General features: G+C 42.2%; 7 protein-coding genes and 2 long non-coding RNA genes across 18 annotated transcripts in view; 5 read left to right on the top strand and 4 right to left on the bottom strand.

Annotated features, from left to right (window-relative positions):
- The window catches only part of kiaa1143 (KIAA1143 ortholog), a 2,619-nt gene extending 385 nt beyond the window's left edge, over positions 1-2,234 (top strand). The window contains exons 2-3 of the mRNA XM_064343857.1: positions 239-383; positions 781-2,234. Of these exons, the coding sequence (XP_064199927.1) occupies positions 239-383; positions 781-1,010 (375 nt within the window). The 3' untranslated portion in view covers positions 1,011-2,234. The remainder of the gene's footprint in view (positions 1-238; positions 384-780) is intronic.
- Positions 2,235-2,751: 517 nt separating this feature from the next.
- On the bottom strand, positions 2,752-15,106 carry gpd1l (glycerol-3-phosphate dehydrogenase 1 like). The gene is made up of 8 exons (XM_064343844.1): positions 14,869-15,106; positions 13,426-13,603; positions 12,693-12,833; positions 10,344-10,482; positions 9,054-9,166; positions 6,849-7,085; positions 5,779-5,885; positions 2,752-5,676 (listed from the first exon to the last, which is right to left on the bottom strand). The coding sequence occupies exons 1-8, from the start codon at positions 14,910-14,912 to the stop codon at positions 5,580-5,582; spliced, it is 1,056 nt and encodes a 351-aa protein (XP_064199914.1). The 5' UTR covers positions 14,913-15,106; the 3' UTR covers positions 2,752-5,579.
- Positions 6,990-11,593, top strand: LOC135259449 (uncharacterized). Its single transcript, XR_010331279.1, has 2 exons — positions 6,990-7,127; positions 10,374-11,593. It is a non-coding gene; the product is annotated as an uncharacterized LOC135259449 (long non-coding RNA).
- A 923-nt stretch (positions 15,107-16,029) lies between the features above and the next one.
- On the top strand, positions 16,030-80,901 carry osbpl10b (oxysterol binding protein-like 10b). The gene is made up of 12 exons (XM_064343834.1): positions 16,030-16,768; positions 25,365-25,540; positions 29,046-29,125; positions 34,444-34,653; positions 42,732-42,951; positions 45,255-45,412; positions 59,289-59,435; positions 66,166-66,652; positions 72,780-72,966; positions 73,703-73,885; positions 75,048-75,201; positions 76,041-80,901. Exons 1-12 carry the CDS (start codon positions 16,500-16,502, stop codon positions 76,083-76,085), a joined length of 2,316 nt encoding a protein of 771 aa, XP_064199904.1. The 5' UTR covers positions 16,030-16,499; the 3' UTR covers positions 76,086-80,901.
- Positions 80,902-90,234: 9,333 nt separating this feature from the next.
- LOC135259394 (dolichyl-diphosphooligosaccharide--protein glycosyltransferase subunit STT3B-like) lies at positions 90,235-196,516 on the bottom strand. Of its 2 annotated transcripts, none has more exons than XM_064343780.1 (16): positions 196,377-196,516; positions 112,988-113,096; positions 110,719-111,006; positions 106,245-106,310; positions 104,471-104,570; positions 99,899-99,997; positions 99,537-99,683; positions 98,522-98,570; positions 98,142-98,296; positions 96,205-96,416; positions 94,955-95,142; positions 94,665-94,836; positions 93,473-93,646; positions 93,227-93,340; positions 91,521-91,733; positions 90,235-91,118 (listed from the first exon to the last, which is right to left on the bottom strand). In XM_064343780.1, the coding sequence occupies exons 1-16, from the start codon at positions 196,514-196,516 to the stop codon at positions 91,038-91,040; spliced, it is 2,307 nt and encodes a 768-aa protein (XP_064199850.1). In that variant the 3' UTR covers positions 90,235-91,037. The 2 variants fall into 2 exon arrangements, with proteins under 2 accessions (XP_064199850.1, XP_064199844.1); XM_064343774.1 differs by lacking the exon at positions 196,377-196,516 and adding an exon at positions 151,397-151,894.
- On the top strand, positions 169,712-190,099 carry LOC135259412 (acidic amino acid decarboxylase GADL1-like). Its single transcript, XM_064343814.1, has 14 exons — positions 169,712-170,006; positions 175,416-175,582; positions 176,821-176,947; positions 177,474-177,564; positions 178,956-179,065; positions 179,268-179,383; positions 181,631-181,710; positions 182,076-182,130; positions 185,168-185,284; positions 185,681-185,745; positions 185,926-186,007; positions 186,462-186,661; positions 188,334-188,385; positions 189,956-190,099. Exons 1-14 carry the CDS (start codon positions 169,988-169,990, stop codon positions 190,055-190,057), a joined length of 1,383 nt encoding a protein of 460 aa, XP_064199884.1. The 5' UTR covers positions 169,712-169,987; the 3' UTR covers positions 190,058-190,099.
- Positions 196,517-196,991: 475 nt separating the features above from the next.
- Positions 196,992-199,441, top strand: LOC135259420 (uncharacterized). The gene is made up of 3 exons (XR_010331273.1): positions 196,992-197,108; positions 198,398-198,543; positions 198,626-199,441. It is a non-coding gene; the product is annotated as an uncharacterized LOC135259420 (long non-coding RNA).
- A 53-nt stretch (positions 199,442-199,494) lies between these two features.
- On the bottom strand, positions 199,495-224,806 carry tgfbr2b (transforming growth factor beta receptor 2b). 2 transcript variants are annotated; one of them, XM_064343795.1, is made up of 7 exons: positions 224,472-224,806; positions 216,631-216,778; positions 215,178-215,368; positions 208,383-209,173; positions 206,501-206,642; positions 201,148-201,275; positions 199,495-200,877 (listed from the first exon to the last, which is right to left on the bottom strand). In XM_064343795.1, the coding sequence occupies exons 1-7, from the start codon at positions 224,545-224,547 to the stop codon at positions 200,698-200,700; spliced, it is 1,656 nt and encodes a 551-aa protein (XP_064199865.1). In that variant the 5' UTR covers positions 224,548-224,806; the 3' UTR covers positions 199,495-200,697. The 2 variants fall into 2 exon arrangements, with proteins under 2 accessions (XP_064199865.1, XP_064199871.1); XM_064343801.1 differs by lacking the exon at positions 224,472-224,806 and adding an exon at positions 224,364-224,443.
- Positions 224,807-271,925: 47,119 nt separating this feature from the next.
- Positions 271,926-288,358, bottom strand: part of rbms3 (RNA binding motif, single stranded interacting protein) — a 296,845-nt gene continuing 280,412 nt past the window's right edge. For 7 of the 8 annotated variants that reach the window (XM_064343645.1, XM_064343656.1, XM_064343667.1 and 4 more), the window contains 4 exons: positions 284,237-284,347; positions 282,678-282,767; positions 281,958-282,085; positions 271,926-280,032 (listed from right to left, as the gene is read on the bottom strand). In XM_064343645.1, the coding sequence (XP_064199715.1) occupies positions 280,029-280,032; positions 281,958-282,085; positions 282,678-282,767; positions 284,237-284,347 (333 nt within the window). In that variant the 3' untranslated portion in view covers positions 271,926-280,028. Of the gene's footprint in view, positions 280,033-281,953; positions 282,086-282,677; positions 282,768-284,236; positions 284,348-288,358 lie in introns of those variants that run through there. The other variant, XM_064343709.1, reaches the window with a different exon arrangement.

Genomic DNA, 288,358 nt, shown 5'->3' with positions numbered 1-288,358 from the left:
ATTACTGCTATCTACTTGGCAATTTATTGGGTTAAAATGAAATCTCACCTAAGATAGCTACCGCTCCTGTAGCTACAAAGCTCTATCGATAGCTATGAAGTAGGCTATAACTATCTAGCGTACGTTAAGTCCATTGCTGTTCTTTTAAGTTACCTGGAATTTTTCTCGTGTCATATTGACAATTTCGAGGCATTAACTAGTGAAATAGTTTTTACATTCATGTATGTTTACATCCTAGAGAGAAGAATTGCCCAAGTTCGACGGCGATAGCGACGACAGTGACCGTGAGGATGAGAAGCCGCAAGTGGTGGTTCTGAAGAAGGGCCACCTATCTGCAGACGAGGTCCAGAAGATAAAAGATGAAATTAAAGATTCGAAATCAGGCAAGTCTTCTTTTCCCGTCCAATGCTAAAATTACATAAAGTTACCGCCACTGTGTTTTCTTTGTACAAAAGCATTTGTCCCTAACATTTGCCTGAAAATCTTGAGAATAACGAAGTCGTAGCCACATTGCTGCTCTTGGCTGGATTTGTCTAAACCAGTGGTTCCCAAACTCGGTCCGAGGGCCCCCCTGTGTGTGCTAGTTTTCGTTCCAGCCACAGTTGCTTAAGAACGTAAATAATACCTCCAAACATGAAAAGCACCTAATTAAGAAAAATTAACAGCCTATTAAAATTATTGGATTGAAATTATAGTTGGAACGAAAACTAGTGTACACTGGTGGGCCCCAGGACCGAGTTTGGGAACAAGTAGTCTAAACTTACCGATCATTTCCTATAGATGCAGAAGGGAAACCACCAGCAGATGGCAAAATAGTTTTCAAGAAGCCTGAAAAGCGCTCTTCAGAGAAGTTCCAGGGCATCACAGCCAGTTCCAGCAAAAAGAGGAAGCAGCAGGAAGAAAAGGAGAGTCACAAGGGGAAAGAGGAGAATGAAGGGAAGAAGGTGAAAAACAGCAGTCTTCTGTCCTTTGGTGATGATGATGATGATGATGAGGAAGACGAGGACTAACCTCAGAGGGGTACCAGGAAAGGGAGGTATTTGTGACGGATCACTGCAGTGATGCTGTTGAGAATTTCACTGGGAAGGGATGCTGGGGTATTAGGAGTAGGGGTGCACATTATTGAAGGGGAAGAATAATCAGCTCAGTGTTGAAAGTGATGTGGAAGGTTTCCACATCTGATTCGTAATGTGAATGAATTGTGTGTTTTCTACCTAACCTAAGAGTTAGAAAGAAAAAAAAAAAAGACTTTTAACAACTGTGACGTGAGAAATCCAAGAGTCCCCCTGAGTGAAGTTTTTAAATCCGCACACCTCTCTGCCCTTTGCTGGCAGCTTTGGCCTGCTTCTTTGCATGTTGATGAGCCAGGCCATAGAGGGTCACCACGGTAAATTCAATAGCACAAAAACTTAAACTTAAATTAATTGGCATTAGACCAGGAAGACCAATGGCTTTGGATATAATGACAAGTGCACAAAAGAACCTGAAAGGGAAAAACTGTTCTTATGGGGGACAGTTTCCTACTTCTTTTTCATTTTGTTTCCCATGATAATGTGCTTAGACATTTAAAATCATGCATCAGGATTATACAAGGAATACAGAATCATTTAGACTTTGTGCAACACATTTCATGTGTTTCCAGATGTTATTAGATTAGGAACGAACATTTTTTAAGTGTATATGAAACTACCTGGTGTGATGCTGCCACTGTACATTATTTAAAAGAATAATTCAAGTGATCAAATGTGAATGTTTCACTTTCCAAACAACTTTTTGCAGGAAGAAGTAGGTTGGGACTTGAATAAAGGCAGTAACCCAAGCATAAATTTAGTTTGTCATTTTCAACCGTTACATAAGGTGCTCTTTAAGACACGAGACCTAAATTAATGGAATGTTAATAAAGTGATTAAAACTACATAAACGAACAGTGCTCATGCTGTAGGACGATCAGTCATTTTGCATTCACAACATGAGGCATGCGATTACATTTTACCAAGCCAGACCTTTCTATGCCCTGCTCATTGTATGTACATACATGATAGAGCTTCTACAAAGGAGCCAGTTCTGAAATGTTTAAGTGTTTTAAACAATGCTGTCCAACTTAGCATTATAGTTTTTAACCCAAAGGGTGTGGGCTGTATTGTGAGTGTACTAGCTTGTTTGACTATACTGTGGTGTGACTCTAGTGTGTCGTTGTCATGAATAAACAGTGATTTTATTAATATTGCAAAAAACATGTATTCTGTTTGAGATCAATTTTAATGGCTGATTGATAAAGGTTCTGGTATTAAGAGAGTGGGCAGGCTTTCAGACATGAATTCAGGTGATATGCATGCTCCAATTAATCTTTTCACTAGTATTATGGATGTACTTCAATCACATAATCTTGGTGACTTGTCTTTCCGGAGGCACAGCTGTATAACTAACAGCCACAGTAACCATACCTGTATTTCAATTAGACTACAGTTACATAATTTCTTAAGTTTTCTAATCACAACAGAATTTCTGGAGCAGAAGAGCATTAGCTGCATAACTTTGTCACTGCTGTCCGCAGTGCCATCCAAGTAACTATCTGAAATATTTTTTATTTTCTTTTACCTTATTTTCATTTAAAAATCATAAGTTTACAACATTTAGTTAATTTTGTGCACTTTAACATTCTTAACACTTCAAAGGAGTCAACTTTGTAGACAACTTTACAGATGTCCACTTCGCAGCAGCTCTGCTGTGAAAAAAGCATTGACCACCAGCTGAAATGTGAGATTTTATTATATATTTCACTGGTTAACCTACAGGTTCAATCCGCTCCCCCTGATATGCTGAAAGCAATACACAGGTCCCACACCCTGAACATAGGACACAGGGAACTTTAAAGATACATTTTTTAAAAAGGTAGCACGAAGTGACAATACACATGATGTACTTCTCACTGACTGACATGCAGTATGATGGTACTGATAGACTGTAGTGTGTGAAGGTCTTTGCCATTCTGAATGCAGCAGACTTCTGCTTCCAGATTGCACAGTGGTTATTATAATGTCTGTGGGAAGTTTAAACGGATGCAACTGAAAATGAGGAATTATTCCAATTACTGTTTTAACCCAAGTACAAAAGAAAAATAAAATCTGACAAATAAAATAAGCATGAGAGAAATATAACAATACATTATCTGTTTTTAATTTTAAAAATGAATATGCTGTTCTGAGATTGGAGAAAGCAGTCACACAGGTTCTTCAATACAAATTCTCAGATCTCCCCAAAATACACAGGCCTACTGTAACTAACTTGATAAGTTTCACTTTCTGTCAGGCACTGCCAAGTTAAAAACTCACTTGCATATAATGTAAAACAAGCCCTGATAAACAGTTTTTTTGGGTTAAGAGGCAGCTGAAGATTCAACCTTTTCAGCATACTGCCTTCCTTAGTGGTGTTGTGTGCCGATATGCATACACAATTTCAATGGCAAAGGCAGCATACTGGAATTCATTTTAAGTCTCATCTTAACAGAAAAAGTGCAGATGTTTTACAGATGTAGATATTGAATCATTTTTCATTTATACGACTTAAGTTTTTAATCCCACGGACTGAAGTAAGAGCACAATCAATGTCTTTAAAATAGGAATGTTCACACATCACCCAGAACTACTGCTATGGCTTCTGTTTCAAACATATTCATAATTTGCCAATAAAAGACATACATGTACTCAACAGTGACTAGTCTATATTAAAAGCGATAAAAACAAAACAACAAAAAAAAAGTAGTGTACTGTTTTCATGGCTTGGCTGGTACTTGGAGGTACTACCCAGTTCCCGCCTTTGTTACTTAAAACCAAATGCGTAATCAAGTAGGCTATTTAGACAAGGTAAGGTTATTTATACTATGTACTATGAAAAAAGCATCTATGACAAAGAAGCTTTGCCTAAATTGTAGAACTAATATAAACACTTTGATATTGACCGAATTAATGCCATAGTTTTTCAATAATTAAATTGTGACAATGGACACATTGATAATGCTGGTAAATAAGTATATGTATGTCAACCAGGACAATGCCAATAATTGGAAAGTATGAGCACTGCATTTTCTAATAAATTCTGTGTTCCCATAGTGCATAAAATTTTATAATACTGTTCCCTTTATTATTCCCGTTATTAATGCTGAAATCGCAAGTATTGTACAATTTACATTTCAATTACAGTACTTGGCAGTGCTTATAGAAAAATAAAATATTTTAAATGTAGCGGGGATAACAGGCTTTTCAACTTAAAAATGTAAAAAATGTACATTTGTTTCAAATTGAATTCGTGTTACTGCTACTGCGATATAAAAAAAGTAAAAGAGGTAACACAGTAGTTTTGTTTATGATGTAAATCTGGTCAAATATTTAGTAAAGTAAAAATTCATGTATTCATACTGGAATGTTAGAGACTGAAACATATGGGTAGCACTCACAGAATGCATCCGTCCTTTATAAAGATTACAGTAACGCCTGAATTCCTCTGAAGGGTCAGACACAACTACATACATGCAGGGAAGTTATGAGACAGGGATTTTAAAATCTGGTTCTAGAGGGCCTCCGTGACTGTAGGTTCTTGTGCTTTTCTTCCAAATAGGAGCCAATTTATGCCTTGGAAACAACATTTTTGGCCAATAAATGACTTCACTTAAGTTCTTAAGTGCAACAGCACACAAAAAACAGTAGATATTGCAGCTATTCAAGACATGAGTTTGAGATGCCTTTTGTGTGGTCAAAACAAAAAGAAAATCGTTTTATGGTCATAAAAAAGATGTGCTTTGTGTATTAAAGAACTTCAGTATACACAAAATATTAAAATAGTTTTAGAAACACAAACTATAACTTTCAGATTCAATTTTATAAAAGTTAGAAAGGGAAACAACTGCACCCAAATTACTGCTCACACCATAGCCCAAATATAGCTGTACCATACATTTACCTGGACTGCATTTTAAGAAAACAAAAGAACTGTCAAACTTTGCACTTAGTCAGACAATTTAGTTATTTGTAGCATGTCAAAATAAGGGTTTATATTATAGCTGAAATGTGCATGTTTGCATTGTAGCTAAACTCTTGTCAAATAATGACGAGGTGAAAAAAACCTCAAAGGTGACCTAATTCCATGGTGTCCATGGCGACTGTCCTGTCAGCTGGAGGAATGGCACAGAATCATGATGTATAACCAGAGAGAGAAAACAGGCCACACCCCCTATGCAGTGCCTGGTAACGTGTACTAAGGTTATGGCAGTTGTTGACTGTATGCCTTACACAGGCCACAAAAAAGGTCATATTTGTGCAAACATATCAAATTTAGCCTTAGAAACCCATGTTCTAAGTGCATGCGGCCAGTCTGATGCCACATATGTGAGTTAGATATTGAATGTGCTGTGATTGGAAATTATCAATTTTATTTCTTTCTTTATATTTAACCAGGCAGGTCACTTAAGAAAAAATGCTTATTTACGGTGATGGCCTGGCAAAGTGCAGTGTGAAATATGCATCGTAGCCAGTCGAGGTATGGGGAAAAGGGATGAGGATGTGGGCCTTAGAGGAAGAGCATGTTCACATGTGCTCTGGGTGGCTCTGTAGGCAGGAGATCATCTGCTGGACTGGCTTCCCCTCAAAACAGATCTGGTACACCGCAGTGAACAGTGGGAACCTGACATGACATGAGCACAGGTTGAATGAGAATGGAATAGAAAAGCACACGGAGTGTCACAGCACTGCATGGTACACATGCACTCACTGACTCACTACTTACTTCTCCACTAGGTTCTTCTGTTTTAGAATGCGATAAACTTCAGCTGATGTGGCTGGACCCTGAAGCTTTTGCCCATTCAGCATTTCCTTTTCCAGCTCCTCGATGCTCTGAAGCAGAGAATGAATTCCATTATATTGAACATAAACTGGTTTTATTGTGGGGACTTTTATTTTGAAATTTTCAGTCCCTCGTGGAAGTCCGTACTACTGTTAGCTTCACAATAGTAAACTCAAAAATTGGATTTGTGAAACAAGATGGCAAGTTACATTTTGGGCAAGAGCATTTCTGGCTAATTTTTATTGGCTGGGTGTTTGGCTGTAATGCTGCAACTAAAAAAAAACGAGCAAGAGGACATTGTTTTGAGTGTGAGCAGAAAAAAAAATCAATGAGGAATCAGGGCAAATGTAAGTGCGCAGACCAAGTTTTGAGTGTGAAAATATCAAATCTGTACACAAGCAAGGGGAATTCTGCTCTCAAATTCATTTCTGACTCACTCTGACTCACTTTTGCCATTAAAGTTACACCATAGTGCACACACACTCCAAATCTACCCACATTTCTTATAACCCCTGACGAACTTCGCATCATCTTTTATAAGCCTTTCCAAGTTTTCAGTAGAATAATTCATTTGTAGGTAAAATAATGCAACATGATGGTGGAACTGTACTATTTGACAAGGAAAAAACCTCACTCCGACCAGAAGAGGGCACTTTTAAACTTCTCATTCAGGCTAGACCTGAAAGAATACCTGTGGACTCATGACTGTACCTCACCACCGTTTTGGATGTTACTAAGCTCTGCAGTGTGGCCGTTTGTCCTGCAGAGATGGAGAGAGCCTGAGAGGTGTAATGCAGGGCTTTTCCATTAGCACACATTAAATTAATCACCTAACAGAAGTAAAATCCAGGACATGTCATTTCCCATACAGTGCTTAATAGTGGGTAGTAGTCCTTAAGTTGGTGCTGCCTGCAGGTAAAAAAGCATCAAAGAGTTATGACCCATTGAAAGTTTAATTCATGCCAACTTCATCTCTACTGGCAGAGTTCCTGGTGCAGATGTGGCAGACCCACCTTGCCGGTCCTAGCGAAGGCCTCTGCAACGCGGCGGTTGCGGCCGCCGTAGCAGGTGGTGATGAGGTCGGCGACGCCGCAGCTCTCCAGGAAGGTGGCGGATGAGACCGCGCCGTCTTTACTGAACAGCCTGGCGAAAGTGATCATCTCCATCAGGCCCAGCCGGATCACTGCCGCCTTGGTGTTGTCCCCGCAACGCAGACCATCACAGAACCCTGCCCCCACCGCCACAATGTTCTGCCCAGTGACAGAGGGGAGAGCAAACATAATGTTTATCAGGTATGCCCCTCACCCAAGACTACAGCTGTCCTGACGGGCTAATTGGCCACAAACAACTGAGCCATTAAGTGCACTAATTAACCAGGCATACTTTCTCTTTGGAGAGGACAAGGAGAGCTAATTCACTGGGAGACCAAGTGCCATGGGCCACATTCATGTTGGGGATTTAAGTAGCACTGGACTGCTTAGAGGGGAGAGGAGAGCTGGCAGAAGATAGAGAAATATGTGCTCCAAAATTCAGCTTTGGGGAATTTCTAATAAGGGGATAGGACCTTAGAGTGGGAAAGGACCATACTGGTAATCTGCTTTGAAGAACCATAAACACTCTCCAATCAGAACATATCAACATCCTTTATTTAGAACATCTGTATACACAGTTCTTCGGTGTACTTTTTTGTAACTCTTGGTGTTTTTAACTAAGTGTTTTAGTTTAAGCTCCAGGCTTTTCGATGTCCGTACTAACACAACAAGGAGTAAGTCCTTCACGCCTGAGGGAGGAAACACTCCTCTGTAGTCTATTCAAAGCCAGTCAGACTGAATGAATTACATTCTGTCACAAAACCAGTATTTCCAGTGTGGAAATGCAAAGTCCCCACAGGTGAAAAGGTGAGAAAGATCTCAGAAACACTACACCACCGAGGTTTGACGGAACGGTTTGCGAGTCAGGATGATAATGTAAATATCCACTGGATCCGTTTAGTTTTATGTACAAGATGGCTTTAAGCATATTATAATAAGGCCAGGTATAGCTCCTCAAATGGTGGTGTCTTTGGCATTTGCAACACAATTTAATTCACCCAGCAGAAAGTTTCTGCTATTGCCCTGCGTATTTATCTCAATTCTGCTGGTGTGAACATCTAATGAAGTCGTTTCATTCAAATGATGGTGGGGGGACTGCCACTTCAGTCTCATTTGCTGGTTATTTTATGCAAAAGTCACCATGATTTTCCACTGCTTTCATCAGTGAAAGTTATTAGATCATATACTGTAAAAAGTACACATTAGTACAAACTATTTATACTACTTTAAAATGACGTGAAGTGGTGAACTTTGTACTAATGTGCATTAAAATAGCAAAATTATAGAAAAAAGCAAAAGCTGACCTGTTTCCATTATAATCCCATGTCTAATAGCTCACTTTAGCAATACCAAAGGCTCCCAGTTTTATTCCACTGTAACAGAAAACAATTTCAGGCTTTCTGTCTTGGTAAGACTTGAGTGACTTGTGATAACTCAGTGAGCAGGAGACAGCAGCAGTGCTGACTGCACTCAAAGTTCATCATCAGTGGACAGACTTTACTTCAGTTTGCCATCCTGCCCTTATCCTGTCTTATACAACAATATTAAGAAAGTTGCCAAAGCAGGTGTGCCTACAAATACATTACAAATAACATTACTGTTTCATTTCTGAAGGGGGAGACTGGGGGCAGAGAGAGAGAGAGAGGGAGAGGGAGCAAGCATCAACTAATGAAAAGAAGTGAAACATGACACTCGCTATATTGGTCTGCTTTCACATATTAATCAATTTCATATCCACTCCAAGTATAAGATGGATGGGCTTGTTTTATGTGGCCTGTAAGAGCTGAACATAAGTGACATCCTCATTTTTCTCCTATGAGGAGTGATACTTGTTGACAGTTGCTATCATTGAACTAGGAAGCTTTCCTGGGATCTATTCAATCCAAACACAAAAACCTGTCCTCTTGCACAACAATGGCTCATTAGAACTATGGATGCGGCCACCTCTTTTCACCCCTAAGATCACTCAAGCACATTTTCACAACATTTTCATCCCACTGTGATACAGTAGGGAATATGTAAATGCTGATACATATAACAGGGTTAGTCTTTCCCTGTTTTCCACACTTCTGCATGCACTGTAGAACAGACACTATTCTGGGTGTGGGATTTAAGGATGGAGGTTACCTTGAGGGCCCCACAGAGCTCCACAGTGTCAGCGTCGTCTACCACTGTGATGCGGAAGTTGGGTGTCTGCAGGAGCTCCTTGAAGAGGAGGCCATTTTCCATTATTTTACTTCCTGTGAAGCAGATGCACATTTATCAGCATTTTACACTATATGGCCATAAATATGTGGACACCTGACATCCAACATCTCATCTAAAATTATGGGCAATATGGAGGAGTTGGTCCACCCTTTACTGATATAACAAACCTCCACTCTTCTGGAAGGGCTTTATACGAATTGTTGAAGCACTGCTGCAGGGATTTCCTTCCATTCAGCCAGAAGAACATTAGTGATTGGGCGATTAGGCCTGGCTTGCAGTTGGCTTTCCAGTTGATCTCAAAGGTGTTGGATGGAGATGAGGCTTGGCATGTTCTTCCACACCATTCTCAACAAAACCATTGTGTTGGGGTACCATAGAATCGTCTAGTATGTGATTGTATGCTGTAGCACTAAAATTTTCCTACACTGTAACAAAGGGGCCCAAAACAGCCCCAGACCAAGGGGTGTCCATATACTTTTGGTCATATAGTGTATGTTCTCATATTTATCCCATACCCAACATAGTGCATGCAATAGTGTGAGCAGTATGGGTACTTGTGTTCACACTGCAAGTTGCTCTGGGGAAGACCATCTCCTAAATGCCAGTGAAACAAAGTAAGGACACTGGAACTGACTATACACTATCATTGTAAAAACCATTGTTTGCATGTCATAGCCCAGCAGAAAACACCTGTTGATCTCAGGCACTTGTAGCACACTGGAGTGACTTGGGTTATTCTGGTTCTTAAAGGAAAACTGTCCCCTTATACCTCCCAGAGTGCCCCTGGGGTAAGATGGACTGAAAGGGTAACCACTAATAAACAACATTTAAGAAGTGCCTTTGGATATGGTATCAGGAAGCACAGTATTGTTTACTTGAAAAATGGTTGGTTAAGTACTTGAAGGAGACACTCTAAAGCTGCTGTTTACTACTAAATACTTGATGGCTACATGCCAATGTTCTAATTGTTTTTGTTTTTTTGTTATTGTTCCTACATAACTTTTTAATAAAGGAGTGCATGGGATTAAATTTTTTATTTTTTAAAACATGGCATCGAATTAGGTATCGAGAATTGTGGAATTTCACTGGTATTGGTATCAACGACCAAAATTCTGGTGTTGTGACAGGAAGCATGCTTAAATCTCCCGTCAACCAGCAATTCTTCCTCTGTACTGACTGCTGGTTGTCACAGGCTCCCAGCAAACTTACCAATTGTGGTTTCGCAAAACTTTTCCGCAGCTACCTCATTGGCGATGTTGGCGCCCATTAAAACGCTGACGTCGATCCCCATCTTCTCCCGGATGATGTCAGAGATCAGTCGGATTCCTTCGGGACCCTCATCTATGCCCTGCCAAGAGGGGGGAATGAGAGGGAGTCACTGATCAGAGACAGCAGTGCCTGTCCCAAATGTCATACAGCATCTGTGCCATCACCAAAATGAAGGTCTGTCTTTGGGTGTTTCAATTGCACATGCTAAATCCTGCCATACTGGTACATCAAATTGAAATTTCCACTTTCTGACGAAGTCTATAGGGCAATGCTCAGAGTCAGACACTGCTTTGCACTGACTGAGGAATGTATCACCAAATTAATCAACTAATCAAAATGGAGACTAGGTCCTTTACTGGGATTGTTGTAATTAAGTAGTTTAAAAATGAATTAACAAATACCCAGTCCATATTTTATGTACATAGCAACTTGCCAATCAGCCCAGTCCCTGGACCTCCAGAGACCAATTTACCATGAAAAGCCTGATAGATTGCAGGTCTTCATATGTACTGATTCCACAGAAATTCCTTCCCCCTGATTTCTTGAATTTCATTTAAATCACATTCTTAACAAAAATATATTTTTCACCAAAATGTAATGAACATGCAATTAATTCTACATTTCGAACTGAAATGGTTGTAGAACATCTGTTGCCTCATTCTTTTATGCAATTAAGCAGATTCTACTGTAGTTACTTTACTGTGTCTAACATTGCACATAAACTTGAAAGTAGCCAAAACTTGGTGTCATTCAGGGCCAAATTGTACCAGTAAATGCACAGACCATTTCTATTTGTTTTACAGGTGTTTTTTGTTGCGCAAGTTCTCCTATAGGCAGCTCAAAAGACCACTTAGGTGGCCCTTCTAAGACATTTCAATGCAGGAAAAACCCTGGTAGTTTATGTCATTAAAGGGAGCTAACCAAACTCAAATCTCGTTTAATGATTGGCCTTAAATTAGATTTCTTTACACTCTCAGAAGTGAGAAGTCTTACCGTTGTGTCATCCTATGAACCAGCAATATCTGAAACGTGTGGTGCATTAAAAACTGGACAATATATACAGTATCTGCATACTTTGTAAACATTATAAGAAACTTGACTTGTTCAGTGCATTTATATTTGTTGCCTACAAAAAAACCAAGACATCCTCAGAAACACACCTGCAATTCAATAAAATTCAAGTGACACATTCTGTCATTTCCAATCTGTAAATTATAGACTGTTATACCATTGGAGAGAAAAAGAGGGAAGGACAGAAAAGGGGAAGGAGAGTAAGAGAGAGAAGGAAGGACACACTCCTTTTGGGGTAGAGAGAGAAAGACAGGTAGAGACCAGAAGGCCTCCCCTGTTAGCAGAGTAACCACATGTTGCTCACTGTCTCAATGCGGAATAGTTGCACTGTGTACATCCACCCCACCCCCTCACAGAACCTCCATCTCAAACCACAGTAAATATAGCCTCAATCATGCAAGCGGGAACATTGTACAGGCCTGTCTGATCCCTGACCCTGCCATACCTCGAGTCACCCACACACATACAAACACACTGTACTGTCACAAATCAGGGCTTGTATAAATAAAAAAGTCTCTGGAGCACTGGAGACCAGATTTAGGAGAGAGGTCGTCTAACACCTCTCATGTCTTATAAAAGCCCTCTATGCAGGCAGAGTTGTCAAAGTGTGGAATAGTCTGCCAGGCCATGTGTTAGCGGCAGAGACGCTTAGAGTGTTCAAGTTCAGACCTGCCACATACTGGACACTCAGGACTGTAGACAAATTATGAGTCTAGAAAGGATGAATGGCTTGTTTTTTGTCATCAAATATTCTTACGTAGTATGCAGAGTTGAGATGGAGAGGGATGGTAAGCAGATGTTGTGGTTATTACTCAAGAGAGCCTGGTTTCTTGATAATCTTCAGAGGCCACAAGTAGCTATGGTTTCTTAATTAAAAATGCAGCCGATGTAAATTTCAGATAAGGTTTTTACTGAACCCCTTCTTCTCTGGGACATCAGAGATCAAACTGTCCACAGTGACTACATCACATTTGCTTGTGATTGCACAATGGTTTTTCAGGGTTCAGCAATAAGAGCAATCTTACCCAATCCCCAGTGCACATACCATCTAGTAGCCTTACTTTTTACTCATACATCCAGGTAATTCTTCAGTGCTGAAGTTGTCAATGTAACTAAATAAATTCTGCACTGAGTCATTACATCAAAGAATGGGTTAGGCAAGTAGTTATATGTAACCAGCAGACACTGAATGAATGAATGACTCTGTAGTGAGCGTACCTTGATGAGGGTAATGCCACGGGCCTTCTCTGATACACACCCCACCATCTCATCGCACAGTTTCCTGATGAACTGGTGTGGCACTACAAAAACCAGCAGGTCTGCGCCCTCAGCAGCATCCTGGAGTTTGGGCACTGCAACCTGGGCAGGGAGAACAAACAGGGTGGATAAGAGGCCTCCTCCAATAGGAACACCCCAGTGGGTATGTTACTGTGGGTATGCAGTGCACCAAAGTCAGTGTGTTAACTTTCCTGAACAGCTGTTTAACCTGTACAGTGCAGGCCACCTGTAGTTTTTTCAGAAATTTTTTTTCAATTTACCTACAATAACACAAAAGGTTTTACACAAAAGTATAGCCACGAGTTTCCTCAAAATAGCTTCCTTTGGCTTTAATAACAGTTCAATGAATTATTGGAAATCTATCCAATCATCTTGTAAAGTGAGAAGTAGACGGGTGGGAGGGACGTGGAGGGGTAATTACATTGAGTGAGATTTTATTTAAAAGGAAACATCCTTGGGGCAATTCAAATTCATGCTAATACCCTAATCTAGGCAGGTAGTCTATGGGTCCCAAAAAAAGCTTCTTAAGCTTCTTTTCAACTTCTTGTGAGGAATAACCTTGCCACAATATGTTTACTTGGCCCCCCAAATCTATGCCTAACACCTTCTTCTTTGCATATGGAGACAATTAAGTGTTTTTAATTCTTCTGAATTAGACCCGACATTCTCCTACCACATTGTCTGGCAGTTTGTATCCAGGCAAATACTTGATATTCTCATGGTCTGTGTTGATAATGTCTGTCAGTTTTCTGCCATTGACAGTCTCCTCAAAGACCCACATCTTGACAGTGGTGGCAAAACGCTGCATGGTCTGGGCGTTCCTGCCGATGATCCGGGCAATTGCTGAACCCCTGGGGAAAAGGCCAAAACCTCTCTACTGTTAAAACATTCCAGTAACACCTTGGAAAGTCAGTGGCCAAAATTGTTCTCATACTTGATAATGGTGAGCAAAGAAGGTTAAAATTAACAAAATGTAATGAACTGTTTTGTACTCTCAAATAAAAAAAAAATATTACATTTAAATACAGTAGCTCAGGGTAAAACATTTTGTTTAACAAGTACTGTTTTTCAATTAGACGTCATTATAATTCACACCCATAATAAATATTTTCAATAAAATTCAACAAAAAGAATCCACATCCCATTTCAAACTCCATCATGCGCACAGGTTGTGATGTGAATAGCAAGCTAAACCTAAAATAAAAAAAAAGCTGTGACAAATTATAGGCTAATGAAGAAAGATAATTATCAGCAAGGGCTTTTTAACAGAAAGTATTTTTTTGTATACTTGTATGGTACTTATATGGTTCGTTTACAAACCTGACATTTAAATAATATGTTCACCAATCTCATTAAACGCTATAAAAAACAGCAGTATAGTGTTACACACATCTTAATGTGTAATATTATTAATAATATTTAATTGTGTAGTTTTTGTGGTTAACCTGAAAACAGTACAAAACAAATGACATCAACAGAGTAGCATACGAAAAGACGGGGACATAGCCAGTATCATTACTTGAAACGCCTATAATGATATGGGGAAAATTAATAAGACTAACACTGATTAATGCTGTAAAAATTACCTACAATACCAGATACTAAAACATTATGATAAATACACGTTCGCCAATAGTGAATTGTAAAAAGCTTCAACTTCACTGTGTACAGGATTAACTTAAAACTAATTTACACATGACGTGGCTTTCCAAAGAGTAAGTACAGTGCAGTACGTACAAAAGTGTACCATTCCTGTACCATCCCCATTGCCTTAGATACCGAATGAAACTATTTCTGCGCTGTATATTAACTTAGTTTAATTTACAGTACAGATAAATTGTTAGCAGGCTAGATAGCCAGAATATTGAGGTCATTAGATAGGTAGAGAATGTGTAACAGCAACCTGTACAGTTAGTGAACTAGTTAAAGCATTCACTGTGTCATTAAAAGAGAATATCACCACAAAGAGAAACCAGATGAACAGACCTATGTGACATTGCCATGCTTGGCTAATATTCTGTAGATAGATCAATGCATCTTTCTTGCTAACGAAACTAGCAATAGCTAGAACTAGCCGACTGGTTACCAGTAGGCAGCACAGAATGCGCTCACTCACCAATTTCCTGAGCCAACAATACACACTTTTAGAGGTGCAGCCATAGTAGATATCGCTACTTTCCCTGATACGACTAACTGGAATTCCCAATTGAATTATGTAAAATTAAAAGATGTCGGAGCACGCTCCGTTTCCAGGTGCATCTACTGAGACTTGTAGAATTCGAAGCGGGTGCTCACAAGACCGCTACAAATGGCATCATCACGAAGTTGTCGCGCTAAAGGATTTTGGGAGCTGTAGTTATTAGCTATCTACACGGTCTATGCACGGGAACAACGCAGGTCAAATGGCAGGATTTTAATCAAAAGGCTTATTGAAGAAGACTTTGTCAACTTCCTTGGTATTTTCAGTTCAGTGGTTTTCAGGGGAAAAAAATGTATTTATTAATTGCAGTTGATTAGATTCCATGCAGTTAATTATTTGATCATGCCATTACAAATAATTTTCTTTCTCTGTCTGTCTGTCTGTCTGTCTGTCTGTCTGTCTGTCTGTCTGTCTGTCTGTCTGTCTCTCTCTCTCTCTCTCTCTCTCTCTCTCTCTCTCTCAAACATATAAACAAATGCACGTAGTCTATAATCTTATGTGTAAGCTACCTTTAGCCATGCTCCATGCTCATGACCCCTGGAGACTTTGAATGTTCATGTAGGCAAAACTGCACTGATGGGACTCTGCTCTTCTGGGATAGCAATGTTGTATGGGAAAACATGACACATAACCATGGGGATTGAAGCAAAGTATCCTTCCACACTGCAGCCTATGCTACCACTGTGTCCTTCTGTCTAAATAGACATTTGTACTTCAATCTACTTTCCTACTCAGCAAACATGCAGTGCCCAGCTGTCCACTAGTGGCCCAGCACAGCTGTCGGTCCGCCAGTGTTTTGTAAATTGCTGCTATAGCAGTTCAAAAGCAGCTGAGATGAAAATCAGCTGTCAAACTGTATCCTCCAATAATACACCTATACTTCTTCTGTGCCCTCCTATAAAGCAGCCTTGTCCTTCAACAGAACACCTACGCTACTACTGTGGGTATCCTACAAGAACCACAGCTCAGGCATTTACATGACCAATAAGATACGCATAAATGGTTTTTCTTTTCATGTAACCAACCTGTTAGAATGATTTCTCTCCTGTTTTCAAAATAATATTTTTTTATATAATATAAAAAAAGACCAGGATCCTTGGCATAATATTGCATGAAAAGTGTTAATATCTGATACGTCTAAATAAAAGCTGAATCGGCATTTTCAATATAACGGGTTACTTGTTAGCTTTCCGTGGAACTTCGAACCGGTTTCCCAGGACTAGGCTGCTGTAAAGATACAGTTTCTAGCTGCCAGATTGGACTATAATACAGTATCCGGGTTGGCATAGGGGTGGTGGGAGTGACTCTTCTGTGATTTCCAATAGAAAAACGTTGAAACGGACCACAGTGCCACCACTGCAGCGAGCGTGGAAAATAGTCCTCTTTGTAGGCAGGGAATATGGTCTGCCACGGTGTCAGAGTGAGAAAAGCATCTAGTCAGAAAAATATGACTACTGAATTTGTTAAGTTATTGGTTTAACGTGTGACACTGCGCTCTTTTCACGTATGATCTGACGAAATACGAATCGGTTATCTCCTTCAGAAACATGGAGAAAGCGCTCGGCGGTTCCCATCCAGGGAATTCGAAAAGCAACTCTGGGTCCGCCTGTTCTTCGGATCCGGGGAATTCAACACAGAGGCTCGGGAGAAGTGGCTCGCACAGTCCGGGTTCTGGATCATCTGGAAGCCCGGCTGGAGGGGGAGGGAGCTGTGGAGGAGTATCGAGAAACAACGGCTGTATGCAGCAATCCCGCAAGCGGTATCTCGAAGGAGTGTTGAGTAAATACACAAATCTCCTCCAAGGTTGGCAGAACAGGTACGGTGCTGTTAATTTAACAACACTATCAAAAGCACCCTTCGTGATGCATCTGCTACTGCATCGACAAAGTTGCGTGGTTAGTGTAGTAGTTTGGGTGTAGTTTGTCACCGGTCAATAACCGTAATAAGTCTGAATTCCCTTATTTTTCTGTATTTTACGCTTAAATATTAAATAGCTAAAATTAGTTGATTAACTGTAAAAACGAAAAGCAGCAAAGTATCAATTGGTACTATGAGCATTATTTCCAGCTACAATCGCATATCATGCCAGTGTTTGTCCATACGCACAGGCGCACTATTGTCTTGAGTAAAATGTTCTTTGCCACGTTTACCGAAATTGAAATGCCCCCCTTTGCCTTTCCATAATTACATGAAATACAGGGGAAATACAGTGTTGCATAATAATGAATTTACTCACACTGGCACATTCTTTATTGGGTGCGCTAACCAATATTACGCTTATGCCATTAGACCAGTCATTACTTTGTGAAGGCTCAGCGACTGAACGCCTTTGAATGGAACAATGCACCCTGTTGCTACACTTCATTTTGTTTCTCTTTTGCTTTTCACATTGCACAACGTGGACTTTCCAGATGGATGTGGCTCATGGCATGGATTAGAATTGCAATGTTGCAATGGGTCTTCAGTATCAGAGCCACACCACAGCTGGTTTTGTGAAAAGATAGCCCACCCTACCTGAAAGTGAGAAATCGCACATATTTGTAATTACATTGCTTGTTTTGTGTTTTGTGCAGGATCTCTGTTTTTAATATATTCTTCTCAGCTTGGTATATATGTTTACCAGGCAGGTAATGGCCCTGCAAAACTGGTGCACGGTTCAATGGCTAAGGAAACTGTAAGATATATATTCTACTCAAGCTGCGACAAGGACTTTGAGTCCAGGTCACAACTAGCCTGTTAGAAACTGCATGCCATTTGACCTCTTCTGCAAATCATACATGCTGCAGCTTGAAGAGCATGCAGAGTGCCCGAAACAGTTAGCAATAATTCCATCTGAACAATCACAAAACCATCTGCAGGTCAGTCCGGCTCAGGCTTTGGATCAGAGTCTGCAATGTATTATGGTTTACAGTGAAATAAACAAAAAACAACCATTATTGGACCGGTGACATGGTTAATACATGCTGGTTGACAGTGCATCAGAGAGAGGCACAATCTTAATTAACTTTGATTGACAGTAATGTGTGAATGGTTATTTCAAATTATTTGATGTTTGGGCTATTGGGATGTGTGTGTGTGTGTGTGTGTGTAAAGTTGTGGAGTACACAGCCAAATCAAGAAAAAAAGAGTCCCAAACATATGCATACTGTGTATGTGTATATATATGCAGCTGATTTGGGAGAGGGTTGACATCCATGGTTCTACAAAACACACGGTGTTCCCAGCCTGCAGCCCCAGCCTGAGCTGGAGGAAGACACACCATATGCAGCTTTGACAGGCAGACCCTAATGGATCAGGGTGGGTCCCCTAACTGACTGAACCCTATCCTTGTGCAATGCAACCGGTAACTGCACGTCACCCTGCAGGGCTACTGGCCAGTTGGCACTGGCATGGTCCGGATTCGGTGTGTGTCCACGGGCTCACCAATGTACTAGAACAGTAGCAGGGTGGACTCGGTGTTGTGAAATTAGTACATCATGATCTGTGCACCCTGATTAACTGGCACAGTGTGGCGTATGTTGATGTTACAGCATTGGGGTTTGGTGTAATTGGCACAGTGTGGTGTGTGGACTTGTCTGGTGAAACCCAAGTTTAATTCCTGGTCATTCCTGGCCATGTATGCTGGGGGCTAGTGGGTGCTTGCCATTGAACACATGCTGTGATCAGGGTTTTTGAGCACTCCCCCACCCCATCCTTTTTTGCAGATTGTGTGTCTTCTATGACTAAATGGGGAGTTGATTGACATAACTGTAATTCCCTTACCGACATGGTGGTTAGAATAAGGTTGGGATGGTAATGCTAATCAGCCCTGCTGCTCCAGGATACCTGGCTGCTTTGATTTTATTACTTGCATGGGCTCCTGGCTGCTCTGTGGATCATCTCTAATGTTAGTGCTTTGGGGATAATCGCAAGCTATGGTTCAGTTGCACTTCACACATTACAAGTTATGCTGTAGGTTTGGTTTGAGTTGCTGTTGTTTGGTGCAGTACCTCAAATACTGTTAGAATACTGTTAGCTAATCAATTATAGCAGTTGATTACACAGTTATCAGACTTCACCTGGCTAGATTAGTCTGATATGGGTCCTGATTTTAAAGTGAAAACAAAAATTGGCAGAGCTTGTGACTCTCCAGGACCAGGGTTGCAAACCCCTGCTTTAAGACATACATTATTTGGCTTGGTGCTCCTGGGCTCTTGAGTTTAGTGAGAGCTGTCACAGTCCAGGTTGGCTCGGTAGTGTGATAGTGGGGTTTTGGCCTGAGCTAAATTGAAGTTGTACTGCTTGTTGGCCACGCAAGATGAGAACAGTGGTGCTATTTCTTGGGAGACTACATGCTCCCAGAAAGTTGTCAGATATCTAGTGTTTAGATTATGGCCTTTGAGAGAGAAACAGTGAATTGGATACAATCTAATATTTGCCTACCCTCCTCTCATGCCGATACCCTAATCTAGGCAGGCGACCTATGGGTCCCACCTCCTGAACAGCTTGCCTCAGAAGAGACGAACCAGAAGACAAAGCTATTTACGGGGAGAGAGGCATGGCTACAGAATTCACAAAGATTTTAAGTTTGAATGCAATCTGTGACATTTAATTGAAACCATTGTTTGAAAGTTTTCTATATTGAAAATGTCTAATTTGATAATGGTCGTTGAGACCTGGCATTTTTAGAAGCCGTTCCAGTTTCAAGTGGAAACCAACATGGTGCAATTTGGTTTTGTTATATGGAACATATTTGTCCAGAAAGTGGAGATTACAACTGGCTGCATTTAAGAATTATTTGTCTACATACAGTACAAGCCAAAAGTATTAGACCACCTGTAATCATTTTTTTAAAAACTTTAGGGATAGAAGAATTCAGTTAATATATGCTCATTTGTCAAAAAACAAACCAAAGTACAAACTTTTTTTTTCCATTTTTACCTACAATAACACTTTTACTTTAAAATAATCTCAGACACAACTCTCCTCAAAAAAGCCTCCTTTGGCTTTAATTACAATTGAATTAATTATTGCAAGTCTATCAAATCATTTTGCAATGTGTGGGGGGGTGGAGAGGTAATTTTATTTTTTAAACCCCGGGTAACCTAATACTTTTTGCCTGTTGTGCAAGTAAAATAGGCCCTACATTGCAAGAAATATGGCTAAGAAGAAGGTGTTAGGCATAGATGTGTGGGGGCTAGTAAACATATTGTGGCAAGATTATTCCCAGTGAGAAATTGCAAAGAAGCTTAAGATTTCCAGGTTCAGTGTTCAGTACACACTCAGAAGGTTCCAGCTGATGGGTAGTAATGTTAACAGGAGAAGTCCAGGAAGATCAAGAGGCAGAAAAAATATATATTGTGTTGTCTAGCAAGAGAAATCGTAGTAAAACTGCAACGCAACTACAGGAAGAACTCGATGCAACTAGAGAGAATCCAGTTCCCCTGTCTACTGTCAAACGGCAACTATGATCTGCTCGTCTAAAAAAGGGATGTGTGTCAGCGAAAAGCCCTTGCTTTGTGCTGTTAACAAGAAGAAAAAAATCCAGCCAAGCATCATCAACACTGGACCGGAAAGTGGGTTTACTAGCTTTGTCTAGCACCCCCTCTTTGAGCGAATCTCAACTTCATAAATATGAAAATAAAGCCTATAAAAGCCATTTTCAAACTTCAATTACTTCTGTCACAGTGTAAAACTGTTTTCTCCGATCCACCATGATTATAAATACATTTTATAGCACAATGCTTAGTTGTTTCGAGAACTAGCTCGCTACCATGCATAATTTCTGCTTGTCAGCAAAATCATGCACGCCCCCCCAGCAGATATGCAGTCAGATTACTTGTGAATGGCTGGACCCATTGACACCAATGAGGGCTCATTTCAAAGGTTAAAGTGTTGTCTAATCGGTTCTGTAACTTGAATGACTTAAAAGTAAACCTGTAGCTGTTTAGATAACCAAGCGACTGCTAAACAAAATACTACTGTAATAAAGAGAGCATTAGGTGGTCAGAAATAGCAGCCGTTTTCTAAGTGGATGCTTGTTGGACTGAGTTGAAAATAGCACCTGACCTAGCTAACATCTTTAGCTTGAATATGAGTAGATGCATTATGAATTACAGAAACATTTGCATTGATAAAAGAGCCATAAAGACACAAGTATTGGATATACCGAAAGTAAATGCAATGCAAATACAGTACATATGGACATTTAAAACTTTTTTCTGAACGATTTGTTCCATGATCTGAGGTACTGTTCTGAAAACTGGAAGGGTATACGATTTTTTAATGCAAAAATAAATTAAACCAAGTAACTGTAGAAAGTACAAAAAATATTAAGAAGTTTTATGATATGAGTTTGTGTGTAATAAATAGTGGGATGGGGAGGCTCTTTTCATTTTACTGCCATTGCCCTGAGTGCTGATAAGTTGCATTGTTGGCTAGAAAGGAGTCTACTTTAGGTGCTGCGCTCAAATTTGCGCTGTTTGTTGCCCAATTTTTTAATAAATTGTGGATCTTTGCTTCAACCCCATTCTGTGAGTGCTAGCGCCAATGCCACTAGGGGGCAGAGGGGAAAGTACGCTGTCAGCTTTTGGATAGATTGGCCAGTCCTTGTCATAAATGAGCCTGACACCTTGCTGCTCCCCTCCCCCCCCCCCTTCCACGCCTTAACTCAGCATCACCCTATCAGGGCAAACGAGCTGAAGCCATGCTGAGTAAGGTGTTTAAGATGATATCACCCCTGGTTAATGGTGTTATGTTAAAAAAAATAACAGAACAGCCTTACATCAACCAACCTGTCTGTTATTTGTTGTTATTGCCTTGATAACCTTAAGAGCTGCCGCTGATGAAGATTGTTTCACAGATGATTAAATTGATTTTTACTTGGTCATGTAATCGTAAGAAAGTACATATTTAGGTGCTTATTTTCTCTAGAAATGGGCTCGGCTTTGCTTGAAAGGCTATTCTTTTACGGATTAACCCTGACCCTAATATGTCCTATGACCACTGTCAAGCATAGCATGACCACAGTTATCCAAGATGTGAGCTTAATTTTTGGAAATTTGTTACACTTAAGTGTTGGGTCATAAATGAAAAGACAACATAACCTTTTCTCTTATCAGCCGTTTCATATCTTGTGCTTCAAGACTTCATAACTCGAATGCTCAGTGTGTCCAAGGGGAAACTGTTCCTGTGTTTTTTTGGAATGGCTTTCGTTTGAACTTTTTGCGAAAGACAACTTATTGTATAAATGGGCCAGGAGTGAAACACTTGTTGCATAATTCATTGTTCTACTGGGTAAGTCAGTCAGCATATTAGGAGGGAACGGTCATCAAACTGCTGTTAAACGCTTCCTGAGCAGTAGCTTGGAGGTTCTAAGGGCTTCAGCACAGAGTATTTCAACCTTTAATAGAGTTTCTAAGGATTCAGCACAGAACAGTTCTAAACGTAACCATAGTATGGCTAGAACTATAGTACACCCTCCCACAGTAGACCTTCGGTTCATGTTGATTTTGCCCATCACTTATTATGAAGAGAATCAGATCATTTACATAGAAAGGACCTCAACAGAGGTAATCAGGAGGATCCCAACAGATGCTGCAAGTTCTTGGAGATTAGTTTGGTTTTGTCTTAGCTTTTAGGCCTAGTGAGCTTCTGGTAATGTGGCGTTTGGGGTTTCATTCTGTTGCAAGGGAAGCAGGCAGGTATGTTATCAGAGCTCTATAGGCAGGGCTGGATGTGCCTGATTGGCGGAAGTGATGAAAGTCTAAAACATTTTTGTGCTTGGGGAAAATAGGGAATAGGCTGCGTGTCGACCACTTTCATGTTAATTGTACTGGCCCTGGCAGCTTCAGAGTCAGGGTCAGCTCATTTGTTTCATGTATTTTGTAAATGGATGTCGGAGTGTATTTTTAAGGGGGCAGTACGTAATTTCTGATTTGTGGCATACACTCATGACATGCTGTTTGGCATACAGCTGAAAGGTTTTGAAAAAGTCCTGGGAATGAGGATTAGGCCTACAGCTTGGCTGCCTGTCCAGGCTGGGGCGACCCTGCCAGCTTCCCCTGGTGTCTGCTGCACTCTAAATGGAATTAATGCACAGAACATGCTACACATCCACATTAATAACAAAGTGACATAGACCAGGGTTTTGTTCACTTTTCACACTCATGCCTTGTGTGGACTTTGCCTCTTGCTTCTTATGTGTGTCAACAGAGACAGGTGTAAGATCACCTTATGAAATGCTTGCCTTAGCTCCTCCTCTGTCTTTCTCACCCTCTCTCCCTGTTCCTCTCTCCTGTATTCTTACTTCTCTTTTCTCTTTCAGTCTTACTCTCCTATCTTTCAGTCTCACTCTCAACTCTCTTTCTATTTTACTCTCTCCTCCTATCTCTTTTCCTGAGTACAGTATGGTCATCCTTGCCAGCTCTCTGCATGTGACAGAGAATGTGCTGATGCATGTTTCCTCCAATAGAGAGGCCCTTAATGTCATTAGGAAGTGTCTCAGTGCTTTTTCTGTGTATTCAGGCAAATAGATGGTTTTTTAATAGGTCTCTTTCTTTTTGAAAACAGTGTCACCTTCAAAATAGCTTGTTGTTATGCTCCTAGCTTAAATTTGCAGATATACTGTCATTGATACGGATAGATATGAGCTTCCAGCAAAATAAATATGACAAGAAATGCAAACAGTAAATTTGAATTATCTCAAGGGCACTTCTCTTTCTGGGATTAGTGTTACCTTGATACGTTTTCAAAACCCTTTCCTCACATCTCTCCACAAATGCATTAGCAGGAAGGTTATAGGCCTAATAGATGCAAATGTTACTTTTTTTTTCTTTAAGAGCTCCATAAGGGTGTGTGTATGTGCATATGTATTGATACAGTGTGTTTGCACTCCTGTGTGTTTTGGCTGTTTTGCTATTCTGATCTGTGTGTGTGTCCTGTCGCCATGCAGACCTGACATCTTGTGGTTGTATGGACACCTGGGCTGTTCAGGATACAAGTGCGTGGGCACAGCAATAGGCCAGGGCAGACCTGCCACTTCTGCGAAAGAGATGCCAACTTGGCCTGGGAGTGGGTGGGATTCCTGTACACCACTTTATATACAGCTCATTCTGTGAACTGTAATTCAACAGGTATCATTGTGAAGAGATTAGTCAAAATGGGTTTCTGTGAATGCATTGCAGTGTTTTCAGTGGGTTGGTTCTATCCATATATTTTAGAGCTTGCAATGCTTGCAATTCTATTGACTGTAGGCATGTTTAAGCCATTAGAATATGTAGCCGATAGTGAAGGGGGGGGGGTGTTGGGGGTGATGGCAGATAGTGAGAGTAGAGAAGGCGGGACATGAGGTGAGAGTCTGAAACAAGGAGAGAGAGAAGGTGCAAGTTGGAAGAGATGGACTTTCTTCTACATTCTGAGCAATACCTGAAACAGAGATGAACTATTTTACAAACAGAGGTATTCTATAAAAATTCTAAATTGTTGTGATAGGCCGTCACAAGAATATCATAGGTGTGTCACAGAATTGTTCTGTATTCACAAACCAGCACACACACACACATATACACACATGCACACACATGCCCACACTCGTACACACACACACACACACACACACATATATAAGCACAAGCACACTGTAAGGGGTGGCAGCTTGCTGTCTGTCCGTGAGGGAGCATTGACCTGCTTTGACTGCTCTGTTCAGGGGAAACTCCATCCTTAAACAGCACAGACTAATTCTGTTTAACACAGAAACACTGCTCTATCCCACCCCCCTGATTTCCTGCTAAGCAGTAGCTATTAGGGTCTTAGCCATGTAACCAGAGGGGTTTGGGTTTAATTCACAGCTGTAGTGTTGTTAAATAAGGCTCTTAACGTGTGCAGCTGCGGTAAGGAATATCCATGTAAAATGGCGTGACTTAAATACAAGCCAGTTGGTTGCCCTAGAGAGTGGTAATAATGCAGTAGACAGGTCTATGCTCCATTGATGCAGAAAATCACTCAATTCAGCCTGTGTAAAATCGCCCTGGGCTTGTGGGCTGCTCGGGGTCTTCCTCAGACCAGGCTCTTGTCCGTTCAAGCCCGACTTGCAAACTGCTGTGTGATAAGAAGTGATGACTCACATCACAAACTTTGGACAAAAGCACACGCTTGTCTGCGATCTCCCAAATCGATAGTTGAGGTTTGTGGCAAGGAATGCTGATAAATACAAAGTGGGGAAAAAAGCATTAAAAAATGAAAAAATACCCTGGGCTCTGAATGTGTGACAGTGACTGACATTGAACTCCCAGTTAATAATTGCACTCTTCACTGCAGCCTGGTGCCACGGCTAGATGAGCTTTTACTGCGTCCTCATAGACTGAAGAACTGACTTCTCTCTCCATCTCTTCTTCTCTCTCCCTCTCTTCTTCTCCCTCTCTTCCTCACTGCAGGTATTTTGTTCTGGACCCAGAGGTGGGGCAGCTGCAGTACTTCGTCAGTGAGCCCTGTAGGGGTCAGAAGCCCCGGGGGTCTCTGCCCCTGATTGGAGCGTCGGTTGCCCAGTGCGATGAGGCACCCCATATGTTCACTGTGTACTCAGCCAATGGAGATCTCTACAAGCTGCGGGGTAGGAGATGTTCTGTTCTTCCCACACAGAACACAGCACTGCTGTGTCCCTGCCTTCCCTTCATCTCCCTGCCCCAGACTGCCCCCCTGTGCCACAGAGCTGCCCACGCCTCCCCTCAATCTTCTTTTCATGCCTTCTACCTCTCGTACTCCTCGTTTCTGCAGTTTGCTCTTGCTGAAATTCAGTTTTCTTTTCCTCTGCTGGTATCTAGCTCTGTCTCTCGTCTGCCCCACTGTGATGGTGGTGGGGACGGTCAGGTCGCTGTGGTAAGGGCATTTTATGGCTGTGGTGTCACAGTTCAGATGTTGCTGGCAGCGTGTAAAGGGCATGAAAGCAGTTGAGAACTGACAGGTCAGTCCCTGAGGAGGATACACAAATAATCCCTCTAAAACTTGGGAGGATGCTGCAAGTCATGTGTTAAGCTGGTAACAGATTCTCAAATCTTAACTCACTAGCCTTACCCTGCTAATAATTTTGGTCATTCCCAGAGAATTGTGAACATTTGGGTAAATGTTCCCACAACATACATTTGACCAGTTCTCTGGATGTCCCATGAACTTTAACTTTAAGCCTCAAGGAAAAATGCAGGAATGGCCTTAGAATGCTATTCAGTTTGTTATTCAGGATAAAAATGAACTTGAATTGTGGGTAGTCATTTGTGTTCATTTTATCAGTATGATTAGAAATGTTTTTAGAATCTGTCATGTAAAAACTTGGAACATTCCTAAAATGTATTTGACATGTATCCACTTTGATATTTATCAGGGTGTGTTGCCAATATGTTTGCACACAACGTACCCTAGAATGTTTAAGTGTGACTTTGACGGGCCTTGTTTACGGTGTTCTGGGAATGTTTTGTGTTAACCGGTGAGCCAGTGGTTATGGCAAGTTCCAGTCACTGTGCACTCCTCTAAGAGGCTCTTTGGAATCAGCCTCTGTCACTTCTCTACAATTCAGAGAGGTAATCACATGTGAAACAATAGTAAGAAGTTGCTGTCCTCATTTTAAGTTCTCGCCTGGTGGGGTTGTCATGGAAACAGCTCTCCATCCCTTTTTTTTGAAAAGTTCAAGGTTTAGCAATAAATGCTTCCCAGTACAGCAGCTCTGATGAAAAAGGAGAAAATGAACAGCCTTAATATCTAGCTAGGTTATAAGAGAAGACAGTTATAAAGCATTTCAAACTTTTATCAGTTTTAAATACAAACTGAGAAAAGGAAATTATTTGAAATGCATTATAATTCTGCCTTCTCTTACATCTATGAATTTAAAAATCGTTTTCATGCTTATTGTTAAATTCTGCGCTGCATTTTATGACATGTCTCCATTGACATATCTATTACAAGTCCAAACCTTCAAACTCAGATTTCTCTGAAGTCTTATCTGCAAATAAAATAGTTTAAGAATAAACCAATCTCAGAATGTAGGAAAAAAGGGAAAAAATCTGACAGAAGGCTTGCTTTCTCCACGTGCTCTTGTCATCAGGGGTCACCTGTTGCTCTTGTCTGATTGGCTGTCTCAAGCACTTTGATTCTTCTCAATTCCTGTCTCCAGGGTCAGATCTGGTAGGTGAGGTGGATGTGCCTCATATTGGAGGGGGTTTATTTTTGCAGTCATTTTCTTTGATAGCCATTTTCTGAACCCTCACTGCTTCTCCCCCCCGCTGCCACCTCATGCTAATGGAAGCTTTTTCATTTTCTCTTTTCCTGTTTTTCCATATGGGTGGATTCTGAGGGGCCCAGTGCAAATGTGTAGAAACAGCCAGTTAGTATTCAAAACACCAGGATATATGTATATATATATATATATATATATATATATATATATATACACATACACTCACCGGACACTTTATTAGGTACACCTTGCTAGTACCGTGATGGTCTTCTGCTGCTGTAGCCCATCTGCTTCAAGGTTCAACATGTAGTGGGTTCAGAGATGCTCTTCTGCATACCTCGGTTATACGAGTGGTTATTTGAGTTACTGTTGCCTTTCTATCAGCTCGAACCAGTCTGGCCATTCACCTCTGACCTCTGCCATCAACAAGGCATTTTCACCCAGAGAACTGCAGCTCGCTGGATATTTTCTCTTTTTCTGACCATTCTCTGTAAACCCTAGAGATGGTTCTGCGTAAAAATCCCAGTAGATCAGCAGTTTCTGAAATACTCAAACCAGCCCGTCTGGCACCAACAACCATGCCACGTTCAAACTCACTTAAATCACCTTTCTTCCCCATTCTAATGCTTGGTTTGAACTTCAGCAGACCGACTTGACCATGTCTACATGCCTAAATGCATTGAGTTGCTGCCACGTGATTGGCTGATTAGATATTTGCGTTAACGAGCAGTTGAACAGGTGTACCTAATAAAGTGAGTATATACACTACACATGCATATATTTACTATTCTATACTAAATATAAGTACATGATGTATACAGTACTTGTATGCAGTACTTATATCATGAATGACTAATCTCCAGTCTACTTGTCTCTGCCAGAAACTAGTAAGCGGTCCACACTAATAAAATGCAGATAAAGTGAGTCACACTATCCAGTGTTTGTTTGCCGATAACAGTGGGTTCAGTCTGGCTCTGTAATCTTATTAGCCACTCTCACACATAGAACACTGACCATTGCCATGTTAACTTCCTGCAATTTGGCGGCTTATTTTCATCTCACACCTCGGGATTAACTTCCATTTTACCAGGTTGGCAGTATGCACACATGACAGTGCCTGTAGGATAATTGTTGTCTGAACAAGCGCGGAGAGGTGCAATTTTGTTCACTCTGGTTTACATGGTGATGTTTGCTAAATACCTGCTAATGAAGACAAAAGATTCATAACAGCTAGCATCCTGCTACATTGTAATGTGCAAGCACACTTGCAGACCTTTAGAGACTTTTTATAACATTGTGACATGGATGTGTGACAGTGATAGTGTGTACTTTGCTAGTTAGTAAGGTAGGCTATAATTTATTTGTCGTTGACCTAAATGTGCCTTTTATTATTTTTTGCAGCAGCTAGTTAGAAACAACAGCTTGCTAGATGTTTTAGTGAAAAAATATGAATTTTTCATGCTTGATGTGGTAATGTTATGACTTTGTTCAAACAAATTTTTAAACTGAACATTTCCAGAAATGTCCCTTGGTCTTGAGTTGGCAAATTGCCAGGGCAACTTTTCCCGGAATACTAACTCTCATTCACACATGACCCCTAAAGGTTAAAGTTCTGAAACATTGCCAGGTAAGACTGTTTGTGTGAAAAGGGCCATTGACTCTGAAAGGTCATATGGTCCCATAAACCCTATAGGGTCATAGTGGCGGGTTTATATTCCAACATGGTCACCTCAGAAATACCAAGCAGATCTAGGGGTGGGCTTAGGGAAATGCATGTATTAAGACTCCGTCAGTTACCATAATATTTCTGTTTGATTTCCTGTTTATGGGATTATGGTGACTTCCTGCTGACAGTGTCATGACATTCTGCTGTGTGTTGGTTTCTTTGCAGCAGCGGATGCCAGGGAGCAGCAGTACTGGATGAGCCAACTCCAGGCCTGTGTCCGGCGCCACTCAGACAGCAGTGCGAAGGTATACTGTTGCCGTGACGACTGATATTTTCTGTTACCTACAATAACACTGTGCCTCTCTCTCATATCTCACCCAATACGTATACCTGGGGATAGGGGTGCGGTTCTTAGCTCTTCTTTACTGATGTGAGAGGGAGGATGAAAGACCAAATCTTTCAGTCTTTTCAGTTGTGATCTGGAAATCCCAGAATTAGTTGAAGAAGTCAAAGCTGATATCAAAATCAACCAGTAAGACATCAGTGTCTCTTTGTCTGCTTTTGGAAATCTGGAACTATCTGAAATTTTGCATGTGTTTCGGTTCTGAACTTTCATCAGATACCGTGTGCTTTACAGCTTAAAGATTCAAAATAAATTGGTTGGGTTAGCTTTATCAAACATATGTGAGGCCAAAACCAAGGACACAATTTACTCACTTGCCCCTTCCAATATTTTTATTGAGTGGATCACCAGTGCTGCTTTGGAGGATGGTCTTCAGTGATATGACTGTTGAGTGAGCTGAGAGAGAGAAACCCAAACAAAAAAATTTATGGTAACCAAAATCGATTGAATATGTGCACCTGGGTGACCAGGTTCTGGCAGAAACCTAGGAGGAGGGTTGGTTACAGAAGTCTTTCTGAGCATACCTGGTCTGACACATCACAGTGCAAAACCACTCTCTGCTTTGGTGCTTGCATTGTGCTGATTCAGCTGTAGTTTATTTTAGAGCATCAAGCAGAGAGGCGGGAAAGGGGAGTGTTTGTGACACACAAGTCTCATGACATGCTGCATTCATAATGTCATTCATTAATGAAGTATAACCATGCCTAACCATTGTGAGATGAGGGAATGTGTCTGACAGGCTTGTAGCTAATATAGGTGTAATCCCCTATTTCTAGCCTCTTCTTTGATCCCAGGAGGTTCTAATAGGATATTGCACTCCAGCAGAAAAGTGCCATTCAATTCCTCCTGATGACGGCTCATGAGATCCACCCTGAGTTTCTGCTCAGTTCTCTGTTGTTTCCATTCCTCTGTCTTCTGTCAGTGCCTCTCTCTCTCTTTGCGTTTCTCTCTCATCTCCTGCTATGACTCTAGTGATCGTGGTTGCATGTCCTTTGTGCCAATGGTCACCATACAGGAATACTGTTTTAAATAAACACTATGTGCTAGTGGTATGAAACAACTTTATCTGGCCTCCATGGTCTCTGACATCTGGTAGACCATCTGACCCCAGGAAACTGACTGTGCATTCAGGCCTACAGGGGGCCCTACTGTCTGATGTGGATTGTTTGTGCCCTCCTGTAGATAGTTCAGCTCTTACTGGAAAGTGTTTACACTATATTGGGGGTTTCTGGTGTCCTTTTTTTGGTTTGACAGGATCTTTTTGTTGTTGTCAATTTCCCTGTAGAAATATTTCCCAGGGGGCTTTGTTGTTCTGTGTTGGCTTCACCATTGCTTCATGTTCAGGTGCCCTGGTGTCTTATTTGCATTTTCACTCATTGGCTTTGCTCACATCTCAGACAGGCACTTGTCCTTGGATGGCCTCTCTCCTCTGACAGGCTTTTGAAGATGAACGCAGATCATATCACTCTACTCCACTTAACGGTGAATGTCAATCATGCAGTGAGCCTGCTATTTAAGTGGTTTTTTTTCTAACACACACAGACAGCAAATAAAATCAAGTACAGTTCGCCCTTCGGTGCTGTTGTACTGAAACTTTGCCCTGGATTCTCACTGCAGTCATGTGCTAACCTAGCTATGGTGTTACTTTGATGTGTATGTGGAGTGTTGTGTTTTTAGAAAGCAGAGGGGTCTGACGTGTACCTGTACATACTTCAGAATCCTTACAGTTGATGTGTGCCAGTGTCTGAGTGAGTGAGTGAATCAGTGAGCATGTGTGAATGTGTATTTCCTAAGGGCTCAGCCATCTGGGAGGTTACAGTTCATTGGCTAGTGTCTTAAGGGTGTGTGGGAATCTGAATGACAGCTATCTATCGCATGCCAATATTTCTTAAAAACCAGTTTCTGTTGTAGTGGCCATACCATGAGCTGCTGGAACAAAGGCTGTCAGAGAAAACAGCACATCAAAGTTGGCCTTGCACCTTGCTCAGCTTTGTGAATGCTTTGAATTATTTGGGTATTGAACATGACTAATATGCTTTTGTTTGATAGGGTAGTGATATGTTGGCTTTTATCATATTAATAATCCAGTTTCAAATGTAGTTTTTCTTGACTATGGAAACATACATACAGGCAATTTCAATGCCGGTAATTTTATAATGAGGTGCAGCCTACCCACTTTGGTGAGAAACACCAGTAGATGCCGGTCTCCTTCAAATAATGTGGCTTCCTTGCATTTTAAGCCCAAGTTTTACAGTATCCTACTTAAATAACAAAGTGGAGCATATGACTCTAGGGAGCTACTGAGATTATGTAGGGCAAAGGCATAAATACAGTCCTGTGATGTCCAGTTGCCTCTCCTGAACTCATACTGCTGGCGTGTGAACTTGGGGTAGGTGGAGGAGCAAATGCTGTCACTTACGGAGATCACCATCTGGAGGCATATTCCCAAAAAACCACATGTACTGTATCTCACTCAAATCTGCACCCTCTTCCTACTCCAGGTGGCCCAAATGTGAACTCGCCTGCTACATGATGCAAGAGCAGAGACTTATGGGATCAGCTTTGTGATGCCTCATTTCGAGTAAGCCCGTGAGGCAGGGAGTGAATGGAGCTTGTGGTCCCAACAGATTTGGCGGGATTTAAAGGCACAAGCAGAAGCTGTTTCCACACAGGACAGATATGGCCCTTCTCATGAAGAAGAAAGGAATTTGCACAGGACCAGAAATTCTCTGATGCGGGCACAGCTTGGCACATGTTGGGTATCATTGCTGTTGCCTTGGAAACAAACAGTGTCCTCACAGAGATGTCATTTGATTATCTGTGTGTGTGTGTGTGTGTGTGTGTATGTGCATGTGTGTGTGTGTGTGTGTGTGTGTGTGAGCTTTCACACGGAGTGGAGGGTGGAAACGCTGAGGATATTCACTGTACACTCTGGCAGGTTTAGGCCTTCTATCTGCCTGGTTAATCATTGGCTGGACTGCTGCAGCTCACCCTTGACCTCTATGTTGTACTTCCTTTCCTCTTATCCATCTGACAGTTTGTTTTTGTGAACAGTAGTGGACTTATAACCAAGAGGCTCCAGATTCCATTCCCAGCAGGGAGGCTTTTCTGTTGTGCTCTTGCACAGCTTCATGACCTGTCTGTATAAATGCTGGATAATTTGTGTTGATTTTCAAAGTGGGTAATATATATTGATAAAGTACATGAACAGGACACATTAATAATGTTGGAGACAGCCGCTAACTCCCCCTGCATAATAGTCTCTACAGCTCAAATGAATGATGTAATATATTACATTTTGGTGCAGTCGTTTTCTCACTCAGACTCTCCCACTCACTCGCCCCAACCCACCCCCCTCTAAGGCTCCCCTTCACCGATAGAACCATGAATTTGCCCCAAAGAGTGGTCACCCTGGTTTCATTTAAGTACCATGCTAATTTGCTGTGGGAAATTGGATTTCATACCTTCCTCCCTAGTGTGTGGGTGGCAGATTGAATACAGACTGTTAATCTCATTGTTTATTGGCAGTCCTAATCCTCTGGCTCTTTGCCTGTATTCAGCCCCTTTAATCTGTTGCCTGTCTGTAAAGGCTGGAGTGTGTTCATATGTTCGATGCTCTATCAGCATAACTGAATGCTGTAATCGTGAGCCAGGGCTTCTACAGTGTTCTCTCCTTAAAATTCACTGCCGCTGTCTCCTTTGGATTTAATGTGAAGGCTCTTTCTCTCGTGTGTATGTCTTAGATTTTAGACAAAAGCTATATAGGCTCTGCTCTATTCAACGAGGTATTAGGTGTGCAAGGTGTGCCCTTATTTCTTCTGGATCCTAATACATTTTCAGTGGCATATCATGTTTTATGTGTCCGGGTCACAGGAAAATTTAATATGAAAAAAGAGGGTTCTGTGAAGCGTTATCTACAGCATCAGCGCATCAGACTGCAGCAGTGAGCAGTCACCCCCTCTCCTCCCCTCCTCCCAGTGTTTATTTATGATCAGCTGATACGGGATCTGAGGGAGAAGGAAGGCTGCTATTATGGACAGCATGTCACAGTGATGAAACTGCCCAGTGGTCAGATTAGCCTCAGCTAATCACCCTGGGGAGAGTGATAGAGGGATACGGCTTTCCTCTTATCTAAAATCAGCCAGCTCCTGCTTTCCCCTTATCACCGAGTCTGCTTCCTGCCTATCGCAGCTCTATCTGAATTCACCTGGCGATGTTGCTTATGCTGTCCCACAACTATTTAACATTCTGCTTGTGCTATTTTGGCTCTGTGAGCCATTGTTGATTTAGTAAAAAATTGGGTGCTCACTAGGCAACGAGTCAGCCTTATAAAGCCGATTGGTGCTTTTTAGTGAGAGAGAACAGTGGATGAAATTGCGTTGCTTCAGAAGGCAGAACTGACCGGCATCACCTTGAGCCACAGTTCTGGATGTTATGCTGCAGCTCTCATGTTTCAGTCTGAGGCCTGTTAGATGGGCTGTTATCTAAGCACTTTTTGTTTCTCTTATACTTTTCCTCGACTTTTCTCTGGTGTATTAAGCATGTTTTGGGTTTGAAATGAGCTCACTGCATGACTGAGAGCCTTTGAAGGTGAAGGAAGTTCAGCTGTGAGGCAGTAAGAAAACTTTAAAACACCTGTGTAAAATTCGGGATACAATGGAAAAATATCACCTTGATTAAAATATACAGTACATTTATATTCAGACTGGCTGAACAAGTCGCAAACTCTAGAACAGGAAATTAATTGAGACTATTGTAGATGGAGATTTGAAAGGAATTTTAGAAGAATTGAATCGCTACAGTAAAGTCTGAGGCTTTGAATCTCACTGAAGTCTCGGAAGTTTTGGTGGTCCACGTTAGGTCTCTCAGGGACTTCTGCTTTAGTTATTTTCAGGCACTGCTGCAGAATATTGGAGATGGTATTTTTAATGGGCAAGGCTTATAGTGTAAAGTTCATTGCGTCTATGAACAAAAATGTGAGAGGCATACTTTATAGCCTAGTGCAGCAGCTCTGGCACACTGCCCCTCCCCCTTATCCCTCCCCCTCCCTCCCTGGGTCGATCAGTTCCTGTGAGGCAGAAGATGCCCTTGTGCATGACAGCGGAACGCAGTAGAGGGGTGGCGGAACATTCCGGTTCTGCTCCGGGCGGGGAAAGAGAACAGGTCGACCGCTCCCCCTCCTCCTCTCCTCACTCCTGCTGCTGCTGCCATCTCTTCCAGGGCTCCTCCTGCGCCTCCTCCAGTCGGACCCGCAGCTTCTCCCTGCTCCCACACCCCCTGCCCACCTCCTCCTCCTCCCCCGGCTCCCAGAGACACCCGTCCCATACCGGCGCACCCAGCGCTATTGTCACCATCACTCATCACAAGTCCCCTGCCGCCGCCCGCCGTGCCAAGAACCAGTACTCCGGGAGGCTGCTGGAAGTCAAAGAGGTAGGGTGCGCCTCCCAAATGTACTGCTGTTCACCCTGCTGTCCACATCTGGCTTTTCATTGTGGCTTGCACTGTCTGAATTGTGTTTTATGACTGTAGCTCACTGTAACTTGTAGCTGTGTGCTTCAGTGTGCTTGTTCAGTAAAGACTGGTAATACCTTTTAGCTACTGTATACGCTACATTGTATTTGTTTTATAGACCGATTTTAGCTTTTAGCTATTCCGCACATTGCGTTTGTTCATTAGAAACTAAGGAAAGCTTTTAGCTGTGTTCTACATTGTGGTTTTTCTGTAAAGACCTGACTACAATGTTGGAGCACTTAATGCAACATTCCAGCCCACAGCAAATGTTTTCATGAAGTTAGAATGATTTTACATTAATATTGCGGTGATATGATGAGGTCAGTTTGTTGCCTGGAAACTGTTGTGAGGATATTATTGTGGCAGTACTTATCACAATGGGGTTACATTTTCTGGATCTTGATTTTAGCTTAAAGCATAAGGACATACTGAATTCACTTTGCATGACTCAGACTAACATGAAATTATAGGCAACATTCAATTGTACATTTTAGTATTTATGCATAGTATTTTTGCATCACTTGAATACTCATCAAGCCATTCATCCAAGGTTTTGATATTTGCGAGTATACTGTGGCTTTTCATTGATTTCATTCATTTGACTGCTTTGAAGTTTCTTAAAATTTGCCATTCTGAATGCTTTTAGCTCTGGACATACTGGTTTTTTGTGAAACTGTGGAAATGTAAAATTTGTTTGAGGTGTGAACGTGGAGAGAGAAGAGGCAGTTAAATATGTAACTAGCCAAACTGTTAAAATTGAGTGCTACAGCATGTCAAAATGCTGATGCATAAATTTTTTTTTGCAGCGTTTCTAAATATCTTGTGTGTGTGTGTTTGATTGAATAATTTATCAGAATGGATTATGCCAGAGCACAGTCCAGGCACAGGGAAAATAAGACAGTAGTTTCATGTTCTTTAAGGCTTCTGGGAAGAGATGCCCTTGACTTCATAACTGAGTCTTTCATCCGCAGTCATACACTATGTTTTTTTTTCAGTTGACCATGTGTTCACCTGTGGCATTATTTGTATAAAATGATGTGGAATGTATGCTTTTTCATATGTTGTATATACCTGAGGAATGTACCTGAATGATGATCCAGCTTGTTTTCAGGACACTTGACTTTCTATACCCCATATACTTATTGTTCTATCGGTCAATATTTAAAATAATTGATGAGGATTTGCTTGTTTTTCAGTATTTAATGGTTATTTGGGAAAGAAGAATGCTTTTTTCTAAAGGTTCAAGCTGAGAAAACTATGCCAAAATTACCGTGCAATTGTTAACTAAATTAAGTCAAATACTTTTTCTTGTTTCTCTTCAATCACAGAAAAATGCCTAAAATATGCATTTCTTTAAATTCTGGAAGTGGTTTGTTATTGTTATTGGGTTGTGGTGTGGGTGGCTAGAGTGGGCCTCCTCTGCTGGGTTTATTACTCTCACTCTGTGTGTTTGTAACTCAGTGGAGTAGAACAGTGGTTCTCAAACTCGGTCCTGGGGGACCCCTGTGTATGCTGGTTTTCATTCCAACCTCAACAGCAATCCCAGAATTTTAACAAGTCTAGTCATGTTTTAGAGCTGGGGTTCCAGAAAGGGCCAGTGTGGGTGCACACACCTGATACTACTAATCAATCACTAGAGTCATTGCTAAGCACCTTGATTAGTAGAATCAGTAGTACCCTTTCTGGATAAGACTGGTGACCCCAGCTCTAAAACATGAAAAGCACCTAATTAAGAAAAGTTAACAGCTTGTTAAAATTCTGGGATTGCTGTTGAAGTTGGAATGAAAACCAGCATACACAGGGGTCCCCCAGGACCGAGTTTGAGAACCACTGGAAGAAGGAATCAGGACTTGAGCAGGAGGGAGGTTGAGAAGTGGTGGGGGTGAAGGCACAATGGAGTTGGTCCACCTGGGGGCTGGCCATGGACCAGTCTTCACATTCTGTCCTGTCAGTGCAGTGAAATGGGTGGGAGTACTGGCTTTGATCCATCAGTGCCTGTATAAATGGAGCCAACACAGGTAACCAGAGATGATGTCACAGAACGGAAGATCAAAGTGGGACAGCATTGAAGATGAAATGGGACAGCAGGTCATGTGAGGTGGAGGCAGTGCAGAGTTGTTCTCTACAGAGCCAGCATAGGTTACCCCTCACAGCACAGAGCATGGAAAGCCAAAATCCTGTTAAATGATCTTTATAAGTGAAACCCAGGGATCCGAGGTGAGATTCCAGGATTTTCAGTGGATTACACACCTTACATGTGTAAAGATCTCCTTCTCACAGTACCATACAAAGACTTTAACTTCATCTGTGAAATAAGAAGTAATTTATGTTCATAAAATATAATTTCTGGATGCATCATCATTTGGGCCACCAGTTTGTGTCCCCTTTTTTCTTGCATGCCACTTCAGTCCTCCATCAGCTAGAGGTCGCAATAGCCTCTTTGTCAAGCCGCTTCTCAAACAGTCATCCCATTTGCGTCACCTCAGTAATCTAAGTTTATGAAGCAGTTGCCACTAATTAAGCGCAGCCAATGATTTATATGTGTCACTTGCGTGTTAAATATCGTTTGATTACTTACTATCATGGACATGCTACAGTATTTTTAATTGTTGTACAGGGGCATGTTAGGTATTGTTAGAAGTTATGGGAAATTACCAAAATAAAAATGAGAGCAGTTATACAACATTCAACTTGTGCAGGAAGGTTAAGTAAAAAAATACATTAATGATTCAACTAATTAACTATTCATGGTCAATCAAGACCTTACATAGGATCAGGGGTCTTAGTGCTGGGCTTAGTGCTGGGCCTGCTTTATGTGATGCCTTTTTTCTTTTTACTGCAGTGATACTAAATCCTGGTCCTGTAGAGCTACAGAGCCTGTTAGTTTTTTTCCCTGTAAGATCAGTGACTGATTCAGACCTAAAAAACCAGGTGACCTGAATTAACTGTAATCAGCTGCTTTAACTGATCATTTGCTGCGCTACTCAAGTGCTGAGTAACAATGAAAGACAACGGACCATGTAGCTCTCCAGGACCAGGAGTGAGGAACACTGGCTCAAAGACATGCTTCTCACAGCATTTAAACTTCCATCCATGTTCACTTTTCTTCCTGACTCTCCCCATATTAGATCAACTAATTGTTTATTTATTTATTTATAAATGTCTTAATTAGAAACTCGGTCATATGATTAGTTACTTGACTATGTTGTTGAAGTGCCTATCAGAAGCCCCTTGAGGATAACCATAGAAATACAAGTTTAGATCCCTGCAGGTCACATGGTGGAGACAAACTGGTGATGTTAATCATCATTCAGTATGTTCAGAGAAGATGAAACACCATGGCTCTATCATATATATGCAGCCCAAGCAGTGGGCTACCTTTGTAACCGCTGCCATTTCGGTTAGGGCAAAGGGGTTAAAGCTGCTTTGCCAGTGCCTCTTTGAATACCCTTTCTTTCCACAAATCCTGGAAACTGACACTTTCCCTTTCTGGCTGGCAGAGATAAGTGTTGGTATTTTAAATGAGCAAAAATGATGCACACACACACTCAAACACATCTTTCACATCTTTCATGGGTATCTTTCGCAGTTCAGCGATATTTGGCAGTCCTCTTGAAAGTGAGATCCAACTGTATTTTTTAAACATGGAAATGGCTCTATGACATTTTCTTGGCAGCTTTTTCGAAAGATCATACTGAGCTATACTTTTAAATGACTCGTACTATTTCATGTGTGAATATATGCAGTTCTCTTTGTGTCCACCATATTTTTCAGAACCTAAGGGCAATCAGTCTACTGATTTGTATCGCACTGTAGTTTCAGTCGGCTTATTAAACCTCTCTTATTTCTGTACTGTGGAAACTAACTTTGGGGCAGTGACTCATCTAATAAATTATGTTTCTTCATTTGAAGAAATCAGGGCTGTCAAAATATGTAATTTCAGAAAATCAAGATTGTGATGCATATTTGATCTTCCGACAGCCAGAGAAGAAACCCTTCCTCTAGTGCAGAAAGTTCTTTTTTTAACATGCCAATATCTATTTCTTCAGTGCAGGGTACAGCTGCACTAAAGAGCAAAGTCAGTTTCCGAAAGACAGGCTTACATCCTACTCTAACGGAGAATGGAGTGTTGGAGCACGAGCGGGAGAGGGAGGGACAGGGAGAGAGGGACAGAGCAATAATGAGTGAAAATGAAAGAAAAAGCAAGACCACAGGGAATTGGAGTGAGAGTTTAAGGAGAGAATACGTTTTTGCTATGAGCACTCTTTCCTGTGTTACCTTAGCTGAGTCCTCAGCAGCATAAAATGGAAGAGGTGTCATTCTGTGCCAACAGGGTCATACACCAGTGAAGCATCTTACACCTTCATTACCTCTCCAGCCTAACACTGGGAATCGCCTTCAATTACCACCCACTAGGGGTTACATCTGGAACGGTTCTGCTATATGGATGCGAGCCTGTGAATGAAAGCTAATATGTTATCTCTTCATTTATATATCAATTATATATTCTTTTCATTAAATTTGGAATAGTTGGTCATATCGGAAGGCCTTTCCAATGGTGTCTTGTGCCCTCTTAATTGTGAAATTGTGACTTCATTTCACCCTTTCACTACTCATCTCTCTCTCTCCTCTCAGTGAGCCAGTGCTTTGAATGTTTACCTCTAATGTCACTTTCATTACAGAAATCCCCAGACAGCTCTGACCAGGCAAACCAAATCAATGAATCAGGCAGATAGATTTTGGTGGTCAGCGTGGTTTAACCATAGAGAATCAGAAAACTTCAACTTTAGAAATAATGAAAATGAATAATGCATCGGATGCTGTAGCCTCTTGAAAGTCAGCCGCAACAATGACGGGCACACGTACTGCAGGAAGGGGGAGCATTTCTAATGAGAGAGTTCCAATGTCTGGCTGGCAGGGGCCTGTGTGTAAAGTGTATGTAAATTAGACAGCCTGTGTGTCACTCATGGGTATCCTAGCATCCCTGTGAGACTGATTGGCATAAAGACAAAGGGCAGTGGTCATACACGGCCACAGAGGGAGGAGTAGGGAAGAAGGAAAAGTAAGAGACCGAAGAGGGGGAGAGAGGGACAGAAATATATGTTTGAGACACTAGTCTGTCTGGTTGATTGGGGTCCCACTAATGTAGCTTCACCAAATCTGATCAGTGATGACTGTTTTTAAGCAAGCTCCTTATGATGTCTGAACCAATGATGATGAATGTGTCAATTTTGTCATTTTGAAAGGTGGAAATGTGTCTTCCCTATCCCATAATGATCTAGTCCCTGGAATCCTGGGCTGTCACAGGTGTGTACATTACTGGTGTTCACCCTGAGCACAGGTGTGTACATTACTGGTAATCACCTTGAGCACAGGTGTGTATATTACTGATATTGACCATGAGCACAGGTGTGTACATTACTGATATTCACCCCGAGCACAGGTGTGTACTGTACATTAAATGAGTTTCAGCTCTAGCCATTTCGGTTACTTATATTAATTAGCAATATTCAAGGCTGGTAATATTCATCATGTGGTTTCTTCCTAAAAGTGTTGATGCAGTGCTGTGCCCAACGCACAGAAATTGAATCCATAGCCCAGTTCAGATTGCTGGCCTGTCTGTGTTAGGAAGTAATCTCCTGTGAACAGTGTCATTTCACAGTTGCCTGTAGCCGGTGAAACTGGATACATTTACTGTGTGGCGTGTAATATGTAGCACACACGGGAGAAAGGGCAGACTGATACGGTTTCCCAACAGCTTCCTCTCTCCCGTCTGTTATTCTAATGCTTCACGATTACCTTCATTTGAGATTTTTATTTAGCCTGGATGAGTAAGTATGACGTGGGAGATGTAACATTTCAAACAGAAGTGTTACATTACAGCAGGTGGAGGTGGTGCTAGGGGAAAATGTGGTTATCAGGGAGCTTTATCAGTCCCTTTAAGCAGAAGTGATTTGTCTTCTCAAAGCCCTCAGACGCTCTCCTTGTGGTGGCTTATGAGACCTGCTTTGCTTCTCTGAGTCTGCATCACTGGCTGAGTCACAAAGCAGAGCCACAGAGTTTCAGCACTGTGAAAGAGTCTTCTCTTTCCAAACTTTCTTTTATCATAGTTATATATGGGAACTTATTTTGACAATTACCATGGTAGGAAGTGCCCCCCCAAAGAATAAAAAAATGAAAGAAAAATAAATAGACAAGCACTTTTCTGTGTGTTTCTTATGGGTATGTTTAAATATATACAGGGCTCTGTTTGTGTTTGGGATATATCTGTCGCAGAAGGAGTGATGTCAGAGTCGGGCCCACAGATGCTGAAATATCGCTCTGTACAGTCTGTGTCAGTCCGCTGGTTTATTATTGTTCTGTATAGTCTGAGTTGGTGCTCTGATTCATTGTCCTGACCTACGGAGCCTGAAATTTTACTCATTATCAGCACTTAGCTGGATGTTTTTGCCATGCAATTTATATTAGGTGCCTTTCTTAACCATATAAAGACACTGTCATGTCTGGGAATAAAATCTGCAACTCTCACAAAGGAAGATCTTTACACTACTTTGCCACAGCCTCGCATTAAATCAAATTAAGAAAAGTTCATAATTATTTATATTCCTGACATTAAACACTTCAAGAACTGAGTGTGAGTCTTTTGGCCGTTTTTCAAGTGGCCATTATGGCTCTGTGTGTATGCGTGTGTGCATGCGCGCATTACACGTGTGTGTCATGATGGTTAACCTCCCCTCCTTGAGAGAGTGGATATGTCATGCAGTGCTGAACCTGTGCATCACAGCTGTAGACCTATCTAGATGCTGGAAATGTAAGGAGATCATGCAAGGAGTCTTTCTTTTTGCCTTGAAGTAAAATAGCGTGTATAAAAGGTGTGAATTGAAATTGATTTCCTCCTGGACAGCCAAGAAAGCTCTGGGGTCATAGAAATCTCAGCCTCTTGATGGTGCCAGAATTTCACTGACATTCTGAAGATGAGACTATTTAATTCCGCTTCATTTCGTGGCAGTTCAGACTTGAGGGTGCTGCTTGTGGACAGGTGTGAAAAGGCTGTGCTGAAAGGATGCTGCCTTCGCTGGCCATGTGCTGATTCTCAGGAGGGCCTGCTGGTAGTGCTTCTTTAGCAGAATTTAGCCGTATTGGTTTTATTACTCTTCCTCAGGGGAGGCACGTCGGCGCTTCAGTACAATATGGAGGTGTCCGGCTATTCATTACATCCTAATCCTTAATGGCCTGATTTAGTGGATGTGTCTTTTCCTCAGCTCCTGAGCAGCTGGAGTTTTCTACAGGGACCCATAAAAGCAGATTTGATCGCAGTCCTTCAGTCCTTAAGCTTGTGCACCACTTTGACCCTTGATTGATCCAAAGCTAAACTACATTAAGCTAAATTAGCACCAATGATTCTACTTTGGTCGAGCAGCCGATTCTTTGGCTTTTCCTGCTCTTAATGGAGTTTGAGTTATAATCCTCACCAGCATTAGCCCTGTAGTGTTATTATAAATATGATTACTAAGATTTTCTCATAGAGAATGAGGTCGTTACACCCACAATGCCACGAGGGTGTGGGTGAGACAAGGCAGGAACTCACTGGTCCTTTCTGTGATCACTAGATGTGTCTGTGAGTGAGTGATTTTTGTGTCAATGTAATGTTAAGGCGTGTTTGTATGTCTGAGTATTTATGGGTGTAATACACTATTTGGTTCTGTAAGTGGTTAGTTAGATATCTGTTTGTTGGGGGAGTAGATATTTATTTGTTGGGGGAGTGATTATTTGAATGAATGTTTTGATTGCATAATGTTTGATAGAGCATTATGGGTAATTATGTAGGTTAATGGCTGGGTGCAAGATAATGTATATGATGTTGTGTATACAGTATGTTTTGTGATTGAGTGATTACGTGTGAGTGTAGTTTGTCTGGTGTTAGCGTGTGTGATGATGTGTGTGTGTAAATAGCCCAGTGTGAATGACCCAGGCCCAACCCTGTTGTGTTCGCGCAGGTCATATCACAGGCTGAGGGTCAGCAGAAGACGCTGGTCCACTCCATAGAGTCTCTGCCCACCCGCGGGCCGCTGTCCTCTCTGGACCAGGACCTGCTGCTGCTCAAAGCCACCTCCGCCGCCACCCTCAGCTGCTTGGGAGAATGTCTCAACATCCTACAGCAGAATGTGGGGCAGGTTACGCAGCACAGCCACGCCCATGGGCGCAGCCTGGTCTCTGGTGAGTCCTGCAACATATTTATTATTACACTAAATAGAGGGGAAGGTGCCGCATTCGGTTAAATAACCACTGGCTGGTGGCACCAGAGGGTGTCACACAATTACCGAATGAATTGGCCAAGGTATTGGAGGGTTCAGTTTGTTAGGGGTCCGTGTTTCATTGCACTGTGAGCCCCCCACTGGTAGATTGGCCACCTGTGGACTGTATGCTTCTTCCACCTTCAAACTATGCAAGCTTGGCTCTTGTCTGCAGTAGCAGGATGGTAATAACACACGTCTTTACTCTCGATTATTCTCTCTTATTCCTGGTATGTACCATTCTTTTCAAAGGCAAGTGAAAACGAAATAAATTGAATTGTTGAAATGAAGGCTTGTATTACACTGTCCACCAGCAGCATCCTCTGTCACATATGAATTAATGGCATGTTGTGCAGGTTTACAGCCCACTGTATCAAAAAGCCCTCCACAATGTTTGATGTGTGTGTGATATCAGACAACAGGAACACCTATTTATCATACATATATATTGTTAATTTAGAGAGCTGCAAACTTTACTGAGGAAAGGCAAGTTTGCCATAAATGATGTCTCTCTGTGATTCGAACCTGTATAATTCTGGTTGTACTTCCTGAGTTTATGAAAAGGGTGTTGTTAGGCATTGGGTGGGGAAGGAGGACATTGGACAGTGGGAGTGATGTGAGCCAGAGCTGTGTTATTAAAGCATTCTGTCAAAGTAAGATGCATTGTGGGCTCTGTTCTTGCCTATTGGAGAGAGACATGCTGTGTGAATTAACTTTAACAAGATTCAGGTCACCTTCATTCACATAGATTCACACACACGCATGTACACACACCCACACTGACACACTGATTCACAGTGTGGATTTTTCTGAAACTTCACCAAAAACATCATATACAGGGAGAAGGTGTAGTGTATCTTGAATTGGTATAATTGGATTCAAGTTTAGAGTCTAACGTGAAGAATATTGCATTTCTGTTCCCAAGAAAATTTCCCAAATGGGTAAGACTTAGTTTCATTTTATACACTTACTAGCAGGACATTTTTCATACTTTAATTTTCCCTTGTTTTCATGGGATATATTTATAGTGTGTGAGTGCATCTCTTTTGGGTTAAAGTCAGGACTAGGCCACTCCAAAACTTTTGTTTAGTTTCTTCTCAGTCATTGAGATTCTTCCTTTTGTGTTTGGATCATTCCTTTTGTGTTTTGGATCATAAACCACACTACCACCACCATGTTTGACTATTGATATCATGTTCTTACTATGAAATGCTGTATTAGCTTTAAGCCATACATAATGGGGACTGTGTCATCAAAATGTTCCACTTTTGACTCATCTGTCCACAGAACTGTATCCCAAAAGGCCAGGGGATTATCCAGATGTTTCTTGCAAATGTGACACGAGCATTGATGCTTCTCTTGGTTAGCGGTGGTTTTTGCCTTGCTATTCTCCCACTGACCTGAGCTGAGGTTAGAGAGGCCTGCAGTTATTTGAATGTTCTTTTAGGATATTTTGTGACTTCCTGGATGAGTTGTCACTGTGCCCTTGGAGTCATTTTGGCAGGCCGGCCAATCTTGGGAAGATGCACCTCTGTTCAAAGTGCTCTCCATTCGGAGATAATGGCTCTCACTGTGGTTTCAGTGGAGTCCCAGAGCCTTAGAAATGGCTTTGTAACCCTTTTCAGACTTATATATTTCAGCAACCTGTTTCTTGTCTGTTCTGGGATCCTTTGATTGTGGCATAGTGTGCTTGTAGAAACTTTGTAGTGACTACTTCACTCTGATGGTAAGGTTCAATGTGAGTGAGATTTATATTCAATAAGGTTGGCTGCCTGGCTGTGTTCAATCAGCTCAATCTAATTATCAGTTAAATGGTTAATTGGTTAATTAATTAATTGATTGATTAACTAAGGGGGCAATTACTTTTTCACATGGGTGATGTGGGTTTTTGATACCCTTTTCCATTAAATAAATTAAATAAAACATTTATCATCTGTTTTATGTTTACTCAGTTTCCCTTTGTCTGATATTACATGTTGTCTAAAGATCTGAAACCACAAATATGCAATAATAGAGGAAATCTGGAATGGGGCAAATACTTTTTCACAGCACTGTATGTAACTTGCTTAAACATACAGTGCCAGTGACCAGCTTTCTATTCAAACCTGTAACCTGCATTCAGGATGTTAAACAGGCGTTTGGTTAGATAGCTGTTTGTTCACTGGACCTGTGGGGCCCTGCAGGTGACTGTCGGTGTTGAATCTGACCCTGCGTTGTATGTTTCAGATGCTGTCCCTGGCTGGCCTGTGCCCACGTCTCCCTCCGCAGAGCAGCTGAAGAACGGAGGGCCGAGCCCCTCCATGCCCCAGGCTGGCACCAGCGTGTCCCTCTCATCTGAGCCCTCCCCGGCCCTGAGAGACAAGGACCTGACCCCCAGCACTGATGTAAGCTTATTTCCTGTTATTCGGTCTGGAGAGTGACAACAGCTCTGCTCTGGTGAACTTATCCACCCAGAGTCTTCTTGCAGTTAAATCAGTGCAATCTTGAATATGCCTTTCATTTTCTGTATCTATGAGACTTATCACTTCCTGTTTCAACAGCGGAGGATTATGGGGAGGATAATTCTTATATAATGTAATAATGATAACATTATATATGCTGTTTGTTTGTCTTCAGTAGGGCTTTCAGGGACCCGAGCTCAGCATGAACTGCGATGGCTCATTATAGGCATTAGTACAAATGGCTTATGGCTCCTTATTGTTACGTGCTGGGGGTGTGCTGTAATGCAGCGCACACAGCCCAGGCACTAAACTGCCTGCTTAGGAGGAGCATCTTTTTAAACATCCCTGAAGGCTCATACCAGCTTCCCATCAGTATCAAGATTAACTGTAACCCCTAAAACATGCACGATATTTTAATTGCGAGTAGAAATTGTTTATGCAATACTTGTTTTTAATCTGTTTCTAATCAGGATATTATGGTTGGACTTTTAAAGGCCTGATTAAGAAATGTGCCTGTGAATTAATTCATTTGCTCAAATTCATTTGCTCTTCTATTTGTGCACCTGTTTGAGGAGTGCCTTGAATTTGAATGTGATTCACACCAGGGAGGTTTTATTTATGGAAATGGAATGATTGTCCTTGACAGATCAGATGACTGTATGTTATTTATCTTGTGATCATTTTATGCATGTGTACTGTGTAATGCTTTTTAATGTTTAATAGCATTGCGTAAAGAGCCGGTATGCTTTGACTTGGTAATGTCCCCTGGCAGCCCCAAGAACTCCTGTTATTGTACCTGGTATCCAGCAATTGTGATGGTACCATGTGGTACCTAAAAAATAAATAGTAAATGACCACTTACTCCAGTGAAGTGGTTCTCAAACACTTTATGTTTGTGTTTCCCTTGTCTTGCCCAGAGGACATTGTGATTAGGAGGGTGTTTTGGGATGTGAAACAGAGGGGTTTACACTGTTACTAGGCTCCATATTTCACTCTCAGTACTCTCACTGTATTGTCTGTGCCAGGCAGCCTGGCCACCATCTCTGTTGGTTGGAAAATACTATTTAAGGTCACTCCAGCCGGTGGAGATTGTGTTAGATTTAAACTGAGTGAGGGTTCATTTATTGATTGATTAAGACTTGATTTTATTGATTGATTACATTGATTGATGCAGCCATGCAGCAGTGCTTTAAAAGACGAGTGTTTCAGGACAGACTTGTCTACAGACAGGAAATGGTCTCTCAGTTCAGGGGTTTTAGACTTGAGGATGTGCACTCTGTGTGCCACACGGCTTAGTAAATATGCTGTTTATAGACATGAGGAGATATACCTCATTACATTTACATTACATTTATTTGGCAGATGCTTTTATCCAAAGCGATGTACAAAAGTGCATTTCATGGTCATAGACAACTGCTAAACACAGGTTCAGTAAGGTACAATACTTATTTTGTACAGCTATTTCTAGCCAAGAACACAGTTTAGTTCACACAGTGAACACTATTCAGACCTAACCTCTGCAAAGCCGACTAGGCAGAAGAATAAGTTACAGTATTAGGACAAATACAAATTACCAAAAAGTGCTAGGATGGGGCAACATGTAACAAGTGTCATGAAAAAAGGGGGGGGGGGGGAGATTTAGAGTGAAATATACAGCGTGGTGGTGGTTAGTCTAGGTTAGTCTGGTTAGTCTCCAGATCATTCTATTCTTTGACAAACCTGAAACTATTACTTATTGTGAACACGAAAGCAACTGGACGTCTTAGCACACATTTGTGCATCCTGTCCATTCAGGTCATGTATATATTTCACATTTCACTCATCTTTGCCTGTCATCTCTCTCTGCTCTGTAGCATGTTGTCTGTGCTGCTGTGTCACACTCAAGCCCTGTAGCATGTTAAACCTGTTTCCATGACACATATATTTACACACCCAATTATTCTCACATTTACACACATACTAGTGTTGTTTTCACACGTACTTACACACGCGAGTAAAAAAGTTGCAAGGTTATGCACTGTAATAACAAGCTAGTGTGTTTTCACGCATTGAACATGTAATGCCAGCACTAGTATCATTTCACATTTACACATAATCAAGCAGCAGTATTTCTGACAAAAGAGTTTCCTGCAGCTCTATGATTTACCAGCAGGGAATCGAACCTGGGACCAAATGCAGGTATGTGCCAAGTCTTTCTATGGAGCACATTTCCCTGTTCCCTGCTGTGGCATTGAGGAGGAATGAATAGAGCGATGAGGACAAATACGATCGGGAGGCTGAGTCATCGACTGACGACGTCTCACACAGATTTAGCACTGCTGTGAATGCAGTCTGTATGTACTAACACCGCCTATACAGTATGTGCAGTCACTAGAGATGCCTGGCTTGTCACCAGACAGGCTGTGGGGATGTGATTTTTCTGTCACAGTCTTTTTTTTCATTTCTCTCCTTTTTTTGAATTTTCTTTTTCTCAGAGTAGAAACCAAAAATAAATAGTCTAATTGGATGGGTTTTTGTTGAGCTCTCTGGCTCTGTAGTAGCCGTGCAACGCAGCATAGGATTGAGAGTGAGTCATGGTTGCATTTCGGAAACCTCAGGAATGAAAACTTTCTATAGTATGTGTTCTCCTTCCTCCACTCCAGTTTGATTTTCGGAGTGTGGCCCAAATCGGAACCCCGCGGTGTCTGTGTGGTGCGACGCTGTGGGGGCTCATTCAAGTTTTGGTCGAAGACTACTTATTAAAGTCCTGCCTGTGCCCAAGCTGGGAGAGCCAGAGGGTTTTAACCTCAGTAGAACACAGCAACAGAATTAGGAGATGATTAAAGTTATTGTTCACGGCTACCAATATAGATTTAGGTTCTTAATTGACCAATATAGGTCAATTAAGGTTCTATGGTAGTAAAAGGTTAGAGAGACTCATCAGATCTCAGTGTTCCTGCTGCAATCTCAGTACTCCTGGTTCCAGAGGAAAAAGTAATGTTGTGCTGTCACTCTTTGGTACTATAGGAAAAAATTGAATTGTTCGCGAATTTCACCGAAGAGGTGAATCTCATGGTATATGGAAGCTGACTGAATGCTTAGAGGACATGTCCTTGGGATTTGCTGTGGGCTTAGTAAAAAAAGTAAAAACATGTTCATAATCTGGAAGACAGTGGCTTCCTCATAGTCAAAGTGAAGTTTGCATTCTGTGTAGCTAATGAAGCAGACAAGATTTATGAATGAAGCCAAGAAATGTGTGTGGTACATCAGTTTTATGGACAAACTCAGACTGCGCCTTCTCCAGCAAGGCCCATGAACTTACTCTCACTGAGCACAGCCTGATGTTTGCAGACAGAGAAATTACAATATTGAATTATTGATTATTTCCTCAATATGAATATGCAGGAGTATTTTTTTTTTCTTAAAAAAAAGCCCCTACCCAAAGGCTTTAGTGAGCATAAACTGTACAAAATGTTTTTTTTAATCTCAAGAAGGTATCACCGTGTGGCACAATGTAGCTGACTTCAGGTTAGTGTTTGGGGGGCATTGTATATGGTTTTCAGTGTAGCTATGATCTACATTTACACTATCAAAACATGCCCAAATCACAGGGTTACTGGGCAAGGGCTGTTTATTTACTTGGTTTTCAATAGATTTTCTTTACTACTAGTGTTTCAGTTTTATGAAGTACTGTATAAGCATTCTTTGTTTATGGTTTCATTTTTAGTCTGTCTGAATAAAAAATGCATTAACTGGGATAGAAGTATGACAAAATGATGTTACTACGTACTGTATATTTAAAATTTCTGTTGTGAAATGACATGGCCAGTAACATTTGATTTGTTATTGGAGTGCAGTCTAGATGTATTTTAAATCCTTCAAGATGGAGGTATGTTTTGTTGATATACTTAGAGAATAAATTCTCTTGGCTTCTTTTTTTGAAATTATATTTAATTTAAGGAAAATATTGTTTTTATACAGCAACTCTGTCCCTGTCCCCTACTGAGTATAAAAAGCTTTTTACTTGCCAAGGCACATGCACAAAATTTGCCTGTTATGAGAGTCTGACTAGAAGACTGTTATTTTTCCCTGCTGTGCTATTGTCTGCAGTGAGAGATTATAAATTACATAATATTGTAATTGGGAATGGACTAATTACATCGAATCAGTCTACTCTTATAATTACCTCTACACTGCCCATTTAATGTCTCTATTTTTGTAAAGAAGATGTTTTTTGCCAGTATCCCTGATTGCTTCTCTTCAGCCAATTTTGTGACTTGGATTTTAGGAATGGCACAGTGGTTCACATTCATTCACTTTTTTTGGCTGCTTTTATTGAACCTGATTTGTGTAGCGTTATTAGCATTTGAATTGTTCTGGCAATGTGGGGATGTTTCCTTAATGATGGCAGTGATTCAGTTAAATTCCACCGGAGGACCTATTTTCTGAAGCTTAAGGCAGTATTGTGTTTGTTCTATATTGCCGGTTCAGCTCTCTTCTATTTTGCAGTGGGAGAAACTGCTGTGGGGATTTCTTTTGTCTTTTTCTGCAACACATGTTCAAATTTGATTGAATTAAGTTAAGACCATGACCTAACTGTAATTGAATTTTCACATTTACCATATTGAGAAACAAACTAAAATAAACAATTGCATTAATTCAGTATAATGCTTGCTATGGTGTGTGCTGTTTTGAGTTCTGGTACCAGTTCTTCAGCACCCATGAACACTGCAGAACTGCAGCTTTAGGAATATTTATTATAATCAAATATAGCTCATATATTCAGTGCTGACAGTGCATGTATGTATTGACCTGACGGCTGTACTGTTAAAAAATAAAATCACACACCCTCTTGTAGATCTAAACAGTGCTATAGCTATCGCTGCATAATTATGTACACTGGACACAAGGACTCACAGTTTCTAGTGATAACTCCAGGTAGTCTGCAGGGGCTGTTCAATGCTGATCTTGGATAGCTGCAATGCCAGTTAGGATATTAAATTCTGGTCCTAGAGGGCCGTAGTATCTTCTGGTATACACAGCACATTTTATAGTGCTGAGGTGCCTTTTGGGATTCTCAATCCATCCTGTAGGGCTTCACTGCCTGCTGGGATAGTCAGTCCTGCTTCTAGAGGGCTGCACTGTCTACAGTTTTATTGGAGATTTGACTCAAGGCAACATCACCCTATCTTGAACCAATTTTTGAAAAATTCTTCACATTTTTCAATGAGAGTTGGGAAGGCTCTGTAAACATAACATTGATGGTACAAGCTGTTCTGTAGCTACCTGAAGTGTATTTCATTTATACCCAAAAACCACCGAATGTCATTGAAAAGCTGGCACATTGTCAGAAATTACAATATCCTTCAGCACATACAAAGCCTTCGATCATAAGCATGCATTAAAACTCAAAATATATGTAACTAACTAAATTATGTGTAACTCTGTGAACTGTCCCTTAAATAGGCAGTGTGTGTCAATTGGTATAAATCAGGTACAGCATGTACTATGCCTATATCTTTCTCCAAAGGATAATGCTATTGTGGTTTGTGTAGCCTTTTTTCTGTCATGCCTTTTTATTTTATTTATTTTGTAACAATACCCAGTAGTAGATTTGTCTGAATAAGAGGATCCTTCAGTTAAGTAGTGCATTAGGGTGGTAATGACTTTATTGTTACCATGGATACTTCTTCCTACTGGCTGACCTACACTACTTCCAGAAGAATCCTGGTTTTAGGAGGAGACCTCAGCATGCCAGAGTCGTGTGGTCATGGATGCAGTGGTTTCTGTATTTGTGGTTTGTGCAATGTGCCTGTAAACCATGAGAGGGCACCATAAATCAGATAAACTAGGACTGGTGACGCACGGTACAAAGAACGTTGCCTGCAAGTTTGAGAGTGAGACTGTGTCTCATGGGTCAAGTTCTTTATTAAATCAGGAATTTCATGACTAGACACCCTTTTCTCCGGTGCTGAAGGAATCATAGATTAAACACTCGCCTGAATACAATGGCACCTGGTTGTTAGCATATTGAATGTATAATTGGACATAATTGGCATTGCGTAATTGGACATAATTGTGTGAAAATATCCTAAGTATGTGATATTTGTTTATGCTAATATGTCATCTCTTTACAATGGAATTAATGGCAAAAGGTTTGGGATTTGACAATTCTATGCAAATACCCAAATTATGCAATAATTAATTTTGCTTATCTGTGCAGATTTAATTAAGAAATGAAATTCTGTTTACACCAGTGACAAAAAGGATGGTGCAAGGATTCTTTGAGTGAATGTATGAAAAATCTTTTAAATACAGTAAGCTGGCATTGTATGGAAACGTTAAGTTAAACACGTAATTCATATTGTACATAAGTTTTGTAAGTTTTCAGCGACAAATGTGAAATGCATTTCAAGGCATACTGCAATTCAAAATTTTGTTGCATATATTTTCTTGTCCAGTCACTCAACCCATTCACAGAAGGTCATGTTCAGAAGTTGAGGAAGGGGCTAAATAATTGGTTTTGTTCCTTCTGTGTGTGAATACTTTGATGGGCCACAGTACATCACCATCAGATCAAGAGAAATACAGCTGTAGGAACGGTTGCCTTTGTAAGCTTGACTGAAAAAAGAATAACTAATTAAAGTAAAAGGCTTATATAATGCAGCCCTGTCTGAGCCGTACTCTCCAGATGTTTGCTGTGGGATCATTCATGTGGAACTCGATTTAGGACAAGGAGTTAGCTCCTCCCTCTGGATTTTTATGAGGTGCATAAACACAGAGCTGCGATTCTCCTGCCTGTTGGGAAAATCAGATAAAGCCTTCAGGCTGTGCTTGACTTATTTTTATTTTTCCTCTGTGTGGATACCTTCAGTTCAGTCTACAGTTGATTCATGAATGAAGCTTTTGTATCCACAGCAGATTTACAGATGCTAACCCTGCTGAAACTTCCGGCTAAAGCCAGCTGGGATTCTAAGATGGTTTAAGATCTTTTAAGCTGCATTTTCGACACTTCTAGCTGGTCATAGGTTTTCTGTGGCTGGTCAACGCTGGAAAAGGATGGTTAAAGCTGGTTAAGCTGGTGAAGTAAGCTGGTGGTCCATTGTTTCACTAGCTAGTTATATAGACGGATCAGCTGGTGAATAGCTGGTCGGCCAGATAAAAATGTTGAAAACACAGTTTAAACCAGCATGACCACTCTAGGCTAGGTTTCAGCAGAGAAGGGCTCAGATACTACATGATTCTCCTCAGATACTTCATATGTCCTTAGTTACAGTTGGTTTTGGTCAGATTCAAGCAAGGAGTGTGAGTGAAGGATGTGGGTTTGTAACAGTAGTGTTAGGGATTCGTACAAGTGAGAGAAAGCACCAACAATGTCTGGGGAGTGGGGTTGCAGTGTGCCAGTTTCTGACATTAGTGTGGGCCACACTAATGAATGACGTTTAGTGTTACCTGTCTATGACTGATGATAAATGAAAAGGCCTTGAGGCTTGTCATGGTCCCACATCTCTGGAGCTGACTGCTGAACTCATTGTGGAACTGTATCTTAGGATGGGGAACATTTCATGCACCTTGCTCATTCCATGCACCTTCTTGTGACATCATTGGTGCGGGTGGGTGGGTCCTCAGCCAGTGACTCATTGGTGTGGGCCGGCCTGTAGGTTTGGTGACTGGGGCTTCTGACATTATGCTGAACCTAATCCGCATGGTTTGTCAGCCCAAAAAAGACTAGTGTGTCAGCTGTGTAGCAACTCTCTTATCACCAGCTCTGTACCTCCACCCTCACCCACCCCCAAGTCTACCAGCTTCTACATTTCTATTTTGTATTTAATAGTTCCACTGTTAATATGGGCTTTGTGTTTTTTAAAGCAATCTTAATTTTCTAGCTAATATGCATTTATCATTCTGAATATAATATATCATAATTATATTTTTTAATATAACATACCATTAGATTACAGATTATTTTTATCAGGCTGACTGCTTGGCTCATTAATAATATTTGTGATTATCATCTTCTTTGTTGTGATCATCAGCTGTGATGTTTTAATCAGCAGTCTTGGGAATTCTGCGTGATCAGAATCTACATCCTCTTGAAACTACAAGTAGTCATTGAGTGTACTTGATCCTTTGTTCCCCTCCTCTCTACTCAGCTGTAATATTTCAGGAGAGAGATGACAGATGAAGAGATGAAGATGAGAGAAATTTGATAAGCTCTTCCAGTAGTTTCAGACGTTATTTTCACGTGACCACTCCAGAGGGGTATTTGGTGTTTTTCCCTGTATTTTTCTTGCACATTAGCTCATCTCAGTGTGTCATTCTGCACTCTTTTAAATTAGCTTTAAGTGCCCTTTTTCCCCCTCATCTTCTTTTTCTTCTCATTGGCCTGATAACCTGTGTTAGCTTATCTTCAGGTGAACATCAGAGAGGTTGGTTTGGAAGGGGCAGAGCTGTGAATGGTGGCACAGAGCTGAAACTGGTCGGCGTGGAGCTAGGATGAGCAGAGCTGGGTGGGGCAGGGGTGGAGCTAGAATGAGCGGGGGTGTAGCTAGGATGGGCAGGGTGGAGATAGGATTGGCAGGGGTGGAGCTAGGATGGGTGGGGTGGAGATAGGATTGGCAGGGGTGGAGCTAGGATGGGTGGGGTGCAGCTGGGATTGGCAGAGGTGGACCTAGGATGAGTACAGGTGGAGCTAGGATAGGCAGGGGTAGAGCTAGGTTGGGCAAGGTGGAGCTAGGATGGGCAGGGGTGGAGCTGGGATTGGCAGGGTAGAATTAGGATGAATAGGGGCGGAGCTAGGATAGGCAGGAGTAGAGCTGGGATTGGCAGGGTAGAATTAGGATGAATAGGGGTGGAGCTAGGAGAAGTTATGCATTAGAGCTGAGTGGGATATGAGGCTCTCCTCGCCTCAGGTACACCTATGGTCAGTGTTACAGTTACCAGTATAAAGGAGAAGCTCTAAGCTCTAGCAGTATTGTGGAGCAGGGGTTAGAGTGTGGGACTGAGCCTAAAGGATGGCTGTTTGTGACACCTTATTTTAATCCCCTGCTCTGTCCAGCTGTACAGAATGTTCTGGATTCTTAGCGCTGTGCGTCATTTTGGTTGGCATTTTATAAGCTGATAAAAAGGGGATGAATATAGAATCTAAACACCACCCTTAATCCTGCAGCATCTGAGCCAGAGCCATGCGTGCACACACACACACACACACACACACACACGCAGATATATGCATGCATTGCATACACAAGTGCTCACATGCATTGCCCTTCAGTTGGCGAGTAGATAGACTACTGTCTCCAGTTGGTTTTTTTAAGTTAGAGAGAATAGAACCATGAAGAGCAGAACTGAACTATGAAATTACTTCATAGTTGGCCTGATTAATTCAAAGTTAAAGTAAGTAAGTAATATAATTAAAAAAAAACTACCTTATTATTAAATGTATACAAAACCGATCAAGAAGGATCCAGCCCTGGGGAAATGCTGTGCTGTTGCATCTCTGATACAGACGTGTGTCGCGCCACTCACGCAGGAGTTGCTCTAAGTAGGTCACTCATAAACACAGGTATACAGGACTCAGGTGGTGCCCTGGGGGGGCTCTCCAGCACAAACCAATGGCATCGCAGTTCATTGTGACGCACCCTCATAAACCAACAGCATCAGTATTCATCGTGACAAAGAGCTTGGATAAATTGCTGTGTAAAGATGGCAAACAGAAAAGGGCTTTTACAGTTTCATGAGGCCTACTGGATAGAACCTCACCAGAGCATGCCAGCATTCATTCCTGTTGGCACCAGGCATGTGGACTGTCTATATTTAGAAGAGGAGCATTGCCAACTCCCACAATCATAATTAGCCTGTAGACCTGCTCCTAAGTGCCTTGTATTAAATAGCATTGTAGCTATGTCCCAGCAATCCTGTACTACAGCACATCTCTACTATAGTGCATTAACACACCAAAGGCCCTATAAACACACACTTTTCACTGTGCAGCAGCTGGCAGCCATCACATCTTGTGCAGTGAGTCTCTGGGCATGGCATATCACAGGTATATTTTAAATGTTTCTTTGTGGAATAATTGTAGTTAATGCTGGACTGTCAATGTATGTTACTGTTGAATAATAAGAATAACCAACTTATCAGGTTGACTGGAATGAATGATAATCATAAGTATACACATTAAGGATTTGGTTTATTGGGATTATTGATAATCATAAACATCACTGAATGGGTTTACTGGGATTATTTCTCATCAATAATGGGATGAAAGGCGCTGTGATCATGTAGCCAGAGTAAAAGTAAATAAGTCTTACATGTATCAAGTTGTGGGGTGTTGTTGAGGCTGCGATCACATGGTTGTGGCTGTCCTGGTGAGCGAGGTCGGGTTTAGTGACTCGTGGGGGGGGGGGGATATGAGACAGACTGTTAGAGCCGTGGATGCTAAAAATATGAATTTCAAAGAGATGCTTGTGTGTGTGTGTGTGTGTCTGTGGGTGTGAAAGAGAGAGCGAGAACCCTTTTACACACTTTCACACTGTGATTCAGTCCTGACTTTTGGAGACACTTTAAGTGATGTTGAAGATGGGTGAAGGGGGGGGCGGGTGCTGACGTTTCCCAGCTCTGTCAAGGAGCACACGCAGATACCCTTTGAAGTGAGAAGATTAGTAGACCTTCCCCCAAAGAAGCCATCCGCCCACACACCCCTACATGTACTGTAGCTGCAACAGAGAGAGGGGGGAGGGAGAGAAAGAGAGAGAGAGGGGACGGAGGAGTAAGGGAGCAAAAGAAAGCTGAAAAGGTACCAAGGAAGAGAAGGAAATGGGATGAGTGGAGTAGGGGAGCAGGAGGAGGAGAGGTGAGAGGTGGAGAGAGTCAGAGCAGAGACACAGCTGGGAAAGGCTGAGGGTCACAAAGAGAGGGACCAGGTTTGTGAGGAGGAGCGGTGAGAGAGAGTGAAACCACTCCTCCAGGTCCGTATATAGAGAGAGTGGTATCTGCATTTTTCCTGCCTGCTAGTAATTAAACCAGCTGATCTACCACATCATGTGACCAGAAAGGAGGGAGGGGGCGCTGATGGGGAGAGAGAGGGGATTGTCAGCATAACTCAGAATTTTCCCACTGGAAGTAAAGCAGGCAGCAGCTTTTTCTCTCTCTTTCACTCTCTCTCTCTCCCCCTCTGTCGCTCTCTCTCTCTCCCTCTGTCCCTTCCTACCTAACTCTCTCTCTTCAGTAGCTCAGAGCTGCTGCCACAGTCAGACAGTCGCTTGTTCCAGCTCAGCATCTCGGGCGGCCGCTGGTCATGAGGTCCAGCTGGATAGAGAGAAAGCCTGTCCATGGCCCAGCGAACAGCGTGAGTGCGGGGGTCTGAGAGGTGAACGGGGGAGGCTGAGGGAATCGGGAGAGGGAAGGTTTGGACTGCAGATATGGGGGGAGGATTGTGGAGGCGGAAGGAGTTTGTTGGGGTACGTCAGGTGCATGGAACTTCTTGGGGGGGGGGGGGTGAATGCCGTTGTGAGGAGGTCAGGGGTTGTGGGGCTGAGAGAGCATGGGGTGGGGGAGGGGAAACAGGGATTAGATGAGAGCGCTTATCGAAAACTTCCTGAGAGGGCCCAGCAGAGGCTGGAGAGGGTGATAAGCGCTTGTTTGGGAGGGGGGTGGGGAGGGGGGGGGTCTTCCTTCCATTTTGGACCACAGTTTTATAAAGAATGTAAGAATTGTGTGGTGTTTGTGCATTTGCAATGTGTGTGTATATGTTGTACATGAGTGTCTGCTTGTATGTTCATTCGTGCCCTGTGTTTATGTGTGTGTGTGTGCGGCAGTGTGTGAGCGTGTACAGTGTGTTACCCTCCATTGTGAGTTTTATTCATCTATGAATGGAATGTTGGGAGTTTCTTGTAAGACTACTCCCCCCAAGTCTGAGCCAGTTTGAGCTGTGGCAAAGTTATATATGGGAATGCTGCCACTGTCCCACTTCTTGATGAAGGTCATTAGGATGTTTATTAAGGTGTGGCACTGTAAGCGATTTTATCGGTTTCAGTAACTGCGGAAATGTATGTTTGTTTTTCAGCAACTGAAAAAAAATCTTTGTTGTTATGATTGTAATTTTCAGATTATAATTTTATATGGTTACTGACCAGTTAGCATAGATGTGAAATTATTGTTGTAGGCCAGCATGAAACCTTGGAGAGCAGAGTCCTGTCTTTTCTTGTGTTATTGCTGTTTTATATGTGTTTTGAGTCAAGGGGATCATAATGATACTTAAATGAACAATTTCCCCTGTACAGCCAATGTTTTGGCTGTACAGGGGAAATAGTTTCTTTCTGTTAAGGGTGCCAGTGAAATTAGAGTACTGTAGTGCCTTGGTTTTCACCCACAACCAACTTAATTCTGTTTTTGATGACAGGTTGTGAGCAGTTAAATAATGAGTGGAGTATATTAGTGTAGAAGAAAGAACTGGAAATTATTACACCTCAGATTAGTATGATTCATGCCATCACATTCTTTAGTATGATTCTTCAAAAAAATCATCAATTTATCAGTTGGTGACTTTGAATCATAACAAACTTTTATCTTTCTCTTTATTTATAGCAAGCTTTGCACCCAATACTACAAATACATTGGGTGGCACAGAGTGTGTTAGTCTGTGAGTGTGTGTGTGTCTGTGTGTGTGTGCGCGCCTGTACGTCTGCATGTGTGTGTGTGTGTGTGTGTGTGTGTGTGTGTGCAAGGGGGAGGGAAAGGGATAGAGAGCAGTGTCTAACACTGAAATATTCAGGTGAAAGAAAGGCTGTCCCATCCAGCAAATTTGGCAGCAGAGAGAAGTCTCCCTCAGCTACTGTATGAGCTGTGAGTGGGGAGAGGGAGGGAGAGAGGGAAGGAAACAAATCCAGGGAGGGCAGACTGGAAGGAACCTTACTTTTTTACTCAAACATCTGTTAGTTTGACTGCAGTCAGGGCTGAGAATCAGGCCAGTGTTTTTTTAAATGCTATTTTTGGTTTGTGGTTTTGACCGATCTGACGCGCCTTGGAGTTTCTGATGTAAAAGGTTGTTCTACATTATGCCTTTAGGAAAATGATTGAATAAAAAGCTCCTGTAGGATCTTAATGCGGAGCTCTTGCTCACCCTTTATAGGACAGCCCACGTGTTGAGGGGAAGGGAAAAATAACCCAGCAAGGAAGAGAAGTGAAAGAGAAGAAAGGAGAAAGGCTTTTTATTTGTGGCCCACAGGCTTTAGCTCCAGTGTTTGCTGATTTTTCCCCCTGCATTATGCATCAGGAGCATTGTTGCCTGAGTTGCTGCAGGATGAATCAAATGCATTAGCTTCTGTAACCCAGTTAGAGTGCCGTAGGGATGTGGCACGGCTCTACCTGTTTGCCATCGAGTGAGTTTGGCAGGGTTTATGCGCAGATTGTAGGGGCACCTGCTGATGTTCTCTGAAATAAAAAATTAATTAATCTGAATCTCAGCCTAAGGGTACGTGTTGTTTCCTCGCTGTAGTACTCTGTGTTTGCTGCCAGGCTTCAGTGAGCGGTTTCCTAGTTTAATAGCATTTCGTAAATGTAGTGACAAGGTTAGTTATATCTGGCTGGCCTATTTGTTCCTGATAACTTACTAGCTGACCTTAAAAAGTAAGCATTATCTGTGTAAGTGTACATGTTATGAACCAGGAGTGCTTGGCTGCCTTGAAAACGTCAGTTGTTACACTGACCTGTGCTTTACTGGACTTTTATCAGGCTTAGATGGGATGTCCACTCCTGAATGCATACATATAGAGCTACAGGGCTACGTGTGGATGGCCAACTGAAGTGTCTCCTGTGATTTGTCATTTTGTTGCTACAGCCCCCCAGCCTGGAGGCCATCCACCCCAGTGAGGAGGCCACTGACACAGAGGAGAATGAAGAGGAGGAGCTGGGCGTGATGGAGGACCAGCGGAGCGTCATCCTGCATCTCCTGTCCCAACTCAAACTGGGCATGGATCTGACCCGGGTATGAACCCTAACATTAATCCTCCCAGCGTAGGGCATGAATATGACCGGGTACGAGCCCTACCATTAATCCTCCCAACATAGGGCATGAATATGAACCCTGACATGGATGTGACTGGGTCACATGTCCTAGCCTAGTAACACAAGTGATGCATGAGCCACATTTTGTACTCTAAGTAGACTGGTCTTTATTTTTTATTGTAACTTAGATCTTCAAAAGAGGCAAAAATTTCAGACCTAGCCTCATAACAGCTTTTTATAAATTTTTTAGAATATTAAGTTTTACTTGTTGTTTTTGGGTTTTTTACAGAATATTCTTGACAACAATCAAACTTCTGGTGTAACTTAAGTCCGATAAAAATACTGTTTGCTTGAGTCTGTTGCTCGAACTTAAGAACAAAGCATGCTGCAAATGGATTTAATCTGCATAGTTCTTTTGCCTGTTTCAGCTTGTGTGAAGTGAACCCAAAACAGTGAAGCAAGTGATTGAAACATGAATTGTATGTACGGGAAGCCCAGTACTGTTTTCAGAAACAGAGGAAGGAAGGGTTTGTCAATGGCGTGTCTGGGTCACACAGAGAATGCTGGAATCCAGCACAGCTCAGTGAAACAACAGGGCTGCCGAGGGTGAACACTCAGGCAGAGCTGGCTGTGCATGTGAACAGCACTGCAGTAGCTGAGGCTGTGAGCTGCTCCTCAGAGCTCATTCTCAGCAGCGGACAGCTTCATTCATCTCCCCTGCGGGAGCGGGTTGAGGCCCATCCAGCCTTCCTGTCAGCGCTTGGGGAGGTGGGGGATGGTGTGAAAGTCAAGGTGGAGAGGCTCAAGATCCGGAGCTGGGATTCTGAGAATCGTTTTGAGATTGTGAGGGTGTGAGATGGTCAGTGTTAAGCCTGGTTCTTCTCAGATTCAGCAGATTGGGGCGTGAATATCCAGTGACAGATTTGAGCGTGTGGACCTTGCTGGTGAGGGATCCAAGCGGTGGAAAGTATGTTTGATATATGGAACATGGTACAGAGCTGGCCTCTTTTCACCGGGCCTGAGGTCAGGCAATCATGCTCCTCCCCCCCTCTCAACTGCACTTCCTGTCTCCTTCCCTATCTCCCTCACTCCCTTCCTCCCTCAACTTTTTGAATTGCTCACCCTTTTACTGTCTGCCTCTCTCTCCTCCTCTCTTTCCACTCATTCATTCTTTCCTTTTTTCTTTGCCTCTGTAGAATTTTTTTCTCAAGATGGAGAAAAGCTTTGAACTGCTCCTGAAACTACAGCAGAGTTTGCAGCAGTGAACATTGATAAATACAGTTGGGCATTCCAAAACTGGAAAGAAAAGGGAGGAAAGGCATAAAAAATCATGCTGAAGTTCCATTCTCAGTATTCCTTGCATGTGTATCCTGCTCTCTCTATGGCAGTGGGAATGTGTTCATTGCATTCACACAATGACTGACATCAGCAGGCAGGCTGTTCGCAGGTGCATCTGGAGCATTGTATGCCTTTGGGAGTCTCTGTATGGAAGAGTGATGTAATCATCTGGAATGTTTGTGAGTTTCATGGCAGGAGGCAGAGCTGGGGCAGAGTGGGGCTTCTGCACCCAGGCAATGTGCGCACACGCTAACACGTGCGTGCTGAAAAACACTGACACGCACGCTCTTCCTCTCTCCTTTCTAAAGCATCATCTTCAAACAGGAAGCTGTGTAAAACATTGAACTCTGGAAGCAGTGTACCCTCTTCTCCTCTGCCTTCGATGGCTACCTATATGAACATGCATCAAATTGAAAACCTTGCCAGCCTATTGGGCCATGAGAGAGCCCACTCTATTATATTTTCAAAAGATCATCAAACACCTCCACCCCAGTCAGGCCTCTCCATTCTGCTTCCTCAGGGCACCTCCCCCCTTCATGGCTGCACTTCCAGGTCAGTGTTGGTTATGGCCTCCAGTAGTGGAAGGAGCTTCAGTGCAGCAGAAACCCTACACATCCTCTGAAGCAGACTGACTCTCTTTAGCGGTTCTTTTTCTTTTAGGATTTCCTTTTGGGGTCATGTGTACAGTAGGTATCACTATGTAAAGATAGGTTATCTGTATAGTGGTATATAGTTTTGTTTACAAACAAATTGTTGGTTTCTTTGATTAACTACACGTACTGATTATAAATGGGCTTTCTTTGCCTTCTTGGTACTTCACTGTTGTGTTCCTGAGACTGATGTTCTCCACTTCTGTAAATTACTCTTGATGAAAGCATCTGCTAAATGATTGTGATGTAATGTCCGAAAGATGCATTTTTTAAATCATTGAACAGTGTAAAAATCAATGTGCCTCTGTGAAGTTTAAGGAAAGCTGGGAGAAATGGAGACCATCAATTTATATAACTACCTCTAGATAATATAAGCCATTAATGAAAGGGCTGTGTTTGATTTCATTTAGTCTTTCAATTATATTTTTGATATAAATTAGATGTGATCAATGAACTAAATATTACAGTATTTATGAGTGGACTGCTATTGATGTTACTTTACAATGTAAGTCCCAATTTGCTTGTGTTGTGTCTAAATAAAGGATTCTCTGGGGAATCAAAGAATAATATTGATCCTACATCACTTTGATGGGAGAGTCTGCCTTATTGTTCTATGTTGTGATGAGATTCTTTCTTAAGGGTGATCATCAGTGCCCAGCATTTCAGGGTCAAACTCAGAACAGCCTGCATGGTGTTAATACTGTGACACTATGGATTTCATCTCTCACAGACTTGTAAGAAACTCTGTCCGAGATCACAGGCCCTCACAGGTCACTTTGATATTCCTTGTTTCCCTCTTGTGGCCACTTTTGGAACTAACTAGTCTGCTGCTAACAGAAAGTTGCTTACTGTACAAGAAAACCAACATTATAATAATGTGATTTGGGGATAGTTTGTTTAAAGTAGGATTTGCTTTATAGCAGAAGAAATCATAGTGAGAGAGCGATTGGGAGGGGATCGTAGATCAGCTGCTGGACACAAACCCCAGTTGGACTCAGGTTTCATGGAGGGGGAATCTTTCTCTCATTTGGCTTTTTTCATTGAAGCTCTCTGTGAGGGCACCCACCATGGTCAACCACATTAAGTGCTGATTATGGTTGAATCTTAGTTGCAGCAGCATAGTGTTGGGGCTAAAGCATTGCGCTGGATATCTGCGGGTCGTGGGTTTAACCCCTGTACCCCCTGAGTGATGGTTGGGTCACTGGGTACTATTGCTCTAGGCTCAGAGGGTGATTGAGTCAAATCCCCAAGTCCAAGTTTAATTTTTTATCAAGACCGTTTTAGTCATGTAAGAGAACTGCAGACTAATTATGGATATGGAAGTATTCCTTTGCAGAAGAAACTGTAAAGCAAGAGATAAAAGTGAATCCTAATGAAATATGGAATTGCAAATGTTTAAAGGAAGTCGATCTGTGGTGGTTCAGATTCACTCTGGGACATATTACTAATCCTTTAGTATGAAAGATTGAGTTTATGAGTGGTATGAATGAATATTTCCTGTTATACAAACACGTAAGATTTCCTGGTATAAGAAGCTTCTTGTAGCTGTTGAGGAATTGTGCGTGTGGCTGACAGTGTGCAGCAGAAATTGATCCTGAGGTCTCATGTTGATGTTTGCAGATAAAGGGAGCTGGCTTTTATTGATCTGCCTTAGATTTCATTTTTTAATGAAAACACCTCAGACGAAAAAAAAAACATTTTGTTTATGCTAGCTATGGATCAGAAGAGCAGACACACAAAGGAATCTCCTGGTAGCAGAGAGGACATTGTTAAGTGCAGTATATCCTGATTGATACTTATATATTCATACAGTATTCTGTATGTCTGTTATGTGTTCAGCAGGTACCTTTTTCCAGGATGTCTGTTCTATGAATTACAAGCAAATGTAACTGCAATTTTAAATATGCTAGTTTTTTTTTAAAGGGGGGAAATTAACTGAATCATCCCTACCTCACAGGTAGGTTACAGTTTGTTACACAGTTTCTTCATTTACACAGTGAGATATGGGACTATTGCTGGAGATGTTCCCACGCTGGGTCATATTTTTACCTTAGAAAGCTAACCTGAAGGATACCTTTGAGGGTACTGCCCCTGCGACAAGCCATTGTTTCATTTTTTCAGCCTAGAGATGTGACGGTCATGCCTACTGAACAGTCATGCTTAATGAATACAAAGAAAAATTGTGCTACTATCTTTTATCAGTAACTCGATGATGTTAACCACTTTTTTCAGGGAGCAGGACAGTCCACCGTCCTTTCATATTTTTTGCTTTGTTCAAACAGGTAGAAAGCTGCGAGAGTAACAGACAGAGAAGGGACTCCAGAAGAGAAAGTGCCCTGGCAGGGATAAAACCTCCACCTGTGTGGGGGGGGGGGGAATCACATGTAGCCGAAAGTCAGCTGCCAAACATCTTGCCGACAAATTGTAGCTTTTTATTCAGAAAGAGTGTTGTGCTTGGATCATACAAGTCAGTGATTGACAACATGTCGTAGAATCCTACTCAGAACCCTCACACTCCATTCACTGCTCCATGCTGCTCCAGGACGCGCAAGCTCAGAGCATCAGATGGACCGGCCTGAAGGGCACTGCTAGCGCTTTTATTTGGGGTTTTTAGGTCACAGTTGTCATTCAGCTAGTCTGGCAGCAGCTGTGTTTATTTATTTATGACCAGTGTCCAGTGAAAGACCTTAAAGCATCTATGGGGCCTGTTTCTGGCTGTGTGCGCTGTATCCACAGATGGCCTGCTGAAAACATCATTTTCCCCTGAGTTTGCTCACTGTGTCTGTCAGGTTGCATCCTGATGATAGAGCACTTCAATTAGGTTTTTCAGCTGGGAAATTAAAACCGTAAATAAATGTGATAATATGCTGTGTCCACTCTGTGGAGCCGGCAGGACTGCTTTAGATATGATACCGTCATTATGTCTGTTACATCCTGTGGCCCCCACTGGCCCCCCTGCTGTGCATGGACCTCTCCCCCCTCCTCCCCATTCTCTCTTCATTTTAACAGAGGGGAGGGTTTGTCATGTAGTGAGCTCCAGAGCAGGCCTGCTCTCTTCAGTTAGTTGCGTCAGGGCTAACACGGGAGTTTAACGGAATTACACCAGTAAGTTTCTCCACAAATCTGTCATTCGGACAGATTCCTCTCCAGAATTTTCCAATTCCTTAAGGGCTAAGTCACTTATCTGTGGCTGCTGTAGTGAATCCTGATCTTGTCTTACAGGACAGGTTTTCATAGCACATATGTGAGATGAGGGAAATGAAGTGTCAGGCAGGGGCATCAGACTTGAAGTTGTGTGCAGTGTGATAGTCTGTGTTGGTTTGCCTTTGATCAGGTGTCTTCATTTGCTCAATAATTTACACTGATTCATTGCATGCACATTTCATTTATCATATTTTCTGTTGTTTTCAGTGCTTTTGAGGTAGCACATTGTATTTGTATGAAATTGTCAAATTGTATGAATTATCTGGCCATGTGTGAGAGAAAATGTCAAGTTCCTTGTATGTTAAATTGAATTGATGGCTGCATGTATTAACCACTGTTTGAGAGACCTGGGATTTCACTGTGACAGGACACAGATGTGTGATCTCTAACAGGCTTGTCTGATGTGCATTGGCTGTGTGACAGATTTCTGTTCTTTAGTTGGTGCTCCATGCTGTTCCATGGTATTGCCTCCCCCCCCTCCCCCCCATGACCCATATGAGTATGCATGCTAGCTGCATGGCTGACTTTGATCAGTGACGAGTTACCATGGATACCTGGAAGAGTTCACCCATCTCATCTGTCTTTTCAGAGATTCGTTTTTTTTTTTTTGCCCCACCAAACCTGGACAGCACGGTGGTATGTGCTTGTGCTTGGTGTGATTGATGCTACTTTAGGGATCGGAGCTGGCTTAGCCGAGCACTTAGCCACACAAGTGTCACTGATGAGTGGAAATGAATATTTAAATGCTTTGAGAGAGTGTGGGCACGCATCACAAATAAGCGCTGTGCTGTTGAATAAAACCTGATGCACAGTAATCGCACAGCGTGATTGGCCACTCCCTAATGACAGAATGTTCTTACATCAAGCAGAAATGAGGTCAGTACTGATGCAGAGTGCGTGCATGAGTTTGATGGATGCAGTACCTCAATTCAGAGCTATATGCTATGATGCAGGGAAGTATGTTAACGGTGACAGCATGAGTCTCTTTCCCTCTCTCTTTTACACACACGTCCATATGCACGCACAAATGCACACAGACACAGACACACTCTTAGCTAGAGGTGAGTTGGCTAGATTGGTTTACCCTCAGTATTATTATATCATTTCAGTTTGTTACCTTTTTATGGATGAGTTGCATCATTTTATCAACCCATCTGCAGCATCCACAGTCCATTTATTAATGCTTAATGACCTCATATGTCTATGGATATTGTGATAAAGTGTGTTTTAATGCATTTTGTGTCAAATCTGGATGTGTAGTTCTTGGCTGAACTACACAAGCATTGGACTAAATACTTACAAGGGCTTCCTACGGCACTGGTGCAAACATGGTCCTTTGATTGTGCATAGCTTTTAAAAACTTGTGTACATGCAAGTTATATTGAAGTCTGCACATGAAAGGGCTCAATTCCAAAATTATTGTTTATCGGTTCCTGGCTTCATCCTTTCTCCTTCTCCCTGCTCTGCTCCTCTCCTCCTCCTTTCCATTTTCACCTCCGTGCCCCTCCCCAACTCCAGGTAGTGCTGCCTACTTTCATCCTGGAGAAGCGCTCCCTGCTGGAGATGTACGCGAACTTCATGGCGCACCCGGACATGTTCCTGTCCATCACGGCGGCGGTGACGGCGGAGGAGCGGATCGTGCGCTTCGTGGAGTACTACCTGACCTCCTTCCACGAGGGCCGCAAAGGCGCCGTGGCCAAGAAGCCCTACAACCCCATCCTGGGGGAGAGCTTCCACTGCTCCTGGGAGGTGCCTTGTGACAGGGTGCGGCCCGCGAGGACTAACTCTGGCCCCGCCCTCCGGGACCCTGCCCAGGCGGAGCGCTGCGGCGCGGACACGCCCGGCTGCTACCGCGTGCGCTTCGTGGCCGAGCAGGTGTCCCACCACCCGCCCGTCTCCGGCTTCTACTGCGAGTGCCAGGAGCGCCGCATGTGCGTCAACGCCCACGTCTGGACCAAGAGCAAGTTCATGGGCATGTCCATCGGAGTGTCCATGGTGGGGGAGGGTGAGTCACACATTCTGGTCCTTTAGGGAATGGGGGGTGCATTAAGGGAAGGCCGTTTCCATCATTAGTCAGCGGTGTGGGGGCGGCAGTTGGATAAGAACCTCATCTATTTTCCATGTCAAATATGACCCATTTATTTGGGCAGACGCGTGAACTGCTGCCGTATGGAACTTAAACTGCAGTATGGGTGGATGAATCAATGTTTAGTCTTAATCTCACCAAACCTCTCATTACCTGGCCACAGTATGACAGACTGCAGAATGACTGTATCTTCATAAGGAGAAGGGTTCTGCATCTTTTATACTTTTACTAATAACCCACCGTACACGTCAGTGTTGAGCAGAGCTGGCTGTGCACTGAGTCACTCTCTGGGAGGAACGCTTTAACTAGAGTGGTGCCGAAGTGGCCGAATCGCAGGCATAAGGATCTTCATGGATGACTGTCTCAGACTGTGAGTCACAGCACTAAGATGTGTTGGCCTCATAAATTATGTTTAGCTCTTAATCCACAGTGCAGATCAGCAAATTATAAAAAGAAGCATAGCCTTCTCTTCCTCCTCAGCAATTTTACCTTTTAGTTTGTCAAGTTATTGCTGCCTCCCCAGATCTTCTTAGCGGGCTGCCCACATCATGTAATTAAGCAGGGGATTGCCTGAAAAGTCCACCTCATCAAATCTGTGATAAAACTGTTTTTTTTAGCACTATGTCTGGTGTTCAATGCAGTGCAATGAATTTGACCCCTTTATGTAGCAAGAATAGGACCATTGTTTTTCCCCCGTCTGGCTGAGAAAAAGCCATTTAGTCAATTCTGTGGGATTTATGAATGTAATTTTTTAAAATGTATTTATTTATTTATTTATTTATTTATTTTTAAAGCAGAAAATGCAGGGATTTAAGCATTATTAATCAACTGAGTTCAGCTATCACCATTTTCCAGGGGACTTCACAATGCTCACATTTTTACACCTCACCCAAGCTATTTTATATTTTATAAACTATTATAAAACTGCATCTTTATTTTCAGCAGCCTGCTTATATAAAAAGCATTTTTATTGGCCCCTCACAGCAGTGGCATCATTGTTTCTGTGTTCAGATGGCGCACACTGGCAGTGAGTCCCCCACAGACATGAATGCATGGAAAGAGGTATTCACAGTTCTGCTGTTTGGCACTCATGGCACATTTGGCCAGAGTTTTAACAAACCTGGCATCAGGGTGGTGGCAACAGTAGCCGATGAGAGCTTCACGCAGCGTCCAATTAGAGCCTGAACTGTAATTAGGGCAGAATTATTACCAGCGAGCCTGATCATATTCACCCTTGGGTGATTCCTGCTGTGCTAGTGAGCACGCTAGCTAAGCTCACACGGCAAGTGCTCCTGAGTTTACTGTTGTCGTTAAGGAGTCTTAGCAGTCACGTTTCCAGGTTTATCAGAACAGCAGTCAAAGTGAAATATTGCTCGTTACTGTACGTGTCCTCACATTGAACTGCTGTTGAGTGTTTAATATGTGGTCCTGTCCACAGCACTAAAATGGAAGCCTTGTCCACTTGGCCACAGCAGGTGCTGGTTGTCGTGGAGACCTGTGCCGTGTTGACGGGACCTTGTCATCAGATTTGTTTGGCTTGTTTTTTTTTACACAGAACTCTCTTTTCTTGAATCCTATTTATACAACAAGAAGAAATAAGCTCTCTGTGTGTGGCAAAAGGTCATTTTGCTGTAAAAACATTATTGATATTGATTAAATGAGCTGGAACATAACAGACTGATATGATTCAGCCTCTCTTACATTTCATACCATGTCCTTCTATAAGGCTGGGAGTTTGCTGAAGTTCCTCCTTCAGAAGTACAACTGTAGTACTGTCCCAGTGATTGAACCTGAAGCTTGATAACAAGACCAACTAGTTCATACTGTCTGTTACTCTGGATCCAAAGTTTGATGAATATAGTTGAATCCCAGGCAAAGTGTTTTTTAGCCTTTTGTTGCGTATGTGTTTATAACTTAGCCAAATAGTAATGGGTGTTCTGTGCTTGGGATATTCAGTAAAACATTATTCCTGTTTCTGTAACCTTTCGGATGCTGCAATGAGCATGCCACCACTCATGTGTAAATGCAAACCATTTGTATATAAGGGGAATTTATGCTTTTTCAGATGCCCTGAAGACCCAGTTTAAATTCAGAACTTTGTGAAAGCAAGTACAGGTCAGCCTAATGCCAGTCATGTGATATAACTACTTCCATGTCAATAAAGCACATAATTACTTAATTTGCAGCAGGAAGTTTCCCAAATTGAATAAGCTAAAGTAGGAATGCCACATCAGTTTAGGAGCCTGGTAGCAATGTTGCAAGATGCCTCTGTGTGTGTGTGTGTATGCGTGTGTGTACATTTGTGTCTTCACAGCTCTGTATCTGTTGCTCATATTAAACAGAAAAGGGCTCAGAAAGATTTTGATGGAAAACTTGTGATAGAACTGATTTGTGATTCATTCGTGATCCATGCATGAACAGAGATGGAAACTTGCAGCGGTTGCTGTTTTTGCTTCCTTCACGCAAACAGAAGTACAACTCTTAATCTGGAACTAGCTACCATTTTACAGCTGTAGATTGTTCACATCCCTGTGGAAATTAGTTAGTTTACATTTGTCAGTGATGTTCTATTGCTGTGTAAACCCTCACGTAATTAATGAAGGAAACCCAAGATGAAATGACTGTTGCTGAGACTGAATTAGTTGTGTTTTCCTAGAGGACTGCCAAGGCTGTGATGTCATCATAATCATGTCCCAGACCTACAGATGTTCACTGGAATGTAATCAGGCTCCTTCTGTTCAAATCCGATAGGCTGGTAGAACTTCAACATAGAGGAGGCATGAAGAGTCACATGGTTCTGTCGTTCCAGGCTGCAGATCACATGATTTATGGCCAGTAATCCCTTATTTGCACCTAGAGTATTACAGGGTTGTGAGATTATCCACTGTCACTATGTACTCTTCCCTCTCATTTCCCTATTCTATCCTTCCCACACTAGTCACATGGGGGAGGAGGAGAGGGAAAAGTCACTTGACTAAGGAAGCTTGTGGAAGCAATCCACCTACACACTGTAGACTGTTGTTATCTGTCAAATGAGATTTTGTCTCAAATTAGTTTTCTGGAGATTCATTGTGAGCATCCTATTATTCATGTTCAGTTTAGTAAAAAAAAAAGTATTCAGTAGATTTCTGTCAGCTAGAGGAAAAAGCAGGCAAGTAAAAGGTACAATCCTAGCAGTCACAGCGGCCACAAATATTTTTTATGGTAATGATTTTAAAATAGTTTTTTGTTTTTATGATGCGGGTGCAGTGCAGTGGCATGCAGGGCTCCTCACTGCTGCTGCTGCGTCCTCACATGGTGCGGTCACATGACTCCTGCAGGGCATGCAGTGTGCAGGCGCCTTCTGCTGCAGGGGCTAGAGGACGCTGAAATGCCCCAAATCTGGCTCCCAACCCCAGAAAACAGCTGCGCTATCACATCTGGTTGACTGGGCTTGGCACTTTACAGTGGGACAGCTGTCACTTACATAAGCTAAGAAACCGGGCCATACTGCCAGGGGGAGTGGGATGCCACGCTCCAAAGCCCAAAATCCCCATTCTGAGTTCCACACCCACATACCCGGGTTGCAAAGTTCAAGTCTTTGACCATCCAGTCAGTAACTAGCAGTTTGAATGTTTGTGTGTAATGAAAAAAGAAAGGGGGATTGTGGGAAAGGTGTCTGTGGCAGTGAAGCAGCTGACCTGTTTTGTTCAGGCTGTGGCATGAGCTAACATACAAATTCACCATAACTCCATGAAACTGCTGGGTATCTTTACAGCTGTGGGGTTATGGGTTCCAGTCCATGGTGAGAGAGGCTGTTTTGAAGCACAATGAAGGCTGTGCACACTGAAGCTGTTTTCTGTCCAGTTTATTCATACATTATGAAAGTATCCCTCTGGCTACTCTATGATTACTTGTACACAAAATGTTAAATGTATTTCATGTCATTATTTTATTTGGATCTGGTTAGATTTTGTTCTTTTAATTTTTTTATTTTTATTTTTTATTTTTTGCTTGCTGATTAGGAGCTGAAAGAGTAGGCAAGTATGGCAAGATTATTAGAGCTGGGGAACTAAGGCATTGGTGAATACAGCAATTAAGGTTGAGCTTGCAGATTGGTGCATTGTTTTTTATGTGAGAATGTAGCATCTCTGGAAGAGCTTCAGACTGTTCCTGAACGAGCTGGTAGAACTCACCATACTTTCCTCTCTCCAAAATGGTATGCACTTACAGTTTTTATTTCTTTTTCCTTGTGTATTCAGTCGTGGCACTTAATCATGACTGCTTGTAGTAGTTGATTCAGTGGGCTCTATTATCCGGATGGGTGTGGCTATTGAATTTAGGTATTTTCGTGACCAGAGGCAAGGATTGCACAGTCAAAGTGGGCAGCGCAGGTGGGGAATTGGCTGGATTAGGCTGAATTTATTATTGGTGGGTGTGTTGCAGCTGGATTCAGTCATAGCCAATTAAATGACCTCTTCCCATTCAAGAGTCATCCACTTTGTACCCCAGTGTACTGCCCATTTCTATAGTCTACCACCGCAAAGGAAGATGAGGATAGCTCATTAGAAGCAGCCTTTCCCAAGAGGAAACTGAAGTTGTTTTAATTTTTCTGCTGTCAAAATTTCTATAAAATGTTGCCTAGATATACTGTATAATTATTATGGCACTGTTAATTTCCCATTAAACATGTAGATAAATAGCTTAAATATGTTATGCTATTACCAAGAAATAATGACACCAGTATATTTAGGTTTTATTATACAAAATAAAATCAGGGAAGATCATAGCATTGATGCTGTTCACAGCGATAAAATGACTTGGTAGGCCAGCTGTTGCCCAAATGAAAGAAAAGACTTCATCATTAATTCCCAACAATGACATGGGTTACTCAAACTAAACTAAACTGGCTGATCTCCTTTGGAGGGAAAACAGGCTTGGTTATTATTTTGTCACCAATGGCATAGAACCCGTAGTATTTCCAAATGACACTCCTGAGCTATGGTGGAGTTACAGTTTTTCTTGGCTGCTCCATTCAGAATGTACCAACAGGCTATGTAGGTAGCATGACCCACGCATGAACTTTATATTTAGGCTACCTAAAGGTAAACCCTCCTGACAAAACAATAACATGGCTTGTTGTTTTTAGGTTTCCTTGATATTGAGCAATACCATGAGTGCAACTGGGAGGAGCAACAAGATTACAAAATTCAAAATTTTCCTGATATTTTGAATATCAAACAAAGGAGTGACAACTGTAGTGCAGAGTTGAAGAATCTAATGTACGGCACCTCAAGCCAACCACGAAAAACAGACCATGTTAAATTAGCTTGGAAGGGCGTAACTAATACAGTTAATACACATAGCTTGCATGTGACATTTTACTTGCAGTCACATAATTAAAACGGAAAGATTCAAATTCAGGTTGCATTTATTGTCATCAAACAAGTGTAATAAAAATACAGTATACAGTTCCCTTGGGACTGCAATACAGTGTAAGAACAACCATGAACAATTCAAAAGAGAAATAAACACAGGAATTAACATTAGAATAAAGAAAAAGACATTGAACAATATATGCAAAGTATGCATTTTCCTGCTTGGGGGATTTACATCAAAGTCAAACTGGACTGCATATGATCCCCGGTTTATTGGCTTTTGAATAGGTTATGATCCTGCACATTGCTTGGGGAAGTACGAAAATTAGCAACTCGCCATATGCTGGGCTGCAACTTGTACAATAGACCTGGCCTGAGCAGGCGGGTGCGCCATATGCTGCTGTGCCCTGCTGACTAGTACTGAATGCTGAGCCACAGGCGAAGGACATATGTGACTTCGGGACATTATTAGCCCTATTATCATTCATAATTTTACAAATATCATTTTCATCAAACATTATTTTTCATCATTATTTTCATCAGACTCAATGTGCAAATACCTGAATACCAAAATTGCGGAGTGGGATCTACTGGTTGGTCATGGGACGGTTGTTGTTTGTTGTCAAATACTAGCTTGCTGCATATACAGTAATGCATACATGCATTGACTTCTGCCCCCTGCTGCACAGGGGTCCTATGCCTTCTGGAGCACGATGAGGAGTACGTCTTCACGCTGCCCTGTGCCTACGCCCGCTCCATCCTCACTGTGCCCTGGGTGGAGCTGGGGGGTAAAGTCTCCATCAACTGTGCCAAGAGTGGCTACTCCGCCACCGTCACATTCCACACCAAGCCCTTCTACGGAGGGAAAGTGCACAGGTACCAGCCTGAGTGTATGTGTGCATGTGAGTGAGTGTAGACATAGGTCACAGATGTCGAGTGGGCAGCCATGTGTTACAGCAGGGAGTTGACAGGTGAACTGATCCATGGTCATTGTCATCACGCAGCCAGTTACCTGTCTCAGAACTACAGGTGTTTATTTAGCCAGCAGATCCAGGACTGTCTGTCAGCTGCTGGGCAAGACATGTTCTGGAATACCCATTAGATATAGGGAACGTGTAAATTGCTTTTATTGATTGAAAAGCGCTCCAATGGATTTTGGTTCAAATAGTCTAGGGAAATGCAAGGACAGGGGTTGCTCAAAGAACACAATCCACAAAGTTAGAACAGTAGAGAGATCTTTGATTGTAATGAAGAATAGCCTTTTATCGTGTGCACGCTTTTTATAGGGCCATGTAAGAAACAGAACAGAGTGAGCGTGCGGTACATGACGAGCAAGCAGAGTGCCTTTCAAACAATGCAGTTGTCTTACCTTAAAGGCAAATACGCTATTTCACATTGAGAAAAAAGATTGCTTTGTCATACTATTTTTAATATTGAAAGAAAACTTTATTTACAAAATTTGTGTTCTACAGTTCCCGAAGTGTTGTGTTTCTCTTATTCTTTGTTGGTTAACACTTCTTGCTTTTCCCCTAAATGACTTGGAAACTGATCTTAAATGTTTTTGGATTGCCATTGAGTCTCTAAAGTGACTCCAGTGTCTCTCTGACCCCAGGGTGACAGCAGAAGTCAAACACAACCCCACCAATACCATTGTGTGCAAAGCACAGGGGGAGTGGAATGGGACACTGGAGTTCACCTACAGCAGTGGCGAGACCAAAGTGATTGACACTTCCAAACTGCCAATCATCAAGAAGAAGATCCGGCCAGTGGAGAGGCAGGGTCTGATGGAGTCTCGGTGAGCAAGGGGCCTGAATGTGTGTGTGTGTGTGTGTGTGTGTGTGTGTGTGTATGCATGCGAGTGTGTGTGTGTGTGTGTGTGTGTGTGTGTTTGTGCGTGTTATGTTGTTCCTTTGAATCAATGGGAACCCCTTATTTATTCTGTTGGTCATTTGGTGCCTTCAGCGATGGTCCTGCTATCAGGGAAGGGAGGGAACTGGGCGAGCAGCTATGTAACATTGCTAATGTGTTGTTAAGACATCACAATGCGAGGCAAGCCTCTAAGCAGGAATTAGCCTCCCCATGGAGTGGTGGCTTCCACTGAAAGGTTTTCTGTTGGCACATTACTTCGTTTCGGAACTGTGTGTGCCATTATATTAATCTATTAATCTTGTTCAGCAGAACATTTCATCCACAAGCACAACACACTTAATATGAGTAATAAAGAAACAGGTTTACAGATGGTCATTTTGTTGCACTTCAGACCTCAAAACTCTAGAGGATTTCATATCCACTGACTGCAGCTGATTATGCTCTTTATGTACAAACTAACTATAAATAGCATGCTAAATTAAGTGTAGATGTGGGCAGTGTCATGGGCTTCTCCCCTCACGCCAATGTGTTCATACTCACTTCCTGTAGGACTCAAACTGCCTCCTTATTAGGAATGAGAGTGACTGGCAGTGAGGCTTTTGTTGTCCCAGTGTGAGTGCAATAAAAACAGAGATTTTCATTATAATGCTGCCAGCTCTCTCAATGCAATGGGATGATTGAATGGCTGCCTTGTAAGTCCTTTGTTCTGGAGTCTCTAATTGCTAAAAGGAGATCAGTTTCCAAGCCAACTACACTTTTTGCTGGTTTTACACAAAAGTCACAAGTTCAGCCTGTTTCACAGTTCCTTAGTGCACCGGGTAAATGTTTCACCCTTGAATGTCTGCACATGTGTTTGCAGGCATTACACTTTGGATGTGTGTGAACACGCGACAGTGGTTAGGGGACGGTAGTTTGGGATTTGGGAGATAGGGATTGTACTGTTCTTTGTAAATGACTTTGTACCCAACAGCATGCAGGCAGGTTGAAATAGTAGATAACCGCTACTGTGCTGTGAGGTGGCGCTGTGCGTATGGTGAGGTGATGTAACGAGGTGAAAAGGGAGGTAACGATGGTGTGGTGCATCTCAGGCGGCTGTGGCACCCAGTGACGGAGGCGCTGAAAGAGGGGAACGTGGACACAGCCACCAAACACAAACACCTCCTGGAGGAGCGTCAGCGCAGCGAGGGGAGGCAGAGAGCCGCCAGCAACACGCCCTGGAAACCCAGATACTTCATCAAAGAGGTGAGGCGGTGTGCTCTGTCACCGTGGAGCACTCCGCTCCCCTCATTACGCTTGCATTTTAGGCCTTTAGCAGACGCTCTTATCCAGGGCGACTCATACAGCTTACGTTGTGTACATATAATCCATTCGCACAACTGAGTATTTGCTGAAGCAATTCAGGTTAATTAGAGTACAACAGCGGTGTCCCACCTGGGAAAAAATATGCCATAAAGATGACAGCATTTTGATATATATTGTAGCCGCCACAGCCAGTGTGGCATGAAAGGACACTACTGTCTAATTACCTTTACTTCCAGAAGACCCATATGGTGCTTCGCATCGTCAATTGGGTATGAAAGCACTTTTTAAACGCTATATATCTTCGCTGAGGTACCATCATTACAACCATCTCAGGAGCAAATTAATATAGCTAAAATATCAACATAACCCATCAACTAACTGACTTTGATTCACAATCAGGATGGCAAGTAGAATGATGGCTCTCTAGCTTTTAGCATAATATTCCAGTAAATATAGTGAGTTTACAGTGGGAGTCTAATGTTAGTGATTATAATGTGTGTACAGTCCAATTGTTTCAATGATTATAATACATTTACAGTGCATTTGCACTGATTATAATGCTGCAGTTATAGTGAGTATACACTATATAATGCTAGTTATTGTATTGAGTATACAGTGATTATGTTATAATATTCTTTTGTGAAAAAGCATTATTTTGATTATGTTGCTTATTGTAGTGAGCATACAGTGAGTATATTACTGTGATTATTGTGAATATGTTAAACTGGTTATTGTGCGTATACTGTGAGTAAAGCAATATTCTTGTGTGTGGTTTGCAGGGCGAAGGCTGGGTATACCACAGCCCCCTGTGGAAAACACATTGACACAGGAACTGGTGTCAGCCAGCCATCACTGGGCCGTAGAGGCGGGACCAAGGAAAGGGTGTTGCCTGTTTCATTTGGGACACTGAAGCCAAGTGACCACAGCCAGCATCTGGTATTCAAACCCAGGAGTGGAAGCAGGACTGATCACTTACAGGGGTGGAAAGTTTCCAGAATCCCTTCCACCAGGGCCATATTTGTACACCTGCTCCTGGTGCACCTCTTCCACCTTGGAGAAAATTAGGACTGAAATACACATAAGTATATATACGTAATATGTATGTATGTGTAACATTTATATTTTTAACTTTTACAAAGACCTGTTTTGCACATATACTGTATGAAGTAAATTGCCACTGACATTTTCAGTATTGTTCACATATTGCTGTTCACACACTGCTCACATTCTTTTAAAGACCTCAAAAGAGATCACAAAGATATGGTTATCATCTTCAGCTGTAGGACTTCTTGGTTCAAATCTGCCCTTAAGTGCCCCCATAAAGTTGAAACTGATGTTCACTTCAGGTAAAGGGAACATAAAAATGACATCCACTACCCACTGCAATCATTCCACAGTCCACCAGGAATGACAGGCTATATAGGAAACTCCCAACCCGGCAAGTATTTTTCCTCCAATAACATTGCATGTTCTGGTTACTATATAAACCACAGGAATACTGTACCAAAGTATAAATCAGTGCTGTCACCACAAGTACAGGGAAATGAATTAATTATATATTGTGTTTTATCATGAATTTAAACATGTAAGATGGTTTTAATTTAGTATTCCTGAGTGAGCTGTTTATGAAAATGGGAGCACACTCATACAGGCCAATTCTGTTTGTGTGCTGAAATTGGGGACTGTGGATCTGCATTGGCATCTCTTTTGGTCTAACAGGCCATAAATCCATATCAATAGTTACCTTACATTTCTGCGTACCTTGCATTTCATATGTGCCTAAATTATCATCTCTGAAACTGTATTGCCAAAACCTGTCAGACACATACTGTTAAGGTGAAACTAGCTACATCCAAATGTGTTTTAAGTACTATCTCACCTCATTACTGTGGTCCTTAAATAAACTGGCCAGTGATGTCTTGCCATGCTTGCCAGAGGGCCCAGTGGCCCAATCCAGGGAGGTCTGGTTTGGCTTCTCCTGTGCAGTGTTTATAAGGGGTGCTCGGTCAGGTTGTTTGTGGACAGGTGTAGTTCGACTGGAAGTAGAACACACCTGCTTGTGTTTGACTTGTGTTGGCGTAACTGTCCTAACTGTCTTCAGCACTTTTTCAGGCAGACCCATCTGTGAACTTTTTACATTTTATTTATTTATTTTTTTTAACCAGAGCACATTCCCAAAGAGAGTATTTTCCTGCTTTAGTCACATTTCACAGCAGCTGTCAGCTTTATTCAGTTTAGGTGAGTCACAGAACTGCAAATCCATCGTCTATACACAATGCTACTGCTGCCCAGCTGCCCAGCTGCAATCAATCTAACAGATGGACAGGTTCTTACATTGAATAAAGTGTAGAGGTAACACAAATATACCTTTAGTTCAGTCTCATAAGAGCTCCACAATTTGATCCCATAGCCATCAACTTTTTTCTCACCCTGCTTAGAACCCCAGAACGAACCCTAATTAAAAATAAGGAAAAATGCTTATGAGACTCCTCTCCCTCCATTTGCTTTGATAGTTCTGCATACCCTTTTCACTCTGGACAGTTCAGCCACAAGCCCTCAGCTACAGGAACTCTACATCCATTTGGGTTCCAGATGACTGAATGTCATTTCACGTCCCTTAAAAACATTTTTTTCTTTTTTTAATATTCATGCATTTATTAAATTAGGAAGAGGATACTGAATTAGAATGTGGATGCTGGGAAATTCACTCCTATGTTCTCTGAATCAGTATGCCATGAGCAGATGGGGTTAAAGGTCTGGAATTTGTGGTCTTCTGAATCTCCAGAGGGAGTCGGTTCACTAAACCTGCCACCCGTGCTGCTCAAGTGGATGGTATGCACAGTATAATCCTTTAAGAATGTAATCATTGCACTTCGTGTTATAACAATCACATGCTGCTAGGTTCACCAGGTGGTCTTGGAGTCTGGAAAAAAGTATTAATTTCTAAAACACTGAGAAAGATGTAGAGGTCCCAACATACAAACATGTCCTAATTTTGTATTGCACTGGCTATGACACAGTGATTTTCCTAATACTGTTAAGAGGCCCTTTTCAAGGACGACAATGTATGCTTGTCCTCCATTTGGGTTCAGCCTGTTCAAACTTTAAATTCGCTCTGACTCACTGTCTTACAGCACATTGGTGTGTTGAGTACAGGGCACAGTTTGTGAGACAGCCTCCTCCCCAAGAGTTCTGCAGTGGCAAACTAATGAGCAAAAATTAAATGATGAGGAAAATATCCTGCAGTCTGGGGAGCATAGGTTACTTTTCCTTTCTACATAATAATTATTCTAATTGACTTCAGTTTAGGAGAGTCAGTACAAAGATTCTCACATGCGAGTGCTCACTATTGTGGTATGACTCATGTGATATATAAAACTTACAAACCTCAATTAGTTTTAGTGTTCAGAAAAAATCAAGCTCTTTTGGCAGTTTTATGAATTATTAGTATAGTAGTGATAATACTCAAACTTCATAATCATAATCACCATGTTCCACCCTGGAAAGGATTTTATTAATGGCTGTCAGATTATATATTTTTCAGTATTTTGGAATATTTTACAATATTTGACAAAAGTATTGTATGTGTGATGTATGAGGAAATGTGTAATGATTTATGGGAGGTGGCACGCTCTGAGGTGACATACCAGTCCTTTCCCAATGACAGCAGTTTGGCAGTTGCATTTGAATTTCAGTCCCCAATGAGATAATCATACAGTTAGACAAACATAGGCAAATATCACCTTGTGTAATTGTAATGTTTTTATTGTAATATTGCATAATTGCTTATATTCTCAGTATTTATAAACACAGGAACGATGGACAGTTTATAGTGTTTTTCCCCCTTGGATTTAACTGGGCGTGTTATACACTACTGTAATTTAAAGAGAAACAGTGAAGCAGCTCACAATGTTCGGGGGACTGGGCAATGTGCTACCTTAGTAGGATGTTCTCTACCATAACAACAGGGATTACAGATTAACCTGGCACTCAGCTGTGCAGCTGTGAAACCTTCAGTATTTTCTTAAAGTCGGTGGTGTGAAGGATCTTGCAAAGGGGTTGGATAAACATGCACTGAAGCATGCTTTTTCCATTTTGTTTTTCATAACCTCTTACCCCTACTTCTTAAGTGTGTAACCCTAACCCCAACCCTTATCACCCTTACCCTTTCATAACCTCTTACCCTATTTCTGAAGTAGCTATAGTCTATGCAGTGTATGCTGCTGTTCTTCAAACATAAGCTGTTAATTGTATGTAATTAGGCATTGTTTGAGAGATGATTTACCCTCCTGATGTCTCATTATATGTCAGGACTAGCTGTGCCTGCTACCAATGCCTCACATTCACTAATGTTTTAGTTTTCTGTAATGTGCTACATGAAAAAAGAGGTCACATTTTTAATGAAATAATAGACTGATATGTGAAATCTGTGGGGTCCTAATCACTGAAAGTGTGGAAACCTGGTCACAGAAAACAAATTATTTGTGGGAAAGGGCAAAGCAAATAAGCCAAACCTGCCTTGTTTAAGGAAAGACTCGATTGATCAAGAGAATGCCAGCAACAAATATCAGCACATGCCAACTTTGGGACCTGTATCATGTGTGAGAATGGCTGGTCTACTCTACACACTTTTTAAATTCAGGGGTATGAAAGTGCAGTCCTAGAGTGCTATTGTGCTTGCATCTGTTTGTGGTGTCCTCTTAATCAGCAGTCAATGACTTAAAATCACTGGTTCTGAAACACTGAAATTCTGAAATACCAAAATCCAGCAGTGTGGCCCTCCAAGACTGGATTCTGACACCCATGTCTTAATTTGTTAGGTGGGGGGGGGGGCATATTAATGTCACTTTATTAGAGGTAAGTCCATTTGTGGAACCTTTTTTTGTATGCGTCCTACACAGAATCACTGTTCTGTATCATCTTGACAGTTCATTCAATTCAAACCCAAAATCCAAGCTAATCCACATACAATAGGTATAATTGTAATAGCTATCATCCTTTCACATGGTCTCGTGGCCCTGAATGACATTAAGTCCCGTTATCTGGTCTGCCTGACTTTATTAGAATGGGCTGTAGCATCCATTTCACAAGTTTTATCAAAAAACCATATTACATTTTAGAATTTTCTATTCATGCATTTTCTTTTACTTTATTACATTATTCATTTAGCAGATTATTTTATCCAGAAATCTTGTAGCGTTCCACATGGCAGTTTTTCTAGGTTGATCAGTAAGCTTTAGTGATAGGCGGAGTGTTTGTCTTACCTTATTTGGACTTGGATGCACTTTGTGTGATGTCAAGGTGGGGTATTGAAGGCTGTGTGTATAAACAGCCAAACAAAGGGGTGAATCTGAGCTTTGTAAACTCAAATCGTTATTCCTCAGCCATGAATCCCCCTGAAACAGGGTCAGCTGGTCCATGTGGGAACACCTGGGTACCCACAAATGCAGCAGCAAATGCAGTGTCCTGAATCTGTGTATGTAACACATTAGGAGTACAGCACTGCAATGTATTCAAAGAGCTTGAACCAAACTCTTGTCCACCTGTGTATAATCTATGCAACACTTAGATTTTTTTGTTTTTATGAGGGGGTGAACAGATTTACAATTTTTGTTTTAATAAATATGCCATGGAAATCAATCCGGCTGGCCTTTTTTTGTAAAAACATTTGTTTTATACATATGTTGACACAAGAACAGCCCTATAAGCCTCAGACAACCTTTTTTAAAGAGAATAACAGGTTTCCACATATACAGAAATCCACCTTTAATACAGTTGCTGTATAGATATCCTTTCCTTTATTTAAAACAATGTGTGCTGCTCTGCAGAAGCTGCATCCACTGATGGTGCTTGGGTTACCTGGGATGAGATGCCAGCCACTGCCCATACAGGATAGAGTCTTATCCTTGACTGTCTGTGTAAAAATAAATAAAAAAGCACACATCCAGGGGCCTCGTTTATAAAACGGTCTTACAATCAAATTGTATCTTAAATAGTGGTTTATGCAGAAAACTGACCAAGCATTTATAAAAATTCCACTTTGACATGGATATGATCGTATTGCTATGCAAAGTTTATACCAGACGCAAGTCAACCACCTGCTGGTTATGTGGAGCTACTCCACGTTTGAAGGCTGCACGCGAATCCCCGAAGTGGGTTGTGTTCACGTTGTCAGAATAACATTCATTTGATCATCAATTTTAGGCATGAAGATTGCGAGCAATGTTGAAATGCAGCCTTATTTAGAGGAAAATGGCTGTTATTGGCTGCATTCATGAGAAGGGGTAATGGTAAAGCACCTTCATTTCAAACTTGTATATCACAGGTGCATAACACAGATATGCCTCTTAAAAACAATGTAAGCGCAGTTATTTTTATTTATTTTTATAAATAAAGCGTAAGCTCAGACATAAAAATAAACATAATTTTAAGATCATTTCCCAAAAACATTTTTGTAAATGACTTATATAGGCCTAGTGTGTACAATTCAGAGGCATTTCCACAACATCCCAGTCACATATCAGGTGAATGCACCCTTGTGTGAGGCATTATATTGCAATCACAAGGGTATGGTTCAACCATGGTAGGAGGATCACAGAAAAGTGACATTCTGTGACAGTGGCATTAACACCAAGTTTGTATCACTGCAGGTATTCTGCAATTTGTGTTTTATGCTTGGCTTGAGGTATTGATAATGTTTTCTAGAGAAATACAAATACCTTTAGGACACTTAGGAAGTGTGGACCTTTAGGGGACATAGGACACTTAGGAAGTTTGGACCTTTAGGGGACTTAGGACAGTTAGGAAGTGTGGACCTTTAGGGGACTTAGGACACTTAGGAAGTGTGGACCTTTAGGGGACTTAGGACACTTAGGAAGTGTGGACTTTTAGGACTTAGGACTTAGGACACTTAGGAAGTGTGGACTTTTAGGACTTAGGACACTTAGGAAGTGTGGACTTTTAGGACTTAGGACACTAAGGAAGTGTGGACACTTAGGACATAGGACTTAGGACACTTAGGACATAGGACACTTAGGAAGTGTGGACACTTAGGACACTTAGGAAGTGTGGACACTTAGGACATAGGACATAGGACTTAGGACACTTAGGAAGTGTGGACACTTAGGACTTCGGACACTTAGGAAGTGTGGACACTTAGGACTTAGGACACTTAGGAAGTGTGGACACTTAGGACTTAGGACACTTAGGAAGTGTGGACACTTAGGACTTAGGACACTTTGGGAGTGTGGACACTTAGGACATAGGACATAGGACACTTAGGAAGTGTGGACACTTAGGAAGTGTGGACACTTAGGAAGTGTGGACACTTAGGACACTTAGGAAGTGTGGACACTTAGGACATAGGACTTAGGACACTTAGGAAGTGTGGACACTTAGGACTTCGGACACTTAGGAAGTGTGGACACTTAGGACTTAGGACATTTAGGAAGTGTGGACATGTAGGACTTAGGAAGTGTGGACACTTAGGACTTAGGACACTTAGGAAGTGTGGACACTTAGGACTTAGGACACTTTGGGAGTGTGGACACTTAGGACATAGGACTTAGGACACTTAGGACATAGGACACTTAGGACTTAGGACACTTAGGAAGTGTGGACATTTAGGACTTAGGACTCTTAGGAAGTGTGGACACTTAGGACTTAGGACTTAGGACACTTAGGAAGTGTGGACACTTAGGACTTAGGACACTTAGGACATAGGACTTAGGACATAGGACTTAGGAAGTGTGGACACTTTTCGGACTTCGGACATAGGAAGTGTGGACACTTTTCGGACTTCGGACATAGGAAGTGTGGACACTTTTCGGACTTCGGACATAGGACATAGGAAGTGTGGACACTTTTCGGACTTAGGACATAGGACATAGGAAGTGTGGACACTTTTCGGACTTAGGACATAGGACATAGGAAGTGTGGACACTTTTCGGACTTAGGAGATAGGACTTAGGACATAGGACTTAGGAAGTGTGGCTTACTCGGACTTAGGAGATGGACTTGGACATAGGACTAGGAATGTGGACACTTTCGGACTTAGGACATAGGACTTAGGAAGGTAGGACACTTGATAGGACTTAGACATAGGAGTGGACATTGGACTAGGACTAGGAATGGACACTCGACAGGACTTAGGACATAGGATGGACATTAGGACTAGGATTGGACAAGTGGACATAGACTAGGACATAGGAGATAGGACTTATAGGAATGGACTTAGGAGATGGACATAGGATTAGACATAGGACTAGGAGTGGGATGGACTTAGGACATAGGACATAGGAATGACTTGGATAGGACTAGGACTTAGGACTTAGGAAGTGTGGACATTTTCGACTTAGGACTTGGACATGACTTAGGACATAGGAATGTGGACATTCGGACTTAGGACTGGGTAGATGACATGGACTTAGAATAGGACTTGGACATTGACTTAGGACATAGGACTAGGAAGTGTGGACCTTGGACTTGGACTGAGTGTGACACTTCGGACTTAGGACATAGGAATGTGGACACTTCGGACTTGGAATAGGACATGGTGGAACTGGACTTGGACTAGGACTAGGAAGTGTGGACACTTTGGACTTAGGATACTTAATAGGACATAGAAGTGTGGACACTTCGGACTTAGGACTAGGTGACATAGGACATTGGACATTGGACTTAGGACTAGGAATAGGACTAGGACTAGGACTTAGGAATGTGGACACTTCGGACTTGGATAGGAATGGACACTTTCGGACTTAGGACATAGGACTAGGACATATTGGACATAGGACATAGGACTAGGTGACACTTGGACTTAGGACTTAGGACATAGGACACTTGGACATAGATAGGACATTAGGATTGGACATAGGACTAAGTGTGATAGGACTAGCATAGGACTTGGATAGGATAGGACTTAGGACATAGGACTTAGAGATAGGACTAGGACTTGGACTAGGAAGTGTGGACACTTTTCGGACTTAGGAAGGACATGACTTAGGACTTAGAACGATAGGAAGTGGGACACTTTCGGACTTAGGACTTAGGATAGGACATGTGACTTAGGACATAGGATATAGACTTAGACAGGACTAGGACTTAGGAGATGGACACTTAGGACTAGGATATGGACTTAGGACTAGGAATTGGACATCGGACTTAGGACATAGGAGATGGATCATAGGACTTAGGAGTGGACTTCGGACTTAGAAGATAGGAATGTGGACTTGGTGGACTTAGGACATGAATGGGACATGGACTTGGATAGGAGTGTGGACACTTTTCGGACTTAGGACTTAGAATGGACTAGGAATGGACCGATTAGGACATAGGACTTAGGACATAGGACTTAGGAAGTGTGGACACTTTCGGACTTAGGACTAGGACTTAGGAGATAGGCTTAGGACATAGACTAGGAGTGGACATAGGACTTAGGAGATAGGACTTAGGACTTAGGACATAGGATGTGGACATGGACTTAGGATGACATAGACTTAGGAGATAGGACTTAGATGACTAGGATGGACTTAGGACATAGGACTTAGGAGGAATAGGAATTGGACATTGGACTAGGATAGGACATAGGACTTAGGATGGACTTGTAGGACTAGGATTAGGAATGTGGACACTTTTGGACTTAGGACTAGGACTAGGACATAGGACTTAGGAAGGTAGGACATAGGACTTGGACTAGGAATGGACATAGGACTGAGAGATAGATGGACATTGGACTTAGGAATAGGACTAGGACTTAGGAATAGGACATAGGACTTAGGATATGGACATGGATTAGGAGTTAGGACATGTGACTTAGGACTAGATTGGACATAGGACTAGGATAGGAAGTGTGGACACTTTCGGACTTAGGACTAGGACTAGGACATAGGATAGGAAGTGTGGACACTTGTTGGACATAGGACATAGGACATAGGAAGGTGGACATGGTTAGGACATAGGACTTAGAGGATGACAGGACTCAGACTTAGGACATAGGATTGGGAAATAGGACTAGGACTAGCTAGGAATTGGACTTAGGATAGAAGGACTTCGGACTAGATAGGACTAGAATGGACCTCTTAGGAATAGGACATAGGAATTGGACACTATTGACTAGGACTTGAATAGGAAGTGTGACCTTCGGACTTCGAGAAGTTGGACATGGACTTGGACTAGGAAGTGTGGACACTTTTCGGACTTAGGACTAGGACATAGGAAGTGTGGACACTTCGGACTTAGGACATAGGAAGTGTGGACACTTTTCGGACTTAGGAGATAGGACTTAGGACATAGGACTTAGGAAGTGTGGACACTTTTCGGACTTCGGACATAGGAAGTGTGGACACTTTTCGGACTTAGGACATAGGACATAGGAATGGGACATATGGAATTAGACATAGGACATGGAAGATAGGACATTTGGTTAGAGATAGGACTAGGACATAGGACTTAGGAATAGGACTAGATAGATAGGACACTAGGACTTAGGATAGTGGACATAGGACTTAGGATTAGGATTAGACATAGACTTAGGAGATGGACATAGGACTTAGGAATAGGACTTAGATAGGACTTAGGAGATAGACATAGGACTTAGGAGATAGGACTTGGACATGACTTAGGACTGGACATAGACTAGGAATAGGACTTAGGACATAGGACTTAGGAATAGGAATGTGGACACTTCGGACTTAGGACTAGGACATAGGAGTGGACTTAGGAGATAGGACTTAGGAGATAGGACTTAGGACATAGGACTTAGGAGATAGGACATAGGACTTAGGATATAGGACATAGGACTTAGGATATAGGACATAGGACTTAGGAGTTAGGAAGTGTGGACACTTCGGACTTAGAACATAGGACTTAGGAGTTAGGAAGTGTGGACACTTTTCGGACTTAGGAGATAGGACTTAGGAGATAGGACTTAGGAGATAGGACTTAGGAAGTGTGGACACTTTTCGGACTTCGGACATAGGACTTAGGAAGTGTGGACACTTTTCGGACTTCGGACTTAGGACTTCTTAGGACTTCTTAGGACAATGGCTCCCCCCATCACAGTACATAGACTGCGTGGTTGGTCGGGGGAGACCAAGGGCATGCACGGGCCTACGTTTGTCGAGCACAACTCTCAATCCTGGCTATAATCCGGAATGAAGGTTTGCTAATTTAACGGTAGTATGTTCTAGTGAGCAAAAGAGGAGTTTTTCACAGCGAGATTGCGCTGTTACTTTCCGTTGTCCCTGGCCAACATACTCGACCAGTCCACATCCATGCTACCACGTACACGATTTTATGTTTTAACGAGAGGGTGATTATGGTGAGCACAATAGGAACCATGAGCCGCGAGATTGCGTCGGCCACGTTCCAGATGTCCACATAGTTCCCCCAACGAACGCACGAGCCGGCGAAAGACCGATCGAAGGAACGAGCGGCCGGGCGATTGCACGAACGCATGGTCATGGCAACCAGACGAACGCTCTCAAAAGCCCGGACCGACGAACGAATGAACGGACAATCGAACAGCCGAGCAATCGAATGGAGGTAGGTGAACGGCCGAAAGCACAAACAACCGATCGACCGAACAGGCGGGCAATTGGACGGGTGAATGGCCGAGCATGCGACCAGACAAACCGACTCAAAGGCACGAACCGACGGACGAACGGATGAGTGGCAGACCGGACGATAAGACACCCGACTGGACACTGCACTTCACCAGTCAACCTCTATGCTACCATGTATATAATTTTATGACTCCGTTAAATATTATGGTTTGATTAACCATTTAACGGGAGGATGAACATAGGGAGAGTAAACAGAGAATGAGCAGCGAGATTGCGCTGGTCACTAAATGCCTGATTGGGCATTGTACTCACCCGTTCAACCTCCATGCTACAGTTTAAGTAGTTGGAGGGCGAGCGGGTGAAGATGTTTATTTCTATTAACTTTATAAAATAGATTTTATAAATAGTTTATATTGATTTGCTGAATTACTGATAAATACTTTGTTAAATATCATGGTTTAATTATTCATTTAACGGGAGGATGAACATGGGTCGAGTAAACGGCGAATGATTACCGCGAGATTGCGCTGGTCATTCTCAATGCCTGACTGGGCATTATACTCACATGTTCAATCTCCATACTACATTCTAAGGACTTGGGGGGCGAGCGGGCAGGGGGTTTGTTCTATATTGACTATTAAAAACGGTTTATAAAGATTAAATTATTGCTTTGTTATATTATTTATAAGGTTATAGTTTTTTGTAGACTGTTATCTTTTATAGTTTAATTAACCATTTGACGGGAGGATGAACATGGGTCGAGTAAACAGCGAATGATTACCACGAGATTGCGCTGGTCATTCTCAATGCCTGACTGGGCATTATACTCACATGTTCAATCTCCATACTACAGTCTAAGGACTTGGAGGGTGAGCGGGCAGGGGGTTTGTTCTATATTGACCATTTAAAACGGTTTATTAAACCTAAGTTATTGATTTGTTATATTATTATTTCTAAAGTTAGGGTTAGGGCCAGGGCTAGGGCTAGGGCTAGGGCTAGGGCTAAGGTTAGGGTTAGGGCTAGGGTTAGGGTTAGAGCTACGGTTGGGGTTAGGGTTAGGGTTAGGGCTAGGGTTAGGGTGAGGGTGAGGGTTAGGGTTAGGGTTAGCTTCAAGGATCCTTCCAGCATACAAGCGAACGCATCTTAAATGGCTAAAAGCATACAATAAATCAGAATTTACTGTCGAACGCCTGCCACGATGTCAGCGCCACCCCACAATAACTTTCTCATATTATGCGATATTTGCTAGTATTGACAGAGAGAAATCTAATAGCAATATTGTTCTTCCATAGAAAAAAACTATTTGACAGGCAATACTGCCACCTGGTGTTTGTTTTTAACAGCTACCTAAAAGGCAAGTATCTTTCCTCAGATTTTATGGATGTAAACACAACTGGTTATGGCCCTGTCACTTCCGTTCCACATACCTAGATCTTCAAAATCAGGACCAGAGCCAAAGAGTCCATTCAAATGAGGCCCTTGCAGTTTTATCCCTTCAATGAATAAAAACAGAAAGCAAAATATCCCATCGGCTACCCTACAGTGCATGTCCTACCATTGTTTTATATGAGATATAACCAGTGGAACGCCACAGACACATGGTAAATTGGCCTTTAGTGTAAGCAGTTCAAACCCAATCCCAACATTAAATATCCACACACACACACACACACACAAAATAAACATTTGGCAGGTGATATGTTCATTATTCTTTCTCTTTTCAGTGAGATTTTTTCATTCCTGACGTGCAGGAGACATATGGCATCTCTCCAAAAACACCCTAACAGCCTTTCTCTGCCGCAGCCAGCTGGCTTGTGGGCGGCTTACAGCTGCGTTCGCAGCGGCATGAGAACGGAGGACACTTAAAACCGCGCTTTTCTTTCATTAACTCGACGCGTTTCTTTCGGCAGGAGTCAGGGATGTAGAAAGGGAACTCGGCTGTGTGGGGAGCAGGAGATGGAAACGGCTCCTGGGAAACGCACAGGGAGCAGGGCAGAGAAAGCGGGATCTTGTAGTCTCCTGTTTTGATGAGGAAGAGGATCCGTTCATGTCGATGTGCAGAGAGGAAGGACAGAGGGCCGAACATAAAAGAATTATATACCTTCCACCTCTTCTTCGTGTGGTGGAACCTAAAACCATTTCATTTATCCTTTTAATCACACAATGTATGACTTCCATCCTTTTCTGTAGTTATGAGATAAACACACTGGGTTGGGAAAACGGCATGTAAAAATGGCATTTTGTGATAGGATAGTGTCTCCCATTTGCCTCCTCGTCATTCACATAAATCAGGGATCCACAGCACAGCTTATGCAGGTTTCTGATGTTGCTCAATGTGTCGCTGAACAATCAATGTGGTTTTATTAAAGAGTTATGAAATAAAACCATTACCTGTAGAATACCAGGCTGACAGAGCTGAGGACCCTGATTATAAATACATGGAGCACATGGATATGACATTCTGGGATGGGCTGCCTGTTCTGATAGTGTCATGGGCCTCATGGTATAGCACCCATAAAAAAACACCTTTTCACTAAAATCTCAAACAAATTACACCAGCAAAGTAACACCGAACATATCAAACAAATGGTTGTGATGAAAAGCCCTGTTCAGTGCGCAGTTATGGATTGTTACCTGGTCACCTTTAAAAAATAAAGGAGAAAAAAGAAAAAGCACGCACACAGGCAGGCACGCACATAAACGTGTGAATATACACACGCACATACATAGACATGCGTGCACTTGCATGCATGCACATACGCACACACCTGCGCGCACACAGGTACATGCACACGCACACAAACGTACATAAACACGTACACAAAAATACACACAGGATCTCTGCAGACTGCTGTGGGTCTCTCAGAGGAAAGAGAAAGACAGGGATCAAAGGGAAAGACTGAGAAAGATCAGTGTGATACAGACAGATCAGCTGTGAGGATCAGCTCCTGGTAATGAGTCTCAAATCTCTGATGCACGTGTAAGAACAGCGTCTTCATGGAGGGACACCTCTAACCCACAATCTGTCATATTCCATAATCCATAATGTGACACTCCGTAATCGACAGTTTATAATACTCCATAACCTCTCATTCAAAAACCAACAGACTTGTCATCTTCCAGGATCTGACAAATGGCTAGTGATTCATAAACATTAATCTTATATATATATCTGTCATAACCATCATCTCTCATATTACTTAATCTGTCGTGTCATATTACTCCAAATATGATTTAATTTTTATCAAGCAGCAGAGAACGTGATGAGGCAAAAAAAAAAACAACCCCAAAATAAAATCATATTCTTCATGAATCTATGACCTTTACATCTTGCCAAATAAAAATTATTGCATTCAACAATTTCTTCAAATCATCGGTTCTTATATAAAAAAAGAAAAAACACTTTAAATCACCACAATAATCCAAGATATATTAAAGAATCCTTTTAGGCAATTCCTTTACATATCATATTTACACATTGGATTTTTTTTAAAGTTTTGAAACAATATGTTTGTTGTGAATACAAACCAGTCTAAAATAACCCAGGAATACAGAACAGTTCTGCGTGTTTGGAAGTCATCCTCCATATAGTCTGTACAAACTTCAGGAGCAATAAGCCCCTTTGAGCAGAGACCCTCCCATTCATTTCACTGCCCCCCCAACCCACCCCCTTCCCCATTCTTTTTTTTTTTTTTCTTTTAAAGGTAACAAGTCATCATGTATCACAGACCTGGAGCAGAGGGCTTCTTTGGTGTCATGACTCCCTGGCTCACCACATCATCACATTTCCCCCTCAGTGCCGAGTTGTTACGGGATGATAATATATGTACCACAAAAATACCTGCTGCCAGCTCTCGGTGGAGCAGTGTTCTTGCCTTGCCAACATTCAAGTACAAAAACAGTAAAGAGCAAGACAAAGGCCTTAAAACCTAGAGAGCTCCCCCACCCACCCCACACGGGGAGCTGGCTGAGGAGCAGAACAGGACACGGCTGCCCCGTCCTTACTGGGGCCGTCAAAAGACCACAGGTCACATGACCAAGGCAAAGACCATCAGGGGGCTTTCCTGACAATCTAAATGTAGGCGGTTTGTTCTTAATTGGTGTTTGATTTATTCTTCAAATTTTTCTCGTTGCATTTCCCTTTCCGTTCCCCCTCCCCCTCAGTTTTTTTTATTTTTTTTGCATTTCAACTTCCCCCGTCTTTGTTAACAATTAAACGGACTTCTTGTTGAGCTTCTTTCCTTTCTTTAGGACCAGTTTATTCTTAATATATCCACGCTTCCTCTTCGCAGTCTGAATTGAGAGAGAAAGAGAGAGAAAAAAATGACATTCTCTTCCAGGACATTCACCATCTTCTGAATTTACACTAAAACACTCATTTAAATCGTCTCTCGCGACTACATTAGAGAGCAAAAGGAAATGACCGTTATTAAAAACACGCCGCTGAAGCGAAGACCCGACCTGAAGGCAGTGCTGATAATACCTTTCAATTTTACAAATGAACGGAAATATGCTAATTCAGCCTCCATTTTCAGCAGCACTCAATTACATCCTCAGTCAACTTCAAAAAGCGACGCTTGACGTATTACTCAGTGCCTCCTGAACAGTCCCTGAGGGGACATCGGAGGAGGAGAGAGAGCGAGGGAGGAGATGGGGACCGAGAGATGGGGACGGAGAGGGAGAAGGACGCCGTACCTTTTTGGAGGTGTACTTGTGTTTGGGGACGATGTTGGAGACGCGGGGTTTGTGGTCCAGGGCCAGGCGGTTCTCCAGCTTCTTCACCTTGTAGATGCGCACCAGCCAGTGCTCTGAGGTGAAGGCCTCTTCCAGGTGCCGGAAATGGATGTCCTTGTTCCCGATCTCCGCGTTTCGGGTCCGATCGAATCCGGGCGGCGTCCGGAAGTCCAGCTATGAGGAACGGTTGGGGGAGGGCATTAGTGCACAGGAGAATGTGCATGGAGTACACCCATCTCTAGGGCTGCCATGATTATAACATTCAATTATCCTGAGCCAAATCATCACAGTCAACAGTATTATTGAGGGAGGGCAAAAACAATCGCTAAGCAACTGTGCAAATTGTAGAGCTCATACCCTTTCTATCTGGAGCCATTTTATTTCTATGTAGCCTACTAACTGTAGCCTACTAACTGGAAGACATTTAAAAATGAAACATTCAGTATTATTAATTAGGCTCCCAGTTAAACATAATGTACACTTCCATGGTTTCTTAAAAACAGCATTTTGTTCCATTTTTAAAAATACAATGCAAGAGAGCAGAGTGATGGAGATCAGAATAGGATATCATCCATACACACTTTCTGCCTACAACCTTTATAAAAAAATTCTAATAACTTCATTAGTATAAAACAAAACAAATAAAAATAAGACATACAGACCAAAGCCTAAGAGCACTTTTATGAACTTACACACTTTCAGTGCTACATCCAGCTCTCATTTAAATTGACATTTAAAAATCCATTCAAACAATTACTACAGGAATATGCCTGAAAAAGACCTGCACTACAACCTTTACTGCTGACCAAAGCACTGCCACCAAACCAAACTATGTTCAGAATATAGATTCAGAACCAATCACTCCAGTCATTAGCATTAACTTTCTTTGTAACATTAACAGTGTGATGGAATATTGAGGTTACTGCAGTCTCCAACTTCACTGTAAATCCATGTGATTAAAAGGCCCAGTCTTTAATGCTTCCTATAGACATGCAGTACATACACTACATGACCAAAAGTATGTGGACACCCCTTGGTCTGGGGCTGTTTTTCATGAGCTAGATACTTTAGTTCCTGGAGATCTACCATCCATTCTAGACGATTCTGTGCTTCCAACTTTGTGACAACAGTTTGGGGGAAAGCCCTTTCCTGTTTCAGCATGACAATGCCCCCAGGCACACAGCGAGGTCCATATAAAAACAGTTTTGTCGAGATCAGTGTGGAAGAACTTGACTGGCCTGCACAAAGACCTGACCTCAACCCAATCCAACACCTTTGGGATCTACTGGAGACCAACTGAGAGCCAGGCCTAATCGCCCAATCACCAATGCCCTTCCGGCTGAATGGAAGCAAATCCCTGCAGCAATGCTCCAACATCTAGTATAAAGCCTTCCCAGAAGAGTGGAGGTTGTTGTAGCAGCAAAAGGTGGACTAAGTCCATATTAATGGCCATAATTGCCTGGATGTCATGAGTCTACAAGAGCCGCCACACCCTGGAGCCTAAACAGCAGCCAGCTTCTACCACAGGTACAGCTCTGTTACAATGTCAGGGAGATGAATCCTGCAGAGCAGGGCCTGTGTGAGCACAGCCAGCAGATGTGCTGTAACAGAAGATGATAAGTGTGGTACAGTGGCAAGCTGCCAACGGGACAGGGGCAGGAGCTCACCTGCATTTCACCAAAGCGGTAGTAGGACATCTTATACATGAGGCAGTTGAGCAGAGTCGGGGAGCCAGCCTTGTCCACTCTAAACTCTCCCTGTGGAGTGAAGTAGTCGCTTTCCTGGAAGCAGAGAGGCAGAAGACACACGGATTAACTCCAAGCCCACTGATTGCTAAGCGTGGTGTATGCCAGCAAATCCCTGCACTGCCCAGGGGTAAAAGCCGCAATGTATAAGAGGGCGGGGCTTCTCACTCGGATGTCCTTGGGGTGCTCCCCCTCTGCTATCCGCACCATCCACAGGAACTTGTTAATGTCGTCGCCGGAGTAACCAATCACCCCCCCGAAGATGATAAGCACATAGTCCACGTCCAGGCTCTTCATGATCTCATAGGCTGCGCTCTCATTGGACGACATGGCCTTACCCACCTGAGAGAGACAGGGAGAAGAAACGTATCCTGTGAGCTTAGTAAACAGCAGTCCCTGGAACAGTAAATGCTTTGTCAAAATAATAAACAAATCAGAGCTGTTCTCTAATCCAAACCTTCAGAAAATTATTCTTTTTTTTTTTTTTTACAGGTAAGAGTCCCCAGTGAATTGTGTAAATGAAAACTAGTTTCACAGCCCCACTGTGCACATCAGGGCCAGAATAGCTGCCAGGAGCCATGGCAGCCAGCTCATATTGCCTAAACCTTTCGCCGAGCTGTTTTAATATCAGGGTAAATGTTACTGGCATTTTAGCAAATGTCAAAGGTACAGGGCTTGGGGGAAGCAAGCCCGGCATTATGCGGTTTTCACACTGCAGACAGTCATGGCAGCAGGCGAGCTCAGCTTAATGCTGGAATAAAAAAAATGATGTTTTACAGTCTGCTGGACACAGCAGATATTACGAGAGCAGAGAGGGCTTTCCCCTCAGCTAGAGCCAGGCTACTCTCCTGACACTACAGAGCATAGATTTTAGATTTGTTAAACATAAAAGCACATGGTGGTTGAAGGAGATGTTTCAGTGTTCTCATCCAGTCTGCTGAAGCTCATCTGTAGAGCAATGAGGCTCAGCCATGGCACTGCCCTGCTCATCTTCCTCCACTGGCCTGTGTCAAATTCCAAAAATTGGTGCTAGCCAACTGGGCAACTAAAGGGCCCTCTGCAACTTCTAGGCAGGTCAATGTGTCCCACAGCATCTGTTCTGGCCAGCTGGTGGTAAAATGAGCTTCCCACTGCAGTCAGAAACCCTGCCCTTCTGATGCAGACTGAAGACCCACCTCTTCAAAGTCTATCATGGCTCCCCTGACCCTCTTTAGCTGTCCTCCTTCTATCTGAATTTCCTCTAGCACAGTAAAGTTTAAAAACTGTAAAGTTTGACTGTAAAGTTCAAAAGAGCAGGTGCAGTGTTTAAAGGACAAATGTGGGTTTGAAATGAGGAGTTTCTGGTGCCCATGTGTCTCACCAGTGCGATGTGGCTGTTGTTCCAGGTGTTGTTGTCCACCAGCGTTGTCCTGTTGGCCATGCCGGCAATCTGATAGCCGTAGTCCCACCAGGACATGACACGCGCGTGCTCGCCTGTGTTCTGCCGGAGCCAGTAGTACGCCTCACGGAAGTCATCAAGGATGTTGCGTGTTCTGGAGAAGAGCAACCACACACAATCAGCTCCATAACACACACCCTGACAAAAAAGGGTAGGTGTGTGTGTGTGTGTGTGTGTGTGTGTGTGTGTATGCATGTATGTATGTCTCTTACCCATCGTGGTTGTAGGAGGCCAGCACCACGCTGGGGCTGGAGTAGGCGTTGCTGGTGACCCAGGTGCAGTGCACAGCGAACATCATGAGCAGCATGAGCATCAGCATGGTGACGATGCTCTTAATGTTGGGCCCCAGACCCTCCTCGGTCTTCTCCTGCTCAGAAACGTGCTTCCGAACCTTCCCCGCCTGCAGGGGGAGACACACCCTGCTTTAAGCAACACTGGAGGGGGTTAGGGGTGTATGAGGATGCACCGAGGCTGGACTTCGGAAAAGGGGCGGGCGGGGGGATACTAAGACATGTATGAAAGAGAAAAAGAAATACAGTACTGAAGTTGCACACTTGTATGCCTGCTAGGTTATAATGACCACACTTAACCCCTCACCCCATCATAGCAACCACGCCTAATCTCTCACTCTCTCATAGTGACCACGCCTAACCTCTCACTCTCTCATAGTGACCACACTTAACCCCTCACCCCATCATAGAAACCATGCCTAATCTCTCACTCTCTCATAGTGACCACACTTAACCCCTCACCCCATCATAGCAACCATGCCTAATCTCTCACTCTCTCATAGTGACCACGCCTAACCTCTCACTCTCTCATAGTGACCACACTTAACCCCTCACCCCATCATAGCAACCATGCCTAATCTCTCACTCTCTCATAGTGACCATGCCTAATCTCTCACTCTCTCATAGTGACCACACTTAACCCCTCACCCCATCATAGTAACCATGCCTAACCTCTCACTCTTTCATAGTGACCACACCTAACCTCTCACCCCATCATAGTAACCATGCCTAACCTCTCACTCTTTCATAGTGACCACACCTAACCTCTCACTCTCTCATAGTGACCACACATAACCCTCACCCCATCATAGCAACCATGCTAATCTCTCAGCTCTAAGTGACCATGCCTAATCTCTACTTTCATAGTGACCACACTTAACCCCTCACCCCATCATAGTAACCACGCCTAACCTCTCACTCTCTCATAGTGACCACACTTAACCCTTCACCCCATCATAGTAACCACGCCTAACCTCTCACTCTCTCATAGTGACCACACTTAACCCCTCACCCCATCATAACGCAACTCCACGCCCTAACCTCTCACCCCATCATAGTAACCATGCCTAACCTCTCACTCTTTCATAGTGACCACACCTAACCTCTCACTCTCTCATAGTGACCACGCCTAACCCCTCACCCTGTCATAGCAACCACGCCTAACCCCTCACCTTATCGTAGAGGTTTCCAGAGTTCCTCTTGTCGTCCTCGTCGCTGCTGTCCTCAGCAGGCGGGTTCTCCCTCTTCTGGTCGTCGCCCAGGTAGTGCTGGAAGACGTTGGAGAAGGCGATGGCCGACAGCATGCACACGACGGGCGTCAGCGTCAGCATGAGCCGCACCATCACGCCCGCGAAGTAGACCGCGCTGATGGCGTACAGCGCCACTGCGGGAGGAGCACAGGGGAGGTTAGCGCTGCAAAGCACTGATCCTGGATCAGAATCCGCCATTCGCACGGGCAGCACCAGGGCTGGGCACGCTGACCCTGGATCACCCCTCAGGTTCAGAAAGAACTTTATGCCGTTCGTAAGGCATCGTTTTGCCATTATTAATACGACAGCAGGAACAATGACAGACCACTGTCCTGTTCAGCTTAGGGTGTCAGGGAGCACTGAACCTTGAGAAAACCCATCATCCTGAAGGACTACTCTAATGCACTTGTGATGAAGGAGAGTCACTGAACGGCTCGCTGGCCTCCTGAAACAAAGCCAGAGCCGCTATCACCCCACTCCCGTGTGACAGGACCCTTTTTATTGCTATTGAACAAAACAAACTTCCCCCCACAATGTCATCATTATGCCCAAAACAGGCAGTGACACAAAAACCCTTCAAGGGTGTCAGTTAATGAGTTCTCTCATTAACGGCGTGCAGAAGTTTACCTCGTTCCATCTGGCGCGGACGTTCTCCGAAACATTTATTTTGGATTAATGGAAGGTGACCTGCTGAATTGCACTTTGATGTGAGAGTACTCTGCTGACATGGTTTTTACTTCTCAATAAAGTCATTTAACTGCCCTTAAATCTGCTTGCAGGGTCCGGAGAATGTCCTTACTTCCTCACCTCAGTTGTATAAAGCAGGGACACGTACTCAACAGGACCCAGTAATAATGGCATCATTATTGTACAGTCAATAAAGACCCAGAGCAGTCAGAAACGCCCTGCTAGAGACAAACCCAGCACTCCGAGGGCCTTATCCACTTCAAGTTTGATAAATGAACCATTACACTAAAACCCACACAGCTTTGTATGTCTTTTTATATGTACATACAGCCTGGTTAGGCAAGCACGCCTTTCAAAAATTTAACTAAATATATTTATGAATGGAGACCAAGGACACCCCAAATGTGAAATGAGGTCATCCTTTGAAATCATCTTACTGACTTAGTGACTTTCTCTGCTACACCGTACCCACACACAGTGTGGACAAAGGCCGCTTCGCTTCCCTATTACAAAGACGTGGGCAGAAGCCGAATCAGGCCTGTGATGTGCTGCTGGGTTAATTAAATACTGATGAATGACCAGACATTCCTCCTGATTTAGACGGGTGAGGAATGAAAACGTGCAACTATTTCTCTTCACAAGAGTCGATAAAACAGAAGGGGTTACGCCGCTATCGCTATGTAGCACGCCGAGATACAAAAACATATAAATTGTTCTTTAAAAGCTTTTCACCAACATCCGCACGGTAAATTACTACCAGCCCATTTACTTAGAAGCGGACAAAAGGTAGATTCCGCCTTGCATTTCAAATACACATCTAATGACAGATCATTCACTACAACCTTTGAGCGCAAATTCAGCCACAACAATGACTGCACTCCAGATAAAGGGAAAATAACACAGCAAAGCTGCACTAACCAAACAGTGCTAAGCAGCCATTACCTGAAATCTCCATTAAAGCGAAGAGCAGCAACTGCACTAAAACAGACAGAATCACACCTGTAAAGTGCCTTTAAGGGGTTTTTAGAGTAATTTAATGTCGGTGAGGCAGTTTAACTGCTTTATCGTGGCCTAAAATGGCCTTTACTGAAGTTGTCCCCAAGTGCTGGAGTGGTCTGCCCACAGCCGCACCCCCGCTGCCCTTAGCCGTGACCCCGTGACGGATCGCTCACCGAAAACGCGCTCGTCGTTGACGTTCTTGATGCAGAACCAGAGGCCTGCTGGGAAGGTGCAGACGAGGATGTGGAGGTCAAAGAAAAAAGAGACCCAGGTGGTGGGCTGGTGCTCCGACACCGAGGCAATGATGGGAATGTGGATCTTGGCGTATCTAGGGCACGGAGAGGCAGAGATAATATTAAAAAGGAACCTCTGAGGAACTGAGTTCCCACATTTCAAATACATTATACAGATAAAAACACAAGGTAAACAAATTTCCAATATATTCCAGGACTACTCAGCTTTATCTCAAATTCCCTCTACATCCACATGAGCCCCTGGATGAAGATCTCTGTGCTACATAATTTTCGTGAGCATTAACTAGATGCAGTCTTACCCAGTGTCCCACAGCGAGTAGAACCGGCCACTCCAGGGGGCGATGTAACCTACATAAAACACAAAGCAGCATGAGCACACAGTTAGAGCACTGTTAACCGTTAACACTCATCAGGTGCATAGTACACCCATTACTTGCATTGTTACACATTGTTACAAGGTTAGAAACTGTTATCAGTTAAAGGGCAAAAAGGTACTGTGCCACCTAGGATCTGAACATGCAAACCCCTGGTTACAAGTGCAGTAACTGCATTAATATGCAGATGTACACATGCCCACAAAAATAAACGATACACTGCTGAAACACAACTCAATGCTCTTTCACAGTCCTTTTGTCCAGCTCAATGCATTTTGGCGTGTTATTTTCCATTCACCTCTTTAAGCTAAAGTAATACATTTCTGGAAATGAACATTTTCCCTCACTGGGCTTATCTAGGCAGCATGAAAAAAGGTTAAAGAAAAAGCACTTAGAATCCATTAATGAGGTTTCAGGCCCATCACACTAAAGCACTGTTGGTATGGACTGATTAATGACTACAGATTTATTCTACGCATGAAGGAAGAACAGCGTCTCACTCCAGCCCTTCAGAAAATAACACTGTCTTGGCAGGTCCAGGGTGATAGACAGGCTCTCCGGAACACAGGCAGACAGAGAGAGCTGGGAGCTGCTGTGGTCTGAATCTGGGCTCTCCCTGGTGCCCCACGTGTAAATCTGAGCACGGTTACATCAAAGACTTTCAGCGCTCATGAAACCAGCTTCAAAGCTGCAGCAGAACATGGCTGCATTCGCTAATGAGCTTCAGCACCTTGCCGGCGAGAGGTTGGCTGAGACGGAGAACCGGGGGCTGGTGTGAGAGCACTGCGACAGCAGCGAGAGACTGCAGTCCAGGGACGCGCTGTCCATCCTTCACCTGCCATGGAGACCTACTGGCCAGGCCACGCCAGGACAGTAAGGCTTTACCAGACATAGTACGGAAGAGATAACTATACTTTTATGTGAGAAGGTGCGGACTGACCTGTGTAAGTCAGGTATATGACGGTGAGGAAGACTACGCCAGCAGCCAGCGACACTCCAAGGAAGAAGAGGGTCTGAAACTCCTGCCTGGTGAGCCGGTCCTTCAGGTACTGCAGGAAAGCATAGGCCTGGAGCAGGGCAAACACACCTGTACAGAGGCAACAGTTAGGCAGCCATTTTACTACACACACAACCGTTACAGTACAGATTTACTCGGCCACTTGGAGGATTTTGAAAGTGGAGGCAGATTACACATTGAATATACACATTGAACATTAAAGCTGAAATGCCCAAAGGGCAACTGCTGTTGTGGAGAAGCTCAGTTTAACTCCATAAACAGGATAAACTTCAGAGCAACTGTACCTGCCGCTGCCATGTGTTCGCTGGTTCTGATTGGCTGGAAGCCCACAAAAGGGATCTGCATGGAGAGTACCAGGCCCACGATGTAGAAAGTGCTGTAGGCTGGAGAAAGAAAGGGGCGGAATGAGGGAGAGTTAAAGGTCCTTATATTGTTTAACCAACTCGTACCTCCAAAATGAAAAACAGAACAGAAAGAATGGGGAATTTAAATTGAAATCAAATATTACAAACTACACACATTGGGATAAAAACAGATGAGGTCATTCATGTGTAGCACAATCTTCCTTGGCCCTGTGTAACTTGTCAAGGGCCTGAAGTTACCAGTGCACACCCTAACCTGAAACCCAACCCCTAACCTACAGACCTACCCTAACCCTCTGCACTAAACATGCCAAGCTGCATCCTCTCTGCTTTCAGAGGGGGGATCAGAGCACATCTGAAGGAACACAGGAAATAAAGAACAGATAAAGTTCCACACTTTGATCCACTGTGAAACTCCAGGGCCTTTTCGCACTCGATGAACTCGCCTGCTGCAGCTGAACTAGCAGCCAATGGGGGCACTGCCAAATAAAGAGCTCCTGCAGAAAGGAGCGGCGTGGGGACTAATTAGTGGGATGCTTTAAACACAGGGCATCTGAAAGACGCACAGGCAGGAGCCTGAAAAGTGCAGAAGGGCGGGGGGGCTGTGCCAGGCGGTCTGTAGTGAGGGGGGGTGGGGGCTGGGGGCATGGCACAGCACACTCCCTGTCACTGGGTTTGATCTGACGCCATTACTGAGAGCCCCCTGCACATCTGGCACAGTAATGTGCCATAGACCCATCTCTGAGGTCCTGTCTGTGTCTCCTCAGCACTAAGAGCTCATTCAGCCCCTCGCCTACTTTTCCCATTCTCCACATCCCCTCGACAGTTTCCCCAATGACTCATGGGATAGGATATCATCTGAAAGACTACCAGCTTCACTTATTGGCCTCTGCATGGATATACAGGTTGCAGAGCCTTCTCCTGATGTGTTTCTGTCCCATGGAACAATCTGCCTGTCCATGTTCTGAGTGCAGACTATATTTAAATCTCAGCTTACTTTTCTAGCCAATCCTACGGTTCAGGAACAGGGTTGGGTGGCTGAGGTAAGCCAATCCCAGGTAAACTGAGCTGTGGGTGCTGTTTCTAGATCATGCATGTTATCTCTGCGTTAAGTTGATCCAGACATGTTCTTGTCTCAGGGCTTCCCCTCATGACTGCTGACCCTTTAATTCTAGCTCATCTAGCTATGCTGCTATAGCCTTATTCTTCCAGGGTTTTCCTTATTGCACACAGGCACCTCTATTTCTCCTGCGCTGCTCATCTACATACCTGAACTCCCTAATAATTATTTTTCTCTCCTCTGCTTCCTGCTTCAGTCATACTTGCCCATCTCCATTGAGGTTTATGTCATTTTCTTAGTCCTGCATATTACGTACTTAGCCTTAGCCTGCACATTACATACTTATCATCCTCACCCTGGTTCCCTCATCGTGCCACATAATGATCTTCCAGTTTAACTGCCTCAATAATACCTCCCTCTGCTGCAGAGCTGATATGTAGCGAGCAGTCGGGGACAAAATGGCTGCTGCGCACCACCCAGATGGGGGCTACACATTAGTGCTGGATGGGTCAAGCTCCCCAACTCACCGTAAAACGCTTGGAGATGATATAAAAATATATGACTATATAAATTCAATTCATTATTACCAATTATTCTGCTGTGGTGCCTTTAATGTTATGAGTCGTATTAGTCCAGTTGGTTTATGACGGACAAGAGCATCGGCCAAAAATACATAACATAAATGTGAAAAATCTGTCATAAGGGACCTCACCGGCCTCTCATGTTGCATAGAATTCTTTGTTAAAAAGGCTATATGTGAATGAATACTGGATGCACTTCTGTTGAATTTTCATTCAGTGTGATTCTGTTTCACTACAACCTGTCTGGGATGTCATGTGACTTACTGAACGCAGCACAGCGCCTAATACAGTCTGAAAGGTCTGAAGAAGAAAAGATGGGGAAAATGAGTTGTGAAATGGTAAGAAAAACACTATTATCCCCACAACTATGTGTGACAAGGTGCCATTATATGGTGCCCATTCTCCTGTTTGTGTAGGTATGAACTGAATGTTAACTGAAGAAGCTTCAGTAATTAAAGAAGCTACAATAATTGAAGTAATCAGAAGTTGCGGTTAATGAACAAGCTTCAGTAAATGAATAAGTTTCAGTAATGTCAGTTCGCAACCCACATGATCCACTGCAGAAGTCCACTTACTCTCACCAAATCAGATTCAGAGGGGAACCAAATTCTTGCACAAAGCTCAGTTATTGGTTTATTAAATTTTGGCTGAGTACAGATAGAACCCTCGGAGACATATTAGATCAGAACAGTGAGATCTGATTTGTAAAAACTTACACATGTATGCATATTGGTTAGCATGAGCATCTGTATGTGTGTATGTGTGTGTATGTGTGTGTATGTGTATGTGTATGTGTATGTGTATGTGTGTGTGTGTGTGTGTGTGTGTTTGTGTCTAGTTTAAAAAAATGTAAAGACCATGAGCCACACCTCACTGGTAGTGAATAAGTGCCTGACTGAACTACAGCACCACTGTTAGATGTCCAGCTTGATAAAATAGAGGCCTGTCTAAAAGACATAGAGGCCTGAATTCCCAAAATTGGTTACCCATATTGGTAGTCATCTGCTGAGATGAATTCTTATTTTCCTTTAAATTTAGATGGCTTCATTGTCACACCTGACGCAGTTGTTAAAACCCTGGTATGACCTCGGATCTCTCCTTCCAGGCCCTGATAAATAAACCTAAATTGAGGTAGATATCCCCCACTCCATCGTGCCAAAGAAATGGTTTGTGCTTTTATAACCTCTCGGCTGGGCAGCTGTAATGCCTTGCTGTCTGGCTGCACTAATACAGCCTTGAAAAGTCTCCAGCTGGTACAGAATGTAGCTGCTAGGTGCTTAGCAATAAGAACTAAAAAGACAGAATATATCTGGCCCCTTTCCCCACCCACAATTCACAGAACGACCCTTTCCTGGTTCAAGGAAATGCCATGAGGCAATCTTAAGGCCTAGATGTGTTTCCTTGCTCTTCTGACCTGCATATTAATATTCACTTCTGTACTTGCACTGTCAATTTTACCAGCAGATTTACAGGATACTTTGCTGTCTGTACTTTGCTTTTTTTTTACCATTTCAGTTTTAGAGTATGATTTTGAATAGCCTAGACATCTTTTGTGTACGATGAAGGGCATCTTAAATACTTGTCTATGCAGGTCGGTCAATGCCCTCATTCCAGTTCAGGCTAAAATACCATTCCTGTATTCTGCATGTATTCAAACTCATTTCTACCATTAGACTCCAAGTCACATCAACAGATGATTCAAACCCAATATGGTAGGAGGGCCAAACCCAGCACAGTAAGGGGATTCAGACCCAGCACAGTAAGAGGATTCAAACCCAGCACAGTAAGGGGATGCAAACCCAGCACAGTAAGGGGATTCAAACCCAGCACAGTAAGGGGATGCAAACCCAGCACAGTTTGAGCTACTCTGTGACCACCGTTACTATGAGGTAGAAGGTGGTCACAAACTGCCGGGCTCCAACCCAAGCCCCCGATCACATTGAATCTAATCAATTAGTGTGCTCAAGCTGGTGGGCGGCGTCCAGTGATTGATGGCCTGGGCAGGGAGGTGGAGAGCAGGGCTACGGTACGGGGTTTCTCTAGAACAGGGCCGGGAGGCCCTAATATGACGCATTAATCAAGCAGCCTTCTCCGACTGCTCCTTCAGCACAAGTTAAATGAAATTCAGTATCTAATAAAACCCTAAATGGAATTAACACTGCAGAGCTCTGTACCACCCCCATCCCTTTAAAGCGAGCAGGACTGAACAAACACCGGGCAGCTAATTCAAAATGTTTTACTCTTCATCGTTATGCCATCCATTTAAAGACCCATTGTAGAAACCATGGTCTATTAGTTCATTGAGAAGCTGAACTGGCAAATATTTAGAGCAGGAGAAATGGCCCCCTTCCAGTCTCTGGGCTTTCATTACCACAAGCATCAGGGCTACTGATGGGCGAGATTCATTCTGTGCAGCTGCAGCTAACAGGGATGAAAAAGCAGCTCAACTAATGACAGGCATTTAAGGGGGCTCATAGAGGGAGACTTTTATTACTAACTATTTATAGTTCTGTACTTCAGTTTTTACATTTCCCTCAAACGTGCTGCGAGCGAGGACACACATGGACTTCCCCGCTCCTTGCTATTATGCAACGCTGCACCTTCTTAAACCTGCTCATTACCGTCCCTCAGAGCAGAACAGAGCTCACTCAATCACACTTACAGAGCACCGGAGAAACACCAGAGAGGAGGGACAGGGAGAGACAGCGCTTCTGTGGAAAACCAATAAGTCAATGTCTACAGAAGCAGTTCACACATACATGTACACACACGCACGCACACACACGCGTACTTACACGCACGCACACGCACACACGTGCACTTACACACATGCACATACGCGAACACACTCACCGATGTAGACTCTCCTGCTGTAGCGCTGCATGAGCAGAAGCACAAAGACGTGGAGGGGGATGAGGTTGATGATGAAGACGTAGCCTCCCCATGCTGACACCTACAACACAGACGACGCACACAGGTCAGCCTGAGCAGCTGCCGCTGAATATAGGCCAACCACAGCCGCCGACACCTACCACAGTTTAACAGAACTGGAAAAATCTCGTTCTCATGTACACGGGACAATGTTTATACAACATAACAATACTTCAGTCACTCCAGCTATATGATCCAGGGCTTACAAGGCTGGTCATGTCTAATCGGTGAAAAGAGAAGCAATTGTTTGTCAGTTCATTTCAAAGAAAACCTCAAAATGTGAAGCATGAAAAGATAAAAAAAACAACAACAAAAAGCCATTTCTCCTTATTTTGCTAGGCTGGTTTTATCTGCAAAGCCCGGAGTGGCTTTGCAAATTATCTTCTTTGTAACTGAACCACAACCCAAGAAATGGCTCCAATTCACACTCGCATTCCAGCGGGGAAATTAACTCCATGGTTCTGTGGCAAGGAAGCACTTGGAAGAAATCGAGACTGCTGAAGTTGCCTACTCACTTGCCCCCCCCAATTCACAGCCTCTACATCAATAGGCTTTTCAGTGTGTTGCCCCCAAAACCTCCTATTACTCAATTCAACAAAAAGCATAATCTCTCCCTGTATATTTTAAGCCTGCCCTGCTGACTCCGTCACTGGATTTAAAAATATGTTTGGAGCATCCCAGTGCCACATATTCACAAGCTCATAAATTCATTTTATTTTTCCCAACTCTAGGTTCATACTTGCCAGAACATTTATCCCTTGTCAACTGGCACTTGTTAGGCACGTTATTCCTGAATAGTTAGTCTCCGGAGACTGTTGTATAAAACTAAACACTCTTTTATTAACCTTGGATGTCACATGTAACCTGGGAGAGGCACACGTTACCGCCAGCAGGACGTCCTGTTGGATCGGTGCTAAAGAGCACTCTTCATGATCTGCTGCTGTATACGGAGAGGCAGGACTGCAAGGGCAGCCGTGCACCTGCAGTTCACACAGCGACCACCAGGAGGCCTTCAGTGGCCGCTGCTCATTTCAGTGGCTCAAACAGCACGCTCAGTGCCTGGGCAGAGCCGGCATATTTCACAGAAGAATAGCCCACCGTGCGCCACACATCTCAATAAGTCTGCTAAAGCAGGGCGGTGGGGTTAATTATTAAGGAGCCATTGACTGGAAATCTCCTCAGTCCTAAAACAGTCCCAGTCATAGTGCTGCTCTCTCCCCCTGGAATGTGTATGCATCAGATGCGTGTGACTGTGTATATGTTTATTTACTTTCACATGTTCGGAAACAGTCGGAAATTTAGTCGGAAATGAGGTATCAGTTATCAGTATGACTGGTAGAATACGTGCTTCCCTTTCCTTGCACAGAATTTGCTCCAAGCACACTCGGTAAACTTTGTCCCCTGTTAAAATTTCAGCACAAGCCAAACAGGAGTTGCCACTAACTACAGCTCATGTTTGGCAAACAAAATCATATTCTCAATCATACCAAGTTTAACAGTGAGGCAAATCAGCCAGCTGCACCTAAGAATCTGCCACCTTGCACACAAAACGGGGGGAGCAGAACAGAATGAAGTTTGTGTCAGTTCATCCATCTTTTTTATGGGGCCATTTCTGCACACCGGTGCTGCTCATCGCCAAAGCGATGTGTGAGCGAAGTCCCAGCAGCCCTGCTGTAGTACGGAGACTGAAACTCACCATGTAGAAGTAAGACAGGCAGCAGCCGATCGTCCAGAAGACCGAGCCGGTCTTCACGGCCTTCACCTGAGAGGGAACATAGGATAATCACCATCAGAGCGCGGCACAGAACCGAGCCAATAACCCAAAATGCAGGAGCTTCCTTTCAAATGAAGAGATAAGTAAAATGAAGTTGTTACTTAGGCAATGGCTATTAGAGCATTTGTCCACTGCCCTTTAACTACATTTTCTAATTAGAGCTAAATCTCCCAAGAGGTGAAGAAATGCAATCTGCATCAAAAACACAGAAAGAAAGGAAGAATATTTTTGGACAGACGCTCCTTTTGTTTGCTCGTGCCTGTCGCACAAAAGCGACACACCCCTCAAGGTCACAGCGGGGATTTGTGTGGATGGAGAGGAGGCGGTGGGGTGGACAACGTTCAATTAATGACAGAGCCATGACACTATAAGCGAGGCACAGGGAAAGGGGAGAGAACAGGGGGGAGAAAAGTGTAAAGGTAGAGAGATGTAGGCCTGTGGAACAGATCTCAGAACCACGGCAGCCAGCCAGATAAGCAGAAGCCTGGCACGGCAGCCGGCCTGCCTGCTCTCTGTCTATCTGCGCGTGTGGCACACAGAACCCTGCCTTTCACCCTCAGACAGAGCGCGGTGTAGCGCTACCACGCCGCCGGCTCATTACAGCCCTTCACCGCGCCGCCGAGCGCGTTCGAGCACCCGCCCTGCAGCAGGGGAAGCGGAGGAGAGGGCAAAAGCCATCATGCTAAAAAGGGCAGGTCTCTCGGGAGAGACGGGATTCAATTATAGATTAAGAAGAGGCGAGAGACGGAGATTAAGCGCCTCTGACTCATTAGGAGACCGAAGGAGGGGAATATGAGGAACACCTGCACCTTTCATGCAAAACACCGGTACCTTTCACGCAAGTCTCTAAAAGATGGACTGGCAGAAATAAATTATTTTGCCAGAGCAAATCTTTTAAAGAGGCTTCTAATAAGGCTCTTTCTAATAAGGACTTAGTCATGGTACATGAAGGGACACTAGCCAAGAACAGACAAATGATAACTCCCACACACTGCACATGGTTAATAATAATAAGATGCAAGTCGATGCTTCAGTGTTTCAGGTGTTTTGGCCCTCTGGGAATGTAGCATTTTTCCAGCTCATTTAGGCTGCATGCTCTCCTCTGCACACCAGCACGGCCTAATCCTAGAAAAGCACCATCTCGGGGCACATCACTTATTTACTTCAATCTTATCTGGAATGCCTTAACACGCGGTTGGCTCGGCAAATTGCAAAGTGGATATAAGAGCCGTGAAAATAAGGGCAAACTGTAGTAAAATAACAAGGCAAAGATTCTCCAACTGCATCTTAAGTGCCCAACAAAAACAGCCAAAAGGGCTAATTTAACTCCGAAAACCATTCTCACGTCCCGAGCAGTTGCCTGCACTGCCAGGCAGGCGCTAGCCAATCAGCAGGCTAACACACAGCTAGCAGGCACCATAAAAACGTGCTGTAAACGATGTTCACTGTTTTTACAGCGCATGCATATTTACAGCACAGTTTGCTTTGGGAGGGACTCAAACTCAATAGTCAAACCCACCTAAATGCTTCATCCCCAATACTTCACTACTGGACACAGAAAGTGTGGCATGAGGGATGTTCCCCGAAATAGGATTCCTTTGATTGTTTAAATGGGGAGGGTCAAAGGTCGAAAGGTCAGGAGACACATCATGATACAGAGTCACGATGCATTTTTATTGGCTGACCACTCAAACTACAAGTCGAGTGTCACTTTCTCTATAGAAAAACTGCTACAAAAAAGGGAAGGGGATATAGGGGACAATGCAGGACAATAAACAACACTATAAAAATAATGACAGAGAACCCTGAAAATAAAGAGTACAAGTGAAGTCAGGTACACTCCAGAAATAAGCTCCTCCTACTCCACAAGCAATCCCCTCCTACTTCAGTTACTCCAACTTCAGCTAGCAAAGAGCGGTTTAAAAAATACTCCACCCCCTCCCCCAGGGGTGCAATAATTAATTAAAGACACAGAAGAATTATGGTAACCAAAGAAAATACACGATTGAACATTTTCCTGCAGGCTGCGAGGAGCGTGCGCCGCCTGCGATTAGCGCTGGAATTAGCCTGTTTGTGGCAGTGATGCAGACAGGTCTCCTGGGCCGCCCGACAGAATGTTGGCAGCAGCAGAACTGGAGGCAGCGCGAGCCCTCGGGGCTTTAATTAATTACACCTGCAGACTCAAACTCCATTTAGTCCCTGCAGATGTTCAAAAAAAAACCCACCCCTTTCATTCTTCTTAATGAGGTTTTGCCATTCCATTATTCCATTACATGCATTTTAACTAGATAAAGGGAAGTCATTTTACAAATGAATCCGCCCTTACATCCCTTCAAAACCGATATTTGTCTAAGTCATTGGAGGACATTTTGGGTTCTCTTTCTCAAAGTACACAGCGGCTGTTTTTCCCATTACTTGTTCGCGTGCGTTGTTTTAATGCAAATTGTGTAACGTGAGCTTCACATCTGCATTTAGCCGATGCAGAATGTCTGTTCAGCTGACAAAGCACACCCACCTGCGCCAGACCCAATCAGCACAATGGGCATGTTAACTTCCTGCTCCCAGGATCTCCAACTGGGACATTCGACAGCAGCACAATCCAGCAAACCTCAACCAAACAGCATCTTGAGGAACAGTCAATGAACAGGCGCTATTCATACAGCTTTGTCCCACTCTACAGGGCCATAATAATGTGTACCCTCCTCTACGCGTACCCTCCTTTTCCTGCAGAAAGCCAAGCACACAGATGTGTGTCCACTGATTCTCAACTGGGCATGGGGGAGAAAATGCAATTACTGAATCCCTGGATGTGTTCGCTCAAGCAGGGAAAGGCACTTCCAGAGGCATTCCACAGGCTTGGTTGCAGGCTAGTTTTCCCAGCTTGCAGTGACAAACTTGACAGCGGGTGAACAATATCATCCCACGCCCTCTGATTTCATCATTTTAATTGCGTATTGAAATTTCCCATCGCTATGGTGATGGGCTGCAAATGGCTGCCGGTAGCCAGTCGAGCAGCCGCGTTCCAGAGCCGTGTGCTGGATGACAGCGCGTGGGCTTCCCGGGGAAAGCAGGGCGTCACTCGCTTTAAGCGCTGTAAGCACGCCACATTTTGAAACCTAAGAATGAAATTGGGAGAAAAATACCCCCATAATAACAAAATAGTGCTACGGTTACAGTGCAGGGGAGCAACACAGACTGTACGGATTCTCCAGCATAACAGAGAGCCAGTATTCAATGTGTACACATTACATTCAGAACGTTTAAAACCACACTATCCTCAGAAACTCAAGTCAATACTACTACACGCTAAGCATAAAGCAAAAAAAAATAACATCCTCACAAGATCAAGTCTCAAATTAAACAATGAAACTATTTGACTTAATTGTTTGACTACAAATCTAAAATTGTGGAGTACAGAGACAAATCAAATATATATATATATATATATGAGTATGTCTTGGTCCGAAACATTACAGTGCTCCCTATGTACTCACAAGAGAAGAGATGAAGGTGCATATGTACTCCCTCACAGGTAAAAAGGTGCAGGTATACAGGTACTCACTCACAGGTGGAGGGGTAGGTAGTGAGTGAGCAGCACTGACCCAAAGGTAGAGATATGCAGGTATACAGGTTCTCACTCACAGGTAGAGAGGTACAGGTACACCGGTTCTCACTCACAGGTAGAGAGGTGCAGGTACACCGGTTCTCACTCACAGGTAGAGAGGTGCAGGTACACAGGTTCTCACTCGCAGGTAGAGAGGTGCAGGTACACAGGGTCTCACTCACAGGTAGAGAGGTACAGGTGCACAGGTTCTCACTCACAGGTAGAGAGGTACAGGTACACAGGTTCTCACTCACAGGTAGAGAGGTGCAGATACACAGGTTCTCACTCAGGTAGAGAGGTACAGGTGCACAGGTTCTCACTCACAGGTAGAGAGGTACAGGTACACAGGTTCTCACTCACAGGTAGAGAGGTGCAGGTACACAGGTTCTCACTCACAGGTAGAGAGGTGCAGGTACACAGGTTCTCACTCACAGGTAGAGAGGTGCAGGTACACAGGTTCTCACTCACAGGTAGAGAGGTACAGGTACACAGGTTCTCACTCACAGGTAGAGATATGCAGATACACAGGTTCTCACTCACAGGTAGAGAGGTACAGGTACACAGGTTCTCACTCACAGGTAGAGAGGTACAGGTACACAGGTTCTCACTCACAGGTAGAGAGGTACAGGTGCACAGGTTCTCACTCACAGGTGGAGAGGTACAGGTACACAGGTTCTCACTCACAGGTAGAGAGGTACATGTACACAGGTTCTCCCTCACAGGTAGAGAGGTACAGGTACACAGGTTCTCACTCACAGGTGGAGAGGTAGGTAGAGAGGCAGCAGCACTCACCCACAGGTAGTATGTGAACTGGAGAGCGAATATAGCGATGCCCTCGTTGTCAAATGAGCCGGCGACGGAGCGGGAGATGTAACCGGGGACGATGGCAATGAAACAGGCGGCCAGGAGCCCCGCCCCCTGGTTCCAGAGCTCCTTCGTCAGCAGAAAGGTGGAGATGGAGGTCAGGCCGCTGAACACAGGCGCCAGGAAGACGCACACATCCCGGATGTGCACGGTCACGTGCAGCAGGTTCAGCACATAGTGGATCAGCCCCGCTGTGACCATCAGCCCGGGGTACACCTGAACAGCACAGGCAGAGAGCGCAAGAGGGACACGGTGAGAAACAGACAAGGAAAAAAACTGATAAATGACATTTTTCTAAATGATTTTCAATCCATGACAGAAGAGGAAATGCTGAAAAAGTTGAATGAGAGGAGACACTTGTCCATGGCTTGCACGTCTTTGCAGCCTAACGGTAAAACTGGGTACTTCAGTACATTACAGAAGGAACTGTTGAGAGCGATATTAAAGGGATACTTCACTTTCTGTTTTTATTTTGTGTGTATATTTTTTGACTGGCCCAAACAGCCATTGTATTTGATGAAGAACATTTTCAATAGAGATTTCTGATGACTTGCTGGCTTTACTAAGGCTGGTATAGGGGATCTGAGTCTAATGCAAGACGCTACACTTAAAGTAACTCCAAAGCAGCTTGTATGCTTGTATGTATAGCTGATCGATACTTAAATAAAAAAAATAAAATGACAAAGCTGTAGTTCTTATTAATTCATTTTATTTTCTCATTTAAATTACAATCACACTTGCTCTCCATTTACAGTCATTTGGTACAGGCTAACTGTTCTATGGATTTGGAGAAATTGCTTTATTTTTTTAAGGCAGTAAAGTATTTTATGCTGTTACCATAAATACAATCCACGTTCAAAGGTAAAATAGCTCAGACGTAAATTTTTACTTAGAAGGCATTATGGCATCTGTCAAAATGGCCAAAGCAACCTCAATACGACTCCAAAGCTTCCTAAAAAACAACTTTTGAGTTTCTCTGTAAATTACCATCATTAAGACACACATCAAATGAGTAAATATGTTAAATTTATCTTTAAAAAAAAACAAAAATGAGTATTAAAGAACTGAGTTGAAGTACACTCCTAGCAGGAGTGGTTTTACAGAAGGTTCTATGAGAATGCAAAGCAAACAGGAAATTCAGAGTGGACAAGCACACATGCTCCCTGGGCTCACTCCAGCCCAGAACAGCACCTTAAAGAAGGCTGAGGATCCAGAGATCAGACAGCAACAGTGTCCATATCCTGTTCTGCTTAGGCGAGGAGGAACTGCCACTCAACTAATCGGCTGAGGACACGCGTGTCTGTTTTCAAATGAACACCGCGGGATTTACCAAACACCAAACCCCCTCTGTGGCAGATCTGCCCACTGCGCCCACTGTGAGCGACGGCCATGTCCTTATTCACCACAAAAGTGAAACAATATTCCCTCCTGTCATCCCCCATCCTAAAATAATTACTGCTTTAATCACTGAAAACAAATGCGGTGGTGATAAGAGAGCTGCAGGGCAGAATTCTGTATCTGAGCATGTAATGCACATGGGGGGGGCAGAGTGTAAGCACTGAAGGCTTTCTGTGAGGAAAGATAATGCTACTAACAAAATAACACTGGGAAGAGTCACACAGCCCCTGTACCTATTGGCAATTCAGAAATTCAGATAAGTAATGCTTGGTGGCTGGCTAATCGAGGAAAATAATGTGAAGCTGGTCTGGGAAGGAATGGTGGGTTTAAAGGTGAGGCTTCTGCCTACAAGAAATTTACCAGTCACTGTAGCAGTTAACAGCTCTGCGGACTAATGAATGCGTTAAGTATGAAGCATTGCAGCATATAGCCTACCAGGAAGTGGTTTGTTTTCCATACTGCCCATGGACACAATCACAAACCAACCAAAAGTGAGATGTTTGCATTTGCCGAAAGCCTCAAAAGACAGGAAATGAAATTGATTAGTCCTAACGCTAACATCAGCCTGCCCTTCATCAAGGTGTACTGTACCCTTAATTTTTTGGACCAGGAGGTTTAATCAATACTTGGGATTATTATGCAGGAAACCTTCACTGGAAATTACCACGAAGTTTGCTACTGCCGATAAAGCTAAAAGATAAAGTTAAAGGTGAAAAGATGGCATTGAGATAGCATTTGAAACAGCAGAGGTGGTAGTTTTGGGGTATAGAGTGGGTGTGTAGAGTGTGGGTGTACTTACAGTCCCCCCCACAATCCTGCCCAGGGGGTACCATGCCCTCTCATCAAACCAGTTGAGGAACTCGTAAAAGCCATTGGTAGTGAGGTGATGTGTTGATCTGTAGTTGAACCTATGGAAGAGAAGGAAACCAGTAAGAGCCTACAGATTAAGTGCCTCTCAGTGAGAGCTCGGCCACTGCAGAGAGAGAGAGAGGGAGGGAAAGAGAGAGGAAGGGGGGGAGAGAAAGAGAGAGAGGGAGAGGGGGAGAGAGAAAGAGAGGCAGTGAAACAGATAGAAAGAGACAGAGACGGAAACAGAGAGATAGAGACTCACTCTCTAATAAAGTGCTTGGAAACAAAGACCAGAATCTTTTCGATTTTCCGATCCTTTCCCTAAGCACACCGTCACACACAATTTGTAACCAGACTTAAATCTACTTTATTTTCATCAATGTACCTGCTTTCAGTGTCAGTGCTGAAGCTGCCAGGAGGAAGCTCATAGCTGCCCAAATGCCTTTCCTACAACAGTCCTATAATTTGCAATTTCCAAAAAAGAGTCAGAAAAATAAAACTATCTTACTTGTTTCCACAGCTACATGACTACACGTAAGAACCCAAACCCCTTAATCCTACTAAGTAAAGAACACCCTGAACTCTGAAACAAAAACATTCAGGAAAGAGATTTTCTCTCCTCTCTCTATTTATCTTTCTGATGGGCAAAGATGAAAATGAATATTATGATAATGGTTTAGTTGCAGTGGCATGTTTTCTCTTTCCTTCGTTTCTTGCCTTGCTACTCTGTAAAGCATCCTTGTGACAGATCTCTGTAAAAAGCTATACAAATAATATTGAATTGAATTCCTGATTAACATAGTGCCCATGGGCAATGGAGGTGAAGCAGCTTTTAATGATGGTGTAAAAGCTTAGTAAAGTCCTGATCATCCAATGGAAGTGGTCTTCCACCTTCTTCGATGACATGAGACGAGCTACTGAAAGGTCAAGTGGGCACTGGCAGGCCCGGCCATGTATATGAATGCTGAAGTGGCAGCAGTAGTCGGTGTGAATTACTGTGGCAATCGAGGCCAAGCCGTGCCTTCGCAAGCCAACTGGCAGGTGCTGGATCCCGCCCCTGCCTGAGATGACAATTCCAAATGGGTGGGCAGAAGCACAACACTCTCCAATAATGGGTAAAATACAGTGCTATCTGTAGGTATTCAGACAATGTCACAATTTCTGTTGTTTTGGCTCTGTACTCCAGCACATTGGATCTGAAATGAAACAATGAATATGGAGGACTATGTATAAAAAAGGGTTGTAATTCCTACAAGAGCTGTAATTCAAATATGGGTGTAAATACCCTCAAATTAAAGCTGACAGCCTGCACTTTAACCTCATATTCATTTTTTCTCAATTTCAAATCCAATATACTGGAGTACAGAGCTAAAACAACAAAAACTGTATCACTGTCCAAATAATTACAGACTGCACAGTATGCGGTACGCCAAACACCATTTCAGACCCACACCTCCAATCCATGCAGAAATCAGAAATGATGTAAATGTTCACTCGGCACACTCTTAACATAGTATGCGCACACGCACACGCGCACACGCACACACGCGCACACACACACACACACGCACACACGCACACACACACACACACACACACACTGCTGCCAACAGCACACACAGACCAGGTGAGCAGCCTGTGTGGAGATGAATGAACAGAGAGAGGCGCCACAGGGTTAGTCCAAGGGCAAGGGCCCAGACAGGAAGCCTGAGACTCCCACTCTGACCCCCATCCAGGAGGCTGCTATTTTTAAAGTCTCTTCTTTAAGAACACTAAAGTCATTTAAGGATATTAAACAGTGCTCCAAGGCCACATCCAAAACAATCTGAAACCACCTACACTGTCTGTGTTAATGCCTATGGAACGCCATCTATACTGCCTATTTCAATACCTATTTAACACTATTTAATGCTAACCTCTGTTCAACAGGGACATATAATGCACTACACTCAGACGTCCCTCTGGAAAATTAACCAGAGGCAAAGTGTTTGGTTTGCTAAATGCCCATCACTCAGCTTCAGCACCGACCCACAAGTTGCAGGCTTGGTTACTCTCCTGCATCACTGCAGTTGTACCCTCAGGCTAAAGAGTCTCAACATAAACAGCAGTAAACACCCAGCTATATGAGCGGATCCTGGGCAGATATACGCACGTGAGGTTCCAAAGACACCTTGGACACAGTGAATAATATAGGAGCAGATAAATAATGCAGCAGGACACGCTGTTCAGAGTGGCCACAGGTGCCTTTGAACAGCTGGCACACAGCTCTGAGACATCAGGAACCCCAACCACCCCCACCTCAGCCCCCCCCTGGTCTCCAACCACCCCCACCTCAGCCCCCCCCTGGTCTCCAACCACCCCCACCTCAGCCCTCCCTGGTCCCCAACCGCCCCCACCTCAGCCCACCCTGGACCCCCAACCGCCCCCACCTCAGCCCACACCGGACCGCCAACCACCCCCACCTCAGCCCCCGGTCCCCAACCACCCCCACCTCAGCCCCCCTGGTCTCAACCGCCCCACCTCAGCCACCCTGGACCCCCAAACCGCCCACCTCAGCCCACACCGGACCGCCAACCACCCCCACCTCAGCCCCCCGGTCCCCAACCGCCCCCACCTCAGCCCACCCTGGACCCCAACCGCCCCCCCCCCCCCCGAACCCCCAACCGTCCCCACCTCAGCCCACCCACTCAATATAAAAAAAGACTTATCGCTGCTTTTTTCATTTGAGTATTAGAGAGCACTCTGCGCAATATGCCCTGTAATTGTTTCAATTGTACCATTGCTTGGTACTAAATACAGCAAATACACACGCGTTTAAAGGTAGGTTTGCTTTCATAGATCAATGTCTGTTTTTTTCCTCTCCCATTATTTTAGTTCGTAAGTGCTCTTCAGTCTTGAGTGGATGCCTCAGATAAATACAATTAGTTCCTTTGTTTTATGCCCTCTTACAATTTAGCTTCTACGTCTTTCACTAAGAACATACAATAGTGCCACGTTCCTGAAGAGGAACAAATGAACAAAGGCTGAAATGCATTATATTTTTATATTTCATATCTTTACACACCACCAACAAAATATGTCTTTCTCAAAGGCTTTGAGCAGCCTGCTGAGGGAAAACAATCAAATTCACATTAAGTATTAAAATAGGAGTTAAAATCAACAACCATAAACTGTGCTCAGTGAGAGCAAATTGCAGCATACACAGAGCTACTGACAACATCGCACTCACTCACTCGCTCGCTCGCTCGCTCACTCGAGCCACAACCTCAGAATAACGTCAAACATGGAACTTCACTATGGATGAGACCTGATATTACAAGGACACAGAGAGAAGAGAGAGAGAAAAAGAGAGAGAGAGAGAGAGATAGAGAGAATAGGAAAGCAGCAGGCTTGTTTATCCAAGCTGCTCCATTTCCCATTCAGAATGAGTCTTGTGCGGCTTCATCACACACCAGGGGCCCCTGACATTAAACTTGTCCCTAATAATATGGACCCCTCAGCACCAAAGCGAGTGGCCAATCAGCCGAGCCAGCGCAGCAGGAATAAGAACACTTCCAGATACTACCATGAGAGAGAATATAGAGGTCATGTCACGCAGAGGCCAGGGTGACATTGGCACAGTGGAGCCTGTCTCTTACATGGATCAAGGTGTACTTCCCCAAACATGGAAGACCGTACGGACGAAATAAAAGGAAGCCACTGAGAACACTTCCACAGCCAGACACACACATACGCATGCAGAAGGATCCACTTCTCACGACCTCACGGTTACACAACGGTACCCAGTAAACAGTACTCAGGGCTGGAACTAGCTTCACGTAGCTTCACTTTTCAAAGGAAAGCTGTTAAAATAACGGCCCTGAGGAGCTGAAACTTCAGCCCTGGTGCAGGGCTGCTTTACACTCCTCCATTTTCCAGCTGCTCACTCAGACTGAAATTCTGAAAGACGAGAGCTTGCTCCTGGTGTAGGGGAGCGGCCTCCACAGAGCGCTTTCAAAAACGACCCTGCTCCCACCACCCCCACCAGAGAAAGCACATCTTGTTCAGCAGGCACACGTCACATGGCTTTGTCCAGACATTTCACATTTGGACATCGGCAGGACGCACATGCCAAACTCTACAGCATCTACTGCTAACTGCAGAAATACAGCCCATCTACCGTCATCACCACGTCCACAGCACAGCACACCACAGTCATCACCATGCGCACAGCACAGCACAGTCATCACCATGAGCACAGCACAGTGCAGACATCACCATGTGCACAGCACAGTCATTATCCTGTGCACAGGACAGCACAGTCATCAACATATGCACAGCACAGTGCAGTCATCACCATGTGCACAGCAAAGTCATCACCATGAGCACAGCACAGCGCAGTCATCATCATGAGCACAGCACAGCGCAGTCATCATCATGTCCACAGCACAGCAATCACCATGTGCATTGTGTGCAACTGCAGCAGACTCGGCTACCTCAGTGTCCCTCCAGCCTACACTGACATTACCTAGAGGACACAAAAACATCAAACTGGGCTTTTCTACTGCTGCGAGCCGAGAGAGAATGTGCGCTTGCATGAATTTAACAGAAAAACAGACAGCAAAGATGTAATTTCAAGATTAACCTCTAGTCAGACAATGATAATTAAAGGGTAGGGAAAGAGAAAGGAGGCAAGGAAGGAAATTGAATTAGAGAAACAGGAGGAGGAGGGGGATGGGGATGGGGACGGGGAGGAATAAAAGACTGAAATGGGGAGATTGAAGCGGGGACAGAGAGTGGGAGAGAGAAACCAATAGAGAAAGGGGAGCAAGGTGCTAGCATATATTCCTACGCGAATGAGCTATTGCTCACGCCTTTATTAGCAGACAGGATCTTTTGTTTTGAAGTAGTGTGAATGTATTAGACACCTGCATAAGAAGCAGTACCACTGCACAAAGCAATAACAGCTGTGCTGTATTCTCAATGTCAACAGTGCAGTAACTGCAGCTGTGCTGTATGCCCAATGTTAACAGCACAGTAACTGCAGCTGTGCTGTATTCCCAATGTTAACAGCACAGTAACTGCAGCTGTGCTGTATTCCCAATGTTAACAGCACAGTAACTGCAGCTGTGCTGTATTCCCAATGTTAACAGCACAGTAACTGCAGCTGTGCTGTATTCCTAATATTAACAGTGCAGTAACTGCAGCTGTGCTGTATTCCTAATATTAACAGTGCAGTAACTGCAGCTGTGCTGTATTCCCAATATCAGTAGTAACTGGCGGTATCAAACAGTGCAGTAACTGCAGCTGTGCTGTATTCCTAATATTAACAGTGCAGTAACTGCAGCTGTGCTGTCATATTACCTACAGCTGCATTCAAGTTAACAGTGCAGTAGCAGTGTAACCTAGCAGCTGTGCTGTATTCTAATGTTAACATGCAGTAACTGCAGCTGTGCTGTATTCCCAATGTTAACAGTGCAGTAACTGCAGCTGTGCTGTATTCCCAGTGTTAACAGCACAGTAACTGCAGCTGTGCTGTATTCCTAATATTAACAGTGCAGTAACTGCAGCTGTGCTGTATTCCCAATGTTAACAGTGCAGTAACTGCAGCTGTGTTGTATTTGTAATGTTAACAGCACAGTCTCACTGGCGCATAAACGTGGTCTCAGCTGTATCCATTACACAGCATAGGCTGTGTGACCCTCAATGGGTAAACAAGCACAGTCCCTGCTAGCAGAAGGCACGCACATCTCACCACAGCAGGGCTGAAAACCCTCCAATGGCTGACAAAGACAAAACAGATCCAGCTAGCTAGCAGTAATGCACGCAACATTTCAGCATCACTGCTGCAATATGCATGCAGCTCTTGTGCGATGCTGCTGTAATGTACATATAAAACTCCTGCGATGCTGCTGTAATGTACATATAATACTCCTGCGATGCTGCTGTAATGTACATATAATACTCCTGCGATGCTGCTGTAATGCACATATAATACTCCTGCGATGCTGCTGTAATGCACATATAATACTCCTGCGATGCTGCAGTAATGTACATATTAAACTCCTGTGATGCTGCTGTAATGCACATATAATACTCATGCGATGCTGCAGTAATGTACATTAATACTCCTGCGACGCTGCTGTAATGCACATATAATACTCCTGCGATGCTGCTGTAATGCACATATAATACTCCTGCGATGCTGCTGTAATGTACATATAATACTCCTGCGATGCTGCTGTAATGTACATATAATACTCCTGCGATGCTGCTGTAATGCACATATAATACTCCTGCGATGCTGCTGTAATGCACATATAATACTCCTGCGATGCTGCTGTAATGCACATATAATACTCATGCGATGCTGCAGTAATGTACATTAATACTCCTGCGATGCTGCTGTAATGTACATATAATACTCCTGCGATGCTGCTGTAATGCACATATAATACTCCTGCGATGCTGCAGTAATGCACATATTAAACTCCTGCGATGCTGCTGTAATGCACATATAATACTCATGCGATGCTGCAGTAATGTACATTAATACTCCTGCGATGCTGCTGTAATGTACATATAATACTCCTGCGATGCTGCTGTAATGCACATATAATACTCCTGCGATGCTGCAGTAATGTACATATATACTCCTGCGATGCTGCTGTAATGTACATATAGGCTAATACTCCTGCGATGCTGCTGTAATGTACATTAATACTCCTGCGATGCTGCAGTAATGTACATATAATACTCCTGTGATGCGCATAATGACATATACTTGCGATGCTGCTGTATGTCATATAGGCTAATACTCCTGCGATGCGCGTAGTACATTAATCTCGATGCGCATAATGACTATAATACTCCTGTGATGCTGCTCTGAGTGCTGAGTCTGGGCACCGCTTGCTCTCTCTGTGCAGCAGCCTGGGGCCGCGCTCTGGCCCGGGGGGTTGTGGGACCGCGCTGGCGCTGCGCTTCCCGCTGCGCGCCTGCGTCTCTGGCCCCGCCTCTGATCAGCTCTCTCTTACCGCAGGTACAAAGGAACAGGGGAAGAGACGGAGCAGAGGCCTGGACGCGGTCCCGGCGTTAATGATGCCCCTCTGCGCTGAACACGGCGGCACCCGCAGCGCAGAGCGAAGGCTCGGACTCGAGCCGGTTCACATCGGGCCGCGCAAAGCGACAGCTCAAACGCACCCACTATGCCAGGGGAGGGGCGAGGAATAAAGGTGTCCCTTTTTGTTTCATTTTGTGTCGGTGTAACAGTAGCTATGTTTTTAAAACCTAAATATCTAAAAGCAAAATGAAAGGACAAAGTTATTAGCAGGTAATTCATCACAGAAAGCATAGTCAGATTAACAAGGTAAAAGTCTTTATCAGTGAAGCACAGTATGAGTAAAGTACTCAAAGCTGCCAGGCATAACACCATAGAATAAAACAAAACATTTCTCCTCATTAATGTTACAGTCATCATCAGTGGGAGGTATCCTTTTTCCAGTGGGAAACTTTAAACACATTTCTAATGCCAATATTTCTATATATAGCTAATATTTCAATTCAGCCAATAATGTTACATAATAATGTTTTTTTAAATGCCAAAAACACAAAAAGACTGGATCACAATGATTAGCTAAAGCAGTTAATTATCTAGGTTGTATGAGAAACAAACAAGTTAATTAGGTAGAATTGGTGCTCTCTCGTGGAGTGCAGTAGGAATGATGCACCAGCCAACTTTAAAGCAGGCATTTACAGGACCATGTGAAATACACCGTTAAATGCAAGCAATAAAAATGTGTTTTAACTAGTTTTATTTTTTCTATTTAGCATTTATTTGCACAAACACAGGATAACATTAATGACTCCTAGCACCTTTTCCATACAGGCCTAATTACCTTGCACTGCTGCTGTACACCACATGACACCACAACCAAATAGATATGCCCCGTGACCTGAACGAGAACTTGCTGGCCAAGCCAGAGGGTCAAGGACAATTACTGTAAGCAGTTTGGCAGAGCGCAGTATGAATTACGTGGGTCGCCTCCATGCATTGATAATGAACGACTTCCAGAGAGAGAGCCACGGGAATGCTGTGGTATAAACACGGGGTAACTAAACGATTTCACGACAAAATAGATAACTCAGCCTGTGTCCCGCTGCCACGCCCCTCCATGCGGCCGGTCACAGGGTGCAGCACTGCAGTGTGGGATACGGGCCTCGCTGAGGCACACAGTGCAGCGCTGGAATGAGACTGCACTTGATTAAGAAGCTGTGGAGTCGGGGCAGCACTGCTCGGGGGGGGGGGGCGGGGGGTATTGGGCGGGTCACAAGTGAGCGGCTCAGGACGGGAAGGCAATAGGTCATTTCTGGCATGTTTCTGATGGATTCTAATCCAGAGCCCAGCCGCTCTTTCATCCACACTCCCAGGATTACAGCTCGCCTCCGTTCAGATGAACGAGCCCTGTCTGCACATTCATCGCAAATATGACAAAGAAAAACAATTCAATTTCCTCCCATTCACAGACCCAATATAAAACTGGAATGGACGGGTATGTGTGTGTGTGTGTGTGTGCGCGCGTGTGTGTACATACTGCGGCAGAGGGCCAAAGCTATTAAAGTTCCACAAGATCAGGTGAGGATTTATACAGTTGTCTATTGCCATTGATCTACAGCCCTCCGCACTGTCTTTCTCCAAATTGTCAGAACGCCTTGCGGGAGTGTACACATGCCCAGAGGAGGCCGTCATAAAGCAGGGAACAGGGTTAAGGGGTGACTGATGTTGCCGTTTACATGGCAGGTCCATGCCATTTCATCAGTCGTGCTCAATTTGCAGGAATGCGGTTAATAAATTAGTCTCGAAGTTCCTTTTTCATTTGTGCCACTACATTAAACTGCATATCGATCTCTCTCTATCACAAGTTATTCACAAGACAAACAAACGGCAGGTGTGTGTGTGTGTGTGCGCATATGTTTAAACTGGACTGAGAAGAAAGCAAGTCCAATTCTCCACAACAATGGCGAATTAGGCATCGGCATCCAGAGAGCTTCTATTTGAATGGTAAACAAAGAGGGGGACATGCAGCCAACACCAGCAGAGCAGGTCAGTATTAAAAAAGCACCTTTACCAGAGCAGGTCTATACTAAACTATCACCTTTACCAGAGCAGGTCTATACTAAACTATCACCTTTACCAGAGCAGGTCTGTATTAAAAAAGCACCTTTACCAGAGTAGGTCTATACTAAACTATCACCTTTACCAGAGCAGGTCAGTATTAAAAAAGCACCTTTACCAGAGTAGGTCTATACTAAACTATCACCTTTACCAGAGCAGGTCTGTATTAAACCAGCACCTTTATCAGAGCAGGTCTATACTAAACTATCACCTTTACCAGAGCAGGTCTATATTAAACTATCACTTTTATCAGAGCAGGTCTATAAACTTACAAGCGGTTGATAACACCCTTTATCAGAGCAGGTCTATATTAAACTATCACCTTTACCAGAGCAGGTCTATACTAAACTATCACCTTTATCAGAGCAGGTCTATATTAAACTATCACCTTTACCAGAGCAGGTCTATACTAAACTATCACCTTTATCAGAGCAGGTCTATACTAAACTATCACCTTTATCAGAGCAGGTCTATACTAAACTATCACCTTTATCAGAGCAGGTCTATACTAAACTATCACCTTTATCAGAGAAGGTCTATATAAACTATCACCTTTATCAGAGCAGGTCTGTATAAACCAGCACCTATACAGAGCAGGTCTATACTAAACTATCACCTTTATCAGAGCAGGTCTGTATTAAACTATCACCTTTATCAGAGCAGGTCTATACTAAACTATCACCTTTATCAGAGCAGGTCTATACTAAACTATCACCTTTATCAGAGCAGGTCTATACTAAACTATCACCTTTATCAGAGCAGGTCTATATTAAACTATCACCTTTACCAGAGCAGGTCTATACTAAACTATCACCTTTATCAGAGCAGGTCTATATTAAACTATCACCTTTATCAGAGCAGGTCTATACTAAACTATCACCTTGATCAGAGCAGGTCTATATTAAACTATCACTTTTATCACAGCAGGTCTATACTAAACTATCACCTTTATCAGAGCAGGTCTGTATTAAACCAGCACCTTTATCAGAGCAGGTCTATACTAAACTATCACCTTTATCAGAGCAGGTCTATATTAAACTATCACTTTTAACACAGCAGGTCTATACTAAACTATCACCTTTATCAGAGCAGGTCTGTATTAAACCAGCACCTATACCAGAGCAGGTCTATACTAAACTATCACCTTTATCAGAGAAGGTCTATACTAAACTACCACCTTTATCAGAGCAGGTCTATACTAAACCATCACTTTTATCACAGCAGGTGTGCTGAATAGGCACCTCCCTCAGGAGCAGGTCTGTGCCAGTGGAAGAAAAGAGCCTAAATAAGTGAACTCACAGCGAATGGAAGAGGACAGTCCAAAGTGCATGCGCATCAGGAGCACTGCGTCTGTTCTCAGATCAGTGAGTGTGTTTACCCCACATGCAGTGGCTGTAGGACAGAGCAGGAGGCAGCGTGATTCTCCCCCTCCCCCCCTCCCCCTGACTGCGGGACATGCCACAGGGTTGGTCTCTTCACCTCCTCCACTTCATCCCCACAACCCCAGTGTCCGTTCAATAAAACTCAATTTCACACTCTATGGAGATTGCTATAGGGCTTGCTTCGCTTTCTCGGGAGAAAGGCCAAAAACACATTTTCTGCTAGATGATGTCACTGGGTTTTGGGTACACCATATAGCAGCACCGTATAGTTTCCCACCCATTTTGTTGTTCTAGCCCTGGTAAAGCTCACACAGACACAGAGCGCGGCGGACTTCGAATGACAAATGCCCGACCAATAGAGGAATATGTTCGTTACCCAAGGCCAGCTAGATCTACGGGGTTGCGATGGAAAAAACGTGTTAGGAATCTGGAGAACCTTGCAGGTAAACCTGAGGTGACCCATGATAGCAATCATCCTGTGGACAGGATGTAAGGACAAAGATTTAAAATACAGCTGAATTCCAAAACTTTCTATTCAACTGTTTACAATGACAGTAATTTAAACTGAACACAGCAATCACTGAGAAAAGAAAACATTTGATGCACTTTCCTTCCCTACACAATTCCTTTGGCTTCAGAAACGAATGCAACAGAATTTGTATTCAGTCGGCTTAATGTTAACAGGCAACAAGCAAAACAAATTCAACATTGAGAGCCTGTGATGGTAAAAGAGACTGAATATCGTAACTGCAAAATTTTAAGATGTAGGATATGGACGAAACAGGAATACTCAAATCTGCACTACTGACCTCCCTCTAACCAGAGGCCGATTTAGAACAGGGAAACCAGCTGACTGGCACTGGCCAATCAGTGGCATCAGCAGAAATCAATTACTGTATAGGCCTAGAGTCAGATTTCAAAACACATTTTTGCCTCTATTGCCTATAAAAAAACTGATATCCTGAAAACTGTGAATCCTTTTGCCATACATTCCAAATTATGTTTCAGACAGAAAAGTCAGCCAAAGGAATCATAGGACAGCCACAACGTTGGGCAGAAGCATACACCCCCTCGAGCACATCTGATTGGATCTGGTCCACATGATGTAATCAGGTTCAGAATATCAACCTATGACCAAAAACTATCATCCGTCCCAATCAGAAAGACATGAACAGAAGCTTGCACTTTACATATTAAGGAAATCTGGCACCAGATCTGATTTATCTGGATAATTTCTCTTCAAGTAAACAAAATTAATGCTTTTACACGTCATGTCTTCTCATGCGAAGCCTGATAATTCATGGGTCATTACACCATGTGACTGCTAGTATGTCTTCCTGGGGCTCTAGGGAGGATTTAGGCATGACTTCCCCTCCCCCCCTTGGCTAGCCCACGACAGCATTCCATTTGTCTCTGTCCGTGCAAAAATAATGATAATGACATCAGGATAAATGATCATAGATATGGACAGCGGGAATGAGCTTACAGCTCAGTAATCCCCACAGCCAATCACAGAGAATGGGGGGGGAAACGTCTCTCTCCCGCCTCCAGCAGTGTGGCCCAGCCACGTCAGGCCTGCTGAAAAGTTCCACCGGCCGTGTATTAAACGCGATGGCGCTTTCGTCACATTCCCGGGAATGTTTTTCCAACAGACCGTCGCGCGGCGGCCGGGTGAGTCGGCGCGATGCTTTTCCCTTACCGCCAGCGCGCCGCGAACCACAGCACCGCAAGTCATAGCGCCGCGAGCCGCTCCGCCGCCGGCCGGCTGGGTCATTACAAAGCGCCGCCGCTGGCTGGGTCATTACAAAGCGCCGCCGCTGGCTGGGTCATTACAAAGCGCTGCCGGCTGGGTCATTACAAAGCGCTGCCGGCTGGGTCATTACAAAGCGCCGCCGGCTGGGTCATTACAAAGCGCTGCCGGCTGGGTCATTACAAAGCGCTGCCAGCTGGGTCATTACAAAGCGCTGCCGGCTGGGTCATTACAAAGCGCCGGCCGGCTGGGTCATTACAAAGCGTTGCCGGCTGGGTCATTACAAAGCGCTGCCGGCTGGGTCATTACAAAACGCCGCCGGCCGGCTGGGTCATTACAAAACGCTGCCGGCCGGCTGGGTCATTACAAAGCGCCGCCGCCGGCTGGCTGGGTCATTACAAAGCGCCGCCGGCCGGCTGGCTGGGTCATTACAAAGCGCCGCCGGCTGGGTCATTACAAAGTGCCGCCGCTGGCTGGGTCATTACAAAGCGCCGCCGCCGGCCGGTGGGTCATTACAAAGCGCCGCCGCCGGCTGGCTGGGACATTACAAAGCGCCGCCGGCTGGGTCATTACAAAGTGCCGCCGCTGGCTGGGTCATTACAAAGCGCCGCCGGCTGGGTCATTACAAAGTGCCGCCGCTGGCTGGGTCATTACAAAGCGCCGCCGGCTGGGTCATTACAAAGCGCCGCTGCCGGCTGGGTCATTACAAAGCGCCGCCGGCTGGGTTTATGCGCCAGTCTCCCACGGCGACACCTTTCTTATTTGCGCAATTTGGAAGCGAGATAAGAATGATTCTGTTTGTTAGCCGAATCCATCTACTTAAACCCCCCCCGCCCCCCATAAAATGGTGCGGCGCATAACAGATGTGTGCATTGTGAAACTGGACCCCCTCCTCCCTTCCACACTGAGCCATGAACTGAAGCTGCTTTGAATAGACGGCACACATTTACACTGAAAGAGCATTAAACCAAACCAGGAGCAAGAGATTCACAGATATATCAGCCAATGATCGGTATCTGCTAACATTCTGCAAAGGTTAGAGGATCATTAACATTAACGCACATGGTGCATAAAACCTTGGTAAATGTGCTGCCAGGTGCGTCCCTATTTTTTACCTCCAATAGCAATGCTTCAGAAATATATGACCCCAACAACTCTCTGGAACTGTAATTGAATCTAATGTAAATGAATTATATCATATATTTTTATTGAATGTTCTAAAAAAAATCTGTCAGGTTTGTAACATCGTTAAAAATTATCTGTAAGCAATTGTGGAGTCTTAATTATAATGAGGCATAGGTTAAACAGCTTATTTTTATCCAATAAAGGCAGCATGTTAAGTTAAATCATCCTCTCCTTGTGATCATTTTGTTTCAAGTCTTGAATATACAGAGCAAACAAAAATCTGAACACAAATTTTAATTGCAGACAGCCTGCTGCACCATCCGACAAATCCAATATGCCACCCAGCGTGCTGCATCTGTTAAGGAGTCTTTGGGTGCGTAGCACCAAGGCTGAAAAAAATGATTGGGGAAAAACTGATATTTCATGAATGCACCTTCAGTTGGAGGAATGCATCTTACGTTGGATGAATGTGAAGAAATTCACTTTACTGCATTTAGCCTATTGCATTAAAGTTGTGCAGTTAAAATTGCGTTTACACATAACGAGAGGAACCAGGCAAATGAGAGTATAGCAGGGAAGGAAGGTAAAGACTAACTTTCAACAAAATCTAGAGGACAAGTTCAATAAGGAAAAGGCAAATGAAGACACGTGACTGCAGTCGTTTACGGGATTAACCATAAACTCACCACGACAGAGAAACGGCATCGACAGTACCAATAATGCTCCTGATTGCCCGTTACAGAGACAAGTATCAAATCTAAAGACAAGTTGTTTTATCTCGCCTTGTGAAGACAGGCATTGGGACATTAAATAATGCTCTAAGATGCTGAATGGATCTCCGTGCATTTCTTGGCTTTCATGCAGTGTTCAGCTGAACAGATGGAAGAGCATAAAGTACGTGGATTGGACCCTCCCAGCTACGCTGTTCTGACCCAACGTGACGTCTGGATTGAGGAAACAAACGCGTCGTTCTGTCTCCTGAGACGCCTTCCTGAGAACGAGGGGAAATGAGTCACCCGATTTCCGCAGTCTGAGAACCAAGAACACAGCCTGTATTAGCATGTTGTAGGAGAGAAGTGAGGTGCGCTACGTGCACAGGAAAAGACAATGGGTGTGGGTGGGCCATTGACAGTATATAAATGGACGATGGGACGCTGCTATTTTCAATGGGCGAGATTGGAGGCCAACCGTATCACTTCCTGATCGGCCTCTCGTGCAATGGATACAGGGAAAATGCAAGATTGGACAGAAGTCTCCAGTTCATGATGCAGAAGATGTAATCTTTGTAAAAGTTGCACTGCAGAATTAGTTAGATTACAGCATCAAGGTGAGAATGCAAAATCATCACGATTCAAGAATCATCCTAGGCATTTTGATGTATGAAATTATTCCTCATATTCTCAAAATAACTAGAAATAATATGCAGTGTGGATGATAGTTTCCCAGTTTCCATACAGCAAAACTCCATCAGAGTTTCTTCTTCAAACATTACAGCGCAGTCCTTCGAGGTAACAGGTTTATGACGTCGTTATTTGTGCCGAGAAGCCCAAAAATCGTTATTTGCCGCTGGCACACGCAAGGAGACCAATCCTGGGCCCCTGGTCTGAACAGACCCTGATCAGGGGCTGGGGCTGAGGTGGAGTCCCTTCACCCTACATCGCCATAACCACTTCTTTCAGTGTGGTGCAGTATAGTGGGGGGGTGTTGGAGTGTGTGTGCATGGGGAGGGGGAATAGAATGGTGCCACAGGGAGGGGTGCACAGCTGGCCTTAAGGAAAGTAGGAATGGAGCACAAAGCTCTTGCTCTTGTTCCTTCATTTCGTCCCAGCCCTTCAGTTAGCAAATTTCGTCATATAGACATAATGACCCCCAACATGCACAAACGCACACACGCAAATTCTAAAATTCTGCTTTCGCTCCAGGAGGCATAACAGCCGGTGGCACAAAGCAGGAAAGAGCATTCCTGTCTTTTCCATAACAGCTGTGGAGGCATTAGGAGTTAGGAGTGCATTGTTTTGGTAAGTATGCTTCCTGAAGATCTATCGAACCTCCCACATCACCTATTCAATCCCAAGATCCATATCCATTCAGAAAGTAGGACAGTGGAATAACTATTAAAATGTGAAGGCTGCTTTTAGTTTGAAGAAATCTGGTCTGGGGGCTGATGGGTAGGCCATCCTGCTAGGGCACTGTTCTAGTGTCTGGATAGGCCCCAGGATTTAGTGTCTAATCCAAAAACCATTTCAAAGCCAGCTGGGGTTGGCAACCCCACAGGGCGCCATATAATTGGCTGTTTCATCACCAGGGATGGGGAGATTTCAGTCAGCAGGATGTCTTTATCTAATCGCACACCGTCGACCCTCTCTACATCGCCTGTATAATCTACTCAGGAGGTGTCTTCCTATGACTCAATGTCTGTGCAAGTATAACCAGTAGACTGAAAAGAAGATGGCACCTGAAATTATGTGTTTTAGAGGAGAGAATGCTTGTCCTCACTTCCAAATTTGGGTACAGTGACCAAAAGAGGTCAAATAAGAATTAAAAAAAGATTGCTGCAAGCAGCAATTACGGAGTCTAAGCATCAGGTCCCAACAAGAAAAACATAAGCATACATAAAGACAAGATGGTAATGGTTGCAGCTCATTTCTGACCATATAGCCTACAACTCATGTAGGTTCAAATATGGGCCAGGTGAATATTGGGACTGGAAAAGCCTGAAAGATCCCCAATAGTAAGAAACAAAAATGCTGCATGAGCACATTGCCGTATTTGCACATTTAATTGGATAAAGCAGCAATAAGAAATATTAATGAACAACAGTGTAAAAACTGGGATAGAAAATGAACTATGAGTGCTGCTGTATCCACAAAAAAACAAAAAGCCTGACTCAGAATACAGATCATGGCAAATTAGCTGAAGCACTGTTTTTGGCCCAGGACAGTCAGACTTCGAATACGATTTAAAGTCACGCTGGTCAACATCCGTCACACCTGCGTCCAGCCAGAGTGCCATACGCAGACACTTCAAATGCTTTAATTTAACCAAAAGTATGATATAGATACACAGCATGATGCCTATTCCTGCCAAATGGCTGCCTATTTTACATTTGAAATATTTTACAATAAATCAGTCTACATCACATGTTCAATTTAATTTTCATCAAACCATTTTTCTATAATTCAACCAATCATTCGTCTTCTAATCTTTCCAATTAAAAAGGCCCAAATGTGGACATCATTTCTGTATTCTGATGAATGTTAAACAGAATTAGGCTACCTCCCCCGCCCAGTGACTGCATTCAGGATGGGAAAGGAAAGCCCAGACTGACTAAATCCATAATATGTCTACAACTGCTCCAGTAACTGACGTTTAAAGCGAAAGAAAGTTTGCAAGGTACTGGAGATATTGAAAGAAGAGAGGAAGACTGCATTAATCACTTGTGAAGAATAGATGTGGTATAGAGGCCTATACAGACATGACATTAGGTAATATTTTCTGAGGTAGTATGTCAACCAAGTATCTACGGACAAAGAAAACAAAGCTTTTAAAAAGGTTCCAAAAATAACATGGTTGTCTTAGCAACATCAAGCCTAAACATCAAACCGAACTCAGGATCAGGATCAGGATATACCACAAAAAACAAAACCAAACAATTCAGCTGCAATCAGAATACTGTTGATTCAATTTCTTCCTGTAGAGAAAAACACTGATAACTGACCCCTTTGAAGCAAACAGATTGACGGACACAGCCTAAATCAAATGCAACATCCTGGATTTAAAAAAAAGACGACTGGAATTAACTTCATATTTCCAGGGATACAAATCACATCTTGCACATCTTAGAACTGCTGCTTGCAAACCATGCTGTAGGGAAATACAATGTTGCATTCAAGAAGTCAATTTCTTCAAAGTAGTGCAGTCAACAATAGCAGCAAATATATTTATGACTATTTCAGTAAAATGTTACTGTGAGCGTCCGTGAGCGGCACAAACAGGTCTCATTGACCGTGCAGTAAATCCGCTGGATATACAATGATAACATCTGATAAAGCCACACTACCAGTTTATTTTAAAAATTGATTTTTGTGTAATTCAATGGATTTTACAGTAACAAGCATTACAAAAGTGGTGATGCTTTATGATGCTGTTTATCATAGAGAACACACAGAGCTAAGCACAGCCTCTCTATGAAGCTATACATTTAATTATTTGTTAGATTTAAACCTGTCTAAATGCTATGGAAATCCCTTCAAATACTCTGAGCACTTGACTGAGCCTGTCTGAAGCTTCAGATGCGTGTTGTTTGTCATTTTTCCATTCAGACTGGTTCCATGAAAACATTGTTACTTGGAAGAATTTCTTAATCAACGAAACCCCCTCCCAAACTGGGAATCATTAACCGTGGACAAACTTGCACAGTGATTCTCAGCAATTAGCAGTCAGCAGAGATCTACTTCCTGCACTCAAATTGATCTAATCGGGTCTTATAGATTCCTAAAAACAACAGGATGACAGGCTCAGGTCAATTCACAAATGCAGTGCCTTGCAGCCAATCACATACAAAGGGGAAAATATGGCTTCACTCAAATCAAGAGAACGAGATTGATGGCTACCATCTGCCATGGAGATGGTTGCCCGGTGCTAAGCCAATGCTCAAGGAACCCAACATATCAGATCAATGAGCACAAGAGACCTTAAGACTGTAGGAGAGAACAGAACAATTTACTGAGACACGTTTTAATTGTTACAGAATCATTTCTTCACAGCAAGTAATAACACTGCAGCGAAGGCTTACAATTCTCTTAAATCATTGTGGGGGATTAACGTAATACTATGACGACCAAGCTATGCAATGATATAACACTCCACTCAAGGGGAAAGCTTGCGCATATTAATCACAGGAACAGAATTACTGCAACAGTTCTGATCACTCAAGGCTATTTTCCAGCATATTCACATATTACTGGACGGGACCCACTCAGAAGATTTAGTGGAATAGAAAAGAGTGGAGCTGCTCAGCCTGTGAGGCAGGTCTGCAGCACCTGACCCCGTCTGTACTGCTTGCTCAACTGGGAGGTTTTGTGTACTTATGGAATTGGGTGTTCTTGTGCAAATCAATATAGCGGTTCCTGATGGACAGCAGACCGCAGGATTCAGTTATAAATACGCTGCCAGGAAGCTCTGCCACATGCCTTCTGCTCCCAGAGTCATCACTGTGCCAGCTCCCAAACCGTCCTCAACGTTTTCAGCAAAAGCCGTACCTGAAAACCACAGGCCGGGAAATGATGAAAACAAAGACCCAGCAGGACAGCTGAACGACACAGCGCTGTAAACACAGCGTGATCCGGTGTCAGTCCGCCTCTCCGGTTTCACCTGCTGAACGGCGCCCACATAAAGCCGAATTAATCATTTAGGATAAGGGAGCAGGACAGGACACGGCTCCCCCGGGCTCCGCAAACAGCAGCATAATCCAAGCGCTTCATTTCGGTCGGTCTTGCCGTGATGCAACAACGAGGCAACTAAACACGGCGCTGCCGGAGAGGCGAAAGCGAAGCGGAGGGCTGCGTGAAGCTGTGCGTGGAGAAGCACGATTTTCCACAGCTGAGCTCAAAGGCTGACCAAAGCCTGGCACTGCAGCTCGAGCGCCGCTGGGACTGTCTGTCAGCGTCTTTATCATTAAATAAATAAAGAGGAAATTGCGTGCTATGGCTCTTATGGTCCCGGCAGCTTGTTGTGTGGGGAGGAACTGGGCCACAGGGCTGCTGCGATATAAAGGAAAGTCTTGCCAGGATTTAAATAAGTCCCATCTGGACCCTTTATGAAAAAAACAAGCAAAATGTAAATGCAGTATTTTCATGTTGAGCAGCCATTTTCATAAGGCAGCATGGAGCTATGCCCACTCACATAAAAGCAAAGTGCACACAAGAAAGGAGCAATGAGCTAAAGGTGGCTCCGTCTTCACAGGTTCCACACGCTCACAAATTCAAATGACAAGGCAGCCAAGAAGTAGAAAAATTAGCCAGTTTTCATTAATTTTCGGAAAATGTAACTTTAAAAATACACCTGAATTCCCTGGTTTTAAATAAGGAATAAAAATGACATTTTTCAGCATGGTTATTTTTAGAATATTTTTTCAGATAGCAAAGCTAACGGGCCATTAGGCTACATTAGGGCCGCTCATACATCCTCTGTGACACTCTCTGTTGCATTATTCAAAATGCCTTAATTGCATACGGACCACATTTAATGATCAAGTACCATTATTTTAACAATCAACCATTAACAACTGGCCCCACTAACAAACAAGCAAATATGAGCCAAATGCACATCCCGCGTACTACCTGCATCATAAAAGCAGGTAGGCTCATATTTCTATTGAAAGCCTGCATTTCAGTTTGGCAACCCATTAAAACAATTATTTATTGGAAGACATTTCTTTGACAATGTGCAGCCAGTGTCCAGTGGTCACATACGAACCCCTGCAGTATCGTAGACTGCAACACAGGATATAGCACCTCAGTGGCACTATTTTAATTGACTGGGAAGAGATTAAATTTATTCGATTGCTCCCTTGGGACAGTTCATGTGGGTATTGCCATGTTCTACCTCCTATTAAAATGACTTGAACCTTTTTAGTGAAAATCAATCCCGTTAATCTTCACTTGGGTCTCTTCAGCCCAACGGCAACAAGGGAAAGCACAATGAACGCTGTGTCTGCCATCTGATGTTGTCCGAGGATTCCAAAGCAATTTAATCCCACATAAAATTAACCTAAAATAAAATGGCTCATTGGGAAATTGAGTTCTCCCAACAAGACTGAGGGTTCTTCCCTCTCCTGGAACTACTATATCAAAGTGACTCTTCCCTCACCAACTTTGAGCATTTTAATTGGCAAACGGATTACATTTCACTATGAATACTAAGCAGATATGCAAACAGAGTACTGCTGGCTATGTATTTTCAGACTGAGTGTATTCAAGTTTATTATGGATAGGGCTCAGTGAATCTTACTGTGTAACGAACAACAAGTAGGCAGGCTTTTCAGTAATTATTGAAAGACAACAAAAAATCTAGTTAAATATTTATCAGAGCAGTGCTATGTGTTGTTGGTTGATATATTAAGAGGTTCAACTGTCACAGAAAGATGGGGGAAGGAGACTTTTATGCAAATGTGTTCAACTTTTTGATGAGAAAATTCTTGTCTGTTCAATGATATACATTTTAAAAGGAAGACTTTCATGACCCTTGTTTCCTCATGTCTCTTTCTCAGTGTGCTGAGTACTGGTTAAAGCACCGCATCCTGGGTCTCAGGGCCACACAGGGTTAATGGGGTACAGTAAGGGCCAGAAACTACAGGCCACTGCCAGTAGGGGGGCAGAGCACCGCTGTCAATCACCACCAGGGGGCACTGGGCACACTGAAGCTGAACAGATGGCTTAAAGGGGTGGATTGGACAGCCAAAAATCCATCTCATTTGTGATGCAACAACAGGGGTGCTCAGGACGCACCGTTTTCACAAATAGTGCACCAGGTCTGTGTAGAGTCTGTAGCAAAACAATTCTATTGGGCTTTTCTGATTGGTTGGGTGTATTTTCAAGTCAGCAATCTAACCTCAGCCAATCTGTATTTGTTTCCATATCAGAGGAATTGATACCTTACTGTTGAAGCCTCAGTGATCCACATTGTAATGAACATCTGCTGGTGTGCCAGACCCAATAACACATCAATGAAACTCAGCGCTCTAAATAACAATGCTGCCTGAGAGCCAACTGGTAAACCGGTAAAAATGAAAAAAAGCATGGCAGCTGACGCAATTTCAAAATGTGAAAATGCAAAAATGAGTTCATTCAACAAAACAGTGAAAATTGCCATAACATGAACACTAGACAGAAATAAATTTGAAATAAAGAACCTAAAATAATTAGCCAGATTGTAGGCCCTCACAGCACAGTAAGAGAATACGAGATGAATTAGTGCACTGCTTGCATATCTGCCCCATCTGGAACTAGAAAAAAGTATAAATGCTTTACGGTATCTACGTTTTTCCATCAGGAATGCAAGTATGGACATACTTTTAACACATTTCACTCATGTAAAAGTTTCCACTGTACCAGTCTGTCAATCACAATCTTGGAAACTGACATTAACATTTAAATGAGGGTGTCGGATGATCTAGCAGGCTGCCACCACATTGCCATTAGACTTTGTCTTCGCCTGCCTCACAGGCTGGTTTGTTTACTTCAGGTAATGTGCGTGGATACTCAAAACATTATAGCAAAGGAGGAGGTTCACACTTGAATTCACACTCTGTCACCGAGACAACGGAGCCCTGTGAAACGAGTGTGGTTCTCCTTCACAGTTGCTCACTACACAATCTTTGCTCTGCCTGCACGTGTCTGATGTTGTGTCCTACGGACGTCCTTCAAGATGGAAAGATTAAAGCGATACTTACAGAAAAAAGCGTGAGATGATTATAATAACCAACCACGTCTCTATCCAACATGAAGCAAACTACCATCATCTCACATTTCCTTAGATGAGCAAGAAACCACACAAAAGATTGCCCTCAGCATTCTAATCAGCTTGGGGAAGGTGAGGCTTGACCAACTCCTGTTACAACAGGCTTCATAATGGCAAAGGAAATAAAAAAGGAGGGAATAAGCTTCTCACACAGTACGAAATCCACATTCAAGCTTCACAGGTTTTTTCCAATTAAGGCACAGTGGGGCAGAGCAGGAAAACAGGTGTGATAATAATAAATGCTCAAATCTGATTTAATGATCACAAGAAAAAACAACATTGAAACTGATGGTCGAGTCCGAGGAGCAAGTGTTCCTAAGAGTCATCTACACCTAGAATCAGCATTAATGTGGAGGATATGTGAGAGATGCTGATCCTAGATCTGCCATGGGGACTATTGTTCAAGGAGATTTATTACAACATTAACCACGGTGTAGAATACAGGGTGGCAGCGTAGTATAATGGGTAAGGAACTGGTCTTGTAACCTAAAGGTCACCGGTTTGATTTCTGGGTAGGATCACCTGTATTGCTTCAGTATATATCCAGCTGTATAAATGGATGCAATGTAAAAGTTGTGTAAGTTGCTCTGGATAAAAGAGTCTGCTAAATACCTGTAATGTAGTGGAATGACTAACCAGCCGCAGTAGCCTATAATAATCTCAAGACTATCACTGAAGTGCTCAACGGGCTGTTCTTAATGAGCCTTGATGCCTGTTCACACCGTACCTTGAGGTTTGCAGTCAATAGATTGAGAGTCACTTTTTGCCTGGCATCTCAAACAAACGCATGGTTGCATGGACTGTTGTCCCAAGGTGACGTCTTTCCCTCACACTCCCATGCCAAAATCACCTTAGATACTGTTCCTTGCGTAACATCAGAACGTTGAGCAGTCTTCATCACTGAAGCTCCGGTCAAATATGCCCTAACACCCAGCCCTCTTTCACAGTTACTGAGGGCTCTTCTAGCCATGGTACCCAAAATAATTGGCAGCTGAGCCTGCCTGGCATTTTTGTACATGACCCTGAGCATGATGGTCTGTTAATTTCTTAATGAACGCAGGAACAAGACCTACAAACCACCTGCTTTCAGTACGCTTTGAATCCCTCATTTCCTCACGTTTCCTTTATTTTGGCAGTTAGCTGTACTTTGTCAGGTACATGAAAACTGGCCCCGCCCCTCTCAGTTGCAGCCAAACCAATCAACCCCACCCCATCACTCCCACGGTATTTTCCTGCAGCAAACCCTGCATTGCCCAAATTTCCCACAGTACATGTCCGTGCTTAGATACCCACACTTCTGCACACAAACAAACAAAAGCAGCTTGTGATCTTGACAGATCCTCAGTGGCTGCAAGTGAATTAATGCATTGACAACTTATAAACCTCACTTAGCTCAGAAGCAGATTTAAAATAAAACAGAAAATCCACAACAGACACAAAAGAAGTTAAACACAAGCTTGCCTCCTGGCTATAGCTCCACACTGCCATTCCTCTTTTCTCTCTCCTCCTCCCCCCCACTCCCCGATAAACTCCAGCAGTTCCCTTCCCATGGGTGGCTGGTGCTCACACTGTCTACCAGACTGGAGAGGAGGGCAGTGCGGGGTCTGGTCTGGTCTGCTCCAGTACACCAAACCCCGTCCATGTCACTCTAATCAGAACACAAAGTACAGCAGCTGTAAAGAGACAAAGGGGTAGAGGGAGGAAGAGAAGAATATGGGAGTGGAAGAGGGAGGGATAAAATAAGTTGCAAGCGGGAAAAAGGGGAGAGATGAGGAAGATAAGGAGGATGGCATGAAGGGGAAGAGGATCAGGGGAAGAAGGATAAATACAGCAGGAGAGAGAAAGAGAGAACTAAGAAAGAGAGAGAGATGTACATAGCTGCAGAGGTGCAGTGCTCTCCTCTCCTCAGCACCCTCCCAGAGAACAAAACCAGCTCGGTGCAAAGCCAGTGAGACGAGCTGGCACAGCGAACCTCACGCACGCTAACGCCATTCATAGGGGTTACATTACCATGGTAACGTTAAAGAGCTGATACCCTTTCGAAAAACACAGTCTCTTTATTGCCTTCTCTGTGAGCTGCTGCATTCTGAAAACCTTCATCGAAGGAAGTAAAGCCGATGTGTGTCCTGAAAATAAACCCATCCTAACTGTTAGCCTGTGTGTTAGCATTTGAGTGTAATCGTGAAGATAAGATAAAGATAAAGATATACTTTATTGAACCCCGTGGGGTAATTTGTCCTCTGCATTTTGACCCATCCTAGTTACTTAGGAGCAGTGGGCAGCCACAGTGCAGCGCCCGGGGACCAACTCCAGTTCTGAGGCCAGTGCCTTGGTCAAGGGCACCTGCAGGAGTGCACCTAACACACATGTCTTTGAGTGCACGTGTGTGTGTGTGTGTGTGTGTGTGTGTGTGTAGGGGGGGCACTCTGCATCATGTTTGCATGGGCACACAGGCAACAGTTAGCACCACTGGTGTTGATTAGCAGTAGTGCCATAATATTTTCAGAGTTAGCAGCAGCTTTAATACAAGTGGAGTGGAGAGGCCCTGTTTACACTTTGATCTGATGCAGGTGCCTTCAAAAGACAAATCTGATTTTGATATATCGAATATGGGATCAAAGCTTTGCTAGTCTTTTTATAACCTTCTAAAGCTTCTTGCCTCTTAAAAATTTCATCTTGAAGTTCCACAGGCAGTTTCTTGGTTTTCATGACAACTTACCTGAATTGATCTGCAGTTTCAGTAGTGAGACATCACAGGTTTAGTTAAATTTACTCTGCAATCACTCATTTCAACAGAGGTGGATTTGAAATCAACATAGATGGACCTGATTAACATACATAGGATGATCTCAAGAAAATTTAATACACCTGGCCCAATTTAGACTGCTAATACAAAGGGGCTATGAATACTCGAATACTATCAATAATTGAATACTACCCATTTTATATTCTGGCCATTTTCTTAATATAATTCTGAAGATATCTCAATGCCTTATTTAATTTTGACATCATAGAGAGTTGGTTATGTAGGAGCAGAGAAAGTTACATTTAAATACATTTCATTGTGACTTTGCAACACAGGAAATTAGAAAAAATCAATGGAGTTGAAAACCTTCAGAAGGCACTTCATGTTGTAGAAAGAGACGAGTGTAAACCAGACCTCACAGGTAGTTGTCCAGTAAAATGGGAGTAGTAGAGCTCACACCCATGGAGATAGTGGTTTCAGTGGTCTCATCTGAGTGGAGTTCGTGGTTGCAATGGTCTCATAAGAGTGGAGTTAGTGGTTGCATTCTAATGCCAGTGCAGCTAGCAGTAATGACATTTGGCCTAATGGAGGTTGTTAAAAGAAGCCTGAAAATCAATTGCATTGCTCTATATAGCCTAAACTTTTTTACTGAATAGGCTAAGTGTGGAGAAATTAAAAAACAGTTAACGGATATACTGTAGTGACAGCACTCTTGTTTCCATTACTCTTTTGTAGCGTATTAATAAGAACAGGGAAGCAAAAGGCCTGCAGGCATCATTTAATTATTTAGATGCCATGGTACCTGAACCTAGCCTTAGCACAGGCTACATGATTAAGCGAAACCTGGACTTCAGGGGCAGAGGAAAGCGAAGCGTATCTGAGCTCTCTTCAACCTTAAAAAGGATAAAGAACAATACCCGGCACAATAACAATACAGAAAACCATCTCCTCAGATAAATGTCAGTTCCACAGCCAATTACTTAAAGCCACATTGCATATCTAACCCGGAGGTTAATTGCAGAACTCTGACACACAAAGGCCTACAAAGGCACAAATAAGCAGCATCTCTTCTTTGGAAGCTAATTGGCCTACTTGACATTTAACAAGTTTAAAAATTTCATTAAATGCACTTCAAAAAGGGTGATGTTGCTGATGCGCTCAACATATTTCCCAATTTTAGATTGCTATTATTTCATGCATTTTAACAATCCTGTCTCGTCATTCCCTAGGTGAAGATAATGATGGCCATCATCATGAACATAACACCTTGTATGGCAACCGCTACAACAAGATGCACTGAAAATAATCAGCCCCTAATTACAACAGCTGACAAAACAGCCTTAAGAGAGCAATAGACCCTGCTGTCCAATCACATTCACTGCATCAGCCTGGAAAATCAATGCAAAATAAAGTGCTAAAACTACCTACAAAAACAACACCATGTCCATGTCAGAGGCCACTGTGGCCAACTTTCAACTTCAGCTTGTTCACTGGATATCCTCATGGATGCTTTTGGTTTGGGCAAGTAGAATAATTAAGAAGCAAAGCAGCCGTAGAACAGGAAAGCAGAAGGAAATGCAGGGTCTAATGAGGCAAGTCTGGCTGAAGGGAGCCAGTACACATCACCATACGCCAGTGAGGCGGGTGCTACTCTGACCCCCTCCAGAAGCCTGACCCAGCCGGAGCGGATAACTAACGCTGCGCTGCTGTTATAACCCAACACCAATCAACCCCACAAACAAGCTCCACAAACCCCGCTATGGGTCTATGGCTCTGGCGCACAATGCCAGCACAACAGTGAGCGTGCGTCTACACAGCAGCAACAGGGGACAGAGCAGTGGCGGGGGGACAGAGCAGGGGTACAGAGAAGCAACAGGGGACAGAGCGGCAACAGGAAACGGAGCAGCGATGGGGGACAGAATGGGGGGGTTGGGACAGAGGGGGGTGGATGACAGAGGAGAGGGTGAGTTGGGCAGCACAAAACGGATCTGGGTGCTTTAGAGAAGCAAGGGGCTAATGAGCCGTCAGCAGCAGCGAGAAGGCAGAGGAAATAAGAGGAAGTCTGAAAACGGTGACGAAGATAAAGAAAAAAAATGTGAACCTGCCATGCGACAGAGCCGAGAGCTGGAGGGGCTCTGGCCAATGGAGCCCTGATCTCCACAGGGGACAAGCAGGGGCACCATGACTAATCTCAATTAAACCCGAAACCCTGAGGCAGACAACCAAAAAAGTAATTTCACTTTGGACACACAATGTAGAACTGAAGCAAACCAAAACTGACTATAAATGTTAATTAGTTCTAATAAAATGTACTGCAAGGTCATGGTATGTAAATGATCTGGAAAATTACATTCAAATATCATTCTGATCGGTGGAATGTTCTGTATGACTTATTGTGCAAAATAAGTGTCTTTGAAGTCTAAAGGACCAGGGTGCTCAAGTCAAGGCCTAATGTTGTGCTTCATATCGTCACATAAAGTCAAAGTTTTTTAGCTGAGAGGTTTAATGGGCACATTGCTAAATGGCTAGATCTTCTCAGAGTTACCAAACAATATTTGAGTACAAAGCAAATCTGCAATGGCTGCACTGGGAATGTTGGAAGACTATTTGCATGTCCAACCTCCGTGTCCAGCATCTGCCCAGGAGAGGAAACCATTAACGGCTGAAAGAAACGATTACATTTAGGCTAGTACATAATGTTGGGCTCTGAAGAGACAGTCATGGTCCACCTGGCAATATGTGCAACCTCTCGCAACCCAACAGCTCTGGGCTCTGCTGTACTCTCCTGTGTGACCACACGCAGAAGTAGCCCCAGAACCAGAATTAAGAAGCAGACCCAGCTCCGGAGAGAGAACTCCCCACCCAAGACTCAGGGGCATAAAGCATCAGGTAGGTGAAAATGGCCAGGATGTAGGAAAATTAGCATCCAGGCCAAGCACAGACAAAGCACCTAACTACACAATCAGCACAATCCCTCCTATTACTAACCACTTAAGCACCCAATCAGCACAATCCCTCTTATTGCTGACCAACTAAACACCCAATCAGATCAAGAAGTCCTATCCGATTACAGTTCAGAGCATGAAGTAAAATCATAATAATAATAATAATAATAATAATAATACATTAACTATTCATCAGAACAAATAAAAAACACTTTAAAGCTCAGCTGTGGCCTTTGAGGAGAGCATCAACCAATGAACTTAAAAACAAAAAGGAATACAAACAGCTGTTGGCATTTGAGAGGCAATATGATGCGAGCTCTGGTGCAGAACGACTAGTGGCCTGGCTTCTCTTCACATCGCCCAGTCAAGGTTAACACTGAATAAAGGTCAGGAGTTGCCCAACACAGGCCCCTCCACTGAAGGCGAACTGCACTTCCAGTGAGTGTGCGTCTGTGTATACACACACACCACCAAGTCTCTCAGGTCTGTGGTTATATTTACTTCAGGATCGGAGGGCTTGCAGTGTTTTTCTCTCTTCGCCCTTGAGAATAATATTTTACCCCAGTGTCTCCAGCTAAACAATCTCTGTATGAATTATGTAAAAACTACGCATAGAAAGTGACCCCGGATTTAAACAAACTAGTACAGAACAGCATTACTATCAATGATCAGGGCCAGTGTGAAGTTGTGCTGCAAAAGCAAGCATGGTGGAACCCAGGACTCTATACACTGAGCTGCTACGTCCAAACACACATGTAGAGCTGTCAATCATTACCGGCCCTCGCCTCCCCTCCCCGGTTCACACAGGATGTTCTCCAGCAGATGGTAAGGCATAGTCTTAAGGGTGTCAATCACACAGCAAGTGAAGCATGACCACGGCAATAAAACAAAAAAGCGAACAAACGCAGAAGCTCGAATTACATGGATTTCACTGCGCTGTTGGGGAGAAACTAGCAGTTTAATTTGACAGTTGGAAGCAACTGGGATAGTCACATGGTGCTCTGCTCCTGCACTGAAGAACATGCCTCTGAAACACACTGCTGCACTATGGTGGGGGGGGGGGGGTTAAAGTGCTTAAAGTGAAGGACAGGAACACATATTCCTCAGGCTCAGAGCACATACATGCACACTGCACACACCAGAATGCATGTACACATAAGCACACACATACTCCAATAAATCAAGTAACAAAGGGTCACAGTACCAAGGGAGGATACAGTGTGTCCAGAAATGTGTTGCCAGTGAGAGGTGGTCAAGATTGTGTACCCCAATGTAAAATTATATGATTTAGAAACCTATCCTTCTGGAGACTCTGATGTGTCACAAAACCTTCTGGCTGACAAACCCCCTTAGTTGACAAAAGGAAAGGAAACAAAGTGACCATAACTGGGCTTGCAGCCTTGATTCCTCAGTGGGCCTGAGGCCAAATACAAAGACGATTTCTAAAACGACAAGGGTGATGTCCAACACAAACCCACTGGGTTTCAGATGTTCCCTCAGAGGAGTGCAGATGCAATTCAATCTCCACACTTTTTGCAGAAGCTCAGCAAACAAGACAAGCTGACCAATGGAGGTGCAGTTCGTTTAGGGAAGAGCACCTGCACCCCTCACACCATCGACATCTCACTTCCACTTTGGAAGAAGGCCACTTTCAGCCTCTTCTCTGCAAGACAGGTTTAAGCCTCCAACGCAGGCTCACATTCTAAAGAGGAGAATAAGAGGTCCACAATTTATTCCGGCAAATTAGAGCTTGCCGGAATTTCTAACCCACACAGACACTAAAATATCCTTCCCCCTCAATCTCCAAATCTAGAGTGGCAGACACAATGGGATTCATCCAAACTGTTGAGATTCCTTGAAAAGCCCAGTTTTATTTTGCTTTTTATTTTTATTTCATACAGACCCAGTAAAACAGGCTGCTTGTTGCTTCTCTTAAAATCTGTGTTTATTTCTGTGACAACCTGCTCAGCTGCAACCAGTTTGACAACTTGAGCTTGATACACTGAACACAACATGTTCTTTTCAGTGGTTTAACTGTTGAGAGCAATGCTTTTCTCATTTCAACTACCTTTACTTTAACCCACACAACCCATTGTGCATGAATTTTCCTTATGTGTGCATTAAATTCCCATCTCATTTACTGTGATAAAGCAGGGGAGAGGCATATAGAAAAAAATTATTGTGGTCCATCAGTCAGAGGACTGAAAGGCCAGTGCACATTAAGCAAGGGGGGCATATATTTATTAGGGAACGTAAAGACATAACACATTTACCAGGAAGTGTACTGGGCTGGCATAGCACATTTACCAGGGAAGCAAATTTTATATAAAACAATGATCACGTCAAATATTTAATTTATGTTCATTTTTGGCTGTTTAAGGGTTTCATCTTATTTTAGTAGACCGATAACTTGGCTTTCATAATCTGTAAATTTTAATGCCAAATTCAGAATAAAAATATAGTTTTAGGGTAGCACTGGAGGCTGGCATCATTTAGAGTCTAGCCAGCTTGCCACCAGTCACATCAGCTTATTTCATGACTATAAGCTAATGTATTGGATTTCATCTGATTTTACTCAAAAAATGTCTTTGCTTTCATTATCTGTATGTCTTGATATCAAATTCAGAGTAAAAATATATTTAAAGGTTTTAAATGCAAGATGATTGACAGGTAAATAGGGAAGCCTCCATGCAGAGGGCTGTCCTGATTAGGCTAGTTGTTATGGTGCTGTGAAATTTGTAGCGGCTGATTTCAAAGCCTGGGAAAGTCAGAGAGATCTGATTTTTTTCTCAGAGTTTTAATTTATTGATATCTGTCAGGATGTGAAGGAAATTGAACCAAATATGAACAAAAGTGTTCTAACACAAACTTACACACTGCACCTTTAAATATTTCAGCAGCAGTGTTTTGTCAGCATAACAAAACGCTGTGTTTGTGATGTGCATGTAGAATTAGAAATATGAATCAGTCCTACCGCTCATAGCAGACTAAAGGCATGAACACATTTACCAGGTAGGTTACATTTACCAAGTTCTGTATTGTTCTCTTCTGATTGGTCAGTAAGGTAGTGACTGACATGGTCAAGTGATGGAAGCTGAAATGTATGAACACAAAACAAGGACACTGTTTACCTAAGCTCACCCTTACCTCTACACATAAGGGTTGTTGAGGGCTGATAGTTGAAATCTACATTTTTGGTGCAGGTCGAGAGTCCAGCAGAAACCAATGTGGTGCAATTTGGTTTTGAAACATGGAAAATATTTCTCCTGAAGGTAGAGATTACTACTGGCTGGATTTAACTGTTATTTGATCTGATCTTGATACAAATATCACCTTTGTTGTTAAAGGCAGAAGTAAACTTCCATTTAATGAAGTATGGTATTGTATTTCATTAATTTCCTTTGTGACTGTAACATTGTTTTTTTAATGTAGCTTAATCTTCATCTTTAGATTAGACATTCAGTTGTTGCAACTTAATAAATATTTTCATTTTAATCTAACTGTGAGTTGTAGCCTACATTTTGATAAAGGTTGATCTTATAGGTTGCTCTGCATATCAACAAATTCAGCAATTTAACTGATAATTGATATCTTTGCACTTATGTTCTGCATTCAGAGTGCTGGACATTCAACAAGTGTGTTAGCTGTTAAAACCACTGGATTCAGAAATTAGCCTAAACATATTTTACTTGACCCTCACTTCCCCAACACCAGTGCTAAACCAAACTAACCAAACTAAATCATCAACTTAACTGCCTATTCAAAGCATGAAATTTGTCACATGAAATCAAATGAATCTTCCTTTTTCTAAATTGCATGCATTTTACTTTTCATACTCAACTCCTGAATGAAAGCATAGAACAAGAGAATTATCAACACACAAATGCATAAGTGAATGTTAAATGGCCTGTACTGGATTTTGCAGAGAATTTTTAAGATGCATGTGCTGCTCATTATTTAGACTACATCTGAATAATTTCAGTCACTGTGTCCCCTGTGCCCTCCGACACACTGACAGTTGATTATCTACAGCAGGGCAGAGTGACAGAATGTGCCACCCACTCATTTGTTTCAATAAAACACAATAATGTTCTGCACCACCAATATTCAGATGATTCCGATAATAGCAATATTTCAATATTCAGATCGCTGCACAAGTTTGCAGTTTTTCATAGCATCCCTGACTATAAGTCACAGCAACACCTTTATTCTTGCCTGGCTACTAAATGATCAGCTGACATTCTCCACAGTTATCTAGCCAAGTCATCCTACCTGCTTTTCTGGCAAAACATGCTTTATGGTATGTGAATAGCTCAAGTCTCATCATGGTTATGTGTTTGAGAAGTGTGGCCAGTGCAGAAAGTCACAAAGTCATTCCCCTGCAGAATGCAAATAATGCGTTATCATGAACATGCAACACCAGATGTCCAGGCCCTGGAATCTCCAAGGAAAAACGTGGTTTCCAAATTTGCCTACAATTCACAGAACCACAGTCTACAGACCCATGTTCTACTACAAACTGGACACGCACACTCTCCATGCCTTATTGATGGATACTGCAACAACACCGCACTGAGAATCAACCCTACATCTATTTACAAGCCCAGTTCCTTCCCCACCGTAGTGACCACACCACACTACCACCGCAAACATAGATGGCTATAGTGAATACCATGCCCCCCACCACACAGCTGTTCAATCAAATGCTGGGAAGGAAGCTTCTCATTCAGCACAGTGGACTGGCGCAGTGTGTGAACAGAAGCATTCATTAGACACATAAAGCCATTGTACAGCACCTTGGTGCCAAGCATCATATACACAAAAAGAGAAATTCAGGTTAAAGTTACAAAAAACCAACACCAATTGCAGTAGATCACAACATTCCATTCCAACAACATTCTCTCTTCGGACCTCACAACAAAAAGTAGTCACGTCCTAATGTGATCTAATACTACCAGTACAAACAAGTGCCAGGTGAGAAATTTAAATGGACGTGGCCATGCCTTTTTTCTCCCATGCTAAACGGTTATGCAAGCGACAGGAGCATTCATCATGATTAAAGAGTGTGGTGCCCAGACATCCCTCTCTGTACCACACCAACTGAGAGTTAAGTGGTGTGAACTTTAGAGATCAAAGTTCATTTCTGAATTTTTAAATTTGAAACACCATTTGCTTTCTTCTTCCTGATTTTGTTTTATTTGCACAACTCATTCATTCACACCCCCCCCCCCCCATCTTCAGAGGGACAGAAAAGAAAAAATAACAGCTATTAAATCCAATCACCTCCCAACAGGATCCTTCTCCTGTCTGCGGTTGTGTTTGCAGACACATTTACATAGGAGGCCCATTCCTGGCAGAAAGGCTTCAAACACCCAAAACCACCCCCTGCTCTTCAATTCTGAAAGGTAAATCAGTGCTAAACCCTGCGTCCCCAAGGTCTGGTCTCAGTTGCAGTTGGTGATATTTAAACCCTGAGAGGATAGCAGCGGCAGTGATGTAATTTATCACTTTAATAAAAAGTCTCTCGATTCCATCACCCAGCATCACCACGCTGTGAGCCCCTACCCCCCAGACCCCCTAAGGGGGATGCTCGTTAGGCTACTGCTGTAGTCCGCATTGAAATATGGATAATTAATCCTCAAACAAACAGGAGAGAGAGGCAGAGAGAGGATTCGCCACCAATCGCCAATTCAGGAGTAGAGGGAGCTCCGTCCTGGGGTCCTAAAAATGTGACAAGCAGGGTAACAACTACGCTGCCTCCCCGCAGGATTTACATCCATTATTTACAGAGCTAGAAACTGAGCAAAGCACTCATATAGGGGTGCGAGCGGGCAGGGAGTGTGGTTTTGTTGCAGCTCAGACAACTGTGCATGAAATTCATACAGAACTTCTCCCGTGACTCCCTGGACTTGCAGGGTGTTGGCTCGAAGCCTCTTTGGGCACCTGGGAGGACTCCAGTGGAGCTAATCATACATCTAATCCAGCCTCAGATTCCACACAACTCTTCTTTTCCAGCAGCAGCTGCTTCAGGCATCAGCTACATTAACGGTTTCAGGACGGAAATTCAGTAGTTTCAGCCCCTACGCATAGCCTACATTTACTTAGCTGAAGAGATGGCCATACATTGAATGCAAAGAGAAGCCGGTAAAAACAAAAGCAGCTGCTAAAATTAAAAGGGATTTGCTAAGCATCAGTTTTATCTAAACCAGCATCTGACAGTAAGAGCATGAGACATGAATGAGCACTTTTGTGACAAAATTTTTTAATGAATGAATCAACAGCACCAAATTAGGCAATCATACAAAAAAATGTAGTCTATGTTTATTCAAACTCATGAAAATATAGATTAATTTTTTTCAATTCCACACCTGATGCTTTGATGTAGGCTACATTTTTAAGGCACATGCGTTGTAAATACTGACTATCTGCCATGCTCAGAATTAAAGAAGGACATGGGCTCTGGGCTTTATTTTATTATATGCACCAAATATTCTTCTGTATTTAATCACACGCCACATATTAAATTTAAGATATGTATGCATCAGCCATTGTAATCCACCTGTGTTCTTCCATACACAGGTAATGTACTATTGAGTCTGTAAAAATCTGAGGGTAATTCAGCTGGCCTCCTTTGTCCCAAGAGACACCCTGTAACTCCAGCTTTAACCGCATGGGGAGAAGTGGAATGAGCTTTTGGCCCACGTGGTCACGAGCGACCAAACACAGGCCGCATGCTGTGTAGACTTTACACTAGGATGCTGGGCAAATAGATAATAATGTGACCCCAGACGTCCAGAGCCAGAGGCTCTGACCTCAGAGGGCATATCCGGCCACCGAGTAGCCTGGCACTGTGAGCCCACACCAACTGGGAGTTTGCACACTTGTGACATCGTTCCACTAATCAGAGCAAGGGAACAAAAGCCATACAAATTAACAGGAAAATGTGTCTACTGACTACAGCTAAACATTCTTTCTTCCTGAAATCCTTAAACGTCAATCTACATAGATCCGTACTTTGTTCCAAACAGAACCATTTTGTATGTCTGTGTAAGACCCTGGAACAATAAGCTGTATTGGATACAAAATTAACAAGAGAAACTAAGATGAGATTTTTTTACCAGTGTTTCAATTGGTTGCACCGTGAAGCAATAGTAACCTGTGATCCAGCACCTTTGCGACACCGTACAATTTCAATTAGAAGGCAGTGAGGAGAACTCACACGAAGTGAATACAAAAACTGATCCATCCTCATAAAACTTCACTGTGCCTCAATTAGAGGAAAACACGTTTGTGCAGAGATTTTAAATCAATGTAAGTAGTAAGGACACCTGAACTATGCCCTGGAGCAAAACAAAAACAGAATGCAAAAATCTAATCAATCTCTGACTGGAGCACATGGGGAGAAGAAAGAATGGAAGAATTAACTGACATGTTTTGTTGCTTCTTTATTTTATATACTTTAAATATGGTACATTTTATATATTATATACAGTATACACACACAAAAACGCACACACGCAGACACACACACATGCATACAGTACACGTCTGCACTTGTGTCATGAATCACATATTGTTTTTTCGAAAGGACATTAAGAACAAAGGTAAGAACAATTTAAGAAAAGTTTTGTGAATAAGGCCCATTGCTTTCATAGAATCAAAGAATTAACGAGAGGTTTTTGCTTAACAACAATGCAAACAGAACTACCAACTGGAGTTTTGCTTGACAACGCTATATAGGCCTATGCCAAAAGAGCTGCAGACATGTCTTGCATTAACATTCTCAGTAACCTGAGGTAGCCCTTCTGTTTTTCCTCACATATATCGCACAAATGCACTAGCATCACGGTCATCGAATGTCCGCTTTTGACCACAATTTCCGGCCCTATTTACTGATGATTGAAACACCAGCCAGTTGAGCAGCCTATGTGACTGAAGCTCCTGCCATCCATGCCCCAATAATGAACACTCTCTCAAAGACACTTACATTTTCTTCCTCTTGAAATCTTGATCCAGAATTGAGGTCAACTGGGCCTGCTCAGAATATTTATAGGCCTACATGCTACAGGGCCAGAAAAATTATAATTGCTCCGGTTCAAGTAGTGCACCTGTATCATGGAAGTGTCAGTATTTATGTTTCTCATTCAGGTTTTTCCTTTAATTTGTCACTCGTCTATATACATTTTTATTTGATTGCATTATTACGGAATAAATATCTGTGACTTTGTGAAGCCTCAACTGAAACAGCAGCAAATCATCAGTCACACTAGCATTAAGACCAAGGAACTGCCCACTGAACTTGGATATAAATGCAGAGGCACCTCAGCTGGAGAAGGTTCTAAAAAGGTTGGCAAGGCATTGTGTTGTCCATTGTAACAAAAAGGGGGTAAAATGGCACAACCCCATCACTACCAGGATCAGTTTGTCCGACCATGCCGAGCCATCGGACAAGAAGGTAAATTGCCAGATCGCTGATCAAGAGGCCAGCTACAACACCAATAGTTTCAGAGCTCATTAAGTGAAGTGGGAGAAACTTTCCTGAGATCAACAATCTCCTCAGGACATCAGATTTGGTCTCTGTGAGAGTGGCTAGGTGGAAGCCACTTCTGAGAAAGGTCAACATTGTCATAACGTGCAATAGCACAGGTACTGCTGAAGTACAGGCACACAGCAGGTGTTTCTGACAAGACATACAGGTGCAGTGTGGGTGTCCCTGACTCGCATTCATAGTGCAGGTGTTTCTGATGTAAACTGATGTAAACCGAACGTACTAATTTGGTCCCAATCACTGAAGAAGCTGAAAATACCAAACAAGATGTTGTCCACCCTGAAAGCAAGCATGACATTTCCACTGCTGGACTTCATCACCTGCGCCAAAAAGGTAATACAAAAACTACAAAAAGTCTTCAAACACTGGCCTGCTTTTGAAATGCGGCCACTATTCATATTCACCACCATTCCTACAATATCTGTAGTCTAACACAGGAGTTTCAATATGGTCTCTTGCTTATCACCACACATCACTTTGGAGAGATGGAAAAATACAGACAAGAGGAAAAAACAAATAACACCGACATAAGAGGGCAGCCTGGCCCTGACCTTATCCGACCCGCCTGTTGCAGCTCATCTTTACTGATGAGGCTTCCTCCTTGTTAGCATGTTTAAGAAATCACAACTCTACCCTGCTATTCAATCACCTTCTTGGATACTTGGTTGCAACCTGACAATTATTGTATTTTCATAAACAGCACTTGAGGGAGGAGAAACAAACTGGTTACCTCTGAGAATTCCAACTCGGTCTCTTTCTTTCTTTCTTTCTTTCTTACATGTGCACACCTCTAGGAATGTGCATCCTGAAGGTTAATAGTAATGTCATTGTGAATACTTAAATATTGCGTGGACTAACAGAATGCATGAACAGATAGGCTACTTCCACAGGGGTCTAAGGAAAAAAACTGTTACGAGTTTCACTGTAAAGTATGCTTTCCCATGGGACCCTTTAAAGAAAAATATTGTTCAGCACATCGGCCAAACATACAACGGAATTTAGGTTCAGTGAATGAAAATTCCTCATGGCATCACGAGAATAAGATCAATCCTCGTCGAATATTTAATTAAACCTTCTAATTCATACCTTTATAATGGCTGACGTCAGTTGGAGTTTCTGACGCTACCAAAAACATAACACGAATTACCTACAGCCTGAATCATTCTGGTTTGACTGAAGAAAAAATTGTAACCATGGGCAATACAGTACGAGGCATTACTACCATAAGGCTAATATTATTAGCAACTGTGCCAACCATCACGCTCACCCATATCGTGATGGCAGCCGTGTAACCTCATTTAATCAACCTCCCTTAGCCGACCTCCTTGAGTATTAGGCTACCGTTTATATAACGAAGCTGATGAAAGCGAATACTAATGCACTGGAGAAACTGGAGAACTGTATAGTGTACAATGCTCATTTGCAAAGCCGCACAGAGTAAAGAGGAGAGTAACAGCTCCGATGAATGAACCCACGGAATATGATTACACAGCAAGCTGAGTGAGGGGACAAGAATCCCTCTAGTCGCGATTAAAACATCACTGGAGCAAGATCCGGTACAATTCCAACACGTTCGTGGTATTTAACATGAATGGGTCAACTATATATCCCAAACAATGGTCTTCTTTATATTAGATCTTCTAGTTTACCGGCCCTCGCGTTCAGAAGTTCACAGATGAATAAAAATACATTTAGGCTACAGCTAACTTAATAGCCGATACAAAATAGGTATTGAAAAGGGGATAGGAATCAGACTCAGTGTTTTCTAGGTTAGCGCTGTCTGGCCAGATACCAACATTAGCAACCAAAATTCCAGTTGCATCAATGCAGCACAAAAGGCACCGCTGTGCCACATGCACCGTTGTCCTTTATCAATGAATGAGTCCGCACTGCCCCCGTTTCATCTGCACAGCTGCTGTACTCCCAGACTAGCTTCACCTAAATAATATGGTGTGCAGGTCGCTGTGGAGATTACTACTGAAATATATCATGCCGGGAGGGGGGTGTACAAAGTTACCTAGTAGAATAAAAGTTCAGACTGACTGAATGGCGTACAGCACAAGTTTAGCGACCCAACGTTAGCTATGTTAATGGAAGACATTCGTACGCTAAAATGAACAGCTAACGAAGTGATGTGCTCCTGATCGTCCATGCAACGGTAAGGTAATAGGAAATATTATTTAGCTACTTACCAAGGGTCAAACTCGTGGATGATGCTCTCGAAACGAATAACTGCGAAGAGTCTCGAACTAAACCCTGCCAGCCAGGCCAGAAAGAGTATTGTGAAAGACAGCAGGGACTGCCACCCTGCCGGCTGCGTCAGTCCACCAGAAAGGCCTCCACCTCCGCCTCCTCCACTCGCGGAGCTCGACCGGCTGTTTCCAGAGAGCGAGCCCCCGGTATTCGAGGAAGCTTTGAGCTTGCTGTCGCTAACTATATGTTGCTCCGCCATATTCTGCGTGAACCGCGGTTTATCTGGACAGGAAAGAGAGCCCTCCACCCCCCCGGCCACGCTCTCTCTCAGTCTCTAATCCGCAATTCGTCAGTCTTTCTTTAAAACAGCTCTGTTCCTTCTATAGTCTCTTGATAACTACACCGGTAGTTACTTTAAACTAGTTCACATGTAGAGTGGCATACGTGCCAGTTGCAGGCACTCCAGCACGCAGCTGAGTGATCGCTAGGAAGGAAAGAGGTGAGGGGGAACTGCGAGATAACAGGAAGCGCTTTCAGCCTGTCACAACGCGACAGGTACAACAGGGAGGGCGGAAACCGCTTGTTAATCCCAACCAATCGAAGAAAAGCGCGGCTGTGACTGGGGACTTAGTTTACCAATGGACTAATACAAAAGTTATGGGAGGAAACGGACGGAAAAGAGGCATGCGAAACCCACCAATCATATTTTCTTAAGAAAACGGGAACTGTATGTCAGCCTATCCCGCGTCAAGAACTGCAGTAGGCCAACGATTCAAGTAAAAGGCGTAACAACTGCAAAGGGGTTGTGACCGAAAGGGGAATGGACAAGTTAACTGAGACAGATAAGAACGACCAGGTAGGTCATGGTTTTCTCATTTAAGATGTAAATTATTTAGATTTTAAAATATTAAATCAAATCACCTAAGTACGTACCTTGAAACATTAGTACATATGCATAATATGATTTCTTCCCCAAAAACAATTTGTAGCCAGAGCCAGCAGCAGGTCTGCTGGTGTACTTTTTGCCAAAGAGCCAAATACAACCGTACCTAAACTTACTCTGATTATTGAACAGAAGAACACATATAATTAAAATGCATCAAATTGTGAGTAAGTCCTGGCCATAGTCATTGATTAAACGCAGTCTTTAAATACTGAAGTTATGTCAGTCAGTACTAGCCAACAAATAATAGAGGGGATTCACATTAGTCAGTTTATTAAGTAGGATGGTTGCATTACCTCTTTGAACTAAAGACTAAAGTTATGACATTTTTTTTAGCAATCTATCTACAGTGCAACAATTTCTGTTTTTATTTAACCAAGGTAGTCACATTGAGATTGACATCTCTTTTGCAAGTGAGTTGTGGAGCCTATGTGTCTCTGGACTGTGGGAGGAAACCGATGGCACAATGTGTCTTCTAAAAGCTTTTGTGGCCTAAGATCTTGGGTTTTGTGATTGCCTTTACACAATGACTGTAATGACTGATTACAGTCATTGTGTCTTGTCATCTTATACCATGAGGATTGGAGGAAGAACAGTGCACACCCAAATTTACACCCAGTTAATCTCTGACAGCTCACTGTTCAGGGTGTTTAAAGAAAACCTCACTTTTTCCATATGTTCACACTAGCCTTGATTTAGGTATCCAGTGTGCCACCTCCTAAGAGCAGGGTTTTTGTTTGAATTACCTCCTGGCAATGAAGTCTTCAAGGACGGCACCTAACAAACCAGCTCTTAAATTTGGTCAGTCCAGGACTGTTCTCACCACATTTTCAAAAGGATAATGTGGAGGGATGTGGGGGCTGATTAGAGGTAGGAATGTTTATGTTTTAATGTCATGTTAAATAACCCGTCTGTCAGTAAGTCAGTAACAGCTGATATGGAATAAAAAGCACTTTCAAGCCACACCAAAGTCAGGCCTTATCCAACTTGAATGTTGGAGCTAAATCTCAAAATTGCTTCAGCTAATAGTTTTGGCCAAGGATACATTTTGCTTCCACCAACACCATGCAGATTGAGCAGTAGTAGAAAGGTAAGTCAGGGCATGAAACTCATTCTCCACGCTGGTGAAGCAACATCAACTTTGCTTCCTTCCACTAATGAAAATGTCATTCTCACCAAATTGCTAGTGAGTTTTACCATTTTTCTTTTTCTGTTGAAGGGAACGGGAGTAAAATATAAAATGTATAGAGAGCAGGGATGAGCATTTAAAAGGGCAGATAGAGTAGGTTGTAGGTAAGAAAGAGTGATTAAAAGAATGGGGAGGATGACATGCGCAGGATAAATGACTGGAGCAGTAGTCACATAATGTTAAAAAAATCAGTGCAAAGGAACAGAAGAGGGATTAATCATGGCAGTTGATTAAAATATACCTCCTCAAATCAAGGGACATGCCTAAAATGGCCTGATATTCTTTTGTAAAAAAAATGCAAAAGCTAGAGAAGATGCGCTGCAAGGACAAAAATAGTAGCCAAAAAGGTGTGGAAAGAGGAGGAAATACCAGTGTATCAAAACAGATTTAGATTGCCAGTCAAAATTGTGAAAAGGTAAAGATGGCAAAGAAGTGGGAGGCCCAAGGCACTCTTAATGGTAAAGTTAAAAGCCTTTATTTAAACATGGCAAGGAAGAATAAAAATGTGTTAGACCTACATGCTGCGGCCTCACATGGCCTTCATCAAGGTTCCAAAAGCATAAGGAGCACAATGTTAAATATTCACTCCCGTCAAGTGTGGTTCACAAATTAGCTGATGGAACAATGGGATAAAAATGGAAGTGACAAGTGGGGAAAAAACATGTTTTTTTTATCCCATTATTCCATCAGCTAATTTGTGAACCACACTTGATGGTAGTGAATATTTAACATTGTGCTCCTTTTGCTTTTGGAACCCTGATGAAGGCCATCTGAGGCCACAGTACGTAGGTCCAGCACATTTTTATTCTTCCTTGCCATGTTTAAATAAAGGCTTTTAATTTTACCATTAAGAGTGCTTTGGGATTCCCACTTGTTTGCCATCTTTCCTTCCTGGCAAACAAACTTTCTCACCTAAGCCTTAACTTGATTTCTTATGCATGCATTTGCCATTCTGTGACATTACAGAAAATGCAGATGTGAGCTGCAGAAGCTACAGACAGTGCATACATCTCAGACAAACCTCAAGTATCTTCTCCTTGATATTTGATCAAGTACAGTTCTGATATAAGAGGTCATTTTGCTGTGTCCATCTGCATTTTCAGAGACATTCACCCCATTACCCATTTAGGAAGAGAAACAGAAAATCCATCGTCAGAAAGTTTAACAAAAGTAGGCAACCTTTTGAGCATTTATATAGCATTGTGTTGTAACACAAAGGATTATCCCAGTTGGCCCTCAGTGTTCTGATCAAGGGAAGATGAGACTAAACTGCATGTGATCTATATCATTCTCCTGCAGGGATCTGAGGGAAATGCAGCCTCAAACCAAGAATCTGGCAAGGAATACAGGAGGGTCAGTGTTCACAGGATTATGCTTGCTTTTGAGTTTCCTTTGTATTCTTTGACAAAAATTGTGGATGGTATGATGGACAGTTTCCCTATCTTCAGCCTAAACCTCCACTTATAACAAATCTCTCAGGCTATTAAGTATGAACACTTTTATGAAATCAAAGTAACATCTCCCCCAAAATATTTTTTTAGATCTGGTCTGGTCTGCTTTCAGCAGTTCTTTCTGCAAGTCTACATCAGTGTCCTCCTCTCTTGCAGCTCAGTCTAAAACTGTTGCCTGATTTCCTGTTTCTATAAATAAGGACAAAGAGAGACAGAGGGAGAACTTGTGACATTGTGCTTGGTACGTAAATGAGAAATGTGTCCAAGTGCTTGACTGCGGGTTAGAACACCATTCATTGGCAAGGTAGACTACTAAAACAAACTTATTGTTGGGCCAGGCATTATTTCCTTAGATCCAGAATAAAAATCTAGTTCCCTGGAAAAATCTGGTGTGCTTGCCCATTTGCCCAAGCAAGGATTAAAAAAAAAAGATCCTATCATGCTCTGTGGCATGTATAAAAATGCTGAGCAGACCCAGCTGACCTTGATTTTGGATCAAGATGGCAAGGGGGGAGATCTAAGTAACTTTGAAAGAGGGTTCATTATTGGGGCACGGATGGCAGGAGCTTCAGTCAAAAAGACTGCTCAACTGGCTGGTGTTTCAATAGGAACAGTGACTAAAGTGACATCCACATTTAGATCTATGGGAAACACATCAGTAAATAGGGTTGGAAATTGTGGTCGAAAGCACACATTCAATGACCATGATGCTCGTGCATTAGTGTGATACGTAAGGAAAAACAGAAGAGCAACTCTTCCTCAGGTGACTGAAAATGTCAATGCAGGATGTGATCACACTGTGTCTGCAAGAACAGTTTGTCAACAACTACATAGAGAGGGATATTATAGTATGGTTGCAGTGCATATACCCCTCATTACAAAGATGAATGCACATTTGAGAGTTCAGTGGTGCAAAAACCATAGGCACTGGTCTACAGAGACATGAAAAAAGTGATACGGTAATATCAGTCATCCTTCATCATATTCTCGACAAGTGGGTGAGTGCATGTGTGGCGTACACCAAGAGAACGATACAGGCCTGAATGCTTGGCCCCTACAGTGAGGGGGCCCGGTCGCTGTTATGCTGTGGGGGTGCATTTTCCTGGCATGGTTTGGGTCCACTTGTCCCCTTAGAGGGAAGGGTCACTGCAAATCAATATAAAGTTATTCTGAGTGATCATTTATCCTATGATGAAACATTTCTATCCTGATGGGAGTTGACTCTTGCAGGATGATGGATGTCCCCATCCACAGCACGATGGGTCACTGAATGGTTTGATGAGTATGAAAATGATCTGAATCATATGCTGTGGCCTTCAGTCACCAGATCTCAACCTAATTGAACACCTATGAGAGATTTTGGACCAATGTGTTAGACAGTGCTCTCCACCACCATCATCAAAACAACAAATGAGGGAATATCTTTAGGAAGAAAGGTGTTTCATCTCTCCAGTAGAGTTCCAGAGACTTGCAGAATTTATGCCAAGGTGCACTGTAGCTGTTCTGGTGGCTCGTGGTGGCCCAAAACCTTACTATGACACTTAATTTGTCAACCGTCTGTATATACTTACCTATATACACTAATGCATTGCCATACACTATACTAAGACCGTTTGCACGTCAGCAATATTTTTAATCATATCTAAAATATTTAACATAATTGACAAAATATTACTATTTTTTATGTCCTTATATTATAAAATAAAATAGATGATACTTAAAAAAATAATCTTTAAAACTATTTTCAAGTAAGTATGTCTGGGCACACGAAGATCAGAGATTAAAGCCCAAATGCACATCTAAACCTCACCAGGAAATAAATCTGATCCCACTGTAATACCCTAGATCTGACCCTTTTAGGAAAGCTTAGTGAATGTACCCTCTTTGAGTGTGTTGTGATGTAAAACCTGAGCCTTCAAATGTCACTGTTTCACAGCCTCCACAGGGCAGGAAAACTCAGCTACACATTCAAAACGGATGCTGCTGACAGCCGATAGCCACTATACGAAGACTTGTGTAAAGTATTGAGTAGACATGAATAGCTTTCACATCCACATTCTACCTTTACAGAGCAAAAGACTACACCCTGTGGTGAAATCCTTATTATTCCCTTGCAATACTAGTATGCATAGTCAAACTGTGATTGATGAGAAGAAAGTAAAATGATAGCTGTACGTTGAAAATCATTTAAGTCAAAACCAAACCCATAATGTTCCTCCTACAGAGATTGAAGTGAAATAAAGTAAATTCCACACATCCCAAACAGCCTCTCCTCCCAAGGTTTGGATCAATAGTTTTTAAACTTGCCATATCGACAAAAGCTGCATATGCATGCATACATGCACAGCTGGATTTCTGCCATACAATGGATAGGTGATGTGATATTTACATATTCAATTCATTGGATTAGTTGTGAATTCAAGTCTTTTTGAAAAAGTGTCATTTAAGAATATTTTGTCTACAAAATACACGTGCTCTGGTATGATGCAAATATTATTAAAGGTGGGCTGTTATTTGGACACGACTTTGGATTCCATTAAACCTGGAAGTATTGAAAACTGTCTAGGGCCACATGGCATGCAGAGCTGGTAAGTTTTAATCTTTAAATTGTTCAAATTTTCACTTAACCAAAAAGTGGCGTCATTTTGTTGTTCTTTAGATTGATGCCCATAAAAAGCATATATAAAAATAATGTTGTTAAACATAAACTGTTATGATAAAGCATCCTAATCTGAACACAATAATCCTAATAGCAGGCTGAGAAAATGTACAGCAGGTTCCAAAATGACCAGACTTTAAACGAATAATGCTTCCTGGTGTGACGACTCTGTCCTCTCATGTGACAGGCTAATTGTGTTACAATAGAGGACAAAAATGTCACCCCCAGAGGCATTATTCATGTATAAATGGTTTAAAGTTTCACTGCTTGTTCTTGCGTTATTCAACAATCATTGCATTAGCCTTTAGTGATTTATTAACATTTTTACATTAATGCTGTTTAAAAGTTAAAATATATATATAAAAAAATAACATGATAATTTCAGAAATTATTTGATGACTTTTGGATATTGTCTTTTTTTATATTCATTTGAGACTAGAACTGACAGGGAGGATAATGTCTGGAGCTAACAGGACAAGATGATACAGGGAGAGACTAAACAATCCAAACATGCTACATCTTACAGTTAGTAGATATGCATTCTACGCTGATGAAATGTTACAATGAAAGGACAGAGGTGGAGAATGTAAAAATGTAGGCAAAGAATGTTCTTAAAGCTGTTGTGGGTCAGAACCCACCTGAAAGCTTTTAAAGTGATATAGCAGAGGAACTCTAAGTTAAAAAAATAGACATTAATTCACCAAAAGTGGGATGTCATTTAAAGTCACCACCCAGACAATCAACACCAAAGGCCAGAATTCTATCTAACAAGAAGTAAAGGAGTCTAAAGAGAAATCTAAAGCAACACAAGTTGAAAATTGATAGCCTGTATAAACAACAGTGACAATTTCTGATTTATGACATAATTTTGTTAGAAAAATTCTCTTCAAGGAATTTGTGATTGTATGACTCATTCAAGGGAGGCCAGTTTGTTTAAGTGCAATGAAGAAGAGATTCAAAACTTTCTCCACCAGAAAACTGACATCTCTCATAGGAAGTCCTTGTTGAATTGAATATATTATATACACTGTATTACGTTCTGCTTTTTGCATAACCTGTAAGGAGAAGGAATGACAATAAACTTTAACTAACTAACTAAAAATACTAGAAAAAATATGAAAAGCAACCCTATGTCTCTCTACACTTCTTGCTAAGTTCATGTTGAATTTGCTTGCCACTAGCATATTTATATTTCTTTAACACATATTTTTGCTTCTTGAATTCAAATTCAAATGATCTGCAAAACCATGATGCAAAATAATTATCATACAGTGGAAGTGAAATTGAGTGTTTTCATTGTAATGGTTTAAAAGTACAATAAGTCCTAAAGTCCTGCTATACAAAGGACAGTATAATCTTAATATGTCAATTTCCTGCTGCTAACAGACAGGGCTTTTATCAGCTCAGGGTGTGTTTTTGCAAGAGGAGAATCTGACTGTGCGTTTGATAAGGATTTTCTTTCTTTTCTTTTCTCCTCGACTGAAGGTCAGTATTCTGTCATTTCCACTGCTAATAATCTTCCCATATAACTGCTGTAATCATCAATGTTCAATGAACTTGCCATGTCTAAGGTAGTTCCCTGACAGCTTTTTGAATAAAGCACTATAATAATCATTTATTTGACCTGGTGATTACCTTTCCAAATAGATGACATAGATGAAATTAATATCACCTCCACCAACATCCCCCCCACAAAAAAATAAAATAAAAAAGAACTTGTGTAATCATACTTTTCACTTTCTGAACAAAAACATGCTCAAACTGTCTTGAAGTACATAATTGGTAGCAAACAAAACATGATACCTCTGTATCATAAATAACAATGAGCAAAGAAGATATAAATGCAAACACAGACTACATCTCTCTCTCTCTCAGTACCCAGCGGCAATGCTCAGTGGAGGGGCTGTCAGGTCCTCTCAGTTTACACCCTGCTATATCCCTGGTATATCACACTGTCTGCAGCAGCAGGAAAAAGAGACTGATTTTCACAGAAACATTTCAGAGCTGTGTGCATCAATCTGTGGTAAAGAGATGCCTAGTTTTGGGTTTTCTAATTCCACTGCTGTTGAACAAACTGTGGAGAGAAATTATTCAATATTCTGACTAGGAACTTGTCATGGGCAGAGTGCTTTAAAATTGGAGTCAAACTGTGGCTGTTTAATGCATTCCCCCTCTCACGCTGTGAGTGCAGCCTTTTCTGCAAGCACATGAGCTGCATAAACATTTACGATGACAGAGATATGTTTGAGGGAGGATAAGGTCTTATCCATCTGTAAATACTAGGCAATATTGAGTGACTGAGATTACTGCAAGGAAATTTAATTCTGAAACAGTCAGCAAGATGTTTAAGTTCATTTTCTTTTCAAAACCGCACTTTGCCCGATTTAGCCTAGAGACAGGTAGAACTCTGCTGACCTCATTCTTTCTTCACAGATGAAATGAAGTGAAACCCAATTTGCAGCCAGCAAAGGAAATAGAATGGTAAGATCTGCTTGAAAAATCTCCAGAAAGATGTACGAAAAATCTCCAAAAATATGTACACTACTACTCCAAACATGATGTGCTAAATTTGCAAGGCTACTAATGTTTATGGTATAGTTTTGGGACACAAAGGCAATTGAATGGAAAATAAAAAGAAACATTTTTATTACCTCTGCAATTATGGTCACTGAGATGCTGACAGAAATTGTTTCCATCACAGCAGTGAGTTACAGGACTATTTGTCCCCAGGATATCCTCACAGCCCCTTCTCTTTGTCCTATCTGTCAATCCTGTCTTCACTCACTCCCATCTCACAGCCCTGTCTCTAATTGGTCCCATCTATTAGGCATATACATCCTCAGATAAAATCAAATTCTATTTATATTCTCTACAAAGAATTTGTGTCAATATTCATCACAGTATACCTGGGCTAAACTGCCACAAAGCAGGCCAAAGGTGACGTAAAGGTGATATAAAATGAATATAGGGAAAAAAGTGTCCATGTGTAAATGGATTATATGTAAAATGTATGCTTCCCCGGAGAAAGGGGACTGATGAATCTGGGGTGGAGGGACCCTGGTCCTTGAAGGCTGGTCTTTTTTTGCCCAGTTCAAGCTGTACACTACAGCTCTGCTTCACAGAACAAGAGTACACAGGTGTAAATTAAAGGATCAAAGAAATACGTAGGCTATTCACATGTGAATCATACACAAGAGAAGGGGTTTAAACTGAAAATGTAACTTTAGTTTTAATATTGTTGTAAATAAAAATGCTATCATTTATGTGCATGTGCCTGTATTGATCAAGTCACTCTTAACAACTGTGGACAGAATATCCATAGAAATGTTTCTATCAATTTATCTTACATGCTTATATCCTATCTACACTGGCAACCTTAACTAGACTTGTGCTCATCTCTACACGTTGTTGTGTTTCTTACTATGTTTAGAACTAATGAAACATAAGTTTGTCATCATTATCACTTTATTGGAATTATCATGTTACAAATATTTGAAGAAGCTATTTGTAACAGGATTTATACTGGAGGAAGAAAACATATCATAATGATGAAGGATCAAACTCCACTGCCTGTCATACTCATTTATATCAATCCCATCAATCATCAATTCATATGTGTTTCTGCTTTGCTTTCCAAATCACAGGCCATATTCCTTTCAAACTCTTGTCCTCTGGGTTCGCTCATACTGCATAGACCACAGTAAAATATTTCATATAGTCAGGCAAGAACAGTATTCAGCATTGAAGAGCTTTCCAACAGATCTAACCGAAATGTCAGATCATGCAAATGACCGGCCTAGTTAAATAAATAAGAGCATTAGTCAGCATGAAGTCCTGCAACATATAAGAGTGCTCCAGGACCAGGGCTCTCCACCTTTACCATAGATATTGATGCACTCTCCATGTCTTTGACATCCTGGGCTGTGCTGGCTCACATGGGAGGCATGTGAGCAGTGGACCGCACTGCGCTCACATTACCAGGTCCTTTCTATCGTCTCAGTCAGGTTCCGGCCCATCAAACACATCCATACTGTGATTGGGCTCTGCTCATGTATTCAGTAATTCCCGTTAGAAACAAGTTGCAGTTTCTTAAAACTTGAAAACTTGCTGGTCTCTATTGAATTGCTGATTCCCTGATATTCCAAACACTTCACTGGCTTATCTCAACCCAAACATATTCTGAGCCTAATTCATGACTTCAGGGGGCTGTTTCATTGATGGTGGGTAGATGGGGGAGTCTCAATTTGAACACCACTGGGATGGATCTCCTAGTTGGTCTTGTAATGTAGGTGGAGAAGTGAGAACTGTCAAGCCTTGGGGTGGTTTCCCCCTCCGCGGCTAATCTTCATGTCCTTGATACGCTTAACAAATGAGTTATCATCAGCCTTAATGGTAAAGTGTCACTTGGTGTTAATTGCCATATGTGTCTGTTTAGAAACTGAGTTTGAGGTACCTTTTCATGCATTTACAGAATTTTAAAATGCTGAATTGATGTTAACCACTTAAGAAAAGGAAATCATGAGCTGTGAAGCAATTCTATTGTTAATGTGAGCATAAACCACACTATGTCCAAAAACGAAGAAAATCTAGTTCCATCTCTGCTCAGAATTTTGAAGCTCCCTTTCTACAACTCTGCACTTTCATTACAAGGACAAATACTGCAAAACTATGGCAGCATTGTTGAAAGTAAAGTTCTGGTGAAATACAGCCTTCATTCTGGCTCCCATTTATATTAATGTAATGATGGCAAAGTGCAGAGAAAGGGTAGAATTCTGATGGTAGGGGCTGTCGCACTCTGAAGCCTGTGGCTGGAGAGTGAGAAATGCTTTACAGAACACCAGTCAAAAGCCTGTGCCCTCCAAAATTATTCACACGTCTCAGCACTGGAACTGTGATGGAAACTGGTTATTTTGGCCAGATGAGACCACAGATATGCCCTTTAACAATACACAACAGTGGTGCATTTGGTGTCAAAAGAAGGATGTTTATGTTGCTAAAGACACTGTAGCAGCAGTGATATTTGGTGGTGAATCTTTTATGTTATAAGGTTGTTTTGCATCAACTGGTCCAGGAGCTCTTGTTAAAGACAATGGACTCATACACCCCAGCAAGTACCAAGACACTTCAGACAATAATCTGGTATTCCCCTGCCAGAAATGGATCTCTTTCTACACAACAATTGTTCCGAGTACACCTCAAAATTGGCCAAGAAATGGTTTACCTATCAGAAAATGACAATTTTTTAATGGCCAATCAAAAATGTGTGGTTTGGACTAGAGAAGGCACTACACAAGTTAAAATAGTTGAAGGATATTTCACAAAGCAATCCTGCCAAGAATATTGCCTATATGCAGAACTTCTCATTAGGCGTACAATTAATTTTGAAGCCCGTTACAATTCTGGACTTTCAGCTCTGATCTTTTATAATTTAAATAACTTGTGTACTGTCTCTTCCACTCCTCCACAGTTCTCTGTCCTACTGAATCCACAATGCTCCAAACGACAGTAAAATAATAATTAATTAGCTCAATAGAAACACTGTGACAAACATAAATAATGGCTTTGTGTTTCAGGGCAGCGGCGAGGCGGATATGAGACAGCCGGGAGCAGTGTGTTGGGTGCAAAGTGCTGGGACCAGGGGCAGTTTCAGCAGCTTTTCAGTTTATACCTCTTCTCCAATCTACACGAGCTCTCCTACAGTAAACTGTGTGGGTTGCTGTGTGCATGACAGTCACTGACTTTTGGAGGACCGCATAGGCTCAGTTAAACAGCTTCCTGTGGAGCTGTGAAGCAGTGGAAAAGACAGTGAAGAGCAAGCCATTCACAAAAAAAAGGAAAAAGGAGAAACGCTACTGTGGTATGATTTTTTTGTGCTTTTAAACAATTCCATACAAGACCACTTTCGTCCCAGGTGTTACTCTCAAGTGTGATATCATTTGTGAAAAGGTTCATTTCAAAAGGCAATTATACAGAAATGATATGGACTGAAATGAATAGATCACTGCTGGTATTCAATTTCCATTAAAGATGGCTTTATTTTCATCAAAGTGATTTTGTGAGGGCTGCAATAATTTATAGGAATGTATTAATAGATAAGACTAATGCTGTCATTTTTTCTGTTGAACAACAGGGAGGTATTGTTCATGGAAGCAATTATTCAAATATGCTTATTAGGGGAAAGCTTAGACAGGTATTTACTATATTGCTAGACAAGGGCAAAGACCCCCAATTAAATCAACTTCATATTGGCATCTGCCTTCAAGAAATGCCCTATGGGACAGCTGAAAATCCAAAGGAATCAATGAGACAATAAAAATATTTTTTGTACAAGCAGGAAAGAATTTCAGACAAAAAAACAGCAGTAAAGGCCTGGACCTCCAACAGTAAACACATGCGGAGAGGATCAGCGCACATGAATTCAACAGAGCTTCACAAAAATAGTGTAGTTTCACATGACCTGATTGCACTGTAAGATCACAATTTTGAGAGGACCCTCACGCAAACATTTTGATATCAGAAGTCAAGAACAGTGGCATCATTACACTGTTTCATTGTTAAAAATGCTAGTATAGTGACATATGTGTCTCACATATAAAAATAAAACTGTGGTTGCACTGTGAACATGAGTAGCCTATGTTTTGAAGATATTTATAAACTGAACTGAAACATTACATTACAGTCACCTTTCAGATGTTCTTATCAAAAACGACTTAAAAACATGGAGGTCGTTATATACAATGACACTACCCGCTGTTGTCAGTAGGCCAGAAGAAGGCAAAGTTCCTCCTGGCTTTCTGTCTGGCTTTATAAATGTGGGGCTCAAAACGCCTGCAGTACAACTGCTAAACAAACCACCCTTCCACCTCAGCTGGGGTAAAAAACACTCAAAGGCAGAGCATCACAAAACATTTTTTAGAGAGCATGATGGAGATGTCCAAAGCTTGAAGCGTGTTTGATGAGCACTGAACAACACCTCCCATCAGCCAACTTTACTAAACTTTTTGTGACAACCTGCCTGTTACACATACTCCTGAAGTGTAATGAGTGTGGTACTTGTGTGGTACTTGTTGTACGTCGCTCTAGATAAGAGCGTCTGCTAAATGCCTGTAATGTAATGTAATGTAATGTAATGGTACAAAATTGCAGCTCTGCATTATTCAAGTGTGGTTGCTACACAATGCATCCAAAGGTTTAGTATAGTTGCCTTCTCAGCGGTTAGGGCTTTTGGTATCCATGAAAGAGATATATAAAAGTGCATAACGATAAAACATGTATATTATTTAAATTTCATGTTCAGTGTAGTGCAACATCATCAATGCAATTAATGCACATTATTTCAAATGATCAGATATAACATTAACTCATTTATAAAATATAAGGCAAACCAGACCCACTACTTTGAAGAATCAACCACTTATAGGAATTAAATCAAAGCTGAGAGGTTTGGCTCTTGGAGGGCAAATTGCACTGCATTTGAACTGTAATGGTACTCTCGACCACAGGGTGTCTTTGTGGAGCTTGACTGCTTTAGCTTAAGTCTCAATCCGTCTTTTACGTGCGCTGGCATCACCTGCTCATGTCATTCCAGCAAGAAGTTTGAACAGGATCTATGACCCATGCATTCATATTGGGCATAGGCCAATTGACAGAATGAAGTTCAGGACATCCCCTGGCACTAGAGTCTGTCAGAAAACTAAATGGCAGAAACAGGAATACTCACTCTCCAGTTGCCATGGCTCAAAACACTATATTGACCAGGAGCACATTTCTATAATCACTGAAGAACGCATACAGCTCATCATCAGTAGTACTGCTACTCATTCTCAGGGAGATGTCTCTAAACCCAGCACTAGACAGCAGATTTCAGGCTCCAGCTCATGAAATCAAACCCATATCACTTTGTGACAGGAATACATTTAAGCCAAGGCTGTTACTCAGAGAGCTGATCCATGTGGAAATCATTTGTACTCAGGCACACTGAGCCCTTCAGCGACGTTTCACTCAGAACTATTTTCTTACATTTATACAGAAGCAGAGCTATGGCATGAATAGTGGTCCCCAAACTGTTCCACATCCAGGAATTACAAACTTTGCATAAACATGCAAATGCAACACAGAAACCTTTGGCAACATGCACTGAAGTACTTACTATATACTGTTGTCAATTGTCATGAAACAGTTTAATTCATGTGTGAACATATGTAAGGCTACATTTTTATAAGGGTTGGGTTACAGAGACTGCTTTGAAGAAATATGTAGTTACTTGCAGTGGAAAGTGACATCACAGCTCATAAAATATAATGTTTACTATCACAAAACCATAGCAACACAAACTACAGTTTTTTCACATGGATGATTACATCACTGCCAACAAAACACTTTATCTAAAAAACACTTTATGCTAACAATCACAACAACAAATAAAGCACAAACGAACAAGACCAGATTTGGACAATGTTGGGGAGGAGAATGTTGGTACTCATAAAAAAGTTTTCTTTTACATATAAAAAATTAAAATAGAACAAAGGTTTCTTTTAACAAATTAGCATGCACAAACCCGGCACAATGACCATTGAAGCTATTCAGTGTTATTTCAGGTGGAAAGTGACATCACAGCTCATAAAATAGGCTTAATATCTCAAAAACCATAATGGCGCAACTGAGAATATTTTTACTTTGTGATTGCATGGGCTGCCAACATCATAGGGGTATTTAAAGCTGGTGTTCTGACAGACAGATCTCCCACCTCACAATGACCTACTCATTTTCAGGCAGTTTTCAATGTTCAAATATTTTGTGGCACAGTAGCACAGAATTGTGGGTGGGATTAGCTGTGATTGACAATGATGTGGAAAAACTTTAAAGCACTCAGGCGCATACACAGTTTGTGTAGATAAGTCACCCTGAGGAGTAGGTGTATTTGAGAACACCAGAACATTCTCTGATGGTGCTGCCATAATGCCATAAAGTAATGTATTCACTAAACATCGCTCAGTGTCACAAAAAGACCTGGGATTCGAAAAGGTTTCATTCATATAGGGAATGTGACCTCTTTGGAGCATTTAAATAAACAAGGAAAAACTGCTGTTTCACAGGCTGTGTGTTTCTTTTGCACCTCTGCACCTTGAACTAATGCACTTGTTGTACGTCGCTCTGGATAAGAGCGTCTGCTAAATGCCTGTAATGTAATGTAATGTAATGCTGCGGGTATAGCAAAAAAACTCCCAACTTTGTCTTCCACACGGCTTGTCATAAGACAGGGGAACAGGCTTTGGGGAAATTGTCAGCTAGTTTGCTCAGCATAAGGAATGGTCAACATAAAGTTATTGTGGCTAACTTTTGTGTTTACGGTACAATGAGCAGCAATCAAGGAAGCTACATGATGGCACACTGGCTAGATTGCTTGCATGAAGAGTTTGTAGTTAATTTCCCTTTTTTAGCCTACAAAATATTTCACAGTGACTGGCATAAATGGAGTCATTCTTGTAAATGTACATAAATACCACAATCAAACAAAAATATATAAGGGGTGATATTTGTTATTTTCTGCACCAAAATAACCCTCTAAAGTCTACCTGCTATACAGCCACTTCTAGGCTGAATAACTATAAAACACTTGTTTAGCAAGTTAGCCAATGATCCAGTCAAGCACTGCTGACCCACAATAGCAAATTATAAATAATCCTCAAAATCATCCTCATTTGCTTATGTAACATTAACACAGTAAACATAATTCATGTTCAGTTTTAGGCAATGTGAAATGACCTTTCTCTCTACCGCTGTCACTGACAACTCACTAGCTTGAAATTCTCAGCTTTGTGAGAAAATGCATTTCAATGTGAGCAATAAAACAAAATCTTTATAGAGTTATTAAAACGGATATTACAGAGACGTATGTGAAGGTTAAATAAATGGTTCCTAACTATGCAAAATTAGTTAATCTATTAGAGACGGCCATTTCAAGTAATATAACTCCAGCTCATCTGCAAAGCAATGAAATATATCTTAAAGTCTTTACGCTCTATGCTCTACATTTCATCCTGCACATTCCTCAGCTTAATTATGCAGGTACGTTCCCTTTTAAACAATGCTTTTGACTTTTCACAGGGCTCACTTATACCCAAGAAGGGTGAGATATATAATACACTGATAGAAACTAGGCAACAGTCTGTGACACATACAAACACATGAAATACCAGAAACTTGTCCTATTCAGTTTAATCAAGATTATTTGTTTTGCCATTTTATGTGAATGACTCACAAGTAATAATAGTTTGCTGCACATTTATCTGTCTTGCATGAAACAGAACTGTTGGACAATTAAAGCAGCTATAAATTACATTACAGGCATTTGGCAGACGCTCTTATCCAGAGCGACGTACAACAAAGTGTATAACCATAACCAGGAACAAGTATGACGAAAACCCTAGAGAGAAGTACCGGTCCAAGTGCAGGGAACAACCGCATAGTTCAACTTGTTTAACACTAACACAAACGAGAACAGCAACAACGCAGTCTATGCAAAAATACAAGCAGTAGTTAAGACAGGTACATTAACTAAGTCACCTACAAAACAGCTACCTAGTTACAACCCTAAGCTTACAGTCATTTACAGGGAGGTAGGGAGTGATGGGGAGAGGTGCAGCCTGAAGTGTTGACCAAAGAATAACCTTTACTTAATTTCTAGGTCAGTGTCATTTGCCATATTATAGTTCAGTCATGGTGTTGCATGATTTTTTGGACTGGCATCGAACGCCTAAACCAAGAATAGAACCAGTGACCTTCTAGTCTCTGAGAGGCCAGAGCACAGAAGCCCAACTCCCAAGGAGGGCAGGTTTTTGCAACAAAGTGCAAGCTATGCCCTGGAGTTTCAGAAGTATGTCACCCTGAACAGAAGAATCAGGACAAGCTTTTAATTACCCCCCCCCAAAAAAAGAAAAAAAAAATGTGAGCAGGAGTACTTGGGTGGGGACGTGAGCAGAAATTCTGCTAATATAGCAGTACAGGACATGTTGTGTAACTGACCTCTGAAGCGCAGCCTTTCCGCGCTCTCTCTTGCATTTCTGCTGCTTGCAAGTTTTGAACATGACGATAAATAATGCAACTAAGCCGCTTACTTGAGCCCTCTAAGGAGCTGAACGCGTGAAATATGGTCAGACAATAGAAAAAGTAATTTACGGTAACAGATAACTGGACTACATGAATGACGCTCAAATGCACCATTGATTTGATTTAACATAGGATGGGTAGGCTACACGTTTAATGGGTAGGCTACACGTTTAATTTTGTTTTGTTTTTTTCAAAACAAGCGCATTTTGCCCCTCTCTCTATGTAGGCTACCCACGGCACGAAATCGACTAGTGACCGTTTTTTTACTAACTGAAGCTTGCGTATTTCGGTCTTTTACACATTCTGCAGCCTGAAAAATGCTTAAGCTGACAAATCAATATCATCAGTAAATGGTCTGCTTTTCTTATAATTCATGTGGTGGTCAATTTTTTTTTGTTTACATTTACCGTTAACGTTGTTAAGGTGTTGGTTGCTGTTGGTTACGTGCTGGGTGAAATCTTATAATTTTGATTGTGCTGTGCTGAGGAAGGTAAGAACAAGTTATAATTTAGTAGGCTAATTTCTACGAGGAAAAAATCCTGAATCAAAATTTTAACAATTTAAAAACTTATGAAGTATTTAAATTGGAATATATAACGTAACTATTGTATTAAAAAAATTAACTAGTAATACTTTAGATTACGTGGCCTATTGTGTTAACGTTAGACTGGCTAACCAATAATGTGAAACGACAGAGAGCCTATGTGGTCCGTTCCCCCCAGTATAACGCAAACTAACTAGCTAAATTAGCCCATTTCTATAGACTAGCTGTTCTCTCACCGAATAAAAAAATTAGTCAGGTACCTCTCGCAAATTTTTCTAAAATGTGAAAAATGGGAGCGTAGCTCTCGTTAACTGTAAGTTAACGTAACTAACTGGAATGGAAACGAAATAGTTCTTCCATACGCGTGTTCTGCCTTGAAGTTTATAATAATAAAATGATGCAGACACATATTTAACGTGGGATTGCCTACATTTAAATAAAACTGACATAACTGGTCACTGACAAGAACTAATTCGCAGGAGCTCTGACCGGTGTTCTCCCACATGGCTGGTTGATCAGTTGCCAAAGAAGGCGCAGCATGTAACTGACAGCATGACGTCATCCAGTCACGGCAATATAATCGCTTGGAGGAATTAATATGGTAATTTACAGTTCCTGAATTTATCTTGCGTGGAGAACTTACTCAAGACTATCCCAACCATTCATCCTGTATTTACGTTACAGCGTAATTGACAATGGATACAGCAACCAGCAGTACGTATGGCAATGCATGTCAATACTTACTCTATGCAAACTGTTTAATTAGCTTCTGAAACCTTCCTAGTGATCATATAGGAATCTTGTCTACCTTAACGGATAGGATAAGCAATAGCCATAGCCCTGAATGAATTTAACAGTGGTTCGAGCGGTCCTAAAATGCAATTATAGTTAGGTAGCCGACTGAATGATTGATCATACTTTTTCTTTCATGCTTTTTCGTCTTTTCAATGTCAGCTCCTCTTAGTTGGCTCCTCTTTACATAGAACTGCTGCTAATCATTGTTTAAAAAAATCTGAATTAAATAGTATATTTTTAGTGTAAAAACTATTTCTGAATTAAATTAAAATTACTTTCTCAATATACTTTTTTATTTCCATTGAAAGATTTGATAGAATTAGCTAATATACTTTTTTGCCTTTATTTTTTATTGTGAATCCATAATCATTTGATTTGCTTTTGAAAGTGAGGAAGCAAAATTAAAGATGATTTAAAAAAAAAAGAATCCTTCCCTTCAAAACCTGTGAGAAGATACTCCTAAATATGTTGCTCTGTCCTACCAGGAGTTGGGATGTTTTAAGTTTCTCATGGTTGCTTGGGCAACTGCTGCATTAGCTCTTACCAATAATGTGCCAAATGGCTACAAGCCACCAGCTGTTGTCAGTAATCATCCCTAGCCCTCTTGCAACACGGTGTGGTCTGTGTGGTAGAAAACAATCACTGCTGAGCAGGAGCTCCTTGGTGTTGTTTGGGTGTTGTTGTTTGGCCAGTGAGGACATAAGACTAAAAATTGTTAACTAATAAATAATTCATGCCAGAAATGTAATATAATTATAATATACAGTCATGTGCAAGCAGCATCTACATGCATTATCTGTACATAAATTGTATCTGTACATAAAGTATTTTCATACATGTTTGTTTTGCAATTTAAAAATTACAGCTCTTTTTATACATGCCCCACATTTTAGAGCACCATAATATTTGGGACAAATATCTTCACAGGTGTTTCTGACTAGTCAGGAGTGTTCAATTGCTTCCATAGTGCAGTGTACATGAATCTACATTCATTTTCTGTACATAAATTGTATCATCGCAATCATCAATTTCCCTTAAATAACAAAATAACAGTCACACATAAAAAGGAGTAAATATTAAGTAGGTAGTCTTGTAACAATATAATATAATTACTCATTAATTTTGAAGGCACAAGAGGACAAATTCAAGGTGGTGGTAAATTAAATGTTCAAAACAACAATCAAATATAGAGTGCCAAAATGTATTTAAGGTGAATAATTACATTTCTCTGCAAATGATTACTGTATTTTATTTGTCATTTTGCACCACATACAGTTGCATTTAAATTTCTTAGAATAACATAATATATATTATTCTAAGAAATTTATAAGAAAATTCTGTTACTGTCACAAAAAACTTGTAGTTTACACTTTTCTGTTATTGTTTATATTATTGTTTACATTTGTTATTGTTAATGTTTTGGTTGCTATTGGTTACAGGTTGCAGTGATATTTTCTCATTTGTATTTGTGTTTCAGGAAGGTAAGCCACAATTTATAATGTATTATAGTCAATTCATTTTTATAACAAAAATACAAACCTGAATCAGAAATCTCTAAAATATATATATAGTTACACAATTTAGTAATGGAATGCTTAAGTTTTGTGTAAGTATTTTGATATAAAAATTGGTATTTTGTATTTAACATGATATGTAACATATTCTATAACTTGGTTAGCAGTTAGCTACTTACTTGTGCTGGTGCTTAAACAATAATAATAACAATAACATTTGTGATTAGATAGATAGATAGATAGATAGATGCAAAAGTATTGGTAGTGACACGGTTTTTGTTCTGGCTCAATACTTCAGCAAACTGGATTTGAAATAAAACATCAATATAAAATGGATGTCAGGTAAAAGTGCATACTAGGTGATCCGTATGCAAATTACAGCCTTTTTAAAAAAAATTTTTTTTACATTGTCCGTAAAAAAAATTAATACACAGGATACATTTTTTGACAGTATTTTTCAAAAACCAGCAGCTACTATCGATTGTACAATCACATTGTGAATGGGACTGTCTTAGCTAATGTTAGTGTAGGACAGACAATTCTGACATCAGTTTAACTGGAACCTAAGCTAAGCACATATTTTACCTGAATCTACCTAAAGTATGTAACCCACATTCCAAGATCAGTGCAATACCTAAAGTGATAATATGTAATGCAAATAATACACAAGTAATATAAATAATATTACAAAAGCAATAGGCTAAATTTCAGTGTTACTATAATTAATTAGGGATGAAAGGTAATACTGGAGTAGTATTGGCTGCTTTAAATTACAATTAGCAGTTTCTCTTATACAGAGTGATTTACGAAAGTGTAGAACATCAGTCTTAGTCTCAGAAATGCACAAGTGCAATAACACCAATAAAGCTCAGAATCAGTGTAATGTTAACCAAACAAACCAACAAGTAGTATTGTAAACAAAAGTAAATATTTCTATATAGCTAACCTATCTTTGCTCATCTATAATGATACCATTACCCAAAAATATAATCCATAAAGAAAGAAGATAGCTAAACAGGGTCCGGGAAGCCATGGTGTAGTCTGATGATTTGGGTCTTCAGTCGGTTGGACAAAGGGTAGAGTTTCTGATGATCTGAAAACTGTGGGAAACTGATTCACACAGGAGATATGACCTGGAAGTGTAGACATGCAGTGAATGTAGGGGCTAGGCACCAAGAAGTAGCAGAAGGGAGAGTTTTGGTTGGTGTGTAGTATCTGTTAATCTGATTATTTTGAAAATATTACAGATTGGCCCCTTTAGCTGTTGATTAGGCTAGCATCAAGTTTTTAAATTTGATGCAAGCAGATATTGTAGCCAGTGGAGGGATATAAGAAGGGGAGTGACATGGCTGTGCCTGGGGATATTGCAGCGCTTTGGATAAGCTGCAAAGGCCTGGTGGAGACAAGAAGGCCAGCAAGGAGGGAGTTGCAGTAGTCCAGATGGGAAATGATCAGTGCCTGGACTAAGAGCTGCGGGGAATAGGGGAGAAAGGGGTAGATTCTCCAGAAGTTTCACAGGAAAAAATCTGTATGCCTGATATAATTCAATTATGTTCTTGGAGAGGGACTGTTTTTTAGTCAAGTACTGTGAGATTCCTTCCAGATCAAGAAGGTGACGCTATGGTGCCATCCTGGCTGAGTGAGGGAGGACTTGGCTGGGAAGTACAGCATCTCAGTTCTGGTAGAAGTGACAACGGAGGTAGCAAGCAAATCAGTTAAGAGGTGTGCTGTGGAAGCTAGTCAGGAAAGACCGCAGGAGGAGGCAGTCAAATGCTGATGAGAGGTCAATGAGGGTCAAAAATGGAAGAGCTAAGTCACCTTTGAAGAGTGTACCACCTCAGTGACTACAAATACGATTCTTATGAAAGCGGCTTGCCTTTAAAACAGAAATGAGTCTAGGAGAAAAAAAGTGAATTTGCTGAAAACAGCATGGTGAAGAATTTGAGAGATAAAAGGAAGAAGAAAGACGGTGGGTGGTAGTTTTGGATGGATTTCAGTGGGTTTCTTTTTGAAAAAGGAGAGTGGAGAGGCCACCCTCCTTTCGTAATTTTTGTTTTATTCAGACAGGCAGAAAGCAACAGGTAGCGAAGGGATTACAGGTCAGAAGGTGCCACGGCAGAGGATCGAACCCCTGCCTGCACAGGGGATTTGCATATGGCCCACGACCCGGCCGCCCAATGGACTGCACCACACGTCTAACCACAAGAGTGGGTGTCTTGAGCAGGGGGGTAACATGACCTTGTTTGAAGCTTAAAACGATCTCACCGTTAGGCTAACAAGCTAAAATTATGGCCAATATGATAGACTGGTATGATGATGCATGTGCCAGAGAGGCGATGCATTTCATGTGCCAGATGTCATGCTTGGGCTCAGTAGCCTAAAGTACCCTCATGATAGTCATCTGAACCTCTTTTATTATTTTTCATTTATCATTTTTACTGGCAAAGCTCACAAACAAATCTATAGAGACTCATAGCTTTTTAGACATATGCTAATAATAAAGCAAGTTGAATATTTTGTTATACTAATAAAATTAGTTAAATATTTCCTTCATAAGTATATATATGTGAATGCAGAATCTTGGTTGCAGTTAGCAATTCTGCTATTACATGGACGAATGGGCATCAGCATTAGCCAGTAAGGCTAGTCAAATATTGATTATTGATATTAGTACCAGCATGTCTATATCATTGCACCCCTGGTAGCAATAATACATTATAAGTAATAATTATGATGATAAAGGTAGTGGTAAAGGAATGTCCTTAATTAAAAACAATTACAATAAACAAAATGTTTATGTAGCGTAATTTCTCTGTGATTACTTGTTATTTTACACCCATTTACTACCCATACCCTTAACTGCTGATAACGTATTTCTAGAACAATTCGATTTTTTAAAATAAAACTGAAGCCATTTATTCACTGTATGTCCTGCCTGAGTTATTACTTTAAACAGAGTATTATTTTATGCATGTGCTATCCAGCTGCATCTAAATTTCAATTTGTTCTTACAATAACAAATATCTACTTTAGGAAGAGGGTAGTTTTACTGTTAGTACAGCACATAAGGGACCTTTTTTTTAACCACCAAATGTGTTATAGAGGCAAAACAAGTACTATGGAAGATTGTTAAATATAGGTCCAATGCAGATTTTACCCAGAATCCCTGTGGTGGCAATAAAAAAATGCCTCCACATAAATATTGTATATAAAGAGGTCATATATTACATAAGAAAAGAAATGCACCCCACCCATTCCATTCTCAATTCTATGAGAATGCCATTAGAACACACATAAACACTGGATTACCCAGAATTCTTATGGTGGCCATTTTTCAAAATGGCTATGGTACAGTTCCACTTGGAGTTCACAGGACAATAGCTTTTTCAAATTGTGATCTAACTGGGCCCACAAAGTGATCAAACAGGATGATCTGAGGGTGGCTCGTCCTGTTTTTGTTTACTATATGGAAAGATCAACAAGAAAACGTCCGACATAATAGTCAATAATCAAAACATATAAGGAAACAAAATAAATTGGACAGAAAAAATGCCACTTCCTCCATCCATACCTGAGCCCCAACCATTTTTTGTGGTGAACTTGGTGAAAAACAAACAACAAACACAAAGTAACACAAAGATAATTGTTATTATTAATTAGATGAAGTATTACAATGCAGTTAATGACAAGTTGTGAAAAGGTTACCTGGAATCAGGTCTGATCTATGGCTTCCTGTGTCTGTCTAGGTGGCCTTTAAGTAGAACCAGTAGATGGAGGGTGTCCTGTAACTCTTGCATGTCTGGTGTCTCTGCAGAAAGCCTTTGCCATAATAATTTGGTGAAGAGAAATGCAGTGCTAGTGAATGGAATGTATCTTAACGGCCCAACACTGGACATCAAGGCAACCTATACGTTTGTGGAGGATGCCATATCGCTGATCCTTGATGAGGCAGTGAAAAAGGGCACAGACATCTTGGAAAAGGTAAGGACCTGTTGGCCATGGAGTACATTCCAGCAAGAATCACTTTTAAGCATCATGACGGGAAATTATGAGTCAATCTGTGAGTTTGACTGAACTCATCATTTGACTCTGCAGTTCCCACTATAACCTGAGAGTTTACTTTTCTTATTTTCACATTTTTTGGATCCATGCATTCTCCATTGATCACATCATCTGGGTGGCACACCATGTCAGCTACAGTTGCTGTTCATGCATGCACATCTATACTCATTTTCATATGATCTGGACTGAACATGTGGTTTTGCTATCTGCTTCTATCAGGACTAAGTATTGCAGTTATTGTTCCCTTTCAGAACCATGCTGTGTGTAATCATAATGCACCTGGCTCTTGCATTAAGCTGTAGTATGCATGCTTTATTGTAGGGCTCTCCTTTGATACAGCTTCCGCTTGATACATTTTCTGTTGCATTCTCAAGTCCAGCTTTCGAACATGAATAAAATATGGGGTGCACACTATCAAGACAGTAACAGACAGTACATTATTGATGACCACAAGACATATTATGAACAAATATTGTGAGGTATGTAGGTGTAACACAGTATTTTTTTTGTTTTCATGAATGTTTTACATAACTGGTCATTGGAATAATCATAACTTCAATATAACATTAGTTAAAGTTGAGATTGAGATTAAATGAGCTCATTAAGGGTGATCACTGATTAGTTCCCATCTTGGTTGTATCGCCAGCGAGCTGGTAAAGTAACAAGCTAGCTAACTTCAGCAAACTAACATTAGCTGGCTACCTAACTAGGTAGATGAACTTGCTTTAATATGCTGCCTGTAATTACCTTGCATTGACTAACAATTACACTGCTTGGCCAAAAAAAAAGTCACCGTTTGGACAAGTGCCTTCTGAACTGCAGATATGCAAAAATTAAGTGCATAATATAATCTATGGATACTTCCATACTTCTCAGGACACTGAATTTCAAGTATGCATAGATGCAAAAGCGACCCTCTGTTTATTAAGTTGCATTTATATTTAAAATATGTTAGTGACAAGCTAAGTAGAATTTTCTGTTAAAGTCCGATAGCATTAAATGTAGCATTCTGCAGATGCAGCCTTTGCCACGCACAGTCCTGATATTATGAACACCAGTCTCCTTAAGTGTACCCCTCTCCCATATTGCTACCACTATACTTCATACAAAGTATGCCTTTCCTTTCCCCCTCTTTATGTGCCCCCTAATTGGGCCAGGTGTGTGAGTGGCAGCCTCCAGAGAAGCTGAGAGAGATCCTGGACCTGGAGTTGAGGGAGGGGGGCGAGACCCAGGCCAAGATCCTGAAACGTTGCCAGGATGTCATACGATACAGTGTAAAAACAGGTGAGACAACAGAGGGTGTAATACCTTGATGTTAGCAGACTGCATAGCCCAAACAATGACCTAGAAATAGTGCTATTGTGATACGAGTGTGATATTGGTCCACAATAACCTAACAATTGTTTTGTGCATCCCTTCATTCCGTAGTCTCACCACTCAAACCCCCACACTTTCCCCCTCCCCTTTCCCCCTCCCCTTTCCCGCAGGCATTTAAGATGCTGCCATCCTGTAGATCATGACCCCCCAGCACAGCCAAACTGAGTCTGGGCAACCAAAAATAGAAAATGATGACTGGCCCTGCATGTGGCACACTCCTTAATGTGCACATTAATAGAAAGGGAAACCTTTCCTCTTAGGGCTCAGTTTTCATGGTATTGAGGAATCCACTCCATCATCCTTTACAAATGTTTTTGACAAGATGCTAAAGAGGGCTGTCTCACTGGATATTTTTTGCTGTCTCACTGGGTATTTTTTGCTGTCTCACTGGGTATTTTTTTCAAGTCATAACCTATTTTCTCTGGGTCCACAGGTCACCCACACTTCTTTAACCAGCTGTATGCTGGGATGGATCCCTATGCCCTGGTGGGACGCTTCATCACTGAGACCACAAACCCAAGCCTGTAAGTGCTGTTTATATCCAGGTGACCATTCTTCTTGTTACAGTGACAGTAAAAAAAAGTCTGAATGCAGAGCCAGCTTCTGTCAAGAATCAACTACAGTACACAGTGCTAAAACTCTACTCAGGAGAATTTTGACCTCAATATACATATGGGACTCAGTACATCGGTTAGAGTGATCACTGTCTCTGTAATATGATAGTTTTCTGGGGACTGCTGGGTGGCTCATTCTGTTAAGGCACTGATCTAGGGCATGTATGGGTTCCTTTGTCTGGTATGGAACCCAAACCATGGCAGTGCCGACTGTGGCCTGAAGCTCTGCAGGGTGATGCACACTTGGCTGTAGTGGTGCCCAGAGATGAGGGTTTCAGTCAGCCAGGATGGCAGGAACTTATTGTGCACCTGTCACCACCCATGAATCTGACTGTTAAGCCACACATTTGTTTGCTACTGTGGTTGCTATTCAGTCATGCACAACCATGCTTGTTTGCATATTAACTGAACTAAAGAAGTGGATACCTGCTTCTAGAGGGACTAACTGAGTGAACTTGGCTAGTACAGTATTGAATATGAAAGAGATCTCATGACCATATTTAGCATTATTGTGAACAGGACCACTGTGGACAGGCTCCACGATATGTTAGACTCAACTGGCAGAATTGTGTGTGCATTGATAAAATCATATGACAACACAATATACACTCAATGGCCACCCTTAGATATACCTGTCTAGTACTGGGTAGGGCCCGGACAGTCCAGAACAGTCGTAATTCTTAGCTTCATGGATTCAAAAAGTTGCTGGAAATATTCCTTAGGGATTTTGGTCCAAGCTGTCTCAATGCCATCACACATTCCTGAAAATTTTTTGGCCACACATTCAGGCTGCGCACCACCCATTCCACCTGATCCCAAAGGTGCTCTATTGGATTGAGATCTGCGGGCTATATTCGTGGAACCAGATTGAGATTATGCATTCTTTGTGACATGGTGCATTATGGTAAATGGTAAATGGACTGCATTTATATAGTGCTTTTATCCAAAGCTCTTTACAATTGATGCTTCTTATTCACCAGAGCAGTTAGGGGTTAGGTGTCTTGCTCAGGGACACTTTGACACGGCCAGAACAGGGATCGAACCAGCAACCCTCCGACTGCCAGACAACTGCTCTTACCTCTTGAGCTATGTCGCCCCATACGCATTATGCTGCTGAAGCATCCATTTGTAAAAGGGGAGACTGGGATGCACATAGACAACAACAATTCTCAGGTATGCTGTGGCACCCCATACCGCCACCAGCAGCCTGCACCTTTGACACAAGGCTATTGAACAAGCGTTCCTAATGATGTGGCCTCTGAGTGTAGTTTTGAGGTGTTGTTGGGTTCTCCTGTTGGCAGGTACACATATGAAGTGGCCCCCGTGTTTGTGCTGACAGAGGATGCAGTGCTGAGGAAGATGATGGAGTTTGTGGGATGGGAGGAAGAGGGTGACGGTATCTTCAGCCCAGGTGAGTGAGAACAGATTTAATCTCAAGACATAATAGTCTCATTATGTGGCAGCAAAGCTTATTTTTTTAGGAGGTTACTCATTGGTTTGGCAGGTTCAGTTAATCCCAGATTTCACAAGGGATGTGATTCTTGCAGCCCCTGCCCCCATTTTCACTTCCAATTCCCTCACTATTCTGTTCCCTAATCTCTGTATCTGTCCAGGTGGCTCCATTTCCAACATGTATGCAGTAAATGTGGCCCGATACCGCTGCTGTCCCGACATCAAAGAGCATGGTCTGTCTGCCATGCCCAGGCTGGTCCTGTTCACATCACAGGAGGTAGGCTATGGTTGACCAGGGACACCAGAGTGAAGATGCCATGCCTGACAAACAAAAAGTATTTCTCCCTTCATGATTCAAATAAAATGCCTGAGTTCGCTTGTCCTCAGATTAAAAGTGCTGCATGTCGGTTGCTGGGTGGCTCATCCAGTGTGTGTTCTAGTGCATGGATGTGAGCCACCATTTGGTACAGAATCCATACTGTGCCAATGTCAACTGTGGCCAGCAGCCTGACAAGGATGCGTGCATTTGGCATCACTCAGAGAATGGGAGTTTCAGTTGGCCAGGATGATAATGTCTGGTCAATAGGGCACCACAAGTTTATCTTTTGAGCTGCAAATAAAGCGTCATACTCATGCCAACTGCTGTAAGATAAGAAATGGTAGCTGACCTATCAAAGCACAGACAGGCTAGTAGGGTTTGGAGGTCAGGACTATAGACAGATGCATCCCATGTTATGAGATATTGCTGCAGTGCCCTTCAATACAGTAGCTACCCTTTTAATATAAATGGATGTGTGACTGGATAATGTCAAACCTTGCAAAATAAAATTTGTAAACAAGGAAAACATCACCACAATGTTTTACTCTACCAGTGTGCTCTAGTCTGCCTTCTACAAGCATTATCTGTACCTGAAAATCATCATAGCCTTTTATCAATAGAAGGCGTGTTAGAGCCATGCACCTTGTAACAATGTAAATATAGCGAATGCAAATATTCCCCCACTGACGGTTGCAAAGCTAGATTGGAAAATGTGAAATGGAACAGGTGCCTATCTGTCATGGCACAGTTCACATGAGCTGGGTCAACCTTTGTGGGAAAACAGCAAACAATAGTGAGGCTCTCTTTAACCGAACGTGGAATGAGCAGTGATAATACTTAAGGCAGGGGTGGGGCATTTAATACTGGGGGTGTGTATAACATGCTATTTTAGACACTCCTGGAGAAATGTCTTTAACTCAATAGGCTCAGTAATGCGTGTGGTTAGGGAGAATGTTAATGCTATTGATGTTAATTCAAGGCCCTCTGGATTTGGCCTGCAGAACTGTTTTCGCTTAATAGCCTGGGAGTTTCAATTATAGTCCTGAATAGAATCATTACACTGTTCAATCAGTTGGCAATGCAGCAACATTTTAAAGGCAGCGCACAATAGTGATTCCGAGGAATCATTCACCTGAGTCATCTGAACAATATCACACTCTTATCACAATAGCACTATTTACAATCAATACTCTTACATCCCCTTTGCACTGGAACATTTGAGATGAGCCATGTTAGACTGGAGTACATCCGAGCTGGTGGGCACAGCTCAAATTGCTTTTTCATTATACTCTGTTGGTGTCTAGCAACACAGGGCATGCCAAATACTGTCATATGAACATTGCCATGCATTTTTGGTAATGCTGACTTATCAGATGGGTTCAATTAAACATGATGGGCTACAAGGAGCTGATTTTATTTTGGTTACTGCTGAGATATAAAGTATTGATGGAGGCAGGCTGTGTAGACGCCAATTGATCAGAAGGTATGCAGTAAGATAAGCATGTGGGTAGGTCTTATGTTTTCATATCTTGAAGTACCTAAATATAGTCTAATCTTGCATAATAAATTAGCAGTTTAGTTCAAGATTAATCAGGGAAAAATATGGCCATGATAAAATTCCCCAATTTTAATAATTGACATAGGATCCATTTTTCCATGTCTTTTCTTTGTCATGGTACAGTTGGCTAAGTAGTCTTGTTTTATGGGTCCATTTGTGGACTGGGTTGCCTGTAATGATCTGTTCTGTGGCAAGTTATGTTGACTGGCAGGTTGCCATGGCAGAATTCTGAAGAGGCCAGTCTTGATGAAACTGTAAGCTCCTGGCTCCATTATGAACGTGTTAGCACTAGAAATTAAATTGGGCATTGGGCAACTTGGGCAAATTTCTGGATCAGGCCTCACCAGCACAGTTTACAATTTGAACAAGTCAGAAGCTCTAGCACAAGTCCAGCTCAGCTCAAGTGTGCCAGCGTAAAAGGGATATTAAAAATTACATTATAGCATAATAGGGAAGTTGGTTTATAAAACAGTGGATCTGTAGCACTGCCACATGACACGTATGAACCTTAATCTGAATCTCTTTGGTAAGTATCCACCCATAAAAAGGATGTTTTAAAAAAAAAACTAGGCTACTATTGCAATTGTGCAAGAGTGAAGGACTGTTATTTAAAGAAAGAAGGGGACATATGGTTTGTTTCCTTTCAGTGCCATTACTCAGTAACAAAAGCTGCTGCCTTCCTTGGAATTGGAACCAAGAATGTCTATGTGGTGTCTTCTGATGAAAGGTAGGTACAATTCCCAACCTGAATATTTTACACACTATGAAATATATTAAATCAACCACATTTTCTTTGTATTCAAACTTTATCTATGTTTGTATATATATACATCTGTGTTATTACATATGTATACTATGATAACAGTCTACTGTGTCCAGAAATATTCTGAATTTGTGTAAATTCATGCTAATGAAAGCACAGCTGCTAGGGATGTTAATGTTCCATTTAGAAAAAGTATAAAAATAAATGGTAAAGCATCAGTGGGAACATAATATTAGACATAAAAATGTAAAGGGAAATACAAAACACTTTCAGTTCCCTCCATCTATTTTCTCAATCAATGACCCCTTGTCACCTTTCATGCATTTCAGAGGAAAAATGATTCCTGCAGAGCTAGAGAAACAGGTGCTGAGGGCCAAAGCAGAGGTGAGGAGAAACAAGCATTGAAGGCAGGGTGTAACAGGTGCTCACATCGGTGGCACGGTGTGGCAGAAGTGGATGGGGGAAGGGGGCAAGGATTCCAGGATGCTATAGGAATAGCATGAAAAAATGGTGCAAGTCCAGGGCCCCTGCTGACCCGTTAACCTACTAGGCCCTACTCTCTGCATCTTTACCAGTTGTCACCCCGCTAAGGTTAACATTATCAAACCAAAACTCAGTTTAGTTTAATTCTGTTTACCCTCTCTTCCACCTCCATTTACCCTCTCTGAGGAGGATTCATCATGTATTTGAGGTGAAAGATTTTGACATCCGCAAGTCCCTCAAAGTGGTTGAATTTCCCTGCCCCTCATACCTTCTGAGGCCCTCCACATCTCCTCTCTCCCCCTGGCCTCTCTTGTCCACTTTCTCTACCTTTACAGATGCAGACATATCTCAACTTCTTCTATCCCACTATTTGGCCATCTGTGCTGTGGACCCCTCATCTCTGTTTCAGTATATCACCTGACATCCTTCTGTTTATTTCCTCTGGTTAACTCCTCCCAGTTCAATGGTCATTTTCCCTCATCCTGGCTTGTACTGCCCCCACTGAAGAAACCCGCTGTTGAGCACATTTGACACTTAAGCATGCTGTCTCCAATCAGCTCTCTACTTTCCTCTCATAGAACAACCTCATCCCCAATCCGGATTCAGGGCTGGACACTCCATAATAGCTCACCTCCTCTCTGTCAGTAATGCCCTGTACTCTACCTTGATGGCCTCCCTTTAATGGATTCTGACTTTCATTGACCTCTTTGCTACATCTGATGTTGACTACTGCATTCTGCTGTCTTCCCTGTCTGCAGTGGGTATTGGTGGTACGGTCCTTGTCTGGATAGAGTTGTAAATCACTGGATGCTCCTTCCTGGTCTCTTGGGATGGCAAAGTATCTACTCCCCATAGTCTCTGCAGGCATCGCCCAACGCTCTGTCCTTGGTTCCCTCCTCTTCTCCCTCAACACAAAATCCCTTGGTCCTGTCACTACTGCTCATGGCTTGTTAAATCATTGCTATGTCGATACATTCAACACATTATGTCCTGTCCATTATATGACATCTTAAGTTGGATGAAAAATCACCACCTAATGCTCAAGCTGGAAAAGCCTGGGATTCTCTAAATACCTTCTATGTCTACCCCCTGTATGACATCTCCCCCTGGGCAACACCACGCTGTCAGCATATTCTAGCACCAAGAACTTTGGAGTGGTGAAAGATGACAAACTAAACAGAACCAGGAACAGCATGGTGGTGAGCCGGGCATGCAGATTCTTCCTCTACAACATCAGCAGAATCTGGCTGTTCCTCACCAGCTACTCAACCCAGGTTCTGTTTCAGTCTCTGGTCCTTTCTTGCCTTGACTGCTGTAACTCCCTCTCTGCTGGCCTCCCAGCGTCTGCCAACAGACCTCTGCATGTCATCCAGAATACTGTGGTTCACTTGGTCCATAACTTCCAAAAATACTCCCACATCACCTCACCCCCAGCTGTCTGTCATCACTCGCATCAAATATCAGATACCACTGAGCCATGACTGCCCCTTCAATTGAGTCTACACATCTTGCACCTTGCACTCGCTCTCTCTCTCGGGACTGTATTTCCCGCCCCCCCCCAGGAACTACTGCAGTTCGATCCCTACTCTTTGCACTTGTGTGTGCGCTGTAAGCTGCTCTGGATAAAACAGTCAGTAAACAGACATATACAGGATTGATGGTAACTTTGTATGTATCAATCAAACAAAGGGCAAGGGTGATTCTCTGAAATAATCACTCCAATTTCTTTTTATCATTCTTGAAGGTTTTATGGGTTCAGTGGCATTTCAAAGCAGAGGGTGGTCATGCCTCCATTCTTTTGAATTGGTGAGAAAATACATTTACAGTGATATTTTGCTAAAAGCCTAAGAAGGCTATACAGGTCATATACTCTGTCCTCACACATGACACACAAACCTTAAATACAGACTCAGATCTAAAATTGTTTCACACTTATTTTTTGATACAGAAAAATATTTTTTATATCCAAGGACCCAGGTGGAGATGCCTGCTTTTCAATCAGTGTACCAAACTCAAAGTAATATGCTAATGGCCTGCATCTCATAAAAAGCCCTGTAGTCAAAAGTGATAGAATGAGAGAGGTAGGGACAAAAAAAAAAATTAGGAGAGCAAGAGAAAGGAGGAAAGAAATAAAGTGAATTGGCCCAAATCTAAGGTATACACATGGTTAGCCACTAACAGTCGCATTTAATGCTCTCGATCTTCCCCACCCCCTGTAGGCCCTTCCTGGGAGTGATGAAAACTCTGTCTTCCACTCTATACCTGATTCATACTGAATAAAGGTGGCAGGAACTGCTTTAAAATGGCTGCAGCTGGTGAAGACAAACAACCGCAACACTTTTGAAAAGCCTCCTTACAGTAGCTCTGGTGTACCAGCGATTGCCTAGTAACATAACTGTGAAATGGGCTTTTACTAAACAGGTCAATCAGCTGCAGTCTTACAATGGTTGAGAATTCTCTATGACAGTGTTTCTTAAACTATGGACCAATACCCAAAATGGATTGTGGGAGTGTACAAGGTGGGTCCCAGAACAAGTCTGTAGTTCACTAGGCTATGCTATTGTACTGGAAGGCTCCCTGAATGGTGCTAAATTTCTCATTTGGGTCCCAGTGTTAAAAGGCATTTCTAGTTTGGTCCTGATATTAAAAAGTTTCAGAAACAGTGCTCTATGATACCAGAAAGTTATGGTTTCTACCCCCAGTAGTCCTACAATGCACATTGTAAGGCTAATTGAATTTGTTGGCATTTAAGAAACTGGGAAGCAGTGCATGATACATGGGCAGGCTGTACCAAATGCACATGTATGACTATCACTATTGAGCGCTTTTGAGACCATTATTGATGAAACCACTGATGTGATACTATGTACACATACAGAAAAATAGTGAGCTTGTCCCTTTATGCTTAGTGTAGCCTTGTGATGGGTTTGTATTTCAGGGTGCTTGTCCCTTCATGGTTAATGCCACTTCAGGAACCACTGTGCTGGGAGCCTTCGACCCCCTTGAGGAGATCGCTGACATCTGCCAGACACACAAACTCTGGCTCCATGTTGATGTAAGTGGACATGTTCATTCATTCACCAATCTTCCCTTTCTTTCATTTATTCAATCATCCTCCCATCCATCCATCCATTTGTAATGGCAGCCTAGTAACTGGGAGAAGTTTGTCTCAGAACCCCTCAAATAATAGATTAGTTTCAAATTTGCAATAGAGGGGAGCCTCATAAAGGCACCACAACCCGTGAAAGCCACTGGAGTCAGTGACTAAAAACAGGTGGATCTCTTTAACAACACCTAGCAGGTGTTCCCGGCAGTGGAACCTGATAAACTATAACTTCAGCTGCACACCTGTGCTTATTTTTCACAGAACCACATTAAACCTATAGCAGTTTCCATCATATGTCTGTTTATGTACAATATGCATGATGGTTGTCATTTGGCTCAACTGTAGGCTTGTTGGGGCGGGGCAGCTCTACTCTCCAGAAGACATCGGCACCTCCTGAAGGGCATTCAGAGGTAAGCACTGTATCTGCAGTTGCTGCAACTTAACGCATCATGTCAGTGCTCTATGTGTAAAGGCCCCTGTATTTCCCCTGTATATCAGACGTCCAGTCACAGAAACCTGATTGGCCATGCTGGGGCAACACCGGAGAGGTTATGACTTTTGTGAGTTGTGTATTTATGGTGTCTGTGCAGGGCAAACTCGGTGGCCTGGAATCCACACAAGATGCTGATGGCAGGACTGCAGTGCTGTGCCTTCATGGTCCGAGACAAAACGGTGAGACTTTGGGTGTGAACCTCTGATCTGGTTCTGTTCTGTATTATTTTTCACGATATATTTGATAAATAAAATATTTAATGTTGAACTGTGCTTTAAGTGACAGTGGAAATCATAAAGCCGAAGATTAGCTGTAGCTTCATAGCTGTTTCATAGCAGGCTATCATAGCTGTTTAATGTGGGCTTAGTAATATTGATGTTGGAAAAAACTAAGCTATCACTGGCTTGCTCATCAACTGTCTTAAAAATTTGTTCCAAGGGTAACAAAATTGAAGCATACTTGCAAGGTCACATACCATGAAATATGTAAAATGTTAAATTGAGTATACAATTGGGCTAATTAATGAAGGTTTGTGGACGAGAGGCTTGGAGATAGGTGCATCTGTCATTCCATCTCCAGTGGCAGTGATGTATGTGTCCATCTGGGCACATGTCTCTGTTGCATATTTTTCAGGGTCTGCTACAGAGGTGCCACTCTGCTCGGGCATCCTACCTCTTCCAGCAGGACAAGTTCTATGACATCAGCTATGACACAGGCGACAAGTCCATCCAGTGCAGCCGGAAGCCTGACGCCTTTAAATTCTGGCTGTTGTGGAAGGCAGTAGGAACCCATGGCCTGGAGGAGAGAGTAAACAAGGCCATTGCTCTGGCCAAGTCAGTCTGAACCGCTCTCCTAAACTGCATGTATTCACAAAAAGTAAAACTTTGGAAAGTAATAGTCATTGTACACAAGAATATTTTTCCTGGCTGTGAGCTCCTGCCAGGGACTTCTAATCCATACAGAAAACCTTGAGTTTAGGCAATTGGTCACAGCAATTTGTCACCATCTTCAATGCGTTCAGCACCTAGCCTGTTCTACTCACCTGTTTGAGCTTCACACATTTAATGTTATTTAAAATTGTATCATCATCCTCGTAAATCTTGTCCTGATTTAACCAGAGATGTAAAAATACCCAACAGGTGCAGTGCCTCCCATTAATCCAGTGTTCTTGAGGCTGCAGACAGCACCCTCTACTGTGCCACTGGCACCATTACAACAATACAATGGTTTAGTTTAGTCTAATGAAATCCAGAACAGTCTTGAAAATCATTCTCAGTTAAAGGCATACTATGATGGATTTTTACCTTGAATATATTATAAAATAACCATGCAAAGGCATATGTATCAAGCACTGGAGATCTGTCTTTACCCAGTTACACAGACTTCATGCACCTTTACCTGTATTTGTTATTCTGAAATGTGTTCAGGACATCTCTGGGCGTGGTCTTCTGTGTGGGGAGGTGTGGGCGTGGCTACAGAGCTTGTTGTTTGGGATGACATTTCTACGGAGTGTTTGTTGCTAACTGCCTAGCAAAGAAGCTCAGATATGGCAAAGCAAAAAGTCAACCTTAGAATTGCTTTTCCTCGGTGGAATCAGCTGAAGTTCACCAAGGGGATGAAAAGTAACACGGAGTTGGCTTTCTGTTGGGCCTGTAAGTAACCTGCTGTGTGAAGCTAGCAACAATAAAGCCTGTTATGAAGGTCTGAAATTTTCTAAAGAAAGGTCCCGATGATAAAACCACTATTGCGTTCAACATAATGGAATTAAGCTAAAATCAAATCTGACTCTCACAGTTGATCAATTCATGGTACTAATGTTATCTCTAGCTATCCAGCTAGCTACGTTAAGTGGGGTACTTGGGATGAGTGGGCAGTTGAACACTTGTTTGATTGTAAAACACAGGACCACAGCAAGGCTAGAAAATCCTGAATAGTATGCCTTTAAGGGCTGGAGCATCTGGATTGTCTTGCGTTTCATCTGGATTTCTGGATTGAAGTATTTTATGTTTGATCATGTAAGTGGTTTTGGTAGGAAGGCAGGAAGGCTGAACTAGAAACAAGGAAGGGGATACGACACAAATATTTCACAGCTGTTACACCTCCCCCTCCAAGTCTCAATAAAATGGCCAGATACCTGACCAGGAGAATCTTCCAAAATAGTTAGGAAAATGTCTTGATGACTAGTGTTCACATGTATTATGAGTTCTGGCTCTAATTACAACTTTTGTGGAGAGAATGTGAGAACCCTTTCACAGTAAAGCAAAAATTATGGCAAAGCAAGCCTAAGGATATAGTGCCTTGTGTAGATACAATTTGACAAGACAATGGTACCAGTGCAGCCTTGAAACACTGAGACACTGCACTGAGCTGGGCAGGAAGGCACAATGCGACAGTAAAAGCAAGCTTGCATGTTGCTGTGGTCTGCTAGTGGGGTATCATATGCCTCAAAAGTGAAATTCTCTTTTCTTTGGATCAAGTGTACATTAATCTCTCCTTATTTTATAGGTATTTGGCTATGGAGATACAGAAGAGAGAAGGTTTCCGGCTTCTGATGGAGGTCAGTAGTTAAAATGCTGTTCTCGGGACTACTGGGTGACTGTTGGGCCCCACAGATGGGCCCCACGGTCTGTGTCGGTGCTGACTGTGCTCACTATATATATATATATATATATATATAGTGAGCACCATAATGTTTGTGACATTAACCTGATCCAATAACCTGATCTGAATGTTTGGAAATACTTTTTTTCTTGATTTAGCTCTGTACTCCACAATTTTGATTTGTAATTAAACAATTACAGCGTGATTAAAATGCACAATGCATATTTTTATACACTTTCACCATGGTGTACAATTACAGCACTATGTACACAGCCTTAAGTTGCCTTAAGTTTTATCTTCAGCATATGAAACACACATTCAACTGGGTTCAGATTAGATGAATGACTTAGGCCAGTAAAGAATTTTCCAGTTTTTGGTATTGAAAAACTCCTTTCTTGCTTTAATAGTATGTTTGGAATCATTGTCACGCTGTAGAATGAACCTGAGCAGATAGGATGCTTCTTTACACTTCAGCATTCATTTTGCTGCTGTCAAGTTACATCATCGGTGAAGACAAATGAGCCAGTACCTGTGGCAGCCACAGATGGCTAAACCATAACACTCCCACCACCAGGTTTCACAGGTGAGGGGGGTGCTTTGGACTTTGGGCACTTCCTTCTGGCCTCCACACCTTGCTCTTGCCATCACTCTGATACGTCAAGATAAATCAATCTTGGTCTCATCTGTCCAAGACCTTTTTCAATAACTCTGCAGGGTTTTATGTCATTCTTAGCAAACTGTAACCTGGCCATCCTGTTTTTGTGGCTAACAAGTGGTTTGCATCTTGTAGTGTAGCCTCTGTAATCCTGTAGTCACTGACACATCTACACCTGAATCCTGAAGAGTTTTTGTGATCTGTTGGACATGTGTTTGGTTTTTTAAAATGTATTATTATGATGGAAATTATTTGGTCATCAACTATATAGGACTTCCTTAGCCTACCAGGGCCTTTGCGATTACTGGCCTCATCAGTGCTTTCTTTCTTCTTACTGATGTTGACAGTTGATTTTGGTAAGCCTCAGGTTTGGGCTATGTCTCTGACTGTTGTTTTTTTCTTCTTATTTCTCAGTCTCATAATGGCTTCCTTGACTTTCATTGGCAATAACAGACTCCAAAGGCAATCAGAAGCCTAGAGTCAAGACTAGATACCAAAAGCTCTCTTATACCTGCAGTAAACGAAACAACTGAACACACCTGACTACTCAGAAACACCTGCAAATCCATTTGTCTCAAACATTATTGTGCCCTAAAATGGGGGGGACTATCTATAGTGCTGTAATTTCTACATGGTGAAATCAAAATGTATACCCCTAAATAAAAGCTGAGAATCAGCACTTTAACCACATATTAATTGTTTGATTACAAATCTGCCATTGTGAAGTACAGAGCCAAATCAAGAAAAAATGTTTTTGTCCCAAATGTTATGGAGCTCGCTCCAAAAAAGGACAAATGCAATTATCTTTCCCATTTAAAAACCATTTGCATTCATGAAACCCAAACTGAAATATTTTTTACATTTTCTGCAGCCCGAATACGCCAATGTGTGCTTCTGGTATATCCCTCCCAGTCTACGGAAAATGCCTGAAAGCAAAGATTTCTGGGAGAAGATCCATAATGTAAGTGCTTAATTAGAGTCATAACAAGTCTGGTAGAGTTAAACTAACAAAATGAAACCCTAGGAGCACTGTCAGGTGAAAGGTGTGTACTACCCCTTAAACCTGCCTTTATTTTTAACGATCCCATTACATTGCCCGATTGAAATTCCGCCCATTTATTTAAAAATATATTTTCAGTGGTCCTGATCAGAAAAGTTGACCCTCTCTTTATATGAATATGGTGATGTTCTATATCAGTCTCACCTAATATTTAATGATGAGAAGGGAAAAATCACCAACAGGTGGCAGCAAGTAGCAGAGAGTCTGCTGTCATGGACTGCTGCAGCTGGCCATACTCTAACCTAGTCTGGCAGAGCATCATTATTATCCACCTGGTTTTTTGGTCAAATTTCATGTCACACTTTCTTTGACACAAATTCTACACTATTGGACCTTGTTTACACTTGCCTTTTTATGCAACATTTATCCAATTTGTTGACAAATAACATACATTAGTGTAAACATTCACCGTTCCTATAGACTAACGAGACGCCCAACCCTGGTCCAGGAGATCTACCATCTTGTAGGTTTTCATTTGAACCCTAATTTGGCACACCTGATTCTACTCATTAGCAGCTCAATGAGATCTCTAGCTGTTGAATGAGGTGTACATTGTACGTTACCTCTACCTATAGGAAGGTAGATCTCCAGGAATGGGGTTGGGCAGCCGTACTGTAGACTAACCAGAGTACCACAGATGCTCCTAAGTAGACTAGAGACAGTCAATTCCTGCATTCCTTTTTCACATCAGGAGGCTCTAAGTAATGGGTCTTTCCAGTGATTTTAACAGGCATTGAAATGAAACTGTAACTTTCATAAGAAAATCGGAATAGTTAAACAGCAGTGAAAGGGAGAACTTTAAGTGCAAAGAATATGGAGTTGTTCTATAGTAATATCTCTGGTAATACTATAACGTCCAAAGGTGGATAGATGGTCTATCTATGTTCTACATGTACACAGGGGCAAAGGGTGTTGTAGTTGCAGCTGGCAGAAAGAATGACAAGCTAATCCCCCCTCCCCAATTCATCCTACTGCACTTACAACTGAAAAACTAACAGAGTAATGAAACACAAAGGTAGTCACACAACTCACTTAAGGCCAGTCAGAGTAACACTTGAGAATACAAAGCCTGAAGGAGCCAGGCTGATTCCAGTTTTACATTGTCGCGCTAATCATAGAGTGTCATAGCCACGATCGTCGTACCGATAAAGAGAATCTGAAAGGCCATCTCGTCAACTGGCCACCGTACAGCGGAGGATGCTCCTAGATACAGTAGCAGTAAAGATCTATCTCTGCGTAATGATTTAGTCGTAGCAATAGAGTAGCTTAATAGGAGCTTATACTTTCAGAATAGGGCACTAAGTGCAGTACAGAAAAATTTAACATTGTAAATTATTTATAATAATAAAACATTTATTAGAACTGGCTTTCATCATTAACATTCAAGAATATTAATTGAAAAATTATAGATAATAAAACATTTTTAGCAACTGTCTTGTCGATGGCAATTAACATTCAATGAATATTCACCACTTACAAAGTAGTGAATTCAGACAGAAATGCTTTAGTGGTGAGCTCCATAATATTTTGGACAAATACTTTTTTTTTTTCTTCTTGATTTGGCTCCATACTCCACACTTATAGGTTTGGAATCAAGGCTGTTCACATGCAGTTAAATTGCATATTCATGTTCTCTATTGTCATACATTTTGGTTTCAGCATGTAGAAATTACAGCACTTTTTATACTGTCCCCCCATTTCAGGGCATCATAATGTTTGGGCTTCTGTGTGTTTCTGATTAATCAGGTGTGTTCAATTGCTTCCTTAGTTCAGACATAAGACAGCTTTCAGTATCTAGTCTTAACTGTAGGCTTTTGATTGCCTTTGGAATCTGTTATTGGTATATGTCAGCATGACATAGACATATGCCAAACGTTAAGCTCACCAAAATCAACTGTTTGAAACATCACTAAAAAGAAGGAGAGCACTGGTAAGCTCAGTAATCGCAAAGGCCCTGGTAGGCCAAGGAAGATCTCTACAGTTTCTCATCTTAAGTGAAGAACCACAAGACACAGGCAGGTGTGAATGAGTCAGTGATTACTGTATGCAGAAGACCTCACAAACAGATCTACAGAGGCTACACTGAAAAATGCAAACCTCTAGTTAGCCAAAAAACAGGATAGCCAGGTGACAGTTTGCTAAAAAGTACCTCAAAGAGCCTGAAGAGTTCTGGAAAAGGGTCTTGTGGACAGATGGGACCAAGATGGACTTGTATCAGAGTGATGGCAAGAGGAATGTGTGGAGGCCAAAAGGAATTGCCCAAGATACAAAACACCCACCCCCACAGCAAGACTATTATCTTCAGCAGTGTGTTGGGGATAATAGTCTTACTGTAGGATGAAGCCAGTTGAGTTAGGATGCATTTGGCTGAACCTGAGTAAATAAGATGCAGTCATTTTTTGCTTTGAAAAGTAGGAAAATTCTCGACTGGAACAGCCAATAACCTGATCTGAATCCAATAGAAATTGGTATAAAAATACCCTTAAATAAAAGCTGAGAGTGTGCACTTCAACCACATTGTAATCATATTACAGATTTGTGATTCCAAATCTAAAACTGGGGAGTACAGAGTCAAAATATGTCTTTGTCCCAAATGTAACAGCACTCATTGTATGTTCTCAAGCAAGCATAACCAGATATCCAGTGTTTTCTTTTTTTATTGCTGGTCTGAATACATGGCCTTGTAATTGGTAACAAATTTTCTTGTCTGTCATATAATAATAGGTTGCTCATTTTAATCTGCAAAGCATGTAGCATTCAGTAAATGACAAGTAAGCAATAGCCCTTTCACTGTTCTATTTTCCACAAAGGTCTGCATGTTCCACATGTTTTCTGTATGTGAGTGAAATTAGAGAGCTTGCGAAATGAAAATGCAATGGATGGAGGACCAACCATAAGTTGTCTTTTGTATCCTGACTAACTGTTTATTTGCATTGAAGAATTGTGGTAGAAGCTTGTACCACTTTCACTATCAAGATGAAGTCCATCTTATTACATTATATTTTAGCTGGTGTGTGGAATGTTAAATTTTAGCAAAGGCAGGTTTTACTGAACACATCAGACATGTTTGTTTTCTTCCCACTCATTTTCCTCAATGAAAAAATTAAACTTTTTTCCGAATGAGATACCACTTAGCTATAGTTCACTTGCTGGAGTTTATGTGAACATAGTTTCAGGTTTACAGTATGTTTTCTATTGGTCCTACAAAAACTGGTCCTACACAGTTTTTGCCTGTGATTAAGGACAATTTTAGATGCAGAAATATCCAGAAATCTGCTTTACAATGCCTAGTATAGGGCCATTGACATCATGGTTTAAAGAAATAAAATAGCCTACACTTAAAGTAACTCCAAGCAGCATGTAGAGTGACATTATTTTTCCAGAGACTATACACATTAACTAATTAATTGTATAGCATTTATTCAGAATTACAAACAATAAAAATTTGTTTCCATTTTGTACCAGTAGGCCTAGGCTACTACTTCAAAGGTGGCACAACTGCTTCACTCTCAAGGACCAGAGAAGCGTGATTTACAAGCTATTTACAAGTTGAAATTGACATTATGATTATATTTGACATCGAAACTGAATTTTAGCTAGATTGCAGAACTTTATACATTTAAGAATTTACAGATGAGGAGTTTCAACAGTCAGAGGCTGAGAAGATGGAAGGCGAACTGGGGTTCTGGTATCCCAATAGGTCTAGTTGTTTAAAGGTAGTAGGTCAAAGTGACGTGAGGATGTTTTCATAACTTTTCACCCTGAAAGCTTGAATTGCAAATGCAGGAACCATTTCCTGCTTGGTTAACATGTACCTAAGCCATAGCCTACTGTCGATAAAGAAAACCATGCCACTTTCCTTCAGAGTGGTCTCAGGGTACATGCATCGTATGAAACAGTTTAAACTGAAGATGAGATAAAAATGTATTTATTTTTTATTTAAAATAGCCAGAACATATTTTAAATACCCAACCTCTGGAAATATAATTTCTTCCTTTAAACCTGAAGTCATAATTTTGTAAGAAACTAAGCATATGATGGCACAAAAAATTTGTCTGGGCCAATCGAAAACATACATATCAAAAATCTCCAGAAAGTGAACCATTAAAGGATTTCTTTATTATTGTTATTTGGCTAACATGAAAAAAAATGTATAGCTTCAAAATGACACTGGCTATAGCTGAAAATAAGGCTAATGTAATTAAAGTAAATTATTAATTAATACAGCTCCAATAAATAATTCAATTAAAACTAGTGTATTTTGCCTTCATTTTCAGTTGGATTTTGACTTTTTTGTGGCATTTTTTCAACCCCCTTCCAGAAGCATTCGTATCTCAGGTTCTACTGTACTGCTCAACAAGAACTGATGCTCAGGTCATCACAAAGACAATGCACCACAGTGATTTTCTACAATCACATGATATTACCAATGTCATTTTATTTTATTTATAATACCATGGGGTGGAGCATATTCAATTTCCACCCTAATTTGGAATGCCCAGCTGCCCGCAACTGCAGCCATGTTCATGCACAATACATATCGATCCTGTATCCTGCATATACAAGAGAGTCGACAACCACAATCTATGCAGCACGTAGTGCCATCAGCTGCTTCTTTTCACACCTCAGACTACAGCTAAGCTGGCACAGAATGGAGTCAGAGGAAGATGTTATCATATGGCTTTAACATACAGCCACCAATTGGGTCAAAAGAAATGAAAAGCATACCCTAACCGCCTGAACCCTCCCATATCCTGTGGAGCATGTTCCAGAGTAATTTTTCACATTTAACTTAGCCTAATGCAATTTAATTAAAACTACAAATAAACGTGCTATGCCACATATCATGGAAGTAAAAGAGCATTTACTGAACTAAGAAGAAAAAATCATTTAACATGAGCGTTGCACATTAAATGCGTCGAGCAAGTTTGGTCAGGAAACTTGCTACAGCCGACCATTGTTCGGCCTCATCAACCTTCTCATACTCATCCAATCACATGCACACATCACTACATGTTTTCATACTCAACCTAACACATGAACACATCACTACATTTCCTCATACTCAACCTATCACATGCACACATCACTAATGGAGTGCCGTTTTTAAACTGACAGACCTCTCCAGTGCTGCTCTTTGCCTGCTACACTTGCTGCAGCTCACATAATTGGACTCACCCTCCACCACCTGGGGTATGGATCTGCTTGTAGGTACTGGGTTAGTACTTTGCATATTTATAAATATATTAAATGGTAATACATGAGATTGCAATTTCAGTTGTCAGATGCATCAGACACAAGACCAGGGGTGGGCAATTTCGGTGTGGGAGGGCCAGTGTGTATGCAGGTTTTTGTTTCCACCAATTACCTTGGATAAATGAGCTAACTGGCTGTACAAACCAAAACTGGTTCACTCATAGATTAGATCACAGTAAAACAGTTTGTATAAGAACACAAGAACAGTCTTCAGCGGTCATTCATACGATTATCAAGAAATGCAGCTATAAACATAGGGCTAATTAAGTACTAATTAAGGCCAGAACCCTGAAATAATAAGGGTGACTAGGAAAAATCCCTTTAATCCTCAGCTAGTAGTTTCTAGATGTTGTGAAGCATCGGTCCAGAGGACATCAATTCTGACACAATGATAGTCTGTACCCCATTAGTTGGAATAAAAACAGTATCCAGAACAAAATGAACAGGTGGTGGAGGTTGGTGCCTCTGTCTCAGAGGCCTGTAGGACTGGCGTAGAATGCTTCTGAACCTGGTGATTAGGGCTCCCAAACCAAAGAATGTCTGCGCCGCACACACTACACAAAACAGCCGGCGCGGCATGCATTTCCCTTCTGAAATGTTATTGGGTTCTCCAAAGCATGTTATTCTGCTCAATTGCGTTACAACACCCGCTTTACTGCAGTTGTGCAATCGCTTTTCACGCTGTGTGATCGCCTTTGGCTCTGGGCCCAGGTCTGAATTTCATTCCAAACTACGTAACCTAGTGCTTTCTTTTTCTTGTACAAAAATGTAGGCTATGTAAAGATGTAAACTCATGCGTTACCGTAATACCTGGGAGCTTGTTGTTGCTTTTTGGACAAACCGGCACACTTGTTTCTGACCAAATGTTACCCAAATGTAATTAATCTAAGGCACATTAGCCACATGTTATGTCTAGTTTTCAGGTAGTTTTGTCTTTCTTGGTTCTGTATAATAGCAGCATTTTATTTGGACTTACCTTGTAAAAGTGAGTTTACTTCCGGTTGTCTCCGTCCAGCCAGTGATTGACATCCACAGGTTTATCAGTTTGTAACTCTTAGCACTCCCGGTCTCCCACAGGAATCGTGTGGCTCTCATCCTTTCTGTACGACGAATCATGACAGGTGCAGAGACTGTGCAACAAGTTGTTACCAGTGTGTTCTATCAAACAACAATAATCTCAGTTGTTGCCAATGAGTTAAGTCCGTATTCTATTTTTTTTAAAGCATGTTTTACGTCGTTACCGCATTTCTAAACATAGATCGAAGACCTTTCACTCCTTTGACCAGCCGGAGAACTGTATGGTCAATACAATAGGCCTGCATCCCTTGGCAAGATGTGCGTAGGCTTAACGTGTCTCGGTGTCGACGCACGTACAATTTTAAGGTTTTTTTTAAAGCATTTAGGATGCTGGACTTGAGAGTATTATTTTTAAAAAACAATCTTTCAAAAGTTGTGTTCTTGGGTGCAAGATAAAAATACAGAAACACTGTAGGCTAGTCTTTATGATACACAACCTAAAAATAGCCGTTTTTCAGTGTTGACCATAACGTAGACTAGTCCGGTGCAAGTAAGTAAAAACAGGCTCCGTTTTTAAATTCACTTCCTGGTCTTGTTGAGAGACGTTGCTCGCAGTGCGGTTGGGTTGGCTACTGTATAGACCCCACTTCCATGTGACACACAGTTTGAATGACCACATTCTCATTTGAAGGTGAGACGCAAAAAAGGTTACAAGAAATTATTTAAGAAACATTGTGTAGCACTGATTTGGGATAGAGCTTGTTTAATTAATGTGTGCTAAGATAGCCAAAATTGTTTGTTTTAACGTCCTCATGGGCTGATATCAGAATGTGTTACGGCAGGCCTATATTTAGTTAAGTTTCTTGTTGAGATTATAAAATGCAAAGATGAGATACGGGACGCACTAACATAAAATATTTTTATATATCTTTTATTTGCACGAACGTTTCGGGCAAAACGCCCTTCATCCTGTCAAAAGTAGCAAACTGAATTGCAGGACATCAATCAAATATCGTTCTCCTGGCACAACAGGTTAGATGACGTAGTACAATAGGGCCAATCACATCAAAGAAACCAGCAACCAACTAAAAAAAAAATTAAAATAAAAGAAGCCAATGATAACTCCCCGGCCCTTATCTCATTTTGCATAATATGTTGGACCGGCACCCAAGTTTACATATTATAGAGTTGAGCACAGTTTAAATCTTATTATTGACCGAATACTGGGAAGTGCTCTTTAGTTTTACTTACTTTTGTGCAATCTTCTGTCTTGCAAAGGTCTGACTTATTTCTTCACTGAGTCAAGTTTTTATTTTAATTTTAAACAATTAATGGTGTGAATAATTGTGACATTGAGTGGCTGAGGTATGTATACCACTTGTACTCCAGCACAATGTCCAGATTATTACAGATTATTGTTATAAATTATTTAATTAGAGGCGCTCACTGCGGGCAAAGTGCAATGCTTACAAATTTACACCAAACCCATTTATAGTAACAATTAGATTTTTTATCAAGGCACTTGAGGAGAAGCTTGTGCTTGCGGCCGGAACACAGACTCAGGAGCCTGAGGTCCAGAATCAAGTGTGAAGGCTTGATTAATCCAGGAAGTTTACATTTCTATGAGACAGGGAGACGGTTTTCAGTGGCGTCCAGTGAAATTCTCTTTCTGCAGGCTGGTGTTTTGGCAACAGAGTGCTTTTCCTTTGTGTTGCTAAGGAGATGAAGAGTGACCTCATGCATTACACTGAGATATATAACCAGGCATACCTGCTTTAACTAACAGCGCCTGCTTGGAGAGAGTTCAAAGAACTCTACCCTGTGGAAGGCTGCGCAATTCACTAAACAAAGGCCAGGCTGGTATTTACAGTATCACTCTCTTCAGAACATGCAAGTATTCAATTCCTCACTCGGGGATAAAAAGAATATATAATAGCCAGTTTCCACAGACCAAAGGAGTATTTTTCCCATCCCTTGCAGAGGTGGCTGTCTGTGCTTAAGGCCGCAAGTCAGAGCCAGGATAGACACAGAAGAGAGAGTTTTCGGAAAGTTATACTTGTGTGGAAGCATCTTCTTTTCTGAAGCAAACCATCAAATGGAAGACAAGTGGAATGCTCTTGTTGAAGGTAATAGAAAGGCATTGAGTTGAAAGCTGTTGACAGTGAGGAAACCAATATTTGTTGATGAGTGACTCAACCCTTTTTACAGGCATCTGAGAGTGACTGGGAGCTGTCTTATCATCAGGAGCTCAAGTGAGAACCACAGAAAGAGAATTTGGATAAAAGTCCAAGCAGGGGTCAAAGGGTTCTATCAAAGCTTGTCAGAAAATGGCAGTTTTGGTGTAATTTGTATCTGAAATGGTGGGGGAGGATTATGAGTCAGGGCAGCAGTCCAAATTATCAGGAGTATTTTTGTATTTCTAAGTTCTGTGTGTATGTTGTGATAGGCACTGTGGACAAAGGGCATGTTCTACAGTGCAGATGTCACATGACTAAAAGACCAAGCCTCAATGGTGAGGGAGGAATGTACCACTACCCAGCACCTCATAAGCTTACACCTAATACTGTAGCTTATTCTTCTGCCTAGTTGGCTTTGCAGATGTTAGACCAGAATAGTGTTCATTGTTCTCGGCTAGAAATAGCTGTACAAAATAAGTAATTGTACCTTACTGAACCCGTGTTCAGCAGTTGTCTACGATCATGAAATGCACTTTTTTGTACGTCGCTTTGGATAAAAGCGTCTGCCAAATGAATGTAATGTAATGTAATGTGTGATTACTGCAATAGCCAATGTATGTTACAGAGAGAAAAACTAATGGGCAACCATGATGACACAAATAACGCTTGATGTCAGTTACGTGATGGATAATTAAAATGATTAAAAGCATTGAATATGTTAAATGTTCATTTGGTTGTTCTGTCTGATGATACTAATAATAATTCTGCCATAATAAAATGTAAAGTGTAGGAAAAAATGTCAAATAAAATTAAGTAAATAAACACATGATATGCATACAAAAAACACAAGTGTACAAAAATATGAAAAATGAATGTAAAGAAGTGAATAAATTCTTACGGTTAGAGTAAATACTGAAATGCTTTAATCATTGTGTTACACAATACTTTACATACAAAAGAACAATAAGACCTTTGAGGGGTCTGTATAGTTTTTTTTCTTTTCACAATAATACCTGTAGTAATATACTGTACTGTGCAGGGAAAGCGCTGCTGGGACTACAGTCAGTAGAATTCCAGCCTCAGCATACTTTGCATAGGATATTTTTATTCCCTTTTGATAGTCTGCTTCACTGCATAGTATGTTTTATTGATTTGTTTCCTAAATACTTTCCTCCCCTTTTCTCCTCAATTTGGAAAGCCCAGTTGTATCTCCATCAGCGCTCACTGCCAGCGCCTCCGCTGTCGATCTGGGACAGCGCAGACAAGCCCTGCCCTGCCCTGCCCTGAAGCCGCCACTTCTCATCACACTGCTGCTTGTAAGTCAGGCTCCCACAGACGTGAGAGAGGGGATGACGTTTCACGTGCAGATTAACAGACGGATTTGCGGCTACCTGACCAATCAGTAGTGGTCACAAATTCACGAGACTGTCATCATGGCCTACGGAAACCCACCCATCCCTGGATGACGCTATGCATATTTTCATTGAAAGAAATGTAATGTTTTTACACAAATGCACACACACGCACAAAAATACACACTCGAACACACACTCATGTACACACACACACACACACAAACTTCTACCTAACATCACTTGTCAGTTTAGAGTTGTGCAGTTTACTGTACAATTTCCTCCCTTGCAGAAATAGGCTGAATTATCATTAATGTTATAAACATGTCTGTACAATTCTCACTCCTGAGGGAGGGGTAGTGCACCCATGCCCCTCAGCCGCATTAAAATACATGAATATACTCTCTTCATGAATGTACATTAACACATGGTCTTGTATTGCATAGGTATTTTGATAAAGCGCAAAATACATTGATTATAAATGCTTATATTGCCTCTGTCCAGCTTATTGCTTCTCCCTCTCGGTGAGGTCATCCAGGAGGACCAATGTGTTATACATATACAGGTATATATACATATACTGGTATACATCTTCCAGTTTCTCTGTTCCCCAAACTCACAGCAAGAGTCCCTGCGGAAAGCAGAATTGGATGCTGTTGAGCGCTCCTCATGGTCCAGGCAGAATAGCTGGGCGACTGATCAGTAAAATAAGCCCCACCCCCTGGCTTTGGTCAGGGAAGCGTGGTGGGAGCTACTTCCCATCACTCACGGAGCAGTCCTCTGGGATCTTCTCCTCCGAGCAGCTCCGCCCTGACAGCTTGTCCATGTGATCCATGTCGTGGAAGCGCTCGGCGACGCAGTGCGCAGTCAGCCGTGCCTCTGGGTCGTGGTCCCAGCACTCGTTAATGGTGGCACACACGAGCTGCACACCCTGCAGGTAGGATCGGCCGCACGGTCACAACTACACGTGCACTTACTACACACAGCAGACTGAAATGCATTCAGAATACGGACATGCTTGAGTGAGCGCGCGCGCGCATGTGTGTGCACGCGTGTGTGTGGGATAAGAGAGAACGTGTGTACTTGCTGTTTCGCAGTTTGTGTGCGAGTGTGTGCGCGCGCGCGTGTGTGTGGGATAAGAGAGTGTGTGTACTTGCTGTTTCGCAGTTTGTGTGCGAGTATGTGCTCACGCAGTCATTACCTGGTGGTTATTCCAGCTGCTGGGGATCTCTGGACGGCCTCGGTCTCGTAAGACGTTATCCTTCATACTCTCCACACAGGGGTGCTCTCGCACCTTTGAGCCAAAGGGAGGCTCGTAGTCCTTCACCTCTGAAGCAGACACAAAACAGGAAGACTCCACGGTAACCATCAGCCATCCATCAACAGGAACCAGACGATCCTCCCATGAACATCCCACTTTCAACCACTAAAACCCCTCCAATCCACTCATACTTATAGAATTTATTTTGATAATTCATACTGCATAATGTATTTTTTGTGTCACACAGGGGCCATATGTTAAAATATTTGAGGTGGGACTGCATCCAAAACTTTGCTTCCAGAGTCTGGAAAATTAATTGAGATGTCTGGTGCCCTCAGGGATCTCAATAAATCAACAATGAGAATGCCATTGGCTCTAAAATATACATTAGTTACCACCAAGGAACCAAAGTCCCGAATTACAATTATAAAAAAGACAATGTCTCAGTTCAGACAAATTACTTAAATCTTTCAGCACCAGAATCTACTCCAAGTCACAGTTTTTTTGTTTGGGTTCTTGGATTGCATTTTGCAAACTGATCCACTCACAATCCAAATGTATGCAGTTAAAGTGCAAAGGAAATTCAGACAACACAGGCTTACATGGCAGCCTAAGGCTTGCTGAGCAGCAGACAATGGCTCTAGAAATCATAATAATATATGACGAATAAGAGCGTTATTCTGTAGCCACATCCAAATGAGGATGTTCAGATACTACGTGCAAACAGAAGTTTATTATGGGATTTTACTATCCTCACGGGAGCAACCATAATTCCATTAGCTCACTGAATACGGAGATTTGCATTTGAATCTAATGCATCATGTTGTTATTGGTTTGTTGTTGTTGTTGTTTTGATCAGTGTCCCCCTGGAAGGCAAGGTGTGCCACTGAGAAAAGGAGAAAACCCACAGTGAGAAAAAAGTGTAGAAAATTCTCACAATAAACTTTTAAAAAATGCTTTTTGAAGGTTCAGTGAGTTGCATTTCAGACCTGGTACATGGTAAAGACATTATATCCATCAGAATACAGATACTATACTAAAACAGCCCCATGAGATGACTAATTCTGGGTACTGTAAACTGCATGCTCTGAGAATGTGAACAGGGCAGTTATAGTTATTACTGCACACTGTGCACCATGAGAATGTGAACAGGGCAGTTACAGTATGTACAGTAAACTGTGCACTATGAGAATTTCAACAGGGCAATTACAGTATGTACTGTAAACTGTGCACCATGAGAATGTGAACAGGGCAGTTACAGTATGTACTGTAAACTGCACCATGAGAATGTGAACAGGGCAGTTACAGTATGTACAGTAAACTGCACAATGATAATTTGAACAGGGCAGTTACAGTATGTACTGTAAACTGCACCATGAGAATGTGAACAGGGCAGTTACAGTATGTACAGTAAACTGCACAATGATAATTTTAACAGGGCAGTTACAGTATGTACTGTAAACTGCACCATGATAATTTTAACAGGGCAGTTACAGTATGTACTGTAAACTGTGCACTATGAGAATTTGAACAGGGCAATTACAGTATGTACTGTAAACTGTGCACTATGAGAATTTGAACAGGGCAATTACAGTATGTACTGTAAACTGTGAAGTATGAGAATTTGAACAGGACAGTTACAGTACGTACTCTAAACTGTGCACTATGAGAATTTGAACAGTGTCTAGGATCTGGGCCTGCAGGAAGTAGCGAGGCTGATGTGTGTTCGCCCGGTAGGAAGCCGGGGGCCTGACAGGGACTCCTAAGAGCATTTGTGTCCAAAACCTGACACTTCCTGTTTTTGACAACTGGATTTCCCCCGTTTCAGTTTTTAAAACAAAATATACCCACCCACAAGATATTGTGTGTCCTGGGGCGGAAAAACATTGTTTTCCCAGTTTCAGCTCCTGCTACTGCTGTTACAATTGAACAAATACTATGGGAAGTTGGTCATAACACAGTCATGCCAAATATGTGTATGTGTATGTGTGGGCATTTCCATAATGTTTTATTTCCCTGGACATTTGAATACAATGAGCCAAAAAGATTATTACAACAATGTGTCTAATGCAACTTGCTATTTTATGAATTTGAAAATGAAAAATACTCATTCATCAATTGCTGAATGCAGTGACCCTTTTTTGGAAAACCGCTTGTTGTAAATTGGAAGTGAGAAGATGCAGTAGACCCCGTGCCACTGGGAACAGGTGTTGAATTTCACTGCAGTTTTAGAGTTTAGTGAATTAAACTGATTATTGAGAAGTGAAAAGTGAAAATATTGAAGGTTTACTACAACTATTCTTATATATAAAAAATATATTGAATGACAATAAGTGAAAGGTGTCAAAGGTATGGTTTATGTTGAGGGACAGTGAGTGTAGGCCGTCAGTAGTGTAGTTTGGTTGTTTTGTGAGAGTGAGTGTAGGCCGTCGGTAGTGTAGTTTGGGTGTTCTGTGACAGTGAGTGTAGGCGGTCAGTAGTGTAGTTTGGGTGTTTTGTGACAGTGAGTGTAGGCTGTCAGTAGTGTAGTTTGGTTGTTTTGTGAGAGTGACTGTAGGCTGTCAGTAGTGTATAGTTTGGGTGTTTTGTGAGAGTGAGTGTAGGCTGTCAGTAGTGTAGTTTGGGTGTTTTGTGAGAGTGAGTGTAGGCTATCAGTGTTACAGTTTGGGTGTTGAGTACCAGCCTGCCTAGCTCACTGGTCCCTGACATCTGGTCCACAGCTGCCCCGCCTCTTCCCTCGAGGAAACCAGCATTCTGAGGGCTGGCAGACAGTCAGAGTGCAGGCCAATGCTCCGCCCTCCCCAACCTCCCTCCCAAGCCTGCCTCCCCCAACCCCTCCCCCACTCCACCGCACCCAGAGCCCAAGCCCGCAGCTAATTTGGGATGTGCAAATTATATAGGGAGGGAGACAGGTACAAAAAAAGCATGGTTTTTGTTTTTCTCGCTGGTCTTTCTCTGTAGGGACAAACAGCAGGCATTCTAACAGAGGCTTTTCACAGATAGGAAGGACCAGCTCCATGCCATCCATGACACTTTTTAAATTAGACAGTGCACCCCACCGCCGACTGCATCATAACAACTCTGTTCTCCGGCTTGTTGATCATGGCCATATGATATTAGCTGGCCAAAGGCCTTTTCCCAATGGCCCCCTGAGTCATGCTGCCACTATATGTGGACAGTGAAAGAGTGATACTCCACAGCCGGAGCGAGGTGATTCCCCACAGCCAGAGCAGCCTGGGCAGGTTGGGGCAGGCATGGGGTATGTGGGTAAGTGGAGACGGACGTGAAGATTGACTCACCCTGCTGGAATGACAGCTGAGAAAGGGGCTGTCTAAGAGTAACGATAATAACCTGCTGTAGAGCGATCAGAGTGGCTCATATCAGATGTGAATGCCTATCATTCATCATTCTTTTCAGAATACAGGGAATTCACTTAGTTGTTCACTCTCTCCATTACCCACTCTGAATATCACAATCTACATACACTGCATCCTAAAAAATTAAACACTTCAAATATACCTACTTGTTCTGACATGATTGTTTCAAGCTTCTTTTTTATTTCCTTTTATAACAAAGCTTGGAGGAAAACCCGCTTTGCCCTATTTTCCCATGTATGACTTTCCTCTCCTGCCAGTTTCATAAGTACCTGCAGATTTCGTTAGTCAGTCTATATGTGCAAAGGTACCAGCTTCTTGTACACCCAATACTGCCATTAAATAGAATCTATGCCATGAAAGGCCCACCCTTGTGGGCCACATGCAGGAACACTGTAAGCTCAGCCTGCGCTTCCTAACTCACAGATAAACACGACTCCCGCTTACTTCACACATTTATGCCTCATGACAAGTCATCTTTATCCTGAATAGCTGTCAACTGCTGATGGCTCATTGGGCTGCCTCTTGAGCCTGAGGTACATGGACTATGTGTGCGTCTGTGCTAAATCTGGGAAACTTGTATTTTGTATTTGAACATAATGGAATATGCTTTGATGAAGCAGGTGTCCCACTTGAAAACAAGAGATCATTCTCATAATATAATTTTACTCCTCTATTCAAACAAACCACAATAAACCACAGGACCTAGAGAGCTTATTCCAGTTTGGCAACGCTACGCACATCCAGTTTTAATCTTTAAAAAGCTTTTTTTAGCACTCCTTTCTGGCAGAAAAGCTACAGTGCTTATTTGGAGGAGGAGTTTAAGCTTCTGGATTCACAATGAGTGTACGCTTAGATTCTGGTGAAGAAATTGAATATTCTGTGCTTTTTTAGAATCCCAAAATGGTAATGCTAATCACAGCAAAATGGTTTGTACAGATCATATTGACAGACAATAATGAATACTGATAATGTGACATGGCACTTTCATTGTACTGGCACTCTTGCCCATTTGCTTTGTGTGTTCATATGACACAGGGACATTTCTCAAATTATTCATCTCAAAGGTGCACAGGTTGAGATTGTGATTATGTTATCAGACACCAGTATCTAGAGTGGTTTACACAGACAATACTCACATATTATCCCTTTTTACGTTAACAACAAAGAAACCATCTATTTGGTTATTTGTCATTCTCAATATCAGTTAAACCAGTGTCCTCCTGGAATTTTGTCTCTGCTGGAGTTATTCATTTTGTGCTTATGTCCAAAGATGGGATAATTCTGTGGTCCATTATCACAACACAGTGTTCTGCGGTAGCCTCAAGCTGTATTTTATCTGAAGCTATTCTTGAAGGAACAACCAACAGAAGCTCAATGAAGACAAAGTTAAGCAATATTGGGTGGGGGTGGGGGGGGTGTGGGGGGTGGGTTCTGCATCCACTGAAATATTGCTCTGAAATGTTTTCCTTTCCGTGGTAGGAAACAACCCCTATTTGTATTTTCTGTATGTAAGCTGCAACAACAACCACCCATTTCCTGAGCTGAACTAAAAACACTGCAAAAAGGGGAATGTGAGAACAGTCAATAATGAGAGTCACTAGTGAGGTCAGAGAGGGAATTCCTGTGTTTGATTTATGTCAGGAGGTCAACCGAGACACACACAAACATGTTTAAGTACCCAACTCATCAAGCGTGAATGTCAACACTGCTCTCCTATTCCTATCGTACTCCTGGTTGGAACAATACAGTACTGTTCTCGCTTAGTGCCCATTGATCAGATAATCTGCTATCAGTGCCTACTGCTCAGATTCAAATCAGTCTTTGAATGGCAATGGCAATACTGAAGTCTGTTCATCCCATTCATTAGACTCATAATTTCTTCTGCTTCTGTTGGACAAATGCCCATATGGACCTACCTCCAATGGCGTTGCACCTGGAGGTGATCTCCCACAGCACCAGGGCCATGGAATAGACGTCAGTCTGCTTGAAGGACTCAATGTTCTCCAGGTTAATCCTGGACTCCAGGACCTCTGGGGCCATGTACCTAGCTGTGCCCACCTACAGGAGGAGACAATGAGAAAGACTGATATTTCCTGTTCCTGAAGTACCACTGTACCAACAGGAATGCTGTATGTTGCCAGGTATACATGACTCTTCATACTCTCTCTACACCAAACATTGTCATCACATTTGCTGAGAACAAATACTCCCAATTACTTTCATTTAGCCATGTTCATATTATCAATATAGATCCTCAAAGTTCAGTAAAACAAAACAGGAAACAAGCACATGGCCAACTCTCTTATGATAACCGCTACATTAAAAAAATGTTTGTGTTGGCGGTGCAATGATTAGATTGACCTTCACTACACAATAAACAAGGAGGGGAGGGGGATTTCTGCTGCTTTCATTTTAAAACGCTCTCAGGAGTCAACACTACTAAAATTAACCTTAAAAAGGATTAGCATTTTGTATATTTTGTAGGCAAACTATGTTTCCTTAAAGGACAGCTTTGAAGTTTGCAGATGTGTCACAGCTGCACGTTCCCAGCAAATGAGCTGTTTGTAGCAGGCTGGGTGTTTTGATATTACACACTGATGCTCTCTACAAAAAGCTCAGTGATGCAGAAACTGAACGCAAACCCTGCCACAGCACTGCCTATTAACTGTATTCATCTGACTATTTTTTACTGCTAACATACAAGCTTTGATAGAAAATTGTTTATGAAAGTGACACGTCATGGACACAACTGAGACCAGTTTGGCTAAGATGCCAAATATCAAGCTACACAGGAGAGCATTATTAATGGGCTAAACTAAAACACTATAAACAGACTGGCTTAAGGCTTTGCAAAATAAGGCTACTGAACTTTTAGTGTCAGTATGATTAACTTTAGGTGTCATGACACTGCAGGGGGAAATCCACTTAGACTTGTGGTTAAGGTGTTCACCACAAGCTCAGTTTTAGTCCTGCAGCTGCAGGCTCAAGCCTCAGGCCTGGGTGACATAACCCACTGACTATTACATGGTGTCCATGGCAACTGGACATAATTGGCCTCATCCTGTCAGAAGTTGTGCAGATACATGTTGGATGTTGATTTGTCAGTTAGTCAAGTGGTCAGCAAGAGACACACCTCTTGTCCAATCACACAATCTCTCAACTGTAGGTACAAAATATTCACTGGCTCACAGTCGAGTGCACTGGGCAACACTTGTGTACACTTCAGCTGCAGGGCTTCAGAGATCCAAGTGTGGGTGGCACAGCAGCCAATTGGTAATCTTGTAGACCAGAGAACTGTTGTCGTACTCTTATCATCTGCATGATACCTCTCTTACTCAGGACTGAATCATCCCCACCCCTGACTAAAAAGGGTCAAATGTGGTGCGACGGGACAGCATTTGCTGAGACAATGATCTTTACAAAGCTTCACAAAGCATGCCAATGCGAGTCATGCCTCTGTTAAAACAGACCATTTTAAAAACCCTGACAAGGTAAAAATAGCACATCTGGGAAGGAAGTGGCCTTTCTGGGTGGACAGCTTGTGTGGAAACACTTTGAATAAAAGCTATTACGAGTAGTTTATTTTACCGTGTAGTTAATAAACTCCTGAGATCGCCCCATTCTGTGGAAATCCTGGCATCTTCAACTTTAGAAAAAAATTGGGCTGACGTGTGTGTCACTGATATGAGAAAACTCCTCAGGGGCTACTCTGCACACAGCCCTGCTCGTGCTTATACGCTGTTTCAACAGTCACATTTAGAACAGTACACAGAATACAGAACCTGAGTAGAGCCTTACCTGCCCACTGTTAGCCAGGTCATCCACAGACAGCGAGTTGTCCAATCGAAGCCCCAGGCCAAAGTCACAGAGGCAGCAGGTGAGGTCACCCTTCACGAGGACATTGGAGCTCTTCAGGTCTCTGTGGACAATGGGCACCTTGGGACGTCCGCAGGGGGTGTGGTCGCTATGCAGATGGGCCACACCACGGGCAAGGGACCCGCCCAGCACCCACAGGTCCTGCCAGCTGATTATGTGGCGGGTCAGGTACTCCTGCAGGTTCCCGCGGGGGTGGTAGGCGGTGATGAGCCAGTACTGCTTCTCCACCTTGCGTTCCTCAGCCGTCAGGAAGTGCAGCACGTTCTCGTGCTTCAGGTTGATGTCTGAGAAGATGTCCTTCTCATTCTTCCAGGATGCATACTCTTCATCTGGGAAGATCTTGACGGCCACCGTCTCGAATTGCTCAGAAGAGCTCTGTTTGAGCTTGGCCTTGTAGACCTCTGCGAAGCGGCCCTTGCCCACCTGCAGGTCCAGCTCGATGGGCAGCAGCTCGGTGTTGTGGTTGAGGTTGTTGGCGTGGGTGGAGCTGGAATCGGAGTCACGGTCGCTGATCATGATGGCGCAGGCGTCGCTGCAGTCCACCGCGCCCTTGCTCCGTTTGGGCTTCCTGCTCTCCCACTCCTGGTTCAGCTTGCGCCGCCGATAAACCCGGTACCAGTAGAAAGTGGCAATGACCAGCACAGCCAGGATAAGCAATGGGAGCAGGCTGACCAGGATGACCAGCAGAACCTGGTTATCTTCATGGGGGGTCCCTAGGTAACGACACAATCACAGCAGTGCAGGTCAGTGGAACTGCTTAACACTGCTTATGTGGCAGCCACAACACTATGGGGACATTCTATAGATAATAAAGCACCAAATGTCCCCAAATAATATAAAACTCAAACTGGTCAACCAATAAACATTATTATTTTGAATGATGTTACTATTCTTTCATAATATGCTTATAATTTTGTATTTGTCCAATCTTGCTTAATGCTCATTAAGGTTATTATTTTTAAATATGTTGCAATGTATATGACTAAATTAAGTAAAGCATCAAAGGTAAGCAATTCATTGTTATATACACATATATATATATATATATATATATATTTACACATCCACACATGCTCTCAAAACACACACACACACAAATAACCTTATTCTTGCAACCCAACCCTGTGTGTTTCATGAGGTTCCGGACCAGGAAATAAACATAATGGAGAGGGAGGAAGGAAACACCTAGAAATGATTTGATACAAATAGAACTTCAGGTCTTCTGAAGGAGACAAATAGATATTATAAACTACTCACTCTGCTGTGATTCTAGGTTATAGAGTGAGGATCTCATTATAGACCTTCCATTGTGTGACATGCAGTAGAAGCAGTAGGGAAACTGTATTGTAATGAAAGGTTCAGGTTAGATTTTGTGTAAATAAATTTTATGTAAAAAAGTATGCCAATTATGTCACAGATGGAGAGTACAAGACAATAATAATAATCAAAACACTATTATTCAAATACTACAATTCCCTCACACCTAAAGGATGATACTGGGGACAAAGAATCAACCACTGGTTGTGGTTCAACCACATCTTAACCTAATAACGATACTTTGGTAGCTTGTTTTTGTGGATGACAAAACTCTAATGAGAATATGCAAGCTGTTCACTTCCATAGATTACTATGAAAACGCACCTGCTGAGCAGACAGGCACACTTGCCTTTTTTCAGGTTTTTTTTAGCCATGGCTGTTTGATTAGGGTTTCTTGTGCTTAAAACACAGAAGGTTGCAGTTTCCTGAACTGGACTGGCAGGCACAGACAAGCATGGTGTGCCTCCAAAAAATGTAGACATAACACTAAAGAGCCACAGGCAGGAACACCTTAGAGCAGAGGACTGAGTGAAGCCTTTCCTGCATTACGGATACATTCATTAACATTGCCTCCACTACACCAATATGGACAGCACAAATGATATTCCTTCAATGATTAAGAATGGATGAAAGAGAATAGATGAAAAAAAGAATACATGAACTTAGAGGGAAAGACAGTGCTTGTAAGAAAAACCCAGCATCATTACCCATAGTATCAGCAGACTGCAGGTGTGCAATTATGTATTTATTATTATGTTGTCAGTCGGCGCATGGACCTCTCACAGTCCCCCAATCAACTGTCATCTGCAGAGATGAGTCATGATATTTCCTAACAGCTCACTACAGGGATCCAGGTCAAATTTCCAGCTGGAATTTTACACCCTTATCCTAACTGGACCTTCTGCCAACTCCCCCTTCCAACTGAACGCCTCTGTCTAGCTGCCCCTCAGGCCAGCTCTAGGCCTGGTCCCAGGGGACATACCACCCCTGGGAGGGGCAGATTGGAGCAGTCAGAACCTGGAGCTGCAGGGTGAAGCTGCTCACAGGCGGCTGTGTAGGCCTTCAGAGCCTGCCTGTTTGGCAGTCAATGCAGGGGAACAAGCCAAGTTTAGTTCAAAAGCCAAAAAAGAATATCTCCGCACAAAAAATGTTTTTTAATTTAATAAGATTTATTCACATGAGTGACGTGGCTCACACATACCTGAAACAAAACTCTGTAAGAAAAATAGAAAAGTACAAAATACAAAAAGTTTTTTTCAGGCAAACCACATGCCAGAGAGGGAGGTAGGGGAGGAATGATGCTAGGGTGCATATGGGCCATTAAACGGTGTCTGCCCCACAATGGCATCTACTGTAAGCACCAGGGTATGTTGGTCTGTGTGCTTGGGCGGGAGTTTGAGATTTGAGTCCGGGAGCCTGGAAACACACACACACACATGTTGGCTCATATGCTGTACAATTAGTACAATGTTCAGCCACAAATATTCCAAGTCTAGAATGTGTAGTGTATTTAGCCTGGCACAGCCAAATCAGGCTTTTTATGAAACTGCGGTATTTTCTGGGAAAATTTGGAAGAAAAGCTTGTGACCAGCCAAGGAAAAAAATCAAAGAATACTTTTCCAACACAAACACAAAAATAACGAAACAGGTAGGATGCCAAGGAGCCCTAGACCTGGCTGCTCTCCTTCAGAGTCTCCTGCTGTCAGAAAGCCTGTCCTCTATTGCTGCCATATAATGAAAATATCATCATGTGGAGTGCATGTCATGTAAACAGGGATTAAGACTTTTCAGTGTCTGTGACTCAAAAATGATCAAAATATTAATGATTGCAATGGTTTAGAATGTGTCCTGAATTACTGGATTCTTAAAAAGCCAGATTTCCTATCTAAAAAAAACTATCCCAAACCCAGGCATGATATCCTTCTGAAAAGAGGACCTAGAAAATGCAAACACTTTGTAAACCATGTCCAAGTTTTAAATGAGAAGTCAAAACAAAATTAGGTCTGTACAAAAGATGAACAGTACCGGACAGACCAAAAAATCAATTTCAGAAACTTCATTAGATTCTCACTAGGATGTTGTTGGTTCACAACTCAAGTGTCTGTTTAAATGGTGTATGTAGATCCCCACCCCTCAGATTTTCTACCAAAAACCGACTCAGGATTAGCTTAATTGAGACCCTGACCGTGATGTGAATAAAGTTCTAACTGAACAAGGGTCAGTATATACAGTAGGTCTTCATTTACAATTTCCTCAACTTGACAAGCTGTTCTCTGGTGATACAGCATGTTTTGAGAGCCTGGGATAATACATTATTCAGAAATAATGACTGCTCATCGACCAATCGGAAGTGTATCCAGCAAAGTCACGAAACAAGTTGGTATTCCGTAGCAGCTCTGTCACTTCAAATCTTATCCCACAGAGAAAACTTTCTCTTTACATATCTGAGCCGATTTCACAGTAACTATGCAAATAAATCCAATATACAGCAAGCAATGATCACAATAGGATGTTGCAGCACACTGCACCAAAAGAAAATGACTTCTTTACATGCAAAAAAAAAAAAAAGGATGTCCAAATGGAAACGCTATTTCATTTGTGTTCTAAATTCTTATGCAATAAAAAATGATCTCTTTTTGATGCAGTTACGATGTTAGGCTTTGTGGCTTATGCAAACATCTGTTCGCTATTGTTTTTTCCTGTTGAGACAGGGGAACTAGTGATGTCGTACGGCTTCATTAAAACTGCCATTTCAACAGCTGAAATTGCAGAAAGCCGAGGTGTTAATGTGCTATGGTGCATTTTCACATTATTGCGTTGAGGTCCGAGCTGAAAGACCAAAAACAAGTGTGGAAGACTTCATCAGCATTGGCAGCTGTTTGTAGGAACATTTTCCGTTGTTGTTGTTGCTGAACCACATTCCAAACATACATCTGTCTTTTAAATGGTAGGATTCACATTTATATAAAAAAACATTTAATCTAATTTAGGACCACACACTCTAATATCACCCTTTTTCCCCCAGATAAGACAGAGGACACTTGTTGTATCTGGGTTTTTTTAATTCATGCATCGTCTGGTGCTGTTTTATTGTACTGGCTAAACTAGCACACCTCCACAGCCTGCCCCTGTCTAGAGCGTCCCATGACTCACTGCACTGTGTCTAGGCCGAGGATTGCACTGCGTGGGGAACACTGCCGAAATGCACCACCGACCAGACTAAAAACTGCTGAGATGGAAAAGGATATATTTATTCACCTCCACCTGCCTCCCACCCACTCTTTTCAAACAACTACTGGGCAAATACCTACACAATGAGTACAATGAACAATGCTTTCAGGTTCAAAAATAGCTTGGTTCTGTTCTGACATACTGTGTTTAGCTTTGAGTTTAACTTCCTTCATGGGTCATGGGGCAGTCGGGTCAAAAGCTGAGGACCAGCTTAAGCCTGCAGGGGAGGGGGTCTCTCCTGTAGGGTAAAGAAGCTGCACTGGAAGATAATTTGAGCAGGCAATTTTTCATCTGTCTCCCTTCACAGCCATGGGAAAAGGTATAAAGTACACTAAATGCTAACTGGTAAATGAAGATGCAGTGTAGAAGCTTTCAGTGTCTGTATGGGGGTGGGGGACACCCCATGTTCCGATGTATATGTGGTAGTAGTGGTATTCATGAGCCTGTTACGTTTCAATATTATGAAACCTTTACCAGAAGAAATTGCCAAGAATTTGCCGGTGAGTATGCAACAGGGTTTCAGATGGTTGTTTGAAGTTCATTCAAAAGCGAGAATCTACTCAGCTTACAAACCAGCACCAGTTCAGCACAAGGCCAATACAGTTACCTATATTAGCACAGGGTCGCTCGTGCTACAAAGAGGTGCAACAAGACAAGAGAATAGATGCTGAATTTGTGTTGGAATTTGTGATGAGGGGACTGAGGGGAGTGTGGAATTTCCACCAAGCAATTCACCACACTGAGTCAGACAAAATGAATGATTGAAAAAATAAACAAACCAACCAATCTGCAAGCTATAAAAACCCTTTTGAAGACAAATCTAAAAAAAGTATTCATGACAGACTGGGTTGTAAGCAACACTGTAGCAAAGGCAATAAAACACGCAGGTTTGAGTGTTCCTTCCACAAGTGTTCTGAATTAATTCGCAGTGCTTCAGTGCTAAAACTGACGGAGGGCCTGTGATAAAATTGTGATGCTCTAACGTTGCTGTGGAGTTATGGGAAAAATACGAGGACAACAATGTGAGGTATTTCCAAAGCTGTAAGCAGTGGCATTCATCCAATAAGAGAGCGCTGACTTCCAGCAAAACGTATTCTCCACAGACCCAGAGTGTCTCGCTTCAGCTACACACAGACACACACGCATGCACGCACGCGCACGCGCACGCGCAAGCACACGCACACGCACACGCACACGCACACGCACACGCACACACACACACCAAGTCTCCTTTGCTGAGTTCTTGCAGCAGCCTGACAGAAACCAGGCAAACACAGGACAAAAGCCAAAATAACCTTATTTTTTTATAGATTTCTAGATCAGGTAGGTCATCATTTAAAAAATATAAAATAAAAGAAAATAGATTAATGAAAAAAATGAAGGACAGTTAGAGAAAGGAGGAATATAAGGCAGGTTTAAATCCTGCACTGGCCTGAGCCCAGGTTGTAAATACAGTGGGATATTAAGCATGCTGTCTGGAAGGGGCTGCTGGCCATGTGGCGATGATGTTCTGCTTTGAGTTAGACACAGACAGGAAACCACATGTCTGAAGCCTCCAGCTCACCCTCCACCGGCCATGTTTTCACATAGTGGGAGAAAGGAGGGAGCGAGGGAGATGAGGGAAAGAGAGAGAACGGGGTTAAGCAAAAAGTTAGAAGGAATAACAGGGCAGAGGAAGTAGAAGAAGAGACAGGGGAGCAGAGGGAAAGAAAAAGAGAGAGAATGGGAGGTTCTGGTGATACAGTATGTCACAACCTCCCACTCTGATGATGTTTTTATTGCATTAAACCAGAAGAGGTTTGTCCTTGGGAGGGGAGTGAGGGTGACGGGTCATCCACCTGTTTTGTCCCAAGAAACATGCACACAGCAGCCTTTATACGGAAGGTGAAATAAATCCCATTTTATAGAACAGCATGGATATGATTGTGCCACTATAACCAGTCAGAACCTCTCTGCATGTGGTATAGATCACAGACAGGTCCCTGTGATCTCCCACTGATCCTTGTAATCGTTGCTTTAAAAGCTCATTATATCCTAATGACAGACTTACTGATCACTATTAACTACCAATCACACTCTCTGGGTACGACTAAATGATAGATGCACTGGTCACTGAGTCTGACTGATTGACAGAAGCTCTGATTGGTTGAGACAGACTGATTGACTCACAGGGAGGGAACGTGAGCTCATCGTTGCACTCTTCGCCAGTGCAGGAGCATATGTAGAACTTCGAGCCAGGGACCTTCTTCTCCTTCATCAGGCACTTGCTTGTGTTGTAGTCATCCAGCATCAGGCCATAGAGCTGCTTGGATGGGTGATGACACAATGTCTCCACGGTGATGTTATCATCATTCTTCCTCCTGAAGGGGGGTGGGGGAGTCACGCCATGATTAAGATGGGACCCAGAAATCACCTCCCCACAAGTTTTCTGTACCTACTTAACAAGAATTTAAATATAGAGCATTGTACAGTCATTTTAAAATTAAATTATGAACATCTAATCAAGCCCACCCTTTATTATTAGTTATTAGGGCAGATCACAATTTCAAAATGAACTCTTTTGATACTGACAATACTGGACAAATGCATCATTAGACACAATGATGATGTCCAACCAAAGACATTCCCTGATGTTTTATGCTCTTAGGGAGCCAGTAAACTGCTATTTAAAGTCAACGTGATGTGAAGACATGTTGAACAAAGACAAGATACACGTCAAGAAGGGATATACACTCATCAGACACTTTATTAGGAACACCTGCTCAAATAGTCTGCTTCTCCAAACAGTGAATCATTTTAATGAGAGAGGTCAGAGGAGAATGGGCATTCTCATTCCAGCTAACAGAAAGGCCACAAATGCTGTTGGCAGCGTCAGAATTTGGCATAAACAGCATGAATCCATGGATCTATCCTGCCTTGTATCAACAGTACAGGCTGCTGCTGCTGGTGTAATGCTGTGCGGAATGTTTTACTGGCACACATTAGGCCCCTTAGTAACAAATGAGCATCATTTACTGTAAGTGCCACAGCATACCTACGTATTGTTGCTGACCATTATGACCACAGTATACCCTTTTGTAAATGGATACAGGGTAATGCAGGATAATGTCACAAAGCACATATCATCTCAAGCTGGTTCCACAAAGATGACAGTGACTTCAGTTCACTCCAATGGCCTGAATATTCCCCAGATTTCAATTCAATATCTTTGAGATGAGGTGGAACAGGAGGTTTGCAACATGAATGTGTGGCTGAAAAATATGCAGAAACTGCATGCTGCTATGAAGTCCACAGGGATCCAAATCCCAAAGGAATGTTTCTGGCACTTAGCTGAATCTATGCTGTGAAGAATTCAGGCTGTTCTGGAGGCAAAAGGGGGTCCTACACAGTACTATATAAGTGCACCTAATTAAGCCAGAAACCACCCATTGAGAAAAGACAGCAAAACAAAATGCAGTTTAATATAAATTATAATCTTAAATTAAATCAATGTTGCAAGAATCCCAATATCCCATGTTTTTTTGGGGGGGAAAAATTGAAAAGACATTGGTGATGGGGGGGGGGGACAGGAGATTGCTCATTATGTCTGGGGGGATTTATGGGTAAATGGTGGGGTGCATACCAGATGCTGACGCAGACCTCATCTAGTTGGTCACATATGGAAGTGATGCCACATTTCGAGAAGCAAGTGCCGGTGTCCTCACAGGTGGATGCCTTCAATTCACAGAATTTGCAGAGATTCCGCATCTTGAAAAAGTTAAAGGTCCCATCTGTATGGAAACATGGAGAGGCAATGTCAGTGGTGGCTTTAAACTACTACAAAAAAAATTAAAGGCTCCAAAGGGCCTCCAAAATAAATTTAAAAAACACCTTAGGGAAATAGACCTGAAATAGCACAAGGAGACACTGGATAGCACTGGAATGGAATGCAGTCTATGGCTACTGGAACTGCAGAGGATTTCTACAGGAAGCAGGAAGTAGGTCACCATGAAGCAAGGAAGTCTATATGCTCAAATGAAATGAGAGAGAATGCTGATTTCTTTACTGTACATAAAAAGTCTAAACTTTTACTTCTCACTCCACAACAGTTTTACTTATTATTATTGATACTTGAAAAAATTACATCTGCACATTAATTACCAGTGCCTATTTCAAAAAATATTAACTCCCCCCTATTTATTTTCCCCCAAAAAAGTAAAGAGACTTTACTGGGTCATACAAGAGAGACATACAATTAGAAAAAAGCTTAGAATACGTTTCTATTAATTTTCTACAATGACCTGACTGTGCATTAAAAACCGAGTAAATCAACAAAGATTTAATTTATTACCAAAGCCACAAGAAATTTTCAAAATTTGATTTAAAATTCCTCCAGGAACTCCATGAAACATCTGACTGACCCACTATTTAGCTGGGAAGACAAGAAATAGCATTTTTAAATGTGCATTCTCCTAAATACAACTAGATCATAAGCAAATGATATTAACACACTTTCTCAATATCATAAAGCGTTCTTGTCTGCATTCAAACATCAAGGGGATGATGCAGGATTATTATAGACAGTATCTCACCTTGTCTCATTTCATATGAACAGAATACATCTGTTAATTTTGTGTTAGAACATTTAGATAAGCCTTTCCCATTATTTTAGCTTAGATGGTGACATGAAACAAAAATATTAATTTCTTCAAGTGAAAACTGTGGTTTAACTCACACACCCTACATGCTCTGATTTTAAGCAGCTTGACACAACTATAAGAAGTATTATGCACAGAAACCACCAGGGGTGTCTTTCTGGATATCATTGCTACCGTATAATTATATTATTTCTGTCGATGATGATGATGATGATTATTATTATTATTCATCATGTTGTCTTCTCTATCTGTGGCATAGTTGTTATACTGTTGTACATATAATTTATTTATACAAAATCTAACCTTAAACCGTCTGGGTACAATACAGCTCCTCTAGTTCTTCTTCTGCATATTTCACATAGTGGAAGGTAATGTGATCTCCACAGCAGAGCGAATAGTTTATAATGACAGTCAGAAGTCTTTTTATGGGTTTTTTTTCTATTTGTATTCTTCAAAAGACCTGAAGTTCCATTTGTGTCAAATCATTTTAGGTGTTTCCTTCTGCCCTCTCCATTCTGTTTATTTCCTGGTCTGAAACATCATAATGATTAGTCTGATTAATTACTTGTGTAATAATAACAATAATAATAATAAAAAATAACACTAGCAGTCATGAAGATTTTTACTTGTGTATGGCTCATATCATTGAGCAACACAGAAGGGGCCTGCAGCAGTAGTGCGTGGAGCAGTGGGCACATGCGCATGTGGGCAGATGCGATGATGTAATCATAGGCCGCTGAAGTGAAGAGGGAGAGAGCAGAGCTGTGCTTCTGAAAGGCCATACAAATATCTGGAGTTTTTGGCCTGAGACAGTCGTCAATAGGTCTCAATATCAGAACATGACACTACATTACATCACAAGGCTCACAAAAATGAAAAATATCTACCTACAAAGGGTTTACACAGTGCACTGTTTAAAACAAATAATAAAATACTGAAATAGTATGCTACATTCAGCCAAATAAGCAAAAACCTCTCAGCTACAGACATTTATTTGGCTATTCATTTTAAAAGGTGCTCTCCACTTTGAGGGGCTCAGCTAATTCTGAGTCCTTAGTTTAAATCCTTAGTTTCAGTAATATATTTACAAAAAATTGTAAAATACTACCATCACCAAGACTACAACTACTACAACTACTACACCTACTTTCTACTACTAATATTATTATTATTATTATTATTATTATTTGTAGTCTTCAGCTGAGGCTGAGGAATAGGCCTACTTTTTTTAGACCTGCCCTGTAAAATGGCCATGATTGTGTTGTGTATGTGAGGCAGTTACCTGAAAACACATTCACAAAATACCACAAACACTGAAAACAGACAACACCAATGACACAGCAATCAAGAAAACATAAAGAGTGTGATTATTCTGGAAACACTCACAAACTAAAATGCAAATAAAATACAGACCCAAATGCGTGTGCTATTACAGAGCAGCTGCAGTATCCTTATGCATTCCATAATGGCTGACTGTGTAAACATAACAATTTAGCATCGACCACAACATTAATTCTCCCCAGTCATATAAGTTCACACACAACTAGGTTTCTAACCAAAACCTATCAACACACAGATCTGTAAACAAGCGGTTCTAATACATGTTCTCACAATGCTTCCGTAATCAAGTGCGTAGATTCTACATCTTCGTAAAATAGTAATAAAAGAAAGCCATGCTGCATAGCTAGCTGATTTGTATTATTTTGAAACAGCAGATTTGAAACAGAACCTGAAAAATTTCAGTTCAGTTCAAAACCCCTCCCTTTTTGAGAGAGTTTATTATGTGCAGTTTCTGCCGCTGTTGTGCTCCTGTAATAATATCTAGGATGTCAGTAAGTAGGAAATAGTGTGAGTGTCAATGTGTGTGTTTGTACAGCATGTGTGCACACATGAGTGTGGCAGTGCGTGCGTAAGTGTGGTGGCGTGGTGTGTATGTGAATGAGCATGCACCGTCTGTTGTGGTATGCGTGTGGGTATGTGTGAGTGTAGCCCTACGTGCGTAGATTGAGATGAGCTCCAGCAGTTATCTGGCTGTCCTTGTTTGCACGTGCCTTTCCTGATAAAGCCTGTTTGCTGCTGTTCTGGCAAGAGGAGGCAGAGAAGGCTAAAAACCTTTAATCACCAGCTAACAGATGGATACTGACCCACACAGCGTACAGATCCTTCTGCAAAAACGAACAGTGAGTCAAGCCAAAAGCTCTGTTACACCTTCCCACACAACACAAAAAAAGTATGTCACTCAGAAGAAAAACAAAAGAATATCCACCCTTATCTGATCACAGCCCCACCGCAACACTTGTCCTTTTATGATTCAGAAAAACTGTTCAGGCACATAACACATACAGATTCTGGGAAAAACACTGCCAGCTAACTACATTAATTATGAGACTTTATTCAAGGTTGATGACATTTAATTTTCTATAGTGGGGTAAAAAAAATCCTGAGCCTTCAGAAAGAGGTCACTGAGTCTGATGAGGGAGGAAATCAGATGGGCTGTCTTTCTCTCTTCCCCTCTCCCTCTCTTCCTTTGACTGACAACCGCAGGAAGTGAGGTCACAGCTTGTGGAAATGAACTGGGGAGAAATCTGCCTTTTCACTCACAATGGGGATGGCAGGCCCTCAGAGCCCCACAGAACTGAAATAACAGGGAGGAAGAACTGCGACCCAACCTATCGCTACAGTAATGACTTCAGCAGAGGCCGGGACAGGAGTTTGGGTGCAGAGAAAGCCCCCTTGTGCTCCCACGGATCTCTGCATGCTCTACTGGTGATCACATGGCCTGCAACACTCGCCGCATTCTCACCAGACTGCTGCAACATTATGACACTGCTGCAAGGCTGTGCTGATCCCTCAGTACAGGCCTCTGTCATATTCCCTCATTAAGAACTGTTATAAATAGTAGATAAAACAATAAACAGCATATGTGACCGTTACAGTTGATTAGAGGTGTATATTGCTTGTCAGTCCATATAAACATTGGGTAAATACTCTGTACTGTTCAGTCAAACGTACCGCATCGAAGGCATGATATCCATCCTCACAAGCAGAGTAACATGGGAAATATAAAATACAACCACTTTCAAGTCATGTGACCCACCTCCCTAAATAGCCATTTAGAGCTCTCCACAGAGGCCCAAAGAGGTTAGAGTAAACACATGCTTACATTCCCTTCCCCACTGTAGTATCTCTCCCACCAGCCAGCCAGCTTAACTAGACAGTACCCAACGAGGGAAAAGCTGACACCATTCACATGAAAAATCCTGTTATAGTCAAACCCAGTGTACAAGGCTTCTGTGGATCCTCTCCAGCCACTGAACTGGTGATACTAAAATGCTGGAACTGCAGAGTTTTCCAGAATTTACTGTCTAAGGACAGAAATTAATCCCAATCACACAAAAATCCCAAAAGCTCACTAACCAAATGGAGAATAATTCAGACGTTATTGTGATTGAAATGTGGGGATTATCATAAATCCTGGCCTTGATTGAGGGTGTTCTTTGATTGAGCTTGTTGTCTCAATGAGGTTCAGTTGAGGAAGTGTTTTTACCTCTTTACCACACTGGGTGTGGCTCTGTGTGGCCAGAAAGCTATAAGCAGTTTATGCACATCCGCACTCCACGATTGACCAATATGCAAATGTGAGAGGAATGGTGAAAGCTGCTGAAGTTAAGAAGGAAAACTGGTTTTGGTGGTGATGTTGGGCATGATCTGGGGCAATGAAAGTCTGAAACATGAACGTCTGTCTCATTTAAGTAAAACGGATGATCTTGTCAATAGTTTGTCAGGAAAGATATACAGGATGAAAAATCAATAAAGAAAGAACAAATTGAATAAAAAAATAAACAGAACCCAAACTAAGGGTGGGCTAAACAAATACCATATTTACTTATGTCTTGACACAAACAAAAGCAATGGCTTTGGAAAGATATACAATGCTGCTATATATGTTTTTAGTTTCAACAAATTCACTAATCCAAGATTACTTACATTTCGCTGTATGGTAAAGGCACCTAAGCAATAAAAATGTGCTCTAGTATGTAATTAAGGAAATAAAACTACTTAAAGGAACAAGAGAACACAGAGACAATATCTCAATGATGTGCCATGCCACAAAGTGAAATCCAACAAGCTATTTTCTGAGACTAACAGTACAGAGAGACTGGGAGGAAAACTAACTAACAACCCTCTACCCCTTTGAACACAAAGGCTGGTGGAGTAAGCCTGATCTCTGTAGGCATATGCAGAAGGCATGGTTCCTGTGCATGTAGTAATGGGACATGCCTAGAAATATCCACACTCCATGTGGAATGGACCAGTTATAATTCCCATCCTAAACGCTGGTCTAGTCCTTAGAAGTGTAATGTCTGTAAATACATCATCATATGCAGCCTGGAAAGTCTGTACCATTTACACTGATGGGGGGTGGGAAGGTGACAAGGGGGTGGAGGAGGGGAGGATCAGGACTCTAATTGGCACCCAGCTTACCTGTAATTGCAGTGAGGGGGGAGGAAAAGGAGACGATGATGAGAGGGCATACTTTGGCTATGTTGTGCATAAACATGGACTGAGCAAGTTGCTTTCATACTGGACTATGAAGACATTCAATATAGCTATAACTTTAAGATCAGGTATCTAATGCCTGTCAAACATAAATCAGTGGTGTCACTCCATTATCTCATATCCCATGCATGCACGTGATGGAAGACAAGAGAAAAGGTGTAAAAAAAATAAAAAAATAAATAAATAAATAAAAAAATTTAAAATTCATTTATACACTTTTTTGTCCAACACAACAAGTGAATAAGAGAGTTGGGGGTGCGGCAGGGGTGAAATACAAATTTTATTTTTAAAAAGAGTGGTGGTATAGTATATATCAATGTACTGAACACCGCCCTCAACCTGGACAAAACATGAGTGGTAGGCTACTCTACCATGCATGCAACACAACTGACAGCAGTTCCATATCCATTAAGGAATACTACTTCAGAAGCATTGTAATAGAATATTCAAAAATGTTTAAGATTACTTTTGCACTGCTATTGTACCCTTGAACCTGAACTTCTTCATAAAATATCCAGGTATGCAAATGATTACATACAAAGAATTTAAGCTGTATAAAGAGCTCTGGATAACTGTATCTGCAAAATCCGCTACCGTAAAATGACTGGTCTAAATGCAGAAATGCAACTAGTTACAATGTCAACATAAAAATTAACCATGGCTTCACCCAGTAGGGGACCACTCACATTCAAATGATTCATTCAGTTGATTTGGAGTTTCCCAAAGCCGTGCAATAGGACTTTTCAATGACAGACATCTGAAAACAAACGCCTTTGTGTGTGTTTATAGCACATGTAACTGGTTTTAATACTCTGATGAGGAAAATATTTGTAAAGAAAGTATTTTAAAAGTCTTGTTAAATACATTTCAAAAGTCTTCATGAGTAAATCAATAAAGTAATGACTGAGGACACAAATGGCAAATTAGTTATGGGTGGAACATTTTATAAGACTATGCAGGCATAAGATGTTGTTTACATAAACTTCAACCTGATATGACGTCCAGGAAAAAAAGTGTCCTCATCTCTTTGCCACCTGCCTATAGCCTAAATGATAACGGAAACCATGATGTAACAAAAATAGAAACACCTCTTATTAGGCTGCTACGTGAGATTCTTGTGAAGCATGAAGGAATGCTTCTTGATAGTTCATATTGTGTACCTCACCTAGCTAATGCTATTGGATTTATGACTATAACCATGTCTGCAAAGTACTTTACAGTAAAATTGCTGAATACATAAAATTTTGCTGTACTGTTTACATTTTGCGAACTGTATTTCTCTCAGTAGCTACAATGCTAATGCAAAGAAATGGTAGAATCTCATGCTAATCATGAGTAAAATGCCAGGTTGTTTAGTCATGTTCAGTCCACAGTTGTAGTAGTCTACACAACTCTGTTTTATTACCCAAACAATGCAGGCACATGTGATGCGTTTCATCATCATGTTTCAATTTTTCCACACCCACTCACATTACCACGCAAAATGCTTTTTCATAGTTTAATAGCATGCAGGAAACATAGGTTATTGGCAGCATTAAAGGTTCAAGAGTTACACTGCCTGTGGTAGGATAGTCAGGAGCGGATTAATGTGAGATATTTTCACGCAGCAATTGACTATCGTGGGACAGTTTCTTAAAATCCATAACACGTTTACGCAAATAACATATAGCCTAGCCTAAATACACACGCAATAAAAGCAATACTCATTATTAGCATAATAGTGTGTAGGCCGGCCAACAGTAGCCTAAAATAAAACGACAATTGTTTATGGAGTATTAAATATTACATTCAATAATATGCTTTCGCAAAGTTGAGTCTGCAATAGGAAAACTAGGAAATATGAATTCATTCACCGACAAGCTAAAATCCATTAGATGTAGCGCAGGAATTCCTTCACAGATATCTCACTCAATATTACAATTCGGGAAAACTTCATGTTTAGAGTACTCTAACTACCATGGACTTGTTATAATTTGCTTTAATTATTGCTATAATTACGTTTGGGGTAATACATTTTCCTAAATATTTGCCTAGACAGTTCTGCTCAGCCACCTGTTGTACGTAGCCTACTTGGGCATAAAAACCATTTGCTTTAAGAGTTTACATTGAGAAAGGCCATTTAAGACAAAGTTCTGACAACTGAATTTCTACTACATACCACGATCTTTGTGCTGGTGAATCCCCCGTAGCTCCTAAAAATCTGAAGTGCCCGCAGGCAAGACACTCGCAGTAAGACACACAAGAGACATAAAAGAGCTCAACTTACCCGCTTGATCAAGACGAACAAAGTAAACGAAGAATATCGTGCCCCACCAAACCATTGAAAAACTACGTGGCTCCATTTGAAAAACAGTAATTCCTTCCCTTGATGTTCATTAAACTGTTTTTACACCGTCTGACAAAATGGAGGAGAAAAGTTTGGAGAAATATTAACAAGACGTGATTTTTTCTTGCACGGTGAGCAAGACCTGGCTCTGCAAACAGTCGGGCTGTCTAAATGAACCTCTGGTTATGAGTCAGACTGAACTCACTTTAGTGAAACAGGAAATCTTTCGGGAAAGGGCAGGACATTTTCTCTCCTCCCCTCTCCCTGGCAACTTCGCTGGTTAGCTCAGTGCGGACTTTAAAAGACTGTAATTATAGGCCTACGCCTCAAATTCAAAAAGAGAAAACGCGACTTTAAATGACACGTTTCAATAGGCTGTAGGCTATTATATTTTAAGATATAATAAAAATATACGAATGTGAAGTAGACTAATCGTTCGCACTCAGTGCCTACTGCAATTGGTATTTTATCTATAAGCTATGCATTTTTTGGCAGATGAGTTTAAATAGCCAGATTCCGACATCATGTTGTAGCTACCTCTCACAACAGCTGTGTTAATTTGACACACAAGCACGTTGGCAGGTCAATGAACAGTTTTTAATTTTATTTTTTTTATCAACGTTTATTGGTTTATTAGTAACAGCAAATATTATTTATTGGTAAGATATGCTAGAGTACCCGAGATGTTTAATGGACTGCTACGATTTCCTCTTGAATTTGGCTTCAAAAATAGGCTAGATAATTGGAGGAGACTTACACAAACCACAAATAACGGGAATATAGCCTCCCAGTATAACATTTAAAAAAAGGTAGTGAAGATAAACATTTGTGAAAACGGGTGCCCACTTGACACTCGCACAGACCGGGTGAAAAAGACACATGCCTTTTTCTCCAAATATTCCTCTCCCACCTTTGCTTCAACACGTTTGTGGAGGAACTGCATTCCTTCTTTTTTTTTTGGGGGGGGGGGGGGGGGGGGGGGTATACGTTCTAGAATTAGTGTAGGCTACAGCTCAAAATAAACTTCAGAATTGATGTTTGTTTACAGTTGCCGAAGAAAATGTTTTGGACGAACCTGTTTACTCTGTGCTGTGAGAACCCATGTCATGTCATTCCAGTAGCAAAGCCATTTAATTAATCCAGTACTCTCAAAATGTTCATTTCCAACACACTTTTTGTGTCACATTTTGCGTCAAAGGTGCTAATTTTGTGTTACAAATACAATTCCTGTTATAAAGTGAGGCTTTTAACAAAGTCTGTGTTGAAAGTAACAATGCGTTGTCTTTAACTAAACATGGTGCGTGAAAATGACTATTTTTATATATTTTTAACACACCTGTTTTGAGAGTTAGTAATTCTGTTTGACAAGAGAGGGAGAGGGTAATATTGTCATATAGGTTAATATGCAAGTTAATTAGGCTATTTCAATAGCGGAGTCATGGATAGTCATAAGCTAGTCAGTAGTAGCAGTAAATATTAATATTACAATAGAATGCATACACCTGTCTATAAAACGAATATACTAGCACGCCCTATTCAATTTGTCTCGAACGGGGAAATGCACGACATTACTTGAACCGCGGTGCAAAAATCAAATCCCGTTCTTGTTTAAATAGGCTACTAGTCTCGTCTGTTCACGCAAGTGTGGTCCTGCTGTCGAGCTCCGAGGTCCGGAGGGATTGTGTTCTGAACCAGTTTCAGCAGCAGCAGCAGCTGTCGCAGATGCAGACAACCGCGGAAATGTAAGTCCGGTGTAAAGGAAATTCCACGACGACGCTCCGAACTTTTCGATTATGGCGCCGCCTGTGGTTTTAATGACCACGCTTACGAGAAGAGTGTGGGTTTTAAAGCCGACAAATACCACATCTTACCTGCCTGTATTCCTTAATTTGTTGATTTGAGGAAACGTGTGTAAATTTGATGAAGTATGATGAGGAGGCCCCATCCTTTAAACACATACTCACAAAGTAGCCTAAGACTTTCCAGTCTAGGTGGGAGCCTAACCCCCAGGCCTCAAGCAGTCATGGGTGGTGGTCTTAAGTGGATCAGCCTTTTTTCTCTCTCAATATTTCCTTCTTATTATTTTGCTTTCCATTATTTTCATTTGCGATTCCATCAAAGTTTAGAAAGAGAATGCCCCTTGAAGTCATACGAGCCTGCTCCTCAGAGTCCATTTAGCTTTGCGACTAATGATGGTTATACACCTTGTTGTACGTCGCTCTGGATAAGAGCGTCTGCCAAATGCCTGTAATGTAATGTAATGTAATGTAATGAGCGTTGCTTTGACCATAGCATGGAATACAGCCTTTGCAATCAATGAAAGGTTCTACACAGGCTGTGTTACGTCAGCATTGCGTGTTCCAATGGCTGTATCCAAGATAAAAAAATCTCCGACCTTCAATTCAGATGTGAACAGGCCAATGTGGTATACAATAACTGGAGACAGCTTCCTCTTACAGATTCTGTGAATTCCTATGGGAGCAGCTCAGTGGCACATGAAGCCAGTTCATGTTGGCCACCATGTTTGACCAAGGGGCTTTTGACACCAGAGCATGCCCACTGGATACTTAAAGGTGAAGGATCACAGTAAACCAGTAAATGCAGAGCAATAACATTAACCCACGGGATTGTACTCCAAATCGACTGACGACTGACTTTTCTGGCTAGCACAGGATTTTGTGGAAGAGAACAAGTGGCTTATTGTGACAAGGCCATTTCTCATGTGGTTTCTCACATGACTGCATGTTAAATTAACAAGTAAGGCAGTCACGATTTTTATACAAGCATTCAGCAACACTTGACTGTACATATTATATTAGCTACTGTAGCTATATGTTCTTGGAAAAGCTAGCTAGTACGTGAGATAGCAAGACTGAAATGCAGTGAAAAGTTGTGGTCTGCTAGCTAATTAAATAACTATCATGTTTCACAAGTGAGCTATTAAGCTGTCTTAATGACTAGCCCCAGCCAGCTGGACAGTAGAACAGTTGTACTGTAGCTAGCTAACTTTTCCAAATAATACAAATATTTAGTGGCACTCGACTATAACTAGCTAGCAGGCTAGCCACAACATCTGGCTGGTTGAAATCCTACAGTCAAGAAGTGTGCACTCTCAGCCATTCTGTGTTGCTACTAGCTACTGCTACTGTTTATAGGAGATAGACAAGTGACTTCCAAAGTAAATAGAAATGTCGGCAGTAACTCTGTAAATATTCTTCTAGGAGCAGTAGCTTGCATGGATTTGACCTCGAACTGACCTTGTATTATTTCAGTAACTGCTTATACAGTATTTGAGGGCTGCATGTGGTGTTGTAATCAGAGCACTGTAATCTGAACGTGAAAGTGTAGCATTGAAATCCTAGTTCAGACCCTACTATAACATTCTTCATTCTTCATATCTTAGGATAGATCTGCTATGGGTTTAGAACCGGCTGCTCCACAAAAACAAAATGCAACTGGCCCACTGAACTCTAAACATCAAGGTCCTGAGCTAGATCAACCAACTGCATCCATATAGCTTAATTAGGTGTGATATTGCATGCTACCACACACTATAGCCTCTTTTCCACTGTAGGGCTGAACGGTTGCCAGGGGCGCTCCGTGCCGTTCCGCGCTGCTCAGGACTCGAGGGAACGGTTACCGTTTCTGTTTCCATCTGTCAGGCTGCTAAAACCAGGACTAGGAAGTATCTAAAAAAAACTAGTGACGACAGCAAGTGACGCAGTGGATCAGCGACGGCGTCCCATTGTGTATGTAATAAATATGCGCCAGTTGTTATCAGGGACTTGGCTAACAGTTGGAACACTTTCTCATTTGTCTTTGTTCCTTCCAACTGATCTTGGATGTTTTTGTCAGACAAGAAGGGGGGGGGGGGTATAAGTTTCATTTATTTTTTGGTCCATTCTTTAGCCCCATGCACTTGGAAGGAGGGGGTTGGGACCACCCTTGTTTATTTGTTTTTGTTTAGTTGCAGATGTTTTTGTCTTGGAAATACTACGGGGGGCACAATAATTTAATACAGATAAAGGCCAAAAGAACAAAAAACATAAACAACAAAAAATGGCAAACACAAATTGAGAAATAACAAGTATAATAATAATGAAGTATAATAAGGGTTGGCGATAATGTTGGCAAAAAAAAAAAACAACAATAAAAAAAACCAAACAAAAAAGAATAATAATAAAGTTGTCCCCCAAAGTTGTGGGGGTGGTGGTGGGCACTTAAGAAAAAAAATATCACAGTACTGGGTAACAAACCAACAAACGATATAAACAAATACGCATATCTCTGCCTCTACCTTTAGATTTGACATCTATCTTTTTTCAGAAATAGATCGGATGGGTCAGTGCTACTTGTACCTGTACAATTAAGGGTACTTTCTCCCTCTACAAGCTCTTTTGTTTGAGGCCAAAGATATCATATGTCAGTGGTGTATTAAAGATGTGTTGGGTGTTCCTGTGCACCCCCACTGTGTTTCTGGGTAAGAGGCCGCAGGGAGGTGAGGCTGTGCAAACTGTGCCCTGTTTCTTTAGCTTAACCTACATCTGAGCTCATTCTTTCTCATCTGAACCATGGTGTTGGGCCTCTCACACTTGACCTTGTGACACCCAAGCCACATAAATTCAGCAGCTATTGATTCCTGTTCAACAGAAGCCAGGCAGCCTGTCGTGTTCTATGATGTGCTGCAAAGCAAGAAAGGGAAAACATTAATTCATGGGACACTATGTACAAAGGAATATTACAATAAATCTGGACTTGAAGTTTTAATGAAATGGCCATTAATTAGCCATTAATTTGCACAGTGAATGTTCTAGCACAAAATGAATGCTGTATTTAGCCCAGTAGGAGGTAACACACTGTACTGTAGTGTATATGTAACTATATGCTATAACAGTATACTAATACAATACCATACAATGATTATTTTAACAAGTATCATTTTAATAAAAATAAATGAATAATATTCCTAAATATTTTTAAAACAACTTTTTTTGGTTTTGTAGAGAGGACAACTCAATGCATTTCTATAACATGCATCGCTTTCTCTCTTGATCTCTCTCTCCTTGCATGAGGAGATTGTACGGAAAGAGCACCATATTATGAAAACTAATACATGAATTGTGCATAGTGGTTGGGTGTTAGAGCTTTGCTTTAGTGGTGGTCAGGTTGGACACGGGGAGACCACAGATCTCTCAGGCCCTCAGTATTCAGGGAAAGAAGCAGATCTCCAGACTTCAAAGCGCTTGGTCTCACCCTGACAGCACAGGGTTCTTTATATCTGTGCATGCAACTCTCTCAGGGACATACAGTATGTGTGCATGTATGAAGGTAGCAGATACCACAGAATCAAAAAGAGGTGACAACTAGACCAAACAAACAACTTCATGTTTGAGTGAGCCTGTGGAGGAGGGTAGAGGACCAGAACAAGACACAGCTCAGGGGACTCCAGCTCTATGGCACTGCTACACTATTCCAGACTGTAGCTCATGCAGGGCAGCACAGTGAGCAGCAGCCCTCTGGCAGATTTGAACATTAATACCATGCACCGACTGACACAGAGCCCAAGACCCCCACCATCCCATCTGCCCGTCATTTGTTGCTGTCCTATCTGCCTGCTAGGTCATCAAACGCACCCCCCTTGCAGGCCCTGAACATGGCTGCCTTGGGATGTCAGGGGCATGTCTGCCAGAACCACTCTAGCTGTCACTAAATTCTGTCACTTTGTGCTGGCACTCAGTTTATTTTTATTTTAAAATTTTTGGAAACTTCTCAAAATTCACAAGCACCCACACAAAAGGAATAATGTAGCATTTCCAGGCTACCACAGGTTTTTAGGGTTGTGAAACAAACAAAAAAGTTTCTATTTATTTTTTGGTAACTTCTCAAAATCCATAAGGACCCACACAATAGTAATTATGCTGTATTTCCCAGCTGGTGCAGGTTTTTGGGGTTTCAAAACTAAAACTAAAAAAGGAAGACAGTGTATATTGTTGTTTCCTGGAATGCATGCTCTGTCCACTTTTCAAGGCCTGTCAAACTGGTAATAGCAGCCACAGACAACAGAGATGAGGATGCCAAAAGAATAAGAAAACACTTTCTGCACATTGTGAAAGTGGCAGTGAAGAACAGTGATTATGAATCAAATCAGAAGTTTGCTGGTTCAAATGGATGCTTCTGTACCTCAAGCAGTAATTTTCACATATGCTTCTGTAAAAAGTGGCCCACATCCTAAAGCTGTAAAGAACGGTCTGTAAGCCATGGTAGGTTAAGGTTTCTGTGAAGCAAAGAAATAATAATAATGCATGTTAAACTGAACAGAAGAGAGACCTGCTGATATTTTGACAAACACATACGATGTAATGCTGTTGTGGTTGGTTAAAAGCCTTGATTCTTGAAGACTGTCTCATTTTGCTTTTTTACTTTAACAGCTTAAATCTTTGGAAAGGATAAAACAGTTTATGCAATTCAAATGACAAACATTCAGGTGTATTGCTAAAGCATATTCATATTACAGAGGAGAACTTTGGAGCACTGTCTCTTCTCTCTCTCTCCAAACCTAAAGCATATGCATCTGCTGCCACTTCTCGCTCTGCAGGGCCCTGGAGGAATGTACCATTTATACACTTATTATACAGCTGACACAGATAGACTGGAGATGCCTTCTGGACCAGAGGTATCGTTGCTGCATAATCTGGCAGTGGATAACCTGCTAACTTAAACCCTCCATCCCAGGATAGGATTCAACTCTGGACCATGGAGCACATCACTGCCCCCAGAACCGGTGCTTCAGCGGGATGTGCCATCTGGGAGGTCCCACTCAGCAGTTTTTAATGCAATTTTAGCGGACAGTTCATGTATTAAACAGAGTATGGTGGGTGGACAGCTTCCAGAAGGCTGTTTCAGAAGAGAGGAATGTCCTTGGAGGGCCATGAGAACATGGCCACGGTTTTCGCAATTCATCTCAACATGGACCTGAGGCCGTTCAGTACTGCAGAATGCGCAAATTAACTACTGATCCCGAAACAACACAGCGAGTTAGCGGAACAAGAGTCAGAGGGAATTCTGAATACTGCACATAATACAATACAATGTTGCTCAATAGCATGGACAGTGTTGTGTGCCAGCTGGCTGATGGTTGCTATTATGCGTAGGCTATTTCTGTTTCAGTTTTTGTAACTGTAACAGATTTTTAAAACAAAAGAAAAAGAGTGAACAAAAACATGTTGCAGGTGTTTTTTCATGGCTCTTAAAGATATCTGATCTTATCTCGAGCAAGTGATCCTGACACAATAGCACAGGGAGAGTGTAGCATTTCCAGCGGCGTGTGCACTGGGACTGGGCGTATGGTGTTCAGACTGGTGTGTGATACTTAAGACGTCATTGTTTGATGAGGAGAGGGCACAGTCAAAATGCCTCAGGATGGAACAACATATGTAATCAATCTATTGTCTGGGATGTTTGCGTGGTCTGGATGAGTCATTCAATCTGTGCCATGCACCAGTCCAGGGGAGTAGCAGAACCATTAGTTTAGCTTGAACTCGTTTATATTTTTAATTGCTGTTTGTTATGTGTGAATGCACTGTCAGGATTGCTACTCAATTTCGTTGTACTCTGTGCAATGACATAAAGGAATCTATCTATCTATCTATCTATCTATCTATCTATCTATTTATCTATCCTGACTCTCAGTTCAAAATGGGCACTATTCAAGCCTGCTGATCTTTTTGGATTGGACAGTCTGATCGCCATGCACATCATGTGCATATGACTGCTGCAGCATGTGTGGTCAGTAAAACTAGATCACAAGCAGCTTTGCTCTGCTCTAAGCTAGTGCCTTTCCAGTCTGCAGCAGGACTGTTGGCATGTGTCTGCTACAGACACTGCTGCCATTTTCCACCCCAGTTACAGGATTGGTTTACTTAGGACTTACTCATGTGCCGCCATCCACAAACTCTACCAGTGACTGACACAAAGAACTTTGGGCACAGTGGTTCCTGTGTCAGAGTCATGTTTGAAACAAACTAGGTTACTTGTTCATGTACAACAATATTTACTTCATCATGCTGCTGTTCCTTATCAACACACTTAATATGTAGTCATTTTGCTGACTATATCATGTAACAATGGCTGGCTGTGTTCTTACAGCTGATGTGTGAACACAAAGCAGATCTTCATATTTATTTATTATTGCTTTTATCACTGTTATTTCACCACCCAGAGATCCAACACTGGACCCAAACAATATGGTTAGCAACAAATAGAAGCCAGCTCAAAAAACCTTGTTTGCTGGGAGTAACACAAAACTTTCCCAAACCAAAGGAATGCAGAACCTTCCCTGACCTTCTCAGTGCCCATGACACACCTGTTAATGGTAAAAAGGGTCCCTGCAAAACATATTTTCTGCACAGTGTGTACGGGAAAACAGCAAACTTTAATGTTCCTGGTTGGCGAAGTAATGGGGTCTGAAGTCACATCCTCTGTTTAATCTTACAGTGATTGCGACACTTGCCCACACAGCAAACCCCCTGACCCCCTGACCCCACCACCCCCGCCCTGTGACTCAAGAGTTTGCTCCCACTCAGGGTGTAGGGAACATGGAATCGAACAAAACATTCCTTTAGTATTCAGTCACTTTTTTTGTTGTTTTGAGGAAAACCATTTTCAGCGATCAGCTTATATTCCCACCTGCAAGTGGACTCCTTGGTTGAACTGAAGACAATACTGCAGAACTGTGCTGCTGGCGATTGTATTTCTTTTTTATATTTTGCACTTGGCATTAAGAACTTGTGTACACAGTTTGGCGTTCTTCACCGAATAAGTTCAGCTGCCAGATGCATTGTAATAAAATAAATAATAGGTCTCTAGGAGGGGCATTCTGTTATAATGGACTGGGAGGGGAGAATTTTTCAACACGCTGTTTTTCTGTAATGTCAGCTCACTCTTTGTATTTTAATGTCTTTTAAAATAAAGCCAAGATGCCACTGATTAGGCCAAACAAGCCCAAATCCCAGGAAATGTATACCTTTCCCATTGTGTGTGGCTTCTCACTTTAGTGGTGCCAGGAAGAGTGAAGAGGATGTTGAAGTGGGCTTGGAAGGGGACCAGCCTCCCGGGTGAATCTCTGTGAACAGCTGGTCATGTGAAAATGCCTCATTTGTGTTTGACTCATAGACAACCCACAGATTAGCCCTACAGAAAAAAAACTCAGTCCATTTGTTACAAAACACAAAAAGGTGAACTATGTAGAATGCACACACTTATTTGCACAAATTGATGTACACCAATACATATTCCTTCCCATGCAGATTTGCACTGTGAGGTTTTAGCTGCATTTGAGAAAAAATAGTTTTACTCATTTGTTTGTATATACCCTCATCCCCCAGTTTGCTGGTAATGCCAATGTATACTGTGAGTGAGAGATCTCATAGAGATCCCATGGATTTATCTCTGTGCCTCCAGCTCTACTCTGACAGGTGAGACTGTTGTTCTGTCGATACCTTACCCTCAGATTTTTAGTTTTCTCCGAAGTCCACCTGTACAGGAGGGTGTAGCATTGTGGTGCTGTGAGATGAAAGGCCCCACCCCTCAATCTGATAAACAGGTACTGCTCCTCCATGTGTAAAACAGGCCAGCAAAGCTGAGACTGATAACTTTAGTTTTAGCTAGTCATCCTCATTTCATTTATAAATGTTGTTGTGACGCTGCTGTGTCATATTAACATAACAATATTGTCTGTGTGGGCTTTACAGCTGGGACATACCTGTCTTATAAAATGGAAAACATTGCATAGCATTGCATATTGCAACAGTAGGAAAACACAGCTAGCACTAAGGCAACAGCCAACTTGGGCCTGTTTGATCAAAATGTGGAATCAAACATGGTGAAGCTTGCTAGCTAACAATATAATTAACAATAGTACATATTTTAGTCTTCTTTATTAGTGTCTAGAGTCAGGATTTGCTGACATTTTTTTGGCGATTTCACCGCGGTCTCTGGTCTACCCAGCAAATATGCTCGCGTATCCGTACTATGGACACCGTCCGTGTTCCCCACCTCATCCAAGGACAGTGAATCCTCGTCAAAAAAGGGCCACAGAGAGCACAGGAAAGCAAATAAGTCTACTAGGCTAGCTAGCTCACAAGCTAATACTGTTTACAGTTGGAAAGGCAGCTACCCAAAATCTCTCTTTGATCAGAGGTATCTCCAAATTCAAAAATCCCCACCCATTGTAGTTATTCAAAAAAAAGGAAGGGTAGAGTTATACATCATTATGATGTATACCTCTACAAAAATGAGTTAAATTCACTGCTGATATCTTTGTACAGAGATTGCTTTGGCCAGCCGCGCAGAGAGAATTAATCAGTCACACCTTAATCTTTTAAATGAGATAAATGTTGTTTTGTGGTGATATTCCCATTTAAGGATTGTTCTGGGCCAACTTCCATTTCAAAAACAATAAACCTATCCATTTAGATGGGGTGGTGAGAGGGGTAACTGAATTAGCTGAAGTGAGGTTTAAACAAAAGTGATATTTTTTATGACACACATTGTTCAACAATCACTGAACTAGAAATATTTAAAACTTATTATGACCAGGTCAACCTCTGCCAAGCCTGCATTTGACTGGCTATAGGAAATTATGTATCTGTTCTGGTGTTATTAACTGTACAGTTATGACTGTTATGTGACTTCTGGCATCTGGGAAATGTACATATGTAAGAAAAGGTACCATACATGCTCATTTTTTAAAAGCTGGCTTTCGATTCTTGTCCTGCTTTCAAACTAGTGTCTAGCCAGTGATCATTTTTTGAACATGAACAAACCTTTGTCTGTCAGGCTGAGTCATTCACTGTCTCCCCTGATGTTTCATCACATTTCCAAGCCTGTTAATCTCCTCCACATGTTGACAATGGAAATTGTCATTTGTAATTTGTTTTCTTTTGTCATTCATTAATATCCACATCCAGAGTGGATATTGGGAACACATGGGTCTTTCTCCAGTTGAAGTGCACGCCGTGTGTGTATGACTAATTAAAACAAGTTCAGGTCAGAATCACACAAAGCGAACCTAAACAGGCAGCATGTGTAGCATAAAGAGCCTGTTTTCTACACAAGCAGCACAATGGGCCGGGTTTGATCCCGGTGGACCTCTGTTGGCAAACATTAGCGCTTTCTTCCCTGCCTGGGGGACCTCAAGCATCCACACAGTTGTTAAAAGATCTTTCATGCAGCGGTTTTCAGAAAGAGATTTAACACTGTTGTTGTCCTGCATGTTACCCGATGTTATTAATGCCTCACATGGCCGGAGGTGGGTTTAACTGTTTGATAAAGGGCTGTTGCTTGGAAGATGTGGGCACCATGCTCTCATAATTCACTGACAGGGAGCTCTAAACAGACCAGCTTTTTTTTTCTTTTTGCATTTTATTGCCAAGACTTTAAAGCAAACAAGTAATTAGGAGTGCAACAATCCTAAACATCTATTAAAACACCCAAGAGCATTTTAGCAAGCAAAGAATTAAAAATGTTCCTAATAATCTTCCAATTAACGGAAGCAGCAGATTGGTAGAGAACAAACAGCATATAACAATTGAAACAGATGGTTTCCTCCAGGTACTCCACAGGTTTCCCTGCACAGACCAAAGACAATCATGTTTGGTGAACTGGAGAATCTAAATTGCCCCTAGGTATGAGTGTGTGTGTGTGTGTGTGTGTGTGTGTGAGTGAATGGTGTGTGTGCCCTGCAATGGACCAATGGACTGGTGAACAGTCCAGGGTGCATTCCTGCCTCTCGCCCAATGCACACTGGGATAGGCTCCAGTACCTCCTGTGATGCTAACGAGGAATAAGCAGTATAGATTATGGATGGTAGGATATATAGCATGGGGTGACAAATGTAAAGTAAAATGCACCATGTTTTCCTTTTTTTTTTCTTCTCAGGTTTAGCCTATTCCCCCAAAGATCCCCCAGAGTCTTTTTTCTCAGATATAACGGACATGCCAAATAAACTTTTTACTTCAAAAATAACTTTTGTCCCAAATTTTTAAATCCTCGACAATGCAAAAAATCGTGAGTCTGGCAGCTTGAATGGTCCTGTGATGTGAGATGGTCAACAATGTGACTGTTACGATCCTGAACCAGTTTTGACTTTGAGGGGGACCCCAAGACAATTTAAAACTGGTATGATTTTGTTGCCAGTCATGTGTGAAGTGCAGTGACATGTCTTTCAACATAACTGTCAGCAGCCAATGTGTAAACACACAATAAACAACCAAAACATTAACAGTGAGGAGGAAGTACAAGCTAATTACTGATAATTCATCCACAATCAACCTAAAGCATGTGCAGTACTGATAGCAACAATCCATATATAGTGATCTTTCTTCTGGGCCTTTAAATTTCACAATAGTGCCTGCTGTAGAGAGAAAGACTCTCGTACCAAAGATGACATGCAGCACTTGCCCCATCCGGCCAATGACAGGTCAGCAAAATACTTTTGACATACAGACTAAAGGCTAATCAAAGTGGAAGCTGTAGATTGAATGTGAGAATAATGATTTTGATATTAGTCTGTATGTTCTGACCCTGTGTGTGACTTGAACATGGTCCTGTGCAAGGGTCATACTGCTGGGAAGGGAGGGTGTGGCCATTTGAGAATCTGCTGAGTAGATATTTACACTGTTTCTTGGCCTTCTTGGCCTTCATTGATATTTTAGAAATGCATTGTCTGGGAATCAGAGCCGACAGGAAGGGGAAATAACAGTGTATCACAGTCTATCGCAGAACACACTTGGCCTGTATGTTTCTCCCATTGTTCTCTCTCAACAACAGCGGCAGCAGGCCAGGAATCCAAACATCTTCTGATAGAAGAAGTGTTTATGGTGTGAGAAATCAAACCGAGTGTGTGTATGTGTGTGCGGGGGGTGGGGGGGGGGGCTGTTTGCGTGCATATGTGTGTGCATGGGATACAGTGAGACCGTTAAAGGTTCACTTACCCATTCAACATAGACAAACACATGCACACACTTTTTTGTATGATTGGGATTTTTTAATAAAATGTTTTCTAAATAAATGTCTTCCCCTGTTCCAGGCTTGGCCTTTTCTCTCCAGTGTAAGGCAGTCTCTCATGTGGCTGTGCAAACAGCTAGCAGTGTGAAGGCTCAACAGCAGTGCCCGTGAGTGGCGTGGTGCAGGAAGGAAAAGTGTTTTTCCAAACAGTAAGCACTTTGTGGAGCGATGACCCCAGCGGCCCATGCGCTGTTGACATAAAGGCAGGAAGAGACCAGTCCAGCCCACCTCAGCGGACCAAGGTTGAACCGCGATGGTCAGGCTCCACCACTAAAGGCCTTCAGTTCTTGGTCAGAGTCTGGTCTGGTGCTCTACTAGGACAGGGGCGACCATGTTTCCCACAAGGAGGCCATTTGTATTGTTTGTGTTTCTCCACTGTGGCCGCCTTCGTGCCCAAAAGACATACTGTACAGTAATGAGTTTTAAATTAACACCTGCTCAACTTACAAATTCTCATCTTCACCTCATCTGACTGCCACAGAGATCAAAGATCAGGGCCTGCGTTTACAAAGATTTCAAGAGCAACGTTTAGACTTTCTTAAGAGCACTCTTAGAATCTTTATGGTCTTTGGTCTAGATCTCCCATAGTGCTAATTCCATTATGCAAGTTTTTCTTTATGACAGGTAGTATTTCCAACATGAGACTTCACTCAGAGGAAACATTTTAAAGTAGCACATTAAAGAGTAGTAATTTTCACATTACCACCAGGAAAGAGTTAAAGAGGAGGATTTTATTCACTTTCATAATAAACCATAATATAGCCCTGCTTCCTCCTCAAAGGCCAGTTCTCAGCCCACAGTTTCCCGAGTTAAAGTCCCAACAAATCTGTCTCTGATTGGGAGCCTCCTAATTACTGCAAATAGATTATGCATATATAGGCAAATAAAAAATCTTCAGACGCTGTAATCAAAATAAGCACAAATCTGTTGCTCATTGTCTTGTTGACCCACAACAGAACAGGACGCTCTGTGATCCAACAGGGTAGTCTGCATCAGTTCTTACATGGATGTCAGTGCCTGATTGGTGCAGCAGGATACATATTCATGGTGAGAATCTGGCAGTGGCTAAATTGCAAAACTGGTCCCTAGTCTGTCATTAAAGATGAAAGTGGAGGGAAATCCAAGCTCTCCACAAACTCATGATTACAGAGTCTGTCTGAAATGGAGGGAAGAGTAAAAGGGTAGGAGAGAGAGAGAGGGAGAGAGAGAGCAAAGGAGTGAGATAGGGAGATAGAATATATATCAACAGGTAGAGGAGAAAGAGAGAGACAGAAACAGCTTGAGCAACAGAAGTGTACATTTGTCAATTTAAAATCAAAAAGTGCATTTAAATCAAAGAGGAAACTTGAGAGAACAAGAACAGAAAGTGCCAGGGAGAGAGAGAATGGCAGTCAGTAAGAATTATGGGTTGCAAAAACCAAGAAATACCAAAAACAGAAGAAAAGTTGATTTAATGCCCGGTCTTGCCTGTCTATATTATCCTGAAGTAGTACATTGTTTGTGTGGCTTAATTTAGTTTAAATGAAACAAGGTGCTATACTAACTACATGTACGGAACTCAACAGCTCTGTGGTATAGCAGTGTCAAAAGTGCTTTCAACAGATTTACAAGGGAAGCAAACAAGGAACACGCAATGGGGAGCTACTGCAGCATGAAAGATGCAAGCGTTTCAAACTTGCTCTTGATAAGGACATATGCTTAATGAATTAACTTATATACACAGAATTTCAAGGTAATGAGTGCTTCACATAGGGGGTATTTCAACTCAATTACTAACAATGTAGCAACGATACAATGGGGATCCAATCATACCCAGGTTATAAAATTATCTTTGGGATGATTGGATGAGAGAATTTGGAGAGAACATTTTTGAACTTGACCAGGACACCTCCCAACATATTTAAATAAGCACCATAGAAGCTCATGAGACAGATTTATCTGGAACGTGAGGGAGAATAGTGAGCTCAGAGTAAGCATTTTATAAAAAGAACAGATATGTTAATGTACATTTTAATCATGCATAAAAAGTCCAGCCTGTGGGAAATAAAAACTGAAGGTAGGATTGCTTTCTGGGAGGAATAAAATAAGAATGTGTTCAATCTGAAAAAGATTTGTGAGGGGTAGTTTATTAACACCTGTCAGGTTCTAAGCATTGTATTGCAGCAGTAAAAATGGGCAACAGGATGCTGGGATATATAACAAAAAGTTCTGAGTATAAATCAAAGGAAGTTATATTGATGTTATACAATGCCCTTTTCAGATCACACTTGGAGTATTGTGTGCAGTTCTGGGCACCACACTACAAGAAAGATACAGAAGCTCTGGAAAAAGTTAAAAGAAGGGCAACTAAATGTGTTCATTGTATGAAATGCAAAATGTAGAAGGAAAAATAAAAAACACTTCAGGTTTAGTAAAAGGAGATTAAGGCGTTATGATATATTACTTTAAATTCATAAAATACATTAACAAAGTGAACCACAATATACTTTTCAGGTTCAGTTCTATAAAAAGAAGAAGGATTTCCACAGATGGCAAAAGTTAGATTCCACACAGGATTTCTTTACACAGAGTTACCAATGTATGGAATAACTTGTCAGGTCATGTCGAAGGGGACCTATGTGTGTTCAAGTTCAGGCATGACGCAGTGCTACATATTTTATAGAGCGTAGGTAAATTGAGTGCTGGTTACTCTTCATTTTGTAGGTTAGTGGCCAGCATAGACAAGCTGACTGCCCTGTTCTCATCATCATGTGCTGTTACATTAAAACAAAGTTCAGACTGTCTAAAGCCTGGGGCACCAAGGGTAGACATGAACAAGTCAGAACCTCAGTTTAGTCTCTGAATGACAGAAATGAGAAAAGGTAAAATAATTATCTGTGTGTTCTGTGAACACTGTTCATAACATTGTACAGACTTCTCTGTATCTCTCACCCATCCACCCCTACTTTTTAAAAATTCCATCAACACAATTGTAATAAATACCCAGAAGGACAGTCCCTGCTGCCCTGTAACAAGCAGCTTATTTACAAACATCTGCATGTGCTCAGCACATTTCTGCAGTGGCCTGCTTTTTAGCCCACTTCCCACGAGAAAATGTCTCTGCCATGATCCTGCATTAACAACATCTTAAATTCCCACCAAATAAGAGCCAGCACCAATCAGAAATGTCTTGTGTCCCTGTGCAGGAAGTTATGCCTCACATTACAGCAAACTACTGAGATAAAATCTTGAAAATCATAAAACACTAGAATATAAACACTTCATTAATTATTTTAAAAGTATAGATTTTTTCCAGGTAGCAGACTGGTGTTCTTGCACAATAGCATGGGTGTTTCAGATGTGACTGCGTGCCTTTCACATTCAGCACATATCTGATCACAGCCCTACTGGAGTCAGGATTTCCAGACAGGAATTAAGGAATATCAAATGACCCAGCAGCAACAGACATTACATCCCTGTTGATTTAGCGAGGGTCTTGATGTCAGGCAACCAGACATATGTGCATGTGTGTGTGAGAGAGAGTGTGTATGTGTGTGCGTGTGCGAATGTGAGTGTGTGTGTGTTGTCAGTGTGTGCTCACGTGTGAGTGTATATGTGTGAGTTTGTGTGTCAAAGTGTGTGCCTGTGTGTGAGTGTAGAGTAAATGCGTGTGCGTGAGTGTGTGCATGTGTGTGTGTGCATGTGCGTGTGTGTGTGTGTGTGTGTGTGAAATATCAGCCAAGCTGATAAGCCAGGGTCAGGACACACTTATCACTCAGCAGGGGCAATCAGTTTTCCCGTAAACGTGAAATGGGGCCCAGTACAGGAGCTCCCCAGGGAAGGAATGCACAGGCATGCCTCCACACCAGCAGAATAACATGAGAGTCCGGCTGCTGGGGCCATCCATTACCGCCTGTGTGCGCCCGTCATAGCGGTGGAGGACAGGACGAAAACCGGCCGCGCAAACTTCTGCATAAACAAGAATTCTCTGTGTTCATTAAAAACTGATCATTTTATGTTCGGAGATGGGTCATATTATGTCTTATATCAGAGAACACTTATATGTACCCGACAAAGACTTTTGTAGGTCAAACTTTGTTGGCACCATTCAATTTGTGCGCGTAAAAGTGTGCAGGGATTCTTTTTTTGTTCATCCAATTGTTGGGCCCAACATACTTTATTGCTGAAAGTTTACATAAATTCTTTATAATGCCAAGTATAAACATTTATAGACCAATAACCATTTATAGGCAATTTGTTCTCAGTGAATGCTGTGCCTCCCTAACTGTTGTATTAACAGATGTGTATATCTGACCTTTCTATGAGCTAAATCATCTATTCAGTGGTGACTCAGATCATAAAGTATTCAGACTATTTCTTGTGAGTGAGAAATTGGCTATAACATAAATCTATCAATGGCAAACAATAATTTTCACTCAAACACAAAATGTTTTTGTGTTTACTTAGCATTTTATGAGGCAGTTTTATGAAGACATGCATGTCTCCTGTAATGCATTTTCCATTGGAAATATAATATATGTATTCTATATCTCAACAAAAAACATTTTCAACATATAAAAAGGCCTGGGTACTCACGCATATAAAGCACTGTCTATAAGTCACTAATTACAACTTGCCAAATCTATGCCTGCCATTAAAATGATTGATATCAAAATGACAAAGTTACAATAAACAATATTGGCTAACTTACCCAATGCAATATCTCCTGAAATACTTATTGAACCCTCCCACAATTAGTTGGAGACGAAGAGATGTTCTGTGTGTTTAACCTGAAATGCATTGTTCAAGCATACATCGATGCATCAACCTAAAATGTCAGTGTTACATTTTGCCCTGCTCTCCCTATTCACATACAGTCAGCAATAGTAGTCAGAGGTTTTAGGGCCTACCTTGTAGTCATGTAGCTGTTGGACTCATGAATTGGGTTGGATACCAAAACCCATGAGGCCAGATTTTACCCAACATGACCATTTTGTGGTACCACGAGGGCAAAGGAACATCTGCACATATGTAACTTCTGTTGCTGAAGCCAGGACCTTGACTTGCCCATAGCACTGCATCTGTGACACAATGAACCAGCCAGCCATGCTGGAGACCCAGTTCCCTCCACAACAGGTGAGACTACAGGAGTTGCAGTGTAGTGATGTGTCCTGTGGTCTGGTTTTGAATCCTGACCATACCAATCCTGACTGTGATCAGCAGCATTTTGGCCATTCCCCAGGTTTGAAACAGTCGCGGCATCTACAGAACATTCATAACCCTTCAAGTAGGGCCACCCAATTTTCTGCGCCACAAAGCTAATCTGCATAAGCCTGTGCCTCTACCATGAATAGGCTTCACTTCCTTCCTGCTGTTTGATCACCATGTGCCATTTAGCTCCTCTTCCTCCAGCTATTTGTAGCTTTTGATGGTTGGCAGGTAATCTTAGAGCTTTACAACAGAAATGCAGTAACCTCTCAATGCCCCACCTCCTCGACCCAGTCACACAATCGCAATGTTCTGCATCACTGTGGCCTTCAGAATGTCCATGCTATCTAACGGTGGAGCCATATTCATTGCTCTTGTGCTCTGCTTGCCATGGGTTGCCAAAGCCTATCAGATCTACCATAGCATTTCCATCAGCGTTCCTCCTCATTAAACCCATCGTCATTATTTTATAAATGCTGACCCTGCCGGTGGGCCTGTGGGGAGAGGACCATTGGTCTAGCTCTGTGATTAGTTGTTGAAATTATTTAAGCTTGTAGTGTGAAATTGATTATAGATACAGTATATTGGCTGTATTTAGGCAATAGCATGGAGAACATTTACAACATGTACACTGAACCATTAAGATCAATGTATGAATTTATCAATATCCTCAACCTAAATAATTTATGTATACTGTTTGCAGTAATGCATTGGGGATGTTCAGTGAAGTCAATATTGTGCTAAGTAACTGACTAAGAGTTTAAAAAAATTAAACAAACATCATAATGTAAAAGAATACAAACAGAATGTACATAGTACAAAATGCAAAATGTAGTAGTTGCTTAAAATATTTATCTCAACTGAAACACAAACTGCCATGATTGTTCATTTTAGGTCATGAATTAGAATATGCATTATTAGTTACCATGCCAACATTGGCTCCATGATTCACTGAACCATTTTGTTTCTATTGTTAAAGAAAAATCAAAATTACAGGGATGCAACCTCTTGTATATCAAAAGAAAAAAACCCAAAATTATTAAAGTATGTAATTCTTAAAGTGCATGCAATTGTATTTAAGGGCAGAAGGAAAATAATAAATAAAAATGTAAGCTTGTCTCTCTGGCCAGTGTTTCTCAGGTAGTATGGTGCAGTGCCTGGCTGTGCCTTTTCTCTCCACACTGTGGGGGCAATGCTTTGTGTATCTATGGAGTTTCCAAACCCTAAAGGGCCTGTAAGAACAATAGTGGAGACCAAATGAGGTCAGTCAAATTGTGGCGAGAAGCCACCCCCCCCCCCCCGAAATGGAGAGGATAAGAAGAGATTGTGAGTGTTACGGTATTTGAAGTGGATGGTGGGGGGGGGGGTGGGCATGTGGGTGTGAGGGTCTTTGGAGGTGGGGGGTTGTTGGCTGTTTCGTGGCAGGAAGCCGTTCTCATCCTGTGCCATTGCCTGTCCCTGATGCTGGCAGGAAATGCCGCCGCAGCTCGCTGGCCGATAAGAGGAGAACAAATGGGCCAGAGGAGGGACGGGCCATGTGGTGAAGTGTGCTGGGCCAACAGGGGGCACTGCAGGCTGCCGTTGACTAGTTAACCATTTTAGCGAGATAGAGCTATAGGCTGGAGTTTTTCAATTAAGGGAGGGAGGAGTGTGACAATTATGGATGGGGGAGAAGAATGGTGTCACATTTCTTAACGACACCCTGGAAAACATCCTTCCTGTTACTGTAGTGCCATGGTGGGGGCAGTGATGATAAGAGACAAGACATTGAGCTCTCCACAAAAACACAGGACCTGCCAAAAGCAGAAATGCTTTACAAAATTGCTTTTCAAAATGCTTACAAATGCAAAAATGTATGTATACATATTTATGCGCTCATATTTTTCTTTGTTGCTCATTTTTCATGTTGCAGGATGAAGTGAGGTCATTCAGGCAATGAGTCTGTTGTGAGCAGGTGTGTACCAAACCAGATCTTGATCTCCACCTCTTATTGCTGAGAGTGTGGAGCTATGAGCCCCAGTAAAACTCTGGTGGACACGTTATAACAAGCTGACCTTGGAGTCATGACATCAGAAGCAATAACTGTAAGGGGCAACATGTTCTTTCCCACATGCCTAAAGCAGCAAAGGCTTGCCAGGAAAAGAGGGTGGGGGCTTGGGTGTGTGCAGCCTCAGATATATCATGAAGATGCTTTCATTGAAGCTGAATTGAGAATATGAAATTCCACAGAAACAAACGCAGGAGCTTTTGCCCAGAGAGGCGTGGCCTTCCACCCCGGGGAGCTGGGCTTTCCGGAGAGTTGCACAATCCGGCAAGGAAATGTCCATGTGAAGACCACAATGCAAACTTCCTCATTGTCTGAAAAAAGCTCTCTTCCATCCATTCTTTTTTCATGCCAACTAGTGAATGACATACAGTGTCAATGTGAGAAGATAATGAGCAAATATCGCCATAAAAACAGTTAAATTAGTGCATATTCGGCACCCCAAAGTCATGCTGAAGCCAACAATCGAAAATTTGTGCAGCTCTTAAGGTTTCGGTTTTAAATGCACTGAGTGAGGGTTCAAACACTGGAAGTCAAATCCCAAAGGATATCACTGTATCTACAGGTCACGTATTTTATTAAAGCAAACAACACAGCTGATTCTGCAAGTACAATAGTGTACAGTAAACCAGATTCTACAGGTCCATGGATTGAGGGGAAAAATATTGCAGGCATTTGCAATTCGTGCCATACTGTCCTGCCATAAATCTGTTCTTGAAGATTGCCAACCAAACCATTCTCATGAATTTCAATTTTTCCATTTGATTTAAACACACAGTGCAAAATGCACTCAATATGAAAGTGATAGAATATAATAATAATAATTTTAAAAACAGCTATTTTTTTGCAACATTTTATTCCATTGGGAGCAACATGAAAACTTTGTGTTGAATTTACAGAAACATCTGATTTATAAATGCTTGATGTTAAAATCAGTTGAGACTGTTCTGTTTCTGTGATAAAGCAGGGCTCTGCTTTCCTGAGGCTTGGCATTATTATAAAATAATGCACAGAAATGTAGCAGATGTCACAAACAAACTTCAAGGTCTATGCGAGAATGAGGCTGTCGTTTCGTTATCTTTATCGACTTTATCAGGAATTTATGTATCTTATTTATGGATAGCTATGCTGACACAATGTAGCATTAGCGTCTTTAAACAATGGTGTTTCATTGTGTATAAAATACACAGCACAGCACAAACAAACCAACACTTAGTATCGTTCATAAAAGTAAATACCATGGCTACATGGCTAACCTGCATTGTACTGAAGATCTTACAGCAGTTCTAAAGGCCAAGTTTTATCCAACCAAATAAACAATGTGAAGTTCTGCAACAAATACCGTCTGTGCAGGTGTGTTATTTAAAACAACAGTTGCAAACTCAATGATAAAAATGTGATGAGAGCAAGCCATTAAGAGCTTAGCTCATAATTTTACATAGATCTACAGTAAAATAGCCACAACAAACTTAATTCAGGCAGGACAACTCACGTATTTAGATTAAATTTATTAATGAATATGCTATGTAATTATTTTGGTTTGACACTGGCACAAAAAACCACTCCAAAGGGGAAATGAAACATATTTGCAGGATATCCAACCCCATGTAACCATCAAAGATGCATAACTAGTCTCAGTACAGTCAGAAACTGCCACATATGAAAAGAGAAAACTATTCATGAGCTTGAGTTTACATAGGAGAAATATGAACCTTGCACTGTTGATAGGAACAGGTGCTTTATCTGCTTGGGGAAGTAATAATTATATTCTGACTCATTCATTGTGTTTCATCAGGATGAAAACTGAGCTTTGCCCTGCTGTAAACATTCCTCTCCTCTCCCAAACAGCGTGAAGACAGGTACTGTACCAGACGTAAACATGCATGTCATAAACATGCTCTTTTATGGCCTCACTGTATTTACCATTTAAAAAAGGTAAAACTGGTATTTTGTGTTACTGTCAGTTGAGACATGGGTTTATGGTGGGCTGTGAATACTTTGCTTCAGAGCAGCCATAAGAGGCTACAGGGAGAGCTGAGGGCTACTGCTGTAGATCACATTTACACACTCTATACATGTACTGTGCTCTCTCCATTTCTGACTGTAGAAATGTTAAACTCAATGTTAAATTCAATATGCTTATTAGAGAGACAGTCACCAAATTGCTTTACAGAGAAAAAATAAATTGGAAAAACCAAGAAACCAAGAAATGGGTTTAAAGTTAAAAAAAAAACTTTGTATTAATGTCCAGATCAGGAGAAGAAAGGGAAAGAATCGAGGTCTCCAGGTAACATCGTGGCACGGGCTTGAACGAGGACAGAGTCAGGCCTGGAAAGGTCCGTGAACTCAGGGTGGAGGAAAGGTGGAAATGTATATGTGAAGAGGAAGCAATGAAGTCAAAGGTTTTGTAGAAATATCCTTTACTGATGTAGAGACTACTTGGATATTCCTGATCCTCCTTCTTTTGCCCCAACCATGTCTACTAAATGCTAAAACAGCACTTGCATCAGTACATCAAATTGATATTATCAGTAACATCCAGGATTTTCATGGATTTATTTCAGGAGGTTAAATAAAACATGTAATTCCCCCAGAGTTTCCACTTGGAGAAAGTTACAGAAAAAGAAAGGTCTGGCTGCCACATGCTGCACCCAAAGAACATTCAGCTCAGACATCTCACAGAGGATCAAAAGGCATGACCTTTCGCACCTGCACATTTCTGCATGAATAATATAAACATTTCCAGTCTGTGACCAGTGTGTGGCCAGTCTCGTCCTTCATTAGAAGCTTCTGCTTTGAATTGGAAATGTGCAAAATTTCAACATGTTTTTGTACCACTTAATTTGGTTCTGTGATTTCTGGTAATAAACTCCTGTCTACTCTTCATTCCAAAAACCATTCCTGGCCCTTCTGGTATTTAAACGTCACCAAAACAACGCTCCTCCCTGCATTTCTACCGCTCAACACTGTTGCAACATACTATCTTTTCTGAAGGCATTCTAAACACACTCAGGCATTGATAAGGCTTCTTTATGTCAAGATCAAAGCATTATTCTACGGCTAATGTCAATTAAAAGGTCTCCTAGGGCTAAACTTTGAATGACATAAGCAGGGCTTCACATGCTACGGTGCAGAAGGGATATAAAAATGTGAGCTGGTCACTCAAATCTACCCTGTGGTGTGTGTAACCTGGTGTGAGTGTCTACGGGGAGTGCAACTGTCACATGCTGTTATTATAATATTTTTTTAATATATCATGGCTCATCAAAAACACAGACTGCTGAATTTCTGTGGCTGCTTTCTGTTATACAGTATATGCATGAACCCAAATAATCATATTTGACATAGAGGATAACTCATTATAGATTGATATCTTAATTTATATTCAGGATGTTTCGCTATGACCACTGAAGATGCTGACTATATTAAATCTAACCTGGAAATTACACTCCTTAAGAACAAGGGCCGAGCATTACACAAGCGTGCATGCATTGGTAATGTGAGGCCACAGAACTGTGAATTCAGCTGTTTAAAGAATAAATCAACATGTTACGAAACGAGCGAAAAGGAACAGGGGAGATTGAACGAAAGGAAAGAAAACATCTGCTAGGCTGTTCTCTGGGGCTGAACAACAACAGTCAGATTTTATTTGATGGTGAGAGTTTGAGAAACTCAATCCCCTGCCACCTCAACTCAAGTTTCTGTATAACTAATTTTCTTCCTTTCAGCTGTAATTCACTACAAGCCAAATAGCAGAGACAATCTGGGCATGACGTATTCCTCCAGCATTCCACTGTCTCTTTACAATGAGACATTGTTTCCAACCTCTACACACTGGGGCATCCCCTCCTGCCTCTACACACTGGGGCATCCCCTCCTGCCTCTACACACTGGGGCATCCCCTCCTGCCTCTACACACTGGGGCATCCCCTCCTGCCTCTACACACTGGGGCATCCCCTCCTGCCTCTACACACTGGGGCATCCCCTCCTGCCTCTACACACTGGGGCATCCCCTCTCCTTGGGGCATCTCCTGCTCAGGGGCATCCCCTCCTGCCTCTACCTGGCATCCTGCCTCTACGGGGCATCCCCTCCTGCCTCTACGGGGCATCTCCTCCTGCCTCTACACACTGGGGCATCCCTCCAGGACAGCAGGGCTGTAAGCTGTGAAGTCCATCCACACACTAGACACAATAATACAGGTAATACAAGTTGACAACATATTTGGAAATGCAGAAATACTGTATGTTGTTTGATCTCACAGTACATTTTGATGTATAGAAACATACTTTGATTTCATATTTTCAGTCTGAAGTTACATATTTACAAAGCGGCTTTACGTCTGAAACTGCAGTGCGAAAAGTGTGACACCAGTGAAGCACAAACACAAACACAAACACAGTGAAACCTCTCACAAACAAACCAACACTTAGTATCGTTCATAAAAGTAAATACCATGGCTACATGGCTAACCTGCATTGTACTGAGATCTTGGCAGTGTCTAAAGCCAGTTACCCAGCCAAAAAACAATTTCGTGAATGTCTGCAACAAATACCGTCTGTGCAGGTGTGTTATTTAAAACAACAGTTGCAAACTCAATGATAAAAATGTGATGAGAGCAAGCCATTAAGAGCTTAGCTCATAATTTTACCTAGATCTACAGTAAAATAGCCACAACAAACTTAATTCAGGCAGGACAACTCACGTATTTAGATTAAATTTATTAATGAATATGCTATGTAATTATTTTGGTTTGACACTGGCACAAAAAACCACTCCAAAGGGGAAATTAAACATATTTGCAGGATATCCAACCCCATGGAACCATCAAAGATGCATAACTAGTCTCAGTAAAACTTCCACTGTAAAGCACATTATCTGTAGGAAGTGTTGTTCTTAATGTGACTGGCAGTCCAGTGGTCTGCACTGACTCTCACTGCATTGTTACCCTGAGTGTGGTGTGCAGTGCAGTGCTGTGGACCTCAGTACAGCCATGTCTGCAGTAAAAGCCTTATCTCATTGCTGTGGTATGTGCGCAGACAGAGGCTGCCTGTTGCTTCACATTTTTACAGTTTGCACCAGACAGACCGTTTCTTTTTTCCTGAATGACCGTTTATTCTCTCTTCGGCCGCTACGCAGTAAGAGCCGTGTTCCCGGCACAGCCGAGGAGTGGAAGGTGAATTGTGGTGACGTGCTTTACGGTTTAATCATGCGCGGTGAATTGTCTGCAGAACTTGTGGTTTGCAGGGGTTGAAGCGTCTGGCCGTGCAAACGGGCAGCACAGACGTGACTTCACTGCGGGTTTGAGCACGGCGTTCAAAAGCCATAACGCGAACATTTTTCAGCAGTTAAAAATAAAACTACAGGATCTGCATGGATGACTAAAATTATTAAAGCAAAAAGCTTATCTTTGTCTGGACTCCAGGTATGCAAACCTTATGATCCATGTCTGGAAATGAAGCAGTTATGAATACTGGGTCAGGAGTCAGAAAATCACAGAGGAACTTGAATGTACACCAGAGAACATGGATCAAATTGCATTCATATTTTACTATCCAGTTTCATAAATAACAGACTCTAACTCATAGAGCTGTTTGAGTTTCGGCCTTGGTTCAAGGTCTTTCTCCTGGTCTGCAAATCAGGAGAAATTATTTGCTTAAGATATAAGGTGTGTAAGCTTTGTGTGTGTGTGTGTGTGGTGTGGTTTGTGCAAGAAAGAGACTAATAATAGCTGTGTGTATGTAATTATGGGGGGGGAAGAGAGAGAGAGAGAGAGAGAGAGAGAGACAGACAGACAGACAGACAGACAGACAGACAGACAGACAGAGAGAGATGTCTGTGATTATGCGTGTGCATGTAGTCATGTCGTCCTGGTTAGACATAGTCCTGGTAATAATATGACATTCAAAGCAATAGATTAATTCAATTAGGTGATAGAATTAAACAAAATCTCAAAAAGCAAGCTGGCAATCCCTTATAATTTTGTTGTCCTTAATGAATTTCTACTTATAATGCAAGTTAAAGTTACAGGCCTTTAATACAGTCCCCCTTCTTTCAAACTTGCATTTTACTACCATGATACCAGTGATACGGTGTTTCACTAGTTTTTGGAGATTACATAAAAATGCTTATAATTGTTTTGATTCTTGCAGAGCCTCATTACTTTCATGCGTTCTGCAGTAATAAAATATTCTCAATCGTATGATTCAGACAGACAGACAACAGACAGAGACAGAAACATGAAGGCAAATTCAAAAGCCTTGGGGCGAGGATAAATGTAACCACATCCAAACCAATCCCGTTTGTAAATCAGTATGGTATGCACACAAACCAATGACAAATTGCCAATTTGGAAAGCAACAGACTGGAATTGTTTTGTATCTGTTGGCAATGAGTGAGTTTGGATTGTTTTTTAAATCTTATTTTATTTCCTTCCACCTTCCAAATGTGATATTTCCTCAAAACACATCTGTACCTTTGCCCTTGCTCCAAGCAATATGTCATCAATGTGAAACTCAGCAGAATTCTTTAAAGCGGATACTTCAGCCAGTCACTGAGCCAATGAATGTGAAGTCACTGAGCAGTATGGTGCATGTACAGGTAAGCACACAGCACTGAGGAGGGCCTGAGGAATCACAGGCACTTTTTCATGAAAAATGATGTAGTCATTTCCCAAAGTGTGTCTCCTATCTTTTGTTATTGTCTCATTAAAAATAACCATATGTTTTAAATGGTAACCTTAAACAAAAATGTCTAAAAGGTTGACTGTTAATTATCACCTCATACCTAGGGCCACCAGCTTGTTTCCCAGCTTGCTTTCTTACATTGTACTTCAGTCCTCCATCAGCTAGAGGTCAAAATAGCCTATTTGTCAAGCCACTTCTCAAACAATTATCCCATTTGTACCACCTCAGTAATCTAAGCTGATGAAGTAATTGCCACTAATTAAGCACAGATGATGATTGGCAGTGATGTTCAAAAGCAATGCTCACATTAAATTCAGTTGGATTACTTACTACCATGGACATGCTGTGGCATTTTTAATTGTTGTACAGGGACGTTTTAGGTTTTGTTAGAAGCAGTGAGAGATGCCCACATTAAAAATTCACCATTCAACTAATTAACTAATCATGCTTTTCAATCAAGAAGAGCTGGGCTAAAATCAAAACACCTGCTGCCACTCCTGCTTTATGTGGGTGCATTTTTTCTTTTTACTGAAGCGATACTAAATTCTGGGCATAGAGAGCCACAGAGCCTGCTGGTTTTTGCTTTTTCCTTAAGATCAGCAACCAATTCAGACCCAAGAAACTAGGTGACCTGAGTTAACTGTGTAATCAACTGCTTTGATTTATCAATTGCTTTGCTATTCAAGTTCTGAGTAACAAAAGCCAGCAGATCCTGTAGCTCTCCTTGGCCAGATGTGAGGTCCACTGCATAAAGACATGTTTATCATAGCATTTAAATGTCCATCCATGTTTACTTTCCTTCCTGACTCTCTCCATAATATATCATCTAATTGTTTTTATAAATGTCTCAATGATATAATTAGTGAGAAACTCAATTGTATAATTAGTGACTTGACCTGTGCTGTTGGAGTACCTATGGAGACCCCTAGAGGATAACCAGTGAAACACAGGTTTAAATCACTGCAGATCACATGGTGGAGACAAACTTGTGGCCCTACTCATACCACAGCGAGGCATACTCTGTGTTCCCTGTGTTCAATTTGTTTTGCCATTATATTCAAGCATAAAACAGTTAGAAATCTAATGGTAATGGTAGGAGTAAAATGGAAGCAAAATGGACTGCACCCGGCTGTAAGCTGTGAAGTAAATGTAGCAATGAGAAAATACCCTGGACAGGCCTTTGCTTCAGCAATGCCAACCCTGCCAGCCTCTCACCTGCGTGCTGAAGTCCCATTTTTCTCAGCTCATGCATTTTTCTCAGTTGCCAAGGCACTCAAAGAAAGACCAGACTGTCAGCTGTGGTTTGACAGGAGCACAAGCAGATATGATTTCTTCACATACGGAAAAAAGAGCAACAACAGAGGCTGGCCTGTAGGCTTTTTGTCCATGTTAGTAACTAAGAAAATCTTAAAACAAAACAAAACATGAAGGGGAAAAAACCATATCTGCTGTCAGAGCTTATCTGCTGTCTGTGGTTCAGAACGTAAGGAAACAAACAGTGCTTGAAAAAGAAGCCTCATTTGTTATTAGTCTATACCAGCCTATGTTATTTATATGCCAATGCAGCTGGCCTTACTGGGTCTTCTCTGGATCCTGTTGCACCCTGTCGGTATCAACAGGTCATGATGCACATGTTGTAGTTACAGATAGTAGTGACCAGTCAGCCTATTAACTCACCCCATAGTAAAGATGAGATATCAAGGATAGCCAATAAACTGAACAGCAAGATACAGGTGGGGCCAATGACCTAGGGACCATGTCAGTAACTTAACTCCCTAACACACTAGCATTCTATAACTATTTTGCAGGCCAGATTCATTTTAATGTTTAAGGGGCAGTAATTCTCTGACTGAATCAGATACATGCTACCTATGTAATCAATGTTATTGTCCCAAACAGAATTTTATATCTTTATTGCCTTTTCAGGAATTTGTTGTACATTAAAAGAGGCTCAATATCACATAAAATATTGCAATGAAAATTGAACTTATCCTACATTGGCAATGTCACACATTTATTTTATTTTTTTTACCATTGCCAGACAGCATTGAAAAGGTGCAACCTGTACAATATGAACTGTTTAATGAGAAAAACCGCACATTCCAAAAAATTATTCTGTGAAACTAAAGGTTTGATGCTCTATCTAAAAATAGGAATACAGTAGATATTACTCATAGTCACTCATTGCGTAACTAGTGCTAGCTATGTATTCTGCACAAACATCAATGGGTCAAGAGTACACTTGTGATGGGTTGCATTTGGCCCCTTGGCTGCCAATGGAACAGCCCGTAAATACAGAACTACATTAGCGTGCTGCAGCTGTCATAGCAAACAAAAACATAACCAGGTGTAGGACCTGACTCAAAATGTTTAAAATCGAGGTATTTGCCATTGATGCTGCTGAAATGACAGGTTGCACTTGCCAAGAGTAGAAATGACTTATTGGGGAAAAAATACTTTCCTATTCACGTGACATGAGATCCATCAAGCCCTCTCACAAGACAGCACAGGCATTTCTATAAAATCACCGAAAATGGCTGTCAGCAAAATTGACTCACTTTTATTGCGCATGTCAAACTCAGAATTACAGACAAAAATGGCGCAAGCTGGGTTTGTCAGCAAATGTAAAAGTAAATATACAAGTGTGCATACAACTGTACTGGAGGAGAGAGAATCAGAGGGAAAAACAGAGCGAGGGGGAGAGCGTGTACAGACAGTGAACCTTGAAGGTTGAGGTTTAGCAATGATGTGGCAATGTTGTAGCCATGTTAATATGTTGCTACAGCAACGCTGAAAAAGCATGCTGGGCGCCCAGTTAGCACTCCAGCATGCAGGGTGGATGAGAAAAAAATAAATGGAAAACTGTGCAGACTGGGAATTAAGTCAACACACCTGTACTAACACACATCTCTCTCTCTTTCTCACACACACACACACACACATATACATACAGAGTTACAGAAACAGACAGACACTGGCTTGAAGATATTCCTATTCAAACAGAAAAGAAGCCAGCTGAGTTGGACACCATGAGCAATAACAGTGAATGAGTTTATATATTTATTTATTTATTTGTTACACAACAGATAGATCCCATCACACCACAATACGTGTGGGGTGGGATCTTTACTAACCACAGTGAGTCAGGACCTTGGTTTACATCTCATTCGAAAGACAGCACCTCCTAGAGCACAGGGTCCCCATCACTGTATTAGGGATTATTTGACCTGAGGTAAGATCACCCCTAATGGCCCATTAACAGCAGCATCTTACTTGTTTAGTTTCTGCCACTTTTCAGGAGTAGGCTACATGGATATGGAAACCATATGTGATAGGGGAGAGCAGGGAAATAACTTCAATACAAGCAACCTACATCCCTGGTCTATGATTACACACCACAATGAAATTTCTGGGACATACATCACTAGCAATCTGACCGAAAGTACCAAGAGTGAAATGTTACATTTAACCCCGAGGTTGGGGTAAATGGTAAAAACGCGGGGTACACCTAACAGCCTTAATAGCTTTAAAAGTTTACACAAAGTAAGGCAATTCATTCCAATTCCATGTTATATAATACAAACAGTCTTTCATTTATTTTTTGATTATATTTATATCTATTTTGTGACCTACCTAAGATCTATCACAGGACTGTACATTATTCTCCGGTTCTCATTGAATGTCTGTTTGATCCAAACACCCGTATCAGTCAATGTCACGTCACCACGTAGCCTAAAGTTAAAGTTGAGTTAAATATATTGACGAAAATCTGATCTGAGTTGAACAAATCCAGTCAAGTGGTTTATTAATAGTCTGCTGACAACAGGCTAACAACCCTATTCGGTTTTACCCCACAGGGGGGTGTCTGCACGTTTGCTTGGCTAGTAATCCCAGCACGGTAGCATGCTATATCAAAACTATGTGATCTGTTAGCCACTAAAAGCCAAAAATACTTCCAGTAAAAAACTACTGGTAAAACAATTCACTTGCATATAGCCAAAACAGACTTTTAGCAATATCTCCCAAAATATTTATTGAACTCTCCTGCCATTCGTTGGAGACAAAGAAATGGTAATAAAACACGTTTAACCTGAAATACGTCATTTAATATCGTAGCATCTACCTAAAAAGTCTGAGTTACATTTTACCCCGTGTTAGATTTTGCCCCGCTCTGTGGGGGTATGATTCAAGAAACCATGGCCGACAGAAACGTCTTTGGTTCATGCCAAACAGGTCCATGTGCTCCTTGCACAGAAGTAAAAATAATAATTAATTGCACACAGATACAACAGCTAGACACTCAATGTAAGCTGTGACTCATGCTCACTCAAATGGGACAAATAAATGAATGTGTTTACCAAGGAAGGGAGTTCCTTGGACAGCTCTCAGACTGGATGTTATTACGCTCACTTTGTGGACCTCTGTTCCACTATATTATGCTGCTCAGGATCTAGGACAGCAAATAATCCAGGACACCAAAACAATAATTTATTTCAAACACAGACTACATATTTATGGCCAATTACCTTGAAATATTTACATTCAGTTTACACAGTGAGCGGTGCTACTGAGTTGAAGAATACAGTTCATAGGGGATCAGTTTGTGACCAGCAGAATTTTTGCATGCTGCAGAGACAGTGGTGTTTTGTGGGGTCCAGTGCAGAAACTGTGGTGTTTTGTGGGGCCCAGTGCAGAGTCTGTGCTGTTTTGTGGGGTCCAGTGCATAGACTGTGGTGTTTTGTGGGGCCCAGTGCAGAGACTGTGGGGTTTTGTGGGGCCCAGTGCAGAGACTGTGGGGTTTTGTGGGCCCCAGTGCAGAGACTGTGGTGTTTTGTGGGGCCCAGTGCAGAGTCTGTGCTGTTTTGTGGGGTCCAGTGCATAGACTGTGGTGTTTTGTGGGGCCCAGTGCAGAGACTGTGGGGTTTTATGGGGCCCAGTGCAAAGACTGTGGTGTTTTGTGGAACCCAGTGCAGAAACTGTGGTGTTTTGTGGAACCCAGTGCATAGACTGTGGTGTTTTGTGGGGTCCAGTGCAGAGACTGTGGTGTTTTGTGGGCCCTGTGCAGAGACTGTGGTGTTTTGTGGGGCCCAGTGCAGAGACTGTGGTGTTTTGTGGGGCCCTGTGCAGAGACTGTGGTGTTTTGTGAGGCCCAGTGCAGAGACTGTGGTGTTTTGTGGGGCCCTGTGCAGAGACTGTGGTGTTTTGTGGGGCCCTGTGCAGAGACTGTGGTGTTTTGTGGGGCCCTGTGCAGAGACTGTGGTGTTTTGTGGGGCCCTGTGCAGAGACTGTGGTGTTTTGTGGGGCCCTGTGCAGAGACTGTGGTGTTTTGTGGGGCCCTGTGCAGAGACTGTGGTGTTTTGTGAGGCCCAGTGCAGAGACTGTGGTGTTTTGTGGGGCCCTGTGCAGAGACTGTGGTGTTTTGTGGGGCCCTGTGCAGAGACTGTGGTGTTTTGTGGGGCCCTGTGCAGAGACTGTGGTGTTTTGTGGGGCCCAGTGCAGAGACTGTGGTGTTTTGTGGGGCCCAGTGCAGAGACTGCTGTTTTGTGAGGTCCAGTGCAGAGACTGTGGTGTTTTGTGGGGCACAGCGCAGAGACTGTGGTGTTTTGTGGGGTCCAGTGCAGAGACTGTGGTGTTTTGTGGGGCCCAGTGCAGAGACTGTGGTGTTTTGTGGGGTCCAGTGCAGAGACTGTGGTGTTTTGTGAGGTCCAGTGCAGAGACTGTGGTGTTTTGTGGGGCCCTGTGCAGAGACTGTGGTGTTTTGTGAGGCCCAGTGCAGAGACTGTGGTGTTTTGTGGGGCCCTGTGCAGAGACTGTGGTGTTTTGTGGGGCCCTGTGCAGAGACTGCGGTGTTTTGTGGGGCCCTGTGCAGAGACTGTGGTGTTTTGTGGGGCCCAGTGCAGAGACTGTGGTGTTTTGTGGGGCCCAGTGCAGAGACTGCTGTTTTGTGAGGTCCAGTGCAGAGACTGTGGTGTTTTGTGGGGCACAGCGCAGAGACTGTGGTGTTTTGTGGGGTCCAGTGCAGAGACTGTGGTGTTTTGTGGGGCCCAGTGCAGAGACTGTGGTGTTTTGTGGGGCCCAGTGCAGAGACTGCTGTTTTGTGAGGTCCAGTGCAGAGACTGTGGTGCTGGCCCAAGGCTCTGCCTTCTATGCTGTGACTGGGCCAGTGGCCCATCTCTCTCAGGCTTGGCTGCAGCTGCTCGGGTGTAGTTAAAAACATCCCATAATGAGGCATGAGGTTGAAGAAGATGTCATCTTCATTCTCACCCTGGCCAAGCAAAATGCCGCTCCTCTGTTGGGCTTGTATGTCTCCATGTGTTTCTGTTCCCCAGTGCGGTGGAATATAAGCACGCTGCTTCCTCCTCCCTCACCCACACCCACTCCCCCACCCCCAGCCCCTCCCATACAGTGGGAGCAACTGGTGATGTACTGCAGGACAGCGGTCATCTCCAAAAAATCCCCTCAACCTCCCTTCATTCACTCATACACACCCTCATCCTTTATTACAGCCCACCATTTGAAAGTACTATTGGCCTGGCAACATGGCAACCACCCTCACATTTGAGGCATGCTATTGGCCAGCGACACAAGAAGAGCTGGTGTGTTGGAACTGTAAGGAGGATGACCCCAGCTGGAGCAGGGGGAAACCCCACATCTATTGGGAAAGTACAGAGATAAAAAAGCTCAGTGATTAGCACAGTACCATTGGGATTGGCTGAACTGCTGTGAATGTAAGAATGATTTGAGAAAGCAGGTTGGTTTAGGCCAGGAGAGCTCCAGAAAAACCAGATGAATAGAACTGATACCGATAAACAGCTGGGTCAGCATCACTCAGAGAGCCTTCAGATGGGGTGGGAAGGGGGATACTTTCCATAAAAGCTAACAGATGGAGCTCTGGCTGACAGTGCTCCACTGGGTGGGGGAGGGGAAATCAGCATCCCCAGAGGAATCGGGCTGAAGCCTTTCAAGGTGTCCAAACAGGCGCGCTCTCAGAAAGGCCGGCCTGTGGGCCCACACAGACCCCATTGTTCGGCCAGGCCCCAGGGCTGCTGCTGTGGGGCTTTGTGGGGCTGCAGATCGGATCATCAGGCTGTGGTAGGTCCAGGCTGCCGCCACCCTTTTAAGCCCCCCCCCCCCCCCCCATAGGATCATTGTGTGGCCACAGATGTTTAAAGGGAAGCGGACGTCACTGGAAATGAAGCCGATGAAAGCTGTTCCACTTCACTACCAGCACAACCTACTGCAGAGCTATAAGTACACTGCATGTGTGTACAGCTCTGAACACACACACACACGCACGCACACACACCAATGTGCTGAACTAAAGTAGTTTGACTAATATACTGTAAATGCATTGTTAGAAACAATCATGCATGTCAGCCCTGGATATGCAGCATATGCTACTCTGTATTGTACTATTGTTCTATCTTTGGTAAGTTTTGTAATCCATTTCTACATTCTTTGAGATTTTTCCTGGAACAGGAAAACCATCTGCTCTTCCAGACACCTCATATCTGCATTGCATTAGGGAAATATAAAGGCGCCAAGTCACCTCACAGGAATGAACAATTCACAGGAACAGAAAAAATCATGAATTTCCCAGCAATATGGGAATATGGATAAACAGCATTCCTCTCAAACCACAGAATAGCCTGTGCAGCATGCGATTGGCTTACCTGATTGTCCACTGTCTCAATCACAATGTAGCACACAGCTCGGTGACGTCAGACACATATAGGCCTAGGTTCATCCCAGGGCCCCTCTGCCAAGTGAAAACTGGCAGCATAAAGAGAAGGAATGCAAGAGCTCTGTAAGGAAAACATGAAGACTCACCCCACCTCCAAAAGGGTTGTTTCATTCTTTTTAACACGCACTCGCCGGTCTCAGAAATCTTTGAGCTAAAGAAATGTTTTCATTTATCTACAATTTTGTCTCAAACCATTTAATCGATTAAATCAACTTAAGCTAACGGAAGCAAAGATTAGACAAGTAATACTGCAGTATGGGAATGTCATCTGCATGACTTTAATGACATGGACCCCTGCCTTGCACAGAACGCAGCCATATGGGAGTCCTCCAGACTACATCTCTGAAACTGTCATCATCCACACTGCCACTTACTGCAACATTAACAGAAAAAGATTCCAAGGAAAGGTTTACATGAAACAAATATTTCCACTGGAAAGTCGGAGAGCCAGTTTTAACTTTTCAACATGTATCTGTGTTTTTCATCATTGTGCCATTTTACCTGCACAGAGTTTAAAATCCAAACCTATTGACAACATAAAATTGTGAAAATGGTGTGCATCTACATTATTAGTGTTTATCTATATGCCACATATGGTCACTCTTTCCTGCCTTAAAGGGGACATGAACACTCGGTAATATGACTCTGGCTCATTTGCATTCAAATATGAAATAGATTCTTCTCTGCTAGAAAAATAAGCTCTAACCCTAGGGCACAGGCTAACAAGCTACATTGTGACATCACTAGGTTGGTTTGCCTTGGCTGCTCAAGCCTTTCCTACTACTTGACCGCTGACTTTCAATGAGCTCAAGAATGAATCATGAATGAGAAACCAAAACAGAGCAGCCAGGGAGGCCCCCAGGATGCTCAAATGAGGATTACAAGCAAAGCCCATTAATGTTCATGAACAGCTTCTGATGAGACCGCAACTACTGCACCGCTGGCTGGCTGGCTGCTCTGAGGGACAGGGGCAAGGGGTCTACAGTGACCACTTCATCATTAAGTCAGATACATAGAAATATATATAAAATAGTCACATATTCTCTCTTGAGTGTTTTCCTCACAAATACAGGTCAAATTCAGATTTGAATGCAGGGCCATATCTTATCTGAGGTAAAAAGCGAATGAACTGGCCATGTTACTGAGTGCATCACATCCCCTGCAGCAGCCCAGTTGGTACCATTGGACACGGGTCTTCTGCGTTAAGGATATTTTGTTTTCTTTGTGCCATTCTCTCTTTCCCGCTTCCCTTTTCCTCCCTGTGTTGTGTTCCTTCCTGGGAAAATGTCCAGGCTGGGGCAGCTCTTCCGCTGAGGTCCCCACAGCCCTGGCTGTCCTGGCGGCGAGCCCTGGCAGCGTTAGCGCCATGCACAAACAAGGAAAGAAGAGAGCGGAGGGGTGACGGCGAACAACGGGGAGGGGGGACGTTTCGTCACACGGGTCTGCACAGTGCCAGCCTCTGACCTTTCAGTGGACACACACAAGTAAACATTTAGAGATCGCCCCCAGAACGTGGGTCCCGTTCACTCAGCTTTCCCACTGGACCCGCAGAGCTTGGGAACCGCCACACTGATAAGAGAGGATCTGTTTATTTTTGGCCATCACTTTGGCTCTGAGGTCATAATACAGATAAAAAGTATACAGATAACTATTAATATTACTTTGTACAAGGAAAAAACATGTTGTTTTCCAGGAGGGTCACATTGGGTTATTTCACAGTCAACAAACAAGCAAAGTCCGCCCACTATGTTTTGATATTTTCACGTAAGAGCTGCAGTTCTTCACATTATTAACTGGAGTTAATGTTCAAGATGATAATATTCAGTGGCTGTACTGCATTGTTTGTAAAGAAGATGGCAGCCTGGACATAAAAACTCATTCAAGCAAATGAAGAATGAAAACATGCCCGCAATGTTACACTGGGCACACAGTTTTAGGAACACTTTCTGTTAGCATTCAATTCGTTAATGGCTTCATAAAAATTTAAGTGGGAATTGTAACAGCATGATGTTGTGTCTCTTAAGAAGCTTTAATAAGATTCTGTTCACTCTCCATTAGGCATTCATTACTGAATCATTGAAAATAGCATCACAGTTTCTGTGGCTGACTGGCTAAAGGTCCACTGCTGCAGAGGAGTATGGCAAAATTAGCTTCAGCCTTTTGCATAGCAAAATGACAGCTGCGCAACCTGTTAATACTACACTGATACAGAAGCTGCAGTAGTACCAGCACAGAAATAAATGTTCCTAGCTGTCCTGACCCGCCATAGACTGCAATGTGCCAGCATTATCCCCACCCCATGGAACAGAACGAAAGTACAGGGGCCAAAGTACTGAGATCCATCAGAAGGATAAACCAGCGTGAGACATTTTATCAGTGTGATACTAACCCTTCTGTACAGAAACTTCTCTTTAAACTAGAAAGCATTTTGCACTACCTGTAGGATGTCAGTACAACCTGTGTGGAGCACTGTTATTCTGATATGTTAAAAGATAATATGGAGCACTCAAGCTGTAATCCCTCAGTTCAGTGGGTCAGTGAGGTCTCCAGAGGAATCTCTCAGTATTCTATCCTGTTTACAGTTTTACTTCCAATCTCACATCTCTAAGACATGTCCTGACCAACCTTAGAAATTTTTGTTACATACTGTATAAACACGCAACGTGTTTAATATTTGTTTTCTTTATGGATGTGTAGAGCTTTGCAACATTGCTTTTTATATTGAAAAACCAACCTTTGAATACTGAAGTACACAAACCACATATTTAAAGGGCATATGCATTGACATTTTATTACTGTGTTATAAATACAAGTATGAGGCAATACTGTGCATGTCCTGGCATATAAGTGAAAAAAGTGCCCTGGGGTCACAGGCTCCAATCCCATACGGATCACTGTACCCTTGAGCGAAACACTTTACGTTACACTCTAATTTTAAATCGACTAGCATGAACCAGTCGGAGCACAAGACAGCATATACTGCCACGCATAAATGAACTGCTTGAGGAAACAGAACACTACTGTAACGTAATATGACGTACAGTGATACTGTGTCCTGGGAAATCTGTAGAATTAAAAGAAAGTTTGATCTGTGAACAAAGTGAGCTAAAGGAGCTTCAAAGGGGGGTTGGCTCACTCTCTGGCCCCCTTGGAAATATTCATTGTTAGAATCTCCCCAGACCTACAGGGAAAGGAATTTGCTCTCACAGCTGCCACACACATTAATCAATTGTCAAGTGCGTCAGTCATGGCAGTGCCAGCAGGAAAGCTGTAGATAAAAAGGTGGACCCCTCAGGATCCCCTGGGCAGATGAAATACCACATTACCATGCTTTGCTGCCACGCCCTTATGTTAGCACAGAAACTGAGAATTAATAAGCTCAGCCCTGATTCAGACACATAACCTGCTACATGATTTGCCTATGAGCACATTCTCTGGCTAGTCCCCGCTGTTACAATACAGGAAGACAGGTCAAACATCATGAACTAAACCTCTCTCTCTCTCTCTCTCTCTCTCTCTCTCTGTGCATGTGTGTGTGTGTGGACTTAGTGTGTGGGGACAGCAATAGATAATTTCAGTAGGTACACATGTCCTTAAAAAATCACTAAACAACTTTCCACATTAATGAATGGCCAAAACTCTGGCTGGGCCTCATTTCAGAAGGTGCTTGGATTCCTGGGATGATTATGTCCCCAGTGATATTTCCCTATCCTGTACGGGAGGAATTCCTCTGCCAGTTCCTCAGCTCTGTTTGCACTGCACAGAGAAGCTACTCATGGCCACAAATGCGTGCATACGCCCAACTTGGTACCTTCATTGAAAAAAAAAAAATTGCATTTACGTTTAGAACACAACTTTTTTATTTTATTTTATTTTTTTTAATAGTTACATGCTTGGCTCAAATGACAGGGATCACAGGCAGCGTTATTTGACCAACCCCTTGCCCCGCTAACTCGGCTGAGACCCTCCGACGGACAGGCCCAGCCCCACGGCGGCTCAAACGCATGCTGTGGTTGCAGATACTCAGAGATTGCACAGAATGGCGCTCATTTCACAGTTTTTAATGCACCATAGCTGCTGACTACACAGAATGACATCATAGACACACCTGCATTAAATTTAGAAGACTATCCAATAAGATTTCCATCATAAATGCATTGTAGCCACAAAGGGATGCTAGATCCAACAATTCTATCCCCCCCATGTTGGTGCAACAAGCTAGTTTTTGTATACCAAGGCCGGCCAGCCAGCCAGCCGGCCAGCCAGACATGCAAAGTCTGGTGTTTAGGCAACTCAACACTGTGACAGAAAAACCATCAGAGGCTTAGAATCTCATGGGGAAGCCAGCACTATCGCAACTGTTATTTGGCTGACAGCTGCGTACAGTTGTGGAAGCAGACAGTTCATGACCGGAGTCTGCGCAGATATTCAATCATATCTGGAGTGCTGGAGATGCTGGAAAAGAGATATCATTGCTATTTTTCAGCACAGCAAGTTTCATGTTCTTTAGAAAACAAAACAAACAAAAGTACTCAGGTATCCAATTAATCAATGTTCTGTGCATTCATTTTAAATAAATAGATTACTGCACAAATGCACAATACTTTACATTAATTGTAAAGAATACTGCTCATGTGCAGTTGTGTACATAAGCCAAAATGGAAATAATTTTACTCCTCCAGGGGCGTAGTGCACCCAAAATGTTAGAGGGTGTACAAACTGAAACATGCAAAATGTGGTCAGATTATGTCCACAACACAAATCTTTTTTTCTTCAATCATTTGTTTTCCAAATTTTATTACTGAAAGTGACAGTATTACACTACTAACAGCAACAGCACATGGTCTAAAACACACTAAGTATTTCAACAACTTACTGTGTTAAATGGTGACGCTGCAAACTTATCTACAATCATAATATTTAGTTATATTTAAAAGAATAATTTTGACTCATATCCAAAATCATCATGATTTGGGGAAAAAAAATGTTACCTTTTATATCTTTTTAAGCTGTAGTAGGAACAGGAAGCTATCCCGCGGTATTGAACTTTGCCCCTCAACTCTGTGGACGTAGAGAGGAAACAGCCAACAGAACATGCCCAGCCAGCAAACTATCAAGCATATCAAGCTATCAAGGGCACCACTGCTAATGAAACACCTAGTTAGCGAATTAACCTGAGAGCATGCCTTGTTACTCAAATACACTAGTTGACGTTTTGTTAAGATCTGAATATAGAATAAAGATCTGCAATCACAGTATAAAGTCTAAATTTTCAGAATAAACACAAAATAACAGGTCAAGAAAAGGTTGATATTTTGAAAATAAAGTCTGTTTCCCCTGTCTGAAAAGATGCAGTTTTGGTCTCTTTAAAGTACGTATGTATTATAGGTCTGGACTGATGGGATAAAAGAGGAAGAATTTCTCAGTGCTGAAGTACAATTTCAGTGAATCCTTGAAAGAAGGCATGTCAATAGCACTAACACTGCAGATACTCTACTTTCATATCAAAAATTATTAATTTTAAAAAATAAATATTTATTTTAATTCCCCAGAACAGAAACATAGAGAAGCATTACTGTACTGCTACTTAAATCCACTCTTCACTGTCCATCCCATTGTTACGCTTGTGTACCATCCTGTCCTAAACCAAACTTTCAGTTTTTTCCCTGTCTCATGGGTCCTGAGGGCCACATGATAATCATCACTGAATGTCACCCTCTACTCACCCACTATCCCTACAGAAGAGAAACTGGTGGAGATTTTATACTTTTTCACCGTACTAGAATCAAAGGACACTTTGAACAGCAATGCCTTGTAGATAATGTACATGGTTTGTACACATGCCTTGCATGGCCAGATTGAATACAGTACAAGTTGTAATCTGTTCATCTCTGGAATGAAAACACGAATCATTTGATCCTCCTCAAAGCATTGGTGACTTCCACTGTTACACAAGATCAGCACAGCTGCGAAATGTCATATCACAAAGAGGCACCTTCCACAGCGGCATGATCCATACTAGAAGTTCATGACGTATACAAAACAATGCCCTCTTTTTATAGAAAGCATTGACAGTAGAATAACTTAACTACACCACCACTACTTGTACTACTACTACACCCCCCTGCTATAACATACAGCACATATTAATAACATCAATGAATGTATCACATTGCTTTGTTCTCCAGCTGGTCGGATGAAGAGGCCTGCCACAGTGTTTCCGCTGGACGGGCGGAGGCTGTGAAGGATGTGGGATAAGAATGCCGTACTCGCTGTGCGGGACAAAGGCGCTTGTGTTTGCGTTCTGAGGCAGAGCTGTCCGACAGAACCCCACCGCGGCCCCCCTCTCCTCGCCAAATGTCAGGCGTAAATGTGAGCATTGTGGGGGACAGCGTGGAGAGCGGGCGCGGTCACGGCGTGCATCAGGGTGGAGCTGGGAGGTGAAAGGTCAGTGCGGGCGTTCCGTTATCTCCTTATTCTGGGGAGCAATGTGTCATGCTGGCGTGGGTGGAAGGGGGGGGGGCACATGAGAACTGACAGCTGAAAGGTCAGAGGTCACAGCTTCCTCATTCCTTCCACCGGCTGTGGCTCTGTAAGACCCATTCACTGATAAAGATATTCTCCCCTCTCGGGCCACAAATCCTCCTCTTTAACCACAACTTTCCATCCTCACCAAAAGCCCAGGCTCCAGTTGGAATTCCATATCCATGGTTTTGACTCCCTAGCTCACCACACACAGTCATTGTAATTAAATGTTCAGTGTTTCACGTTGAAAGCCATTTGATGAAAGGTGCTCAGTCTGTCTGTTGATCTCAGTCTGTGTCCCCAATGCCTCCATATGTCCATGTGCTATGGGCTGCAGCCCACAGTATTTTATTCATACGCAAAGGAAATGGTCTTCTCCTTTCCCTGGGCCTGCTTCAGAAGAAGCAGTCTATTTCTACGGTCAGAAGCCTTAAACAAGTCCAGTGTCCAGCTTAACAGGAAGAGTCACGTGACCAAATGTTTCTATACACTGCCAAGTTTTTTCAGGGTGTCTATTGTTACAGCCCAAAGTAAATTCTAACCAGAATGACTTTCTCTTCTCAAAGCAATCAGGGGCACGCACAGTACATACATTGCAGAAATGCTGCAATCAATCACAAAATCTTCACTGATAATCTGGAATGAAAAGACAGGATGACGTGGCTTTTGAACCGTAGCATTAACATTGTTAAAAAACAATTATGTCTTTGAAGACTCAGACATAGAAGAGTGTGAGTGAGTGAGCCTTCTTGGTGAGTATGCATAGTCTTCACAGTCAGCAGGTGATCAGGCAGCAGTCTGATAACTTGCACCTTTATCCTGCAATCTCATAGCCCCCTATGCACCCCCAAGCTTTCTAAAGATTCTCTGTGAGGGCTAACCAATGGTAGACATTATCCCCTGTCACACAACTAATCACAGAGCTGAGCACCTCAGACCCAGAGGTGAATACTGGCTGGGGGTGTGCATGAATAAAATTACCTTCATTAATTAATTTCATATTTCTGTTTTTTGGTACAACCAAACAAGATAGAGAGCAGGTAGATTTAGAATCCATAACATTACATTTATTAGTAACATGTATATAGCTCTTATTTGCTACACAGAGCAGAAAAGAAATTATAATTGTTAGCACTATATGCAAAAAAAAATCCCGATGAAGCCGTAAACTGTTTGCTGAAAACTGAAAAATGCCTCTGACAGTGTGTCCAGATGTAATAAAAACATGTTTTTGAGGGTGGTGTTCCAGATGCAGAAAGATGCAGGAATTTGGGGGGGTTGTATGCAAACCTTCCAGTAAGTGTTGGCTAGACTGTCTACTATGTCCAAATTTCCCATAAATTGTTGGCCAGTCTGTTTATGTCTTATTTCTTCGTTTTGGGAACAATGTGTGAGTGAGTCAGGTTGTCTAGTCAGGTTGGAGGGAATAGGGGGCATGAAGGGGTCAGAATGGTGTGCTCTCTTGCTGTGGGGGACACAGAACTAGACTCGGGGGGGGGCGTGCTTGGGTGCTGGTGGTGCTGGTGGTGCTGGTGGTGGTGGGGGGTGGGGGGGGGGGTTCACACGTGCCTCCAGCGACGCCTGTTCAACATGTGGTCACGGGAAGACCCAATGCCCTGAAAACAAAAGGGAAAACCCATCCCAGGTTCCTGGGGGGTTCTGGGAGGATACCACACCCCTGGAAAAGGCCCAATGCTGGCATGGTTCCATGGCACACTGGCCCAATTCTATGGCACACCAATTGTCTGGGCTTTACCATTGTTCACTTCAGTGGAGCTGGAGCCCCTCTGAATTCCTGCAGCACAATTGCTGTAATTCATAATGGGAATACGGCCCCGGGGGCCGCCTGTTAATTCACAGAAAGGGCTGTTTGTCGCTGGCTAATGCCGCCAATGAGTTAATATGGTCATTGTTCCAGTGGCTGGTAAGAGGCTGTGATTTATAATTACCCTTGTCACCAATTAGTAACACAGATGGCATTCGGGAAATGCGGGTGTTAGCTTTCGTACTTGTCTTCAGAACAAAGAGCCGCAGGCCTCTGACAGAACTGGCCTCACCAAGAACAATGCACTCTCACACACAACATTTGAATAGGCCTGTTAATCATTACTGCTCTTGAATAAAAAGGCAATTTAACACCTACTGGCACTCTCCTTAAAACGTAATCAATCTACTCGTACAGAACTGCAAATTGGTATACTATGCCAAACTTCTGTTGTTGATGGCCACACCACATGCGGTGCCTCACTCCTTAAAACTTTTGTAATTTGCACTATAATGCAATTAGTTCTAAGGTTGGTAATGTAGCTGATTACAGCAGCTAATTAAGAGCAGAATTACCTCCATCAATCCAAACAAAATAAGGGAAAATGCTGCCTGGGTAACTATCTAACATTTTTAGATTTCACACAGATACAGTATTAATTCCTTGCCCTAAATAACCCCCTGATGAATATAACTGCCACATATATCCTTCTTTATGGCTGCTTGAAGTCACTTTTTCCAACAGCAACAGAGAACTGTGAACAGAGAAATACATTTTAGCCCAAGAAAAGTTATCATTTTCAGCAATACACTGCCCTCTAGTGGTCTGGGGCACATATAACATATTTGAATGCTGGAATGTTCACTTTGCACCAGGACCGGTTAATTCCGCTTGATGTAGTAAGAGGAAAATATACAACATAAGATATAAATTAATTCAAACAGGCCGCAACAAAACACCATTCCTATGGAAAATGACATGTGTCACTGTAGAATTTCCAACATACCACCCCCAAAATTAAATATCCCCAATCATATACATCAATCTCAATCAAATACATCCAGCAAACATACTGAAAGCATGACTATAATGGGAATTGTGCCATTCAAGGTGATACAATGGAAAGGATTAAATAGACTGTTTTTACAGATGTCCATGTTTGATCTGGAAGCCCAGGCAGAGTGCAGAGTTACACTGCCTCAAATCAGTTTTACCGCATGTGGGAAAATGTTTGTTTCCTTGGCAGCCTGTTTCCATGGTGCCATCACAAGCAACACAGCTCCAAGATAAACCAACTGGATCTAAGACAATTCCAGTTTCTTCCTTCTATACATACATATGGTCAACTTCAGTAGTTAAAATCCTGTACAAGATTAACTGAGGCTAATTTGGTGATTGTATTAAGTCAGAAAAAGATTGTTATTATTTAAGTAAAGGTAGTTTTTCCTGGTGACCCATAGGCCTATATGACTCAATTCCATTTAATTCTTAAGAAAACATTCAGTCTTGTATTGGCCACTGCCACAAATATTCAATGGCTGATCCAAAGCCACACAAACCTGCAGAAGGGAACTGTCAGAGTAAGAAAGAGGATGAGCAGTGGAAGACAGACAGGACAGATAAAGAAAGACAGAAGTGGTGACAGAGGGGAGTGAGATAGATGGGAGATAGAAAGAGGACGGGTGGAGGGAGATAGGAAGAGAGAGAGAGAAAGAAAGAAAGAAAGAAAGAAAGAGAGGCGAGAGGGTTAAAGGGGGAGGAGGCTTCAGAGGTAAATCAGCAGTTGATGAGTTAGATAAATACGCATTTACCGAAAGAAGTCAAGAACAGCGTGGGTCAAACTGCAGACAGGCATGGAAGTCTGGGTGTGGGAAGCAAAATTTCCTGGAGATTTCCTGCGGTGAGTGGTGGAGGAGAAATGCTGTTCTGTCCAAATCCAGCGACTTTGTGAACCCACATGACCAGAGCTGCTGCTGCATGTGGATAAACAAACTGGGATGTGATCCTTTCATCACATCTGTGCTTTCACGAGCTGCCTTGGCACGCCTCACTGACATCTTCCTGTATCTTACAGTAGGCTGGCTGCTTAAACAGGTATGTATGTATTGAAATAAGCCAGGAAGGTCAAGCTTAATACAACTGCAGTAGAAAGTTACACTATATAGTTCTGAAAAACTGGGCCCGTTTGTCATCGAGACACCTTTTCTTTTTGTGAGGTGCCTTCCAAAGTTTAAAGAACACTGTGGCGTTGTTCAATTTAACAATAAGTGCAAAATGTCGCAGATACTGCTTTTGGATTGCATTGGCTTGGCCAGGGAAAATGTGCCGCCCAGTTGACTGATTTAATATATAGAACAGCGGGCCTGGGCTCAGCTGAAAGCTACGGTGCTACTGCTAAGAGCTGGAGGTGCAGTTATTTTATTTATGCAGTTCTAGGAATGGCAGAAGATGCATAGAACCTGTATATAGTAAGGTTTGGTACGAGCTGGGGGGCAATATCTATAGCAGATATATGTGGTATAGCGTTTGGCTGTGGTACTACTTACAGTAGAGCAGTTTGTGGTATAGACAGCAGCTGTGGTAATACCAATAGCAGTTTGTGGCATAGAGGGTAGTTATGGTAATTATGGTAATACCTATAGCAGTATTGTGGTATAGAGGTAGTCATGTTAATACCTATAGCAGTATTGTGGTATAGAGGCTAGTTATGGTAATACCTACAGCAGTTTGTGGTATAGAGGGTAGTTATGGTAATACCTATAGCAGTTTTGTGGTATAGAGGCTAGTTATGGTAATACCTATAGCAGTTTGTGGTATAGAGGGTAGTTATGGTAATACCTATAGCAGTTTGTGGTATAGAGGGTAGTTATGGTAATACCTATAGCAGTTTGTGGTATAGGTAGTGGTATTATGGTAATACCTATAGCAGTTTGTGTATAGAGGGTAGTATGGTAATACCTATAGCAGTCTTGTGGTATAGAGGGTAGTTATGGTAATACTAAGCAGTTTGTCGTATAGAGGTAGTTATGGTAATACCATAGCAGTATTATGGTATAGAGTGACTATGGTATGTGCTAGACTGTTAGGTATAGGTGGCTTTGTACAGTATAGTACTTTAGAGGTATAAAGGCTTACAAGGATAATAGTTGTTGGCTGAAGCATAGCAAATTGTGTGGTATGGAGGAAATTATGGAATAGCAGTGGATTGTGGTATTGAGGCTGATACAGATAGGTGGCATGTGATGCAGTACAGATGCAGGATGTGGTTCCGGTAAAGTTCTTTTAAAATAAGCATCTCACAGCGTTGTAGCTGATTTTTCTGGTATAGCAGAAGGCTGTATTAAAAAGAACCATTTTTTAGCGTGGCAGCAGTAAATATGCATTACTCTGACTTGACTCATTGATCAGCCAAAATGGGAGTGAAACGCTGGATTTGCAATCATTGATTGATCCTCCTTTCCTCCCCTACTCCTCTTACTCTTATTTATAAGCAGTTTACTGTATCTATAGTCTGTGATGTGTGATCAAAAGTAAATGTCTGAGACTGACACATTAACTATGGCAGTTGCTAAGGTCTGCGATAGTGCAAGGATATGCAAGATGAATGTTGAAGGTAGAACTGTGTGTAGCAAGTGAATGTCTGTAAGTATAAGTATACTGTGTATGTGTGTCTGTGTGAACGTCTGTAAGTAGAAGTATACTGTGTATGTGTGTCTGTGTGAATGTGTAAGTATAGTATGACTGCGTAGTGTGTCTGCTTGAAAAATTGTTGGGAAATATCACTGAATGTAGTGAATACTGTGGAAGTTTCTAAGAAGCACTACAAAACTACAATTACTCAAAAAGTGTAGTTCAAACTTGCAAAAAATTGTCAAAAATGTATAATTATCATTATAATGTCCCCCAGACATGCGTGTGAGCATTGCCTTCTTTTTGCACATGGGGAGAATCACTATACAGCTCAGGAGGGAACCAGCAATGTGAGGCAGTTGACTGCTGTTGGAGTACTTCTCACCAACCAGGAACAGAGGGAAAGAGAGAGGAGGTGGTATTTGGTCAAAGCGGTTTGGAAAAAAATATTTAAAGGCAAAAAGCAGTTGGTAAATTCTGTACACTTCAAAATGACAAAAAAATGTATTAAAATGGCCACACAAATCTGAATGTAGTTTAATTACCAGCAAGCTACTGCAAAAATGCAATTAAACTAATAGTTTAACAACATGTAGTTAAACTACTCCTGAACACTGTGTGTGCTCGCGCAATTGCATGTAAAGTGTACTACGTGAACATGAATGTAAGTATACTGTGTGTGAATGTCTGCAAGTATACTGGGTGAGTGCATGTCTGTTGTGTGTGAAAACAGCGATTAAACAATTAAGGACAGTTTTTTTCCTTTTTTATTGAAAGCTTCATCAAAGAAAAAAATAATAAAACAGAAGTTTAAACCTAACATCCACTGATCTTCAGAAAATCTCTGGATCACAATTCGAAGACATGGAGACATGACTGCGCTGCAAATAAAAAAATAGCATCGTAGAACCATTCTGTCGCATCTTCTTTTTAAACACCTGTACAAAAACGACTTCATAAATATGTTCTTTTTTTCCTCACTTTAATAATTTAAAGTCTAATAGAGGTTTTGCTGTTTTTCAATGAATTTGGTAGAACATTTTTTTGATTATTTTCCTCTACGTTACTCCAATACCTTTGTTTTTTATGAGCCAGAGCAGGACGTAGGGGGAAGTGAGCCAGCTGAACAATAGCACATCTAAGCCTAATTCTCATCTTATTCTAGCATAGGCCATGAGCTGACTGCCATCTCTGTTGAAACTACTGAAATGTAAAACAGTTTACCTCTGTCTGGAGCACTTAAGCATCTTGTGCCTCACACAGATGGCCAAATTAATCACCCAACACTCCTCTTGTGTTCACTTGTGACAACACCCATGCTCAATAGTGCTGTGAATATCAGCCTACAATCTACAACATATGTCTACATTAAAAATATGCTTCCAAACATACTTTGTCAGTTTTACCTGGCAATAATTTTACATGAATTGAAATGTGATGTGTGATCAATAACTTTTTGTGGGGGAATCTACACATTTCGCATCTACACAACGCATATGTGGATATTCTCTTTCCTTTTAACATGAGCACACTGTACAAATTACAAGTCAAAAATCAGAAGTAATGATTTTAAGTAGTGATGGGCATTCAGTGTCCTTTAGGAGAGTTGGTTCTTTTGGATTTGCTCACCAAAAGAAGCAAAGTTCATTTGACTCCCGAATCGATCTGTTCAATTTCTCTCTGGTTCAACCAAAACCAGTGAATCAGCAGAGGCTCAAGCATTTCATTGTCCATATTAATGCAATATTCATTCTTTTTGTGCTTTTTTGCCTTGTTTAGTATGCAAATTAAACTACTAGGTCAAAAGCAGGCCACATCCAGGGCAAAGCAGGCTGCATTTATATTTGTTGAGCAGTTTTCTGTGATGAATAGTGGGAAGTTGAAACACATTGCCAATTTGACCATTGAAGCACATACTTAAAATAAAAGCTCAAATAAAGAGTTTACTGTAATGCAAAGTCACATTAGTCCACATTTTATAGCAAATCAATCCAATAACAACATCAGTTTCATGGGATTAAATTTCCCACAGAATTTATTTCAATGGATGAAAAGCACCCTTGTTTCTTCATCATATTATTATTATCTCTATCTTTTAACTTTTCACTTTTACTTCTGTTGCAGAGGGTAATTGGCCAGGGGAGTCAAATGAACAGCTCTTGTTGAGGTGAATCAACTCCAATGGTTCACTTAAAAAAGTCATTGAGGAAGTGCCATTGGTTCTGAACAACCCACCTCTAGCATTGCAGCACAGTAACATTACAAGTGACTAAGTTACAAGTGAGCAGCCTGCCTCTTACTTATGATCACCCGGATCAGTTCTGTCAGTCCCCCATTTTCTTTCAGAACAGGATACCCTAATTCTCCTTGTTCATTTGAGGCTTTGCGTACTGAGTCCTCCACAATGAGTTTTTCAAATAAATGCAGCACACCCAGCTCAAAAGTATCTATCTTTGTCTTGACAGTTTCTCATTATAAATATCCAAATAGAGCCCATCTGCTAGTAGTAATGGTTGAGCAGAGTGGAAAGAAGCAAATGAATAAATCTACATGGAGGTAATGCAGTTAATTTCTGTCAACTAAGAGACTCATTAAAAAGACTGAATCATTTGCGAATGACACACCACTAACACTCAGTGAATGTGACTCAAACCTCTGCCAATGTCCATTTAAATTACCTGTCTCAATTCTATCTTGTCCGTGATGAAAGGACACAGTAATAAAAAATGCCGCATATCAAACTACCAGGATTGAGGAGCTCAAATAGTGTTGGCCAATCAAGAACATTAAAAAAATTTGAATGTAGTGGCTATAAATGACAGCCCTTGCTGTTCTCAGTCACATGACGCTGTTAAAATTCTAACATTTATTCAATCAAGATGGCGGACAAATCACATGGGTGGGAAAATATATTAGGCAATCCTTCTAAAGCATTAATAAAACAAAAAAGGAGCAAAGCAATGTTTTAAAGAGCGGAGACAGTGAAGAATATCCGGCATGGTGTGGCCAACGATTTGCATGTACATTTGTATTCTTGGCAGTGGAGGACTCACATTAATCAACATCTAGCGGGATGGGGCTCTCAAATGAGGCAAGATGAAGGCCAGCTGCTGCCAGGACGTGCTCCTGAGAGGGGAGAGGTAGCAAATGAAAATGCGACAGAAATTTGCATGCTGGGTTGCAGCACGTTACTCCTCAAGGACTTGTTGCCAGATGAGTGCAGTCTGAATGCAGTTCAGAACTGAAGATGTTGCTACTTGCTTTTTTGTGTCACTTCTTCCTATTAGAATCGAGTGGTTTTGATGCTGGTTAGGCAAAAAACCACCATCTCCTTGGAGTGGAACAGGCACCTTAATGCATAAAGCAGGGGTGGTAAGTTATCTAAAGTCTACAACCACCAGTTTGTCCCCCCTTGTTTACTCGTTTACATGATATTTCACTCCCCTGCCAGCTAGAGGTTGCAACAACTTCTTTGTCAAGCCACTTCTCAAACAATTATCCCATTTGTGCCACCTCAGTACTGTTTCCATGCTAATCATCTAAACTGATGAGTTTGTAGTAATTGCCTCTAATTAAGCACAGATGATGATTGGCAGTGATGTTTACAAGTGACAAGTGTTAAATATGGACTACCGTGGACATGCTACTGCATTTTTACATTTTGTACAGGGGCATAATATGATCTGTTAGAAGCAGTGGGAAATGCCTATATGAAATATGGATGCATTTTCTTTTCTTTTTTTTTACTGCAGCAAAACTCAATCCTGGTTCTGGAGAGACAGAGTCCACTGGTTTTTGTTTCTTCCTTAAGGTTAGTGACTGATTCAAACCAAAAAACCAGGTTACCTAAATTAATTGTAATCAGCTACTTTAACTGATCAATTGCTGCGCTACTCAAGTGCTGAGTAACAATGAAAGCCAGCAGTCCCTGCAGCTCTCCAGGACCAGGGGTGAGGACCACTGCCTCAAAGACATGCTTCTCACAGCATTTAAACTTCCATCCATGTTCACTTTCCTTCCTGACTCTCCCATAATAAATCAACCAATTGTTTCTATAAATGTCACAATCAGAAACTCAATTGTATGATTAGTTACTTGACTGTATAGTTGGAGTGCCTGTGGGGCCCCCTGGAGGATAACCATTGAAACGCAAGTTTACATCCCTGCAGGTCACATGGTGGAGACAAACTGGTGACACCACTGCCTCAGAAAACTAAAACACAAGCCTACAGTCTGGGAAACCTGAACTCTAGGGTACTTTCTTATTTTATGTGCAGGGTATCAAATGTGTTGAAACATCAACATTGTCTGTAATCAGTAGGAGATACATACACAAACACACATTCTTGCTATTTTTTCCTAAATATTTACTCTCTCTCATACCCCCTTACACACACAAATGGACATAAATAAATGGGGCTACTGTTACAATTGTCGCTAGTATGGCTGAAGTATGTTTGGGATCAAGCTTGTTCATGGTTACTGTCCCGTTTTGGACAGGTGGACATTATTACAACCAATGAACATAGCCACAAATTAGCATTACGAGACAATGACCACTGGAGGAGCTGTGCTGGGACTTGACCATCTGTTTTTTTTTAAAAGAAGACATTTCTGTGAGTGACAGTTTTTGTGCAAGTCAGACAAAATGAGCAAAGTTCCAAAACAGGTTGCATTTACTTTAAACCACCTAAGAGAACCAGTAACCACTGCAGAGGGCTAAGTGTGAGATGTTTTTCTAGGTATTATTCTACAGCTCTACTGATAAAAACTGGAACAACTGTGATTTGGCTGACTGCAGGAGGTAAGCCTCACTGTGTAAGCCTCTGTCAGAAATCGTTAACGTGAAGGAACCTTGCAGGTCTAAATGGAATGACTGAATGACAGCAGGATCTGAATGCACAGCGGTATAAAATGAGGTTCAAATATGAACTTGACCATGTTAAGCTGGCGACACCTTCCCCTGTCCCCAAAGTCCTGGCTCTTGAATACTGAATACTTTGTAGCAGCTAATATGTTCGAGTTGTTTCTCAAAAAGGCAGGAGACAAAAAAGTTACAGCATATAAAAAACAATAACAACAAAGTTCTATGTTTTCTTTCCTTCTTGGACTAAAGAGGAGAAGTGAGATGGTCTTTCTCAGCACAGGACTGTTCATGGCATGAGGCAGGGTGCTACACACTCCAAGGACGGCGGCCATCTTGTCATGGTCCAGGAGACTCTACTGTACAGTGCGCTCACAACGCTTCCGTAAGAACAGCACCTGCCAGCTGGTCAATGCACCCAGTTACACCCCAATAGAGGCAGAAGAACAATCCATGGTTGGGGGAGAAGCTTTTAGAAAAGTGTGTGGGGAATTCCTACAATATTTTTACAGTAAGTCTTACAGGCATAGACAGGGGTCCCTCTCTCTTATCTACAGAGTCATTACTGAACCTCAGCCGTGGAGTCTTTAACCAAGGAAATGTAGCTCTTGCTTAAAAAATCAGTAAATCAGCTCTGTATTTTGAGTTTTTGCAGACTGACATTTTACAAAATATTTAATGGAATTAAATAGTCTCAAAAAATATAAGCATACAACATCCTTATTTTGCTGAAACTAGTTAAAGTCCCCTAAAATCAATTTGTTCAATTCCATGTGGACATTAGTTCCAAATCCTCTTCAATTAAATATTGTTTTTCCCTTTTTATAGAACAATTTTCGGCAGCAAGCAAAGAGGGGGGGTAGGAAGTTGTACAAGACTCTAAAGGATGGTTTGTACATATAAAAAGTGCCTGACTGCAACAATGATACTATGAATGAGCTATTCAATAAAAAATCATCAAAAGCATATGGTAAAAAAAGGGAAAACAAGAAAGTGAAACAGACCAATAGCAGCCACAAACATAAAGCTCACCCTGTGTATTTAAACTGTCAGCAATTAAAGTGTGAATGGTGTTCTATACCCAGTATCCAATAGGTCATAAAGATGACAGACCTACAGCAGTACAGCTATCTCCCAACTGGATCGACTGTGAAGCCCAGGTGGATCTTTGTGATGTGTTAGAGTCTGAATGAATGGGAAGATAAATCAGATCGTTTACTTCCATCAATGGAATTCACACAGTCCTCAGTCCTGCAGACACTTTAATATTCAAACTGGCAAATCAAGATTTTGAAGTTTAAGTGGCAGGTGTTTCTACATTTTCTGAATGACAATTATGGTTATTCTTCATTGTGAATTTTTATTCATAGTATTTTTATTTTATTTAAATCACTCAAAATGCAGGGCGTACAAGTTACAAGCAGCTAATCAGAGACAGCCAGCAAGCCTCTTGCTAATAGTCTCTTTGAGTTCATCACTTTCTGCTTAGCACCTTATTGTATGAATGTACTGTACATTTAGAACTAAGACAAATTCTATTTTTGGAAAAGCTTTTTTAAGTATTTAAACTGATCTTTTGTGTGCTTTTGCATTTTAAGAAACATCATTTTTGGTTAAACCTCAGAGAAAGGCACTCAAAACACAATCTGATTGTTTTGAAAAATTCTACACATAATTAAAATAGCTGGATGCAACATGGTGGTTATACTTCCCACCACAATTCCCTGCACAATCATTGAGAGTCTTTGCCATCACCTGCCAAACAAAGAAAGCAAAACCTGTTCAAATCCTCATAATGTTAGCTTTAAAATAATGCCACAACACTGTTCTGCTAGGGAATGAAATGTTGTTTGAGGGCAGAACAAGTGGAGAGACTACAGAACTGAGCTTATTTCTGTATGCTCCAACACTGTCTAAGAGCAAGGTAGGGGCATGTCTGGAGGGGTACGTCTGGAGGAGTAGCTGGAGTCTAGTAATTGGTGGAATATTTACAGTTTAAAGTATCACAAAACTCCACCCGGGCAATCAGTCTACCTTGTGACTACTTACTACTGTACTAACTCTTCATCTGATTGAAGTTTTCCTTTATTTTTAGTATTTCCTTGTGAGATAATGGCAAAAGAATGAGGTAGTTAAATATGCAGTTTAAATACACAGAGGTGCCAGCTGGACATATATATATTTATGTATTTATTTATCAACTGGCTAGTCTTCTTGATGAATGAAGAAAAACAAAAAGAAACAGAAATAAAGAAGTAGAATAAAAAGAGTCTCTACACAGTCTCGAGTTGCATACCATACAGAACGAATCATTTGTCACTGCCATCACAGAGACCATCAATAAAAACAGTTAACCGGCAATAAGCAAACAGGAGGAAGCAAAGACACTTCCCCCTGGCATTTCTCTACAGTAACCATTCTACCTTTAACCTTTTCATAGGAGTACTGCATCGCTCTCCTCTTCTGCAACAACACAGAGCAAAACGCACACATGATACACAGCTGCTTTCTAATGTGTCCAGAGTGACAGTGTTTTGATCTGTTCGCAAGCAACATCACAGACTCCCAATTGGTTGGGCTGCCTGTGTGATTTCTCTAGTCTACACCACAGGTGGAAGGTAGTTTAAACATGGCAAAACAAAAGTAAAAACTGGTCCGGCCATCTAGGTCAAATGAGGACTTATAAATCAACAACGTCATGAAGAGCAAGGACATCAATGACAGACAAATTGAAATGAAAAACGAAAAGAAAGAGCTCTATCTCCCCCTGCTGCTCCTGGGCGTTTCTTTGTCTTTGGTATAAAATAGGCCATCCATTGGCTGCATTTGATCAACAGCTAAGAAAGACTACAGAAATTGTCAACAATTTCTTCTATCTATTGCTTTTGCGCTAACTGGTTTTAACCATAAGCTTCTATCTATGAAGTTTTGCACTGCTAGGCATTTTTTTTTGTTTTTATTTTTGAATGTATTTATGTACTTATTTCTTTTTTTTGCAGTGTGACAAGCAAAGCGGGCTAGAAACATTTGTAAAGCTCATAAAAAAGGTTGCAGATAAAAAGCACTAATGCCATCGATAGCAACTTTGCCATGTGAAATAAAAAAAGAAACAAGTTCTGCGTTTTGCAATAACCTGCATCTCCTACAATGCAGTCATTATATTCTCATTCTGAAAATCCAAAAGATTCCTGTATTTCCTGATCTCCTCCTCGATGGACGTTCTGTCTCCTCTGTACTTTAAAACCTCCTCTCTTGCCACTGATTGAACATTAAAGTTTTCTCCTAACAAAGAAAAAACTTTATTAAATCTGTACAGCTTATTCTATAGATTTCCTGCTCCTACCTCGACTCGACTGTTTTATATCTTGCACCATTCAATTGGTCCAAGAGGCCGTGTCATTCATTCATAATTTTTTTTTTTTTTTAAAAACAAGACGCTTGACTGATCACTTTAGGAAAAGTCTCTCACGTCCTTAAAATTAAGGCAATAAAGATTCAAGAAAAAACCTTGCTTAAGTTCTCTAGAAAACTAAAATTTAACACAAGTAAAAAGAATTAAAAGGAGTAGCTTAATATCTGAGGAAGACAACTTTTTTCTTTTCAAACATGCTTCCTCTCCTAATTAAAAAAAATCACCACTGCTGAAACCTACCTGCACATTCATTTTTTTTTTTTCTTTTGCAATTTTTTTTTAAAGTCAAGAAATTTCATGAAGAAAAAGATTCAAGCCTCTCATTGGCTGACAATAAACCCAGGTGTCAGGTGACCAGACTGACCCTCTCTGCACTGTGTGTCAAACCCCCCTCCCCCTCACCCCCACCCCCACCCCACCCCCCCCTCTCTCTCTCTTCTCGCCCAGGTCAGGTAGGAAATGAAATAGTATCTCTTCAGGTGCCTGTGCGATCCGGACGCTCCCTCTCCCCTCAGGTTCAGTGCAGTCTCTCCGTCTCAAGGCATCGCTGTCACAGGAATGCTCTCCCTCCCGTCCTTATCTGAGAGGGGACACACAGGCACAGGAAGCCCACAGGCTTAGAGGAAACACACAGACACACAGGCACACACACAGCCCACAGGCTTAGAGGAGACACACAGACACAGGAAGCCCACAGGCTGAGAGGGGACACACAGACACACAGGCACACACACAGCCCACAGGCTTAGAGGAAACACACAGACACAGGAAGCCCACAGGCTGAGAGGGGACACACAGACACACAGGCACACACACAGCCCACAGGCTTAGAGGTGACACACAGACACACAGACACACACACAGCCCACAGGCTTAGAGGTGACACACAGACACACAGACACACACACAGCCCACAGGCTTAGAGGTGACACACAGACACAGGAAGCCCACAGGCTTAGAGGAGACACACAGACACACAGGCACACACACAGCCCACAGGCTTAGAGGTGACACACAGACACAGGAAGCCCACAGGCTTAGAGGAGACACACAGACACACAGACACACAGACACAGGAAGCCCACAGGCTTAGAGGAGACACACAGACACACAGGCACACACACAGCCCACAGGCTTAGAGGAGACACACAGACACAGGCAGCCCACAGGCTTAGAGGAGACACACAGACACACAGACACACACAGCCCACAGGCTTAGAGGAGACACACAGACACACAGACACACACACAGCCCACAGGCTGAGAGGAGACCATGTCACAGCTCGCCTCGGTCAGTCTGCACCTCTGCTCTACAGGGCTGATTGGCTATCACTGACGTTCCCCATAGAAAACCTGCACAAAGTACTGCACTTTCACATTGTGTCTAACACCGCACTTTATGTTAGATTCTCTCTGAATGCCTCACAACACAAAAGGGTGTTGTGTTAGGGAAGATGAGTGTGTCCATTGTGCGAGCGGCACTTCAGGGTTGCTGTGCATTCGGCCTGTTGTTAAACGCGTATAACAGGGCACCTTCTCTCAGTGAGAATGACCTGCGAGAATGAACTCTGACCCTTGATCCGTCTGTTTGAGAATTCTAATCGACAGGTAAGATCTCACCAACTGTGGCGTTAGCACGTCCACTTCCTCATCAGGGCTAATTAAGAAACGTGTCAATTACAATCAGGATCATTGCTAAGCGAAGCCAACAATCAAATAAACAGACACACCTAAACATCACAGCACAGGCAAATGAAACCCTGTGGTCTGCCATGTAAATGTCATACAGCAGCACCTGTCACTTTACATAAACACAATGCTCAATCAGGAGAGAGTTCTCCTGCATCTTTCCCCATACAGATCTGTTCAAAGAAAACAAGCCAGGTAATAAAGGTTTGACAAACAGACGAGTGGAGGATCTGGGAAATGAAACTGGAGCCCCTGCATGTCATAGAGGAGACAAATTGCCATCTGTCCACCTCTACCTGCATCTCCCTCTGCAGCTGACAATCCTACAATCTCACACTCACTCCCACATTAGTAGACACGCACAATCTCACACTCACATTAGTGGACACACATAATCTCACTTTCACTCTAACATTAGTGGACACACACAATCTCACTTTCACTCTAACATTAGTGGACACACACAATCTCACTTTCACTCTAACATTAGTGGACACACACAATCTCACTTTCACTCTAACATTAGTGGACACACACAATCTCACTTTCACTCTAACATTAGTGGACACACACAATCTCACACTCACATTAGTGGACACACACAATCTCACTTTCACTCTAACATTAGTGGACACACACAATCTCACACTCACATTAGTGGACACACACAATCTCACTTTCACTCTAACATTAGTGGACACACACAATCTCTCTTTCACTCTCATTGCAGAGCATATGCACCATCTCACACGCACTCTTACAGACACTGAGCAGGCTGGCCGGCACGTGCCGGGCGATGGGGGGGGGGGGGCTCACTTTGACTGTTGGTACGAGTAGGCCGGCGCGTGGTCGCCGCCGCTCTCCACCTGCAAAGGCTGCTGCTGCCCGCTGGCATCCTGGGAGGAGGGGGCAACCGTCTGGGGCGTGGCTTCAGTGACCACTCCCTGCGCCAGGAAGAGAGGGGGGAAGCAGAGGAGGAAGTGCCGTGGATGAACGTGGGGGGGGGGGGGGGAGGAGGAGCAGGGTTAGGGTCTAAACGTGCCTACGGCAGCCCAGCGTACAGCTCAATTCTTTTTAAACAATTCTTATCCCAATTTTCTCTTTTCCTCCAATTTGGAATGCCTAGCTGTATTTGTAGTCCCATTCATCACTGAAACTTCTTAGATTCAATTTGGGAGAGTGCAGAAAAGCAGGCTCTCCCCCCTGAAGCCGACGCTGTCGGCGGCTGCGGTTCCTCACTGTGTCTCAGGAGTACGCTCCATGTGCAGCTGAGTCACACGGGAACAATGACACAAAGACCGCCCCATCACTAAACACCTCCCTCCCTGGGCAACGCTGCAGCCAATCAGGCACCACCCAGCAGGGCTGTTGGCCGCAGTCGCCACTCCCACGGTCAGCATTTGATACAGGGCGGGGCGTGTCAAAACACTTGGGTCCAGAATTGGATAAGCCACTTGGCAGCTGTACAGTGCAGCTGAATTACGTGTCTTCCCAGAACCCAAAGCTCGGAGGTCAGAGGTCGGGGGTCAGACTTACTTCCACGGGGACAGCAGACGGAGGCACAGGAGTGTACTGGGGAATGTACGTCCCTTGCATAGGCGCAGCTGCAGCTGCAGCAGTCATGTACTGTAAAACACAAAGTAACCACGGTTACAGAGAGCTCCTGTAACCACTAATGCAACAGCCCCGAGTCAGTGAGAGTTATAGTCACTCCCACTAATACAATAGCCTATAGTTAGACAGCATATTCATAAAGTAACACGCACACAAGCACAGACACGCACCACACACACACACACACACACACACACACACACACACACACAATTCTTCTATGACCTCCTGTAGAGGCGAGACAGGAGAGCACAGAAGACATCCCGCTGCCTCCAAAGCCCTATAGGGTATGCGAGACATCTCCACTGCGGGTCCAGATTCCTAGCATACATTAAACCCTGGCACATGGAACAGGATACTTCATGTTAGACTGTCAATGCAGCTGCACTTAAAGTGAAGATCTTCTTCTGGTAATGACTGTGTTCCACAGGAACATCGCTGGAGACACCAGGGTAATGCGGGGAGAAGGACAGAGTGCAGTTTCACCATAATGCATCGTCAGTGTCAGTTTGAAAATGTCAGAACAATTTTTAAATAAGGTTGTGCGTTTGATTTTTAGAAGACATCTCAAGTTTAAGAAAGCATCACTTTCTCAGTAACATATGGCACACCTCCAGCGGGCTTAAGAGACCATCTGCCGAGCCCAGAACCTCATATGGGCCAAGAAGTGAATAACAGCAGCATTCCTAATGCGAACATTAGTTCACATTCTGAAAGTGACAGGAATGAATGTCAGGGTGTGGCACACGCTGAGCTTATGCGCCAGGGAGATTTCATTTTCTATTTTCCTTTTTTAACAAATGTATTGGTAAACAGAGTGTTCTGGGAATTCTGTGGGTGGGACTGTTTGGGGGGAGAGGAACACTCAGTTCTGTTTTTTTTTTCTTTCCAAAAGAATGGAAAATGACCACAGCCAGACCATTCAGAAGAAGAACAGCCAAGGCTAATCTGGGCCAGTGGTTAGAACCAGCCGTGGGAGATCAGCTCAGGGGTTACCGGGGAGAGCAGTTAGGGGACGAGCAGTTAGGCTGCCTGCAGGTGTGTTGCGCACATGCTTAGTGTGGCTTTGAGGTGCAAAGGCACTTCACAGATACCATTCTGCCAGTCCAGGGCAAACAAAACAAACAAAAAAATAAATCGTCACATGAGAATTACAAGGTTCTGAGTTTTTAAATTCAAAGTTTTTGTTGAAAATGTGTTATATACAAATAAATGCTGTATTTATCATTCTTCACATTTTTATGTGTAGTGCTGAAAAAGCTCTCATCAAATCATGAAATCATTCTTATGAAATCAATGAACTGATCAGAACATTAAAGCTCAATACCTCAGAACTGTAGAAATGGCAGACCTGTGATTCTCAGGTCTCGAAATGTAAGTTTCCACTGCAGTAATATACAAGAAGTGTTATTATGGGTTAAAAGTCATTTTAAGTCTATTACGGGTTAACATCCAGAGCTATAGAGGAGCGGGATACTCACAGTTCCTGTAGTACCCAATGACATGTGGTTCATCTGCTGGGTGAGGGGCCCCATCATGCTGGCGGGCTGCATGGACATGGTGTGGTCCATGGCTGGCGTGATCACAGCACCCTGTGGGGAGGAGGACACAACTCCCATCATGCTCCAGAGAGGCGCAGCCTACAAACCAGAGGCCACGATAGCATATTCAGGGCTTGACTTTCAGAATGCCCCGGAAAATAAGCGGCCAATACAATGTGCAAAGAAATGGTAAGCCTGACCTCCCATAATGCACTTTGGCATGTGTGTCTGTGACTCTGCAATTCAGCTCACATTGCACGTGCTCATAGCGAGCCAGCTGTGGGCCAAGGCCGATGTGTTTCCATCACCTGTTTCCTGTGTGCACCACTTCAGACACAAACACCAAAGTAACAAATTTTTCAAAACTCGATAAATGTCTTGAAAGTTAAGTCCGTTCACAAGCTGTGCGCCACAACACAGAGTCTGTGGTGGGCACTCATTTTCATGTGAGTCATGTATTACAAGGTGTACAGGTATTCACCCTAATTGCATGGTGGAGGGGGGCTGAGGGGTGTGTTTGTACCAGGTTTGTGTGTGTTTGAGTACAGCCCTGCGCATAGTGCAGACAGCACAGTTCCTGCAGACTCAGGCTGCATGCATACTAATGTAACCAATGGGGAAAAGGAAGTTCAGCACCTGACCTGCTTAACTGTGCCATAAACATCCAACTATGTGTGTGTGTGCATCCATGGCCTTACACACTGTATGTGCAAAATGTGTGTGTATCCATTTATATGTTAAGTGCGAGAGTGCGTCTGGTGTGTGTACGCTTGTATGAGACTGTGTTTGAGTATGTACAGAAGTAAACGTGGGTGCGTGTGAAGGAATATCTACCTGTGAGAGAGTTGTGTATGTGTGTATAGGAGTGTGTGTGTGTGTGTGAGTGTGTGTGTATGTGTGTGTGTGTGTATGTGCATGTGCGTATGTGTGTGTGTGTATGTGTGTGCAGTGTAGGGAGAGAGGGAACAGGTCTGTGGTGAAGCGGGTGCAGAAGCAGCTGTCAGGCCCCTTCCACACGTTCTGCTTCAAAGGTGGAACACCAGCTGTTAGTGGGATGAAAGGCCTCCTTTGGACACAGTTCACTCTGTCTAATTAACTCTGTGGCGGGGGGGGGGGGGGGATGGTTTGCGCTGGAAACCTTAGGATTGATCACCGCTTCAAAACTCCTGCATTACATCCATCAGCTAGGCTTCTTATATTACGAGGAATGATTTAATGTATTCCAAACGCTTGTTATGCATACCCGTCGGGAAGTGATGCATTGCTCACTTAGCTGAGCCCGGTATGTGACGGTGTGCGTGTTTATTTTAGACTGTGCTTCATTCAGAGCCCTGTGTAGTTTACACAGAGGGATGAGGGATTGGTGGGCTCCCAGATAGAGGCTGTAATTTGCAAAAGTTAACTTCAGACAGCTCTGCATATCAGAGTGTGTGTGATGCACAATGGAATTGGGTCACAAGTCTGCACACAAATTCACAAAGCAATGGTCTCCACGTCAAGCATGGGGCAGGATGAGCAGGTAATGAGGCACTCAGTCATGATAGCTGTGTGTGTGTGTGTGTGTATGTGTGAGTGTGCATGTGTGTGTGCGCACATGTGTGAGTGTGTACGTGTGTGTGTGTGCGGGTGTGCATGTGTGTGTGAGCGTGTGCGCATGTGTGTGTATGTTTGTGTGTGCGTATGTTTGAGTGCCTGCGTGAACGTGCATGTGCGTGTGTGTAAGTGCCAGTGGCCTGTGCTCTTTAAGCCAGCAGGCCCAGGATCATTGATTAATGCTGGGGGGACTCAGGGACAGGAGGGGCTATCTGCTGTGCCTCAGATCCCTATCAGAGGAAGACAGATCACTGGCCCAACAAACCAGCACGGCTGCTTCCTGCTCGTGTCCAGCAGAGGGCGATCAATCGCACAAGGTTACCCATGTCTGATATCTTGCTTCCCTACTGACTTAAGTCAGTTAAATACAGGCTGCTATGTGCAGTGCAACCAGCAGGATGAGCCATTGTGTCAGAAATGCAGTGAGTGAGGGGAGTGATGTGTGGACACACTGGTGTACCCTTAATGCAACAGGCGAATCAGAAAGAGGAGACATCGTTTGTCCTTTTAATGATTATGGACCTAAAGCAAGTTTGTGTGATTCACCAGAATTACTGAGAAACCCTATTACTATTACTCTGTACAGTACATGTCAGATACATCTACTTATTTCTGACTGATGCTTGAAAAGCAGTACATTGACTGGACTCATATGCCAGATATCATTCTGCATTTTCTGGCTTCCAGTCTTACCAGCTGAAAACGACAGGGAATGAGATGCTTTTCAAAATTCATTTTTCGAAGAACTGTGTACTGCATATACAATTCAGGGTAAAGTTTCTACAAATGCCTTGAAAACATCAATCTTATTAAAGTTCTTGTGCGATTCAACTTGAAGAAAAACTGGAATCCGATAGTACGGATTTTAAATTCAGGGCTCTCTTATTTAATGTGAGTTCTGCATTTTGTCTGTACGCTTTTCCCCAGATCTCGACAGGAAAGGAGAAGGCCAAACACGCGCCGTCCCTCTGAAAACAAGCATCTAGGAAGCGGGATTACGATAGCGAGCTCATCCGCGATACTTAAATATTACCATAAGCTATTTGCCAGTGTGTCAGTGTGATGTGACAGGAGGCCTGATGTGTTCCAAACGGCGGTGTTTTGAGCGCTAGGTTTCAGCGCTGAAACTTAAACCGCCCTGCCGGTAATTTAGCGGGGGTTGTTTGAGAAGTAAACTGAGCTGACATTTGCTGTCAGAGAGATTGTGTCTCTTCTCCGCGCATCAGGAAAGGACTTCAGACGGCACAGCGGTTCTCTCCCGCACCCTTCCTCCCCGTTTCTCACACTGTTTCCGGCCATTTCCCAACACCGCGCTCATGCCATCCAGTCGCATCTCAGATGGGAAGCCTGGAGCTGCAGTCGGCTCCCAGCAAAGCTTTAGCGATCGGAAATGAAAAAAAGGCTAAATCACTCTCTCATTTAATGTGTGCGCATGCTTTTTAAAAAGTGAAATTCACGTATGCAGATACGCACATGTCCGAGCAGGATGATTTAGTACAATGTACTCCCATTGACAGAACAGAGAGGAAGACAGTATGTGGCCTCCCTTTCACGGAGGCTTGTGGGGAGGGGAGTGGGCTTATGTAAGCGCTTATGCAAACAACATGCACTGAAACACTGATTAAATTAACAACAAGAGAAAGGAAAGAGACACAGAGGCTACACTGCGCGTGTGTGTGTGTGTGCGCACACAAGAATGCAACAAGAGAGTGACAAAGGGTGAGGGGGGGGTCAGGATCTCTAGCAATTAAATGGAGCGCACTGAACCCACAAAGCCTAGTAAGCAGCCTTTCTAAGTGCCTTCCCAGCACAAACAAACCCTATAAATCCCGCAAAGCAATAAAGAAATGGGGCTTTAATATTCTCCCAGGGCATGCGCAGAGCCCGGAATAATCTAATGGACTGACAGATTGTGTAAGGAACACACAACCTCTTGTTCATTCTTCCTTTCATACACTGTCAGTTTCAGAACGACCAAAGTCGGCGTTATGCCAGGCCATGGAAACAAAGCCATTATGACAGCTATAGCAAAAAAATAAATGAATAACCTTCAGCATCACAGCACCCAAAAAAAACCTCATTAGGCAGATGTCAAAGCGATTTAGCAACATAAAATAAATGTCAAAATGTGTGTTTTAAGAGATGATGCCAGTTTGATGGTTAATGAAAGCTAAGTGAGCCTTACGTACATAGCCTTCAGTGGGAACCTGCTATTCACACATTAACCTCACGCGGTACTCCAGCATGGCGAAGGAAAAAATGGAGCATGGACTGTGTGCTGTGGCCAAATTTGCACGTTTGGAGTTTGATGGAATCATTGAGCTACCCCAGTGAACATTTTTGTGGAGAAAAGTTGGTGAAACAGCATCTAGGTGTTTGAGGTGAAAACCTGGCTACATATGGTAGAAAGGTGAAGGCATTCTAGCTGACTAGGATGTATCCAGGTAAAACCTGAGCTATATTTGGGTT

The sequence above is a fragment of the Anguilla rostrata genome, chromosome 1 (assembly GCF_018555375.3).
Source record: "Anguilla rostrata isolate EN2019 chromosome 1, ASM1855537v3, whole genome shotgun sequence".
Taxonomy (NCBI): domain Eukaryota; kingdom Metazoa; phylum Chordata; class Actinopteri; order Anguilliformes; family Anguillidae; genus Anguilla; species Anguilla rostrata.
The sequence above is the reverse complement of the archived record's forward strand: the minus strand, read 5'-3'. Positions and strand labels throughout refer to the sequence as shown.

What these genes read in the sequence shown, in the direction of transcription:
- gpd1l (XM_064343844.1), bottom strand. Translation starts at nt 14,912, where the DNA reads ATGGCTGCACCTCTAAAAGTGTGTATTGTTGGCTCAGGAAATTG. An exon ending in ACAAACTGCCAGACAATGTG is followed by an intron (nt 12,834 to 13,425) that starts GTAGGAGAATGT and finishes CTCCCTGCCCAG; the next exon opens with GTTGCAGTGCCCAAACTCCA. An exon ending in GTGGCATTACCCTCATCAAG is followed by an intron (nt 10,483 to 12,692) that starts GTACGCTCACTA and finishes CCCTCTTGGCAG; the next exon opens with GGCATAGATGAGGGTCCCGA.
- osbpl10b (XM_064343834.1), top strand. Translation starts at nt 16,500, where the DNA reads ATGGAGAAAGCGCTCGGCGGTTCCCATCCAGGGAATTCGAAAAGCAAC. An exon ending in TGGGCGCAGCCTGGTCTCTG is followed by an intron (nt 42,952 to 45,254) that starts GTGAGTCCTGCA and finishes TGTATGTTTCAG; the next exon opens with ATGCTGTCCCTGGCTGGCCT. An exon ending in ACCTGACCCCCAGCACTGAT is followed by an intron (nt 45,413 to 59,288) that starts GTAAGCTTATTT and finishes TTGTTGCTACAG; the next exon opens with CCCCCCAGCCTGGAGGCCAT.
- LOC135259394 (XM_064343774.1), bottom strand. Translation starts at nt 151,656, where the DNA reads ATGGCGGAGCAACATATAGTTAGCGACAGCAAGCTCAAAGCTTCCTCG. An exon ending in AGTTCACATACTACCTGTGG is followed by an intron (nt 106,311 to 110,718) that starts GTGAGTGCTGCT and finishes GTTCCCTCTCAG; the next exon opens with GTGAAGGCCGTGAAGACCGG. An exon ending in GCCTCCTACAACCACGATGG is followed by an intron (nt 94,837 to 94,954) that starts GTAAGAGACATA and finishes GCTCTTCTCCAG; the next exon opens with AACACGCAACATCCTTGATG.
- LOC135259412 (XM_064343814.1), top strand. An exon ending in GAGACCACAAACCCAAGCCT is followed by an intron (nt 177,565 to 178,955) that starts GTAAGTGCTGTT and finishes TCCTGTTGGCAG; the next exon opens with GTACACATATGAAGTGGCCC. An exon ending in TGACGGTATCTTCAGCCCAG is followed by an intron (nt 179,066 to 179,267) that starts GTGAGTGAGAAC and finishes GTATCTGTCCAG; the next exon opens with GTGGCTCCATTTCCAACATG.
- tgfbr2b (XM_064343795.1), bottom strand. Translation starts at nt 224,547, where the DNA reads ATGGAGCCACGTAGTTTTTCAATGGTTTGGTGGGGCACGATATTCTTC. An exon ending in CAGGTGCAACGCCATTGGAG is followed by an intron (nt 201,276 to 206,500) that starts GTAGGTCCATAT and finishes TGTCTGCTTCAG; the next exon opens with AGGTGAAGGACTACGAGCCT. An exon ending in GCAGCTGGAATAACCACCAG is followed by an intron (nt 200,878 to 201,147) that starts GTAATGACTGCG and finishes TCCTACCTGCAG; the next exon opens with GGTGTGCAGCTCGTGTGTGC.